The sequence below is a fragment of the Simochromis diagramma genome, unplaced genomic scaffold (assembly GCF_900408965.1).
Source record: "Simochromis diagramma unplaced genomic scaffold, fSimDia1.1 OVJJ01000343.1, whole genome shotgun sequence".
Classification (NCBI taxonomy): domain Eukaryota; kingdom Metazoa; phylum Chordata; class Actinopteri; order Cichliformes; family Cichlidae; genus Simochromis; species Simochromis diagramma.
Genome location: NW_024386831.1, coordinates 397088 through 635916, shown reverse-complemented (window position 1 = coordinate 635916; position 238829 = coordinate 397088). Strand labels below are relative to the sequence as shown.

The window sequence follows — 238829 nt, the reverse complement described above, 5'->3', positions numbered from 1 at the left end:
TAAATACGTCATTTGATGTTTGACATCTGTAAATACTAATTAAGAAGAGAAATGGACCTGTAGCTTTACTTTTTAACACACTTCACATAGTCTGTTGAATTTGTGCTAAAAATGATTCATCATCAGTGATTTAATTGTTGGTTTTAAAGGATATCAGTTTTTTGCAGGTGGTGTTTTCATCACCAACCTGGAAGTCCAGCATATAATCCAGCAAGGATTTTAACGGGCAGGATCAAATTTGGTGTGCTCTCTTTTTTATTCTACCTTCAGTAAAATAAACAAATTCAATAAATTTTACTAAATACAATGTTAAATTATTGTCCATGATGTTATGCAAAATGCCAAACAGACCAGATTGATTTTTTTTTTTTTAAGCAGTCATGATGGTTTTTCACTAAAGGGCCTAAATCAAGACACGGGATCAAGCGAGCAACAGGAACAATCAATGACTTTAACCCAAAACTTACTTCATGATACAAAACGGAAGCAGTTGAACAACCACAAGGAGGTTGAAGAATTAAGAATACAGAGTGACCGAGAAACAATCAGAGAACTGATTGGACGCAGGTAAAACTAATGAAGACGGGGCACACAATCACAAAGAAAGAAAAACACAGGCAAAGAAAAGAGGAAAAAATGCCCAAAGAAAGTCACTACCAAAAAACAGGAAGCAAATTTAAACAGTCTAACTCTGAAGTTAACTTCTCCTCAGATGGTCACAATCCAGGACCTGGGACGTAGTTGCTTTTAATTCTTACTGGAAACAAAACAGCATTTAAACCATGTTGATAACTATCTCCACCATGTAATTCCTTTAACCTGACTGGTTTTCAGGGTTACTTACAGTCTACTTCACTATTTGCGCACGTCAACTATTTTCCCAGTTGCAAACCAGCAACTAGGTTTTCATTCAGTTTCTTTGCTTTCAGAAATCTTCATCTGTTAAATGCACCAAACCCACAACCCATAGAGTCCAACCTTACAGCAAAACTAAACATGTTTATATGAGAAACCAAAGAATGGAGGAGAATATTCTTTAATTCACCTGTTTAAAGTTTGTTAATTAGGGGCACGGCCACTTTGACTGTTTTTTTTATTAATCCTTTTTATTTATTTTATTTTGTAGTATTATTTTCAGCCTGTAATTGTATTCATTTTTCATCAATTTGTCATCCTGTGTTTGTTTTACTTACTGTGCAGTGTTTTTATGTCTTATATGTTTAAATGCTATATAAATAAAATGATTTGAATCGACTGAGCAGTAATCAGCAGGTATCTCTGTCTAATAAAGCCAGCTGGTAAGTTAGCACTCCATTCTCTCATCCAAAATGATCACTTTTAGAAATAAAGAAACAACTTGGTCGAGCCAAAACTTTGTGAATGTGGAGTCCAAGACCGATGGGTAACATCACAGTGGCTATATGTACTTAAAGGTATATATTTTACATAGTTTATGCTTGCAACTCAGTTTTCCAATTATTCGACATCACACAAATGCACAACGACGCAGACAAACAGGAGATACAGACGCAGCATAAAGGGAAAAACACTAAGAACATGAGAATGAAGCAGCCCAAGGACAGTCTACATCTACAGTTGTATTAAACTCAAGGTTTCTGCGTACTTCATCCATAAATTTTCTCTGGGCTTTGTTAAGAACTTTCACCAAGTAAAGAAAATGCTTGTGCAAATGTTCCTGCTTTCAGTCTTCGAAATTATTCTTCTTATGTTTCAGTTTAGATTTCACACTCTGTGTCAGGTTAAAAAAAACTCCTGAGGTTCTTCAGCATAAATATAACATCACAGTTAATGTGGTGTCAAATTAAACCAATTTTCCTTCACACTTGTTTCCTTTGCCTTTAAGTAAGGTGTCTTTAGACTGCTGTGTGATAGCTTCAGTGCATATGCTTCAATAATAAAGGAGCAGCATTTGTTTTGCTTTGAAGCCCTGTCTTTCCTCTGCATACATCACTGTCTGTGTGCCCCTCTGCTAATGAAAAGATAATGGATTATTTTAGTAGTTGCACTTTTACACACAATCCTCCAGCCTTCCTTAGAACAAAAGAAAGAGGGGGGGAAAATCCCATCTGAAAAGTCAGGTGAAAAAGGATACTCCATACAGCAAAACGCATACAGCGCAGTTTCTAAAGTTAGATGGTACACTGGCCAAAATTAACAGTGGCAGGCCGGCCCTGAAGAAACAGGTCTGAGGGGCAACATAAAGCAGGAAAGAGGAGGCGGGAGAAAAGGTGGCACAAGAAAAGGAACATCAGAGAAGAAGAGGGGGCTCTTGCAGAGAAGAAAGCAAAGCCAGTGAGAGGTGTAGAGCAGAAAAGAGATGCCACATGAGGGGCCGGGGGTAGAAGAAAAGATGCAGAAAAGAGAGCGAAGAAATCACTTTTAATCTGACAGTGAATTCAGCTGGGGACTGCTTCGAAGTGGAGCCCACTGATTGCTTTTGCCACTGGAATTCCTTATTCTCTTAGAGAGAGGATGGGAGAAAAATAGCCCCGGGGTAAGGAGCCTCAGCAGAGAGGAGAACAAGAGGTTAGTGAGGCAGAAACGGATGATCAGACAAAGCACACAGCTGGGGAGAAATGGTGTGTTCTGAAGCACACGACTTCACACCATAAACAGGCTCCAGGACACACACATACGCACACATACTGCCTGTTTCATTCACACAAAATTTGCGTTTTACAGTAAAGACTCAGTTTCCCTCTCGTACAAACTTGTTGGACGGGCTGTAAATAATAATGCTCCAAAAGGCAGCGAGCGTAGCATCAAGTATCAATCAACGTTATCGTTTCACCAGCTGTTCATATAAAATTATTAGCCAGTGATGCTTTAAAGTGCACCTGTTGTGCTTTCTGCTGTTCCATTGCAGGATGTTCGCATGAAACCTGCAGTAATCCACGTGAGCCAAAAGCTCAGCTCTTAAATCTCATCTTTTTTAATACTTAGTTTTTTTCTACGTAATATCTCAAACAAATATGTCCCATCCACCTGCTGGTCAAACCTCTTGTTTGTGAGGGGCAGCTAATCAGTAGAAAATTGGTTTAAAGAGGGGGAAACTAAAGCTGTTTGTTTCAGACAGTTGATGAACTGAAGGGCTGCAGCAAGACCCAGAATGAGAGAAATAAGGATTATTTATGACTCTATAAATGAGCAGAAAGTGTTCTTTTATAAGTAGCTTTCTGGGCAGTTAAACTCCCAAACACAATGATTTTTAATAAAAAATAATTTAATTTGATGAAAAGACTGAGGGGGGTTTGGTTGTTGCTGCCAGGTTTGTCAACAAGTTCTTAGAGAAAAGGAGGGACTGAAAGCAAAGAGTTGCTAAACATTATTTTTGTTTGGCTCAGCTGTTCTGAGGGTGGACAACATCTCTTTGCTCTAAGATACAACTGCTTATGAGGTCGAAGGCAATTAGGAATCAGCTGTTGGTCGGTAGTATTCACACCCTGCACCGTGGCCGCTACCAGACAAAACAACTTTCATCACAGGGGCAGAGGGTCAAGTGGATGAAAGACGGATCCCCTCAGTTGACCCACATGGAACAAATGGAACTATAAAGCCTTAAAATAACTTCTCAGAGCTGCAAACATAAAAAGCAGTAAATTACAGGGACTGTATGGGCCAAACAGTCTACAATGCCCTGTAAAGGTTAATGACAAATAAGTTAAATATAATATATCCCTAAAGAAATGAAGAGGAATTGTTTTTAAAGGACTTGACAGTTTTATAAAAGCTTGTCCTTCTCTTTTAGCAACACAACTGTTGAGGCTTGAGGGAACCAGATCAGCCTGTGACTGCATACCTCCATGAAGGCAGAAAATTCCCTCCACTCCATGCATGAATTGAGTTTATGGATCCAGAAGGATATCTGGACCAGGATTACTTTGCAGGGATTTTCCTGCATAAAAAACTCCCACTCGAAAAAAAAAACAGAAAAAACAACACATTAGGCACCCCCAAAAAGGTTTTAGACTCAAAAGAAAATCACCAGGACTGTAATAACTCTGCAACGTAATACACACACACATCAGATACTGTGGATGCCATTTCTTTACATGCAGCTTATCTTTAGGTAATTTTATTATTCATGAATCATTTTACAATTTATACAACTGGTTTTACAAAATTACCTTTAGGTAAAACAGATTCGTTGCTTTAACTATATGTGGCGCAATCCTCCATCAGTGCATCATCACCTGTAGATGCCCATTTAGAACTAGAAAAAAAAACTTTATTTATGGAGGAAGATCAAGATAGTGTGCCATGATTTTTATTATTTGAGATTTGACATAAAATGTCTATTTTTGCCCCTGGGGGGTAAAAAAAAAACAATGGGCCAAACTCAGAATAATGCGGGATTGTTGGATCATCCCCAACTTTGAGCCAAATATCCCAACAACTAGGGACTGACATGAAAACCTTCAGATATTCCTGGATGCTGACCCCCTGATTTTTCCATCAGTGGTTTTAATGTTGTAGCTGATCAGTGTATATAGTGTGTTTCTGGCTTATAAATGTGTTTCTCCATCTGGTTAATTTAATTATCAGGGCAGTGAGATGAACATATGTAATGTTTATAAAAAATAATTTAATAAAATACAATAAAAATAACAGACATGTCACCAAGTGTTACTAAGGTCACTAAACAAACTGCAAAATAATATATCCATCATTTCAAACTCTTTATACTACGATGGCGCTCCTGTAAATAAATCTAAGCCCAAAACTGTCGTAACATGTGTCCACAATGAATCCACAATATATTCCAAACACATCTGAGCCCTTCTGAAGCTGTATCGGAGTGTGTCACATTTTGCTCTTTGACCTCTGAGGCCAGGTCATCATAATAAAGCGATTCATTGGCTTGAGCTGCTGTGCCTTTCTCTGGGGGCTTTGCTCAGTTTCTCATCAAAGGTTTCCTGCTCTGAGCTCTATGCCTACTGAGATCAGAGGGAAATGACCCGAGTCAGGGTTACCTACTGCTCCGACAGAGCTTTGGCCCATCCCGCCGCTGCTGGCCCAAGGGCAGGCGTGCCCTGCTAAACTCTGGAAGTACAAGAATTATGATCAACTGGCAGAGAGCCCAGAGAATGTCTGTGAAGAAGGGCAGCATTGTGGACCTTCCTCCGGGGTTTGAGAGCCCAGAGTCAGTCTTTAACCCAGATCATGACCTCTCCTTAGTTATTCTCTATTAGCAGCCAAACTGGAGGTCAGATGGTCTGAGAACCTCGTCATGAGTAGGCCGTTGAGGAATGCCATAGTTTGATTGAAGTTAGGAGGATTCGTCTGATTAAAGGCTTACGTGAATGAGAGAGCAGGCATGTGTACGACCTTGTGTTAGTTATTGCTCAGAAGCATTTTGATTGCTTCTCTTTTATGTTTTCTATACTTTTCCTCTTCCTGTCATAACCAGCACAAAGAATGCGCCCACTCATCTCCCTCACTCACTGCATCCTTTAAAATGAATGCTGTGTCATTTAGATTACTGGGGCATAATTGTACTTGTCTGCTAAGTTGAAATGAAGCCTTTCCTAATATTCTTGTGTACATTGAAATGATAGATCTGTTATTCTGGCAAAGAGAAATGTACTGGGTAAACACCACAGGGAGAATGGGCAAGTCAGTTCCTACCAACGTTCCTTTGGTTAGGCTAACTTGCATTTTTGTGTAGGCCACACTGACCTAAGCATCTTTCCTTTCTTTTTTCAGAGGAATAAGCATGATTTTAACTGGTTTCAGCAGATGGCATCACATCACTTCAGCCCTGGCTCCTCTCCACTGACTTCCTGTACATAATAGAACTAACTTTAAGATTTAAAGTATGCCTGCGTCTGGCTTCCAAGGTTCATTTCGACTCTGTGTGAGAAATTTTGACCCCATGAGTCAGTTCACTTTAAATCCTTTTTGGGGCTCTTAATGATGGTTCAAAGTCGGGGCTTTATGCAACTTCTTCTCTAATCTTTTAAGGACTTATCTGATTGTCTTGGTTTCCTCGAGCAGCCAGTGGAGGATTTATATTTGAAGACCTTGGCTTTCAAAGGACACTTAAGCTAACTGTTGAATAACACTGGTTCCCAGCACAGTACAGACATGACATGAGTTCCACATGAGGATTTCATCTACCCAAGCCTGTCTAACCAAACAGCATTCGACTATCAGTGAAAACCAGAGATGGGCAGTAACGCGTTACTTGTAATGCGTTACTGTAATCCGATTACTTTTTTCGAGTAACGAGTAAAGTAAGGGATTACTATTGCAAAAACGGTAATTAGATTACTGTTACTTTCCCGTAGGAACGCTGCGTTACTGCGTTACTAAAACCGTGATTTTCTTGCGAGAGTGTCTCATGACAGTGACGTAAACGAGTGCAACGTTGGTGGCAACAGCTGTGTGCAGATCAACAATGGATAATATATCGAGTGCAGGAGCGAGTATGAGCGTGCAGCGTTTAAAGCGTGGAAGTACTGACCTTACTTTGAGTTTGATTCCATAAAAAGTGACAAAAACATTTGCGTCTGCTGATCGCTGCATGGGAAGAAAACTTCTTTTTACAGCGAAAAAAACTCCTTAACTTCCGAGCAAGCACCGAGTGCGCAACGAGGTAATGATTCTTCAACTGACCGCTGCGGCACACCTGCACCAGGGTAAACCTCCGCCTACGCCACTCCTGCTTTACAGGTGAAAATAGAGCCAAAGGACCGCTAGTCTTTGATTTTATTTATTTTTATTTTATGCTGTGTTTTACTTGCATTTATTTGAAAGACTGAATGTAAACACAAAAAAATATTTTATTTTATGTGCTGGAATGTGCAGAAGATAGGTTTAAATGTTAAACAAATTTCTTCCAGTCAGTGAATGTTGCATATAATTAAATTTTTGCTTGATGCATAAAGCTAAAAGATTAAAACTAATAAAACAAGTTTTAAAAAGAGACTTTTCCATTTGATTACATTTTGTATGATGGATTATGCAGAAAAAGTAGAATTGGGCTGAAAGATCTATCGCTTTAATACCTATTCAGGTTATAAATCGTGTTTTTAAAAAGTAACTAAGTAATTAATTACTTTTGAAAATAAGTAATCAGTAAAGTAACGGGATTACTTTTTTGGGCAAATAATCAGTAATTAGTTACTGATTACTTTTTTCAAGTAACTTGACCAACACTGGTGAAAACTACAGTCAGTGCCAGTCCAGTAGGATGCTTTATTCATGGTAGATGTTCCACAGATCTCCTTTAAGTCTGACACCTAATTTTTGCTTGCCATTTTCACCCTCATGATGCAACATGTGCACAAAGTGACATCACAACTGATGGTGCACTCCACTTCTCGTGTACCAATTTTGTAACCTGGCTGGGTGTTACATGTGTTATTATGTTGGCCTTTCAGTCATTGGTCAGCACAGAGGCTCAGAGAGTCTTCAGAGAGAGAGGCTGACTTGACTTTGTAAATTGTGAATTAAAAGATCTACAAAAATAAAGTTTACACAAAATATTCCAAAGGCTGTTTCTCCACCCTGAAACTGAACTCTTAACCCTTTGGAGTTGTAGTTGATGAGTTAGTATTTTCAGATCCCACAACACTGTAATTATGTAGTGGAAATGCCATCTACAAATACAGTCTGAAAGTCTGAGCACAGCTACAGTGGAATGATTGGCCTTCAAAATGAGTTCTCTGCAGTAGAACTTGCCCTTAAAACCTTGCAAATAGATATTTCAACATGTTTGTTTTTCCTTAATCATACAGTCCTGGAAGCACTTAAAAGAGCCGAGCACCGAGATAATCTTCATCCCATCATAAATCAGTGGAGCAAGGAGGAGACTGGTGCCATACGTTATTTTAGAGAAACCAGCCAGCCACGCAAAGCTGTGGGGTCGGGTTTCTTTGAGTTTCACCTAGTGACTTAAGAACAAGGCCTGAGCATCTCACAGATATCATATATTCGTTATTCTGTCCCTTCAGGCAAGGAAGGAGGTCTGCGAACATAAACCTGCTTAGACAAAACACAAATTGTTTCCTTCCATTCAATGCACAATGCCACATAAAGTTAGCTCACACTGCAGGTTTGTGTAGGACAATAAAACCAAGCAGTGCTGTTAGAAGGAAGGAAAAAGTGTTGTGATGTTTTGGGATCTAATTCTTTCATTCACCATCAGCTTCTTGCATCAGTTTAAACCACTTGAATTTGACTGCGCGTCATCCAAAAATACACTGAAAGCTGCTCATCACTGTCCACGTCGAGTGAATTTTGGTTTACTAGGTAACCATCAAAGGTTCCTGCTTATTAAAAATGGACAAGTGTCAAATGCCTCTTCAACTGCAAATTTTAATTAAGCAGATTTACAAAAGGAATTCAGACATTGAGTCATTATCACTGTGCTGATGCAAATTCCCTAAATATCCCACACAGCCAGTATGGCCATCAAGTAGTGAATGAAAAGTGAGTTATGTTTATGTAAAGTCTTTATATTAATTTAAATACAGAAATAGATCAAAGATAATGATAAATGATAAAAACCCAGTATATTATTCCTAACACTGTCACTGGGCCATGTAGCTGATCACTTGGTAATAAAGGAAAATGAATTCTGTGTGAAAATATATTTAAAATATCATCTTCATGTCAGGGTGGTTGATGACACTGTGATAAAGACAGAGGGAAGACAGTACTTTTAGCCATATGGGGTAATCGGGGAAGTGGAGACAGCTGGGTCAAACTGGACACAGGTAGGACAATCAAGACAACAAGACAGGGAAGGATGAAAACTGAACCTAAACAGGAGGCAACAAACTACCAAAATATAATAGGAAGTAATTCAAAGGTTAATTACTACACAGAAACAAACTACACTGTACAAAAGGGCCACTGAGGAAACTCAGGCTCTATAAAGAGTGACTAGGAGTCAAATACATGAACTAAGGGATCAGAATTCTAGTGTATAAATCAAAATCTCAAGTTATGAACAAGAACAATGAAACCAAACAAAATATCTAAAGTTCACCAAAATACAGAACCCAGAGAACACACACTAAACATGATATCAAAGGGCGCAGAGAGGTTAGAGTAACAAACACAAGGAACCACATTTAAATAACACAACAGTGAGCTGATTTCTAAAGTTACAAGAACAACACCTAAAATACTGAAACAATATCAGGTAAACAACAGGAAATCAAAACTTTAACCTAACATTAATCAGAAACTATGAATAAACCAAACTGAAAACACCAAAAAAGAAACAAAAAGACTAGAAACAGACTTGCTAAGCTAATTCTAGCTACATTGTTAGCAAGTTCCATCAAAGTTTCACAAATGCAAATCCCTACTAATTAGTGTTAAATAACCTTGTAACAACACACTTTATTTTTCAGGCAAATCCATCATTAATGATCTAAAAGTAACCAGCTGCACTTCAGTGACTTAAATCAGTAACAGTTGATCCCCGAGACAGCTAGTAGTTCTGAACCTGTTATCCAAAGCAGCACATTCCCAAGTCCTTCCTGTATCCAAATGGAGTTTGGGGTTCTAAAAAACACATCCCATGAAAGGTTTTGTGAACATTTCTGTTGTAACAACCACAGGACTATAAAACAAGCACTGTATGAAGTCTTTTACCCTTTTTTTTAAACTTTAGAAGCCAGCTTCAAGCAAACATTAGAAGTGCTGCAGGTTTCTGGTTTATTTTTTAGCCTGGAGGTTGCCCATTTCTATTCAAATACAAGCAAATGAAGATGAACATCTCTGAAAGTACTGAGAGCAAAAGAAAAGCATGCAGTTGAGTGATAATTCCCAGTGTGTCTGTCACTGAAACTGAACCCTTTGAAGGTCAGCAGAGTTCATGTAAAAGTGACATAAGCAAGTAAACTATTTAATACTTGTTTTAAACAATCTTAAGTAAATAAAATTGTTTCCATAAGTATGCAGCCATAAATTTGTCACATATGTTCTTATTTATAGTTCAGGGCTGACTAAGAATATTTTATGTGGTTTTGTAACAAGGTTTATACACATTTTCTAAAGGTACTTATTACATGTATGTGTGCACAGTTAATAGTAGCAACCTGTGGTATCTTTAACTGAAAAAATAGTCATCTAATAAATCATAAACAAATCAGCATGGGGTTGAATCCTCCAAAAAGATGTATAGAAAAAAATCTTTTCTCTTAGTCTTGTCAAAAAATCCTGAAGAAAAATCCAGGACGGGCTTTTAGTGTAACTCCGGTACTGCACAGAAGGCCTCAATGATATGTCGGCTTTTAGCACTCCAAAGTGTCAAAATGTCCCATTTTAGGTGACAAAGCATTATCACACATCTAATATCCAGCTACATGGGTGGGGGTGACTAAGAGCATCTTTTTGACTCGCAACGGGACACCCCTGCTACACACTTAAATATCCAACACAGCCTCTACAGCTGCACAGCTATTCTGAGCTAAACTTGAGAACAATTCTCAGCAATGTCACGCATTTAATTATTATTCCTTCAATAATGCATAATATCTACATATCCAGTGAATATTACTGAGCGTAAATTGTATATAGCTGCAATGGTGTGTTTAGCTGCAGGAAAATCACAAGTAAAAGATTTATTCCCATATTTTTGCCAGCCAGAAAGATTTTTTTTTTAATTTTCCTGACAAAAAACTTCAGTTCCTAAAAATATTTCTGTTTTTTCTGTTTCTACAAAAACTTTACAGGAGAAGTAAACATGTTAACGGACTTCTATAAATTTTAGTTTTAAACTTTAGCGAATTTTACCTTTCATAACAACTTTACAGTGGTGAAGATTTTTATGACTCACCTGTTTAAAGGTTGCATTATCAGGTTATCATGGTCTTGTTGAATGGCAGATGGATGGTGACACAGTTGGCTGTATGTGGTAGGTATCTGCTAAGTTTCACCTTAGCTAAATAGAGTCCATGAACTGGACCGTTGGACTGTGTCTGTGCTGTTGGAGCCTTTTGGAGCATTTTTAATTCAATTAACTGACCAGTAACGTGACTTCTTTTGCACTTAATTGTACAAACAGGCCAATCCAAGAAGTCTGAGTTTCAGTATTGGTGAGTGAAATTCTAGGATTTTTTTATGGTTGTTATCTGATGCTCCCATACAGTCTATTGATGAAGTCAAGCTAGCTAGCCTTAGTTGATAATCATATTTAGATGATTAGGTTGGATGTTATTTTTAGTGCTAAAAGCCCAACATGGCAGAAGTCAAAACAATATCGAGAGTCCAAAACCAACATGTGACGCATGTTTCAACAAAGTGTCAAAGGAGGGAAGAACTTTTGGTTCTAGCCACATATGAACAGCATTGATTGATGCTCTTAGTCCCTAAAGGGTACAAGAATAAGACAGTGATGCACCCACAGCACACATTGTCATTTGGGAAGTGTAATTTCAGGATCAAATAGAATTATTCTGCATCGTAGGCCAGATGAATGAGATACCTACAGTGGCTAAAAAATTTTATATATTTTTTGTCTTAACAAGAAAGTAAAGCAAATGTTCATAACCATCATAGCAAGTGCACTTTCTTCGATCAGATTAGCCATGTTTACACAACATGCTGTCACTAAGGTATAAAAGCCACAGAGTGATGGTCCTGATGCAGACGTCATTGTGAGCTGGCAGTGGTTCAGGGCCCCTGAGTGTAAAAGCTGCTCCCTGTTCAGAGTGAAAAACCTGCTTTGTACTGAATCAAAAACCCCTGGCTGGTTCTGCTTTTCTCCTCTGGCTGCATATCTCAGTGACAGCGGTTCCAGGAGCCAGACCCTCACCACCAACCCTGAAACCCTCCCTCTCACTTCCCCCTGCTCATTTCTGTCCATTAGCAGTCCAGAGGGGGAGGTTTAGCTGAAAACAAACAACAACAAACAAAAGACCAAAGTGGGGCGAGGAGTGCAGCGGGGGGGTTGCAAAGGGAGAACTTCTGTGTGAAATAATTGCGAGGAACAATTTCAAACAGATGTCTGTTTGGACTTGGCCCTGGGCTCGTGTCCCCGTTAAATATAGTGATTTGATTGGAAAACAAGCAGTATGAGATGGGCTGGTGGCCAGCCGCACCATTCGGGGGCTCTCTAATGACCCCCGGGGGTCGAGGGGTCGTTGGAGTAAAAGCAGATCAGAGAGGATGTGGGGCCAGCAGCCAAGACAGGGCCCATAAATCTAGCCCATTCTCAGAGGAAGCTATCTTTTTTCACTTGGCCATCAGAATTAAAATACAATCACAATCGTCACATTGTGCTGCCTCCAGTGAGCAAAGGTTATAATTCAAAGGCAGCAGACAGAGTTGGGGGGCTGGGATGGGTGGTGGTGGACTTCTGGGAGAAAGGTCAACAGGGTGGTGTATTTTAGGCTGGATGAGAACCGTGGCTCAGGGGGCTGTGGGAAACTTCTTTATCCATATTTTAAAATCTGCGATTACTGACTTTGCTGAAAAAGCATGACATTACTCATAAAAGCAAGTGTGACAGTGCAGCCTGTAGCTCGCTCTTCCAAAGTTCACAAAAATGTTTATTCCAATCCTCTAAATCTGCTTTATGATCTCTGCAGTAAAGTATCGTGAATGGGATGTATTATTGCAGCATTTGTGAGGGACAAAATCTCCGATAGCACATCCGACCTAGAGTTTTTCTTCCGATTTTCAGCCGGCTCAGCTTTTCACAGATGTGCTAATGTTGGGTGGACAGCTGTGCTTTATGGCAGAATGGTGCAAGATGATCGGGATCATTTTCACCCCCGCTGACCGCTGAAGGAACACACGTGCTTTTCAGTTCATCAAAAATGAAAAAAAAAAAATCATCAGGCTGCCAGAGAAAAGAGAGTGAGAGCGAGGGTGAACAGATTTCTTTCTCCTGCAACAAAGGCCTTAGTCAGTCGGGCCTGTGAGCTCAGATTAGTGTTACACAGCTCTAACACGCTCCCTGCAGGAGGAAGTCATTCATCAAAATCACTCTGACACAGGGCAAATATTGTGCAGCGTGCATGTTCGGTTTATATCGTGACTCAGTATTCTTCATGCCTCTTGCTACTTGTTCTAAATTCCTGTGTTTAGTTAAAGATCTTCTTTGTAAAAAAAAAACAAAAACAAAAAAAAAACCTACGCCTAAAGAGTTTGAAACCTTCTAAATGAACTGAAACGTTCGGTTCCTGGGTGAGCAACTAGACTCATGCTGCCACCTTCTGGTGAAAGTTTTCACTGATGGTTTTTCTTTGCAGCAGAATTGAAAAAAAAATCCACAATGACTTTATGTATTTGTACTGACCTCTGTGTATTGTGTTGAAGTGATATCAGCTGAAGGTGAACTAGGACCAGTTGTGTTTGTGTAATACCAATATGGACTACAACATGGTGCAGGAACTAAATCGACACAGCATTATCATTGCAATAACAATGGGCAGCACGGTTGCACGGTGGTTAGCACTATTGCCTCACAGCAAGAAGGTCCTGAGTTCAATTCCACCATCAGGCCAGCGTCTTTCTGCGTGGAGTTTGCATGTTCTCCCTGTCTTTGTGGGGGTTTTCCACGGGTCCTATGGCTTCCTCCCACAGTCCAAAGGTTAATTGGAAACTCTAAATTGCCCATAGGTGTGAGTGCGAATGGTTGTCTGTGTATAGGTGTTAGCCCCACGACAGACAACCTGGCGACCTGTCCAGGGCGTACCCTGCCTCTCGCCCTAAGACAGCTGGGATAGGCAACCCTGAAAAAGGACATCAAGTGGAAGCTGATGGATGGAACATAGGTATGGCTAGAGAGAATTATCAAAGGTTTAAAGAACAGCAGAACAGGTTTGGCAACATTTCAACTCACACGCTCGTAAAACACTGCCTCCAGTGATGATAATTAGTCTTAAAATTTACAGAGGGTAATTGTAAATAGTACCGTTTAAATGTAAATCCTGTGTACATGACCATTTATAATAATGACTTTTTTTAATGAATAAAACATGGTAGTGTATCGTTTTTTGATAGTCATAAGATGAACCTTTTAATGCATTTTATAAATGGTATGATATCACTGGTTGGTGAGGTTGTGTCAGTGTTGCAGGTGCCGCATTGGCTTCGTTTTGCCTTTGACTGTACTGTGATGATATAAGGAAAGTGTTTCACAATTTCACTCATCAAACTCTGCTGCAGGTCTTAGAAATTACTAGTTTTGGATGATACAGGCAATATTTGGATAGTGGATTATGTGTACTAGCAACCATAATATTACAGTGTTATGTAGTATTATGATATTATTATATGAGCGTCTGGCTAAATTAACTTCAAAGTATTTTAAAATGTGTTCTTCGTTGAAAGGACTCACTTTTAGTTCTCTAATTCACATTGTGTGAAGCAGCAGAAACTCCTTTCTCTGGCAGGAGCATCGGGTTTCACTCACATGGCCACTTTGACCTTTTCACCTCCCGTATGCCTAAAGTTTCACTTTGGTATGAATGTCAACGAATTACAGTGACATGACTCATCTAAATGTAACATCTCAGGTTGCCAAGCTACGTCCAAGTGAAGCTGCTAAAAGATTTACAGCATGTGTTCTTCTGACTCTACGTCTATAGATAGCTCACACATCTAACTTGCTCCATAATATGTTAGAGAAAGGCTATACTTATCGCCAGAATGATGACCTTCTGACCCCCAGAAGTGACCTTCTAAAGATTGCTTTCAGCCATGTGGTGCAGGGGTACTTATACTTGGAGATATCGTCTGACTCATGTCAGAAAAACAGAAGAAATCAGGAAGAATAAGCCATCTGTGCATAAAGAAACAGTGGGTACTCTGTCTAAAGTATTAATATAATGCATTGGCGTTATGGTGAAGTTCATTTATAAATTCTACTTGAATTGTATTAAAATTTAAGTTAAAAAAACAAACGATAAAGGTCGAACCACAAACACGTTTACTGGCACGACAGCCTAAATTTTCTTTTTGTTTATGTTTTTGTATATTTAACTAGTTTATATACCTCTAGGGTGCGAGCAGATCGACTGTTCAAATCAGTTTCGAACCTTGCTTAATTTGAGCTTTAACTTTAGCAGTTGCAGAGACACCAAACTATTTTTTCTGTTCAGTTGTATTTTAGTTTTGTGGGGGGTTTTAAGTCCATTTCTGAGCTTATGTTGCAGCTCTGTGCTGAGTGGAGGGACAAACTAACAGTGAGTGGGCGAAGGAGAGGTTTTTTTTTTACTCAAACCTGACACCAAATTCACAGTTTTCACTCAAAAGCCATCAATCACCCATCAGAATATAGAAAAAAATGGTAGCAATTATCCTCTTAAAGCCAGCATTCTCACACTCTTTGCTCTGGAGCCATCCAAGTGACAGGTATCCCACCTAGCTGCTGCATAGGGATCTATTATATTTTCACTGATTGTCCAGTAAAGGCAGGGCAGCCCCCTTTTTTGATATTTTCTTACCATGACCATATTTTTGAAACCATTAACGTGTAAAACAAGTCCTTGGGATTCTTATGGTTCAAAAACCATTTAAAAATTAGTTATGGGCTCAGATTTAGAAACAGTTTATCAAGAGGTGCGCCAGGCCAAATTTAACAGGGATATAGAGTGACAGTGAGTGATGAGAGATGATATCACCGTAGCAACTGACAGCTGATTCAAATGTGGGCAATTATTTTCAGTTCGTGATTTTAATCCTGGAGAACCCATGGGGTCAAATTTGAGCCCATGGTTTCCCTAGTAAACCAATGGGGTTGAATCTGACCCCATGGGTTCTCCAGGGTTAAATCAGTTCACTGGATCATTTGGATTAGCAGATTACATCTCAGGCCTGTTTCTGATTGGTGGATTTAATTTGAACAGGCATCTTATTAGAGTATGGACAATTAATATCAGGATTTTAATTAAATCACCTGCGAGCTCAGACAATTTGATCAACTGGACTTTTTTAAAACCACTTTAATGTCTGTTTTTACTGTCAGCATACAGTATGGAGGGGGAAAGCCACAGAGATTTTCAACTAAAACCCAAAATACCATTATAAAAGCTACAAAATGATTTCCGCTGCAGACACTGTTCAGCTTGTAATTCAGAATTACTTCTCTCTCACACTGTTGGCTTTTCCTAATAAAACAAATGAGTTGCTGCCCCCTGGTGGTACGTTTTAGTTAAATTCTGCAAAAGCTCTACCTCTCTATATTAGTGTACTTAACTACTTATGTAGTTTGTAGACAAACATACACTGAATGTTAGCGTACTAACATTGTACCTATTAATATTAAAATGCCCTTTTAGCAAATTAAACTGTTTTCCATTGCAGGTTAATATCATCCAAAATTGAAGATGCATTAAAGGCCTTCACAGAAGAAATGCAGTGGTGATGTTCACTATCTTGTGTCAGATTTAGAAATGTAATCTCTTATTGATGTGTGTCACATGGTGAGCCATCTGCTGCTTAGCCATGAGTGTGAGAGAGACTAGATGTGTCTCTGGGGGCCATGAACTTATACTCACAAAGCCCAGAAAGTAGCACCCACATTCAGCGAGACTCCATACTTTACCTATCACCCTGACCCACAGGTATAATGATAGGTAACACCATGTGGAGCCTGTGTGTTCACAAGCCTGTGCAGGGCAGGGGGGAAGTAGATGGGAAGATAAAAGAGGGCCTGTTAACCATTCACTTTTTCCCATATTAGCTGCCTGAATATATGTATTTTATTGTTTGCATGATAATAAACTGTAGTTATCTATTTTTGACTAGATATCCTGCATTTTTTTACTTTTCATAAAAAACATTTCTTCCGTTTTTGGTCTGTCATCCAAAAAAAGCATAAAGCATCTCATACTTCAAGCTGTATGAGGAGCAGTCATGGGGTTATATAATGCAAATGCCTCTTAAAGCTTTTGCATATGACCCTTTAAAGTTCATTCTGTTCATCTGGACGTAGCGTTTTCAGTGGGAGAAACGTTTCCCACTGAAGGAACAATGGGCTGGGAGGTCAGTTCCTTAATCTTAATTATGCAAATTCTCATGACCATTGATCAACAGCCACTGATCAAGGCCCATTGTCCCTTCAGTGGGCTGGTTTCAGTCATTATGCAAATGTACTGTTTATAAGAAACTTGCACAGTCACATGGATGAGTGACAAAACGTTTCTCCCACTGAAAACGCTACGTCCAGATGAACAGAATCAACTTTTGGAGATTTACTTACCTGGATGATTGAGCATTCATCAAGATGACCCTTTAATGCAATTCTAAACGGATCAATTCAATTTCATTTCCCCCCTAATTTTGACATAGTTATGCACTTCTTCATTTCTGTAGTCTACATATAACTATTTGAGTGCATGTGCAGTGCATTTTAAAGTAACCCTTACATAGTAATGTTACAGTACATCTTTATTAGGCAGCAACAGTATTACAAAACTCAGTGCTAGATTTTACATGGAAAACAAAAAACAAATCATGTTGTTTTAAACAAAAATGCAAAAGTAATATAAGACAATATGATAAAAGGTCAAGTGTTGGAATTTCAAACTTCAGACAACTTCATATACAACTCAGTTGTATTAATCAAATAATCATGTAAAAAATTAGTCGTGCAAAAGTACACAAAGTACACAATTCATATAAATGTACTATAAAACAGATGTAACTATATTATCAAATTCATTATATATCACTTTTAGTCATATAACCTAAAACGTGTCAACCAGTAACAGTTAAATTTAAATATCACATAACAGTTATTAAAACAGACTTTAACATATGCAGTGACTTGTGAGCTACAGTGTAAATGTTGTTAAGACATTGCTTAAAGGTTTTGCATGACAAATCCCCCCTCTCCTTGCAACAATAATAAAAATGCAAACATCATTTATGTAAAGTACACAGGAAAACATAATCACATATAAGCCAAAGACGACAATTATTCAGATGTCCAGTGCAAACTCTGTCAGATAAAGCTAGCATGTTTCCTGCCATGCATAATCATTTAAATTTTTGTCCAATGTCAAATGCAACAGGTCCTCTCATTGAGAAACCAACGAAGAATGACACTTCCGAACCCTCTGCGTGTCCACTAATCTGGCTTCGATACATTGGGGCAACTGGAAAACCAGTATCTGCTATTATGCAATCACTCTTCACCTTCCCTCTAACCCTATAAAGGAGCTCCTCCACCTTCTTCTCCTTCCATATTTTGCCACTTCCCCACATGGAGGTAAACTGCTGTTGTCCATCCACGATGCACTTTTTGATTTCTCCAATGTGGACCAGTCGTTCATAGCCACGCTTCTTTCCCAGGAGGAAATGTATAACAGGACTTTTGCCATTGTACACTTCCTTCATCTCTGCATGATAAGAGGTTTTCATCTGTGAGATGTACCTTCCAAGATCTTTATGTACTGGACTGTATGGCTCTGGCCATAACAGCAGAACTGCAATGAAGGAGAGCGGCAAACTCTCACTCAATGGGATTTGCCCATGAAAAACTTGGAAGAGAAGGTTTACCATGTCTGCATATGGCTGTAACAGTTGGGATTCCAGTTTAAGACGACTCAACACAACATTGACATAAATAAAGTTGACTTTCTCCTTTGGAGTTGGGTGACGCTTACAAACAAAAAGATACTGTCTGGCAATCTCTTCCATCAATTCTGTTGAGGTGTTGCTTGAGAGATAGCTCAGAATCCCAGAATAGGTGTCAGCTTTTTCCTTTTCCAGGCACTGTCTAATCTGGTGTAGTTTCAACATGGTGTGCAAGTTTTTATTCTTCAAAAGAGATGCAGAATCTGTCTTACAGAAAACCTTTGCATAACGTCTGAAACATCTGAAAAGTTCATTTTGGGACATTTGCTCACGGCTATCTTTCATTCCAAATCTGGAGCCCAGATTTACATAGAAATTGTCAAGGAAGTCAAAGTTCTTCTTCATCCTGTATTTGAGGTTGTAAAGCACATCCTCATACTGTTTCAGAATGAGGTAGTATGGTCTGTTTCTGATGTAACGAGGATCATCACTTTCTACTTTGGAAAGTTTAAGATCTCCAGAGAGAACCTGGCTCATTATGTCATGACGAACACCATCAAAAGAGAAAACAGGGGTCATTGCCAGCACATCAATGGTGAGGACACCGACCTGAATTTCTCCCAGGCAGCCAGAAGTGTTGAAAGTAGCGTTGTCTGTTTTGATTTGTAGTCGTTGGAGTGACTCCTTCTTTGCAAGGTTCTGTGTTTCCTGGAATGCTTCCAATGCTGACTGAGCCAGTTTCAGAAGTGTTTTCAGTTTCTCTGGACTGATGGGTTCTTCCTTGCAGTCTGCAATGGCATTCTTAAACTCATGCTTGATCACTTGTGCTGATGTATCTGCAATATAGGAGTTGTCTTTGTAAAGATCTTTTGCTTTTTGTGCCCAAAATTTTGCCTCTACAAAATCTTTCTTTCTTAGGTAATAGTACCGGGCGAGTAACTGGGAGACAATGGGATCTTTCTCATATCTCTTTGAGGCATTTTTTAACACCATCTCTTCCAGTCCAGGTGTTTCATTTGCAATGTCCTGAATGAGTGGAGAGAACTGTGATTCCTCTAATTCATGATATCGCTTGACCAAAATGTGGTGAACGTCTTGCAGGAGCTTGCTTTTGCCTTGTGTGCTTTCATAAAACTCGTCTGTGTTCAGCAGAAGGTCAGCAATTTCAACTTTTTTCACATTGTGTGTTGCTTTAAGTTCCAACAAACACTGTTTTGCAATTCTTGAGTGGATCATTTTCACAGCTCTGAAGACTACCTTACCCTGAACTGAACAGCTGGTTATAAAAGTAGAAAATTTTCCAAAACCACATTCAACTTTGTTGGATCCACAAAACGGTTTTGGTTGAAGGTCAAGGAATTCCTCACACAGAGAGACTGATAGAGAGGCCCCGCGGCAGTAAACATCCAACAGAACTAAAACTGCAAGAAGCTGGGCATTTTTCTGATTCACATTGAAGCTCTTCAGTGTGTTGCGGACCACACTCTCAATGTATTCTGACTTAAAGTTCTTCTTCATGATCATGAAACCATAGAATGTTTCAGTGTTTTTGTAAGTTTTCTCAATTTCGACTAGTTTTTCCTCAAACTGTTTCTGTTCCCTCTCAGAGAGATTATTTCCAATGAATACAGTATCTGCAGTTTGCCCAGTCGTTTCAGAAGACTCTGATCTCATGCAGTTCAAGACAACCACCTGTGCAGACTTAGACTGAATTTTTTTCTCTTCGCATTCTTTTTCAATGAGCTGCTGCAAGTCAAATACTTTTTCCATATCATCAAAGTCATCTATCATCAGCAAAACAGGGACACTTGGTAACTGCTCCTGATGGTCATACATGAGAAGTTTGGTCACCTGACTGGCTACTTCAGCAAAGTCAGCATTGTTGTTCCTGAGGACAGCACAACGAAATGTGTTCCGGAGAGACCACAATATGTGCATGGCCAAAGTTGTCCCACCACATCCAGGTACATGCATGAGGTTAAACAACACACAGGCTTTTCTCAGAGAGGATAAATCAGGTATGATTGTATCCTTGATGTAGTCAAAGTGGTCTCGTTTGATAAACGGTGTGGATCCGGGCTGCTCCGAGAAATAAAAATTCCACCACGTCACCTTTCCACCCTTGTAGAAGTTCTCCTCTATCACATTTTTTTCCTCATTTCCTCCTTCACATTGGTTCACGCAAAGGACATCTAAGGTACTCAGACTTCGCTCCACTTTCTTCTCAAATAGCACTTTGCTTCCTCCACCACATGGTAGGAAACGACTGGATCTGCGATTCTCTGACCAAAGGCTAAGGATAGTGCCATTGACTTCTGCAAAGCTGAGATCGTGTATGCATCTACCTGAGATGTCGATTCCACATCGAGCCTCAATTAAGTCTCTCCAGGAGTTGAATGCTTTGTCATTGTCACATATGCAAAGGATCTGATCTGTGCCTCTGAGTTCCTGCCAGAATGTACTGAAAGTCTCCACAAGGGGGTCCATCTTCTCACTTACTCTTGACAAAATTAAAAAAATGACGAGGAACCTCTTGTTTGGAAGGACATCTTTGCGACACAAGAAGGAAATCACATCTCTGACGGAGGCTCCCTTATCCATTAACCACTGGTCAATGTCTGAGGGCGACTCATGCTCAATGCCTCCATTGCAGAACACCCAGCTGGTGTTTTGAGTTAATTTCAACTTGTTCGCAATGTCTTCAACTCCTTCTGTGATTTTATATCGTGCCGGTGAATGAACATTTACTGGGCTCTGCTGGTCAAAATATTGCTCTAAGCCCTCTTTAGCTGATTCTGGATCAAAGTCCAACACCGCTGTTGGGTTCAGATCTACAAGAAATTTTAGATAATCTAACTGGCTTGGGTGTGACTTGTTAGTTATTATCACATACTGCTCAACATTTGATTTATCTAAAGACAGCGAGCCACCAGTGATCATGTTACTGAGTCTAGAGCCCTGAGTGCTGTTTTTTATCACACTGAGGTGCTTCTCTTCTGCCTTTTTCCGGAGTTCTAATCGCTGAGCCATACTTTCTAGAAACTGCTCGTACTCTCGCTTGTTTGGTCGCGCAAGAAGATTTGTACTGCTACCACCATCACGGATAAAGAAACATTTTGATGGTTCTGATTCAGTTTCTTTCATTTTGCCTTTTTTCTTGCCTTTTTTTATGGTTTTTGTGTGGTAGCCGTTTTCTTTACAGATCGTAGTCTCTGGAACAACGTCGACTTCTATGACACATTTGTCAGATGATGTCATGTTCTTGTTGAGAACTCCAACAAATCGTGGAGGTTTGATGCATGTCTGAGCAGCTTGTTTATGTTTATATTCAAAATACCCATTAATGGCAGATTTGAGTTCATTTGCAAAAGCCTCTCTGTCCTCAACAACCACTCCCAACACTTGACCATGGGATGAACTCCGGTTTGTCTCCTATTCCAAAATGTATGGTGCCGTTGGTGCGGCTGTTCATGCAGGCAGCTGCAAAGCGAATGACCTCAGATGTGAACTTGTCCATTTTAGTTTCTTCTGTTGTGCTGGTGAAAGCTTTGTACTCATGGCAGGGTTCAATCAAATCTGAGGCACCTGATTCTGTAACATCAAGAATGCTGCTTTCCGTGTATCTGAATGTATCGTGGTATCTACAAAATGGATACGGCTTGCACGGTTTCCCAGGCTGGTTTCTAGAACCTACTGGCTCTTCTTTTTTAAATTTCACAACTTCATCTCTGGCACGAATGAGAAGTTTAGCCGGTCCAAAAGTCACACCAATTTTGGTTAAGTCAGTTGTATCTAAAAGCAGAAGACTTTCACCATTGATGTCTTCATTAAACAATATTTCAGCAACTTTGTCATCCACGCGATCCAATTGGAGAACCCATTGCCTCACTTGATGTTTACTCCAATCTTGTATGTCAGATGACAGATCATCCTCCTGGCACTGAAATATAAAGTCCAGTTAACATTCCTAATTTCTAAATTAATTATTAGACACTTCAATATTTAGTGAATATGTCTAGTATTATGTGGAACAGTTTAAAACATGAACCCTATGTTTTAATTTATAAAAGCTCACTTCTTAATATTTGTTTTATTGAAGCATTTTTCAATTTTTACTTACCTTCATTTCACCTTGATCTGCCATGACAGTACTGCTTCCTCTTTCACAAATATAGATTAGTGATGCTACAAAATAATTTAAATAGAAATATTAGCAATAGAGGAAAAGGAACTGTATTGATTGTAACTCAAATTAAGCAAGTTCAGCCTCACCTTAATTTTTCCTGATCATCAATGATGGCTGGTCAACTTTTCACACATATTGGTAATGCTGCAAAAAAGTAGAAGTATTATAAACACATGGCTGAGGCAGTTTAGGAGTAACAAGGGAGGGATTTAAGAACCAACGAGACTAATTTATTTAGTTTCAGGGGGAATATGTATGACATTGTTAATCTCAATAATCGTTAAGATGTGCTTTGCTATACAGGATTTCAGTATATATACAGTTTTTGGTCTCCTTTCTGTGGTCTCGATAGGTGCCAAGTATTGATTACAGGGTGGGCTGTTTAGCAATTGGTTACCCAGCAACCACACAATTGGAATTCATGTAGTATATGACTTAGCATTGTCTTCATGAAATAAGCAAGAACTTGAAAAAGATGTAATCTGGATGGCAGCATATATTGCTGAAAACCTATAACTTACCATAAGTTGGCACCTGTGAAACTAAAAACTGGAAAAACAGTATAGTGCTAAACAAATATTTTGAATAAAATTTGTATAATTTGACTGTCTTTTGAAAGAACATCCCAGAGAAGGTGAGCGTTTTTAAAGTAAATATGGGGAATTCATCATTCTATGAAACTGGGCAATTATTTCAACAATTTAATAAATGAAAGATTCAGAGACTCTAGAGAGGTTTCTGCACACAGGAGCCAGGACGCAGAGCTTAGATCTTGATAGGGTTCAGGCCTGTACTGCATTAGAAACAGACCTGTGTTGGAGATCACTGCATGACCTTACAAACACTTCTGAAAAGTGTCGGCAGTTAACACAGCTCTTTGTTGCATTCACACATGCAAGGAACAAACACAGAAGCAAGATACAGAAACACTGCTTCCTTCCTTAAAACCAGGAAGCAGCCTGTGGTCTCACCACTTATCCTCAGTTCAGTTCAGTTCTTTTTTTATTTGAAAGAGGATGTTTAGTTACATCGAGACAGCAGCCTCGATAATACGTATAATAATACAGGTCAGCTGTGGTCAAGGCATTTAAATTACTGTAAGCAGGAGAGCTAACACAAATCAAACATCACAGTTCTACAGTCATGAGAGCTCTGAAACAGAAGTAGTGCTCCCACTTCTTTATCCATTACAAGGAAGAGGGGAAAAGTCACAAACTTATCACACCACACATCACGAGGCTCGTTGTTTTGTGCCCTTGTCGTTATTAGCACCTGCAGAGGGAGTTGTCTTCTCCAACTACTGAGGCTGAAATAAGTTAATATAGTTTTAGAAACTTACACTGAACAGTCTATTACAGTGTTAAAACTAAGCATATGCATAAGCCACTTCAACACTTTAAATGAGAATAATAGAAATTTTCTATTACAATTCCAAATGACTCCCCACATTTTTTAATGGTTCTAATCCTCTTCCGTACTTCTGATTCAGAAGCACACCAGTGGTTTCAGTGGTGTGCTCTACAATGCCAGCTAGAGGTTAGAATAAAACCAGGAAGTGGCTTTAGTGTTTAATGTTTTTGTTCAATCCACAAATCCAAAAGACTTAAGGCAACAGAACCAACAGAATCATTCAAAAAACTGGTTAAGGACCCGAGCCGACTGACTTTTTTCTTTTTAAATGTGATACAGTAGGTATTAAGTGGAGACAGGAAGATCTGTAATGTAAGGTAATATAAGTAAGCGAAGTGTCATCTTAGAAAGGCAAACCCTGTAAAGTAAAACGAAGAACCACAAAAAATAACTGGTTGCATCCTTACTACGCATTTACTATTTTTCCATTTATCTTTATAACAATGAAGGCTCAAAACAAATACAAATACTGACCAAAACTCACTCACATTTCATTCAGTCCGCTCTTCAGTCCTCTCGGCTCCGTAGCCAGGTTAATGTAGCAGTTTTGGAGAGCAATAAAACAAAGAGGCTTCTCCTTGTTTGCGGAGGATACAGATGAGAGAAGACTGAGGAAGAAGACTTCAGCTGGGCGGGTCATTCTCAGGAATTGAAACCTAACCAAAACTGTCCGTGTGTTTCGATTATTCTTTCCATAACGATACTTGTTGCGAGATGGGTGACTTCCTCCGTGATTTGTCAGCATTGTATCATGTTCTTTTCGTCGTCTTGATTAATTGTGAAACGATATTGTAAATCCTTTGATCCCGGAAACCCTCCCAAATAAGTCAGTGCGTCAGTCTATGAGGTCCTTGAAATGTTCCACTGGGAGTGGAACAGTGGAAAGATTCAGTTCCAGGGTTGAAAGAGCGCCCTCCTTCTCAACTGAATAGTTAAACTGAATTTTAAAGCACATGTATAATATCTAAGAGCTGAAATTTGTGAAAAATTAAAAACTGAGGGATTAAAAGCATCCTCCTACTGCGCATCACTGCATCAGTTGCAGCTATCTCCGCCGTGCCTCCCAGCAGCGGGTGCCACAGCTGAAAGTGAAGCAACAGCGAGGTACTAAAAGTTGCGGTTCCACTTACGTCCCCTTGAGGCTCCAAAGTCCCCATAGATGCCCACGTTGAGACTTTGGACCTATTTTCTACCGTCATTGCTTTGGAGTAGCGAAACACACCCCACCTATCATTTGCTGGATGTTAAGAGATCTGAATTTAAAAATGACTGTTAAATCGCAGTTTTTTTTTTAACTGGAAGGACTCAATGGTGTATGGCCCTTATTCATATAAAATATATAGTGCTAATGCAACAGCACTTTTCTGTTTATGTTTGACTAACACATGTACATTTGTAGTATAAAATCACCCTGTGTGTTCTCAACAGTGGAAACAAAATCAAAGTATATAACCGAGTAAGTAGAATAACACTTCACGTTTTCTTCAGTTAAAATGATCACAGCTGGGCCAAGTGCAATCACCTGGATCACTGATGACTTTTAAATGACTTCTTATGAGACAATCTACAAAAGAAAGCAATCGGTCCCTTCCATTCAGCCAGTGTTTGCACTGCAAACCATTTCCATAAGAAGGGTTTTTTGTTTGTATCTTTTTGTTTATTAAGCTGCTTAACACCAAACTATGAAGCATTCAAGCATAGCAACATGAATCTGTGTTCCTCCACTTTGATGGAAGGTTGCAAACACAGCTCTCGCCTAAATTATATGAGGACCTAATGGCCTGGAATATTGAACCCAAAAGGACATAATCCATAATCCTGGATGGTCCATCACCCATTGTCAAACAAGGGTGAAGATCTGGTTTACTGTTTTGTGGCCAATTCACATTACTCCTGAATCCAGGGATCAGCAGGGTGCCAGAGCCTTCTCGCCACCACAGCGGAATATATTTTCCTGGTGAACGTCTGCAAGGGAAATGATTATGGTGGGGCAAGTTCACCACATATAGCACTGTGGGGAACCAGTGGTTCAAACATTTCATTAATGAGAAAAAATTGATGTGTATTATTAAGGCCAAAGGCAGTAGGTATAGTATTTCACTAAATGCAAAATGTACAGATTATTTACCACCAACATCAACTGAAATAGCAGGAATTAAAACATGAAAGTTACTCAATAATACAATAACGTCTAGTGACCTCCTATATTGATTAATGTAGGTAAAGAAGGTAATGATAAATACTACAGAGAGCACGGAGGTGAAATGACAGTAAATATTCAGACTGCAGAAGAAACATTAACAGCAGTTGTAGAGCGTACACCATGCTCGAAGAAGAGTTGTTATACGGAAGCAGGAGAATTGCGTATTTGGACAGTTGGAAAAGCACCACTTCATAGAAATGTTGATTTATTGATCAAATGCAGTAGCTTGGAAAACTGTAAGATCCACACTGCACATATTAGAAACAATTTTTCACAGATATAGGTAGGGAAAATCATCTGGACCTTCAAATATCAGGGGCTTAGCGCAAACATGAAGTCTTCTGAATTTCTACTCCATAACAGCACTTTTTCAAAGTTATTTACTATATTTCGTAATTCAATCTAAACACCATTTTCATACTGGGTTCCAGCTGTGGCAGGAAAATATAGCTGTCGTGTTTTGTAGTTGTTGTTTTTTTTTTTTTTATCAGAATGAAAAGAAGAATTTGGCAGTTGAAAAGGGGAAGATATTTACAGGTGTTGGCCTTAATCTCTCATGTATGTAGAAGTAGTAGCAAACTATAAATGCGTTTTAATAGATGTCTGTTATGTGCTTAGTCTAATGAGGGTTGAGTGTCCTGTGTTAATAAAGTGCATAGTAAAAAGACAAAATATACATAAGACATACAAATGCAGCTTGTGCTGTTTTCATGTGCTTAAAATTAAGACCAATTTTATTGCATCTGTATTTTTATATTCTTACACTGTAGAGAAAACCAAGCACAGAAAGACGATCTATTCCTGACAATCTATTCTCTGAAACACCAACCTACCTCAAGACCTACACACAGTGTGCACTCTGCTTTTCTAAAGGTTGAGAAAGACAAGGAGTATCTCTCAATCAGGGAATCGAACCTTGGTCTTGTGCAAAAGAGGCAGGGACACTCAATACTGTAACCGTGGGAAAAAGAGAAAAGTGCTGTAACCATGTTAACCAGGAGACAAAATGAAACACTTTCTCTGTTTCATCTTTTGGATACTTCCAGATTTACATACAAGCTTCTGTGTGTAAAATTTGACTGGGAACACTGCCACATTGTGGCCAGAGGGGGTGTTACATATGTACTGAAAAGAATTACCACTGGTAACTGCAAAAAATGCAGGAAAGGAAAAAATGATCCTCCTCCAGTGAAGTTAAACTTATGTTTACATACTTTTTCAGCATACAGAGACATAGTGAGTCACATCCTTTTAAGGTTGTTTAGCAGGAGTGCTGGCAGTGCAAAACTCACTTTATGGATTTTGGGTCGGGTGTCCAAGGTAAAGGTAAAACAGGTAAAACTTCTAGGTTTAATATGCACTATAGTGCAACAGTCCTGTGAATGTTATGTCATCATCTGAATCAAAATGACCAAAAAGAAAAGTCTGATCAAACACCTTTTTGTTACACGGTGCAGAGCTACATGGAGAAGCAGTTTCCAGATAAGGTAAAATTATTTACAGGTTCTTTATGGTTCAAAGGATTCATGGTCTGTCTGTGGGCTTTATCCCCAAGCTTGAAGTAACTATTAAAAAGAAAACATAATTTATCACCGTATCCAGCAGATCTTGTGGCCACAGTATTAGGTCCACAATTAGTGGAAGAAAACATGTTTTTTAAGGGTATAACTCATAGCAGCTCCTGTATTCACAACTGAGCCTCCAGTTAGCATCAGCTGAGGCAGTTTGTCTATAACTTCTTGTCTGGTGTGGTAGGTGTTCAAGTAAAATTCTACTTTTGGATGGTCAGCAAACTGCACAAGACACGTCCATGCAGGTGGTTGATAACACTGATCATGAATTCTCTCACGCAGGGCAAGTTACTACTGCCAATACTGTTTGAGCAATCCACCAGGAAGACAATGTCTCTGAGCACTATTCGTGGTTGCACTGTGGTTACCTCCAACACCAAGGAAAAGCACAAGAACTCATTAATTGCTTTCTGCAATTATAATCATAAACTCCAAACCACAGAGATGCAGGGCCAAAGTGCCTACAAATGAAACCTTTTAAAAACATCTCTCGCGTCACCAGAACAACCTGGTGTTTAGTGTTCACTTCAACTTCATCATGTTTCTTTTGGTGCGAGAACAGGATTTTAGTGGTTTTCATTAATTTAGAAGCGTCTGAATGAGATGTATTTCCACCCATTTATTCATGCTTTTCTTTATGTACTGCATGAATTAAACATCACTGTGATGTGCAGTTTAAGTTAGGTGTATTGAATCTAAGAGACAAAGAGCAGTACCTGGCATTATGGGGCTAAATAAGACAGAGCATGAAGAATTTTCGGTGGTTTTCCTAAGTAGTAGTCGGAAGTCCTTCGTCATGAACACAATACTGTCTGGAAAAGCAATCTGCTTGAGCTCCTGTTTGTCAGCAGCCTTGGAGCCTGCAGCCTGAATCAACACACCCATTAGCTGTTGCAGATTCTTCCACACTGTCATTGCACATTTCAGCAACAGTACAAGCTGGGGTACTCCCTGCTGAATATGGCTGCCCCTCTCAGGCAGTACAACATATTTTCCTGGACAAAGTTCAGTGCTGCTCCAATGTTGACTATCTGTCGTGGTCTTGATTGGAAATTACCCAAAGCAGAAATGATTGTGTCTCTGTTACCGTGGGTGTTGAGAGCTATCCGGAGTCTCAGGAAAGCACTAAACTGGGTGATACCCACTTAAACTGCAACTGGACTGATTGGCGTGCTTTCCACAAACCTCCTGATCAATTTACAGGCACTGTTGATGGCTGCTGTTTCCATTGCACTATTGAGCAGGAAAATTATGTCTCATTTTTCAATTTCTGCAGCTGAAAGAGTTAAAAAAAAATTATGTCAGTCAAACAATATCTATCAATAGTTATGGCTATCAAAGGTGTCATTCTAATATCAGTACACCAGTTCAGCTTGGTGCTGAACTCCTCTACCAGGTTAAAAAAAAGGCAAAAATGCCACAAAAAATCTTTTAAAAAGGATATTCAAATATCAGATTTATGCAGTATTTTATATTCATATTAAATTATGTGGTAAAGGGTTAGGTATTTTGGATAGAAGAACTTACAGTTACAGCTTCTGATTTTTAGCAATGTGATGCTTTCAGTTATATAGCTCTTAAGATACAATATATATAATAAAAACTACAGCCAAACAAAAACTGGGTCCCAGTTATGGTGTGATGTTTCAAGTGGGCATTAGAGTATGTCCTGTGCGATGACCCCTAGACATATTTTATACAGTACAGTACAGTATAAACATACAGTTTCATATATTCTGATGTGTCTATTTTAAAGCTTTTGCCCAATATTGAGAAGAACTTTTTGAATTCAGGTCCAAAATATAATAACTGCAATAATAAAAATAACCAGTCCAGCAGGTGTAAATAGAGACTAAATATTTTAGACAATAAAAATCCCACTGAGTGCTGATGAAAACTTAACATCTGTAAAATGACTTCTGCCGCTTCTTTAATGAGATTGACTTGACTGAACTTACCTTCCCAAGCACTGAGCTTAGGAAGAAGTCCTGCAAACACGACACCCAGAAGGGTACACAACGGTAACAACTGATGCCTTCTCATCTTCAGAAAAAACTTAAAAGACACCTGTGAAAAAGAAAAAAAAAAAATGTCAACTTTGTTTTCATAGTAAAAGCAGGGTGAAAAGCAGTTATGCAAGATTAGGGGTGTGGCCTCTTTGATTGATAGCTAGCATTTTGCTAGGCTTCACCTCAGCTAACTGGGCTGTTTGTGCTGTTGCTTGTGCTGTTATTTGAGCATTTGTTATGCAGTTATCTGACCAATAATATGTCTGCTTTGCGGCGAATTATACAAGACTGTGCTATTCAAGAAGACTGTGCTACAGTTTTGGTGATTGTATTTTCCAACAGTTAGTTAGTTTGTTAGCTAGAACTAATTGCCAGATATCTATATCCATGCAATTACTAAAAATTTGTTAAGCAGCAGATTCCCCATTTGATCTCATGGAAAAAATGATCTTCCTAGAATACAAAGTTATCTTGTTATATCTCACTGGTAGTGAAATCATGTGTCACAGAGCTTGTGACTTCACTTGTTTGAACAATAATTAGTTTACCTAAGTTTACTTCCAAACATAACTGGTTTTATAGGATGTTTAGGAATGCTACACTAGTTTAACATGTCAGATAAATTACATTTCTAGAATTTTATGCCACACATTAGTTTAGCTCCTATAAGGCAAAACATCACACAGAAGTGGCATTTTTAAGCACACACACATAGGCTACACGCACCGTTCACATGCATCATTGTCCAAGTCACTTTCTTCTCCAGTCACACTGCTATCTGTGATCTTTATGAAGTACAAATCAGAAACTCCTGCTCAAACATACGATTCTCTCACCTTTCATTTGCTTACTGACTTGATGTCAAACCTAAAGTAAAAATCAAATTAATCAAGAAATCAAACTCTTTCTGCGACAACACAAGCAGCAGATATAAAACTTACCCTGTGTCCAAGTAGCTGTTCTCCACTGTATTTGTTTTAGAGATAAAATGACAACAGTGATGTAAAATGAATGAAAAGGTGAACTATTGGTCACCGTTGTCCTGGTAAACTGAAAGGGACAGACACTCCTGCACTGAATCTGTGTTGTTTAGGCCAAGATGGGACATATTTCCAGTTCTGCCTCCTCTCTATTCCTAAAACCATTTTTTAAAGAAAGAGGAAAAAAGGAGGAGACAGAGTGGATAAAAGGGGAAAGAGAAGTAAATGAAAACCAACCTGTTTGCTCTGGATGTGACCAGTGAGGAGGATGATGTCCTAAATTCTTTAAGGAGTAAAGCTTACTCCAAACTTCAGAAATACTTTTTACAGGCTTTTTGATATTCCTTTTATTCACAGCTTTCCACTGTGTGTTCTTTCAATTTTGGGGTTTTCTGTAATTTGCATTATATAATTTTTTTTAAGCTGTAACAATATAATGCAGTTTAAGTATCATCCATTAATCTGCCCATTAATCCAATCTTAGGATAACTGGTGACCTGAAAGACCTTATGTATAAAAAGAAAAAAGCCTCCAGGTGTGGAAACAGGAAAGTAGTACAGCATGACCTGAGGGTGCTAGGACTCCTACAGGAGGAAGCTGGAGCACACACTCGAACGGAACAGCAGGAAAGATGTGTTGAGTTGAATGATGAAGTTATACAGGACAGACAGACAAAGAGCTGAACAATTTCTTCAACTGTTAACATGATAACATGCGAGAATTTCCTGGGGAGGTAGTACGGACGCATGCTAATGGCTAATAGCTCAATGTCTCTGCTGCAGAGTTGTTCTTTCACAGTGATGTGCCCAGGTTTACACCATCTGTCGTTCACAAACACTGCCAGTCCCCCTCATTTCCTCTTTCCTCTCGGAAACTTTTAATGGAGTGAAATCTGGGGAATGGAGTCTAATAGACTCATCATCAAAAGGGTAAAACATAACATTAGAAATTTTGCTGGTTGACTGATACAGCTGTCTCAGGGCCTCCTGGGGACTGTGCAGTTAACCTCATGATAGTGAAACCAAAAGGAGGAATGAAAGAAAAGAAAAGGAAAAATGTTCCGCTCTTTTCCCCTCTGCTCTTCTTCCCTTTTCTAGGAGGCAGTGGGGAGGTAGAGCGTACAGCCCGATCCGGCAGGGAGGTGTGGGAAGCCAGATCGAGCGCCCCCCTTCCGGCTCTCCTCTCTGCTCTCTCCTATCTTGTCCCTTTTATCGTACTTCTCTCTATCACCTTTTCGATCCCTTTGAAGAAGTGAGGCTCCATAAATGTTAAAGAGGTAAGTATTATTTCTCAGTTGCAGTCAATAGATAAAAGAAAAAAAATGTAGAAAACTAAACAGAAGAAAGAAAAGAAATAATAATGTAACATAAATCAGTGACACACTCCAGGGACTGATCAACACTGCTAGGGCCTCTTGGATGAGGGTGTCTAGTGATAATGGTCGAAACACCTGATGAATCCAAGGTCCACTACTGATGATGTGTCCCAAATTTTAATATGATAATCTAGATCAGATCTCTAATTCCTAAACCTAACAAAGGTAAAAATGGCAGATTAGCTTGGGCAAAAGACAGAAAGTTGAGGCACACAAAGATGTGTGCCGCTGGTAAAGTTTCTGGGCTGCCTTTCCTCATAACAGACATCCCTCAAGATTTTCTCCATTTGAAGCAATGCATTATCAGGGATTGTAACATCTAGTCCTTTTACTGAATCAGTGCTCTGGAGTGATCCGGTGGCAACTGCAAAAGGGCAGCTGACAATTAGGGAAAGACCAGATGACAGCCTGGAAAGAATGCTGACAGGAGGGAATAGACCCTAATGGGGCTGGTGTGAGTTAGCACCTCATACCAGCAGGACCCAGCGCTTTTTAGCATACTTGGGTACACCCAATATTGCTAGGGAAATTGTAAAGGAGAAGATACCCCTAGGGTCTGCAAAGCAATGGGGCGGAAGAAGATCCTTTCTGGAGGAATTTAATGTCAACGAACCACGGAACGGTAAATGGTAAATGGTCTGTATTTGTATAGCGCTTTACTTGGTCCCTAAGGACCCCAAAGCGCTTTACACGTTCAGTCATCCACCCATTCACACACACATTCACACACTGGTGATGGCAAGCTACATTGTAGCCACAGCCACCCTGGGGCGCACTGACAGAGGCGAGGATGCCGGACACTGGTGCCACCAGACCCTCTGACCACCACCAGTATGCAACGGGTGAAGTGTCTTGCCCAAGGACGCAACGACCGGTTAAAGCAACCTTCCGATTACAAGACGAACTGCCAACTCTTGAGCCACGATCGGTACCAATGATGAACCAGCATTGCAAGTAATGGACCATCAATGATGGTAGGAAAGAAGCTGCAGAACTGCATTTGTGGCTGGTCAAAACTATCAGCCGACACGGGCCTTAAAATCCACCAAGGCAGGAAGAAGTGCCTCAGCGAGCTGAGAAAGAGGCCTCACATTGACACATACTTTTTAAGAAGTAAGTTAAATCAGTCGATTGAAGCCCAGAGCCAGGAGAATGCCCACAGTCCTCAAGGTATCAGCATCCTGATCAGGGCTCTAGAGTGCGACCAATTTGGTCGGAAAAGCGACCAAATTTTTCCAAAGGTGCGACTAAAAAAAAATCTTTGGTCGCACCAGTGCGACAAACTGTTCGGGTAATAAAAACAAAAAAAATCTCTGCAACTCTCCGTGTGGTCAACAACAGACACACATTATGCCCCTATCGTGGACTAAACCAATCAGAGATAGTCAGGGATGGGACCTCTCTGATTGGCCGTGGTTCAGTTGAAAGTGCAGGTGGAGAGAGGGAGGTGAGTAGCTTGAATAAAGTGATATCGATTCATTAAATCCTGAATTGACTTTTAAATATAACTGTGTTTTGCCAGAAACGCCAGATTCTCAGATTAAAGCTCACAAAACTATTTCAACAATCACCAAACAGCAAATGAGAGCAGGTACACGGATTCCACACAAAGACGTAAATACAGAGCGGATCCGACGCATCAGAATCAGTTTTGTCTTTCCCGGCTTTCTCACCCAACGGCCTGTAGACGGATACGCTGTTGGAGCTCACCGAGCCCACCGTCCATGCTGTGTTTACGTCTTTTTGCGCTAGATTCTGAGCTGCAGGTTTTGTCTCTCTCCAACCAAAATTCACAGAGCCAGCAGCAAAAGAAGCAGCAAACCACGCTTCACATTTGATAAATGTCGTCATGAATTCCCTCTGACTTTTGCTGTTTTGCTTCCACCACGATAAAAATCACACTTCATGCACATCTCTCTCTCTCTCTCTCTCTCTCGCTGTACTTCAAGAACAGTTTCCCGTCTCAAATCTCTGTTTTCTGCATTATTCATTTTCTTATTACCCACCAGTCTACCATTGTTCAAAGCGCTGTCGGCTGCTGTCTTTTTTTTTTTTTCACTTAAATGACCTTGGACAAGAAAGCCCAATTTCTGCTGTTCAATACTGAAGAACAGAGATGGGCAGTAACGCGTTACTTTTCCGTTTGATTACATTTTGTATGATGGATTATGCAGAAAAAGTAGAATTGGGCTGAAAGATCTATCACTTTATCACCTATTCAGGTTGTAAATTGTGTTTTTAAAAAGTAACTAAGTAACTAAGTAATTAATTACTTTTGAAAATAAGTAATCAGTAAAGTAACGGGATTACTTTTTGGGGGAAGTAATCGGTAATTAGTTACTGATGAGGCATGAGCTGGACATTTATGTGCTTTTTTGTGCAGAGGAGTTTTTTTGTTTCCTGTTCTCATGCTGTCCTCCCATAGGAGCCCAGCACCTCTTTTTTTCCTCTTGTACTTTCCCATTGTAGTGTATATTTCAGTGTTTTTTCTGTAACGCTACCGATCTCCGACCTGTATCCCCATGTGATGTCTGTGTTGTGTGTGTAAGGTCGAAGGGGGGGTCCCATTTCACTGCAGGGCAACCTGCACGTGGCGAATAAAGCCTTGATTGATTGATTAATTGATTGATTGATAAGTAAGATAATAAACTTCATACAATGGTAGCATACACAGTATGTGATTATGGATATAAAACTCAGTGCTAGCTTTTACATGGAAAACAAAAAAAACAAATCATGCTGTTTAAACAAAACTGCATAAGTAATATAAGACAAAATGATAAAACGTCAAGTGTCAGAATTTCAAACGCCAGACAGGTTAATATACAGGGTGGGCCATTTATATGGATACACCGTATTAAAATGGGAATGGTTGGTGATATTAAAGTCCTGTTTGTGGCACATTAGTATGTGTGAGGGGGCAAACTCCTCAACATGGGTGGTGACCATGGTGGCCATTTAGAAGTTGGCCATCTTGGATACAACTTTTGTTTTTTTCAATAGGAAGAGGGCCATGTGACACATCAAACTTATTGGTAATGTCACAAGAAAAACAATGGTGTGCTTGGTTTCAACATAAGTTTATTCTTTCATGAGTTAAGTTTCTGACCACTTATAAAATGTGTTCAATGTGCTGCCCATTGTGTTGGATTGTCAATGCAACCCTCTTCTCCCACTCTTCACACACTGATAGCAACACCGCAGGAGAAATGCCATAACTGTGTGTATTTCCTCACAGGCAGCCCTCGGGGGGATGTAAACACACACACACAGATCACATGACTGAATTCCTGAGGTGTCATGTGTCGCTGTGTGCAGGCGGGAGTAGTGGACCCAAAGTGCAGACTCACGGCAGGCAAAAGTGTACTTCAAACTCAGCTTTTATTACTGGATGGCAAAACGTAACAAAAATCCAAATAAACTTACATAAGCAGGCAGACAGAACACACAGCATAAATGAGGGTAGATCGCGACACGGACACAGAGAAACACAGGGCTTAAATACACAGAGGGAGCAATCAGGGAATGGGTAACAGGAGGGAAACACAGCTGGGGCAAATCAGGCCTAACGAGACAAAGGAAGAAAAACCAGACGCATTTACATGAGACACATACTTTCAAAGTAAAACAGGAAACATAACACAGACTGAACTTACAGACACAGACTCACAGGCAGGCACTACAGAGGGAACAGAGACGTGGGACCAGGGCAGACAGACACGGAGATATAGCCGACAGGGGAGACAGCAACTAAGGATTACACAGAGACTGAACCATAAGACAAAACTCTAACAAAGAAACCAAAGACTAGAAATGATAAATAATATAATAAACTCAAAAACCACACCACACGGAAGGCAGTGGCGGCGATGTGGAAACAGTTCAGGGGGCCGACCGTGCGCACGGCAACGGCGGCGACCCAGGCGAAGGTGGTCCGGAGGCCGGCCAAGAAAACAGTTCCGAAAAAGTTCAGGGGGCCGGCCCGGAGGCTGACCGCACAACAGTCCAAATCCGGGCGGTTCAGGCGGCCGGCCCGGAGGCTGACGGCACAACAGTCCAAAGAACAGTCCTGGAGGCCGACCGGGCGGAAGGCAACGGCGGCGACAGGGCAGGTCCGGAGGCTGGCCGTGAGCAGGGCAGTCGCCGCTGTCCAGCCAACGGCCTGGAAGGTGGCCAGACAGGGTGTGGACGTGCAGGCCGGACAGGGCGTGGACGTGGCCTGGAAGGAGGCCGGCGATGTTGAGGCGCAGGATGTGGTCCGGACGGTGGCGTGGCTGCCACGGGACCAGGCGAAGCTGAAGCTGGACCAGGCAAAGCTGAAGCTGGACCAGGCGAAGCTGAAGCTGGACCAGGCGAAGCTGAAGCTGAAGCTGGAGCTGGACCAGGCGAAGCTGAAGCTGGAGCCTGGACCAGGCGAGGATGAAGACTCGGAGGCTGGACCAGATGAGGATCAAGACTCGGACGCTGGATCAGGCGAGGATCAAGACTCAGAGGCTAGACCAGACGAGGAGGGTGGCGCTGCAGGCGACGGCGCTGCAGGTGGTGGCGCTGCAGGTGGTGGCGCTGCAGGCAACAGCGCTGCAGGTGGTGGCGCTGCAGCGGAGGCAGGTTGCTGTTGCTGGACGGGCCCCTCGGACCCTCCAGTGGAGACTCACAGGCAGGCACTACAGAGGGAACAGAGACGTGGGACCAGGGCAGACACAGACACGGAGATATAGCCGACAGGGGAGACAGCAACTAAGGATTACACAGAGACTGAACCATAAGACAAAACTCTAACAAAGAAACCAAAGACTAGAAATGATAAATAATATAATAAACTCAAAAACCACACCACACGGAAGGCAGTGGCGGCGATGTGGAAACAGTTCAGGGGGCCGACCGTGCGCACGGCAACGGCGGTGACGTGGAAACAGTTCAGGGGGCCGACCGTGCGCATGGCAACAACGGCGACCCAGGCGAAGGTGGTCCGGAGGCCGGCCAAGAAAACAGTTCCGAAAAAGTTCAGGGGGCCGGCCCGGAGGCCGACCGGGCGGAAGGCAACGGCGGCGACAGGGCAGGTCCGGAGGCTGGCCGTGAGCAGGGCAGTCGCCGCTGTCCAGCCAACGGCCTGGAAGGTGGCCAGACAGGGTGTGGACGTGCAGGCCGGACAGGGCGTGGACGTGGCCTGGAAGGAGGCCGGCGATGTTGAGGCGCAGGATGTGGTCCAGACGGTGGCGTGGCTGCCACGGGACCAGGCGAAGCTGAAGCTGAAGCTGGACCAGGCGAAGCTGAACCTGGACCAGGCGAAGCTGAAGCTGGACCAGGCGAGGATGAAGACTCGGAGGCTAGACCAGACGAGGAGGGTGGCGCTGCAGGCGACGGCACTGCAGCAGAGGCAGGTTGCTAGATGGGCCCCTCGGGCCCTCCAGCGGAGGCAGGTTGCTGTTGCTGGACGGGCCCCTCGGACTCTCCAGCGGAGGCAGGTTGCTGTTGCTGGACGGGCCCCTCGGACCCTCCAGCGGAGGCAGAAGGCTGGACGGGCCCCTCGGACCCTCCAGCGGAGGCAAACAAAGGCTGGTGCGGTTCTCCAGAACCCCCAGCGGGAACAACAGATGAAGGCCGGACGGGCCCCTCGGACCCTCCAGCAGGACCAGGTTGCAGAACAGATGACTGGGGAGAGGAGTGGCGGTGGCGAGGGCAACGTTTCCTTCTGGAAGAGGGAACCGGTGGAGAAATGGAGACCTCCTCCTCATCCTCCAACCACATATGTCTCACGGATGTCTCACGGATGTGAAACTGCATAGGTCTACTTTAGCCTGTGGCGTTAGTTCGGTTAGCCACGTCTCCGTGAAGATAAACAAACTGCACTCACGGTACAGTCGGTGGTTGTTCAGAGCACACAGTTCATCCATTTTATTCTGTAGCGAGTTCACGTTGCCCATTATCACTGTCGGGATTGATGTCGGTTTGAATCACCTCCGGTGATCCGCTTTCCTCACTCCAGCCTTGCAGCCTCTGTAGCTCCTCTTTATCTCAGCCGGGATGTTGTGTCGCAGGCCGGTCTGTTCCTTTGTTCTTAGTGCCAGCAGCTCCGCTCTCGAATAGATGAAGGAGCTGGTTCCAGAAGTTTTAAAAAGTGCATTATCCATTATCCAGCGCCATCTTACATCGTTTGTAATTGTCTGGACTTCTTTAAGTTGCTTGAAGATGTTTCACCTCTCATCTGAGAAGCTTCTTCAGGTTCTTCAGAACGCTTGTCTTTGCAAGCTCCTTTGACTACGATGAACTGGATGACTGAGAACCTTCATAGGCACAGCGTTCTTGTAAGTTGTCTCAATTTCGACTAGTTTTTCCTCAAACTGTTTCTGTTCCCTCTCAGAGAGATTATTTCCAATGAATACAGTATCTGCAGTTTGCCCAGTCATTTCAGAAGACTCTGATCTCATGCAGTTCAAGACAACCACCTGTGCAGACTTAGACTGAATTTTTTTCTCTTCGCATTCTTTTTCAATGAGCTGCTGCAGGTCACATACCTTTTCCATATTTTCAAAGTCATCTATCATCAGCAAAACAGGGACACGTGGCAGCTGCTCCTGATATTTATACATGAGAAGTTTGGTCACCTGACTGGCTACTTCAGCAAAGTCAGCATTGTTGTTCCTGAGGAGAGCACAACGAAATGTGTTCCGGAGAGACCACAATAGGTACATGGCCAAAGTTGTCCCACCACATCCAGGTACATGCATGAGGTTAAAGAACACACAGGCTTTTCTCAGGGAGCATAAATCAGGCATGATTGTATCCTTGATGTAGTCAAAGTGGTCTCGTTTGATAAACGGTGTGGATCCGGCCTGCTCCGAGAAATAGAAATTCCACCACGTTAACTTTCCACCCTTGTAGAAGTTCTGTTCTATCAGAATTTTTTCCTCACATTGGTTCACACAAAGGACATCTAAGGTACTCAGACTTCGCTCCACTTTCTTCTCAAATAGCACTTTGCTTCCCCCACCACACGGTAGGAAACGACTGGATCTGCGATTCTCTGACCAAAGGCTAAGGATAGTGCCATTGACTTCTGCAAAGCTGAGATCATGTATGCATCTACCTGAGATGTTGATTCCACATCGAGCCTCAATTAAGTCTCTCCAGGAGTTGAATGCTTTGTCATTGTCACATATGCAAAGGATCTGATCTGTGCCTCTGAGTTCCTGCCAGAATGTACTGAAAGTCTCCACAAGGGGGTCCATCTTCTCACTCACTCTTGACAAAATTAAAAAAATGACGAGGAACCTCTTGTTTGGAAGGATACCTTTGCGACACAAGAAGGAAATCACATCTCTGACGGAGGGTCCCTTATCCATTAACCACTGGTCAATTTCTGAGGGCGACTCATGCTCAATGCCTCCATTGCAGAACACCCAGCTGGTGTTTTGAGTTAATTTCAACTTGTTCACAATGTCTTCAACTCCTTCTGTGATTTTATATCGTGCCGGTGAATGAACATTTACTGGGCTCTGCTGGTCAAAATATTGCTCTAATCCCTCTTTAGCTGATTCTGGATCAAAGTCCAACACCGCTGCTGGATTCAGATGTACAAGAAAGTTTAAAGAATCTAACTGGCTTGGGTGTGATTTGTTAGTTATTATCACATACTGCTCAACATTGGATTTATCTAAAGACAGAGAGCCACCAGTGATCATGTGACTGAGTCTAGAGCCCTGAGTGCTGTTTTTTCTCACACTGAGGTTCTTCTCTTCTGCCTTTTTCCGGCGTTGTGATCGCTGAGCCATACTTTCTAGAAACTGCTCGTACTCTCGCTTGTTTGGTTGCGCAAGAAGATCTCTGCTGCTTCCACCATCACGGATAAAGAAACACTTTGATGGTTCTGATTCAGTTTCTTTCATTTTGCCTTTTTTCTTGCCTTTTTTTATGGTGTTTATGTGGTAGCCGTTTTCTTCACAGATCGTAGTCTCTGGAACAACGTCGACTTCTATGACACATTTGTCAGATGATGTCATGTTCTTGTTGAGAACTTCAACAAATCGTGGATGTCTGACGCATGTCTGAGCAGCTTGTTTATGTTTATATTCAAAATACCTATTAATGGCAGATTTTAGTTCATTTGCAAAAGCCTCTCTGTCCTCAACAACCACTCCCAACACTTGACCGTGGGTGAACTCCGGTTTGTCTCCTATTCCAAAATGTATGGTGCCATTGGTGCGGCTGTTCATGCAGGCAGCTGCAAAGCGAATGACCTCAGATGTGAACTTGTTTATTTTAGTTTCTTCTGTTGTCCTGGTGAAAGCTTTGTACTCGTGGCAGGGTTCAATCAAATCTGAGGCACCTGATTCTGTAACATCAAGAATGCTGCTCTCCATATATCTTAATGTATCGTGGTGTTTATCAAATGGATATGGCTTCCACAGTTTTCCAGGCTGGTTTCTAGAGCCTACTGGCTCTTCTTTTTTAAATTTCACAACTTCATCTCTGGCATGAATGAGAAGCTTAGCTGGTCCTAAAGTGACACCAGTTGCAGTCAAGTCTGTTGGATTTAAAAGAAGAAGACTATGCCCATTGATGTCTTGATTAAATAATATTTCAGCAACTTTGTCATCCACACCATCCAACTGGAGAGCCCATTGTCTCACTTGATGTTTGCTCCAATTCTTGATGTCAGGAGACAGATACTCCTCTTGAGTCTAAAATAAAAAGTTTGTTTTCTTAGTTTAAGTCACTACATAAATAAGTGTGCAGTCACTATAAAGTTTAGCTGATTGTATAATCTGATCTTTACTCCAATCTTGTATGTCTGATGAAAGATCATCCTCATGGCAGTGAAATATAAAGTCAAGTTAACATTCCTAATTTCTAAATTAATTGTTACACAGTTCAATATTTACTGAATATATCTAGTGAAAAACATGAACCCTATGTTTTAATTTATAAAAGCTAATTTCTTAACATTTGTTTTATTAAAGTTGGCAGTTTAATGAAAGCATTTTCCAATTTTTACTTACCTTCATTTCACCTTGATCTGCCATGACAGTACTGCTTCCTTTTTCACAAATATAGGTTAGTGATGCTACAAAATAATTTAAAGAGAATAATCAGCAATAGAGGAATGGGGGTCGTGGAACGAGGCGAACAGAGAACCGGTCCAACAGAATGTAAAGGTAAGCAACATCTGTTACATCAAAGTGTACATATTGGACAAAGTCTAAATTATCTGTTCGTTAAGTTAAACGATACTCATGCGAAATGCTTCCAGTGTCTGGGCACTAGAGAAAGAGACTTTTGCTAAGAACTACAGGTTGATGTCTGCTGGCCATGAAGTGTAAAACTCACTGTGACTGTTTAAATTAAAAGGACTTCAAGAGTCCTATATGTTGTCCCACAGGCGAGTGAATTATTTTATGTTGTTTAATAGCAGCTGGGTTGAGAAAAAGAAGCTGGTTAGATTGGCATAGTAGATCTCCGCAGCTGTGTGTGTGTGGAGTAGAATGTGACAGGCACCATGTCACATTCTAGGAGAGGAGGCGGCAATGGGCTGTGAAGGCGAGAGAGGAAGTGGAGATGGGTGGAAGACAGTCACTAAACAAATGGAGAAGTTAGGAGAGGCAATCTGTGTGACTGCATGGGGAAAAGTGCCTAAAACAGAGGGTGAAGAGGTAAAAAGGGGAAGTAAAACAAATGCTGAAAATGTTAAAATTCTGTATCTATATAAGAAGCACACAGCCCCACTCCCCCCCATCATCCTGACTGACACCCCCATCACCTCTGTGGACTCATTCCGCTTCCTGGGTACCACCATCACCCAGGACCTGAAGTGGGAGCCCACCATCACCTCCGTCATCAAGAAAGCCCAGCAGAGGATGTACTTCCTGAGGCAGCTGAAGAAATTCAACCTGCCAACACGGACGATGATGCAGTTCTACACCGCAATCATCGAGTCCATCCTCACCTCCTCCATCACCGTGTGGTACGCTGGAGCCACTATCAGGGACAAACAGAGACTGCAGCGTGTTGTGCGCTCTGCTGAGAAGGTGATTGGCTGCAGACTCCCATCTTTGCAGGACCTGTACACCTCCAGGACATTGCGGCGTGCAGCTCGGATCTCAGCTGACCCTTCTCACCCTGGATACAGTCTGTTTGACCTGCTCCCCTCAGGCAGGAGGCTCCGGTCCATTCGCACCAGAACCTCTCGCCATAAGAACAGTTTCTTCCCCTCTGATGTTGGACACATGAACAATAACCATATGACTATCCCCACCACTAACACATGACCCTACGCTGTGTTCACTGTATCATTCCATGTTTGGCACTGATCACCACCTGCACTCATGTATATATCTTTCAACGTAGCACTCTTAATTCTTACTCTCATGTATATATCTCATGTATATCTCATGCACATATCTTTCCACGTAGCACTTTTAATTCTTATCCCTACTTTTATTTTTTCCATGTCTATTTAAGTGTTATTTATGACACCATGTTTGCACTGAAGCACCGCAGCAATTTCCTAATGTTGTAAACCTGCTCAACATTTGGCAATAAACCCCATTCTGATTCTGATTCTGATTCTGAAATATATTCAGAGCTCTGAAAGATGTCTGAAGGCTCATGTGGTTGTTTTTATCCGTCTGGTCCCCTTCACATTATCTTGCGACCACTATATGCTATAAAATATTTTGAATAAAATTTGTATAATATGACTGTGTTTTAAAAGAAAATCCCTGACAGGCTGAATGTGTCTATAGTAAAAATAGGAAATTCATCATTCTATGAAACAATTTAAAAATGCTGCAGAGCTTAGATGTTGATAGTCTTAAGGCCTGCACTACATTAGAGACAGACCTGATTGGAAATCACTGCATGACCTCACAAACACTTCTGAAAAGTGTTGGCAGGTGATACAGCTCTTTGTTGCATTCACACATGCTACCATACAAGGAACAAACAAAGAAGCAGGATACAGAAACACTGCTTCCTTACTGAAAACTAATCTGTGGTCTTACTACTTATCCTCCGGGCTAAAGAGGATGTCTGATCTCATCAAGACAGCAGCCTCAATAGCTTTTTTTTGTTTTTTATTTTTTTTAAGCCCTTATAGTCCCACACGTGGGAAATTTTGTAGTCCTCTGCATTTAACCCATTCACTCAGTGAAGCAGTGGGCAACTACCAATCCAGTGCCTGGGGAGCAGTGTGAAGTGACGGTACGTTGCTCAAGGATACCTCAGGGTGGCCGCTGAGTGGATTCGAACCCCCAACTTTCGGATCATGGGGTGAACACTCTACCTACTGAGCTATTGCTGTCTTGATTACATTGAGACAGCAGCCTTGATAATACGTTTAATAACACAGGATTATACATTAATATGCATTGTATAGGTAAGTTCTACACGTGAGAAGGCCCCATTGATGCTGAACTCTGTGTACAGGTTTAGGAGCACTGCTGCTGGTGAAGGTAGAGGAAACGGAGGTTCACTGAACTGATCTCAAAATGAGGAGTAATGATGAGTTTTAAAGAAAAGTTTAATTTTCAAGTGCAGCTGGTTTATTGGCAGAAGGCTCTGCTCTTTGGTTCAGGTGCACTACATGGCATTATGTGCATTACATGGTAACATGTTGTAAGTCAGCTGTATGTTGTAGTATGCATTCTTTTTGATTATTTTATTGCAATACAATAATCAATTTTGGAGTCAGATTTGTAACATAATTTAGTATCAGTTAAATAAAAATCTGAATTTATTGCTCTATGCTCAGAGCAATTATTACAACTACAATAACAGTAGTTTTGCTACTAAGCTCAAGTGTTTTTAACATGATCTCGGTTTTCTCTGTATGGAAGAGGATTAGGGCTACTAGAATTTACAAAATTTACAAAAATAAATAAATAAAATCCAAATTAACCCTATATTTTTTTCCCCCAATGGCTCTAACCCTCTTGTACTTTTGAGTAATAAAAGTGATTTCAGTAGTGTCCTCTATGATGACAGCTAGGGTTAGAATAAAAACAGGAAGTTGCATCAGCATTTAATGTCTTTTCCACAAATCCAGAAGACTTAAGGCAACAGAACAGTATATAATTCAATAACTGCCGACCGACTTTTTTTCTTTTTAGATGTGATACAATTGGTATCAGTGGAGACAGGAAGGTATATTATGTCATGTAATGCAGCGGTCCCCAACCTTTTTTGCGCCACGGACCGGTTTATGCCCGACAATATTTTCACGGACCGGCCTTTAAGGTGTCGCGGATAAATACAACAAAATAAAACTAGTACCGGTACCGAAAAAAAGACCCAGGAAAACCGAGTTAACGATAAAAACGATGACAAAATAACGCTGAAAACCGATAAAAACCCTGAAAACCATATATTTCAGACCTGAGCCTCAACTCTCGCGGCCCGGTACCAAACGACTCACGGACCGGTACCGGTCCGAGGCGCGGGGGTTGGGGACCGCTGATGTAATGTAAGTAACCTTAGTGTCAGGACAACAACAAAAACCATAAAGGAGCTGGGACAACTGGTTGCATCCTTACTACGTATTTACAGTTTTTCATTGATTTTTATAACAATAAACGCTCAAAACAAATACTGACGAACACTCACATTTCATCCAGTCCGCTCTTCAGTCCTCTCGGTTTAAAGCTGAGCTCCTCTATCAGTTTAATGTGGCGGTTTTGGAGAGGAGTAAACGAAAGAAGCTCTTGCTGCTTTTTTCTATCAATGACTGCAGAAAAGATGAACCACCTGGCTGCACTTGTTCCGACTGTACAAAAATGAAGCCAAACAAATTTCCCGCCTGTAGGAGTGTCACACTTTTGGAGAGGGATTACGCAGTAGTTACTTGAGCTGACGTGTCAGCGTAACACTGAAAGCCGCAAAAAAGACACCGCCCACTTATAATTTCATTGGTTAAAACAGAGGTTCCCAAAGTGTGGGGCGCGCCCACTAGGGTGAGCGCAGAGCCAATGCAGGGGGGCACGCTATAAATTAAAAGAAAGAAAAAGAAAAAGGAATGCTTGGACACTGCTCGTATAATGGACACGTTTTTGACGGGGCTCCTACACAAACGCAAAGCAGAAGATGAAGCATTGCCAAATGTGTTTCCAAACCAACTTCCTTCCAAGTCAAAGATTAGAAAATATGATGAAGCAAATCAAAGGGGTTATCAAACCCCATGCACACACACATTGTATGTGTGTATGTACATATATATTTACATATCTTATATACAAACAAGTGTATATAAGATTCTGCCTGTATATGGATGTCTTACAATGTTTTTTATCTTATCTATTTGAATTCTTTTTATTTGATTATATTATCCCTCTGTTCAGCACTTTGACAGACACTTGATGTCTTTTAAATGTGCTATATAAATAAAGCTGACTTGACTTGATTTGCTTAAAAATAAGACCAATTGTATTGCATCTGTATTTTTATATTCTTTCACTGTAGAGAAAACCAAGGACAGAAAGACGATCTATTCCTGACAATCTATTCCCTGAAACACTAACCTCCCTGAAGACCTACTCACAGTGTGCACTTTGCTTTTCTAAAAGTTGAAAGACAAGGAGTATCTCTCAATCAGGGAATCGAACCTTGGTCTTGTGCATGAGAGACAGAGACACTCAATACTATAATAGTGGGGGGAAAAGAGAGTGCAGTAAACATGTTAACCACGAGACAAAGTGAAACACTTTCTCTGTTTCATCTTTTGGATACTTCCAGATTTACATACAAGCTTCTGTGTGTGAAATTTGACCAGGAACACTGCCACAATGTGGCCAGAGGGGGTGTTACATATGTACTGAAAAGAATTACCATTGGTAACTGCAAAAATCAGAAGGAAAGTAGGATCTTACCGAGCCCTGCAAGGGACATTGGAGAAAAAAAAATGAAAATGAACTGTTGCGAGATCTCACAAAGTTTTCCAAGATCTCCACCACACACTTTTTCTACTTTCAGTGATTTTATTCTTCTCTTCTTCCCCCAACTGAACTCTTTGGATCAGAGAGTCCACATCTAAGAAGCACAACTTTCCAGACTCCTGGAGTTTGGATCATTGTGCACAGTTGTGTAGCTAACAAGCATGTAGGATATTTAAAAAGTTTCTGTGTGTTTGTGTAAGTCTGCTTTGATATTGTTAGGTGCACCATTTTGAGTTTTTGATCGTTAAAATAACAGCATGACAGCATTTTCATGGAGCAAGGTCATTTTGTCCAGAAGCTTGAACTCAAAATATACAATACTGATGAAATGAATTAAGTTACTTATAGACCTGATTAGATGATGCACAGAGAAGGTGGACATCACAGTGAGGTGGGGTTTAAATTTTATACCTGGATCTTGAGCTGGTCCGCAATTATTACTGTTTATTTTTAAACTCTTCTTTAGTTTTTGTTTTAAATTCGATTTTATTTCCTTTCAGTCTTTTATTAGTTTTGTTACCTTTGTTACAGTGTGGGCATTTGTCAAGATTTAAGACATTTATGTATGACATATGACAGTGCCTTCACATACAAGTTTAACTTTAAGGACCTGTAAGTAAGGCCTGGTGATTTGGTTTTGCTTGTAATCACTGTTGACTCTACTTCCCCCCCCCAGTGCAGGTTTAATATCTTAAAAGCAGCCAAATAATTACTCTCAAACACAGCACAGTTATTCACAGCAAGTCAAAATCGAATCTTTAAAAGGAGCGTGTTCCACTTCACCCAGAAAATACAGAGCCTCAGAGCATCCCAACGCGGCACGACCCAGCAGGAGAACAAAGAGAGCCGAGGCAGCGGGAGATCACACTCTCATTAAAACAGCATCATACAGTTTTGTTTGTTCATCGTTTCATTTTGTCTGCATGATGATGTGTTGTATTTATTTTGCTTTATTATCATCAGAGTCATTCAGTTGCATTTACAGCATTGCATTTGACATATTAAAGAATGATACAGCGCTCGTTAACACTAATTGCAACATGAAGCAAGAATCAGTAACTGAACAAATATGTAAAAAATAACTAGAGAACATTAAAGCTCAAAATCAACAGTAAGCGAAGAGCTGACAAGCATTTTCACTTTAATAGAAATCTTATTAAACATCACATTATTAGTAGTATTAATATTATTATCATTACAGTGTCTAGTAAAACGTATTTACAATCTGTACAACTCCACTGAGGCACGTCCCGGAGATCATTTTAACACAACGTGGTAACCATCAGTGTTTTCATCTGTTAACACACAAAGATTCAGTTAAAGATCATTCAAAATAAAAAAAAACATCCTGATGAAAGCTTGAAGCTTAAAATCAATAAATTGTTTCACAGACTGCTCTTCAAAAGAACTGGTGTGCTCTGTGACTAAATAAAAACAATGCAAAAGCACTGAAAATAAAACAGCTGCAAACGCTGAAACTAAAGAATTTGATTTATTCATTTTGAATTTGATGGCAGCAACTAGAAGCTTTAAGAAGCTGTTTCCCACTAAACTGCTTCATCTGTTCTTTGGAAGTAAGGAAACATGCTTGCTGCAGGAAACCAGCTGCTCAGCGGCCGCAGCGGCCTTTGGTTTCTGGACTTTGTCAGGCCAGTTTAGCGCCTGGACTCTTACTATGAAGCCATGCTGCAGGAATACAGCCACAGCCATGGTTTGGGATCATCTCACTGAAATAAACAAGACTTTCCCAGTAAAACAACATCTAGATGGCAGCAGATGACTCCAAAACATATAGATGCCATCCTGCAGGGATGTTCCTGTTCACTGTGTCTGAAGGCCTGAGCTCCACCAACATTCACTGTTTCAGCTTTTTCCTCGATATTATTTAGCAGATGAAGAAATCCTATGTTTGCGTGTTATATTGAGAAAAGTTCTGTTCATGCTGTTTACTCACAGATTACTGAACTCATTTTCAGCTCTGGGATTACAACTTTAATAATTACAACTTTTCAGCCTTTAGCTGCCCCTGAACCAACTTCTTTTTTTTTCCTCTCCAAAATGATAAACAAAGACACGGAGCAACACAGGCAGCCATCCAGACGAAGTCCTCTAAAGGGAAGGTCTTGTGTATTACACCGTGATTATGCCAAGACTTACACTGCATGAATTCCACAAAACGGTTCAGGGGATAAAGTGGTTTTCAGTCTTGTGTACGGAGATCTTTCCAGCTTCTCTCTGAATCTTTTGATGATGTTATGTAGAGCAAAAAAAATCCCCAAACTGTTGGTAGCATTTCTACACTGTGGAATATTTTTCTTACATTGTTCAATGCAATGCGTTGTTTTTTTGGTTTTTCTTTTTGACCCTGCTCTGATTTATTTAAAATGTTTTTGTTGCATTAAATGTATAGTGACCACTGATTGTTTTGGTTGCGTTCTTCGTTTCAGCGTTTGATTTGCTGCATTTGTTGCAGAATGACATTAATTAAGTGCTTAAACTGTTTGGAAATGAGTGCTTTTCTTTCCCTTTTCCACAGCTTCTTAACGTTCCCTGAAACAGGGCTGTACGGATAAAGGTCAGTTACCTCGTATGGTGCTGATGATGAAACTGGTTTCTTCCCTGAGGTTCTGCACCATCTGAAACAAAGAACACCACACACTTTGGTCTTGAAACAGCTGAAACATGTATAAAGTGCACTTCATGGACTTGGAAGGAATCTGGAGCTCATGGTGGAACTTTTATTGATGATCACTAACGAAAAACTGAGACTTCCTGTTCTGTCTTTCATGGTTTTGGAAGGCAGATATATTTTTATGGGGCTAATAAAAAAAAAAAAATTGTCATTAGACAATAGCATCCTGTTTTAAAACTGGATTAGAGCAAAGCAGGCGCTCTCTCTTCCTCTTCTCAATTATCTTTTACCTGCATCTAATCAAACTCAACTCAAAGATGACTGTGTTAGTGTTAGTAGAAGTTAATAGAAGTTAACTACAGATGGAAGTCAGGAAGCTTCCGATACCTGAACGTTACCCCTTGCCTACAGAATCTACATACTCATTTGCAGATATGCACTCATATTAATCAGTACTGGACAGATACCTCATCTGAGACCAAGATGTGGATCCCGGTGGTTTTCTGTCTGTAGATTTGTGTGATCTGTTGTGGAGTGATGTTGTACAGTGTAGCGATCTTTTCAGACAGGTCCAGCAGTGTCAGCTCTTCCAGGTACAGAGCGTGGTAGACTGCAGAGGCAAGACAGACATAGAATGATCACATCAGGTCAGAAGTGTTACTCTCTGCCAGTTTCTGTGATGATTTCCTGATATTTTAGGATTTTGTCTCTGCCCGGTTTCATCTGCAAACATTTATTTTTGGAGTAGTAGAACAGAATGCATGACTCAATGTTCAAAATAACCCTTTTTTATCTTATACTGAGCCTCGGTGCAGATCCTCAGTTGATGGACTGTCTGAAACAAGCATCTTTAGCTCCTCCTCTGTTCCTTCCTTTTATTTTCTCCTGATTGGCTGTGCCTTACAAACACAATATTTAAGAAAGAGTATGGCACATCCATGTGTATTATTAATTGGACTCAGTCTTTTTCATGAGTTTTATTTTGTTTGTATTTTAAGGACTGACTCTAACATCTGCTTCAGGTCTTCTTCAGGTCCTCTGACTTGTTTGGTCCAGCTGCGGCTGCCATCTGTCTTAGTTTTGAATATTTAATTTAGGGCTTAATAAACCTGCAGTTGTGTTTGGTGTGTAGGAATTGCTTGTTTAAAACCCATTCAGTCACACTACAGACAGAGGACTGAAAAAAAAGGACAAAATATGAGCATTCAGAGCGATTTCTTGTTGCACACGTACTTTCTCCACAGCCTGGTTTGATGGAAGGTTGATTTCTGGCCTGCTGCTGACACACATAGATGGTAAGACGGGGCTGTACACACCTGAAAATGTGAGCAAAAGCTTGAATTGAATGTATTTCAAGGACCTGCAGCACTAAAGCTTAAGACGCAGTCTGCTCAAGAGGCCGATATCATAAATTTACTGTAATGGAGAAACAATGGATCATATCAGTGTCCAAATCCATCTTTGTATATAATGTATGGTTGAGAGAAGAGACTAGACTAGACTTTAGGAAAATCCCAAAGGGCCAGAATTGTGTGGACTTCCATACGACCTGACTTGTGTTAAAAGTCAAAGGAGTCGCCCCCTTCTGGTTATTAGAATGAATGCAGGTTTGAGGAACTTCAGCTGGCCTCACATCCGGAAACAGAAGCCATGCCTATTTTGTATATTCCATGATCCTGTGTCTGTAGATGCACCAACCAGTAAATCATGCAAATGGCTCTGGGTGTGGCTGGGCAGTGTAATTTAATGGCTCACCTTCCCTTCATCGTGTTAAAGAGGCGGATGCCGTCTGCTGGACCACAGATCTGGATCAGATCCTCCCTGGTCATCCTCAGGAGATCAGCACCTGCAACAACAGCAGAAATCTGGTTCTGCTTGCTGCCCTGATCTACAGCAGATCTGATCTGACGCTGCGATAGACGAACACATCGACACTAATCAGTTCTTCCTCAGTTTGTCTTTCCTGCACTGCATGCCTGCGCTTTCTGACAAAAGTTCCAAGACTAAAGTGTGTGGTGTGTTTTTCACACGCGGTACCTGAGAAGCTGGTGAAGAGCCTTGAGAAAGGCGAGAACCTGTGACGGTGCAGCCACTGCTGAGTGTCCTGCGGCGAGGACGACGGCAGAAGGTGCTACATGTCAAAAAGAAGAAGAGCCCTTGAAATGAGTATAGCTGCACAGCATCCACTGTCTCCAAATAATGGCCTAAAAGGAATAAGAGAGCAACATTAACACTTTCACACTGCACCGGTCTCTGTTACTTACATCAGAGCAGCCGGGCATGAACAGCTCCCCCTGCTGGTTTGGAGAACAGTTGCTAGAGAAACGCACACATGAGGAGGAAAGAACACATTGGGGTAATTGGTTGAGTATTTTCTTCTAACTGCCCTGAGACACATCTGTCTGCTCTTTATATGCTGTTAAAAATTCTCTGTTTTGCATCTGCTAATAGCTGCAGAAGTTCGTGCTTGTGAAAGTACTCTCATAGAGGGCAAAGCACAATCACATCAGAGAAACATTTTCAAATTTTCAACCCGTAATTGAAACAAAACACAGTTCCCCTGCAGACCTTGACTGAAAAGATGTGTTTTATGTCGGTGGAAACCACCAAACAAGTATTAAAGTGTGGTGTGAATGCTTACTCACCCCTCTGTGAAAGTGCAGGAGGTTGGTGAGCTGTGGTAAATTGGTGATGGTGTGCTGCTGGTGCTGTGGCTGGTTAGATTTAAGGCATCGGGCCACGGCGAGCACTGCACACAGAGAAGAAGAGAGAAAGAGAAGATGTGCAATGAAGTGGAAAGCTTTTCACAAAGATTAAAGGGTTCAAAATCACATTCAAAGTGCAGCGAGTGATCACAGATGTGTGTAAACCTATGGTCTACATAGTAACAACTTTAGGTAGTTCATCTCCTTTAGCTCACTAGTTTTGTTTCATTCCATTAATGTGAGATTTAGAGGCGGTAGAGGGGGCAGTGCCATTTACCAATATTTCAGTTATTTTAAATGACAGATGTAAAGACTCTACAATAACAGAGAGCTCTAACCTCACATGGCCTCAGCTGAACATCATGCAGACTTTGTACCAGACACGCGCCAGGATAAAGTCTGTTAATGTCTCATCGGGCTGACATTTGTGTCGTAATATACAGCTTCACAGGTTGTCTAGTACAGAGCTCTGAAGAAAACTTTATTCTGAAAAGATCCGGGTAACTTTAATCGACTTTAGCAAACTCCAGAGCTGAAAGACAAAGCTACAGCAAACCTGCAGTTCCTCTAATGTCCACTAGAGGGTCCAGCAGTGAGTCAGTTCCAATGGTCTCCCATATTAAAGGAATTTTAGCCTGACACAAAAACTGTTTTCGTCTCTATAGTTAATTTATCCCCTCATAACATCTGTATATGTTTGTAACAAAATAGGCTTTTAATTTGATATATACTTATAGCTTGTATTATTATGGGCGTGGCCTCTTTGACTGACAGGAGGATGGTGGCTGTAGCTGCTAGCTGTCTGCTAGGCTTCACCGCAGATAGAGGCACTGCTGGAGCCTTTGGAAGCATTTTTAATGCGATTATTTGATCAATAATGTGGCTGCTGTGCGGTTAACTGTACTAACAGACCGTCCAAGAAGTCTGAACTCCTGATTAGGTGAAATTTTAGGATTTTATTTAACCAATTTAGCACTAGTTAGCAAGTATCTATGTCACACTTAGCAAACACTTTTCATTTTCTTTCTATAAAGACTTCCTGTGTTATAAATGGTTTGTAATGGTAAGTATTGCTACAGTGTCATGTGTGATATTTGTAATGAACATGACCAGTACGATGGTTCCTCAGGTTTTCTTTTCCTCCAGGTGAATAACAAACTAGCACTGACAAAGCCTCAGTCACTGACAGCAGCAAAGAAAGAAAACTTTTAAAACAAACAATGCAACAAGCAAAGTGACATATTAACAAACTGTAACGTAATAGTGGTTTACATGGTTTGGTGAGCAAAGAAGCAAAACGAAAAGGAGGGGGGAAATATTCAGATCTGATCAAATTCCAGAAACATCCAAGTAACCCAAGGATTTACAGCTGGGTTCAATAAAGTCAAAGCAGAAGGCAAACAAAGGGTCCTCTCAGGCCTCACCTCTTTCAGCAGGGTAGCGTCATGGGATGGCTGATACTTTTCTCTATCTTGAGGGGTCTTTTTATCAATCTTTTCCCGATCTGTCTTCAGTTTGCGATCAGCTCCTTTAGGCTTAAAAAAAACAGGACGTGTGGTGTAAATCATGAGATTTTAGGATGTTAAAGATCAGAGATGAGCATGAGGTAAGAGTAAATAAAGTATTGTACCTTAAAGACTTTGACCTGGCAGCTGGATGAGTGGACATGCTCGACGTATTCTCCGTGTTCATTGGTGGTGTAAGTGTCCACCTGGATTCGGAAGGGCACCCCTTTCTCCCCGCCGTGCTTCCGGGGGGTGAACTCTGTGCTGATGCAGTTGACCTGAAAGGACAAGAGAATAGAGAAGAGCTGAAAAATAAATTCAGCTAAAGACCACAACCTCCCCCCTCCGAGGAACTGAGACTGGAATTGAATGTGTACCTGGATGAAAACAGAAGCATTCTTCAGGGGATCCCAGAGGAATTCGATGGTGTTGAGGTGCAGAGGGTCTGAACGAGGCTCCAGGATCCCCACTGACAGAGGGATATCTGCAAGTAATGAGCCAGCCACTTATTTTAGCTTTGATTTTAAAGCCCACGTAAAGACATTTGTGTTTTGGTTAACCTGTTAACATCTGAAGCTGAGGAGAGGTTTAATTTTAAAAGTTTAACCTTCTGAAGTCTAAGAACCTAAGATTCAATTCAGTTCATGTAGCGTTTAGTCACAGCAGCAGTCACCTCAAGGTGCTTTTTACCATAAGGTACAGACCGCACAATAATACAGAGAAAATCCCAACAATCATAAGACCCCCTTTGAGAAAGCGCTTGTTGACAGTGGGAAGGGAAAACTCCCTTTTAACAGGAAGAAACCTCCTGGTAGACATCTGCCATGACCTTTTGGGAGACTCGTCAAACGGCTGTTGGTCATTGGTTACTGTTAATGCATTGGTCCAGCACAGCTCCATAATCATTCATACTTAAGTATGACACTACAGTTCACCACACGCCATTAATAATGGCATCACTTCTGCTGCACACTGTTGTACACGACGAAAACCACAGCACTATCTTCATCTTTGGTGTTTAGCATATTTAATTTTGTTGTGAGCAAATATTTGTGAGTTTCCAAAATCACTTCTCTCACTGTACTTGGGTATTCATGCCATTACTGGACTTTCTGTGCAGTCAGACACACAAATAGTGACTTTGACCAAGAACCACCACAAATCTGTGAGTATCAGTGATCCATGAGTATGTTGGTATGGTGAGCTCACCTATGTCCAGGATTCGGTCTCCAGGTCTGTTCCACTTCCATCCCTCCAGCTGCTGGTGCTCCATGTACTGCAGTCGACGGTCATGGAAAACCACGCGCACAATGCTCTGTGAACAAGCAGGATCAGGCTTCAGACAGGAGTACGGCTGTGAGCTGAGCACAGGGCAGCTCGCACCAAGCTAAACAGCAGGAATGTTGGGCAAAGTGCGAAAAGGCTCCCCTGTTTTATTTATACACGCACTGAAACAGGGCGTGGAGGGAGTACTTGCAGCTCCTTTCTTACCAATTCTTAAGCAGTCAGAGTTAAAACTGTTGTCACAAAAGCCCAATGACCTGCTGTCAGTCAGGCTACATGTAATACCTGAGACATGCAGTAATGCTGGTGACTTTCCTTCTATGTGACAGAGCTCCCACAGTCTCTGCAAAACAAGATCCTCTCAGTGGACCGGTTTATGCTTCATCTCTGAGCATCCATCAGGTCAGGTCATCTGGGGCTAGGGTCTGGTTTTGTTTTAGTGACATGCTAAATTGAGTTTCAGAAGCTACAAGATGGTGGCCAAATTTAATTTGGGCATTTCAAACCTCTGAAAATCCACAAAAATGCGATGGACATTAACTAAACTGAAACCCTCGCAACTGAAAGACAATAACCCTGTGTGTTGGTGTTAACACATCAATACGTACGTTCAACTCTATGTACCTTAATCTTAAAGGCATTAGACATTTATAGTTTAATTAACCCTAACCACAACATTTACATGCCAAATGTATGATACAAATTAGTGAAGTCAAGACTGACCTCTTCACTGACCTTTGATAGCATGGATGTGATTTAGTCAACAGGAAAAAAGGAGCAACTTCGCTGCCCTTGAAAATGGTGCATTTGTCTGCAGTCTCATCTTGTTGTAGTGATGTGTAAATGTGCTGCAGCACACAGCTACAACTTTAAATACAAGCAGACAAACCTAAAGCCCCGCGCTCAGTTATAAAGTAGTACTGAGCAATTTCTTTTGTATCAGTCATTGGTGGGTCCACTAACCAGTGACCTCCAGAGTTCGGGGATGGGGGTGTTGCCACTGGTCATTCACCTTTTTCAGAAAATGCATAGAAATGTCTGTCCAAAGCATTATCTCTTTGGGAATATTCTGGATTTAACGCCTTCTGTCATTCAACCCCACTTTTGAAGACTTACTTACAGAACCTTTTTCATCCGAATCCTAAAACCTTATGACATGTGGGAGCTCTGATCTCTTTTCAGTCACCTCACACTGTTGTGTAAAACAGCTTTAGCTACCAGCTAATAGAACCGCATCATGCTTACGCTCATCTGTAAGAAACTGAGCTCGATCAGGTTGGAATTTTAGCAACAGCCACCTTTTAAAATCTGCGTGGACAAGACACAAATCCACAGATGAAATGAGCAGCCTGTAGAGACATGTATCATTGGGCTATTTATGGGGGAGGCTTGTGCATGACTGAGCAGCCGAGCTCAAACAGCTCTGGATGCTCCACGTCATGTGTTTGCACAGACGCCACCTGTCCCATTCCTGCGTCTCTAGGATGCTACGGCGAACATTACGATGTGTCCTGACGACAGAGACGCGTCAAGAGGATGCACTCACACTAAAATGAAGTAACTCTTAGGTGAGTGTGTGACTAACTTCTTCTTAAATGAGGAAGTAGAAACTTTGACTGCCATCTGAAACTTGGAGAACCCGAGAGCTGCTAGTTTTGTTTTGGTTGTTTTTTATTTGTTTTTCACAAGGCCGAGAGATTTTTCTCATTTCAACTTCAGGAAACAACATTTCAGAAAAATTACAAGCACAACGATCATGTGACTTAGATCCAGGTAAAGCAGACAGAAGCAGAAAAGCTTGGTGAGACATACCAAAGAGAGAAAGAGAGTGTGTGTGTGTGTGTGTGTGCTGGAAATGTGAGAGGAAGCTGAGCTGCACGTCTGTAGAGGGCTTATGTGAAGTTTAAAGAGGAGGAGCGGTGAGTTTGGGTGATAGTACCAAGCTCTTCAGGGTCGATACAGCACCCCCAAAGTGGAAGGGAAGGTCAAGGGACCGGCGACGAACCAGGGAAGTGAACAGACGAGAGGAGAAAGAGGGAGAGGTCACATGAAAGACAAATAAAACAGACAAACATACACAATACCTTACACCTACCTTCACATATTTGCTGCTTATATCTGTATACTCCACTAGTTTTCTGTTAAGCATACGGATTTCGTAGGACTGACCTACATTTTAAAACATTAAAAACATCCTGATTAAAAAATTTTAAAAAGGAAATCAATCAATCAGAAAAGAGGCGTAGATATCAAGGCCACACACTGGAAAACGTTTCCGTTTAGTCGTCCTGATCAGACATAATACATTATCACAACAACATGTCAATAACACAGCCAATGAGGGACGCTAAAACTAACTGTCAGTGCTTCTAAAACGAAGCTACAAACCCTGATGGCAATTAACTTTACTAATCAATACATGCCCTCTTTGCATGGCCACAAGCTGCGTGGAACAGCAAGCTCACTTTCATTGTGTTTTTACTGCAAACAAATTACTGTAGAGCAGATAAGCAGGGCAAACTCGTAGAAACACAGAGGAAGATAAAGCACAGATAATAAAAACGTCACTGACAAACACGACAGACGGAAACAATCAGAAGGTTCCAGAAGGCAGAAAACGAAGAAGAGGACGAAGAGGAGGAAGAGGAGGGGAGAGTGTGAAATGCAAAGAGCAAAAGACATGAGTGAGAGAGGGGTTGATGAGTGAGGTTAGATGATCCAAGTCAGACAAATTAACACTCACGTAGAAGCTCATCTTGCACAAATCAATCAATAAATCTGAATACTTGATTCTTTAAATAAATGAATTCTTCAAATATTAAACATGTCAAATCTTAATCATCAATAACAGAGACTGAGTGTGTGAGTGCAACTATGTAAACAGGATGTTCTGAGATCCAGGTCTAAAGACAGAAGCTATGGAAGCTAAAAAAGTCCAAAATTCATTTGCAGTCTACATTACTATGAAAGAAAAAAATGTGACCAATTCCCAGTAACTAATATTTAAATTTAAGAAATATTATCATAAGTTTGTCAAATGAGCCAAACTGGAACCAATCATGTTTGACATGTGAGTCACTGGAAACCTCAATGACCATATTTTGAGAAACCCTCAAAGAGGGAAGTCCAATCCAGAAATAATTAAAGCGTATTACAAACAGAAGAACTAGCAAAGTGAAGATATTTAAACAATTATGACTTTTGGTTTTGCTTCCATAGAACTGGACAAACATCAGAAAACTTCAACCTGATTTCTGTTGCAGAACAAACCTAATTTTTCTCTTAGTGTATTTAAATGAATGGATTGAACTCTGAGCATCTCCCATGCTTCAGCTGGGACTGCGTGTGACAAAATGAGCTTCGGTCTGTACAGTCGTCACGGAGACTAACAGTGTAAGTACCTTGGTTGAGATAAGTGAGCGCTTCCTCCTGCTGCTTCACAGCCGGTGAAGTGGCTGCACACAGAATGTACTGGAACGGGGTTCTTTTGGCACCATTTTCAGCCATGAGCCGAGCTTCTTCGTTCTTTAAGAAAGGCGCCAACGCCTCTCTGGAGGAGATCACGAGGAGATGGCCAGCTGTCACATCTGATCTTCAGTCATTTAAGCCCAAAGGTTTGTTGTCATGCAGCACGGTTCAGGTTAAATACATCATTAAAGAAAGAAAAAGGTGGGCTAAATTGGCTATTTTCTTTTTTTGTCTATGTTTCTTTGTTTAAAACATTAAACTTAAGTACAAGATAAAATAACTTTTAATTTCAGATCTGGTGTCAGTTGATCAGATTTTTAAGTGCATGACTGTGTCGTGTGTTTTTGTTGCTGTACCGTTAGTGTTCCCTTCTGAATTTCTTAAATTGTACACTTTGAAAAACACCACACACATCATGATATCCAAAACTAAAAATCAAACTGAAACTTTTACAAACTGACATGATAAAGTGGAACTAACCTGAAATGTGGATTTTGAGTGCAATTCTTTGAATGAACGAACGCCTGAAATGCATTTTTAAAACTCATTTCATGTCAATAACACATTACTTAAATGTGCTCCTCAATCACTGTGAATCAGCACATTTACCAAAGCCACGCGAGCACCTGTGGAGCTGGTAAATTGCTGCACCTGTGTGTGAAATCCTGACATTTCTGGAGCTTGGCAACATGGCAGTGCTTTACCTAATGTAACTAGCAGAGTGCTGGTGGTAGGACTCAGGCTGGGGATGGCAGAACAGCATATTTTCCAGTGTGGCGGCGTTGTCTTGTATTCCAGGACCACAGAGAAGGCGTGGAGGCAGAGGGCGCGAGCGTTGTGCCTGCTGGCTTCCTCGGATTTCAGCTCAGAGAGGTTTGCAGCCCAGCCTCGCCACACACCCCTTATATGGCTCCAGTGATGTCATCAGGCCTGCTATTAGCATACCTTGGATGACCTTTGAGAGGCGGAGAGCGCCGGCTCACCTCCCACTACCAATGTCCATCTCGGGTGATGCATTAATAGCAGCTTCAGTTGATCAGTTGTTGACACTGCCAACAAAACACTCACTGTGGGTGAGGATGTTTAGAGGGGACTTTCAGGAAACAAACACAGGAAAAGCCCTCAAATGAATGTCAGTAAGCATATTTATCATCTCTGATATTTCTAAAAGCCAACACAGCAGCTTAAATGACAATTAAATGATGATATTTAAATTTGAAAAAGGCACATTAATCTTTATTGCAGGTTTAGTTTCAGCAGGTTGAGTAGAAACCCCTGCAGCTCACCCCTCATAGCTCCTCAAGGGAGTGACAGATTAAGAGCAGGTCATCTCAAAGTCTGCCCGGGTTAATGTTTATCCAGAGCCGCTAAGCACACCTCAGCGCTCGGATGCAGGTCCAACCTGCGAGGGAAACAAAGACGACGCCGTCCGAGCTTTGATCCAATCTCTGAACGTTACACAAGATGAAGTAAGAGGGGGGAATTGTGAAATGTGGAGTGAAAGGCCAGAAAGAGCTGAGATCAGTTCTCGGTCTTTTTATTTCTACAGCAAACAGTTTTTTACATCGCTGCAAACTGATCACACATTGATGTTAACATAAAAAAACTAAACAAAAAACCTTCTGTACAGTTCATCATGGCAGAACTAAATACAATAAGATCAAATAAAATATATAAATACAGGTGTGAATATTACATGAGCGCGTGAAGCCAAAGAAAGACTGCTGAACATGCATAGTGAACAGTCTGTAAGGAACGCCGTCGCGTCTGTTTTAGATCCAGCGACGAGACGACAGATGCGAGAAGATTGGTGGGTTTTCACCAGTTTGCAGGTTTGCTTTTCTGGTAAAAACTCAGCGGATTAAATGAGCGTGCTGAAGGACGATGAGAAAGAAAAAGTTAAATCCGTTTGAGTACCAGCAAATTCACTGTGTTGTTTCTGTACATTCATTTCCTTAAAGAAGCAGAGTTGGACCATTCTCAGCGGATTTCAACAAATCAGGAATCAGCATTATTATTCATTATTCAGAGTATTATAAAGAAAAAACTACAGCAGATCAACTGACCATGAAAACCAAATCAGGTCCAATAATTAAAAGCTGATCAGACTGAGAAACTTCTTCCCAATCAGGGAATCGATGAAGTGCTTCACAGCAGGAATCCACCACTTAAAACTTTACAGCAGAATAAATTAAACACAGAGTGTGTACCTTTTCCGTACGAGCGCCTCCTCAGAGTCGAGTGATCTCATGATGTTAAAAGTGCACTTTAACAGCCGAAGAAGCTCCGGGCTCTCCGCGCAGCACTGAGTTGACGCGTGCCGCAGGTTCATGCAAGCCAAAAAAAATAAAAAGTCTGCTTTTCCGTGAAGCAGCGGTCAGAAAGTGTATGTACAAAACACCTTTGATTTCTTTGTGGTTATTGCAGAAGCTGTGAAAGAGGAAACGAGTAATACTGTATTTGCACGGTCACAAGTCTGAGAGCGACGCGGCCCGCTGGGGACGCTTCTGCGGCAGATTCACATTTTTTTGTTTGTTTGTTTTTCTTTCTTTCTTTTTTTTTTTAAAGAGCCGAGAGTGACGGCGCCGTACATCCCGTTCACTCTCCGCAGTCCACAAATGTAAGGCCTGTTCTCCCCCAACTCCTCATCTGCTGTATTTACAAAGGACTTCCTGTAAGACAGAGTAAGCGCTCAGACACAAATGGAAGCAGGAAGTTAAAAACGACACAAACGTTACGGCTTTTAACAGGCTTAGCTTCCACTCCATGTAGCGACGGTGGTTTGTGTTCTCTGTTAAAAGATCTGCACGAAATGTGACGGATTGTCAGTTCTGTTTAGACATGAGATCTGTTTTGTAATCGTGACAGTTTGGGTTTTAAGCCACTCCTAAAGAGAAACGAGCGCATAAAAAAAAAAAGAAATTACAATCAAATATGAGCCTTGAACTAAAATGCTCACATAGGACTTCCCCTTTTTGTCTTTCTGTCCATATCTAATTTTTTTTCCGCCTTGCAATATTTGGTCTTCATGCCCTTAAAACAGAATTCACTGCACACTTTATGGGCTTGTTGCCATCACTGGGCCAGCCAAATGACATTTCATCCCAAACTGAAGATGATCTGAAACATTTCTTTGATGTGAATATTTTCCACTTATAGAAACAAATCTAAAAGCAGAAGGGATGAAGGAGAAACAGATTGGAGCTGATGTGGAGATGGTGGGACCCACAGGAGGAGGAGAAAGCGCCATATCCTAAATCCAAAAATCCAAATGTGTCCAATCCTTCCCCACCAACTTGAATACCAGGACAGCAGTCCCGTTCAGATATTTCCAGAGCGGAGGCGGATGACACGAAGGAACAAAATGGGTCGAGAGGATGAGCTGCAGAGCCGTGATGAGGAGGGTGATGCTCAGAGACAGAGAAGTCTGATCTGGAGTCTTGGAATGGATGAAACCACCTCCATTAACTGTGAGAGGAGACATCTGAGGAACTGCTGCTATTGCTGTTTGTCGTCTGAGCACGCTTGATGTACAGGTTCAGTAACTTCATCTGCAAAAGGAAAGAATCGAGAAATTACTCTTTATATCAGCACAGGACTGTCTTAAAGAGGAATAAACTTCTTCATGAGTCAGATAGGGCGATAGGAAGCAAAAAGTACACAATATTTGGCTGGTTCCTTTAAAATGATGAGTGCACTCATGACATCTCGTCATGCAATTAAACCGAGCAGAGGTAGAGTGAGGCTGAAACATGAAAAGCACAAACACCTGCACGCTCCAGCAGAAATAAACAAGTTTACAGCCTGCTTCAAGAATGTCTTTATGTAGTTTACCACTTCAAAACAACTCTACAGGTGGTCAATGCAATTATAACTCACTCCATTGTATGGTAGCGAGACTTAAAATTAGGGCCGTGGCCCCCCTGACTGACAGGTGGATAGCGACACAGGTGGCTGGAGCTGCTAGCTGCAGGTAGTTGAAGTCCCTAAACTGGACTGAACTGGCCTGGACTGTTTGTGCTGGTGACCAGCTTCCTGGGGATACCCTTCGGGGAAAAACAAACAAAAACAAAAACAAAAATCCCCCCAAAAGTTATTCTAATGGCTGTCAGTCCACATCTTTACTGATATATGTAGCAATCAGTTAACTATAGAGGGAAATACAAAAATATGCTGTAGTAGGAGAACCACAAACTGTTTCTCAGGAGAATCTCATCACAGGGAAAATTTTCTTTAAACAGGATGAAGAACTCAAAAGTGATCATACACAAAATATTGACACAGGCACTTTTTAAAAATATTCCCTAAAATGTAGCTGCTGATAAGAGGAAGGATTGTTATTAATGATTAACTGCATCCACTCAAAGTGATTTTAGCACTAAGATGATATCTTAGAGTGCAGCTGAAGACTGCAGCGGTGACTCCGTTTAGATAACCAGCTGACCAGGTGGTGGTTAGTAAAGGGGAGAGGTGGAGGTGGGGGGGTTGCAGTCAGGTGAACCTGACCCTCAGACCTTAACCATTACATAACTCAAGGACACTTTAGAAGGGCAAATATGACCCTGTGCTTTATAATTTGAGAGCCAGCTGAGAAATAACAACATGGGAAGATGATAAGGCTCAGCGTCTGTTCAAGTGCTTTCGTTGTGAGGACATGCAAATGGAAAGACTTGCTGGCGACGGTCAGTACCTTGCTTCCCGTAAGCTGTGCCAGGTGGGGTTTGAGCTCCTCACCAATCACAGAGTAGATAGCCACCAGACAGAACACACTGGCCTTGCGAACGCTGCTCTCTGTGTTGTCATAGCCCTGCGGAGAGACCGGGGAGCATCAGGTATCAAAGGCGCGTACACGGACACATACACGCACACACACCCACACGAGGTCAGCAGGAACGTGGGAGGGGTCGCCAAGAGTGCAGAGTACACGCAAACATTTCCAGGGACAAATAAGGCAAATAATTCCCACTGTCCAAATATGAACATTGTCCAAATAAGCCTCTGTGGCACTGACACGGATGTTTCTGCTTTGTCTGTGTTATTCAAGCTGAGTACACCAGCAACACATTTAAAACGAAAAACTCGGTTTATTCAATTTTCTGAAATGTGAGTTTTTATTTCACAGTTTTGGAGATTTGATCAGTTTTCAGCCTGCAAAACAAAAACAAACACATTCCATTCAAATCTGCACTTCTGTTTTGGGCTCAGACCTGCAGGAGTCCGGGGATGATGTCGGGCAGCAGCTGCAGCAGTGATTCCTTGGCGATGCGTTCAATTACTTTGGTTTGCATCTTGATGGCTGCCAGGTTGATGGGGTAGTCGGCCGTCTGCACTATGGGGCACAGCACCTTGATGCACTGCTCCGGGTGAATGGAGCCGGCCAGCGTCGCCGCCGCCTCCTCGGCTGCACGCACAACCTAAAAACATGTTTTTTATTTTGAACAGATTAGGCTGCTAACAATTTTATATCACACATCGTGAATCCAATCAGCTGGTGTGTTATTGAGGCAACAGCAGGATTTCTGTATCACAGGCATGAGACTAAGTCAGACAAAGCCAAAGTCTCTTTTCCCCCCCAAATTCAGACATATTTAATTTCACTGTCCAGTTTAGCATTTTGTGCTCAAGTAGAGAACTTCAATCCCATAAATGTTTCCAACAACCAACAGGAGGGCTCCGTTCTGTCAGTCAGTGTCTCCCTTTTTTTCTTTTGACTTACTTTTCTAGAACAAACAGAGAAACGAGGCAGCTGCTCCTCCACCACTCAACACTTTATCTTCTTGTAAATTTCCACCAGGAGCATGATGGGAAAAACACGTTTACAGGCTGATTTCGATCTGAGAACTTCCCCAGAAAACGTTTACATTTTAAACTTATTCTAATGTATTCTTACTGTTGCACTTTCAGTCCTGATTTTATACTTGAACCTATCATGGCTCTTGCTTTAAACACAATATATCCTCACCTTTATGCCTGTATTTTAGGCTTTTATAAAGCTTTTTTTAAATGACTCGTCTATGATTAAAAACATCTTTTTATGGTCTTCTGGTGTGTGGTAAAGTACAGTGCGGGACTGTACTGAATTTTGCATGTTTCACAGATTTTGTGAAAATTTGTTGGCTGCAAAATGACACACGTTTGGATTAACGCAATTACTGAAAAACTGAATACAGAAAAAGCAAAAAAAAGGGAAAGTTTAAAGATAAAGAATAAAAACCTCTGGGATTTATGAACCCCTTTAAAAAGTACTTTACTTCAGCATACTTTACACTTCTTCAGCAGGATATTATTCATTCATGCTGAAAAACTTTTTTAAAAAAAATTCCTCGTGCTAAATTTCTGTGATCGATATGTTTTTTTTTGGTTATCTGCATGTTTCATCTCAGGTTGGTTGAGTGCATTTTTGTGTATTTTATGTTCAATTTGCTATCAACACGTGATCTGTGTTTACACACACTCTGTACCCCTGCTGCACACCTGACCGACATGAATGGGAAATTTCTCTACAAGTAAACCTGAATAACTGCTGGAGTGAAGGGTCGAAGGTTGGACTTACTGTCTTCACTTTTTTCAGTGCTCATATTGATAACCACTCTGTAAAGTATTAATTATGAGGTTATTGTGAGCTACAAGAGGGATTAGAAATTATTAGAAACCAATAATCATTAATCTCATTGACTGCAGGCTTTTTGTTTATGTATCATGATTGGCATTCGTCTTTCTCACATGTGCTCCTTTGCATATATAAACTAACTTCATGTTTAAGCGAACACGCTACTCAGTCATTAAAGACATGAGAACCGCATCACTTTCAACACGGCACGGCCACATTAACAGATATCGATGACGACTTTATGAAACAAAAATCATGCTCGGTGCCTTTAGCTGAGTGGTGGGAGCTGCGTACCTCCTTGTGAGAGTCTTTGTGCGCTTCCAGTGTCTTCATGATGGTCAGCTCGGCATAGTTTTTAAAGCGGGCAGGCTGATTCCTCAGAATTTCCTTCAGCACTCGCAGAGCCAGAGCTCGAATGGTGTGCTGCAGGAAATGGGAACATAAAGAATATCATCCACACAAAACTACCTTCAGTTTCTTCAGATTACGCTGAATCAAGACAATGAAAACACAAATAAAGGAGACAAAAAAAGGGATTTACATGTACACAAACTATCAGGTTACGTACATCTTTATCACCCAGGGTCTCCAGCAGGAGGAGGAGGATGGTTTTGAAATGTTCGTCCCACACAGCCATGCTGTCTTCCCGTGTGATCTTCAGCAGCTCCACCAGGGCGCCTTTACGCTCCTCTGAGCGCTCGTTGTGATTGGACAGCTCCTTCAAAAGATCGGCCACCAGGTCTGAGTGATCCTGCCCGACTGCTTACCGAGAGGGGACAGGAAGAAAGAGTTAAGAATTGAATTGAACTGCCATGGGCTGATAATCATCCACCAACCTTTTTTTGTTTTTAAAAGACACCTAATTTCTTTTTTTTTTTTTTTTAATCACACATCCAGATTTTGGATCTGCAATTCCTCCTTTGGCGGTTGTTGGACTTTACTAGGGAGGTGTGATGAGGTGCAGGTATTTTTGCACATGTATTTCCCTTTCCAGGGACCACATTTTGGGAGGAGGGTACTTAAACTGAACGTAGAAACTTAATTTGTGCCGGACCATTGCTGCTGAGAGTCAAGATGGACACGTGATTGGTACAGGTGAATTGCGCAAAGCTATGAGCGCGGTGATGCATAAAAACCATCAGTATATTACAGGCAACAAAGAAACTCACAGAAAAGTCACTGAACTAGAGCATAAAAGTCTCTCTAAACGAGTTTCTCCTCCTGTTGCCTACCAAAGACTTTTGGCTTTTGCACTGAGGGAATGTGATAAAACCTTATTTTAAACTTTTTTTAATGAACATTATTTTTTTCATAAAATGGGCAAAACAGACTCTACTTTTCTACTTCCAGAGTGATGCTGCTGTTGTTATGGATCTCTTACATAACATATAGAAATGTCTGTCTTGAAACAGCTAATATGTTTAGTAGTCAGCACTAAATGTAATTCGAGTTTTTCTAAAAGTTTTTTATGTCACGGTCCTGGGTCGGTGACCCAGTGTTTTCTGTTTTGCATTGTTAATCTTTGATTTCTTGATGTCTTTGTTTGTTCCTAGGTTTTGGTTCTGTGCCAGTATTGGGCCTGAGTTTTCCATGTTTCCCTTTTAGTTCAGTGTCTAGTCTGTGTCTTGTGAATTGTCTCTTGTTTCCTGTTTTACTTTGAAGGTTTATGTCTGATGTCAGTGTATTCAGTTTTGCTTCCCATGTCTCGTCTTGTCAATTACTTCCAGCTGTGTTCCCCACCTGTTTGTAATCTCCCTGTGTTCTTCTGTGTGTATTAAGTCGTGTCTACTCGTGTAATAGTTGCTGGACTGTCTGTGAATCTACCGTGTTTCATCTGTGTGTTCTCCCTGCTATCAACCTCCATATGCCTCTGCTGACTCTCCTTCATGTTCGTGTTCATGTTTGCTGTTCAATAGTTTAGTTTGTCTCAGTATAGATTAGTTTTGTTCCGTTTTGCCATTTCCACCTCTGTTCTACAATAAACCACCTTTGCATCTCAGCGAGTGCCTGCACATGGATCCTCGTTTATTTTCTCCTCTTAATTGGCGTCTGTCTTGTGTCAGTGACGTAAAAGACGGATTTAATGCGACATGACCGTTCAAACAGCAGTCGCTTTCTAAAACATCGGATATGTATCGGATTCAGTACCACATACGAAAGTGACCCAGCTCGGATTTGAAAATATCGGATTTGTGCTGTTCACACCGTCATACCATGATCGGATATGGGTCGCATAGGGTCAAAAAAAAAAAAATCGGATTTGATGCACTTTCGCCTGCACTGTGAACGTAGCCTTATTAACATTTACTTTTGTTCTTCCACAGAAGAACAGTCTATTTCTAGCTGAAGTCTTTAGATCAGAACGTTTCTGTTCACTGTTTTCCCGTCACTTATCAGATCTGGTCAGGTTTTTTTTTGCCTTTGGTGGACTGTGCTGGCCATTACTGGAATGAACTGGCTGAATTTCCATTCATAAATCAAATTCACGCGTTGTTAGTAGATCACCCACAGAAAACTTCCGTTCCCGTCAGCAGCCTCATGTTATTCAAAATGTGTGTCCTCGGAGGATGCAGATATCTACAGTTTGAGCAGTTAATATTAAAAATATAAAGGTAACTTTTCCATATGATAGATCTCTACAGTCAAATTAGATGCAGTGAAAACATTAGAAACATTCAAATATTACAGCTGTAAGCAGAACCGCTTGGACTTTGTTAACACAGAGGCGGAGTTAAAAGATGGAGAGACGATGAGGGGAGCTGAGCGAAGAATGCAAACACAGGTGGAGGGTGAGTGGAGTGGAGGTGCAGGGTGGGCATGTTTACCAGGAGCAAAGACCTTGGAGATTGCCATCTTGTTTTCACCGCTTTCCTGACGTCGGCCTGGAGAGGAGGAGGAGGAGGAGGAGGGATGAAGGTGGAGGTGGGTGGGGGAGGGGAGGGGAGAGTGGCAGAGAAAAGGATGTGATGACACCAACAACAACAACAAGTGAAGCACAGAGCGGCTGCGACAGAGGGGCTGGACGCTCACTGGTTTCTTCTGTCTGCTGTAAACACGAACCGGCTGGTTCAGGATGACGTTTGACAACTAACCGAGTGAAATGGAGAAAATTCTGCCATTTGTTGCCTCAACATTGTTGCTCCTTTGTGTTTTCACAACGACATCACGTGCTCACAATGCACGACCTGACGTTTGGCTGAATGACAAGAAAGGCTCACATGCAATATGACAGTAAGAGCTGTTTTTTCTTTATACTCATTCTGTGGATGTCGCTATTTAACTCGTTTCATGTTTTTCTACCACCAGAATAAGCATGAGGCTTATTCAATATAGATTTCAGTTTAAATGTCACACTGCAGACAATGTATAATAATCACAGAATTAAAGTGACAGTTCGCTCCAATATCAAACTGACTTATTGTATAGATGGGGAGTGGGTGACATTATTTTTGCTAAGGTTAAATACGCGAAGGACCACAAACTGAATAATTGAACTGATACATTTCTGGGGAAAAAGTAAAAAGTTAATAATATGAAGACTCTATGAACATTTAAAGCGGTCTACATTTTCCTCTGTAGGTCAGCTCCAGCCTTAAGCTGCTTCTTATTCGTGTTTTGGAACCTGTTTTGCTTGAGGATGTTGAGGGCCGGATTGACTCGGTGTGCAGGGGTGCGGCCCTCGGGCTTTGTTTTGCCCATGTGTGACCTGGAGTGTTTTGGTATGGGTACTCCAGTTTTGGATATATCAGTTGTGGATAAGTCTGCCTTCTCTTCAGTATAAAGAAACTAAATGGTGCTCATCTCATGGAGCTTGGACCACATAAAAAGACTGCCTGAGATGTTTTCTTTGTATCGAACTACATCGCCAACCAGAAGAAAAACGCAGCTGGCTGACATTACTAGATCTTGTCACGATGCCACAAGCAGATACAGTACTGTGCAATAGTCTTCAGTCACCCCTCATTTTTTTAAATGTTGCTTTCAAGCAAGTAATTTTTAAAGTGCTCTTTAGCAACAGTATCCAGGCTTTCTGGAGGTCTTTCTGGAAGTGTTTCTTACTACACTGGCTACTTTTTAACTTTTTCAGTCCAGTCCTTGTACCTGACCATTTTCAGAGGCATGTGGGTTGTTTGTTGAGCCACATAACAAATTCTAACAGCTAATGCACGTGTGACTGGGGTACATAGGTACTTTGCTCAGAGCTGTAAACATAAAAACATAAAATCGGCATAAACTCACAGTCTCTGAACTGTTCCACATCATCGTCGAACACAGCCTCCTTCAGGGCGCTCTTGTCGTACGTGCAAATGGTTTCTCCGTAGCCGTATGGGGCAAATTCTCGAGTCCGCGGCCCAGAGAAGGAGCGCGGCGATGGCGTGTTGAGCAACGAAGTTTTGTTGTCCAAGGCGGTGCGACCGCCTTCCACCACGTCTAAGCCGAGCCGGGCATCAGACCCAGGAGAGGAAGCTACTCCTTCTCTCCCTGCCTGCGAGATGGGAGAGGGATTAGGCAGTGGTATAAAGAAGATCTGGAGCCATTTTAGCTTCAAATAACCATAAAAATATGAAAGCAAACCAAACAATATGCAAAAAATGACACATGCCTCACAAAAAGAAAGAGAGTATCCGAAGACAAATCAGTGCATTACATACACAGTCTGCCTGCAGTGGCTACAGAGGCTGAGTCAGCACTGATTAGTAGATGTGATGTTCTCATATAGTCAATAGACAGAACTTGGCTATCAAGTTATCGAGCATTAGCTGACAACTTAGAGCACCCCCCTCTCATCTAAACATGGTCACAACTGCTCTAAACACCACCCAAAATAGTGGCGACTAAAATGTTTAAAAGGGTTACAGAAACCAGCAGGAGATACTAAAAGCACAGTTGTTTCATGGTCAACATACAACCAGAAAGCCAAACCACTTTTGAGGTCTAAGAACCTAAAAACTGTTTGAAAAATGTCTTGAAAAATGAAAAATGTAATGCAGAAGTCTCTTAAAAAAGGATCAGAATTCATTCTAAGCATTTAATGTCAAATGAAATTCCAGATTTTTCAGAACTGGTTCTGGATATGAAGCTTGTGGCTTACTGCATCATCCCTCTTTGCCTCCCGTCTAATAGGCTCGTTCAGATCCTCTTGGCTCCGGTAGGAGAAGCTCTGGATGGCTTCAGTGACGCCACGCAGCGAGCTGTAGATCTCGTCTGAGTTCATGTTCTCCGTGTCGTACTCCATCATGCTGCCAGACACACAGACATAAAAAGAAACGCATGCATGCACTTTTATATAAAATGTGCAGCAGAAGCAAAATACAGCCACATGAATCTGCAGACATATGCATGCGAAGAAGCTGTGCTCTTGACAGACAAGCAGACTGATTTAGAGCATGAAAGGTCAGGACTGACATAACCCTTAAAAATTATGGATTTTCAAAAGGATGCTTCCACTTTATTAGAAATGATGGTTTAATGCATGAGCAAAACAAAAAAACAAACAAACAAACACTCTCAGATGGTTTGGTGAACTGGGTAAAGAAAAGGATGAGAGTGTGGATTCCTTAGGCCACAATCTCCAACGTGCCCGCCTCATTACCTGGGTGAATACGCTCTGCGCAGGACCCTTATGGTGGGGGCAGCAGAGGTGGAGTGAGGCGTAGGAGGAGGAGGAGGAGGGGCAGGCGGGTGCTTTGATAGTCCGTCGACACCCCAACCCCATAACCGACTGTTGTCACAGCGCGGCCGGGAGGGAAGGACGGACAGACAGGAGTGAGAGAGCAGGGAAAGGTGGATGGAAACCGACAACACGAGGAGAGAGCACGGGACGAGACAAGAGAAGGGAGGAGAGAGAGGAAACAGCAAGTGCGCAGGAAGAGAAAGAGAAAAGACAAAAAGAAACTAGTCTGAGCTTTAAGGTTACGGGAAAGTGTTAATTAAAGAGGAAAGCAGAATCCCGTAAAAAGTGAGCATGTCGAGTTCATCCGTGTAAATAGAACTTTTAACTGATTTTAAGTTTGAGAGTCTCAATGTCAAGGTTGTTTCCTTGTTCACCTCACCGAAAGTCCTGTTCTGACCATAAAGGTGCCAAAAACAAACTTCTCTGTTTTATAGTTAATGGCAGGTAATTTTTTTAAACACAATTCATCCATTTGGATTTTATTAAAGCATAAAGAAAGCACATTTTGTCCCTATTAACATAAAAAGAAACATGTATCAGCTTCCAGGATGGAAAAATCAAGTGCAGTTCCTCTAACATCAACCAGAGGCACCAAAATACAAAATAGCTGTTACCCACCCTGTTTGTTCTGTAGGAGCATTCTGTAGCATTTTAATGCGATTATCTGAGCAATAATACGACTGCTGTGCAGTTAATTGTGCAAACAGACTGTCAAAGAAGACTGAGCTCCAGTTTCAGTGAATACAATTCTAGGACTTTTATTAAATGCTACACAGCAATAATTAATCTGTATCTGTGTGATGCACCCATATGGCCTGTCGTTGCTAGCTAGCATCTTCTTGCCAGGTCTGACTCCTTGACTCCTGACTTCTTCACCATTTCAGATAAATCTCAGATACACAAATGCAAGTGATCAGAACAGGACTTTGAGGAAGCAATCTGATCATGGCAGCTGGGCTGAAAGTGTTGCAACGCTGCCCAAAAGAAATGTTTTTTTGCCCACATTTCAATTCAGTGTGGTTTGTGATATTTATGGGTTAAGCTGGGTAAATTAGTTAATTGTGTGACTGTGATTTTATCTTGAAAGATAACCTTGAAAAAGCATTTTTGTGCTGCTAATGCTCTCCATACAAGGTGCACTGCAGGTTCAGGTGAAGTAACAATAACTTAAATAACTTATCAATGTTTATGGGTTTCTGCTGGCAGATAAAAGGACAATCCAGGCACAGTGTGTGTGAGCTGAATGAGCTGCTCAGCGTGGAAGAATGAAACTGGATTTTAGGTAAGTGGGCTGCATTATGCTGTAAAAACAGCAGATTAATGCAGCAATCACCCTCCTCTGGTTTACTTTTACAACATGATCGTGTATGACAACTTGAAAGGCTCATTTATCAGTCGCTATGCAGCGAAACTTTTAGCAATCAGACAATTGGCAGGAGGAGTTTTGTAAGATTTCTTTTGTCTTTGTAAATAATTGCTTCTTTGTTTTCACATATGTGTGAATGAATTATGGGCTGTAATCTCTAGAACAGCTCACTCAGTCTCGAGCTACTACAGACCCACCTGGCTGCGCGTTACTTTGTCTACAGGTGACACGTGATGACAGCACCAGTATCCCAACAGTTAAAACACAGCCATGCGTCGACACAGTGAGTGTGTTATTAAGGACAGTGTCATCAAAGGCGGCTGCCTACCTTGGAGAGAGTCCTCCATGGGAGCAGTTTGTCGGTGAGGTGAGAGGGCTGGTCCTGCTGGGTGTGTGACGAGCCGGCATTCGGCCAATAGTGTTACTCGGAGAACCCTGAATATCAACGACATGAAATGACATACAACGTAACATCGGAAACAGAAGTCCACCTCAAGTTCAATCAGTTCAACTCATCTTAGAATACCGCAACCTGGGTGACTCTAAAATTTTTCCCCTCAGTGACATAGAAATCTTACTGACCACATTGCTGCTGGTGTTGCTCGTGTTCTTCAGGTGGTTGTGCAGCAGCTTGGTGGCGCCGTCCTGGAAAGTTTTGGGCAGTGCTCCCAGCAGCATGGTGAACTCTGGGGTGTTGAGCTCAAACAAAGCAATCAGCACCACCTGTGCCGCCTGCAGGCAGCGAGCACAACATGTTAGGAAAGAAAGCAGAACTGCAGAGAACCTTCAGATACCTTCAGGCTTTCATGGTTTCAGAAGCACCTCGGCCAGGTAGCTACCTGCTCATTATAATGCACATTAGCAACCTAGTGTCTTTAAATTAGCCATTTTAAAGCTCTCGTTAACACCCTATTCTTCCTGACCATATTCTCCCAATACTGGACTATTAACTGAAGAGTTTTCAATCTGGTTGCTGCTTTTAGACCAAACGTAAGGAAGCAGCTCTACCTGAATTATGATCTTCAGAGGAGGCTATACCTCCACTCTAAATCATGTTTGACTGAATTCTAATTCCTGAGGTTTACTCACAGTTAACTCACATTTACTTTGATAAATATGAATCTACAAAAGATTCCCTACTCTAACCACTGGCTCTTCTTCAACCACGGCTCCCAACTATCGCAGTTAAATGATGCTATTCCAAAGTGAGGAGTCACAGGTCAAAAATGAGGGAATTCTACAGAATTTACAGGAAGCAGGGAAAGGGTTATAAATGCTGAACTGTACCAGGAAGCAAGAAACAGGTGAGTTCCTAACACTGACATTCTCCTACACTTCAGTGCATCTTATTCTAAAAAGCAGTTAATGATACTAAAAAGGTCCAGGTTCAGTTCTTACAGTTCAATTCTCAAGGTTCAGTTCTTATGAGGCCATGAGTAAAGCATATTAAAATCATAATTTATGTACAAGATCTTCTTTATTTATCCAATAAGCAGTAATTATGAGGGTACTGGCCAAAGACTCATTGTTGTACCCTAAAAACTGCAGAACATGCTCGTGTAGAATAAGGCATCACTGAGTGCTTTATGACTAACCCTAGAGCCAATAGGCTAATATGCACACTAACGAGGAACTAGTTAATGCTTAACATGTGTATTCCAATATCAAGCACATACAGTGGACATTATGACTTATCAAGTTAGAATAACAGTAATGTTTTACAATATTTTACAGAATTTGATACACAGGTTGTTGCCAATGCACTTCTGAAACCATGGAAGACATTCTTTCACTTTCTGGCTCCAAGACGGGCTTCTTGGTGCAGTAATGAAGGCTTTAGCCTGTAGAAAAACATTTTTTGAAAGGTGAGAATTCAAAGATGCATTCAGTAGAAAACTAAAGGAAGAAGAATCTTTTCAGGAAAATCAGTGCTGCAACATGCAAGTGAGTAAAGATAAAGGAGAAAGTACTGGTGTGCTGCTGCTGCTGCTGCAGGAGAATAGAAGTTGACGTTTAACAGAACAATGTTTGGTCTATTATTGGGAATAAGTTGTCAAATATGTCATGTTTGATTCTTGTGCAGGTTTCTTGTAAGACGCGATAGAGAAATGACAACCACACACCAGTTTTACTTAGGGATGCACCAATCACAGTTTATATCGGCTATAATTCTGATTTCAATGACCCGATTGCATATTTATGACAAAACGATGATCGATTAAACATCCAACAGGTTGTTTTCAGGAGGAAAAAAACTTGCCTTCCAGTATGTGCACAGCCCAGTTTGATTACTGTAAATATCTCTTTAAAGAATTTTCACACTTTATTTGAGCTTAACCAACATAGGGTCTAAAACATAAAATATAACATCCTGATACATCGGATGATTTTTTGTGTGTTAAGAGTTCAGATGAGCTGATTGATGTATTTGCGGCTCCAAACGCAGCGAAGCTGCCCATCTCTTCTTTACCTTTATAATTTCCATTTATAAACTCACTATAGATTATGCCTAATATTCACCAGGAATAGCATCATACAAAATAAATTACTAGGGATTCTAATTTTATAGAACTACAAAACCCACAGTAAAAATCTTTAAACTGATAAACTGTGAGGACAAAATGTCCGGGGAGACATCTTCTAGTTGCTGATAATTTGTTCATTTAGGATGGGACTACACAAAACTCTAACCCGGGGCAGCAGTGAAGCTATGCCTGCACATTGTGCTTGAAGGTCGGCTAATATAGCATTGAAGGAACCAACTATCCCAACCAGTGTTGTGTGTTTCTTTGCAGTTGTTTAACTTAGTAAAAACACACAAAAAACAAACATTTAAATCACCCTGTTGGCCCTCTCTTCTGTCTTTCACTTTGTTGGGATTAACAGTTCATGAACAGCTTTTATTGCACTTAGTGCAATAAAAGTGATAACAAGGTATCATCAACTCAATTAATGTTATCTTTGCTTTAGCTGCTCTGCTCTGTGTGTGAATATGTACAGTGAAACAGAGAGCACGGGAAGACAGGAGACTAACCTGAGCTTAAATGAGATGTAAGCAAAATAATTACATAATTAACTCAAATGTATTTCTTTGTCGACTGCTAATTTAAGCCTGAATTCTTTAACAGAAATGACTCTTTCAGGGTAATACAGTGTATTAATACTGGTGTGGAAAAACAAAAAGAGGCTGTTGGTTAGGATTGGTTTAGTTTTGATGTCTTAAAAACTGGGTTGCTTTTTAATTTTGCAAAATGAGCAAATGCAAATGAGTTAATTTCTACTTGAGGTCTAACTATTAAGCTGATTCATAAAAAAAGATTTTAGGCAGTTCTCTTGATTTGTGCAATGGCTGAACTAAAAGGATGAGTGATTTATGAGCTTTACTGGGGATATGTAGTGTATCACAGTAGCACAAAGCACTTACAAAGTACTGCTGTCAGACACAAAAATCAGATTTGACCATGTGCTTCACTTTACCATAATTCCTCAAATACTTAGGGCTAGATAGAAAATTAAAATGGTTATTAAATGAGAATTATTTTGTACTTTTACAGCTAAAATTACAACGTAAATCCAGCCGGCCTGTATGACACTTGGGTGATAAAGGGGTGACATCCAGCTCTTGGTGCCACTATTCCCGACACACATATCTAAAATCTTCATGTTAGCATGCAGAAATGCAGGTGGACGGCAGGTTGTTAGGGTGAGTCAAACAGTGTTAGGCACAAACTATTAAAACAAAAAAACGAGCATTCCTATTAATGTTGCACTGCAAAATTAAAATGCATTCAAAACCACAAGCTTTCCTGGAGAACTACGAATGTTAAACAAACGTCTTTCCAGGTTGCACAACAAGCTCAGTTTATTTGGTGAGTGATCACTTTGCCAGGCACACACTGACTTTATTTGTTCAGCAGAACAGCTGGAGTGTAAATGGTGAGTGACAGGATGCCGCAGTTGGCTTTTTTCTTTTTCGCAGGTTTGGTGGCTGGTTAGGTACCGGGCAGGCGGGGCATTGCGTGCTTGTTGTGATGTAATTGGCTGCTGAAGAGGGCTCTACCTGCTTACACCTTTCTTCCTGGTTGCCCTCAGTTGACTGCAGTAAGGCTGCAGTGCTGGACCTGCCTGCTAGCTCCTCGCTCACCCAGTTATGAAGGGTCTGGGGCAACAGTGGCAAGGCAGAAGGGGCATTACAGAATGGCACAGGACCCCAACCATCATCACAGAAGCAATATTTGAGAAGATCTGTGCATGTGGATCAGTGTCCCCTGATAATAGATGCACCTATTGTATTCTTGTTGGTCTATTTACAGCATATCTAAAGATTTGGGCTGGGTGAGGATTTCATTTGGAAGAGCGGCAGTGGAAAAACAAACAGTGAGGAACACAGAGGGAGAACATATGACGCGCATCAGACAAGGGAAAGATAATGGGCCATTGACCCAAGGCCATCCACAGGGAGAGTGCCTATTATCAAAGTTTACAACTGCTGCTGGACAAACACAACAGGCCAAGGAACCCAAATGAAATAAAGGAGCAGAGGAATACAATATAACAGTTCTGTAGTCAGCAATTTTCTGTAAATTCCAACCCCACATTTTTGTTTTTGGACACTTCACAGACAGCTTTACATGATTCAAACACATCCTTCAATACGATCCTTCTGTATTTTATACCGTTTCTTGGTTCAAGCCGTTTTAGGTCCACCGTGCCTCTTTAAAGGTGCTTTCGGTACAATAAATAAATAAATAAAACGTTCTAAAAATATCAATAGAATGTAAAGAAAGTGCAGAGATTAAGTAAGACATCTTTGTATTGTGTTGTAGAGATATCAACTGAAGATGAAATGGGGCCACACTGTACTCTTTGATAATACTAGAAGGAAATAATAACTAGAATACTAAGTGTGAGAGCCTTAGCACATATTTTGGCCTACCTTCCGCACATCTGAACTTTTTGGTTCAGTGGTCCAGGTGATGATGCGAGACACCGCGAGCCGAGTCTCGCTGGAGTTGACAAAGTCTGTGGGATCCATCTGCCGTGCCAGGGACTCGATGTACTTTAAAATGGCCACTTTCACCTGAAGAGACAAGAAACCTTTAGTCTTGCTGAAATTATATCTGCCGACCAAAAATCAACTTTACTTCTACTTTACCTTGAGGTTTGGAGTCTGAGTCTGATCCACAATAAACCTCATCAGAATGTTGAACTGCTGGTCAAATGGGAAGGACTCCCTAACACAGAGAAAGAGAACAGAATTCAATTCTTTCCTTCATGTGGCTTTTAAGCGGGTCTAAGGAAAAGCTGAAATAGGTTTCGAGTTTCATTTTACGTGAAGCGTCCATGTTACTGCAGTAATGTTAGGTCCCAAAACTGGAGACAAGTACAACTCTGTATGAAGTCACACTCACAGCTGTTGAAGGGTTTCTTTTCAAAGGTGCAGATAGAAATACCGCAGCTTTATGACAACTACTGCATCTCAAAGAGTAGCAAGTACCTCCAACAAGCATCTGTGGTATTTTTTTATTTTTTAAGATCATGTAAATCACTCTGTTTCAGTTAGGCCTCAGTCAGTGTCAAAAAAGAAACAGCACACAGCTGCAAAATGTAGATGAAGGTCTGCAGAGCTCAGCGTAGCTCCTGCAGACTACCATCACTGCACCACTCAAGGACCGTTAGCCCAGAATGAGATAAATGGAAATTTTAGTATCACTCTATAGAAGTAGTCCAGGTGACAGGGTGTAATGCTTGTTCTAAATATCAATATATTTGCAAATGATTGGACAGCAGTGTTTATATCAGTATAATTTGATGTTGCCTTTGCTTTAAATTTGCTCTCAAAATTGCGTTGCAGCAACGGGGGTCAAACTGCAAACAATAAATCAAAGTTTTAAATGTCCACATTTATATTAAAGCCACAGCTGCGCATGTAAAACCCAAAAGGTTTGTTCATTTGTGAAAAGAATACGCTAACAGAGAATAAAAGCAAGAACTTTTACCCTGCAAGCACGGCTTGCTCGACTACTTTTTTGTGACTTTTGCATTTCAAGATGTTAACTCGGACCTGAATTGATCCTTTAAAACACCAAAGTAAGTTTTTGTGGAAATAGCCTGGTGGAGAGAGGCTTCACTTCCTGTCTGATGGCAGGTAAAGCAGTGACAATGTTCCATTTGTGTCCACAGCAGCACATGGCTTTAGATTATGTGTGTACTTGGGGGGGTGTGGTCTACTACCACCTGCTGCAGGTAACACACTGACTGTGGATCAGAAATATGAGGAAACAGTTTACCCAGTAAAATAGTTTTCATTTTAAACACAGACTTTCTTCAAAACTGCAGCAGCTTCCGACTGAGAAACTAACGGTCTGTTTTTATGGATCCGTCTATCTCGTTGCTTTTATTGAAAAATAATGATCTGTATATAATGCGATTCCATCTGACTGAATTATATAACATTTGATCCTGCATGCCTACTCCTTATCGACCAGCAATGAAATAGGAAGCAGCCATGACTGGTGTGACTTTCAGACCTTGTGACATCCAGGGCTTTCTGGACTTTGGCCTGGACTGAGCCAAGCAGGTCTGCGCCCATCTTCTTCAGCAGCTGGGTGAGCAGGACAAAGAGCCAGTCCTGCAGGTCCTCCCTGTGTACTGTGACGAAGTCCACGAGAGTTTCAAGGAACATGCTGAAGACCTGCAAATATGCACACAGATCATACATTTAAAATGCAAAACATTTTTTAAGGAGGAAAAAATAATAAACTTGCAGTTTTTTTAAAATCTCATATTTATTTGCAGAATATGAATTCAAAAACAAACTTACTCTCTGTTGTTAAGTCCACAGCAAGGCAGAACATGCAACAAGGGACGCCTCATTAGTACCAAAAAGTCACAGCATACACATGTAATGTACCATGCATTCATATTGATGTCAGTGTTCATCCAAATGGATTGATTTAGTTGGTAAAGTTGTGATTCATTACCTTGCTGTGAGGATCTGCAAACATCCGTGTGAAGATCTCACAAAGTCTCTTCAGCTCCACGCGACTGCAGCCAACCAACAGAACCAGACAACCAATCAGCCATCACCAATCAATCATCAATGACTCAGCTTTAAGCAAAAGGCCAAATATAAAATCCATCAGGTCATTGCCAGCGCATTTGGGGAAAGCAAATGATCATTGTGTACCTGTTTATCCTTGAGTTTAAATGCACCTGTGGTGATCTACCATGTGCTTCCATGGGTTCAGCTAACCACCTGTTTTCAGATTTCCTTACAGTCTATCTCACTCTGGCTAGCAGGTTGTACACAGTTATTGTTCTGGTTCGCCACCAATCGGATGGTTGATTTGTTTAGTAAGGGTTATAGAACAGACAGACATACAGACTGTTCCAACTGAGGAAGAAATTCACCTGTAACTTGAAGAAACGCGCAGGGAAACCACAGATTTTTTTTATGACTCCTTTTTGTTCTGCATGTACCCAAACACATTGGGATTTGCATTACTCAAGATAACCAACAAATCCGAAATCACCTCTAAAAGTGATTTTTGTGCACCTTTGAACCACTCTGAAGAAAGACAATAATAACAATAACTAGTCCCCAAATACTAAAGCACATATTTCTTGCATATGTATTTTTATACCCCACAGACAGCGCGCTCCCACCTCAGTATTCTTTGGCTCTTGAGGAGGTTCTGCAGGCCCAGCAGGCCCTCCTTCCTCTCAGACCAGTTGGAACTGGCACAGTGGTTCAGGACCTCAGCCACATCCTCCGTCTGGCGCAAGTAATGTGGGATTCCTCCATTTCGTGACCCGTACGAGCGCTCCGAGCATGCGCTAGATGCGTCGCTGTTGGCGTCGTCGTCAGAGTACATCCCCGGGGATTCGTACCTCCGTCTCAATGTCTTCCTCTGAGAAGGGAAGACGGACACTGAGGATTTGATACCGAAATACTGACCGGCTATGAGGTAACAATCTTGATAAAAGCTTGCCTGTTGCATCTGGTAGCCATGCGGTTTTCTCAACAGTTTAAGAAAATTAAAAGTCCAAATTTGTACGTAGATGATATGAAATTCTTCTAATACATTTTAAAGCATTTTCTTTCATTCTTCCTATGAAAAGCCAGTCAAGCAGTGCCACAAGTAAGCAAAGGCCTTGCAGTGGGGGACACGTCAAACAGAAGAGCATATTTAATCTTATCTCAAAAAATGAGCAATGTGCCAAAACAATGACGTTCAACACATTTATACCACAAAGACATGTCTCTGCTCTGGTACCACAGATGCTCACATCAGGGATGCGATGGACAAACATTCAAAGTGAAACAAAAAAATAAAGAAAAATAAAGAAATAAGAAGGCTTTGGGGTGGAGGAGCGATTATGATGAGGCAAGCTGCATTACTGTTTTCTTAACTTGGTTAGTGCATGATGGCATGGATACATGGACAGAAATGCAAAATGACCAACTACCTTATTCCTGGAGTCTCCTAAAAGCTGAAATGGTAACAAAAAACCAAGAGGAAAAGAGGAGAAAGGGAACGTTTAAAGGAGGATCAAAGAAAGAGTGCAGTCCATTTTTCTGCGTGCAACACACATGTGACGAGACGTGTTAGAAATATATCTGATCTTAGTAAACGTAAAACTTTTTCATGGAGCTCCGTATTCCTGAAAAAAGGTCAGAATGATTGTTAAGTTTGGTGACATCTACTGTTTTAGCAGTAAAGGAAGTCTTCACAGTGGCCTGAGCATCCATCCTTAACACTTACTAATTAAGATTGCACAAGTGACACGTAAGGCTTAATGGAGTACAAGTACCTGGATAATTATACAGCACCAAATCACAACAAGAGTCGCCTCAATGAGCTTTATATTGTAAGGTAGACCCTACAATAATACATACAGAGAAAAACCTAACAATCATATGACCCCTTATGAGCAAGCACTTTGGCAACAGTGGGAAGAAAAAACTCCCTTTTAACAGGAAGAAACCTCCGGTAGAACCAGGCTCAAGGAAGGACGGCCATTTGCCACGACCGGTTGGGGTGAGAGAAGGGTTTAATTTAATGTTTAACAAAGAACCATCAAAGATTTAATTTAACTTCAAATGTCTGTTGGAGGGGATGTGTGCAAACAGGTGCTTATATGAACATGTGTGCTAACTAACCAATCAACATGCAGCACTACCAGCTACATCAAAAATGGAGTCAATACAATACTGTACTTTTTAAAAACTAAAATACAGCCCTCCTTCCAAATTCACTCTTACTCATTGTGGACCATCTCATGAGAGCCCTCTTGGTAAATACAATTTATAGCCAATTAAATGTTATTTTATTTTATTTATTTAGTGCCAATTCACAACAACAATCATCTCAAGGTGTGTTATACTGTAAGGTAAACCGCGAACAATGTTGGAGAAAACAAAAATCCCCCAAAACAGACAATCTTCTGTAAGCAGCACTTGCTGATGGTGGGGAAGACGAACTCCCTTTTAACAGGAAGAAACCTCTAATACAAACAGGACAAGGGGAGCGGCCATCTGCCTGACTGATTGGGCATAAGGACAAAAGGGGAAAACATAGAGAGACCAGCAGTTTATGCTAGCTAGCTACCCCACAACAGTAGATTTATTTATTTATTCTTTTTTTCATCTGGTAATATTGAGACGACTCCTGCCACTGACTGGTGTTTATGTATGTCAAACCTTCATCCTCGCAGTAAAAAAATTAAACCTTACACGCGGTCAGAGGTTTGATAAGTGCTCACAAAATGGGAATGCTAAAGCAGTAAGAAACAATTTTCCAATCTATCTCTTTGATTGGAAAAAAATTGTGCACTAATTTAAGACTTAATACATGAAAATATGCAGTGTGGATTTGAATAAGGACATGCAACCATTAATGCAGGTAAATGACCAACTGCCCGGACCTCAATTGCTCATTTTAACATTTTATCTTATCAGACAGACTTTAAATCTAATAGTTTCTACATCCATTTTCTAATTCTGGGGAACAATTAATTCTCTAGTTATGTAGGTGACAAGGTCACAAGAATGGGACAGACATAAACACAAGCCAAAAAGATAAGATATCTCATACTTGATGATAAAAGTTTACACAATGTATCTCACACTGATAAACTTTTTAAAAGTGTTGCCAGTAGAGACAAGTCCTTTTGTTTGCTATGCAACATTGTCGTGTTAATTTAATATAAAAATATTTTTTAATGTTAATCACAAATTTTCAATTATGCGTCTTTTCTCTCAAAAACCATCAACTTACCAGAGCATCAGCGACTGCTGCCTCCACCTCTGTGCCAGTGTTTAGGACCCTCATGGCATTAACGGACGCAGAAATTCTCGCTTGATGCACCAAACCGTACCGGTCTGCAAACAGAAACGGGAACAGAGGACAGTAAAGTGAAGGTGAATAAAAGCACAAATGCACACAGTTACTTACCTGCTTCTCTTACTTACTGGTCTCTTCAAGCAAAAAGAAAAATGCTGTGAATTAACAGCTGAAAATATATTTAAGGCTCCGACCACCAAAAGCAAAAAGAAAAGCAACATTTTATAGAAGAAAAACCCAAACAGCAGGTGACCAGGCCCTCGGCCACTAAGCACAGACATGCATCACAGCGGCTGTATACTTATCCCTTGGAAGAAGGATTTAAGAAACCAGCAATTCACCAAATAGGAAAAAACAAACGTGTATGTTAAAAAAACAACAACAACAAAAACCATGGAAAAACGAACAAAAAATATATTTAAAAGAAAGATATTTAATGCCACGAAACAAATTTCACATTAGCACAAAAAAATGTAACTGCAGCTATAAACACACTAGAGGCCACTGAATTAAACAAAAAAATAAATAAATCACAGCTAACCAGAAAAAATATAAGAAAAATAAGGCACCGGGAATGCAAAACGGTGAACACTGTATCAAGAACATAAAATAAAATAAATAAAATAAAATTTTCCCTTTACATGCTTAATTACAAAAGTACTGAATAAAATACTGAGCAGGGAACATAAAACCAACTATAGTCACGTCACTGTACACATCCACAGAAGCATGCTGGCTGGCATGATTTGTGTGTAATATTTTAAAAAATGGGAGGAAACTGAAAGCGGCTTGGCTAGTTGGGGAATCTGATCATGCAGGTCACCTGACTGGCCGTGGGGGTCGGCTGTGGAGAGAGCGCTGGTTGAACGGGAGTGACGTCGGGAGGCTGCGAGGGAAACGAAAGGTGGGCAACATCCGGACCAAAGGGTTAGTGGTACAAACACACAGACAGAAGCCATTTTTACTCTGCTGGGCTGAGCTTCATGCAACACTGGCTTCAGCACCTCCTCCTGGGCTCAATGGGCTCCCAGGCAGTCCTGAAACTGCAGTTCCTCTCAAGTCCACTTGAAGCCAAAAGTGAATTAATTGCTATCATATTAAAATGTCCAACTTTAAAAAAAGAAAAAACAAAACAAAACAATGTTACAATTATTACATGGAGACCAAACCAGTTCTTTGTTTATCTGTAAACATGTTGATTTCTGCTGTAAAGTTGGACATTTTAATGTTGGTGTCTAAGTCTATATGGGAGTCTATGTGGACACGCGCGCTGCTGGAGCCTCTAGTGGACACTAGATGAACTGCTTTTTGTTTGATTGACTGATTTTTCACCCTGAGGCTGCATCTTGGCAGAGCTTAATGGATTGGGAGCAGTGTCAAAAATATTTGGCTAGTAAACAACGCTACTCTTGTTCTTACAATAGTGATTTTGTCCTTTCTGAGTTTAATGTGATAAAAATGTCCAAAATGAACGACACATTTTATTCAGTAATACCTGAAACTAGTGACTGAGACTGAAACTAATCAGGGAAGTGTTTATTTTCTCATAGACAACAATATGCAATCAGACTTGCAGGTTTAAGCCACTCTGGCAACATAATGTTACCCTTTCTAGCCAAACTGAAACATAAATCTGCCTTTTTGCATTATCCAACTATTCTGCATATTATACTTTTAAGTGTTATGATTTGACATAAAACTGAAGAAAACCTGCCTTAGCTCCATTTCTTGCTCTTAACCTGTGCAAACACTGTCATATCGTTCAGATCAGTTCAGCAGAGTAAAAACAGGTCACGTGTACAGGATAACAGGAAGTGTTGCCCGTCATAATAACAAAGAATTTTTAACATTAAACGTCAGTGAAAACATGTAGCCTTTTTCCCAGCACACATTTTGATTTTTCAAAGTAAGAAAAACACTGATGTTTCTAATAATTGAAAAAAATGGAATCAACCGATATTCATTCACTTATTTTTTGTTACCGTGATAAGTCAAAATATTAGCTGTGAAAAGGCACCAAAATGAATAACTGAACTGTGTCTGCTGGCAGAGCAACATTAAAAAAAAAAAATCTTTAACAGAGAACAGAAAAAGATGCTGTTACTCTCACAGTTTAGAGTTTTTGGGTTTGGGTCCAAAGAAATTTAGAGAGATTTTCCTGGCAGAGAATGGTGTGATGACAGTAAGCGGGACCAGTCTGCATACGGTAGAGGCAAAGGCATTTCTCACCATTTAATTGGCAAACATGTCTATGATGTTTGAATAAATCCAAATCCAGTTGACTGGAACTAGTGAGATTGGGTATCAAGTCCATAGAGGCCTCTACATTTGACCACTACCTGATCCACAAAACACTGGACCCCTCCTCCTGCCGGCGGTGGACCCACAGGAGAGCCAATCCATGCATCTCCCTTTGTGTTTATCAAGAAAACACTTTGAATCTGAGGTGAGGATGGTTTGCCCACTTATGCAAGTGTTCAAACATCTCCAGGTCTTTTTCACATGTTAGGGAAGACAGATTGACAGCTGGATTGATGAAACATCTGCGAGGATGTGGATGCTGTGTCCGGCTGTTGTGTTGAAGAGACAGCTGAGCATGAAGGTGAAGCTGGTCAAGCTATGTCCATACCCTAATCTGTGACTGTGAATTAGGGGTAATAACTCAGTGAATAAGATCATGCATACAAGTGTTGAGAATGAGCTTCCTATGGTGGCTGAGCCCTCTGGGCACCATTTTACCACCATCTGGTGAATGCCTCTTTACAACAAACTTGACGTCACGCCTCTTGATTTCTGTAATCCTACGCATTGTGCCACTGCAGCTGGGTTGAAGACACGAGTCTACGAACATGTTGGTGTTCATGACTGTTTTAATGATGTATCACTACAGAAGTTCAGAGATTAAGTTTGAAAAAATGAAGTTTGTGGAAAAAACTCTGATTGTTCAGGAGAATAATGCAGCAGCTACCTGTGCCGTAACAGCAAGGATAAATACATGTGGCTGTGTGGTTACGTCACTGGTTGCGTGCAATGTGACCAATGTAGTGGGTGTACTGGTGGCCTTAAGAATAGGATGACAAGGTCAGTCATTCTGGAGAAGCTCAAAGTAGATCTGCTGCTCCTGGAAAGAAGACCCAGGATGTGCTAGAGAGATATGTCTTTAGTTTGGATTAGGAAAATCTTGCTGTCCTTATCCAGGAAGAACTGGAGGAGGGTCTAGACAACGATTGGTTACTGCTTCTCCGAGAAGTAATTTTTACTACTTTGTTTATGCTTAGATTTCAAAAATTCTGCAGAGAGCCCTTCATCTGCACATGATTTCACTTACAACTATTTCAATTACAGGAATCCCTCTTAAAAAAAGCCCAGCACAGAAACACTGAGGTAAATCTCTTATATAGGAAAACAATCAAATTAAGAAGAGGAAAAACAGAGCAGACACAGTTCATGCACAGAGGAAGGCATGCAGAGATTTCAGATGCTACAGAGAACACAGAGACCAGACAGAAGACTGGAGCAGGAAGCTCGTTTAAGCATCAGGTACATTTTGTTCAGTTGGTAAGCTCACTAGGAGAGAGTCCAGACAGCCGTGAGCTCGGAGATACTCACCCAGAGGAGTGAAGCCCCGAGCGGGGCTGGTGTCACGGCTGCTCTCACGACTGGTGTCGCGACTGCAACCTTGACTCATGCTGGGACGGGGAATGCGGCTCCGGGCTAGCGTGCGGTAGGGGAGAGCAGCAGGAAGAAGAGGTTTACCACACAGGCTGGCTGTTAGGACAACAAGTTAGGTGGGAGTGTCAGTGTGCATCCATAGGAGAAAAGGTGGGAATGAGGCTCGGAGAGAGGAAGACAGAGAGAGAGGAATACTGGAAGCATGAAGCCTCGGATGAGGGTCCTGGAGCATGTAATAGCCAACAATATAAACTGTTTTAAGTGGTTGAACAATAAGTGAGTAACTCTGGTTTTCCATGAAGAGATTACAACAATGTGTATGGTCATTGGAGACAGGAGATTTCTGCGCAGCCCATGTTTATGAGTTTTGGCAGAACAGTGTAAAGGACAGCACAGAAAATCAACTGATTCATAAACCAATCAATAGAGTCAAACTCCTGACCTCTGTCATTGAGCCGGTTAATACAGAGAGACTACGAGAGATTAAGAAAAAAAGCAAATACAGAAGGAAAATGGTGAGAGTAAAGAAAATGACAAACAGCAGTAGGGGTGAGTGAGAGTCAGTCATACAGCACATGGCCAGGAAAGATTAGATCCAAACACGAGCCCAGGCTTCAAACTGTTAACTTGTGAGAAACAGATCAAAACAGCAGGATTTGTAAAGAAGAAAAAATACAAATGAGCAAGTGAAGAAAATAAAGACCTCTTTCCCATCTCAAATCAAATCTACAAACAAACACAAAGAAACACTTGACAAGAAACCAAATTTATCAGAAAAACCAAACAGTTTTTGACTTATAGTCTTTCATCAGGTAACCAGCAACCGATCGAGGGTTGAAGAGCTTCATGAAAAAAAGACCAATAAGAGTTTGGACCTGTAAGTCTGAAAAGTCATGACTGCACCTAGCCCTACAGCAGGGCAGCCAGAGAGGTGTGGTGCACAGGAATTCTTAAGGTACTGGACCATGAAATCAATAAAAATAAAACAGCAAGATCATTAAAGATCATCTTCTTGGGAACGTCCACAATACTAACAGCATCTCTGCAATCTTTAGATTTCTGTTCTGAACACTTGCACTGCTCAGTAAAGAACTGCCGTTTTAAAGTGACCTAAACTTCACAGAGAACATGTTTCTGGTGATGAGCGCTGTGTCTGCGGGTAGGACTGATCAGATTTTAGATTTTTATTCTGGATTTTCATCCACAGTCTCCAGACCAAAAGACAGCAGGTGAAATGTGAGACCAGGAGCATGCTTGCATCCCCAAATATTCTTTGGGTTGAATTTGTCTCCCAAGGTCAGACTGTGAACTTTAACTGTAACGTCTGAGAAGGAATATTCAGAGGAAACCATCGGACCTGGATTAAAAACAGAACTTGTACAGAGTTATCTAACCTCCCCCCAAAAAAAGTGCAGAAGTCCAGAAGTGCACGTGACTGCCAACATAACTGAGAAACAGATTTCTTTGGGTTTGTTTTGTAGTGGTGCTCTCAGTTTTGGTTTCCATCTTTCTTTTACAGAGGAGGTCTTTTGTTAACACCACCAAGTAATCTGCACACAGGCTGCAGCATCTTTTGTAATTTTTCTCTATGTTTAACAAATACAAGTTCAAACCAAACAATTTCAATAAAAAACAAAAAAAAAATTTTTGGCCCTGTTGTGAGATATCGTAGGTCAGAATATACCTGTGAGGAGTGATTATTTAAGGACGGGAATCATATCGCAATTTACTGTATCACTGATTTATGATCTGCGTTCTGACAATAAACTCGCTCATGGAAATGTACAGCACACAAAACAAACAGGACTTAATGTTTTTATCAGAAAGATAGGAAAGTCCAGTTTCAGCTATCTGTACATGTGTTCCTGTGACACATGGTGATCAGCACACCTGAGGGGGTCAATGCCGTGCAGCCAGTCAAAGGAACACTGTGTGACATCTGGGCCAGCTTCTTGTTTTTCTTCTGCACAGTTATGTCATATTAATAGTGACACTAAATAAGCAATTCATTCCCTGCACAATTACAATTCCTATTTATGCATCAAATATCAGAAAACTGCAGAAACAAGTCAGGACTAAAGTGTGTTTAATGGAATAAATACAGACTGCTGCTGGCTTCAGGAGCCATTTCAAAAATCATCACTTGTAAGAATTCAATTAATAAGAATCTTTATATTCAGGGTTTTATAAACAAGCCGCGCATCATTAACACGTTTTTCAGGCATTAGTTCCAGTTTCAACGTGCCTGTGACTGAACATCTACCCTTAAATCTCTCCTTAAGACTTTTTTTAAACATATATTTTTCATATGTTTCTATTTCTCCTCTACCACTTTCTTCCTCACTTATATTTTTTATTTATTTTATTCATACTTACAGGTCATATTATTCTGATTGTTCTATGTTTTGATGGAAGCTTTATGCCTCATTTTAAATAGCAGTTCATCCTTATTGTATCGTTATTACTGATGGTGAGCTCTTTTATTGAATTCTATATAGAACTCTGCCTCGGCATTTTAAAAATGCTAAATAAATGAATAGTATAACAGTAATTAATTATTATTATTTACTGAAACGTGGATTCCCTCAGTTTGCAATGCCTGGTGGAGACGTGCGTCAGTATGTCTCAGTGCACAGACTCCCCGTTGTTTATGTCCACTGTCACTTTTTCATACTGCATTCTCTCTAATGTGTAGATTCTCTTATTTGTTTATTCTACTTTTATCATAACTGGGGTCTAATTTACATTTTTACTGTTATTTATGCAGGTTTGTTAATTTTTGCTGTGCTTTTTATTGCATTGCTATCACATTTGACTTTTAATTGTTCTAAATGCCATCATAATTGATGTTTTATATTCCATATTTTTGTACACTTTTACTGTTTGCCTTAACTAGAAGGCACTTTCTGTGAACTTTTCCTGTTTCTGAAGGTGCTTTAAGTTTAATTCTATGTTATTGTCGTATACAGATAGTAAATGCAGTGAGTGTGCCGCTCCAGAGTCAGGTCCTTACCAAGGCCTAATCGGCTGGGGCTGGTTTCCCGGCTGCAGCCCTGGCTGCGAGGGATCCTGCTGCGCTTGTCTGCCGGAGTGGTGGAGGCTGATGCCGTGGCTCGAGGGATCCGTCCGTAGCTGCTGTGACTGAGTAGCTTACCCGGAGAGCTGGAGCGACTGCCGGCTGTTAGGACAAAAAAATAAAAAATTAAAAAGGACAAACAGGAAAAAAGTGGCTGAGATAGTCCTGTGAGGACACTGCAGCCCATAAATCTGACAGATTATGATGTGTTCTTCTATTTTAGGCACAAACCCATCCCATCTTTAAAGGTGAATCACAGTGACAACACAGAGCTTCAAAGACACGTAAATTACAGTCGTAAACCATCAAGTGACCGAGCTGTGGTAGCCACTAAAACGGCCAAGTGGGACCATCAGATTTTAGACTTTCTTTCTTTGCTTTTATTTTATTTTTGTAATGGATCTGTCTGTCTGTCCCACCCATTCACTGTTTTGTTTGTTACACGACAGGCCATCTAAAACAGGGACGCTAAACTCCACGGTTATGTGGCCCACCAGTTTTACATGGTGGCATCAACATTGAAAATCTGTGGGCCAGACCAGTGAAACTCTCCTCTCTGAGATATCTTAATATATGCTTTTTGTGACATTTTTGTTTGGTGGTGCGATGTGATTTTTCTAATGTAAAATATATGCTGTGGCTCCAAAACGTGGGGAAACACTGCTGTAGACAATGCTTAGTAAATGTGCACAATTACAGAAATATCAGGCTGTTTGTTTGTTACTACCACATGTCTGGTTTTTTTTGTTTTTTAGATGTGAAAGATTTCACAGATTTTCTAGAGAAACACTAAAAATATCTGAAAATGAAAAGCCTAACTATAAAATAATTACCAACAAATTAATGAATTTAAAAAAATTCACACAGCTTTCCTCACAGAAACCATGTAGGAAGGAAACATGTGGCACACAGAAACATGTAACTTTGGTCACTTGAAGGTTAAACAATCAAAAACAAAATTTACAGCTTGGACATGTGGGGTGAAGGAAGGAGGACACTTGTTCAAAGTAAATGGGAACAGACAATGCCTTCCACAGTGGGAAAAATAACCCCAACAAAACCTCACAAAATTACTAATAGCTGGAAAGTGTGAGAAACATGCAGATACTGTAGGGTGACACAACGAGACTACGTGCAAAGCTTTAGAGTGGACTTCATTTATAGAACTGCGTTGAATCACTGCTGTCGTTGGCGATGTCACCGTTTGCATTCGTATTTGAAATGTCATAGTTTGAATAAACTGCAGCAGTTTAATGTCTGCGACATAGAGGAGATGACACAAGTATGGTCGTTTTCTGATCATTCACTGGAGAAAAGTGCATTGTGGGTAATGCTTATTTACCAAAATTTAACAATTTAACCTATCAAATTTACTGTCTTGCAGCTGTTTCTTAGATTTATAATGTATCACTTATTAATGCAATTTGCACTACTCTCTTGCACCAGATGAGTCTTACTTTTACTTTTCTTCAACCAACTTTAATTTAATTGTTGTATATATACCATTTTTGCATTCTCTCTTAAAGTATAAGGCCTTTAACATGCAATTAACTATGTTGTTTATTCATTGTAGACTGTACCATTTTATTCGTTATCTGGCTAATGCTGTAACACAATCATTTTCCTTGTGGGATAAATAAAGTCTCTATCTATCCAACCAACCATCCATCCAGTCGCTAAAATTAAATTGGTGCAGTTTTAGACTATGATGGGCAAAGACGATGGTTGACTGATATTACTGACCAAACAGTGAGGATACAATGAAGATTTAACGCAATGCTATAAGTCAGGTATGAAAGGTGAGGCATCTGTCTTGTGATTGGTTGAAGCTGAGGCCTTACCACTGATGGGATTGGCTGATCTTGATCCTGGGTGATGGAAGCGATAGGCAGGACAGGGTGGAGATCGAGATCAGTCAGAATGAGACAGAAGGGGTTATGTTCATTGATTTGTTCCCAGCATGCACTCTGGGTGGCTGTGGACATGTTAGCTGTGAGCTCACAGATCTAAGCAACGTACAAAGATAACACAACACACACAAAAGCAACAAAGCGTGCATGTATGGAGGCACACATAAACAAAAACACAAGACTGCACAGAAGAAACACATGTCGAGGGGATGTTAAAGCAGCACACAACAATGAACGTTCAGCGCAGGCTTTGCAGCTTTGTAAAGCCGGATGTGCAAAAGCTGGTTAAACAGCTTCATGCTCACATTTCACTCTAACATCGCTATTTAAGCACGTGCATGAGGTGTCTATACATACGCTGGGACTGTGAGACCACTTTGGCCCGACTTCGCCCCCTGCTGTCCACCACTGAAGAAGAGCTGGCTCCGCCAACGCTGCCCGAGCTCTGTCTCCTTGTGCGAACGCGACCTGGATGAAAAGAAAAGGGAGAAAGAGCAAGAGGGGGGGGTAGAAGGTTTAATAGATGGGAGTGACTGACTGCGGTTCAACCCAGCCCTGGACAGAGACGCTGGAGAAGAAGAAGTCTGAGGAAACAGAATGAAGCAGACCTGGATGAGGGGATAGAGCTGCTCTGAAAACATGAAGGGGAAACAGACACACCTGGCTTTGTTAGTGTTCACAAATAGTTCTCAGTGTTTCTTGTGACCCGCCAGACAGGAAAGGCATTCCTGAATCTGTAACTCGTGCTATTCAGAAAAGGACTTTTTAAAGACCATACATTGAGATAATTCCAATGTTTCATTAAAAATTAACTTAAAAAGTAATTTTTTTTAAGGTAAACTCTGTGTTCATATGTAAAGAAGGGAAATAAGAAAGATCTCCAAGTTCCCTCGCCCACCCAATCAGTAGATAGTCATCGTCCATGAGCCTCATTCTGCTGAATGTCTACCTGCTGGCTTAGTGTTGCCCCGTGGTTCTCATAGGAAATCAATGGATTATTGGGTTTATTTCTATAATATTGTAGGGTATCTATGTTGCTTTGATTTTTGCTCTGAAAAAGGGTGTCTTGGGTTTGGAAATGACGTGTTCAGCAGTTTAGTGCATGGCTGCATGTCACTGGAGTGTATTGTGGTGATCGTCAAAGGTTATTTGCTTTGCCTGTTTAGTAATTCCTTGCATTACTTTTCAGTTCTAGAGTTTGGATTCGAAACAATTCTGTGTAATTACAATAAGCTTCCTTCATTCATGGTAAGAAGTGCTGTCACTGTCATCTGTCCATGCAGGCCAACCCAGCTACAAAGCAGCTTTGACAGAGTATGGTAATCAATAACTGATGTTTTAATTTAATGTGCGTGTTGTATTTTCTCAAGTTTCTAGAGTCCATTGAACATGGATTCTCTTCTATGGTTGTTTATGGTCTCAGTCTTTGATTTCAAGTCTTAATGAATCAAACCTGATGTTCATTTTGGAAATTATTGTCCCATTAGAGTCAAAAAGGACCTTAAAGTATGAGATGTTTTAAGGCAGGACTACCTTGTGATTGACATGTTCCTCTTGTCCCAGCATGGAGTGTCTCAGTCAGATCCACCCCTTGACCAAAACACTAAGCTAGGCTCAAGGCTGAAAATCCCTACCTGACATGAAGTCTCGGATTAACTTATGCAAGCAAAGCTAACCACTTCCTTTTTACCCTAACGGACACCACAAGAAATATCTTCAGACTTTTTGACCGAGACTTAAAGATAAACAAACACTGAACATCCTTCAGAGCTGCTCTGTGGCTGAAGAAGATTATATAACTGTAAAGAGTACTCTGATATTTTAAACATGTACACCTTGTTGCATCACATATTCTACACAATAATTAAAATGCATTCCCCACTATGAGTTTAGACAACATCATAAACCTTCATAATTCCAACCAAGAAGAACTGATAAACTGGAGGCAAAAAGGTTACAATCAGTTCGGCTTTAATTATCATAACCTTCTCAGGTCTAAGTCCTCAGCAATGATAAGTAACCCTAACTGCCACCTTTGGATTTTCCCACATGCTCTCTACGGTCTTGGGAATTGGGGACAAAACAAACATTCAAACTTATATGCAACAAAAATTATTTGCATTGCTGAAAGCTAAAAGGGTAACTGAAAATCCATCCTGCAGGGCATTTGTGGAAGAAAAGCTAAAATATCTTTCTATCCTAACTTTTTATCTTCTGCAGATCTCTTTGCTTTTGATACAAATGTATTTCTGCGATAAAGGTTTTCATCCTCTCACCTCTACAGCCCTGTTATAAAGTGCGAGGTGCAATAAAAGTGAAGACAGCTGCAACCGCCCAGTCTGCAGGTTCACTGAACGATTGTACGATAAGTTATGGGCAAAAGCCAACTCAGCAAAAACATCTAAAGTGTGCTCTTATGCAACACGTCAAGAATAGCACCTGAAAACTGGCGACAATGATAACAGGGATTATACAACATGCTAAAAATAAATCCCCATGAGGCGTATAGGAAGTGATTAGACTGTGTGCGTTATCTCTTCATATATTCATCGAGACTTACAGCAGATCATAAAAAACCTCATCTGATCGGCCATTCAAACTCATCTACACTAATGACACCACTCAGGTTTTCTGTGGAAAAGCACAGAGTGGATTGGATTTTTCTGACTGTTCCTTCCTCTCACAGTTTGCATTTCTTGATCCATGGAAGAAGGCTGAGCTTCTTTATTACACAGCTTCAGGCATTGTACTAGATCGCCGCTGGTACAGTGAGCATCAGTGCACGTCCACCTGCGGCTGCAGGCTCAGTAACAGAACTTCACTCGCTCTCCTACCCGCAGAGCGAGGGCTGCAGAGGCTGGCTGCAGCTCTCATTACGTCTCACACTTGGCACGACATTACAGAGCAGCCGTTGTTTACAGCCACGTTTTGGTTTTTATCATTACAGCTCTGACACAATTTAAATGGGTGTAACACTGACTGACTAGCTGAAGCTACTGCCTGTTGATAATGTGTTTCCTTAACTCGAAAACTAGGTCTGCTAGTATTAGAATTAAACTGCAGTTCCCTTTAATGACACCTTTTTAAAAAACTTGCCTGCTTAAACTGTATTAAGGCTTAATGTTTGCATTATTAGGGGTGTGCCTGATTTTTTTAAATGGAAGTGTCTGACTAAAACAAGACATATGAAAATTCTAGGACTTTATCTGGATATTATTGAGCACCAGTTTGTGTCTGTGTTACAGTCTGCAGATGCGTCTTGATAAAGTTACCTGAAAAGTTCAAGCGTGATCAGATGTGTGCCTTGTGTCTTATTCCCATTACTGTGGACGTTTGTCCTTGGTCTGTCTTTCAGTTTACTGCCTGAAGGTTGCTTTTACTTCCCTCCTTTTCCTTCCATCCTTTCATTCGATGTGTTTTTTTCCTGTGATCTATTTTTTGAAGTCATCAGAATCTAAGTTAGTTTTTAGTTTGTGTCTTTTTTCATTAGCGTTAAACAACACGAGGACACTTCAAAGAGACCCCAAACCTATGAGTGGCACTGGAGGTAGCAACACCGTGACAGGAAATCAAACTGTGGACCCATTTAGTGCATGCCACCCTGCAGCGCACCATGAGAACCTTTTCTGTAGAGTATGATACAGTAACAGTGGATTCAACTGCTGTTCGAATTAGTCAGCTGATGGATACATTTGGGTCATTCCATAAAAAAAAAAAAATCAACCACATCAGAAAAGACCTGAAGCCTCAAAATCAACAGATTTTTTTTTTGTACATTAACTTCAGTATATTGAGTGAAGCCTTCATACTATGACTATTTTCTCAGTTACTGACCCTCAAAGTGCATTTTTGATTCCTCATAACTTCACAAATATAAGATTTTCCACATGAGTAAGCTCCAATTTTACTTATGTACTCTGATGGTCTGTAACGCTGAGAATATTCAAAGTATGGAGGTAAAATTTAGCGTGGTGAAGTTATTGTAGAAAAATGTGAGGGAGTCAGGTGGTAGCCGCTGATTGATTTTTCATGCAGTGACCCGTTTGTTAGGGTTACAGTCAGAAGGAGGAAATCCATGCAGACAGTCCATGCAGAGGTCCACAAAACTAGAAAGACTACTTAGAAGGGATAAAGAGAGGAAAAGAGAGCACAGATGAAGAGGAAATGTAAACATTGTCACATCTGACAAAAGAGAAACACTCATACACACAGTTCTTACCATCACTTTTACCAGGAGTGCCATCTATGGGGCATTTAAGAAAGGCGGTGCAGCAAAGAGTGGGAGGAGAGGCACAGAGGAAGTCATTAGTAGCAATTGAAGCAGCAACAGGCATGAGTGGGTGAGCAAGGGGCCTCATCGTAATTAGTTAGGGTCATTATGGAGCCATAGGGACTCATTGGAGGAGAACAAAGCAGGGAGAGAAGTTTGTGCATGGGGAAAAGATTACACAAAATATCTCATCTATTGGGAGAGAGTGGCTTAAACTTCTCGCATTAGCTTAAACAGGCGGCCATCACAGCAGGGGGCCACTCAGCCTCAACCAATCAATTTGTGTAAAGTGTCAGTGGAGGACTTAAACAGTTCCTGTTGACAGAACAGTCTAATGGCAACATCAGCAGTTATTAATATTCCCGGGCAGCTCCATAAAAGCCACTGATTACAGGAGAAATGCTTCAATAGCTCAAGATGACAGGAGACTAATCTGTTTATTTGGGACTTTTGCTAAACTGCGGCTTTAGTAGTTCTTACTCTAACATGGAAGGGGCTCAGTTTGCCCCTCAGCTACTTGAGCTGCTCTTCTAAACATCATGGCGCCCAGGAAATGTGACTAGTGTCATATTCACCCAACGGCGGGTGGAAATTATGGGGTCAGAGGGGTCACCTTCTTCTAGGGAAAACAGTGTTCTCCTCATTTAACCCTTCTAACTGTAAAATAGAGATGAACTGATTGATCACCCTCAGAAAAACCTATAGCCTTGCTGCTCATCTGTCCAGAAATCTAAGTACCGGTCAGGGGAATGGCATTAACTGTACATTAAATTTAAAAATGACTGTCGTTCAGGATTTTTTACAAAATATCTAGTGTTTTTTCAAGGTGTAATTATAGAGTCAGAGTGAGTGATACGAGGCAGATCATTTTTATTAGTACAAGAAATCTATGTTCAAAGACAGAGGCTTCTGAAATGTGGTGAAGCTCTGTAACACATGACAAAAATAATCATATGATGAAACTGAACTCCTGTAATGAAAAACCAGACCTAATTGTAATCAATGCATCTCGATTGTACGATATTGAATAAAATAATGAAAGGCACTGTGTACTGATTATATATAAGACTCCTTCACTCTGCAAACTTAAACGAAGGATCTGCAAGACTTCCTCTGTTTACTCTGTGTTGTTTGTTCACTGGGTGAATCCTATGGTTTGTTACTGGGGAGCTATCTGTCCTCGTGCACGTTTACGGAGAGCGGAATGTTTCATTTTGAGAAATAAGAGTGTGAGCAACTTGTGCTGAATACCAGAAAGTGGTCTTCCTTTTTGGTTTGAGCGGGTTAGAAGGAGGAGAGTGATCAGTTACCTAAAGAGGCGTAGGATCCTGGTGGAAGAGCAGCCGCAGAGCTGAACGGCGAGGAGGAGGGAACAGTGGACAGACGAGACTTGGCGCTGGAGGCGGCGTTTACGTCGATGTCACTGCGGGAGCGTTGGAGGGATCCTGGAGTGGACGGCACCCTGGATCCCACAAGCTTACCTGTGGCAACACAGAGATGTTACTTTATCATGGCTACCTTATGATGCTTTTACATTTTCCAGTTTCAGGATCCATTTTCTACACTCAGATGGAAGCATGGCTGAACTTCGAAAGCACTTAAACTGAGTTTAAAAGCCAGATTCTGACATCTTTGTTGAATTCTTGTACTCCTTTTAAATCCGTTTTAATTCTTGTGCAAAAAGCTCTGTACTAGCTGTTGTAAAACACTCTGCAACCAACTGTGAACTAAATGTTCTTCTTGCTTTCTTTAGGTTTAATTTCCACTCCATGCCAACTGCCAGATTCTGCACGCATATGTTTTTACAGCACTACATGCATGTTGCACCTAAATAACTTTAAGTTTAATTTTGATTTAAGCTGGTTATGTAGTAGAGGAGGACAGAACAGACAGTTACTAATCAGCACAGAAACATCAAAAACCGGACTATAAGTCGACTTTCAAGGCAGAACAATGTAAATGTAATGTTGGTTGGGGTGGGCATCTACAATAAACCCTTCTGCTGAAATACTGCCACCTTGTGGTGACAGTTTTCAACTGTTTATTTTACTGCTGCAACGTGACTTCCACCATAAATTGAGGTGAATTTAACACACTTAACACAGCTCCGTAATTTAGATGTTTTTCTCTCATCTCTCAACTTGTGCAATCTTTCAGTCTGAGGCAATACAAGAGTATTGATCCTCTAACACCCCATCATCTCTCCACCATCAAGCTCCCCGATTTTAAATCTCAGGAGTTCTTGATCAGCTTGGTCCAGGGGAAATGATAACGTGAAGTGACACAGTGCATGCGACTCAAAATGAAAATGTTCAGTGTATGCATCACTACTGAAACCCAAAGATGATCAGTCTCACTGATCTAAACATAAATCTGTTAAGAGCCAGGGTTCATCATAACCAATGCTCCAATGGGCCACGGCCAGTAAACAGGTTGGGCAGGTTGAATGGCCAACTGCTGGCTTGTCTACTTCAGTGGTCTTTTCACCTCAATAATAGAAAGTTTTTTAAGTTATCATTGGCCTGCTTTCATTTTGAAGGAAATCGTTGCTGCAAGACATCATTGTGAGTGCTTTATTTATATTTGTGACTAAAAACAGATGCATTCAGACTGCAGTCAAAGTATTTAATATTCAGCCGCTACAAAAAGGTCGATTTCTGGAGGACCTTCGTCTCTGATGCAGAAATCCTGCTCGCTGGATACACCTCAATCCTCCAATCAGAGTCCTTTTATCAGAGCACCTGATTGATGAGTTTAAAGGTTAAGAGAAGTTTATTTACTGCTGCTTCACCAACCACTCCTTTGTTACCATAGAGAAAGAGAGTAAAGCTGAAGACGTGGATTTCCGCTGCAGAATACTGCTTGTTCACCACTCAAAATATTGAATCAATAAATAATTCCAGCGCTTTAACCTGTGACCTCAGGAATCTGTGCTTTTTGTGAAGCTTTCGATTTGTCTGAAGCCTTTATACAAACTTTATATCCTTTCCACGCTGACGAATCGAATAAAAAGATACTTACTTCTCGTCATGCTCCCTCCAATCACGCTCTTCACAGACAGTGGCCGGCTGGGGGAAGAAAAAAAAGACACTTTTTAGAATTTATGTGTATCACAACCTAAGACTCATGATTTATAAAATTAAAATGCGTGGACTCCACTTTGGCACTATCAAATTCAGGTTCTAGTAAAAGCTTTGACTCATCAGCATCTAAACTGGGATAACCCCAAAGGACAAATGAGTTCAGACTGGAGACCACTGCAGCTGCAGGTCTGATGGGCCGAGCATGAGGTCATTACCCAAGCGCGCTCCACAGGGAGTCTACAAACGGGATTAATGATGGCGATTGATTCACCCACCCGCTGCACATCTGACAGTAATTACCAACATCTTTATCACCATATTCAAAACAGCAGATGCATTAGTGGTTTCATATCAGTCAGTGAAATCCAATATGTGTGCTCAAGCTTTGAGGATGCAGGGACACGAGTGCTTCCAGCAGGAGGAGGAGAGTAGGAGCCAAAGAGCAGCGCGGTTCTTACTTCAGACTCTCCTGCGAAGACGACGAGGACCGGTCTGACTGGGGCAGAGACACGATGCTGTCTGAGCTCTTCAGGTGAGACTGGAGGGCCTTCTGATAGGTGGCCTCCAGCGCCTGGAAAAGATGTTCTGCCTCCCGGCTGTAGTGGCCGTGAAAGCCCCAGTAGCACCTACAGGGTGGAAAAAAAAGAGAAGAGGCAGTGTAGTGAAAAACAAAAAAACAAACTAAACTTTCTCATTGAATTTTAAGACAGGACACTTACTTTCTAGCGATGGATCTGGCTTCAGAGTCGGCATCGTGGATTCCTTTCTTGATGGTCTCAGTGAGAACTGCCACGTGCCTGGGATAGTAAGGAAACATGGCAAGGAGAAACGGTTAAGACAGAAACGAGCTGTACTGATGATGTGGAGCACAAACAGCTCTCAGGGGAGTTCCTCGTTCCTCTCCTCTCTTCTACAGTTTGAATCCTCTGCTGATCCACGGGGAATGTAGCCACCCGTGGGGCTTTTCACCCGCTTTTTAAAGTCCCCGCTGCGGTTGCCATGGTTACATATATGGCAAGCAGGCCCCTTGATGATGATGATGATGATGGCTCGCTCAGGAGTCATCAATTTAACGGGCCTCATCAGCGGCTCAGCGAGCCAGCTCAGCTAACTGCAAATGCTCAACAACCTAAATGTCATCATGAGAGAGTAGAAGAAGAAGCTGCATGCACGTCTGCGCCTCAGCAGAATGCATGCACACACACACACACACACACACTCTTATATAGTATGCTTCCAGGAGGAAACAGCAGACTAGCTCACCTTTCCAGTGTATTGGTGTGCCACTCCTGCAGCATGAGGTCGAGAAACTCGTAACAGCGTCTGGAAAGAAATTAAAGTTTATATGAATACGTCTTTAACCTTTTACACCTTATACTTTTTTACACCTTTGGTCACTGAGATTCGAACCTGTCTGACATTTTTAGTAAATGCACCTATGGTATTTATTTGTAAATTCTACATCACCCCGTTCTCGAGTTAATACATTCACAAACTTAGGTGTCCATGCCACCCACCCGGAGGGGTAACAACAATACCTCGACAGCCCTTTAGGGCTGAGGAGTAAAATGTATAACTGCAAAGTAATTCAGAGTATTTATTCATTCATTATTCATTTCACTGGATTTAAAGTAAACAATAACCTTTCTGTGGCTGAAGCTCCGACTTGAACATGAACTCTCATGCCCTCAAAAATTATCTAAAAAAAACCCAGCGGCATTAATGACTGCATTATGTATATACATTTATATATATATATATATATATATATTTTAATGCCTCTGAAAATAAATTCATTTTAATGACTAAAAGTTAAAAGAAAAGATATATAATGAAATTTTACTATTGACATATTATTATACATTTTAACATTAACAATTTAAGTACTAGCCTACTAGCAAGCAACTCTTTTCTTTTTCTTTTAAAGCACTTCGCCCTCAGACTGCTGGCTTACTTGTGGTTCCTAGAGCATTTAAAAGTAGGATAGGAGGCAGAGCCTTCAGCTTTCAGGCTCCTCTTCAGTGAAACCAGCTCACAGTTTGGATGTGTATATGTGTTTGTATATTTACACACACACACACACACACACACACACACACACACGCGCGCAAAGTGGCTTTTTGATATCTATTTTGTTTTTATCCGATTACTCCCTGTTCTTGAGTTTTTACATTTTCTCTTTTTTTCCTAAATTTTTTCTTTCTTTTTAATCTTGATTTATTTTTCCCTAAATGAAAATCAAGTTTATTGGAAAACAAATAAGAAAACTGAAATTCTTGTCTTTTATTTTTAACTTGCAGCTGGTGTGTTTTATTTTGAAAGGCATTCTTACCGTCTGACTGCGACTGATTTGGAGGTGCAGTTACTGGTGATGATGGGGATGAGCCGTGGGTAATGTGTGTGCTGGGAGAGAAGAAAATGTCAGGAGGGATTATTTCTTCTGACAGCTCTGCGAGGATCAGTTATTTGCATGCAGTAATGCTCTGAGATCACTCACCCTGAGGATGAGACGGATGGCGGCCATCCCGGACGTGGCCATGACTTTGGCACTGTTGGGCACGAGATTCAGCAGGGTTGGCATGACGCTCTCGGCCGCGTGGTCAAACTTGTTACCGAGAATCGATGACAAATGTCTGGCAGAAAGAAAGAAATGGTTACAATGCAAAAAGCTTTCAAAGACAAACTGACAGATTGGCAGAAATACAGAGAAGTGAGTGAGGGATGATGGGAAACGTCTGCTGTGTTGGCATTAAGAGGGATGATAGGATACATGTAGGTCTCATCTATTCATCAGCCTCCTGCTCTTTCAGTGCCTCTCTGCTCTGTTCCACCTCATCAGGGCCGGATTAAACTTGGGATGACGGATGTTTGTAAGTCCAGAGTGATGCTGCAAGACTGGTTTTCATTAGCTTAAGCTTTTCACTGTATAACCTCATCAGTTACGGATCCATGTTAATGTCAGCGCTGCTAATCAAAGCCATTAGAAGCACGTTGATCAATGAGTAAAAACTGAATGACTCTCATTACGGAGCCCTAATCCAGAGAGAAACCCATGAAAATGACATGAAATGCAATCACTTGTGATTTAATGAATCATCCTGACATGTACTCTGCTCATCTGGTCACACCCTGATGACAAAATATTAAGTAAAGATGAACTAAAAGTGAGCCTTTATAGGCAAAGGTTTCAATTAGACACTTAAACCTCTTGTTTTGTCATACTGACAGTTTCACAGCTGAAAAAAAAAAAAAAACTATCTGAAGATTAGACTATGCACTTCACTATCAGGTATACTGACAGGGCAGTCATAAACATAATCAGACCAATTGAGCCCAGCCAGGCAGAGAAATCTAAGCAGTGTCTCATGCAGAAAGATTCTGGTCTTAAGGTTTTTTGTAAAAACCCCTCTGCAAACATTAATAAAAGCTGTCACCACTGAGGCGATCGTGACTCAAGAGTTGGCAGTTCGTCTTGTAATCGGAAGGTTGCCGGTTCGAGCCCCGGCTCGGACAGTCTCGGTCGTTGTGTCCTTGGGCAAGACACTTCACCCGTTGCCTACTGGTGGTCATTACCGGTGGCGCCAGTGTCCGGCAGCCTCGCCTCTGTCAGTGGGCCCCAGGGCAGCTGTGGCTACAATGTAGCTTGCCATCACCAGTGTGTGAATGTGTGTGTGAATGGGTGGGTGACTGAATGTAGTGTAAAGCACTTTGGGGTCCATAGGGACTAAGTAAAGCGCTATACAAATACAGGCCATTTACCATTTATCATTTACCACAAGGTGGCAGCGTTATACCAGAAAGTCAAATCATGTTTACAAACTCAAAGTGTTTTCCAATCGAGGCAAACAGATCAAAACACCAGTTTTACAACAATAAAACAAGACTCGAATAAATACAAAAGCATAAATAACAATAAACACTATAAAAATTAATCAGCATTAATTGTTTATAAAGTTTTTGAAAAACCCTTTCAGATGCTCGTTCAGATGCAGTCGCCAATGCAGATGGAGTCGCATGTTTAACTTGGGAGACGTTTGTGTTGCTGGATGCACTTCCTGACACAACCTTGTTTGTTTGGGCCTGGGGCTGACACTCAGAGCACATATGATTCCTGAAGCTGGGACTGGGTCTCCTCCCACTCTTAAACCAGGGATGTTCACGCATAAAAGCATCGTTAATTACCCTCAGGCTTTCATTTTATTTAACTAATTATTTTATTATTAAAATAAATTAATTGTTACACATTTAGATTATAAAAAGATCATTTAAAAAAATCTGCTATGACAGGAAAACCAATCAACTCAAAGAAGAGAAAGAAAAAAAGCTAATTCAGTTTTTCTGTCATTTACTTAAAGTTCTTTTTCTTGCCATCCAGGGTTTAAGGTCAACTATGTTTAATTTTTTAAGGTACATATTATTAATACTGTTTTTAAAAAGTCTTCAATTAACTACAGCTTTAACAGAATTTGAAGAAACAACAGCTGCAGTGAGTCAACCAGGGAAATAATAAGAAGAATTCAAAAAGGAGGTCTCTGAAAGAAATGGGAAAAGAAAAAGAAAAACAGCAGCTCACTCACTGGTATAATTCTGCTTCCTGGTGGTGAACGTTTCAGAAAACAATTTGCAGGTGACTGATTACAGCAGGTACTTATACCTAATGGCCAGTTGACAATTTACATAGGTGCCAGCTTGCCAAAGGGTCTGACTCAGCCCACTGGATGGGTTTACACAGCATGAAATAAATCTTCATGTGCATATTATAACAACAACAGACTCGATGTATGTGGAAAAACTGAGATGTTGTTGAAATCTCACTTATTTGTCTGAATACATGTCATTTCATCTGTTCATCATCTGTTTTTTTAAATGTTAAATTATTCTATAAAAATGTTCCCAGACATATGTTGATGTTGCAGGTGGTTAAGGGTGTTGCAAGGCTTCTAAAATCTCAGTCAGTAAAGTCTTCTTGTCTTACCCCAGCGTGATGCAGGCCTCTCGGACCACCTGGGAGCGCAGGTCTTTAGCTGACAGCTTGAAGGAAGCCTCGAGAAGTCGAAGCTGCTGAGGGAAACCTTCATAATCAGTGGCCCCCGCCAACATGAGGGAACGGACCTTCTTCAGCTACAGAGGAATGAGAAAAGAGAAAAAAAATGTCATGATCAAATATATATTACCTATCATCTTTATATGTAAGTGTGTGTGTGTTTTAAAGAGGACACATGTGCTTCCAGAATCTCACCGCAACCACTCGGTGCTCCCAGTCATGTTTGTCATCAGACAGCACTTCTCTGATCTTGGTCAGCTGGTCCTCGAGCTCTCTGTTAGAGTAGATCTGTGCACAACGGGACAGGAAGGGAAGCCACAATATTAGCAGGACTTATTTCAATATGGTGCACCAAAGTGACTGACCCCAAATCACCAGACTGTGCAGTTCCTCTAATGTCCACTAGAGGCTCAGGCAGTGAATCAGTCCCCACGTTATTAAAATGTCCAACTTTACAGCAGAAATAAACATGTTTACAGACTGATACAAAGACTGTTTTGGTGCAATGTTTTAATCAAGGCTTAAAGTTTGCATTGTCGGGGGCGTGGCTGTAGCTGCTAACTGCCTGTGAGGCTTTACCTCAGCTAATTGGAGTCCCTGAACTGGAGCTCTGCAAGGTGTTTGTGCTGTTGGAGCCTTTTGGAACATTTTTAAAGCAATAATCTGATTACTCTAGATAACCAGATAACCAATTAGCTAGCATTAGCTGCCTTCCTACCAGGTGTGGTGGTGTGAGATGAAACATCGTGGATTCAATCTGACATGACATCCAGAAATCATGAACGCCTTTAAGTCGTGTCGAAGTAGTTTTAAGGCACTTCATGATTCAGCTGTTCAGGTATTTTCAATAAAGCCAAGAATCCCAACCACATGATGATAGCACAGGTTGCTATCATCATGAGATGGACCAAGTATTTTGGACCATCACACAGGTGTGGACCAATTACCTCTAACACTCTTAAAGCCACACCCTCTGGGAAGGCTAACTACCATCATACTGAGCAAGGTTTCATGTGGAGAATGTGGCCAGCTCACCTGGACCGAGGGCACGTCTTCAAAGGCTTTAATGAAATCCTCTTCATCAACAGCACCAGCAGCAGCTTCTTTACCTTTGAAAAATATACATAAGGCATTTTAAATGGTATTCAACAGCATCTTTTAAACTACGAATTTGACCAAAGAACAGAAGCCTTGGTTCAGTCATTAACAACCTGCTCTCAATGCAAGCGCATCTATGACAAACTAAAAATTGCCGTCAAACAAAGATTTCTTTCTAAAACATAACGAATCGCCAGCCAACAGAGCTCGTCTGCCTGAGGGTAAACTGTTATGACCCAGGGTTAAATTAAAATGTGAATAACTGTTCATTAAATCAGAACAAATAGTGACTTTCAGCAGCAGATTATTTATTCCCAGCACTGAGCTGAGCTTGAACCTCTCCCTCACCCGTGGGCTTTGGCGTGGTGGCTGAGCTGGGTCTTCTGACAGAGCTCACTACAGTCCTCCTGCCACTGGGTGGTGCTTTGGAGGAGGAGGAGGAGGACCGGCCTCCGTCCACAGAGTCCTCATCCTCAAAGTTCTTATCTGCAAAAAAGAAGAAGAAGAAATGAGAAAGGGTGTAGGTGACTTAGGCTTTCGATATAGGCTGGCTGACTGTGAGAATTATTTCCCGTAAGGATCAATAAAGCACCGTTCAGAGGCTGAAATCATTCTCTTAAGTGTTAAACAGCCCTGAGTCATTGCTGCGTTGGATAACCTCTCAGGGGGGAGAGTGCAACACGGGCAATCTGTCAGGTGGTGTATGTATCTGTGCACGCTTTAATCATTCCATCCATCTGACTCTAATCTGGTTTGGCAGCAGTGCATACATGGCCCCCGGCGTCACCTGCCCAACGTGACCACTCACACGAGGGATTAGCCGGTGGTGATATCCGCCAGCTGAGGCACGGAGATAAAGGCGGTGTTTGCAGCCATGATCATGACCGCTGTCTGAGGACATTTAGAGACATTAACTTGCTGTTTAGGAATCAGGTTTGTGCCTTGTCTTTTATCTGTGGAGCCACATATAATAAACTGATACATAAAATAGAAGCTTCATCCGCACAAGCTGCTCCCTGCATGAAAAATCATCATCATGACCAAGAAATACAAAACATGACAGGGACAAAAAGGCAACAGGTTGGCAGACATGAGACGCACAGAGCCAGAGAGAGCAGAGCAATAACAGACAGACAGGAAGCTGTGCAGGGCGAGACGAGCGCGGCGAGGATGAAAATGAGGACAGATAAATGCATCGTTCTTACGAGGGCAGATTTTCTTGCACATCAGCTTCCTCAGCATGTCTCGGCAGCAGCCTCTAACACACACTCTCGCTTTCTTCAGGCATCTCTGTCGAATGGATTGTGTGTGGCTCCGGCACACTCCCAGACAAACCAGCCCTCTCCCTGAGGTGTGTGTGTGTATGTGTGTATGTGTCACAGTAACATCACTGCTGATGCTGTTGGACTAAAGGCTCTAAAAACAGGGAGGGGTCTGAGGTTATGAAGCATTTTGTATTTACTGAGCACAGTTCCTGTACGATGACCACACTGTCGTGTTTAAATGCAGTTTCTCAAAAAGAAGTCAATAATGATGAAGCTTTATCTGCTGCTTATCGAAATGCAGGTCTCGGGGGAATCAGAGATGCTCAGACCTTCTTTATCAAGCCTCGTCCTCCAGCTCGTCTGAAGTGTTCATAAGCCAGCCGATAGACATTTCTTTCCCTGGGAGGTTGGAGGCATCCTGGCCAGTAGCCCAAAGCACCTCGCTTTTTGATGTGGAGGACAAACCCCGCCTGTATGCCCACGTTCTTCACCCTCTCTAAGAGACACTCTCCAGAGGAAGCTCCTTTCTACTGCTTGTATCGGTGATCTCATCCTTTGTCACTGCCCACACCTCGCGGCCATAGGTGAGGGTCAGAATGTAGATCACCAGTAAATCAATAGCCTCTCTGTGGCCCTCTGCTCTCTCTTCACCACAATAGACCAGCACAGCATCCTCATCACTGCAGATCGTCTCTCAATTGCTTACTCGACTCTCAACCCACTCATGATCAAGACCCCTGAGAAACACAGCCTTAGCTCTGTGACTTAGTTCAGCCAATTCTCATCCCAGCCGCTTTATACTTGACTGAAAAAACAAAACAAAAAAACAACACAATGTGAGCTGGAAGTCGAACTGACACGTCACCCAGAACACAGATGATGAACACAACGTCTCAAAGAGCCAAGATGTGATCCTGGGTCCATGGAAGTGTGCACTTTAGAGTAAAATAACCAGTACAATCCACACACGAGGTGCAACCAAAGAAGCTCGGTGGGTGCTGAGAAAAGACGTGCAGATGCTATTCGCTCTCTATTCTCTATCGATCGATCTCTATGTGGCTAAACCTCTCAAACAATGAAAAGCCATTAGCTTACTGTAAACCCTTACTTTGCTGCCAGTAAAAAAAAAAAAAAAAAAAGGACGCACCCCCACGTGCACCTGATATTGGGATTCTCCGTCCCACAAATGCTGCAGGTTGAGTTCCGTTTTGTATTATTAAGGCCCAGAAACACGTGGGGCTGCAGACCCACAGGGCAGATTCAAAGTGTGATGCTGTGGCTCAAAGCTCTGAGCTTTGCAACGACCTACACGTGACAATTATACACTTACTCTGATAACTTATGCCCCACTTGCTCCAAATAACATTAACACACCCAAGAGAGGCCAATACAGCCATATCAGACACAGCATAACATAACGTATTAAATCTGCAGTAAAGTGTCTGCTGTAGACATTCATGAATTTAAACTTTGTGATTAAATTCATTATTTTCTTTCCAAAATGTTGGACACTACAAAGACACCTGTGTACACACCTTTTTAATTTAATATCAAAAGGGTTGTCAGTAAATATGGCCCCATATGGACTTTCTTTCCTTGAGACCATGAGACAAAAGCCCCCTAATCAGTTGCCTGAACCACCCTAGCTGACTCCTTTCATCTGTTTGGATTTATTTTTGTTTCTGGAACAGCTCTTTTAGGTATGATCCTTGCAATCCATCACATCACTGTTAGAAAGTCTGATTAAGTGGCCAAGCTGCTCATCAGCGCATCTATATATTTTTTTCCAGGTTAAAGGAAGTAATCAGTTATCAGACGTCATCCGTAGGCCAGCAAAACCAATAGCCAATCACCTAAACACTCGCCCCCTCGCCTCTTCGTAAAGGCTAACAGCTCGCACACCTAAGCAGAAAGCACAGCACCCGACCACACAGATGAGAGCATTGATCACAGCTGTCAGAGCAGCTGCTGCCAGCAACGCTGACACAACGGCTGGATTGTGTGTGTGATTTATCCAGGGAGCAATTAAAGCGGCATGCAACATGAGATGAGCAGTTCTCTCTCTCTCACACACACACACACACACACACACACGCACACACAGAAGAGTGTGTGTCACAGCCTGAGGCGGGTCATTAGAGCATCTGAAGGTAAATGAGTGGTGACAGCAGCAATCAGCCCACAAGCCTCTGGACATCACCTCCATCTTCCTGTAAAGGTTTCATCACTTGTAACAGGCGGAGGTCGTGAGGGACGTCAGCAGTTTAATGTTTTGGGTTTTTTTGTCTGACTAAAACTGTTTGTTCAGTTTCTCATCGATCTTTACACAACTGTGATAAAACACAAAACTGGTTATAAGTACTCTGGAAATGTATCAAAAGTATCTGCTGTAGCTGTGAAAGTAAAGCAGGTTTAACACCTCTGTGTTTTATCATTACAGCAAAGCAAAGAAGCAACCAAACACGTGAGAAATACATTTCATGAGAAAACAACAACAGTTTATCTGCAGGGGAGAAACAGCAAAAATACTAATCATGTGACTTTAAAAGGGGACCAAGATCTGCATCCATATTACGTTTTTATTTCATCTTAAATTCACTTAAGTATCAGTTAGTTTCCAGCGTGGGTAAGAGAAGAAATGAAAGCAGGGACAGAGAGCAGGTTTGTGTGGGACAGGTCGGGAATTTTAACTCGTTAGTGTTGTTTAACCCCCTCTGAAAATAAAGGTGCAAATCCTGTTGTTTGAGGACTGAGAGGTGTGCTGCCTTTTCTGTCCACTAGGTGTCAGGATACACTGTGGGTGCAGTGCACAGTGGAGCTGTCAGAGCTGGCAACTAGTAATCTGCATGAAGCCCAGATTTATATAACAGTGAGGATCTTTTTATACAAATAGAAGAAAAGCTCAGGGGAACTGGGGGATTAACTGAAAGTTTAGCTTCTCTAAATCGAGGACAGAGGGAGGGCCTCTTGCTATCCCACCAGCTCGCTCGGTTTTCTTCTTCACCTTTTTGTCCCTTGGTACCCCCTAAGGGAGCCCAGAAGAGTCCAACAGGGATCTTCATGAGGCCCAAGGCGGTGTCTCCATCACTCACTGCAGCAGTTTAGCTGGTGTTATATAAGTCAGCTGACTGGTGATCAGTGTTATATCATAATAAAGACTTCCTATGTTTTCCTAAAACAACAGAGGAGGATTTTTTATTTTTTATTTAAAAAAAAAAAAAAAAAATCACCTTCTGCCTGCAAATTATGTGCTGATGAAATCTGGTGTTTACCATCTCCTGAGATTTGCACAGTGTCCCATTTTATTTTAGACCTCATGACTTCTGTTCATACCCGTTTGTTACAGACGGGATTTGATCCGTCAAATTTCGAACAGAAAACTGAGCTTTTTAGAACCACCGAGCAGGAAGGAGCTCACGTCCCTGTGAATTTCTTAGCTGACAACAATCAACATGTGATCAGTTCACCTATAAATCTGTTTGTTCTTGTCTTTGTATGACTGAAAGAAAAGTTATGGAAATATAAAACAAAACCAGATTAAGAATTATAAAAATAAACACGGAATAAATTAATTTGGGGTAAAAATGAACATAAGACAATAATCTAAATAAAAATAATTAGTAAATGAAATTATAATTACAGGGGGAAAAAAAAATCCTAAAACATTTGACCCCCCCTTTTTTAAGGTGAATAAATACTGAAGTAAATTAATACAAATATCAGCATTAAATTAATTGTTTTGGTTCACATTAACAGCTGATTTATTTCTCTTTATTTTTTAAATACTGCCAGCAAAAAAAAACCAACCCCCCCCCCCCCAAAAAAAAACACACTCAAAAAGGCCACTCACATACACTCCTCTTGTGGTGTTCAGTTTTTTTTTTTTGGCGCTATTTAATGAAAATCTGTCATTTTTTATCACTTCCTGTCAGGATGCCAGGATGGTGTGGGCAGTCTGACACAGTGGTCTCATTACTTCAGTGAGCCTGTGGCTACACATGTCTGTCTCTGTTTCAATAAAACTGTTTCCCCTGGTGTCACCCTGCTTTCAGGGTAGACAAAAAGCGCAAAGAGAATTATCGATCACAAGTCCATTGAGCAACGAACACCTACTTTTATAATCCACTGTGGTGCTGAGAAAAAGATCCACCTCACTGTCTGTCCCAGTGTTAAGACTCACTTTGTGCAGTCTTTGTTTCCCTAATAACTGTTTCCTCGGGTTTCTGATTTGCTTTTGATAGCACTTAACTTCATTTTTTGCATTATCACGGATTTTTTTTTTAAATGAGAAAGCAGGATTAAGAAGCTAAATCCATACATTACATACAGACATGTAGCCAAATGAGGAAAGAGAGGCCAACAGAGAGTCAGACTAACAAGAAGCCAGAGCTAGGTGAAGTTGTTCAGGCAGATAAACCAGGTCAGAGCCTGAACCACGTCATTCCAGTAAGTGTGCACCTGTAGGAAGCTGCTCAGCACCTTGGGCTTTGACACATGACACAGGATTGGCTCTCAAACATCTGCACATGGCGGCGACCTCACACAATCAATGAGCAAATACTTAAATGATGACTGGCAGGTAGAATCAGCAGAAACAGAGCAGGTTTCATGACCTGATTCGGCCTACCAGCACTACAGTTTAACGTGCAGAAGCAAATTTGGTCATATGTTTTATGGACACCCATGACCACCGATGGGTACTAGGGCAGGGCAATATGGCCAAAAATATTTATCACGATATATATTTGAAAATTTGTGATAATGATATAACTGACGATATAACTGACGTGAGACAAAATACTTTACAACTCCACAACTTTATTAGTGCAAAAAAACAAAAAAAAACAAAAAAAAAACCCATCAATGTATTTTCACTTAAACAAACAGCTGTTTTTTTATGCAAATTCCTTGCTGCCAGTTTAACCAAAAGGCATTTCCAGTGGAAACTGGCCGACATATCCTGAGCATAACCATGTGTAATATATCTACAAAACTTAAAAAGAGGTTATACACACACAATACGGTAATACTATGTTGAAGAACAGTACGTATCACTTGGCGAGGCTCCTGACTACGGTAGCCGTAATGCTTTGACAATCCATCAAGCGGTGCGGCTTTGTAGCTTATCAAAGTCGTGCTAAAACACTTTTTTACAGATTTTTGAGCGCTGTGTAAGACATAAAAAGTTTGAGGTCAGTAAGCACAACCAGAATTCATACATAAGGCGAACCGGATTATAAGGGGCACTGTCAATTTTTCAGAAAATAAAAGGATTTTAAGAGCGACTTATTTTCCGAAAAACACGGTAATAACGATGGTCCGCTTGCATGCTCTACCAAAAATTGTACTTTGGTGTGTATTTGATGAAAGCCAAACCAGTTCCACACCACTGAAGTTGCACCATTTTTACAAACCAATTCTGGTTCATCCCTTCATTCAACGATCCGCTTTCGCCCTTCTCGTTCTCCGTCGCCGCCATGCTTTTTCTGCCACGTGCGTATGAAAACAAAGGCACTGCGCATGCGCGTTTGACCCATATTCTATCGCGATATTTCATTTTCTTATCATTGCCTAACAGTATACCGGTATTACCGTGAATGGTATGATATGGCCCAGCCCTAATGGGTACCTTTGATGTTTGACTCTGACACTCAGACAGAATTACCAGTTAAATGCACTATTCGCCTGGAATACCAGCTTATCCTGCTGACTTGGTAACCCAAATTTGGACAAGCAGAAGAAAATAGAGGGATGGATATCTATTTTTAAGAGTAACAGAAAAAGAATCACCAAATGAGAGCAAACTGCATCTACAGCTGAATCCTGCAAACAGATTACACTGGATTTTTCTAACAAATACATTCTCTGAGATTAAAATCCTTCTCAGAGGACAGCAATTACTGGCATTGCAAGAAACTCCTTAAAAGGTTTGTTGACTTTATTCCAAAAGCAAGGGTTGAAATGGAAGTTATACTTTGAATTTGCTAATATTGAAGTGCCCCATAGATTTCTATTCAGCATTAATTAACATTCTCTCAGTGTTTCCAGTGACAGTGTTTGCTTGTTACTGTTTGGGATTTGCTTCACATTCAGGTCTGTGCTCCCCCAAATGAGCCTGTTCACAAACTATTTGCACAGATTGTGAGTGCGGCAGATAACCCCGAGTCTGTTTCCCGAGCAGAGGGGCCACTGCTGTACCGGCCTCTTATTGTGCCCATCAAAGACGCTGTTTAAACCCCAGAATCACAGGACCAGAAGGGCTGTCTGCACGATTCACTTGGCAGAGAGCAACAGTAAGACAAAAGCATCATTCAAGAGGTTTATACTCATCTCTTCATTTCTGTGCATCTCCCTTTGTTTTATATAAAGTCCTCCAACAACCCCCCACCCCCTTACACAGTCTCGCTCGCATCAGCTGTGCACTGATGAACAATTATTACAAAATTATTTATTTGTGCGTAATATTAAAATTACACAAGAGGGGTTTAAATACCTCATTCAGCTAAAATAGAAGGCATCTTTCATTCAGATAGTTCTGAGAATAGTTGTCTGGTTCTTTTGGGTCAGCAGTGGTCTAACTATAGCAAACACACTGGTATGTGTGGCTCTTGTTTGATAGCTATCTCTTAACTTTGTGATGAGTTGCTTTGTCATTTTGCTGATATATAATCAGATGTATAATAAATGTAGGCCTTAATCAACAGACGCTGAAACTCTGGTGAAAGTTTACTTACAGAGGAGTTATAAAAGTCTGCACAGTCATTTATAAATGTGTGAACTGACAGTGAATTCCCTCTGGCAGGGGGGGTGCTGAATGATTTTGCAACCGAAAACATTAAAAACAGATGATGTTGACGTCTCTTGTAACATTTAACTGTCCTGCTGTGATCTAGTTTTTGCAAACAGCTGGAAATTTGTACATTTTGCTAATAAACTCAGTTGGCAATGAAGAGTGAACTCATTTGCTCCCAGCTGTCGACATGCAAAATGCATGTTTGAACCTTCTATTTTTATCAGTATGGCCTCTTCGAATCAAAGACATTTAAAGAAAAGGTACTTCTTTGGTGCTTTAAAGCCAAATCCTCCTCCACACAGTAAAGCAGCCAATGGCAGCAAATACACAGCATGCACACACCCACACACACACACATTAATGAGCTTGTTAAGCTCTCTGCAAAGCACCGCTTTCACTGTATGTGTCACGATCAAAGAGCTTCCTTAGAATGAAGCGCTCTCCTTTCTCCTCGTTCACACACTGGAGTTATACTTGAAATCAGGTTTCACAGCTCAGAGAATCATGTCATTTCTCATTTTACAGACAGTCCCTGACATGATGTCACATGAGTGAAGAAACTCTGTGACTCTTACAACCTGAATTAACACGTTTTGTTTATTTTCCAGTTAGGTAATAGATGCTTAAACCGGCTGTCATGATGAGGCTGAGGATGCAGATCTGCTCATCACAGCTGAACACTGAGGGAAACAAAAACCTGCAGAGTCTGCAGGGTTTATGTAACAGCAGCAGAGCACAGGAAGGGGCTTGTGAGAGCTCACACACACACACACACACACACACGCACACACACACACACACACACACACACCAAGTGCACACAAAATGCCTTGGGAATTCAGCCAGTCACAAAAACACTGTGATTGTGTTCAAGAAACTGAGAAGTGAGCAGCTGACATGGCGTCCCACCCACCCACCCACAGCTCTCCTCTGTGGTTATAAATACAGCCTGGATCTGAAGCCTCAGTGTGCGCAGATCTGGAGAAATAATACAAACTTCTAGCTCACATCCGAGATATCCACACAAGCTATCCATCTGAACGATGCGCCACGGTAAACCAGACCTCCAAACAGTTTATACATGATTAGAAATCATCAGAACTCACTGATTTTACGAGTGATTTTAAATAGATTTGGCTTGTTACAAAGATGGAGCTGTATTTATGATACGGGACAATTTAAAGTTTTAAATGCAGCTTTTATTACCAAACTTACAGCTTGTTTTGTGTTGAGAGCAAACACACAGATGCTTGGAGATTTAATATCTGCGCATAAGTGAGCCTTTATGTTTCAGTAGTTCTTTCTCCTCTCTGTAGTTTATAGAAAATAAAACATTTTATATGCATGAAATGTATATCATACATAAGAAAGGAAATGTAAAGAAAATGGAACCAAAACAATAAACAGACTACTCCCGCACACTGTTATGAAAACCTAAATATTAGTCACAGAACCGCTCCTTTTTTTTGCAGCTGGTCTTAAAGTCAACATTTGGCTTGCTAGCATTAATGAAGCTTTGAAACAAACTGCACTGGATTTATTTGGCTAATTTTTGAGGCCCATACGACTCTGCTTCCAGGTAAAATCACCCCTGAGCAGCTCGAGATTACCTTCGCCTCACCCCTGTGGCCGTGTGAAAGCCGAGCACAACAGCAGAAATGAAGCATGAAGCGATCGCAGCAGGTCTGGAACACGACCAGGATCGCCCTCACACCGCCCCACACGATGTCATCTCTCCTGTCAGAGGAGCGCTGACGGTCTGTTTCTGATTTTATGTTGACCTGCAGAATGTTTATTTGGTTCCTGCTTAATCAGAAATTCACCAACATATCACACACGCAACATATTTATAGAAACTAAGCGAGTGGAAAGGACTCTTGTTTATTTCTACATGTGCTGTATCAGTAGTGGAAAATACTGCAGCAAAATAAATCTCTGACTTCATGTTTCCTAAAGCCTGTTTCGCCCACTTCATCAGGTTTCTTGGAGCATCCGCCTATTTAAAAACGCACCACTCCCACTGTGAGGATGACCTGCTTTCTTCATACAATTCAAGTGCTGCAATAACTTTAGTTCCACTTTGGTTCTTAAAAGAGCTGCTGCTGACTGCTGCTCTGCCAGTGACTGAACCGCTGATGTAAAACTGCAAAACAAAATTCATGTCGGGGCTGGCTGCTTTTATAACGAAACGTCAGCAGAAGCAAGATTTTTTGTCCTTGTATACTCCTACCATAAAACCGAAGGTGAGCTTATCAAAAATTATACGCACAAAAATATATAATAGAAGGGATTATGTAACAAATTATCTAAATGATATAGAGAAATGTGTAACCATTTCCAGGATAAGGAAAATCAAATTGTCGCTGGTGGCTTCAGGCACCAGCAGGCATTCTCCAAACAAGAGGCAAAAAATGTGACACTACCATGTGCACTGCATGGAGAAATCACAGTGTGACCGCTGAAAGCTGCTGCAGCTTCGTCACAGCAGTCACACTTATAATTATAACGCCACGCTGCTGCAGAAACAACCGGAGACTCCCTCCTCGATTGCCAGAGCAATCAGAAAAGTACAGAAGTGGCTCAGAGCTCAGTTTGCAGCAGGGAAAAAAAAAAAAGATTACATAAAAAGATAAAAACTCAAACACAGAGCAAAAGAGACGATGAGAATATTTTGGGTGTTTCAAAGCGTGTGGTCTGAGAGCTCCTCGCATTTCCAGTCTTACCTTCTCCAGCTGTCATGGTGCAAAGCTGCTGAGCAGAACAGGAATGCAGATCCACAGCTGATCGCTCCACCGATCGGTCAGCTCTAACCGAAGTCTCTGCCACCTCTCTCTCTGTTTACCTCACAGTACTGCCACAGAAATGGCTGCTTTGTTTTGCTCCCTCCCTCGCTCTTGTCGATTTATCCCTCCACAGTCTCTCACTCTGCTCCCTCCTCCCTTGTCTCCTTCCCTGAAAAAACAGCCTGTCTCTTTCCATCTGTCTGTAGTCAACCATCTAGAGAGTGAGCAATTGTATATTTTTGCACTTTTGAGATATTTTTAATCATAAAATTAGTCATTTTAGCTGATCTGTAACAGATAAATGAAACACTAAAGGGATGGGATACACCAAGAGAGCTGTAAAAACACGATACTTGTGTAACATATAGCACTTTAGTTGCTGAAATAGCTCAGTTTTGTGAGAGGTAAAGCTACGTTTCGTAATTACCCTCTGCAACTATATCTATTACCACCAGGGGGCAGCATTTTACCAGTGGGAGTATTGAGATGTTTTGGGATGTGTGCTGCCCTTAATTTAATTTCTGACATTTCTTTTAAGTCCTACTCCCTATTCCTTCCGAGGCTTTGTCTTTTCCCCCGGATGCCGACCACAACGGTTAAATAAAAGGTGCACTGACTCACTGCTTCCTCTTGTGGTAAAAAGAGATAATACATAGTTGAGCTTTAGCTGACATCCCTCCAACACTACGCATCCTTTAGACATGAATTCAAAGCTGCTTTTTTCAATCTCTTGTCCTTCAGTTAACTTTGGAACAGTTTAAACTTCTGCCCTTTGCAAAAAAGAAAAAAAAACAACAACTGGATTTATTACAGTTTTCCACTTTTATTTCTTTAGGAATATTTTTTCTCTTAGTTCACTTTCATTTTTACTGTATTATTTAATCAGTGTAATTACTTTCAGTTTTAGACTGAATCATAATTACTGTAATGTGAAGGGTTTTCAGGGGGAAGATTTGGGGACAGAGCAGAATAGAATAGAACCAAAATTCAACACAAAGCTTTATGCAGGTTTTTTTTACTCACAGTCATGTAGAAATACCAGACTCAATAATCAGATGCAGCAATGCTTCATCGGGCCAGTTGTGTAAACAAATTTGACCAACCTTACAAAAAAATAAATAAAACTAAAGACATTTACTGTAATTTTTTCTCATTTCAGTTTCATGTGTGCACATCTTAAGTTCAGTGTTCACTCTTAGCTTTTTGCTTAGTTTTGGTACAAAAGCACAAAAAACCTTTGCAGTGCCTGAGTTATTATGAAAGTGAACTACAACTAAAGTCAAAACTTAAAGTTTAATGAAACTGTTAGGTTAATCAAAATAAAATTTAAAACTATACTTTAAAAAAAAAAAAAAACCTGACTTACGAAGACCCCATTTAACGAAAAATTCAAGTTACGAAGGCACTTAACGGCAGTATTTCTGCCCATGTTACGGCAAAATGCCCGTGTAACGAAATCCACTGGCTCTGATTGGCTGAGCCCAGAATGCCCAGAACGCCCACAATGCCTTCCGAATCATGAGACAACCCCCTTGGCTTTCGTACTAGCGCTTCGTTGTTCCACTTGAACGACGTATTGTTGTTGCAGTTAGCAATTAGCCTATAGCCTATCGTTCACTCAAAAGGCGCGATGGGTGCTTCGACTTACAAAAAATTTCGACTTAAGAAAGACCCTCGGGAACTAATTAATTTCGTAAGTCGGGGTTCCACTGTATATTTTTTTTTAAATATATAGATGAAACATCTATACTCTCTCTGTTTGATCACACTACCATCCTCACGCATCCATGTATGTGTTCGTTGAAACTCTAAATGACTTAAATTTAGCCCCTGACAAATGTGCTCATTGCATAATAACATTATATTGTTTGAAAATGCTCAGTTAAACTCAATGAAACATCAAACTTGCGCTTCAAACTACAGTTTAACACAATTACAACTGAAGTCCAAGAAAAAAATGTAAAACGAAATAAAAATAAAAAGGCCTATAATAACTCAGTGCAGTTATTATAACCCATTTCCTCAATGCTTAGAGCTTATTATAGTAACCATTGTCCTTGATGTAAATATGTAAGAAAAACTGTGTATGTTTCTGTTCTGTGTCCTGTGTACTGTTGTATATGTGTCATCTAGCTGCTGTTACAACCAAATTTCCCCTTGTGGGACAATTAAAGGATTATTCTATTCTATTCTATTCTTATTTTGCTGTCACGGCGTTCACTGTCCATCCACATTAACACCAGACATTCCCCTCTCTCTAAGACTGACAGATTTCAATTAAAACAAGTCACAGAGTCAATTTCAGTGGAGCTGTGAAAGAGACGAGTCGAGCCAAGCAGCTGATCGTGATGGATATAAAGGCTCAATATCTAATAAGCGCTGAAATGAGTCATGTGTACATGCTCCTCTCAGTCCTCCAAGTTAACTTTCACACAGCAACATGAACACTGGCTAAAGTGTCCACCTTTATTTATTATTAGGACTCACACTCAGGAGTTGCTTCATATGTCCTACGGAGCTGAACAATATTATTTATCCTCAGTGTCTGAAATTAAAGGAGATTACAAAGAAACTGACTGATGAGAACATTTTTTCTGGACTGGCTATAAGTAAAAAACAAGGATTAACTAAGGGGGGTTCAGGTGGGATTTTTTTCTCCACTTTGATGGATTTTATACAGATCAATTTAAGGAGTCGAATAAACAGAACAAGGAAGATGAAAATATGGTGCAAAAATAACCGATAAAAATAGCAGGAAAGAGATGAAAGAACTTCAGTGCCGACTGAAATGCTGTGTCATCATCTTAAGATTGCGACTGTGACTCAGCAGGCTGGTGAATACAGCTTAAATCTGACAGAAAATCGTGCCTCATCATGATTGATCAGGTCTTACTGAAAGTTAAACTTCACATGACACTCAAAGAAACTCAGAGCGGCAGCTGAGACGGGAGGTGGAGACTGTTTTGAAACACTGATCCCCGTCTCACCGTGTTCTCCTCGGATCAGCTGTTCTTGTTGTAAATGCGGCGTTAGCTGCAATTAGACAGAGTCAGCAGCTCCAAATGCGAAGAATTTCTAACATCCACCCAACTGCAGTTTTATTTTTTTTGTTTCTCTGATATATTAACAGAGTCTGCTAGTCTTTTTTACTTCCACAGAGGGACAGCTGAAATCTCTGACTCTCACCCCAGGCTGTCCATTGGGCCTGAAACCCTCCCCCATCCTCCTCCTTTCTCCACATTCATGTACACATTCAACATGGAGGGTAGACTCAGAAGCTGACACGCCAGAAAAAGAGAGTGATGACACAGGAGAGAAAAATCTGCCACAAGGAAGATGTTGTTTTCAAGCTCTGCTGTCAAATAACTCCTAAATTTCACCCTGCACCATATGACAGACACACCAAGCTGTCCCATCCCCTCGAAACAAAAACGCCTTAAACCACCAGAAAGAGAATTGTTTATGCTCCAGGGCTGCAATTGAGAAACCTTAACCCATGTATTTGTAGCTAAAAATCTCAGACATCCCCTGAACAGATTACAAAGAGGGCAGCTCTAAGGACACACTCACTGAACCATGAGTTCATATGTCCTTGTGAGAAGCAGTCTGATACAAAACGCCCACCAAAAACAACAACTACAAACAACAAATGTATAAACTACAACACAGATGAAGCCTAACACCTCAGAGGAAGTCACAGTCTCTGGTCAAAAAAACAGGAGCAGTAATATTCAGCTAAAACCTCTGCAGCCACCAGGTTCACTGAAACCAGCTCCGCAAGTTTCAGCTGATTTTGCAGCCGACTCAAAAACAAAGGTGCAGGAAATCGGAACCTTTGCAAATTCACTTTCAGGACAACAGGCCCTCAGAGACCGGCTGTTTGGTCAGCCTGACCGACCAAGCGGGAGTCAGCCAGTCAGACAACGGGGAAAAACGACAATCTTTAATAAATGTGTTTGAGACGTCCCACCTGTTGCTTTTTGATAGAAGACACTGAGGTACATATAATTTATCCAGCCTAAAACTACAGAGATGTGATTTGAATTTCCACATCAGCCAGCCTCTAATGTGCTCTGCATACCAGCAGAAAGAAGCCTGAAGCAAAGGGAGGAGCACTCACCTGAACCAGAAGATGAGATCATGTTCCCGGATCTTTGGACTTCATCGAATTTGCTGAAGATTACATTCAAGCTGTAACAGAGGGACAGAGAGAAAGACAAGAATGTGAAGATAATTATGCAGATGGCACATAAAACAAAGCAGATGGGCAGCAGAAAGTAACTAAAGACCTGTTTACTGCACCATCCATCACCTCCGAGGTGAGAAGCCCTCCCTCGGCTTTCTGCTGCAGGGACCAAAATAGACCGAAACCACCACACAGATGACTAACAGGCAACGGGGCCAGAGAGAGAGCGAGCGAGAGGGGTGATGGAGGGGTGCAGAGACATATGGCCCAGTGTGAAGGAGGAACGAAGAGGACACAAAGGGAACAAAGAAGATGCCGCATCTGAATGTTCGCTGGTATCTGATATTAAACGTGAAATCACGTTTTGAGCCCGAGCTACAAAATTCTGGCGCCGTTTCAAAGAGCTTGTTCATGGCTGATTACAAGAGCGATGACCATAAATCCGATTTAGGAAAAAATAAATCATCTGGGGTGTTCAGTCATGAGCCAGAAAGTAACCTCTGCAGTGTGGATTTAGACCAAAAAGTGCACGCACACCAGCTCTACTGCAGTTCAGCTCAACTTTAAATCTGCAGCCAACTTCATAAATAATGAATCATAACAGAATATATATTTTATGTTTAAACAACCATTTATTTTACACTCTGTGCTGATTTCTGATGTTAAATCACAGGTTCACAGGTGCTCCGGTGAGCTGCAGAATCATGTTTTAGGAAGGTATAATCCTTATATATGGTAATTCGATAGCAATTTAAAACAGTGGTAATATAAAGAAAAATCATATAATTTATTTAGCATTAAAAATGGGAAATTCCTGCAGTACATCAGCCAAATCTGTAGAAACTCAATATGTGAAAAAGGCTAAATAAAATTTTATATAATTCTAATTAAAAAGAGACTCTTGAAAGTAGGGTTGCTATAAAATGTTTATTGACTTTTACATTTTACCCACTTGAACCAAACAGCGCGTGAAAATCAAGCTGTGGTTGGAACAGGGAACTAATAAAGGGCTCTCTGTTCATTAACCATCGCTCTACCGTTAATCAATGAAGGCTATCAAAGAGAAAAATTGTTAAACGGCAGCGGCCTGTTCTCTTACCGTGACTGTGGCAGGCCCTTCTTGCTGAGATCCAGCCTCACCCTCTCACCCACATGTCTGTAGATCTCCACCAGGGAGCTCATGGCTCCATCACGGACCTGGTGACCAGCATCACACAACAACATCAGAGAGGAATCAAACAAACAGACGTTTCTATTCAGATGTTCCACAGCAGAGTCACCATGAATAAAATGATGTAGTCAACTCATCAGACAAACCAATGGGGTGAAAAAAATTACAATTGAAAAAAAAAAGTCATACAGACTTTCACCTCCAGATGGCAGCGTTTAATCAGGTACTCTATATGACATCCCTAGTTAACTCACTGCACCACCTGGTGGTACAAGGTGGTGCCGGCTGGCTTAATTTAAACTTCACCTGGTGTCTCTTCAATGTTTTGGTCATAAATTACACAAAATCTTCTAAAAAGAAAAACGAAAAGAAGAGAAATGTCATGGTAGGCTTTACCTGACTAGTGGGGTCCCCCAGGAGGTTACATATATGAGGAACAATTTTATTGAGAGTCAGGCCTTGGGCTCCATATCTGTAAGACAAACAGATCAGAGTAATGAGCAGCGGGACAAAAACGAGGAGACGGGAGGACACAGATTTTTAAAAATGAGGTCACGTGACGGCCCAATCGGCCTGCTCGAGCAGAACGAGCGAAGGAGGGAAACTCACGTGTTCAGCGTGGCGATGAGACAAAGGCACACTCCTTCTCTGGTCCGGTTGTTTTTATGCTTGAAGCCTCCCAGCATTCGGTCCCACACGTACTGCAAAAATACACAACATCATGTACACAATGAAACAGGACTTTTCCAAGCTGAAAATTCTGATAAGAATTAGAGGTTGAGAACACACTTTTGTCCTGCAGTTTCATGAAAGACAGTCGTAGTAGTCACATATTTCTTTTAAAAAAAAGGGGGTATAATCTTAATGGCTTACATTTACTCACATTCTTTAAATTCATGTAAGATTTTACTGTAATATTTGGAGAGTACTTTGAAGAACATCAAAAATCAGCTAATGTGTTTAAACACAAAGCTACACAAGCTACACCTGACCAAACCAGTTTCCAATGAAAGGATTTCTCCTCCCTGGTCTTTATACAAACTCAGAAACATGTTGTTTAATTGTTATTAATCAACTTTTCATCCATTTCATACTAGCTGTATGCCTCATTTCTACTGATCGCACAGCAGTCCAGTCATCACAGTGCCCAGCAAGCGCCTGTTGCACTTTCACAGCAGTGACAGTGTGATGCTTTTTGGTGTTATCTATTAAAAATAAAAAAAGCACAAGCTGCGTCCTGTGAAAAAGCATATTCAGGCAATAAAAAGTGTAAAGGATGAATGTAGTTGTCAGTTAAATCTGATGGTGAAATGCCTTAAACCTGCATTCTTTTGACCACGAAAGGCCAACAGCTGTGGCTGCAAAAAATCATCTGTTTATAGAGGAGTCTACAGGTAGATTGCCCTGACCTCAGTAAACACTTTCCCATTTATGTATATCTTAATTGTGCCTGGTTTAAGTGTTAAAAGGGAGAATTATCAATGTTATGTTCATTGGCTAACGACATGTGATTGATAAGTCGTTAGTCAATGAGTGTGCTGCGTCCTCAGGTTTATAGCTAGCTCTATTGATGCAGTTCACCCAGATGATCAATTTGAAGCTTCAGAGTACGACTTGGACAATCAGTGGTGGATGTCACCATGGTAACTTCTTTCTTTTATGCTGTCTGTGCAGGAGACCCTGGGTGTAACATCTGTCTAACAAAGTCAACCACTGGCATCCTGCCGGCCACCTGCCAGCCCCCAGCTTCCACTGCAGGAAGTCTGCGGGTGCAGACGGGTGTGGCAGCAGACTTTCACACCCAGTGAGACCCCCAAGCTCACCACAGAGTAAACAAGTGATAACTAAAGCCGACATCCATCTGAATTTGAGCTAATGCATGACCACCTGAACTGTCTTAGAAAAAGTGAGCGTGTTACCTGCGGATTGGCGGTTTGTTCCATGATCTTTAGCAGCAACGTTTGGTCTGTTTCTCGCACCTGATCTTTGGAATCTCCCAATCGATCAATAAGGCTGGGCAGAACTGAGTGAGAAAAGAAAATATGAGTTATTTATTGGTACTTAACGATGGTGAAATGGCTCAGTTGTACAGGATGTTTTGTCAAGTTATTCTCATGCAAAGTAAGAGCAGTTGAAGTGATCAACAGCACTCAACAGAAACTTGGTGAGAAGAGGTGAGAACAGTAGTTTGAAACTCTGAAACAAAAGCTTTTGATTTTTCACACATTTAAATTCAGGGGAGGACGCACTGAGGAACTTAGGTCATGTCCACACTAATACGTTTTCGTTTGAAAACGCATCTTTTTCTCTCCGCTTTGGCCTTCTGTCCACACTGAGACGGCGTTTTTGGTCAAGGAAAACGCAGCGTTTTGAAAACGCTCTCCAAAGCAAATACATTTGAAAATGCAGTTTTCGCGTCCCAGTGCGGACAGTGAACCCGGAGCCTTTTCAAAAACGATGACACATTTTTGTCATGTGATGCAGTCATGTGACCAATTAAACTAAGATAGCGGAGGGCATTATACAGCAGTTTTGTTTGCTCTCAATTTTGACAGCCCTATTAAAGATTAATATCAGTCTGTACATGCTCCAGATAGCTTTTCTTCAAATTCTTTAATTCTCACTCGCTTTTGCAACGTTGTACTTTTGTGTTACTCGACATGTTTCAAAGAGCCTGAAAAAAATAAAATACAAAATACAAAAATACAAAATATGTTTTGTTTGATATTTGTCGATGTGTTTAAATGTGGATGACGATTCATCCTGAGGGGACTGGGGCAAATAATGAGAGACACTGAGAGTCAACTTCCCTCAATATCAATCAGTATCCAATATTAACATTAAAATACATAAAAACTAAAAACAAAGTAAACTTAACAATTTTTAATTAGATAATGCAAACTAACTTTAATTTATAAAGATAATGACAGCATTTGAAATAATATAGAGAAAAGCTCTGACTTCACTTCAACTCGATCAGATTACCACTTTAAAAATCCAACATTAAATAAAACATTAAATTCGCATCAAAGATTGAAATTTGAGTCTTACCTGTTCCCACCTGGGCTCTAAATCGCTCCTGTAACCTTGTCACTAAGGCAGATAAGAGGTCCAGGCCGAGCAGCGCCACCTGGTGGAGACAAAATGAAACGCACACATTAAATACAATTTAATGTAAAAAATAAAACAAAAACAAAAATCATCACAGAAATCTTAAACATATACAATTACATGTAAATATTTCTTTTACATTTAATAGAAAAAATGAAATCAGAATGAGGAATTTATCAACAAAGAAACACTCGACACAGGCCTGGGTGTGAAAAGGGGTGGGGTTAAAACAACAAACTGCGTGCACCATGACTCAGGGTACACACTCACAACACTGACCTGTAACACAGGCCCTGCCTCTTGCAACTTTCCTTGTCATGGGGTGAGAGAACTGCTCAATGAACGCTTAGTGAGAGCAGTCCAGCTGACACCGTAACAACAACAACACACACGCATCGCCTGGCGAATGTCCAGGGTTTGGTGCACTTTTTGGAAACCCAATTACTGTGTGCAACAATAATAAAACAACGAGTAAAACAGCAAAGCAACAATGGCTGCTGCAATCTGCTGGGAGGAAAGATCCTACTGGGGAAACTTCAATATTAATCATCTCAGGATGAAGTTTAATCTGTACAGAGAACCTTTTTTTGTCTCAGCATGTCAGTACAGATGAATTATTTTAATGAAACTGCATAAAAAGTGCTGTTTAATTTTATAAATATGAAGAAAAGGCTTGTGATCCACACATTAACCCTGGAGAATTGATTCTGTTCCTCTGGATGTTACTGTTTCACTGGGACAAATGTTTCTTCACTCATCCAGTTTACTTTTACAGTTTCAGCTGACTGCAGGTTTCCTCAACAGTATAAACAGTACATTTGCATAACCAGCACCACTGACTAACAATTAGTTTCTTGATCATTAATATGCAAATTGTAATGAACCTTCATCAGTGGCTATGCGCACCATTTACAGAAAGCTGGGAAATGGCTGCAATCCCGTCACTGTAAGATGGTGAAGTTTATACTCCTCAGTTCCGAGATGGTTTTTCCCTCTTCTACCGGAATGGCCTCTATTAAATTTTTTGTATTTCCTCTATTTTAATTCAAATGTAAGTTACATTTTATAACATAATCCCAACCATGAGTGAGAGGTGTTGCAGAGGGGGCGGGGACCTCCACTAACTGAACAACCTCATTCACCCCCAACTGGACGGCAGATTTCCACACCTCCATGAGCCTGGTTTGACTGCAGGTTTCTTCCTTTATAAAGGGAGTTTCTCCTTGCCATTGTCGTCAAAGCGGTTGCTCATAAGGGGTAATTTGATTGTTGGGGTTTTGTCTGTTTTCTTGTATTATTGCAGGGTCTTTACCTTACATCATAAAGTGCTTAGAGCCAACTGCTGTTGTGATTTTTCTACCAGCAAATTTACTGGGAACATAAGAGAATTTTAACACCTTAATTTAATTGTCTTTAATTTAGGGCTGTTTTAAAGACCTGCAGAAATCCTACCCTTAAAACCACCGAACTACAAAGTGCTCTTCCCTTTATATTTTCCTCAGTGTCTCCAATGGATGCCTCTCCCCTGCTGCAGGCAGAAGTCCTGGTTATCTGCAGCTCTAATCCTCAGATCAGCCCCTTTGTTCTGCAGCTGGAGAGAATGACGGTAATTAGACTGACGACAGGCCCCACATGAAGAGAGAAACCCTGCACAGGAACGCAAAACAGGTTCACTTGAGCTCTTTCTTGGAGTCATAGCTGGAGGTAAAGAGTCTTTTCTGGAAAACTGAATTACACAAGGAACGCCAAAGAAGAACGTGGTCCAGTTCAGGACAGACAGGCTCCGCCTCTTTGCAGACAGATGGCTAACTCTCTTTTTGCTGCCACCCACATCCAGAGCCCCCAACACACACACACACACACACACACACACCTCTATTTCACCCCCACCCTGAAGGCTCTGGACCCAAATCTCTCAGACATCATCCCTTCCAAATTCCCAAATCCTCCAATCCGACATGCTCGGCTCTAGTTTCTTCCCCTCCTCTTATCTGCTGCATTTCAATCCTGACAGTGTTTCAGCAAATGTCCACACTGTAAGAAAAATTCTCATCTGAGTGTCCCTTTGCTAACCTTAAAACACAGTTAAAAGAAACTCTGTCAGGGGTGAAAAATAAGGTCACACAGTGAAAAAACTAGAAACGTAAAGTAACGTAAAGTAATCCGACCCCCTTAAAGCACAAGGCTGGGCCACTTGGTTTACTGTTTTCTAAGAAACCACCAAAGGCAACAGCAGCACAGCTGCATGGGGACAGCATAATTTTTACATGCTGACACTGTAAAATAACCTGGCTGAAACTGGTGCAGGGCATCAGCGTTGCACGTCCCCTCATGTTGAGTTTTAATATGTTTTGAGTTTGTGGATTTAATTTATTTAGTCTGACAGTAAAAGAAAAGAGCTGATTTTTCCTAATTTACAATGTAAAAGCAGCAGTTTTAAAAAATGTGTCCATGCATCAAGGGCACAAAACTGTGGCCTACTTTTCACGCACAGTCCAGGTCACACTATTGCACAGCAGTGCGGGATAACAGGGATTTGCACAGGCTAAACTTTATTAATATCACAAAGAAAGAAACAACCACCTCACTAACAGGTAATAAAAGAAAAAAAAACAACTGAAGACCAGCAGAAAAATTACAATAAGCAACATAAACCATGCGATAAATAACCAATAACTTTCAAACCCTGACCAAAGTAACACTCCACATAACAAAACAGCAACCCTAAACAGAATGATGTCATCACATGCAGTACAAGCTGCAGTTCCTCTAACGTCCACCAGGTGCTCCAGCAGTTCTCATAGACTCCCATGTTAAAATCTACAACTTTACATTACAAATAAACATGCTTACAGCTGGATACAAAAATATGTTTTTTGTCTCTATACCTAACCCTATGTAGCACCAGACTATTTTCCCTTCCTGAGATTGTACCACAGGTTTTTCTTCCTGTAAAAACAATATTTTTCTTTCCCAGAGTCGCCAAGGGTTTGGTCATACCTGGTTGTCAGGTTGTTGGGGTTTTCTCTCTTTTACCTTATAGTATAAAGCACGTTGAAGTGACTGTCGTGAGATTGAATGACAAATGAAGCTGAACTGCACTAAATTGAAATGGAATTGATCTGAAATTCAATAATGTTAAAGGCAACAAGGACTGTGCCATAACCCTTGGTCTGTCATAATAACCATATACATTTTTATGTGATAGGAAAGTGTCATATCGTAATATTGTTACCATAGCAGCGACATCCAGCGACATTCCCTAGTGTGCATAACAACTGCTAGAGGTGGAAACAATAAATGTGTTTTACCACTCGAGACAAAAACGCACAGCTGAGTACAGCCGGGCTACAAAGGAGGACATGATGATGAGCAACCCTCCGCGCGTCGCTGGAGTACTCGCTAGTGACACTCCATATGACAGGAAGAGCAAATGGTGGATGGAAATTACTGATTAGGTCACAGGGAGAAAAAGCAGGACTTTAAACATCTGGTTAAAAAGCTCAATCCAGCATACAAGATCCCAGGTAGAAAATATGTTTCAGCTTTATTCTATGACAATATTGTGCAACCATTGAAAGGATTACAAGGTTCAATTAATTTAGTTATTGTTCAATTAAAGTGTTAATCAGTTATTTTATACTTTTATAATACTGTGTCGCTATAGTGCTGCTGGCACATAGTTTCAGAAGATCATCATCATCTATATCGCCCACCCCTGTAGGCCACTTAAAAAAAACAAACAAAAAAAACAACTGAGTTTCTAAAGATTTTCAGCACAGGCAAAGGTGTCGGAGCAGTAAAGCTACCCAGCTGGAGCTGAATGTCAGCTCAGTTCACACAGCTGCAAGACGAGTGGCTTCTTTCAAATCTGAGCTCACAATGAAGGTTCAGACTTGAAGCATTTGTGGCAGTTAGTGGTCAGACCGTGACGTGCGTTTACCTCAGCTCAAATATGCACCCTGCCGTCACTGAAAGCAGCTTCAGCCTCGCTCGATATTTACTCTGTCAACATGCACGTGTTGGTTTAGCTTTCCATTCACTCAGATGCTGCTTCATGAAGCAAAGACAGCAAATCTCCCAATGCTTACATGATTTCAGGGGCAACCCGTGAGTATGAAGATTTTATTGATCACTAAGGTCTGGATACTCAATCCATGTGCTGTCTGATACATCTGGCGGGCTGGGTGGTTTTGTACATGATAAAAATGCGGAAAAATGATTATAGTAAATAAATCATGTGGAAATGTGGTAAGTAAAGTAAAACAAAACACGGGATGCATATTTAGGTTAGAAAACTAGCGAGGGGCAGCAAACTTCCAGTCAGTCCAGTCAGTTTGTTTCCTGATCATGTAAAAGAAAAAGTTCAGAAAGGACTCTTGGATCAGGCTGTGATCAAACTAACCCACTAGCATCAAGCCTCGTTCAGAGGAACACGAGTGCCTCTTCATCGTCATCCGAGTGGCTGGAAAAACCCGGCAACCCACAACTGGCCACTCTGATGTGGAGAAGCCTTTAAATTAAATCAAGAAATTCTCTCAACTCGCCATCTCATTACCAGTGGAAACACTACACACGGACACACACACAAAAGGAAACATGTTGCCATCTCTGCTGTTACACACACACACACACACACACACACACACACACACACACACACACATGCAGCAACCTGTAAAGACAAGCAAAACTCAGACATCGATCAAACTCCTCAAAAATGAGCCGTGTCCCTCACACATGGAAAGCCAGATCATTTTCCAGCTTTGTAATTATATACAGCATACCTGTCCCTCCCTCCCAGCCTCCTGCTCTGTAATCACCACATTCTCATGTCTCTCACAGTGCCATAAATCAAGAACTTTTGTCTTTACTTGGTCTACCTTTCAGCTTAAACTCTAACTGTAGCTTACAGGTCTGTTTTCTGGATGCAGCTGCAGGTCAGAGATGAGCGCAGCTGACATTTATGGCTTCATTTTGAGTCCTTTTGATAGTTTGTTTATCAAAGCTGTATCTGTGCTGCAGACTGAAGAACAACGACAGACATTGCTTCATGCAAACACAGCGCAGAATGAGAAGTTCTGATTCCCGGCATGCAAATAGCCTCTCTGTTGAGGTTTGCAGGGAACAGGCAAGCTGCACAGGGAAGATGGTGCTCAATTTAAATCAGTCATTATTTAAAGTTTTTCAAAAACAACACCCTGTTTTCTGTATGACAGACAGGACACCTGTCCAGGGTGTACCCCACCTATCATCCTATGGTAGCTGGGATAGGCTCCAGGCACTACATAAGCGGAAGAAAATTGATGGATTGCAAAAAAAACAATACAACCAAAAAAAAAAAAAAGCCCATAAAAATCAAGACATGAGAGTGAAGACTGAATCAACCAGAATTAACTAATTAAATTACATTAACTTTGAACTACTCTGTCTATATTTCTCGTTACAGCTATTGCACAAGTTTACTCCTCTGGCAGATATGCATCTCTTCCAATTCCGTCTGATTTCATAATGATATAATAATATAATCTCTCCAACAGTTTGAAAGGAGATGATTTGATGCTCTGTATGCTGAAATTAATTCAATTGTAAATTGTTATTAAGTGCATTTTAATAAATAGTCTATTTGCTGGTTCAGCTGATCCATTAATAACCGGCTGCCCTCCACAAGGCAGATAATGCATCGAGCTATCAAGGAACAACACAACAAATAAAATTCTGTTTGATTCAAGAGACCTTTATTGTTATGCAGCATTAAAATAGTTTTATTAATACGCATCAATATCAAAGCCTCCATCTGGATGATGAGTTGTTATAAAGGAGGGTATCAGCTACAGAGACCAAACCTGGTTTTTGTATTAAGCTGTAAGCATGTTTATTTCTGCAGTAAAGTTGGGCATTTTAAAATGTCAGTCTGTGGGGACTGACTCACTGCTGGAGCCTCAAGTGGAAATATTGTAATATGAGGAAGTCATATTTAAATGCACAAGTTTACATAAAGTCAAAGAGAATGGAAAAATCCAAGAATGCTGAAATCATGATGAACTGTGGACCCACCAGAAGTGGGTTTAAACATGGCTGTTTCACCTTTTAATGGCTTTCACAGAGTCTCGACTGTTGCCAGTGTGTTTCTTTGAGCGCGCTCAGTTGTTGCTGCTGCTGCTTTTAGTAATTCGCCTGTGGCAAAAGGGACTCATGAGCACCTCAGCCCGCGTCACTGCCTGTCCCGTGGTTACCGTCTGATAGACCTCAGCTCTACCTTTAGGACACTGCAAAATAAACACCAGTCGCACCAAGACCAAAGAAGAAGATTTTGGTTTGTTAGAGTCAGAAAAGAAGAAGAGTCTTTTCTAAAATAAAATGCAGCTTTAATAAAAGCTGCTATTTGACCTCTTCAGAGTTTATAGTTACTAACTGTTTAACAGTGGGTTTAATTAGTAATGACAGTCTGTGATATAAAAGATGGAAGTAGCTAATAGGCTTAAAATAATAATAACAATAATAATAATGTATACTTAGTGAAGCAGTGGGCAGCCACTGGGCGCCCGGGGAGCAGTGTGTAGGGACGGTACCTTGCTCAGGGGTACCTCAGGGTAGCCGTTCAGTGGATTTGAATCCCCGACCCCGGCCACCACTCTACCTACTAAGCTATCCCTGCCCCCAGATTAAGATTAAGCTTTAAACCTGCATTCCTCCTAATGTCCAACAGGGGGCAATTTCTTTGTTGCAAAAGTTTGGAAATTCATTGCTAACATTTCTGATCTTAGGAAACACCTTCCTGACTCAGTCGCTAGTTTCAGGTCTCACTGAATAAAATAGGATATTCTGGAGACTGTTTTCATTGAAGTCATAAAGGACCGTGAACCAGAGGAGAATCACTGGTAATTTGTCATTTTTTTCTACTCTTGGATCTGTATGATGTCACTGGGGAAAAGCCCCACCCACATGAATAATCATTTTGAACTATGCAAAGTTCAAAAATCATGCAAAGCTGCTCTAGAGGACTCCAAGAATAAAAAATATTTAGATGGAAATGAGGACAATAGGTCGCCTGCATATTATTCCACACATGCAGACTGGGAGTGTCCCAGTTCAACCACAGGCTCATACAGGCGGGGCCAGACTCATCTAAACAATTTCCAACATGCACCAGATACAGTAACAGAGTGGGAGTGATTAACTGTGATGCTATGCCACCATTTGGAGTTTGCGGTGATTAGCCAGCAGTGACTCAGCAGCACTCAGCAGAGCTCAGGACTCCGGGCAGGGTGGCAACTGGATGATGGAGCTGTGCAGTAAACTCTTATTACAGCCGAGAGCCAACAGCACTTGTAATACAGAGCACATTTAAAGACGCACAGACACAACGCTCTTTCACGGTTCACTTCCTCCTGAGATGGCGCTTCATACTCGAATTGCTGCAGTGAAAACACTGAAATGGGAGCATCCTCCTCCGGACATACTGCCACTGACACTAATACATGCTTCGCTCAAGTTCAAACATGCTTTATGCTTTACGTGAAAGAGTGGAGCCACTAATTACAGGGAAAAATAACAACAGAAACAGCAGTAATAGTGTTTGGCCTCCAAAGAAGTGTCAGAGCTTTTTGTTACAAATGATCACGTCTGTTTAAATCTCCTTAAATCATGATCAGCAAATTTATGTAATAGACACTGAGAACAGAAATCTGTGTCCTTTATTTCTTTAATGGGGTTATAAGGCCAAAATGCCTGAACCTTATTTAAGTATAATAGCAATCAAATGAAAATTGAAAACAGTTTTATTATTTGTAAATGCTAAAAATCAGCCGCAGACAAAACTCAAGGTTATAGATTAGACACATTAAAGTAAAAATAAAACAGCAACTTCTTTGCAAATAGGAAAAACATTGGTTTGCCAGTGATTGCACTGAATCGTCTTGCATTTGGTGAACAACTGCAAGTAGTTTTAGTGAAAAACTGGTTGTCCAGGGGGTTTGATTGCACATGTTGCTAGGTGGGAGGCAACCTGTCGCCAAACAATTGTTGCTCGATTTGCACTGCAAACCCTCTCTGCTAGATTGGTGAAGCTTTTGCAAATAAGAATCATCTAATTTATTTGCACCAAAGAATGCAACTCACATGCGATGCTGTCTCTTACATTGTGAGATCTGTCTCTGACAGCTGGTTATATCCTGCATAGATTCCTTTATAAAAGCAAGGTTGAGCACCTGTGTCCTTGTTTTTGAAGCCAACATTTCACAGACTGCAAATTCACTGCTAACGTTAGGTTAAATAATTTTGATGGTGTTGTTACAATAAATGTTTACTGAATGCTGCAGCCCCTGAAGGCTCCACAACACTGTTCAATATAACATAATTCCTCCACTAATGACTGCCTCTATTCATCCATACATAGAAAACAGATCTCGAGATTTTAATAACCAACTTTGAAGGAAAAAGGGCAATAAAAACAACATCCAAAATACAGCAGGAAGTAAATTGAAAGAAGGATGGGACTAAACACACACAGATAAGACACATATTTTATCTCTTAGAATTAGAATTTATAAGCTAACCTTAATTAAATAAAATAAAAAAAATAAAATCCTTTAATTTCACTCACTAAAACTGGAGCTTAGCCTTCTTGGACCGTCTGTTAGTGCAAAGTTACTCCATTGCAAGTTTTTCTAGTTTTAAAAAAGTGTTTGGACAAGGCTTTTAAGTCCGAAATTTCACACAATCTACTTGTGCTATACTCTCTTAAACGTGTTTAATACACACGTAGTCAAATACCAAAACAGACGTCAAACACGAGTAGAGACAGAGCGGAGTTTTGCCTAAGCACACCAGACTCCAAAAAAGAAACCCAGTTTGACACACACCTCAGCCAATCACGGCTCTCCGATCGGCTGCATGTGATATCAGGAATAAACAAACAGTGGAGCTGCAGCTCGGTGCTGTTTCTCAGAAGAAAGAGAGGAGCGAGCTGGAGGCCAAACAGAAGAAAACTCATCAGGTGGAAAATGAGCTGATGTCCTGGCACACGCCGTTAGTCAGCATCAAAACGTTTCTAGCTCATTTACTGCGCTAGTTTTAACGACACTTGATGGAAGGCTGTGTGAAAAGGAGCTCAATTTCCTCCTTGAAGGGCTGGAATACGAGCAGACAGACACACTAACTTGGCTGGGTGTGGGCGGAGATATTTTTCCTGCTAACTCCAACTTGTTTAGAGACTAGATCAAATAGCTCATCATTTCGATTCTTGGACTCCACAAGAGTAGCTTTGCATAATTCGCAGTTCACAATAATCCTTTATCTGATACTTGGCCTCGGTCTATCCTATGTAGCAAGTGGGTGGATGAGAGATGACCACAAAAAGGGTGATCCCCTCTCTATGACCCCTATGACATATGAAAGAGTTAGGAAACAGCAGATATATATGACAGAAAATAAAAGAAATGCTTTAATATGAAACTGCTAATTTCACATTTACATAATAGCTGAATAAATCTACAAACTGGATAAATAAGTTTTGGTTGCACTTTGCTTTGTATTCTGGGCCTGAAATGAAATATTTAAACCTGTAACACAAAGTTAGTGTCATCCATAAAATGCTGTGACACCTGCCAGGCAGGACAGAGGAGGACATCACTCTACCAGCAGAGGCAGCGAACTGTCAGGACGAACAAACTCAAAGAGCTGACTCAGTGTGTCGCCGTGAGGCTGCAGGCACACAACAACACGGGGCTGCAGTTTGGACTGATCAAAGTTAAATTACAACCACAAAGGCCCACTGTGGAAACAGAGGGACAACAGGCCAACAGCATCTGCACACATCTGTCTACATTTAATACAATCATCAGATGGAACTACATTAAAGTTTATTAATTGGAGCTCTTGCACTGGAACTGAAAGTTTGGATCTGCACATCCATAAATTAAACACAACATTTTTTTTTTTTTTATCTTCAAAAAGTGTAATTGTTTTCGTTCTCCAGTGTTATGGTGCTTATTCGCAGGCTGCAGTTACTTATTTATAATGATTTTATTTATTTTGTGTGCTCTACTAAAGACATAGATATTAAATATTTTACCTTATGAATCCACTTTATTGTATGTATTTTATTTAGCTTTTTATTTTCTCAGCTCATTTAACGTGTAGTTGTAGTTTTGAATTTTACCTTAATGAGTTACACATTTATTCTACTTTACTGAAGATATTTTCTTAGAAGTTTTGGCTGCTGTAACATAGAAATTTACCAATACTGGTGATAAACACAATCAATACTTATATCTTCAGGTCATTATTCATAGAGTCTTAAAGAACGGTGTTTAGCAACATTATGAACAAGCAGTCTTATTATGGATGGTGAGAGCATTCACCTGAGCACTCATATGAACATCATGGATTCTGTTACATGAATATAAAGAAGATGCACAACAGTGAAATCCAACAGAGCAGATGTGTGTTGTTCATATTAATCATTCAGCACAAGCCAAATCACCTTCACAGCAGTGCAGTACTTTTACATTAATGTAAATGCAGATTATATCCATGGCAGTACTATGACATTGACTTTAACAGGACTGCCAAGCCCCAAATATAGCTCCATGTATTATTGAACCGCATTCAGAGACAAGGAGAGCAGAGAAATGTTACTAATGAATAATTCAGTTAAACTGATTATGTGTATTCCACTTTATTGTTCTCTCGGAGTGCGACATTTCTTCTTCTGGAGCCAAAGCAGCTGATGATGGTGCTGCTTCTCCACGTTAGTCCATCGACAGGTAGATCACTGTGCAGGAAATTTAAGAAAAATAAGAAACAATGTTTGCTGTAAGCGAGTGTATTTGGTACATGCAGGTTTCCAGGTTTACCCGAGGCAACAAATGCTAATCTGAGTTTATTGTTTACCGCTCATAGCAACCGCACACTCGTGATCCACTCACCTGAAGGTGAATTCGACTGCTTCAATCTTCACGTGACCTAGCATGGTATATCTCTACATTTCTGCTGCTCTCTGGACTGAGGCCAGCCGAAGGTAGGTACAAAGAAGGGCACTATAGGTAAAATACCATCAAAAACTTAAAAAAAAAACAAAAAAACAGTGGCTGCATTAAAAATTTTGTTGGAAAAAAATGTTCCCAAAAATTTGAAAAAAAAAAAAAAGTTTTAACTTAGAATTCAGACTACGAGCAAACAACACCTTCAGCGACTAGCTTAACAGTAGCACATAGATGACATCATAAAGCGGGACCAGATCTATACAGACATCTCAAATCCTGCCAGAAGGTGGCGTCTGCCACTGCCTGGGCTGTGTATAACCCCTCAAAATAACCCTCCTCATCCTTTTCCTGATGTCTGACAGCATCGAGCAAGATTATTACAAGCACCCCTATGGTCCACACAGTTAAACACTAGAGAAAGTAGGAAAAGATCCACAGTGAATATGATGACCTACGTTGTTTAATCACTGAGGGAAAAATTTCAGTGACATTAAAAGTCTGTTATTAAGCTGACCTGCTCTGCAATCCTGTAAAATGTGCGCAACGTCATCATAACACAGAAAAACAGGGTGGCAAGCTGACATAACTTGACCATACAATGACTTTATTTAAGATTTGATGCATCACTTCATTAAAAGCATTTCTCTGGCTTTCCTCTCTCTCTCAGCTGTAGAGGTTTTTCTGGGTTTTCTGTCCATATCACAGCATGATGAAGCACATTAGTCTGTGGCTTCCTTCCTAGGCTAGGCTGACTCAGCAGAACAAATGGCCTAACTGATAACCAGATACAGATGTTGGACAGAGTCGAGCAGATCGAAGGAAGCAAACACTGTTAAAACCAGGCCGTTGAAAGCAGCACAGCAGCCGAAACTTTGTATTTACATGTAGCACAAATTACTGCTTTTACATCAATTCAACAAATATCTGGATTCTTTCCAAGTACCACAGATGCTCTCAGTGTTTCAGTACCCCTCTTCACCTTCCCAACATTAACAGTGAGTTACATTAGCGTAGAAGTTAACCTCGAAATTGAGTTAACTAATCAATCAACCTTTGTGGACACAGGCCCTCACCCACGGTTTCGTGGGTTCAGTTAGGAAAAATTGTCAAAAAAAGGAGTTCCGTGATAGAGTTCAGCGTTTTATGACTCTAAATGAGCCTCTGGTGGGGATAAGTTTACACTGAAGCACATTTTATTAGCATATACTAAAGACAATGAGGCAGTGTTCGTTAATTTATTCAGACTTTTTTATGCTGGTTCCAAAAATGTTTCAGTGCATGAAGAACTCAGAAACACCCTCTGAAAATGCTGTTGGGCAATCAGACGCTGCGTTGAGACAACTCAGGACTGTACAGCAGATCTGTGCTGCTCAAGTTTTCTTTAAGGTGATGCTTTGCCTGATGAACTTTCAAACTCACAGATCAAGCTCTGGTATGTTGTTCCACTTCCAAATACTTCATCCCAGTCTAGCAGGTAATACACAGATCAAAGAGCTGACTTTCACCTTACTGAAGGGCGTCTCCTCTGACTGACTGCTGCACTGATCATGATGCAAGTCCTGAAGCAAAGGCTGAGATATTTTCTGCCACGTGCTGCACTGCAACACTAGAGTCACAACGTTACAATGGACAGCAAACTGCAGGCACAACATCACAGTCCACACCCGCTGGCCGCTTTATGAAATAACATGTGAAGGTGGAGCGTGGGAGGAGGCAGCCTTAAGGGCCTGAATGTTGCTACTCAAGCCACAGCTGACCACAGTTCAGGTTCAGAACTGTAGTCAGATAATAAGCCTTTTCCTCTAGTACCTACTTGGCTCAACTTGGTGTTGTTTTTTTTTCCATTTCAATCAAGTACCACTTAGGCACATGGAGTCGTTATAGCAACACAGCCAAACATCCTGTGACAATCATTTGCATGCGACACAAATGTCACAACAAAGGAGGACTTGAGACGATGGTATACCTGCTGCTGTGTATGGCTATTTGTCAGACTCGTGGCCACTGTGCTGTCTTTTGTGTAGCCAGTTTCCCCATTGCTGACTTTCAAAAAATGGCAGGCCCTTTCATGACTCATCGAGTGATGAGTGACACCAGTTGGTGGCTCAGATCACCTCAGATCGTTTGGAACAGCTGCAAAGTAGGTACTAGAAAAAGGTAACTGGTACCTGGTATTACAGCCTAAAGGAAGACCAAAGAAAACGAGTTGAGGCGTGCCGAGCTGACCCGAGTAGGTACTAGTGGAAAAGAGCTGCATTCAGCTGCTACCCGAGTTTGTGTTTAAGGCAGCGGTTCTCAAACTTCTTCTGTTATGTCCCACTTCAGAAACTCTAAAACAGTTCCTACCCCACAATCCAATTAGGGCTGCTGCTATTGATTATTTTAGCAATCAAGAACTAAGATTGATTGATTGATTAATTAATTAATTCTTAGTAAAATGCAAAAAAAGTTCTGACAGCATTATAACTCTAGGACAGGGTAGATTTGGCGCGTTGTTACGTGAATGTGTTTTTGTTGGGAGGAAGACCAAAGAGCTAAACTGGCTTCCACCGAAAATGATTTGAAATCTTCCCATTTGTTTATGAAGCCACATAAACAAATGGGAACATATTTCTTATTCATTTCTTCTTTGAATCTCTGTGAGACATGTTTTTTCTCTCCGGCTTCTACTATAAACCTGCTTCACGTGTACGTTTGAAAATATACAAAGATCATTAAAAACCAGACTGTAAGTCAGACGTATGAAACCAGGTTTATTCCAGTTTTAGGAACATAAAGAATCACTTTGAATATGTCAGTGTTTCAGCTGAAACAAACTGACTTGACGTTCAGCTGATCAGTGCCTGAAGGATAGCTTATGAGGAACAAACATAGAGAAGGCCTCTTTTCTTACAGCTTTAACACACTCCAACTTCCTCCTAGGCAGGAGGACGACGTGGTTAAGGTGGCTGGCTCAGTGAGTGCTTTATCTGCACGGCCTCAGGTGTGACTGCGCACTCAGCGCGGTGCCACCTGATAATTGTTGGAAGACAAAGTAAGATGGCTGCATTACTGCAAGGCTCTCATCAACCTTTAAGTGGTTTACTTCCTCGCTTTATGTAATTTTGCTGAGCCTTCTTTCTCTCAGATGTCACCATCAGATAGGGCTGCACGATTTTGCATAAAATGAGAATCACGATTTTCTGGCTTAGAATTGAGATCACGATTCTCTCACGATTTTCTTTTCCAATATAAATATTTATTGCACTTATTAACTGCACATCAACTTCGTAACAGTTGAGACTGAACATAAAAACAATAAATAAACATAAAAACAACAAATGTCTCACATTTTGTTGTTGCCGCAAAATGTTGTACTGCTTGAAATTCCGTCTCCACCGTTGCTCGACGCTGCGTGTACAGAGCAGGTAGTGCAACAATAGAAAAATAGTTGCGGGACGGCACTGTGTAGCATTTGTCTAGGGTGTTGATCATTTTCCTGAATCCCTCGTTTTGCACAGTGTTGATGGGAGCCATATCTTTGGTCAGGTGATAAGTGATAGCCTCCATAATTTCTTTGTGCCTGCAGAAGTTCGACGTGTATAGGGAAGCGCTGTATAAGGTTCCCGTTATTGATGTTTGGGTGGTTGACCGGGACGGATTTTCTCCTGTCACTTTCTCGTCATCCCTGACGTGTTCTCCGTTGTTTTTTCCCTGCTAATTTTAGCATCACACGGCACAGCTTCTGTATCACGTGGTATAAAGCTCTGCCCTTGTCATTTGTTGAGCAGGAAGAGTGAGCGCTTGTTTTCATGCAGAGTACGTCCCGGATCAAAATGCGGTACAATCATCGTCGTTTTTTTTTTTTTTTTTTTTTTTTTTTTTTTTTTAAATCGTTGTCATTTGGAAATGAGATCGCACATAAGTATGAATCGAGATCGCGATTTTCTAACGATTAATCGTGCAGCCCTACCATCAGACTCTTTGTTGACCTACACTGGTTTGATTAGCCAATGAACAAACTACCCAGCACACATTTAGTTTCATTTTTTAAAGATTATTTTATTGTTCTCTTAACTTTTTTAGCAATACAGTGTGCAAGTTTTTTTAGTCACTGTTTTTTTTTTTTTTTTTTTGGTACTGAGCAGTAATGTCAGTAACTGGGTTTAAACCTCTGGGAGAATAAAGGCTCAACTAGTAGCCATGGTTGATGGCTTTTTTTTTTTTTTTGAGTTGGGTGGTGGAAGAACCGGAGTAATAGTGGGAACAAAAAGAGTCCTGATGTCAGAGAAGTTTAAAATAGTTAAAGAAAGCTGAGAGTGATGGAAATGACCAGCAACCCCCGAGGTCATAAAATGAAGCTGTAGCGCAAAAAGGTGCAGTTCCTCTAATGTCCTCCTGGGGCTCAAGCTTCTGTTGACTCAGTTCCATAGACTTCCATGTTAAAATGTCTGAAAACAGCAAAAGTGAACATGTTTACAGCCTGATATGAAAAACTTTTTGGGTTTCAGCTAATTTTTTCCCCAGCTAAAATTAGTGAGAGCGATGTGTTCTCAGTACTGCAAATACTCGGGTGTGCTTTAGGTGAGGCAGCCGCCTGGATGTCGTTTACATCTAAAGCCACACTGTTTCTTTACTCAGGAGACCGACTGATCTGAATTAATCTGTTGAACAGTGTTTGCTTCTATCAGGTTAGAAAAGCTCAGAAATGCAGAGCGTGTGTGAAAACAGCTTCAGCAAACTTTGGGTCATACAAAGCACCTTTTTAAACTACTCACAGCAATTAGAGCTGCCACGATTAGTCAACTAGTCACAATTACGTCGAGCATCAAAATCGTCGACGATTAGTTTAATAGTCAACGAGTCAGTTGAGGCTTTGTAAGATCCTGAAAGACGCAGGAATAAGTAGTAGGATTTAAGAGTGTAATAACGGAGTGAAACAGAAGATGGCAGCAATGCATCTACAAGGATGCCAGCTGCTATTAAACGCTAAAGAAGAAGAAGCAGTCTCCAGCTGTGTCCAAATTCATGGGCCGCATCCTTCGGAGGCCGCACTTGTAGGCCGATTACGTTACAGCGACGCGGCGAAGGCTGTCCAAATTCGTAGACTGCTCCAAATACGGCCGACAAACATGATCTAGTAGTCACTTAGATAACTTAAAAAATTTCTTGTTTGGCTTTTTTCAGTATTGTATTTGTTCCTGAGTAAATCAGTTTGGCTGAGATTAAGTTATAGTTTTCAACTGGCTGAATAAATGTCAAACAGAAAACTGATTAAACAGAAGTGTGAGATGGTAGAATTTACTCCAATGTCTTGTTGTATTTTAGATAGCAAGGAGCAGACGGCTGAGTTTATTAAACTCCACTGAGACAATCCGCAAATTTCATTAAAAGTTTAATAAACTATCATCTTGTCTTTATTTTTAGTTAGCACATACTTTTCTTCAAGCTGTAAGCTAATGATAGTTATATAAGAGGAGATGCATGCTGGTGCAATAAGCTGTATGTTTTACGTTCAATGGATGCATGATCTGATTAGTCGACTAATCACAAAAATAATGAAATGAAGGACTAGTCGACTATCAAAATAATTGTTTGTGGCAGTCCTAACAGCAATACAACTGAGCAACTTAAACACACTGGCAGGGACGAACTCTGACGGATGAATCCTCAGGCTGCTGTGCTGCTGATAAGACTCTGTGTATGTTATAATGACAAAGGCAAACCAAACCAGGCTGAGCTGACTCAGTAGTCTCTTCTATGTCTATCTGCCAGACCGTCGTGCTCATCAACTGCCAACTAATTGTTTACTGGACAAAATTTCAAATTCAATTTACATCGGGGAGGATTCAGCAAGACAGCAGCAGGGTGAAATCAGACTGTCTTTCACAAACTGGGGGGGTTGAATCACACATGGAAACGTTGGCTTATGTGAGAGAAAAAAGGGGGGAAAAAAATCCTCAAACTGAGGAGATTAAAGAAGAGAGCAGATTACGTCTGGGCTACAGAGGGTTCCCCCCCCCCCCACAGGACAGAGTTTTACTGGCAGAGGGGTGGGAACCAGGAGAAGGGCATTTACAGCTGCTGCTGGGGACGGTACAGTGGTGCACAAAAGGAACGTCTCCAACACTGTGCGATTCGTTTAGATAAGAGGGGAGGCGGGTTTCACAGGGCTAAAAACAGGACTGCAGACATGATAACTAAACTGATGAGTAACGAACACATGAAAAGGATGCTTAAAATTTCCCCACTGTGGGATCAATAAAGTCTTATCTTATCTTAGTGCTTCAGAACATTAGGTCCATCCCTCCATCTACTAGCCTGACACCTGACCCCATTAGAATAAGCCTATTTATTCACAGTAGCTAATCTATTTAACATTTAAGCATCATTAGAAAAATTCATGTCATCCATGACATTACAAAATTACCAAAACTTTTACAGAAAAAAAGCCTCTATAATCTACTAAAGGACAGGAAGGCGGTAATTAAAACCGAGAGAAGTCGTCCGGGATCACTGACTGTTTTTAGGGGCTTATTGAGATTAAATAGAACAAGATACAAAGCATTAAAACATGTTAAAAACACAACAGCCTTATTAAATGCAGAGTACTTTGGGCCCGGAAGCAGGATTCATCACATCATCACTTAAAGACCGGATAGGCTCAGGATGTCGGAGAGGGGTTCAAATGGTGCTCTAAGCACTTGTTGTCATTAACTTTGTTTTGTCCCTTCTGTAGTTTATGGAAAATATCTCATTAAAAAAAAAAAAAAAAAAAAAAAAATCATATGAAGATAAACTCTCTTTACTCAGAATTGTCCAAACAAAAACCTGAAGAGCTTCTAAGCCAAACTCCACACAGTCTGAAGGATTTGGGTTTATTAAGCGGATACCACGCTGGGTTCAGCTTTAATACCGTTGAATGGTAACCTTAATCCTGACGGCATTAATGGTGAATATTCCTGGTTTGGTTTATTAGGGTTCATCAAGGTAAAAGGACAATTATGTGGATTCTGTACATGGATTTATTAGAATAATTTTGTTATTCACAGTTACCCTGCTGATGTTTTTTGAGTTTAAATACCTGATTTCTTACTTTTTCAAACTGCGGTCCCTTTATTTTTATTATTCTTTTTATTAATAAAAGCTGTGTTGTGTTGCCCGTCAGTCTTCTGTTCAGCGTTCCTGAGGACACGGTTTAAGTCTGGGATTAACGACAGAATTAGTCCTTTATGTGATGTTTGCTGCAGTGGTGGTGTGGCTGTAATTGGGTTAAGCCTCAAAATTTAAGACGGGTCAGCGTGACACTGTAACAGTACTTAATGGTCTGTTTACCACAGAGAAACATCAATGAAAATATGAAAAGGCTATTTCAGAAAGCTCTTATAAAGGAACACCTGCCCTTTGCTTTCACACTTAAGAAATGTAGGATATTTTTCTGTGTGCTCGCACTCTTTTCCTTCATTTTTGTCTCTTTTTTGCATTGCAGTTTCCCCCTCTGAGCTCTCTCTGCACACATCTTGACAAACTAAACTGAGATTAACATTTAACGAAGGATCCAAAGTTCTCCGCAGAGCTGAAACCGGTTCAGTCGGAAAGTTTTCCCGGTAAACACACTCAATGATCCTGGTCAGTTTTCCATAAAGAGATTTAGCCACGAATCCAAAAGTGCGTTGGTGTGTGTACATGTGAAAAAGTGAGTGAGTGAACTCTTTGCTGTCATTCAAACAGAAACACAAATAACGATGTCATAGAGATGTGTTATTGATCGAGTAAGTTCATGCACAGGAACGTAAGTGTTCACAGTATTTGGGAGGGATCTGATTTTTGTGCATGCTTTCTCCAAGGAGAAAAAGAACAGCAAAACAAATGCAAAAGAGTATTTGTTTTTAATCCAAATTATCTTGTTTTTTTCTGGAAGCCAAACGCATACCTGAAATTCTAGTTTATTTAATCACCCAGCGCTCTCATAAAGTAATTATTAAAGAACTTTCTTCCTTGAACTTGTTCAAATGTTTCATTTGCCAAGTACTTTGTGACACAAGAAAAAGGTATTTTAAGAGGAACACTTCTTTGATTTAAATCATTTTTGTTCCTCGGAAAACACAAAGCTCCAAGTTTCTGTTTTAAATAACAATTAAATCCTTTCTTCTCACGACGCAGCAAATACAATACACGTCATACATCAAATCATCTTCCCTGTCAGTGCTGCTTTGATCCTACCTCCATTATTCGATCACGAGGAAGTAAAACGCATTTGCTTTGACTCTGTTTAAACAACACAACAACAATAACAACCAAAGAGAAGCGAATGTGTCCTCTTGAAACCACAGATCAGGTTTTCCTGTGATCCTGTGGCTTTTACTCATGATGTCAGCTGAACACAGGCAGTGTCCCGATCACTTAGCAGCTAATGTGGAAACTATTTAGTTAGAGAAAGAGAGAGGGGTAGAAGGGGGAGAGGGTGATGGATTCATTTGCCATAAATGGAGGTTTGGTGGGGATGCCTCTGATACCAGGCAGCTGTTTCAAGAAAGAGCTTTACAGTCTTTTATAGTCGTCTTAACTAAATGTCAGCTTTCACTCACTCGGTGTGCTTTTATTCTGCATTTATCTTTTGTTTAGACAGTAAACATGAGATACGGGTTAGCTGTGAGGTCAAGGTCAGGGGAAAACACTCCGTGTGGAGGGGCAGGATATTAGTCGGGAATATAACAGAGATTTCTAATCAATTCCCAGAATGTGTTGTGGAATTAAACAAGATCCGCTCCCTGATGATACTGAAGCTGATCCACAAAAGCTCATTTAGAATTAAATTGTTATTTCTTGCAAGATTAAAAAGTAGATAAGAATATCTTTTATATGACTTCTGCAGGATTAACTGTCAGGATAAGATGCACGCTGAGGCTGAATCACATGACTCTGCATGTGATACAGCCTGATACAGTCCTTTGAACAGATTTTTACATTAACAACTTATCTCTCAAGTTTTGCAGTTTAGTTATAATTAATCTTAATTTTCAGACCGAATTTTGATCCTGAATTCTTATTATGGCTCATCATTATTTGGAAACACCTTAATTTGAAAAGCAAAAGTATTGAAAGAGACTCTTCAGACAAACAGGTAAATCATCAGAAGACCAAAATGCATTACTGGAAACACAAAGGAAGTGCTGAATTTTCAGTTTGCGTGATCATCAACATTATGATTAAAGGTCTAGCTGGGCCAAAGCTGGTTTTCCCTGGTTTCAAAATGCCTTAATTCCAATATACTTTTTGCACACATTTAGCAATGTGTGCAAAGTAACTTAAGGCTAGGGATCCCCATCGGCTCGATGCATGCTCAGAATCATCAGGCAATCGAATAAATTCTTCTTTAAAAGTTTCCTGTATTTGCACAAAACACAAGATTTTAAACAGCTTTTTTGGTCCTGCAAGTTTCACTTTTTCCATCATCTTTGCTGCAGCTGAATTCTCCCAGAGATTTATAGTTCAGTGTCTCTCTCTGTCTGTGCTAAAGTCACCAACAGCATACAGCACGAGGCGGCTCAACAAATATTCTTAGAGCAAAATTAAACTGTTTCTAAAGCAACTCTGCTCTGTTTTTCAAACCAAACAAAAGACTCGAACAAGTTCACAGACAGAGGACTAGTGTGTGCTCCTTATCCTAATCTCACGGGGGGACTTTCAGCCTGTACAGTATTTATCATATCTTATCTGACAGCCTATCCAGTATATTCTTGTTTCTGGATATAACAGACTGTGATGTGCAGGATGCATGAACATCAGGCTTTTCTGACTCTTTGAGTGACTTTGTGATTCATGCACTTGCAATTTCAAACAAGAACAGTCACGCTGGCAGATGACAGACACCTTCTGAAGAAAATATCCTACTTGTGTGCGTGTGTGTGTCTTTTCTTTGTGTCCGGGTGTGCCAGGTCAACAGGATCCTTCCAGCTGTGGTTTCAGCTGCTGAATCATCTCAACAGAAGCGTGGAGGCAGAGATATGACATCACAAGGAGGCCTGACTGAGGAGATTGTCCTCATGCTCCGGATAGATTTATGCTTAATGTGGTGGCTGTGTCACAGTCACCTGAAGATTCAGACTAATCCTCAGAGTTCCCCTGTGATCAATCAGCACGTCAGTTTATTTCTTTCACATTTACGGTGTGTTTGTTTTCGTTTCCACTGCCTTGTGTGATAAAGGAAGTGCACCTGGCTCTTAAAAAAAACAAAAACAAAGCAAAACAAAACAAAAACAATATCAAAAACAAAAATACAAACAAAAACCATGATTTTTGGAAAACTTCAAGCAGCTATCATGCTTCAAAGATATTTTTTCAGGGGACTGCAATCATTTTTGAATAGAATTCCGATGAAAACCAAATTAGTAAATTATAATTAAAAAAAGAGGCAAATTAATGTCATTTATGAATTCAAGTCCACCTACGGAGCGCCTGTCTAGGTTGTGCATTAGGATGAATTTTCTGCACTTTTACTGTTGATGGATTTTGTGCCACAAGCAGAAACATAAAACTGTGGGGAAAACAAACCATAAATAAGGATGGGATTTACGCTACAGCCTCCACCCACCATCCCTTTTTCACACTTCCTGCTTCAAGGAGACGAGCTGGTGTCCTGTTTGTAACAGTCCATCATGCCTCCGTTCCTCTGCCTCGCTCTCCGTTCTGCCATGCAGAGGTGGGAGTGGGACTGACGCTGACGGCAGTGACGGTTTCTGGGTTGATGAGGCTTGAAGTCATCGCTCCGACAGCCTGGTGTCACCTGTGATGCTGCTCAACCGTGCAGGAGATACTTTTGCAGGATCAGCTCTTGTGCAGCTTTGTCTTACAGGCCGGCAGCGAGGCACCAATGACATTTTTTACGTTTTTCTCATTTTTGCCATTTCTCAAGTTTGTGTAAGTACAAAAAACAAGCAGAAAATTTACTTTGTTCCTTTTCCCCAAAGTAAATTCCCTTGTGGTTTAGATGATCCACAGATACAGCCATTTATGTTGTGTCTGCACCATCACATGGCTCCCCTGCCTCCCCTGCTCTGGGGTTTCAGTCAGCTTAGCTTTAAGTGTTGGTGAAATGTGTCTAAGCTTGTGTTTTGTCAGTCTCTGAGAGCAGGATCTGCCTTTATGTCCTTGTATAGAAGCTCCTATTAGTTCTTCCTCAGCATAAAGCAAACACAGGTGGGTGTTTTGTGGTGAAGATGCTCCAGGCTTTCAGCCTTTAGTTGAAACTAAATCACAGTTTTACAAAGACACAAACAAATGCATAGAAACGAGACTGGACAGAAAAGTCGTCGGCTTTTGTTTGTGTCTGAAGTGAAAACCCACCAGCTGACATCATCAAAGACGGGACAGGCGATTAGCAGAGAGGATGTAGCTGAATGACACTTCACTTTGAAGTTAATATACAGCTTCTATTCCCCTGCAGGGGATATGATGTATCAGCAGTTAACGTGGCTGATTAACACAAGAAAACCATTTCCCTCTGCTAAATGTGAGGCAGCTACCTGAACTGTGTGCAGTTCAATTGGAAGTCAGCAACTAAATGTTATCCATAATACACTTCTCAGGCAAAGTTATGTGCCTCCTGAGGAGTTTCACAGTGTTTACTGCAGAATTAGATTCCGAATGTGGCCACAGCACATCTACTCTATATGCTTTGTGTCAATAAATAACAGAGCTACGCCTCCCTCAAACAGACTCCATCTCCTCCATGTTGCTCTGCAGCTGGTAGTCCTGGTTCTCCACCTGCTGCAGTCTCTGGATAGAGTTATCCTCCAGCTAACAGAGGATTTCCAGAATAGAACTAGCACCACCATCACCAGCTGCAGCCCAACATGGACCAAAAGTCAGTGTGAGACATTCAATCAGGGCTGTGCAATTAACCAGCTTTTAACTTCAGTTATAATTTTGGGTGTCTGTAATTATTAAAACAAGATAATTGAGATAAAAACCATTACTGTGCTGACTTTTGGTTTTGCGAGTCTTATTTTGCCCTTCAGCACATCTTTCAATAAAAGCAACTTGAACCAAGTGCAAATAATAGTAAAATGTTAATGACAAAATGAAAACAAATCACACAACACATGTGCAGCTTGCTCAAGTACAGAGTATGCAATGAGAAACACTGAAATTGGACCCATGACAGGACAAAAAAATGTAGTTTGGCAGCAGCCTCCTCATATTGCCCCTCCATCTGAGCTACAACCAGCGAATTAAACACTCCTAACCCCAAACTGCAAACTCTTTCTCTCAGGCATGCACCAGACATCTCCCAGCACAACCATCGCAGTGCCAGATGTGGTCATTTGAAGCACACAAAAACCACCATCAGGCTCCGCTGGACCAATGAGACTGCAGAAAAAGCAATACAAGTGAAGTCCTTCCCCATCCTCGCAGAGCTGCAGTATGTAGGGCATCGAGGGCAGGCTTGGCTTTGTTCAGGCACATATCTCTGACATTTTCAGGCCTGCAGAGAGCCAAAGCAGCATATCGCAACATGAAACCCGAGCTTTGGTAAACAATGTCTTCTTACAGCCACGGCAGAGAAAAGCAATCAGTGTTTGGGCACGGAATGAGCTGCTGATGGAATCGCTTTTCAGGTCAGATAAAACTGTGCCCTGGATTGAACTCCCAGAATAAAGTCCAATCAATCAGAGAAGAATGCCATCCAACTACAGGGCAAGGGAAACAATAATGCTAGTCTGAGGAACAGTTTGCCTTGCAGCGCTGCAGTGATGAATACTGAAAATTCCTGCTCAAACAAACTACAAAAGCTCATTCTATGAGTTCACAATAACAAGGAAGTGCACCTCCTACACAAAAACGAATAGTTTTGATTTGAATCTGTTATTCATGGAAGGTAAACTGTTATCATTCGGCCCTACATGACTCAGCCTTTTACATAAAACCATAAAGTTGCTTCATCTCAAACATGAGCAGCTTTGATTGTGAGCTATGGCAGACATTTCCTAATAAAAACACCTTGAGCACGCTGTTAAACACAACAGGCTCTAAGAGGAGCGTTTGAGTGGGTGGAAAATGGGCTGTTAATTGTGGGGAAAAAAGCTCTTTTGCAGAGAAACATGAGTGCTGTGATAAACGTCTGTCTGCAGGCACGTTCACAGGTCCTCACACTTTTCACTTTAATCCCACAGACTGCTTATTAAAGAGGGATGTAGCTTCTGCTAAACCAAATCAAATTTTCTCTCTTTCTAATGACCAGCAGGGGGTGAAAATGAAAATAAAATTCTTATTGTATTGAAATATATGAGAAAACTTCTCATCTTCTGCACACCTGATCTCTGAGCTCAGTAAACACTTGGCTGGAGAGATCATGGTCTCTCTTCTTGGTTTCATGACTTACTGAATAAAACATGGAGCTCATTTTTAGAATTTCTGCTCCTATTTAAAGTGAAATAAACAACAAAGATGAGAATGATTTAGAGGAATTAAAAACAAATATATTACCCTATATTCTGGTTGGACTTTTAAGTGTGAAAAGGTCTTGAAACAAAAAACGAATGGGAATTAATTCATTCCATCCATCTATCCACATTCTTCACAGATGTTCCATCTTGGGCTAAAAAAGAAAAAAGGAAGACCTCTTGCACTTATATCCACACCTACAGCCAACTGAGAATCTCCCATTATCTACACATAAGTATCTTCAGACAGAAGCAGGAAACCCAGCAAGAAAATCTACAGACATGCATGAAGAACAAGCAGACAGGCTTCTTGCTAGGGCTGTAACACTAACCACTACTACACCAATAAACCACGCCACCTGTGAGGAATTATAAAGCTACTTGATCCTCTGAGGGGTGTCTGGAAGACACATCAGACACATCCTGAAACATCAGTCTAGTTTACCTTGAAGTTGCTGGAGTTGACCCAGGAGCTGGCGATGCCATCGACCATCTTGTCCAGCGCTGTCTGGTCCTGCTCCAAGTCATGGGACTTTTCCTTGTCCAGAATGTAATCAATGATCTCCTGGCCAACCTGCAGCCTTCGGCCCATGTCCTTCTGCAGGACCAGGGCCAGACAGTTTTCCATGCTAGGCTCCATCATTCTGCTGTCTGGTAAACACGCCCTCTGGCTTCCTCAGTCTGCCCGGCTGTATGATTGACTGATCGCTAGCAATCCTCCACTGCTCAGAGCAGCGGGAGTGACAGCTGGACAAAAGGAGTTCCACTTGGTGGGTATGACCTGAAAAGTGAGGACAAAAGGAGGAGGCCACAGTACAGTCTGTTTGTGTTTGGTCCCTCAGGACAGGCCGCCTTTCTGTGCCAAGTGCTAGCCTGCTAGCAAGCTAATGGCTGTGCCCCCGGGATAGATGGAGTAGGGCTTGGGGAATGGCAGCAATGCAGCATGTGTGTGTCTGCACAGCAGCTGGGGGAAGTTTACTCCTCCCTCTTCTTCTCTTAGAGGAGTCGGAGCCAAACCACAGCAGCAGGCTGGAAGAGGCGCTTCTGGCAGCAGATGGAGATGGATGGAGAGTGCTAGCTTAGAGCTCCATGACCTGTCCCCAAAACTGAACGGGGCTGCCCTGCAAGAGCAAGGAAACACAGAACGAAGGAAGGTTATTTCAGGCCATTATTGATCACATATTTATTTACATATTTGTCTAACAACAAAAAAAGAAACACATCTCCCACTGCAAAAAAACAAAACACTGTAAGCACACAATGTTTAGCTTTTCCAAAATATGACCAGATTATTAAGATAATGACCTTCCCCTTGTAGCTTGCTGCCTCTAACAGCCAGTGGATGGATTCCCACGTGAAGGATCATATCTTGGGGCTTAGCTGGTTTCAAAGTAACAGTTCCGGCTTCATGCAGCCAGCAGTATTTCTCTGCCATGAATATACTCCTAACTTGGCTTTACAGGGACATTTATTTTGTCGTCACCCTCCATTTTATGCTATGCCTCAAGAGCCGGGTGGTAACAACCAAATACTTCCCAGTGAATGCCAAACAGTATTTTTACTTCAAATGCCCATCCTCTGTAGTGTTTTTAATCCTCCGTACACGCGTGGAGGTAAAAAAATAAAGCAATAATGTTTTTAACATATTTATGAATAAATTGAGATATATATATATATATATATATATATATATATATATATATATATATATATATATATGTATGTGTGTTATTTTGAATCAGTCACCTGCGTGTACCCTACACTAATCTGCTCTCAACCACACATCTGCCCCCATCATTACAACACAAACACAGGAGCTACACTCCCAATCGGCTCTATCACACCACTCCTCCTCTTTATAAAACTTGAAGGAATTCCTGCATAGCCTCTATCAGGTGAAAATTTAACCTGCATGTCCTCAAGAATAGAGATACGAGCCAGACTCGCTGGACTATGACCGTCACGGTGCCGTAAATATGTTGAGTACTTTCTGTTTATTGGACCAGCGGTAAACAGTGTGAGGACACAGAGCAGGTTATCTGCCTGTTTCACAGCTTTTAAAGTGAAGATAAAATAGCTAAAACAAACGACAGGATGAGACAATCAGGCTGTGTGTAAGCATATGTATGTGTGCGTGCAGCTCAGCACTACCAGCTAAAATTGGCCTGTCAGTTTGAGTCCATGGTCTGTTTTTTCCACAAAGCATGGATTAAAAAAAGATACTGGAACGCCATCATTTCCAAACTCTCACCTCTGCCTGTGTGCTGCAGGCAGTTTCAGATGATCACTTGACCCGAGGGTCATCCTGACCTGCTGTGAGCACTCAATTTGACCACACTGGGAAGTGATAAGCTGACACAAAAGCCCTTCTTTTCCTGCAGGTTAGCGACCTCACTGCCAGCGAAGGACACCGTTACTCATCGCTCTGGTCACATGGCTATATGACATTTGACCCTGCTGATTTACAACCAGTTTTCCTTCCTGCATTCGAGTACTGAAACGTGTAGGTTAGCATGGCTGTCATCGGCTCACTTTCACCCTTGTCTATTTACAACGTTATGTCACACACACACACACACACACACACACACACACACACACACACACACAGGTGAGCTGCAGATTTTGACAGGTGGCACTGTAACATCTCAGAGCCAAATAATGAAAGTGCGCTGTGGTATTAAAACGTAAATAATGTGTTAAATCAATTTGCCAACTACTGCAGCAGACTAGTTTTAAGAAGCAGACAGCAGTGTGATGAGCGTGCCTCAAGCACAAGTATAAATGAGGAGCTGCATTGGCATCACAGTTCAGCTGAGCGATGACCAACACGTTAGCCATAACCGAGGCCTGAGAGACAAAGGCAGCTGCAGACAGTCACTCTACAGGTTCACCTAAAGAAAGTGGCTCTCAGCTTCATCTTAGCTCAAGCAGAACTAAACAGCAAGTGAGTTTGAGCTTTCAGGGAAGGGCCGAAATGCACCGCTGTAAAAGAAAAAGGTAAGCTTGAGTTACAACACAAGAAAAAACAAGAGCCTCAGAGTGAAAATGAAAGCAAAAGAATATTTTTCCTTATTATTTGTTTTTATAAGTGAGATTAAAATCTAACTCATCAAGTTTTTAAATTAGAACATATCTAGTGCTGCTCAAAACAATGGGCAGTGAGAAGAAAACACCTAGTTTTACTTGGTGATTGTAAGACCCCCAGCTCACACTTTTTGGGGGAATTTCCTCCACTGAACTATCAGTAAACAGATCAAACATCCAGGTTACCAATGTTCGTTACTGTTCCTGGATATCACAGAGATCCCGCTGAAGGAATCAGAAAGAATCATACTGATGAAAAAATTTGATTTTGACACTTGAAGGAGGTACAAATGTTTATTCTGAGCATCTCCTGTACCTATGAAATTATGGGGGCTCAGAAATGCTGGAAAAATAATTAAAAGCCTTTTAATTTGGATAGATTTGTCACAGTATTAAGGTAGAATTATACAAATACACCAAAGTTATTTTTTATAAAAACTGCTGACAGTGAGGGGGTCAGGTGGGGGCTGTTATTAATAATCCATCCATTCAATAGAACAAGCTCATTCGTCTGTCTTCGCACCTGTTTACTGTTTCAATGCTAACATGACTATTTTCACCACTTTTAACAGGCCACTCATTTCACACACACACACACACACACACACACACACACACCGCTTTGCTTTTGTGCAAACGTTAGCTGAGCCCCTGCTAGCCTTGCAGCCCTGACAGCTCCCAGCCAAAGCCCGCTCCCCCGCCCCTTCCCCGAGCCCGTGTTCCTCCGCCCCAGCTGACCGTGAACCTCTTTTTCCTTCTTTCCCCCCATAAAACAGCAGGCCGGCCTCGGTCTGAGAGCCAGACAGGGGTGTGTATAGGAATAAAAGCTGCAGCTAGCCCTCCTAGCAACCTTTCAATGAAACGTCAGTCCACAGCCGGGGCGGCACAAAGAAGAGAAAACCTGAGCAGGAGCCGAAACGGAGCAGCTTCATCACCCTTTCTTCTACTCACCATAACCTCCGCAGCTCGTCCTCACAGCCAGCCCGTGTCTCCCCGGGTAAATATCCTCACTTCGGCCTTAAATCTCTCCTGTGTCCGCCTCTCTTTCTCTCACTCTCTCCACCCGGAATGCTGCCTGCAGGACAAGAATGGGATCGTCGTGCGCAGGCGCAGTAGATGCAGGGATGATGTTGGCACTTGGAAGTCTGTCGCATGGCAATGCTGAAAAAAACAAAAATCCCCGACGGTGTGCAACACATAACCCGACCTCTGGCGACATCTGGTGGACACACGGTGGCTTCACAAACGCGCATGTGTGTTTGTTTGTTTATTTGTGTAGATTTTCATACTTCAGGATTTTATGTTTATGTTTAATTCCTTTAACTCCAATTTCCACTCAAACAAAACTTTTGGTTCTGTAAGAATTGTCTCCTGTAAGAGTAATAAAAACATCTCTTTACCTCTGCAGCAATTATCATGATTAATAATATTATTCAGTTCTCTAAAATATACAAATCTTCAATGAAAAGAAAATATCTACATGTTGATTCTCTTAAACTTCTTTTAGATTTCTCAGGGTTGTGGGAGGGTTGTATTTGGAGCCTATCCCAGGTAACATAGGGCGAGAGGTGGGGTACACCCTGGACAGGTCACCAGACTGTCACAGAGATAGCACATAGAGACAGTCACTTTTAATAATTTCTATTATCAATCTCAAATGCTTTGTGATATTATTAATAATTAGACGTATGGGAGTGGACAGTAAGGATGGGATCTTGCTTCTGCTGGGAAGACATGTCTGTTGCCACTGCAATAGAGGGTGGGTAAATAAAGCTAAGAAATTGTTGATAAGACATTGGAAACTGCTTGTACAGCATTCAGAGACTTGTGAAACCATGTTTTAAGGTGTGAGTGTCTAATAGTAGTCTTGGTAAACTTGTAGTACTCCCAGTTAAAACTTCCCATAGGAGCAGTGACAGTCGGCGCTGCTGTTGTTGTGAGAGGGAAAAGGGGAGCAGCCTCCACTGAGGATGGCATAAAGTTAAACTGAAGGTCGCAGAACATCCTCTGAACTGTTATTTTTTACTAAAAACGAATTTTCCTGACCCTCCAGGGCTGCAGATTGTCACCTCAAGTGGTACATTGAATGTTTGGGGAAAATTTCCTTGTTTGCTGGGATACAACCTGGCACAATGATCTACTTTTGCCTATTTTGAGAAATGGTGTTTGTGATTGATTAGTTATGCCTGTAGAGGTCTTTAGGGGGAGCTCTTGCCACCATACTGAAGATGTTGAAAGGAAAGCTATCCCACCATTTTTACTCATTTATCCTCTTTTCAGGTATGAAGAAAGAATTTGTACAGTTGTACTATGAACTATTATGTGGGGAACTGTGTTGCTTGTATTTTCTAAACATGCTAACTGAAGTTTGGAAATCTTTTTAAGCTTTCTTTCAGTTTTTAGTGCTAACTGGTGCACCGTACAGTTAGCTAAGCTAAACACTGGCTTGGTGGCTGGCACAGAAATGCATGTCCCCAGAATATATACCACACATACGGGATATACTTTAATCATGATTAGTTCAATAGGAAACACATACAGTGTATGTGTGAGATTAACCTTTGCTATATTTCTGTGTCAAACTATCCACTGATATGCTTGTGTTTGTTTTATAACAAGGATTGGTATTAAAAAAGGGACAAATGACTGTAGATGTGTTTTATAAATGTTTATTTCCAGAACATTTGAGGTTCATAATCTATGTTTATGTTTATTGATTTGTTTGTTTAATTTGTTGTCAAGTGTCTTTCAGCAAATCAAAGTTCACAGTGATGGATGTTGGACTGATACGAAGCAGATGCTCACAGTTGGTTTCAAAGGTTTCAGTCGTCAGTTTAAAGGTAAGCTAATGTATTCGATATTACTGTTATTCTGTATTTCTTTACTGGTGTCATGCAGGCTGGGGGTTGGAAAGCGGCCCCAATAGCCCTCGTAACATCTTCTTAGCTAAATGTAGCTAGAGCACAGTTCTCAGCCTGTCCAGAAAGACAACTGTAATTCACAGTACACATAATTTTTTGACTAAATGTTGAATGAGTCATTTCCCACCTGGCAATCCCACTTTAACACTGTCTGGAACTTCTTCTGAGTTTTAAAACAAACTTTCTGGAAAGCACTTTCCTGATTTTACTAGAAATATAATTTCCTTTTAACTGTCTTTCAATAGACTAAAAGAATAAATAATAAGACTAAAGTATAAAAAAAGATTGTTGGCTATAGTTAGGCTATATAGGCTATAGATAGTAGAAGTGTCTCCATGGCACGAAGTATTTTCAGCATGAGGTAAAATCACTCCTCTGGAGTAGTCCATTACCAAAACCAGACCCTGGTACCAACAGCAGAACATGGATGGGTGGATCAGTCTATGTCAGGTGGCTGAAACAGACAGATTAATGTAGCTGTAAGTCTTGTATGAAAATTGGAAAAGCAATAAAGCACAGTAGTTGTTTCCTTTAGGCTGTTACATATGCAAAGATGTGGGAATGTCCTTCATCTATGTTTCTGTATCGAAAATGCTGTAAATAGCCTAAAACATCACCTGTTTAACATGATGGATCCTAAAGAGAAAAAACCTTTGCTGTGAATCACAGCCAGTGTAGAGCTGTTAGAAGAAACACAGCAGCAGATATCAGACATTCAGGGGAGCTCGTCACTCCAGCACCTGCAGACAGAGACACACCAACATGTAAGCTATTCTGCACTGCTGTAAAAATTAGGAACACTTTGAAAACACACATTCTTTACTGATGTGACTGGGTACCTACAGAGGGCTGAATTTGAGAACACCACAAAAACCAGCGTGAAAACAAAATTATACGAGAGGCTTGATTGGGGTGGCTGTAGCTCAGGCGGTAGAGCAGGTCATCTACAGATCGGCAGGTTGGTGGTTCGATTCCTGGCTAGTCTGCATGCCAAATATTGGGCAAGATACTAACCCCAAATTGCTCTCCGATGCATCCATTGGAATATGAATGTTAGGCAGAAAGCACTTAAAAAGTGTGCATGGGTGAATGCACAAGTTGTATAAAGTGCTTTGAGTGCTCAGAAGAGTAGAAAAGTGCTATATTTACATTTTCCTTCAATTTAATTACAGCAACTCAAAATGGCAATTAGTAGCTTGTGTGGGCGTGGCTAACGTGCTTGCTTGACAACATCAGGGCATGCTCATAACTGGATGATGGTTTATATCCTGGGGGATTGCTTCCCAGATTTGGACCAGGGTATCACTGAGCTCCTGGTCAGTCTGAGGGGCAACCTGGCAGCGTTGAATGGACAAAAAAAAAGTTCAAATATTTTTCTATTGGTTTTAAGTCACGTGGGAGTGGGAGCCTAATATAAGATAAAACCTTGCAATTTCAACAGCACATCTCAGTCTTTCTACATGATAAATGTGTAAATTACAGAGAAAATTCTGATAGTTCACCTCCTATACTTTCCTGTATTTATAAAACATGGAATTTTTATTAACTTAACTGAAATTTCTACAGAAGACAATGAAAAACAGGAACCTTTCTGTCATATAACTACTTGTTAAGTACTTGAATGGCTGTGAGGGGGTCTTTATCTGCAGGGAAAACTGTAAAACCTATAAAACTACAGTTAAATTTTTTTCCCTTCCTTCACATTTTCCAAAGCCATTCTGCAGGACAGTTTTGGAACCTTTGCCAGGCCAATTCATGCCTGGGGACTAGATCTTTTGACACCTGTGCCTTAGACTGATTCTTATCGCTGCACATACCTCTATACTGGTTTTAAAATGTTCGTGACCTGAGTCAGAACAGAAATAGCCACATCAGCTTTAAAAGCCTCTTTTTCCAGGAATAAACTACAGGAGGTAAAACTGTCACATGAGAGTTTAAGTCACTATTACAGGACTGAGTAAATGAGTCTCAGTCGGTGGGACTGCTCGTAAATTGAAGATGAAATCTGTCTCAAACTGAATGTGACTTTCTGCTTCAAGCTCTGAGCTGTGGGGAGGGCGTTTGACACGTAATTTGACATTTCCTCTGCACGAGAACAGATCATTGTTGTTCTACTTCAGTGTGAGACCGGAGATGAAGTGAACAGATACAAAAAGAATACAAAATAAATATGACAAAAAGCAACACTGATAATGCAAAACTGCAGAAAATGGTTGATATCCTGAATTTGTGAGTGAATATTGGAGGACCCTTTTGTGGTTTCCAAATTTTAATAATTTAATAATTCAAACTTGTTAAAAATGCGCTTTAGATGCTTTGATTTGCGCTAGTAATTTTTCTGGACTGATTCATACCAGCGTTGTTTTGATTATGAGTTATAATTTTGGGCAAACAGCAACTACAAATGCATGTATTTTATCATGATAAGTATTCTCGCCATGACAGCTACATAGTAGAGCTCAGAAACTTTAAAGGTTACTCAGTGTTTTGAGGTCCTACTGTTTCACATCCTGATGACAGAGACGTTGAAATAACTGCTGTTTTTGTTCTTATTTGTGGCTAACAGCTTTCTGCATATGAGCTCACCATGTCTAGTTTGCAAAAACAAAAGTGGTGATTATGAAACCGCTCAGCTTCATAACAGCTGCAAACTCCCTCCTCTCTTAATAGTTTGTTTGTAATTTGTTTTCAGCACCAAATAGATTAAAATGGGCGTTACACAGGGTGTAACATCAAGGGGACAGGTTTTCTGTGTCTGTGAAGGGGGACACATTTATACGTTTGGGATGCAAAAAATATAGCCTTTTGAATTAAAATTATTCTTTTTGATACACCTCAAATACTTTTAAATGAACAGTCATTGTCATGCAAGTTGAAAGATGGCCAAGCTTTAACACTGGAAGAGAATAATGAGCTACAATAAGTGGACTCATAGTTCTGGCTTCAAAGCACCTCCGCTACTTGCACTGGAAGAAAAGTGTTTTGACATTGATGTGATAATTATTCATTCTTTCATTCATCAAATTTTTTTTGCAGTTAATTATTAAACACAGAAAAAGTGATCAGAGTTGGAAAATACAAAATATCTGACCGCTAAAAAAATAGATATATGGTTTTTACTGTCCATTTTTATTAAATTCTATAAAATAAAAACCACTACCACAAATATTATGTTGTGTAACCTCGAGTGACTGTACTGGCATGTAGGTTACATGTGAAATTAGTGAGATCCCCTCTATCTCCAGTTTAACTTTTCTCAGTCCACTGGATGGCGCCAAACATACCTTTGCTGAAAGTGTCGGTGGCCCTCATTGTCGTGTTCAAAGTCGGGTTGTGGATGAGACAGCTCACGGCCTCGTGAGGACCTGCAGGGATTAGTAGGGTGCTGCGGGAGCTGTAAAGGCGGTCGTGATAATTCTGCATCGTTGTAGTTTGGATGTTCCTCGACTCTACTGATTGATGAGAGCTGGTATAGAGGAGGACCCATTGTATCTCAGGGGCAGGAAATCCTCCTTGGGTAGTGCACACTGCAGTCATTGTTTTCATATTAACATCTAGCCTGGGATTCTGATAAGGAACTGAGGAGAGAAGGGGACAGAAGACCATTTCCATCTTTCTAAAATTTTTTGAGTAAAGAAAGTGAATATTACTCTAACAGGAGTAGCGATTCTTCATGCCAGATTCTTCAGAATGGCATAACCTCATCAGTCCTTCGGCTGGATGAGGTGAATATGTATAATTCCTGAATAGCTTGTGCACTTCAAGCACATCTTGACTGTTTGATTTAAAACCCACTGTGGTTGTGCACAGAGCAAAAATACACAAACTGTGTCTTTGTCCAAAATGATTTGAACCTAGCTGTCACTTGATTACCGATAAATAATCATTACAATCACTAAATGCAAATATTAGCATTGTCACTGTTGGCAGTGCCTGAAAGGAGGAAACTACACATTCTACATTAACCACAATAGCATAAAATCAATGTAATCTCCACTGACTGTAGGTGCTTATTTATATGACAATATAACTTCTCTTTCTTATTTTTGTGAAAGAGACTGAAAACCTTTCTTACCACCGATCTGTAAAGTTACTTGGCAGATCTGTGTGTGTTCCAGGTGGTATTTCTTCATCACGCTGCCGTCCAAGACTGCCGCAAAAGCCCAGAAAGTCCTTTCGTTATCTTCAAGAGTCAGGTTTTTGATTATGATGCTGATATTTCCTCTAATTATGTCCTGGGGGAAGGCTGTGACTCTGTGTTTATAGTAGTCATTTACATGCTCAGCCATCTTTCTTCCTTCATTATAGGAATACAACACAAAATCCCTGTTATCTTGCCAATAAAAACGAACATTACTCCAGTCCGTGATATTTTTATTTTGTATACTACATTCGAGGACTGCTGAGTCGGTGATAGTGGTGTTAACATACACCAGTGTTGCATTACCAACTGAAAATGGAAAAAAAAAATAAAATGGACAACTGTTAATGATTGCTACTTCCTCAAATCCTGTGACAGTCTAATACCAAGTACTCTTATCTTTAAAACGAATTTCTTCTCAGATAAGCCAAACGGTACAGTTCCATCATGTACACAAACACGCACACAGCTTTGAATGAAAATGGTCTTATAAAAAGGTGATAGCTTACCGATCGTGAGACTGAAAAAAAGTACAAATAGGATCAACATTTTTGTGAGCCTTTTGTCAAAGAGCAGCGAGTAAAACACGTGTTAGTGAGCACGAACACTAAAAATGAGGTCATGTGCAATGGAGACTAACAAGATGCCTTCTTTTGACTCGACAGTCTTCATCGGGCCTTTCCCCCCAGAATGACTAGTAATAAAGTCTTCATAATACCGAAGTAAAGCTCTGCTGCGGAGAGCAGCTAATATCTGCATTATCAGTGCCCTGTGACTACATAAAGCCTACGTGCTTTGGTTGCCATTGAAGAGGAAGTGAGAGTTGGGTAACATGTCAGAGTATTAAAGCAGAATATTAAACTAAGTGTACTCTAAGGAGACTCAATAATCTGAGCCTTTCCGACATCGAGAGATAGAAAATAAAACAGAAGAGTGAGCTGATATTCTCTGTTCACCTCTGCACGACAAGCTTCCACTCTCTGTCAGACAAAGACGTTCAGATGACTTCCTTAATATTGAGAACCACCTGCCATTAGATGCAGATATGAAATCAGTTTAATATGATAGAAAAGGAAGAACATGACTCACGTATGTTTACAGATCCAACGAGGATACCTGACAGTTTTTCCATTGCCCGCCTAACATAGAAACAGTGTGTGTGAAAACCAACAGGGGCCGAAAGGTAAGATTCTCAAATGGATATCTCATGGTTAGACAAAGTAGAAAAACTGTTGCATCAAAAAAAATCACACAACTTCCTGTTGCTCTATTTGCTCTTTTTTTCTTCATTGATTTTGAAGTTGTTTTGTCTCTCTTACGTTTAGCTCCTTTGATCTTCACTTTGATCATTTTTTGCCTTCTTCTCAGTCTGTTCGCTTGCTCTGTGTTCAGTAATCTTCTTGTTGATCTGATACAGGCAGTTTAATTTACACTGCTTTCTGTGGTAGTATCTTTGGTTTCCATTGTTTTTGTATCTTCAATCACTGTATACACACTGCCCACTTTATTAGGTACACCTTGCTAGGTCCGGTGTGAACCTCATTTTTCATTAAGAACTTAATTCTTCATTAAACAAAATACTGGAAATATTCGTCAAAGATTTCAGTTCATATGATATTATACATGATAGCATCACACAATTGCACCAAATGTGTGCACTGCATCCATGATGTGAATCTTTTGTTCGTTAACTCGCGGTGTTATCTTGTTTGGGGCAGCCATGGAAAGGGATGGACATGATCAGCAACAATACTCAGGGTAGGCGGAGTGTTTAAAGCTCATTTGGTGCTAATGGGCTGAAGGTGTGCCAAGAAAATATTCCCCACCCCATTACTTGGCCACCACTAGCAGGAACCGCTGATAAAGGCAGAATGGGTCCGCGTTTTTATGTTGTCTACATCAAAGTCTGACTTGACCATCTGAATGTTGCAGCATTCAGATGGTCATTCTAATGCTCAGTTTGAACATCAGCAGGTTGTTTTGATCATGTCTATATGACGAAATGGATTTAGCTGCTGGCACTTTATTGGCTTACAAGCATGCCTCAGTGTGAGCTTCACGGGATGTTTTTGGTTTGCTGTTTGTGTTTCAGTCAGATATGAACATCTTCATCCTGCACCATCATCATAACTAATCATGATAAAAAATCAAAGTGAAATAGGATATTACTGTTATGGAAATAATAAACTACTAATATTAATATATAGTATGTTATATAATACTCTATTTTAGGTCATATTAGGGCCTTGGAAGCACATCATGGACAGGTTAGGAATCGTGGCAAGATCCTTGTGTTAAATTGATTGTTTCTGAGCAGCCATCAGAGTATTTAGGGGGATAGGAGCCTTTATATTTTACCCACAATGCACTTGTACTTCAGTTGTCTTTATTGTGCAGCCAGAAACCATGGCAGCAAAGCAAAGAAAGTCAGCAGTGTTGCTTAATGATGATGCCAAAATGTATACTTTATTTCTCAAGCCTGTATTACAAGAACGAATCACCGTCAGCACATATATTCTCCTTTTTGCAACTGTCTGCTGGCTGCAGTTGTTAGTTACCAGAAATATTGGTGAAGCATAGTAGGTTTGTGGTCCATGGATCCTTTTTTGTTTTCGTTTTCTGCCACAGATGTATTCTTGCTGACTTTCTGTCTGCAGATTTGCCTCGCAGAGACAAAGGGACATAAAGCAGACTCAGTTTGTTGAAGTGAAAGCAGTTCAATTTTTTCCTCTTTGTTTCTTCAGGCATCGTCATAAAAAAGGAAAACTTTGTAACTGATTATAAAATGGCAATGATATCTCAGAAGTAATTAAGAACCAGTCAGACAGCTTGATTTAAGCAGTTTTCTAATGTAAGCATAATGCAGCTAATTTCAGAATTTACTAAGCAGCTGTTTTTGTCCTGCTAAGGCTTTACACACCAAAAGCGTTTCGTAAAAACGAAATTCCGAATTTTACGGATCCAAACATGCTGTGTAACCTAAATACACACTGAACGTGTTTGCAGAAAATTCATCCTCAAATAATACACTGTGAAAAAAAAGGAGTTGACATCAAGCAACGATGAGCTAGTCCTGATTTTACTAAACCAAAAAAGGAACAAACAGAAATTCTTTGTTCCTCTCATTCTCAAGAGAAAGGAGCAGCATGCAGAACTTCATGTTGGGATCCAGGAGCTGAAGCTTTATCGCGATTGCTTTTGCACATATTTCTGGATGTCAGTGGGGCCAGTTGAACTCTTGTTAGCAGAGATGAGACACTTTGACTGCGTCACCACCAGACAATGATGTGATTGGTTAGATGTGTTCATATGCAACCGAAACACTGGAAAAATTTAGCTTAACCTCAAAAAATTAACTTTGCAAATTCCTCCTATACGTATGTTTGGTGTGAAGGGCTGCATCAAGAATAGGTGAGTCAGAAAATATTTTTTGTGGACGATATATTTGCACAGATTTTATGTTTCTTGTGTGTAGAGGCTTTTACTCAGAAAAACCACCAAACTCTTTTTAAAAAGTATAAAAATTAAAAAAAATTTGAGGAACTGAATAAAAGTTTTGATTGCTGTCCCCCTGATGTGACCCACTGGTTATGTTTTACTTTGAATTGAAGAAGTATTACACAGTTTAGAGAACAGAGAAACACAAACAATGTCACAACACAACAGTCTATCCAAATGCAGAGCAGTGGGTCTGTTAAATGAAGCATTCTTGTAAAGCTTTTTGTTTTTAATCATTTATGAGCTTCCTTTTCAATTCATGAATGAGCATATAGAGCCACAGCTCCACCTTTGATAGACTGGGTGCTAGGCTAGGTTTTTGTACTTTTCCAGCCCTGGACTACATGATATCTGCCACTGCAAGCTACAGTAAGTAGGTCCTGATTTGTTTGCTATTGAGGGACCAAGTTGCACCACATAGTAATGTTTAATGTGAGCCAAATTTCAGTCTTCACGGGACAGGCTTCAGTGAGGGGCGATATTACAAAGAACAAGGCTCCCCTAATTCTTTGTCAGACAATTTAGGCTTTGAAGATAATGAGGCAAAAGGTAGCAGTGGGTACAAAAGCGATGTAACATAACTCAAAAGGAAGTGAAGCTAAATAACAAGCAGAAGACACAAGACTAACGTTTTGTATTCTGTAATGTAGACCTAAATGCTGCAGAGTATTAATGCACTTTGGATTGGGTCCAGATTTACATCACGAAGCTGCAGACGCCCCTCTTGCGCAGTCTGCGGCTCTGCCTTTCAGACAACGAGGGCTGCGGTTGTTTACGCAGTGTGGGTCTGATTCTTTCTTACAGAAAGAAACATATTCACACATATTCAGAAGTCTGCACAGGAGCCATCTATTCTCTTGTCAGGGTCTTCAAGGAATATTTCATCTAATTTTTTCGACTTCAAACTCCAATCATCAGGTAGGGGGGGGGGGGGGGGGGGGTCATTCTGGTCCTGGTTATCCTTTAAAAATATTTTTATTGCATTTATGTTGGTCATTTGAACCACATAGTTTCTTTTTTTTTCTCCATAAGAAGTGAGCTTGATTCTCTTCCTAAAACCTTAATTTTTTTCTATCTATAAACCATATATAAAAAATATATAATATTCTAATTGGGATACTTTTGTTCTTTATACTGTGTTAATCATAAGAGCATTTATTTATTTAGTTATTAATTCAGGTATTTATTGTCTGCTTTTCAGGCTACTGTCAGTGAAACAAAAAAGTCAAAATAAGACATGAGCCCAGAACTGAAGCATGTTTTGATTTATCTGCTTTAATATTTTATTTTGAGTGACCTGTGGAGCAGTATGGAGAAAATCATCTACATTATTAACACATACAGGTATCATTTACAGTATCCTTCAGTCATAACGAGAATGAGAGCCAAAAAATAAAATTAATTAATAAAAGAAAATGTTTTTCTGTTTTTTAATGTTTTTTCCCTTATGTAGTTGAAACTACATTTGCACATGCTCAAACGCTTCCTTCCTGTTTCGTCATTCTCTACATATCATCCTGCTGCTGACAAAAGGACGTTCCTTTTACTATAAATGGAAATGAGTTGTTTCTCCACGTTGTTTGGTATGTCTGAAAATTTGTTATATGCCTTCAAGACACTGCAAAAATGTATGTGAAGCAAAGTGTGCATACAGTGGGGCAAAAAAGTATTTAGTCAGCCACCGATTGTGCAAGTTCCCCCACTTAAAATGATGACAGAGGTCAGTAATTTGCACCAGAGGTACACTTCAACTGTGAGAGACAGAATGTGAAAAAAAAATCCATGAATTCACATGGTAGGATTTGTAAAGAATTTATACGTAAATTAGGGTGGAAAATAAGTATTTGGTCACCTCAAACAAGGAAAATCTCTGGCTCTCACAGACCTGTAACGTCTTCTGTAAGAAGCTTTTCTGTCCCCCACTCGTTACCTGTATGAATGGCACCTGTTTGAACTCATCATCTGTATAAAAGACACCTGTCCACAGCCTCAAACAGTCAGACTCCAAACTCCGCCATGGCCAAGACCAAAGAGCTTTCGAAGGACACCAGGAAAAGTATTGTAGACCTGCACCAGACTGGGAAGAGTGAATCTACAATAGGCAAGCAGCTTGGTGTGAAAAAATCAACTGTGGGAGCAATCATCAGAAAATGGAAGACATACAAAACCACTGATAATCTCCCTCGATCTGGGGCTCCACGCAAGATCTCATCCCGTGGGGTCAAAATGATCATGAGAACGGTGAGCAAAGATCCCAGAACCACACGGGGGGACCTGGTGAATGACCTGCAGAGAGCTGGGACCAAAGTAACAAAGGTCACCATCAGTAACACACTACAACGGCAGGGAATCAAATCCCGCAGTGCCAGACGTGTTCCGCTGCTGAAGCCAGTGCATGTCCAGGCCCGTCTGAAGTTTGCCAGAGAGCACATGGATGATACAGCAGAGGATTGGGAGAATGTCATGTGGTCAGATGAAACCAAAGTAGAACTTTTTGGTATAAACTCAACTCGTCGTGTTTGGAGGGAGAAGAATACTGAGTTGCATCCCAAGAACACCATACCTACTGTGAAGCATGGGGGTGGAAACATCATGCTATGGGGCTGTTTTTCTGCCAAGGGGACAGGACGACTGATCCGTGTTAAGGACAGAATGAATGGGGCCATGTATCGTGAGATTTTGAGCCAAAACCTCCTTCCATCAGTGAGAACTTTGAAGATGAAACGAGGCTGGGTCTTCCAACATGACAATGATCCAAAACACACCGCCCGGGCAACAAAGGAGTGGCTCCGTAAGAAGCATTTGAAAGTCCTGGAGTGGCCTAGCCAGTCTCCAGACCTCAACCCCATAGAAAATCTGTGGCGGGAGTTGAAAGTCTGTGTTGCTCGGCGACAGCCCCAAAACATCACTGCTCTCGAGAAGATCTGCATGGAGGAATGGGCCAAAATACCAGCTACTGTGTGTGCAAACCTGGTAAAGACCTATAGTAAACGTTTGACCTCTGTTATTGCCAACAAAGGTTATGTTACAAAGTATTGGGTTGTATTTTTGTTATTGACCAAATACTTATTTTCCACCCTGATTTACGAATAAATTCTTTACAAATCCTACCATGTGGATTCATGGATTTTTTTTTCACATTCTGTCTCTCACAGTTGAAGTGTACCTCTGGTGCAAATTACTGACCTCTGTCATCATTTTAGGTGGGGGAACTTGCACAATCGGTGGCTGACTAAATACTTTTTTGCCCCACTGTATATGTACTTCTTTTAGCATGGTGACCTTTGTGCTTATGAAATCTGCTCTTTCTATTAATCCAGTTTATAATATCATTATTTACTAATCTCATCAGCTGTCTTGTTAGTTGTTACATTCAGCGATAAAAATGTTGCGTGAGACGTGAAAGTAGTTCGAGTGTCGTGGGAGAACTCTTTTTGTCTGATGACCACGTAAGCCAACAAAATAGTGGCTGTCATTTGTCAGCCTAAAAGTTGAAGTGTTGCCTTGGAAGTGAGATCCTGAACCTGAAGGTTGCTCTATGCATCTAACTGTGTGTGTATGTGGAGGGTTAAAAAAACAAAAGGTGACGTGGTCTAGTAGTTAGCTCCATTGTGTGAAGTCTAAGGTATTGTGCAGTTTAGCTCACTGGAGCTGTTTTCCTACTGAGGAAAAGAATAATCTGGTTGAATTAAAGCTTAAAATAAACTGGCTGAAGGGCAGAGCAGGGGAGCTGGAAAACTGCAGAGTTGGCAGCTGCGTAGGGTGAGGCTCGGCTGCTCAACCACATCGTGCTCAAACCGTTCATAGAGTGGGTCTATAAGTAGGCCCACTCCGCTACCAGCTGGTTAACCAGCCTGTGATTGCAAAAGCTTCTTTGTGCCTATTACCATTAATGTAGGTCCCATTTAAAGTCTTTGGTGTTGACCTCATCAGGCCATTTTACCAGAGTCCTCGCAAAGATATCGCTTTGTATTAGTTCTGGTGGATCATGTAATCTGATATCCCAAAGCAGTGAGGCTGCGCAACGTTTCTGCAAAGAGTGTGGCACAAGCACTGTTTCAGGTCATTTCCCATTCTTGATCCTGAAAGATATACTGACTGACCAGGGTACATGGTTCATGTCTTGCACACTAAAGGAGCTGTATGAATTATTGGGCATTAAATCTGTTTGGACCAGTGTCTACCACCCTCAGACTGACGGGTTGGTGGAGTGACTGAACAAGACTTAAAAGCCCATGATTCATAAGTTCATTCACGAGGATAAATGCAATTGGGATCGCCACAAAGTGCTTGTATTATTCCTTTCTTTTAGCTCAAAGTTACTTGCCAATTGGTAAGGTCTCGTTGTGGTCACGTGGTGGCGTTGACTATAACATCATACTGTCAGACAGGGGAGGAGCCACACAAATATATCACCTCAAACTCTTAAAAGCATGAAGAGAGGCTGAAACCGCTTCTCTGGTGAGCCTGGTGACGGTGAGAGATGAGTTGGGGCTGGCGGTGCATAATTCCACGATTCCTGCCTCCCGCCATTGTGGCAACCATCTCACACAGCCCCAGAGAGCAGAGTAGCGGTGTTTTGCAGATTTGTTCTCCACCCTGCTCAGCTATACTAGTCTCATGAACAAATAATGACTCCGATATCTGCGAGTCTAATGATAGTCTTATGAGCACTATTTTGATACACACACAGGCGTGGCCCTATTGGTTACTTGAGCATAAGTGGCAAATTGTTCAGAGGGAATTGGCTGAAATGCTAAAAATGGGAGTAAAGTAACGTGGTGTAGCCCCATAGTTCTTTTTGTGAAGAAAGATGGCTCTATATAGTTTTGTGTTGACTACCCTAAGGTGAATCAAGTTTCACAGTTTGACACTTATTCCATGCCCTGGGTCAACACGCTCCCTGACCAGTTAGGCACTGCTCACTTTTTCTTGATGTTGGATTTGACCAAGGGCTACTGGCAGATTCCCTTGCCCTGCCTGAGTCCAAGAAAAAAACGGCTTTGTGCAGGCTCTCTGTGGGGAACCCTTGCTCTACACGCCGAACTTATCTCCTATTTTGAACTCTTTACACAGGCTCCTGATGTATTTTAAGACTAATTTTAAAATACTTGTACTTACATACCGAGCAGTAAACTGAGCAGCTCCAGTCTACCAGTCCCATTTGGACGTAACTTTTATTGCATTATAACTTGCATTTTTTTTCCCATTTTACCAGCTGATTAGTTAGGCTTAAACAAGTCTTCAGGTTATGACGTCTGAATTGAGTGAATCTAAATGGACTTCTTTTAGTCTCAATTTACTGTATAAAGTACAATAAAGTACTATGTTCCACAGGTCAGAAAGTGGCATTTTACGAGATTCAGAGCTCTACTGTCTGGAATGTTGAATTTTTTTTTAGCTGGATGTTTCTCTGTTTCCCTGCAGGTCTGCTGTTCTGGTTCTTGGTGCCAGTTTCATCAGAAACAAATGGAACCAGAGGGGCACCGCTGGTCCTTCAGTGCCATCACAACCTCAGCGAAAAGTTCATTCCTGAGCAAACCTCCATATACTGGCAAAGTAATTCCATCGTTCTTCATATTTTTTCAAAAGGACAAGAGGAATTTCAACACCAAAGTGAGTCATTTAAAAACAGGACTGCAATTTTCTGCGATCAACTGGCCTCTGGCAACTTCTCCCTTGTCATCAATCCGCTGATGCTGAAAGACGATCAGCTCAGCATCGAAGTTGCTTACATACCAGAAAGCAGGACGCTCTGCCAAACCACTGTTCATGTAGCAGGTATAGTTCACCTTAATTAACATGGATGCAAATATCAGCATTTGTTAAATATGTGAAATGCAAACTGTATGTCCAATGGGATTGAAAAGACGAAACCCTTCAGGCAGTGTTCAGGCACATATCTTAAGGATAATAAAACAGGTGGCTCGTGATGATTATTTTGAGTGCTGCATGTATTTATTCACTGAGTTGAGTGATGATTGAGGGATAAAACTAGTGACTAGTTTATGTTTTTGTTAATTTGTACAACAATGATCTCTGATTTCTTAAAATTTGTATGAAAATTCTAACATTTATACATGTGAAAAATCTCTGACTCATTTCCAGCTCGTTTTGAGATGCCAAATATCGTGGTCAACACCATAGATATGATGGCTATGTGTGCAACAGAGGGGGGCTTTCCTGAACCAGAGCTATCATGGATCTCCGTGGACCACGAGGGACATGAACGTACACTTGAACCACCTGATGTCCAGACCCTTGAGATCTACAAGGAAGATGACGGCACCTACAGAGCTACCAGTACTGCCAACATCAGAGGATCACAGAAAGTTACATGCAGCGTTTACAACCCAACTTCAAAGGAGACATTGAGTGTAATTAAAGACGTAATTACAGGTACTCCAAGGATCATTTTTGCTTTTCAGCCTGAAGTTGACTTTTCAAATGAATTCAGAATCCATATCCATAGGTTTGAAATAGATATGTAAACCACTGTGTTTATTAATCAACCAACAATGACAAAAACATAGAATAACTTGAGGTTCAACTCCTGAGGCAGAACTCTAAGTCTTAAGTCACAGTTCATCTTAAACACAGAGAAAAACATATATATATATATGTAATTTTGCTGTAAATTTAAAAACGCACTGTGAAATTTGAAACTGCCAGAATTACATACATCTCATCCCAGAATAACATCAATTGTAGGTCTGTTTCCCTGTAATTTCATGTCATCGAGCCAAAAGCCTTGACAAGCCTAGAAAATAACGTAATTCTCCATTGCAGACTTAGTAGTAGCAAATCTTTTATAGATACAATTTGAGTGAATGAATTCATAATTATATTAACACTAATCTCTTCAAACCAGAGAAGATCTTAAAGTAACTTTTTGAAAAAAAGTGTGGCCCCCAACAATCCTGATTTGAATTACAGTAGCTTACAACGTTACCATTTTCATGCAAGAGAATTCAAGATGCACATCAATTCCCATCAATTCGTGGAAGCTTTCTGTGTTTCATTCATACAGATTCCCATGAGCAGTTAACCTAAAGTTCAGTTTACAGTGCTGTTTAGATTTAGATGATTTTTGCACTAAGGATTAATTTTGTGTTGAAGTTGTAGGTAAAGTAACACAACTGACTGTTGTAACTGTGTCTTGTTCCTGATTTACAGATGAAGGCTGGAGTCTGCCTTTGGGAGCTGTTCTTGGAGTACCGGTAATACTTGCAGTAATACTCGGAGCAGGAGCCACCATTGGCTGCCGAAAAAGGAAAAGTCTGTAAACTTTTGAATTTTGCTCCTTTTCCTTTGTAATTATTAATTATGTAATTAAATGTTTAAAAATTGGTTACATCAAATACTGTGCGGAGGATCAGTAACAGCAGTACTGAGTAAAATGTATGACTATATACATCATTAGAAAATGACAAAGTGACTCTGACCCCTTAGCAAACTCTGGTTGCTGGGTAAAAATGTGTTATTACTTGATTGGCTGGTGAGTGGTTGCTTGCATTTGCTATGAAAAAGAGAGTGCTACACCATAAGGTTGCTGCACTTGCCTGTAGTTTGCAAGAAAGACGTCCACTTATCTGCAAATACTACCCAAATACTCTTCGAGTTTTAATGAAAGTGTGTAAAGTTTGACACAAACTGGAAACTGACAGTTTCCATTTAAAGTAAAAGAAACACATTTGCAATGCTTGCAGACAAGTTGGTGTTTTTCATGCAATCACAAGGATTTTTTTTTGTGCGGCACCGTATATTTCTTTGCAACCGATTTGACACTAGTGACTGGCAGCAACAACTGGACAACTGAGTACATACTTCTTTTGCTTTTTTCTTCCTTTAATTTGCAACATCTTTGAGAGAATGCACCAGGTTTAAACCGCTGTGGAAAATTAGTATCAATCTCTTATTTTTAGCTCACCTTCTTATGCAGTTACCAATGAAAGCTACAACACAAAGTTTGTGAGAGAGAAACATTTCAGGGTGTAAAATAACCTCAAACTATAACTTCATGACGACCACTTTTCCTCCATTGGAACTCAGAACACGAAATTAAGCACAGGCACAGATGTCTCTGCTCTGTGTCAACCCTTTACGCTGTTGAGATCCATTGGAAAAAGATCCACACATATGCCGTACACAGCTGCTCTGTTGAAAGTTAATACATGAATCATTTTTCTTGCAGGGAGAGACTGTTCAGGACAAAGCCTACAACAACTGAGCGCCAATGAACCTGCACCATTGGAAGACAGCACTCCTGATCCTGCAGCTGTTGTAGTTGATGATGTAGCTAAATAAAGGGAAAACACTAAATAGAAGACATAGCAGGAACTCATGTTTCTGAAATAAAGACCTCATCTATGGAGGACCACAGAGCCACACACACCGAAAAATAGTGTTTTTATTTTAAATTCGATTATTAAATAATAAATAACTTTATTAACGTTTGAATAAGTAAAATAAAATAATAAATAAATGAATCTGTAAATGAATTTACAAATGCATAATTTATTGTACAATTCATTATTTAAGCAAAAAAAGTCTTTACTTGATGCACGTGGCTCTTGTGGTGCTCCATATGTTAGCATGTTACCTTCAACAGGTGGTTATAGGCTGAGTCTACAGGCGCACACTCGGAGGATCAACTCTACATTTCACTGCAGGGCCCCTTCATTTTTCACAATCGGTGTCGGGCAGAATGCAAATACATAGGCTGAAATCTAAATTTTACATTTGATGTTTACATCTAAATTATTTAGCTGTAACAAAACAGGAATAAAATGTAGGACACGGAAACTAAAGTTCAAAATCTGAAGAAATAGATCACACGCAGTTTACTGATGGATCAAGATATTAGTTACCCAGATAGCATCAGACCCCAAGGTGGATCTGCCCTGAATACAGTGTATTAAATAAAAACTGTTTTTGTAGCAGTTTATGAACATTACGTTGTTTTAATGAGTATTTAGTAAAATTTAAATGTCTCAATTAAATGTTACAAACCTTTTTTCTTTAAAGAGAGGGTTTTTGTTATTTCTACCGTTAGTGGATACATATCCTTAGATTTGCTTTAATGTCTCCCAGTTTAATCATTTCTAATATGAGCCAATCCCACTTTTACTCACAGATGATGGATCTCTTACAGCCACAACAGAGACGTTTCAGAGCAATTTCACGTATAACTCAATGAATGCAGGGCAGCTTTCCAAGTCTTTAAAGAATGTAAAGCTTTATCAGTAAAGGCAAATGTCTTGTTTTTTATAGATTTTAAATATTTCAGTATAGTTTTGGGAGGATGTACACAGATGATGATTCAAAATATTGTGACGTTATAAACCGATCTGGGTAGGATGAGCTGGAAAATTAGGAGAGGAAATAAAACATTCAGTTAGTTGAACTGGTTGAAATTCAGTTTCTACTGTTAGAGTATTTCCTGCAAGAAACGTAATAACAAGCGATCAAAGCTGTCATCATGATATCAAGGGCCAGATTAGGCCGAGATGTCAGTGTTACGATGCATTTGCAAAATTGCACCCATGCAAGTGGAAAATTCTTTTGTTGATCTATTAACGGTGCACTGATTTCCATGCAAAGATGCAGTCAGTACATCTTAATGATTACCTGACTTGAGTGGATTAGCGGCTCAGAAATAAGCACACAGTGAGAGACTGTGAGGGAGCGAGTGACAGCTCTGCAACATCACAGATCAATTTTGCGCGGTTTCTTTTTCTTTTTTTCGCAGATCGGTTGTATGCAAGTCTCTTTCAAAGAGGCTGCTATTAGTGGGACTCAGAAAGATCAAGTGCATTAGATTGACAGTCTTACCCCATATACGCAACATTCACCAGAGAGCAGGTGAAGGAGAGAGATGGCATCAAAGTTAAAGAGAGGCGGAAATTACACCTCAAACGTGCACGGCCATGTGTGTGCGTGACGGATGCGCTAATTAAACACATAGCAATACACTTCTGGTTCTGTGCAAGCAGACTCCAATCCAGACACAGTTTATAGTAGAGCCTATGATACCTTTTGGTGGATCAGGTTGTCGGTCAGCCCACTGAGACTGATTTGAGTATGTCAGCAACAATATGTCAGCAATCAGGCTTAATGTGAAGTGTAATCAGATTGCAATCAGAGTACCTGTAGCTGCTTTAAAAACATAATTTAAAAATATATTTAGTTGAGTTTTAAAAGCTTAAAGTCATTTTAGTCTCATCTTCACTCATACTATATATTCACATTAAGAAACAGAAGCAGCATTAAGCCACAGCTGCACAAACCACCCAAAAGAAGAAAAAAACACAGCTTAATGTTAAATAAAAGAGATCAAACATCCAGCTATGAGTGAATAAACACTGATGAGGAGTCCGGTACCACCTGTAGCAAAGCCTCCACCACCATCAGCACTATCAGGTTTAGAGTACACTGCAGACGGGCCTTGATCGATACTGGGATGCTTAGTTTTGGTTTCATTATTCTAAAAATGCAACGCTTTGAATCTTTAGATATCATTAAATTCTGGTACCGGTGTGTGTTTTTCTGTAGTTTTGGGGCCTGATTAGATTATTTTACCATTCTAGTGTTAAACGTTTTTGAATTTTTTCTGCAAGAGTTATTAATTGAGGCAAAAATGGGAGCAAAATCCACAAATTACTGCTTACAGGTGTGGTTAGTTCTGTGGTTGGTTTTCTAAACACAGATGCAGTCAGTTCAATATGACATACTCAGTCTGCCAAAGGCAATGCAATTTAGAGCACTGTCAAAAAATAAGAGATGGTAATTTAAGATAATTTTCTAGCAGGACAAGTGCAGCATTATAATTGTAAACAGAAAATGAAGTAAATTAATATGGAACGTGTACGTTAAATATAGGCCTACAGTGGCAGTCTAGCAGAGAATCGTTATAATGGAGACAAACTTCAGTAACTGACAGAGTCCAATGTAGGACTGTAAGAAGTAACAATTGGACATCATGTTTTGATGATGGGAAATGTGTGATTGAAAAAAAAAGGGTTTTGATTGACTTAATTGTTGTTTTGAATGTGTTGCTGTATGGAATATGCAGTAGGAATGAAAAGGGAGTGGTGAAAATTGTGCCTGGGTTGACTGTGTGTAGATCCATTGGTACTGTCTTTGGTTGGGACTACAGTACACAGGAATGTAGTCATTCATCTCCCCTCACTATTTCCCCTGTTTAAGGTAACTGCCATGCACAAAACTCTACAAACTTTTTTACTCCATCATCATTGTTCATTGTAAGGGAAGAGGTGAATGGTGGACTGTTTCAGCTGTGTAAGCTAGCTTTTAATACTGTCCCACCATGTTGAATGATGTTTTTTCTGCCACTGTCTGCATATTTAAGTTAACTACTGAAAGACATACAGAACTAAAGTATTATTTAATTACTGTGGAAAGGCAGTGTCAGCTAAAATATGTGAGTTAATTAGATGTATTTACCTTATGTCACAGTTCATGTTGTGCACTGCCTGAAGTATTCTCATCAGCTAATGCAGAAAATAACAGTAACTTTGTTTGGAAACTGTGGTTCTGAGACAGAGTTTATCATTGCAGAGAGAATACGGGTTTGGTTGTGTCTTTTGTAACTGACACTCTATACAGAAGTCGAGAGCTGCATGTAAGTATCTTCATTCATCTCCAGTTTGAGGGCACAACATATTCACGCATGCGTATTTGTGATCTATATCTCACACACTGTCAGAGCTGTGAACTCCATTACATGGACTGAGCAATTCCTGCAACTGAAGCCACCGTATGTTGAAGACATTTTGTTGATTCATTTTGAGTTTTGTTGATTTTTAGTAAATACTGACATTACTTTTTTGTGTTTTTTTTGTTTCACAAAGTTTGCAATGTGTTAGTACATCTAGCCCATACTGTCACTTATTCTTGCTCTGATTTAAACCTCTCTCTGAGTGAAGCAGAGGGCTGCAGTGCCTTGTGGTGACTATTGTTGTGATTTGGCAACGAATAAATAAATTGAAATTGAAATCAGCGTTAATGACACACCGCTCTCTCTCTCTCCCTCAGCGGCTGTAGTGCGTTTGTGCAGCTTCCTGTATGAACACTCATGATACAATTGCACAAACTTGCCTGGAAGTTCAGGTGTTTAGTGGTGGTTCTTGGAAAGGGCAAATTCTGCTTCTGTGTTTTTTTTCTTCTTCTAAAAGCTGAGCAGGTAAATCACTTCAGCTTCAACCATCATCTGCACACACAGTGGGCACAGTGTCAGACACTCAGAAAAAAAACCCCTAAATATGTGACTTTAAATTTATATGCTGTCGTGCTTCCTGTGCATTTGAAGAAGCTAAGAGTGCAAACTAAACAAAACCAGTGACACACAAAGACAACTCACACACATTCATACAAGCACTTTATATGTAACATGCACACTCTGATGGACATACTGGAAGCTTTACATATCTCAGCTGGCTTGAGAACATACTGGTGTTCCCCAAGGAGAGGTGGAGGGAGGGGGAGGGCTGGGTGCCTCTGCTTAGACTCGTGCCTCCACCACCCAGATTGAGATAAATGACATTCCATGGATGGACTGATGCACAGCTTTTTTCCTGGTTGTCCAAACTAGGAGCCCCCTTCACAGTCTTTGGTTCACTGGTATGATTTAAAACAGACACTGACTTTGGTGACACCTCGTGGTAGACTAAAACATGTCATACAGCACATGTTCACAACATCCATTCTTTCACTTTCACATTCCACGTGAGATTGTTAATAAAACACCCTTGATTTATGCCTGGTTTGTGGCTGTGGCGGTATTTTGTTTTCCCAGAACTGCATGAACCCAAGGTACTTTGCTGCAGACACATCAAGTGCTGTAAAACATGGTGTGAAACAGACTAAAACTAGTCTTCGTAGAACACATTTCTAATGTTTTAGGTATGCACATGTCTGCTCTGTAATAGGTAATAGAGAAATAATTATGTGACAAAGAGATCCAAGTCCAGTTAGTTTTGCTTAGTCTTTATTTTTGTCTTACCTTTGCTAAATAAAAATGATCTTTTAAACATGTAATACATGTAACAGAATCAAACAGAGGAACAGAATGTTTAAGGGCAACTTTTTAGAACTTCTGTGTTGAAGACTAGTTTCACAGAAGGAAAACTGTTCAGCTTCAAAGGTTTTCACTTTTATTGCGAAGCCACGAATGCAATGACTGTGAACTATGGTGTGATCAGACCCCAGCCTCATGCTCCATTGGCTTAAACATTAAGTAATGAAAGTAAATAAAAAGTTCCTAAAAGTTAGAAATCAAAATTGAAAAGGCGAATAAAGAAAAGTTCAGAAAATGAAAAAGTACAGTATAAAGTTTATTACACAATATCTGCGTGTAATCAGGTGTGTTTATCCAAATGCTTAACATACACATTTCAACTTTTGAATTCCTTTTTAATACAAAGACCATTCAACCAAATTGTTTAATCAGTAAATGAAAAAAGCCCACTTCTCCACTCACTAGTGGCTCATGCAACATTCCTCTATTCTTTCATTTTTTCCTTGATCCAGGGAATGAAGAAATTAATTTTAGTGTAGACATGAGGATATTTTGGATTATTACAATCATCTGCCAAAGTAAAAGCTGTTAAACCTTGAGACATCTTGTTGCAAATAAGTGGTCCTCCAGAATCGCCCTATAAAAAAAAAAAGAGCAGAGAGACTTGATTAAGTCGTCTTTAAAAACATTGCATTTTTCTTGTTATGAATAAAGAACAAAAACTAGTTTTTCTGAATATTAATAATGGTGTACTGGTTGCCTTTAACATTTGATTACCTGGCAAACTCCTCCATCCTTCTTGGTAAACTTGGTGCATATCATTTGATTAGAATTAAAAAATGCTTGCCAAATACTTTTGCACTCATTGCTGAATTGCATCTTCTCTGTGGCTTCCTTTAGAACATTTGAGGTGGGCATATTTTTTCCAGTCCGACCCCAGCCAGCCACATAACATTTAATATTGGCAGGTATTTTCCCATTCTTCTTAGGTAGTCCGGTGGTCTTCACATACTTATTCAGTGTGGCATTCTTTTCTAACTGTGAAAGACATCAACGTGTTATTGAAAGGGGAGTTTCTTCTATATATAAAGGTCAGCAATTAACACACACTCACACTTGCTACCTAGCACAAGTGTGAAATTGCATAACAAAGCTTTAACTGTGAATAGATACACTGCACAAAAATGCTTTAAAATGAAATTTGATGGCCTATTAGCTTTACCTTAAGCAACATGATGTCATAATCGTATTTCCCGTTGAATTTTGGATGACGGTAGTACTTGGCCACTTTGATGCGTTGTTGACTTTTCTCTTTCTTGCTAATGTCATGTGCTCCAAGCACCACTGTGCAAGGACCGCTGTTGTCATATCTGAAAAAAGGTAACATTTTTATGTCCTGAAATCTCATACAGTTACACTGATTATACATAAAAATAAAGGTTTATAAAGTACAGCCATGAAACACTCATAACAGCAAATTTTCTTCAGCCAGGTTACAATATGCTTAAATACTGAACAGGTGACAAATTCAAGGAAAAACCCGAGTTCTTGACTGTTATGCTGTGGTGGATATTTGATCAGTGTAGTTTGCATCCATTTGTCTTACAAAGCTCACGACTCTACAAATTTGGGCTGAGAAATCATCTTTACAGTATTATGAAATAGTTAGACCGACATCTGTGTGTGTGTGGTTTTTATTTTCTGGGGTTAAAATGCCTGTGTCATAGGACACAATGTTTTGCTGAATAGATAGGTGAGTCTGAAAGTGATGTGCCGCTGGATCTTAGTGGAGACCTACAACATGTGTGTTAAACTGTGTTTATAACATAACTCAGTAGTGATATATTTTGAATAAATAAAATCCTTAACTTTTTGGGGGGTAATTGTTACATAAAAACCAATTTTTAGGACTTTTTTTCTTTAGTTCTTGATTTACAAAGAAACCCAAAACAAAAGAAATGTCCCTGCACTCACTTGCAGTGTGCTGCTGTTAGAACAAAGTCCTCCCGGATTAGTATCCCACCACATGAATGTTGGGCTTGATACTGGATTGATGCCATGTAAGGTCTGGAATGCGGTTTTGCCTCCCTGCCACCAACTATACCGCTCTCAGCAGCCCCTCACAAGAGAAAAGAAGGTAAAATCAATACACTGATTATATCAAAATCATGCCCATTTCTTGTTTATGACCTTAAAAAGGAAAAGTGAGATGCTTTAATTATATCTCTTCCAAAAATCTTACCTGTGAGGGAGACTTGTAGAAAGATGAATATGATGCAGCAGATCATGATGGCACTGAAGCAAAAGCTGAAAAGTTTGGCTTTCAAAGCCCCCCTAACCCTTTTTGCTGTCTGCCTTCCAACTGCCACAACGGAAACGCTGTGGGCAGGTGTCAAAAACTTTGTTGCACGGGCAGGAGTTGCTATCACACCCTGCTCACTGCTTTACATGTGAAACGCAACTGTGAAAAAACATATTAAAAAAAGATCGTCTGTAGCCATCTTCTCAAGCAAGATAGCATCGAACGTTGTTAAATTGTCAATGATTTATTGTTTTTCTATACTGTATGTGTGTTTGCACCTTCATGTGGTTTTATGCAATTCAGATTAATTCAATTCAAAATCCTACGTTTTGTGGTTGTCCTCTCTAAAAATCACACACCTCTATGAGAGGATAATTCCAATTTTTGCTCTGATGAAAGTTCCTTTTTTTTCTGTCGATCACATTTATTTTAAAGGAAGATGGTGAAGGTTGGTGGTAAATCGTGAAATGGAAAGCGTGTATTATCGTCATAGTGACCACGGTATGTACAAAGATATTCACACCTCTCGCTATGAACCCTATACACACATTACTTCTTTTTTCTTTCTTCCTTTTTCTTTTGTTTCATCACATGTGCACATACAGTGCACATGTTTTTCTGAACTTATTATTTAATAATAACTTATTATTTAAAGCCCAGTTTGGTGGGTGTCTTTACAGCATTCTCTATAAGGACATGAACTTGTTGACTAAATGCTGTAAATGTAGTTGAACAGTACATTCATTGCCTTACGCAACAAAAGGTTAGAAGTTTACGTTCTCATTTTGCCTTTGAATCTGTGCAGCTGAACAAATTTCGATGTTTGATTTACTCTCTATGTTCTCTCAGATGTGTTCAATCTCTCATCATAATTGAGGGTGTCACTGACAAATTTCACAGAAACATAAATTTAATAATCACAGCAGATGATCCCCTCTGGCAGCCCGTCCTCATTTCATTAACTCGTAAAAGCTTCAAAACACTCTTGCTCTAGTACAAAATACCTATGTTTTATTTTAAATACACGAGTACAAAATGATCTAACAAAGCCAATAACTCACATTTAATTAGACATTATGCCAAATATTACTTGTTGTAACATCAGGGAATTAGTGGGAAGTCTAGCACGGCTCGATCTACACTTGTTTTTTTTACTGCACATGCTGTAAAATACAGAAACTTTGTTCACACTTTCAAGCTGCTTCCTGAAGAACAGGATATAATACTACAGCGGTTAAGGGGTTTTAAACGATCCCAATATACAGAAAGCAGTCAGATGGGCTAACCAACCTAGCAAAAGCCACATGATCGCAGCAAGCAGAGGCTACCACAGAGTGAAATGTGATTATAGTTGCTGTGTGATCACCACAATAACAAAGATGATAGGCAATGAAAACGCTGACACTGATAACATTTCATTCAAACTAATATTTGCAAAGAGTAAGTTGGATAAACCGAAAACTAAGAGCACTACTTAAAACATTAGTTTTATTTTTTAAACTAAATAGCTGTATGTATAAATACAGATTTGTCTGTATGGGTAAAAAGCCATGCACCAGTTAGCCACAAAGGTTTTCCCGAAAAAAACAAAACAAAACAGAAACAGAACTGTTTATCTTTTTAACAGCACATGGTCCTACAAGTGTAAATGTCACTGACTGTAGATCCAGGTTTGCATTTTTAACACATCTTCTGACTCATAATCAAAAGGGCGGCGTTAGAGTGAAACCAGTGGGCACTCTCACCTCATAGTTTAAGGATGAGGTAAGTGTTGATTTGTGAGCAACACTCACTTGTCTAAACAGTGTCTCAGTTTTCTTGAAAACTGAAACAGATCTGATCCTGAGTACAAAACATATCCACAGGAAACCTCTACAATACAGTACAGAGAACAGCAGAGTATTCAGCCAAGCACACAGTGTACTTGTCCACATTGGCCAGAAAAGAGGCCTAACCAACCAGCATAAGAGAGTGTGGTTGGACCATGCAGTGACTGAGAGACAGATGTTGCAGATTTAAAAATATGCTCTTTAACTAGTTTACTACTTTCATTAGACCACCACAAAGTGTAAGGTTTATGTTTCTATAAACTGGTTAATCCACAGTGTTTGGGAGCTCTTTAATCAAATTGATGCTTTCAATTCTAAAATATATTTACTGCAGTTTTTCATTAATTTCCTAATATAACTCAATGAATGTATTGGTAACGAACACCCCAGCAGTAGCTCTTTGCTCCACCAGAGGAGGCCACTCCACAGTTTGTGGCCCATTGGTATACGTTTAAAAATTGGTGACTTTGGCAACATCTAGTGGTAGTATAAACTAAAACATAGTAAAAAACACACATTTGTTAGGATCCTTGTGTTGTTTTCACTTTCGCGTTCCATACATGAAACTGTCAGACCTGATTAAACACCTTTGATTTGTGCCTGAAGTGCTACTCTTTTCCCCAGAACTGCATAAACCCAAATACCCTGCCTGTTCAAATGAATGTGTATCTTCTAGTCTTCTTAGAACACATTTGTTTCGTTCTTGGTATGTACGCGTATCACAGTGTTATAATTATTTTGCTAAATGGAAGTATCTTTTAAATATATGAATTAAGTTGTCTAAGGAATGAGATTAAGGTGATCTTTTTCAGACGTTCTATGCAGATGACTGGTTTCACAGGGGGAAAACTGACCTCAAATGTTTGCATATGATTGAGAAGCCATGAATGCAATGAACAAAGTCCTCTCGGATTAACATCCCACCACACGAATGGTGTTCTTGATACTGGAGTGATGCCATGTAAGGTCTGGAATGGGGCTTTGCTTCTCTGCCACCAATTATACCGCTCTCAGCAGCCCCTTACATAAGAAAAGAATGTAGAATCAATATACTGATTATATCAAAATCATGCCCATTTCTTGCTCATGACCTTATAATTATATAAAGTAAAGGAATATGCTTTATTCACTTGTCTTTCAAAAATGACCTTATCTTACCTGTGAGGGAGACTTGTAGAAAGATGCATGTGATGCAGTAGATCATGATGGCACTGAAGCAAAAGCTGAAAAGTTTGGCTTGCAAAGCCCCTTAACTGTTTTTGCCGTCAGGCTTCCAAGTGCCACAACGGAAACTTTGGTGTCAGGGTGTCAAAAACGCACATGCAGGACCTGATACAACAAAAAGTGCAGCTTACTCAAAATGCAAGATGGGAAAATATAGTTTGTTTTTCTTCCAAATTAACATGAAATAATGCACTGCTTAAAATTACAGCATCATTTGATCATCTGTTTCCTTTCCTGTAAAATACCTGAATTTATGCAATACTTAAAATTAGTCCTTAGGTTATGTAAAAGAAAACCTTATGCTGTGTTTAAAATTAGTTACACACCAGTTGAATTTTGAATATTATTTTAAAACATTTTTTTAAATTTCTAGTATAGTTTCTTTGTTTCCTGTCAAAAAAACTGACTTGTTACAACCTTTATTCTAGTCTACCCACCTTTAAATACATGTAGGTAAATATAATCACATTGAAATTCCAGTTAATTACAGGGGAATTACTAAAATACTAGTTTCACTTACTAAACTACATCGCTCTGTGTTCATTCAGATTTGTCTGTACAAGTAAAGAAATTAAGTCATACACCAATTACACAGGTGGTAAAGCCATACATTTTTTCCAAGATAAACAGAAACTGAATAATTTGACTTGTCAAAAGCACATGTCCCAACAAGCCTGAATGTCCTCATTAATATTGATATTTGTTTCATGATTAGTTTCTAAGGTTTTACATTCTCTTCCTCGTTCACACACCTGAAAACTTCTTGGCAGGACTGCGCTGTAGAGCCAGTGTTGCATTCTTAACACATCTTTTGGCTCCTGAGTTATAATCAAAGAGATGGAGTCAGAGTGAAAACAGCGGGCACTCTCATTATCGTGGTTTAAAGATGAGGTTACTGTCACACTGGTTTGCACCTAACAGTGAGCAACACTCAGCGACCACTTGTGGCCACAGCCTCTTTGGTACATTCTTGAAAACTAAAGTATATGTTTGCCTTTCAAAGGTAAAAACTCCAGGTTTTATGGTTTATTTTTGAAATAATCTTACAAGATGTTGATATAGAGAGTAAAAAAGGCTCTTTCAGTCAGCTGTTCTGTTAAACAAGTGGATAAGTTCAGTTTTTATATGAGTTATTTCTCTGGGAGAGATGCCAGTTAACAAATACGTAGTGTAAATAACACTAGAAATGTTGTCTTGTTAGTTGTTGGGATTCTGCTTACTAACAAGGAACAGAATTTCAGCCATTTAGTGCACTAGTAATCCAATCACTCAACAATCCCGATGAATGACTGATGAAGGGTCCCTCAGTCTTCAAAGTATTGTTCCATGTACAACATTCTCAAATTTTCAGAAATATTACAATTAAATCCACACATAAGTTGTTTAAAAGCATCATTTATTTGCCTAGAATTATGTCATTCATCATTATATTTCACTTCTTAAAGTCAGTAATAACCAGTGTTGGGACTTACGCGTTATTAAGTAATGCGTTACAGTAACTACGTTATTATTGTGGTAACGAGCATGGTAACTAGTTATTATGCCAAAATCAGGAACGCGTTAATCGTTACTGGGATTTAGATAGGCTCGTTATTCGTTACTTCGTGTGGTGGCATCGCGGAGCTTCCACAGATTCAGTAATATTAGCAAGTGGTGGAGGCCAGCAGGTTGGATGAAGGGAAAGGGGAGGCAGGAGGAGGAGAGACCCGAAGCGGCCGCCTGTCCGAGTGTCAGGTGAACTGAACTTCAGGTAAGAAGTTATGACCTGCAGTCTATCTGGGTCAGATATAAACCAAGTTTAGGTGGAGTTTATTTTCGTTGTGCTGACTTTTTACAGTCAGTTACATTAAGCTGCTTGCTAGCTAGCATGACGGAGTTTCTATACAGCTGGGTGGGTGCTATGATGTTACTGATGTTACACTTTATTTTGTTCATAAGGTTAATTATTAGAGTTGCCAACCATCCCGAAAAAAACAGAATTGTTCCGTATTCAGAGATTCCGTATTCTCTCTGAATTCCGTATTCGTAATATTTTCGTTTCGTATTGAGGTGAAAAGGAACACAGTTTGCCCCGTACTTCAGCTAGCATGAAAAACACACAAAGGTGGAGTTATTCTGTCTTTACGCTGCACAGCTGCCTCTTCTTCTCTCATTCTCTCCCCCTCCCTCTCCCGTTTCTACTTCAATCATGAAACTGATCAATGATCAGCTGATCGGCTTTTCTCTCTTGTTTGTTTATCGCCCACTTCCTGCCAGAAAGAGGAAACCAGCGGATGTCGCGCTAAACAACAGCAGCACGTTTAAGCTTGATCAGCTGTTGTTAGAATTTATTTAATATTCATTTCTAGTATCAGCTGATGTTTGCTGGAGCCACAGCTGTAAACCTGCTGGTCATGATATCGGTTTGGATATGTGGTGAGAGGGAAACATGAAGATGAAACCAGGAGATGTCCTTACTGAATCATAAGAGCTGAACAGGTGATGGAGAAACAGGTTTACCTTTTAGGTGACATGAATGAGTTGAAGGGAAGTTATGAACAGTTTCTGAGAGACAAATAACACCAGGATCCTTTTCTAAGTAGCTGACAGTTGGTAACTGTGCAGGGGCGGATCTAGCAAAGTGTTGCCAGGGGTCCAGGTAGGGCATTAACAGGGAAAGGGGGGCACAAAGAAATACTTTTCTTTCTTATTCTCATTTAAAATGTCTCACTTTTAAAAAGTAATTATCTGAATCTTACAACAAACGATTGATAGATCAAAACAGTGTACATCACTGTCACAACAGCGTTTGTTTTCATTCAAAGGCTTTATGATTTTTCCAATAATGGCGGGCCGGTCAGTCAAAACGCCCGGGCCGATTTTTTGTCCCAGTCCAGCCCTGTATGCAGCTCATCTGCAGTCTGGTGTTACCTACATCTTCCTATTCAGAAGGCAGAATTTCCGAGTTCTTAGTACAATCGAAAGCACCACGACTGCAGTTTTCGTGTTGGATGTAAAAAGCGCACATGACGCTGTGACGTAGGCTAGAATCATGGCGGCGGTCAACGACGGTCCAGGCGTGGGATTTCTCTCGTGGAAATATGCACATTATTTTTTCCTTTGGTAGGTGGCACAGTGCACTTGTGGCAAGTAAGCAAACTAGAAGACTGGCACTCTTGCTGGGTATCCAGTTACGGAAGCAACACATTAACAAGAGAATTCTGAGTAAAAGCAAAGTTACTTTCCCTAGTAACTAGTTACTTTGAAAGTAACAAGCAACTTGAAATAACTGAGTTACTTTTGATAGCAGTAACTAGTAATGTAACTAAGTTACTATTTTAAAGTAACATACCCAACACTGGTAATAGCACTTTGGCTGAGATTTCACACATAAAACACTCGTACAATACATCCAGCTGAAAGTTCAGTGCAGTGTTTCAACCATTAGCTTTGTCACTGAATATGTAAAAATTAAAGAATGCAAATGAATATAAACGCTATTCACATTTTCTTTTTGCAGTTCCTTTCCTGCAACACTTGCGGATACAAAATCGGCAGCATTTCACTGTCATCCACACAACTGTTATGAGAATGACGGCGAAAAACGACAGCACATCCAAGCTGTGGTACTGGAACCAGTTCAAATCATGAGCGCCCACTCTGAGATGCGAAGCTCCTTTGTGTCTCATGACAAACTCGGTCCAAAACGCAGCTAGGTCCACAGGCTCAGTGGGACGGTCTAGGTGTATCGCTGAAAGCTCCATCATCTTTGCTTTGTACCTGAGGACAGGTAATATTTTGTTAAAGGTTTAATGTTTTCCAGTTACTGATTCATTCACCAAGCACGTCCACGTAGGTTTAAAGTTATTAACTTGCATTCCTTAACAGGAAAAGTAGTTTTAGTGGTCGAAGGTTATGCTTGATTAATTTCCAGTGTGCCAACTCGATAAAAAATATAAATTTAGTCATTTTTAGTCTTGTTTTTATGATGTGGGTCCAATAAATATGTTAATCACAGTATTTTCAACACCATTTTTTTTGCATTCTTCAGTGCATTTTAATTCAATAACCAGTTTCCTCACCTTTTGTCATAGATAAGTTTCTTTAGCGCACCCAGTAGCTGTTCAGTTGTCACGTCGTATATACTGAGTTTCAAAGCAGCGCCACGGCCCAACAAGCGATTCACGTTGTCTCCCTGGTCTCCAAAAAGTGGAAACATCAACATGGGCACACCATTACAGATACCTTCATAGATACCATGGGAGCCTCCATGAGTGATGAAGACTTTAGCCTTGGCATGGGCTAGGGAGCACAGACACAAACTCGGTTACAGGTCAAATCAACCATGAATCACATGTAGATAATTTCATCTGAGTGTCATATGTTTTTAGCTTGTAAGGTGTGATATTACAGCAGCATAATTTTCTCACTTAACTATGCATACCTAGGAGATCATTTTGAGGTAACCACTTCATAACTCTGACATTCTTGGGTATATCATCAGGTAGTGCACCAGTGTATCTCCACACGACCTGAAACACAAATAAAACCATCTCTGTTCATTGTGCAGAGTACATAAGTAATAAATGGAGGGTTTTGTATGTTCAGAGCAAGGCAAGGCAGAGGACAAAGTCCTGCACTTTAATCTGATTAGACATTTGGCCTCATTGCACAGTGTGAAAATCTCTGGGTATTGTGTAAATGTTTGTGTGGCTCGTGTGGCTGAATCCTGTGTATTAACCAGCTTTATCCTAGACAGAAGTATAAAAAAGTGAATCGATTCCATTGATGTACAGTGAGCTACTCAGGTTATCATTACCCTTTGAGGTATTTTTCGAAAAGCGTCTAAGAAGTGCTTTGCTTTCTCTTCAGGCATGGTGGACACCACTGAACCCATGCTAAACACAATGAAGCCGTCATCTCCTGAGCCATTCACAAAGTCTTCCAAGTCCTGCAGAGAGGGGAGGAAAAAAACAGACAAAAAATCTGTAGGATGTATGAAGATGTTAAAAATCTAAAACAAAGACATTTTTCCAACAGCTTTTATGCATTATTTTAAAATATACTAAAAAGAATTCATTTGATTACCAGTTTGTGTATTGTAGCCTCCTTGTTTGTGTATAAACAAACCGTTTGGTTCTGTACAGCTTTTGATCTCTGTTGACATAACACTGCCTCTCACTTCTCTTCCTAGACTATTCTGGCCACCGTTCGGGAATCTGCATTTATTTTCTAACGTTTCTTTGTTTTCCAGAAGAGCAGAAAAACCAGTTGTGCCTCAGTATCATAACTCATTTCTTGGTAAAACTGTCAAAAATAATTTGCATCTCTATTTTTGAAACTAACAGATCTCTTGTTGTCCCAGAACCCTTTAGCAAGCATTAATGCGAATGATCACTTCACTAAGCAGTTCATGTTAGTTGTTGTTAGAAAAGTTTCTGACCTCCTCTTCCATATAAAACTAATGACTGCTGATTCTCTGCTTTTCAGTAAGCTCTGAGCATATGTGATTTGGCTTGATTACATCCAGACGTGACATGTGCTTGTTTACACTTGCGTTCATATATTCACATACTCACCGCTGGCAGGGGAGCCCTCTTTGCACAGTTGATCCCTCCAATTAACACCATGTTTGGCATGAGAGGTCTGGGCCATTCAAAGGTAAAGTCATATCTGAGAAGCCAGATAGCCCCGTGGCTGACAAGTTCTTGATAAGTTGAAATCTCTCCTATATACCTGCTGACTAGATCATCAAAGTGAGGATAGAGTACTGTGCAAATGTAGGACTGCACACCATACATTACAAAGTTTTTTACTCTCTCTGGGAAAGTCATCGAGTCTCTATTTCCAGAGAAAAACACTGGAACATAGGAAGGAGGAGAAGGACACTTGTTAGCCTTCATATCCAGCTCACATGGAATCCCACGAAGGAAATAAACAGCTGGAATGGAAAACATATGAGCCAGGACAGACCCGCAAGGAAGGAAGGGGTCTGTAAGCACAAGATCAAAACCCTGCTCCCTCAGTCGATTCATCAAAGGCTTATTGTCCAGCAAACTCTCACAACCTTTCACCTGGAGTGAAGTAAAGTTGACCAGTCGCCTCAAATTCACTATCAAATCTTCAAATTCTGCGGGTTTGAGGAAGACTTCATCCTGGAAGATGTTGAAAGATCCATCCAGTTCAGCTTTGGTGTAAGGCACTTTGTAAATCTCTGTCCTGAAGCTCTCTGAGCCTTGGATCAACAGGCTGCTTTCTGGCACCAGCACTACGACTTCATGGCCCCTGCGGATGAGTTCCTTCACCAATATTTTCATGCTGAGCCAGTGGCTTCCATCCACAGGCACAACCAGCACCTTCCCCCCTTGAACCGGCCCCATGCTGAAGCAGCATAGCATGGCCAGCAGCCCCAGAGTAGGAAACCACACCCCGTTGCTCATTGCCTCCTCTCTGTACTGCAAGCTGATTTGGTGTGAGACGTAGTGGAGGCTTTATGTATTTGGGCAAGGGGAGGGGGTGTGTGTGTGCTTAAATTCTGCAGGAAGTTCAGGCTGCATTTGGGCTTGGCCTATTACACAACAGGAAGACAGGCGGAGAAGGGATTCCTATGGGAGGGAAGTGGGGGAAGTCTAGCATGCACAGTTCCATCTCCCGTTAATCATTCTTTTGTGTCCTGTGAAGTCCGCTTACACTCAACACATTTATCATGCTAACCTGTATGGCAGGTGCATTTAACAGCAATTATAATCGTATCCACCGCCAAACTCTAGTAAGATCAGAAAGTACACTGCATGTACTGCCTGCCAGTTTGAGCGGAGTCATCTTTATTTACTTTGGATGTTCCTTCTCCCCTCCCCCTGAAAAAAAACCCCCGGCACATGTGGGCTAAAGGGAGTTCTTTTTTTCTTTCTCCTCCAGACACGCAAACCTTGAGCCATTGTAATGAGACTGATGGCGTGCGAAGCCAAGTGTAATAGGACACCAACACCCTTCTTCTTGGAGGGGGTTGATATTATCAAAGAAACAACATATGTAAGGAATTTTACCTTTGGTTACAACTTGCTTGAGGCTGATTTGAATAACCATAGTGCTAAAGATTTGTTAGAGCGGTAAGATTTATAGAGAACAAGAGTACAATATCTGGAATAAAGTCACAGAAACAAATCCCCATGTCCTGGAATGCGCTGTGGCTCGCTGTGTCTGCAGTTTTCACAAGGAAATTATGAATTGATTCAGGGTTACACACATACTTTTATAACTTTCAGTGCAGTGATTTTGCTATTACATAAAAAAGAAGGGGTTAAAGGGAAAGGGAGGAGGTCTTAGCGGGTTGGAGGGGTTCCCTACTGGCCACATTGTTGACCATCTTTAAATAAATAATTTCTTTAGTAGAAACAAGTTCCAATCCAGAATGTAGGAATTGTTTATTCGATCATAAATGACTGAAAACTGTTTCTGTGTGTTTTTGTTTTCTTGTTTGGGGTTTAAACACAAATTTCCAGTAGGTACATGTGGCTGCACTACGTGACAAAATCATGTATTTGTGTTTGACTGATAAAAATACAAGACTATATGTGGTATTCATTCCATTGCACGCCTTAAATCCAAATCTGTTAAATCCAGTGAAATCCTTGCTCGTGATATAACTGCAGTTCGATTTGCAGCCTTTTTTGTATTGTATCTCATTTTAGTTGTTAGTTACAAGAGGTGCAGGCTCCCATGATTATCCATCTATAATAAGACATCAATCCATGAAGGACAAATAATTGTGGTTGCGTTCTTTGTGGTCCATAAAGCCTGGTTTACTTTATTCCTGAGTGAACAAGAAAAACTGAACAATACTTTGTTCCTGACTGTTTGCATGCACGCGTGTGTCTGTTTGCACGTGTGTTTGTTTGAATAAGTAACAAAAAGGATGTTGTAAAAAAAACTACTTCAGTCTAGCCTCTACGCATTTGTTCAGCTGAGCAAGCGTTTTAGTCACTTTAAATTAATCCATGAAAGTCCACTGTTGAACATTAATGGGTTAAATGTCAAACTCTAGCAGTCAGTAGGAGTTGCAAGTCATGGTGGCAAAGCATATATTGATTATCAATAAGAGCAAAGGTCCTTATTTGCTTTGTGTGCTTTATGTTCTTTAAATAACAGAAAACTATCTACATAATGAGAGTCTGCCCTTTATTCCAGTTTACCTATAACCTACAAGTGAGAGTGGTGGCACGTAAACCCACACATACTAGAACAGTTATGTGGAATTTTACCTTTGTGTAAACATCGCTTTGTCTTAAAAAAATAAATTTCTGTAAGTAACTAACTAATCAGGATTGTAGATTCAGCAAAAACAACAATGGCACCCCATCCATCCATCCATCCATCCATCCATCCATCAACAGTCAAAACACTTTAGACATTTTCTCTGCACAACAGCCAACTTAACAGTGGGAACGTTTGACTTACACTACAGTGAACAAGGCTTATTGTCCTAAAGTCTGAATAATGATGTCATTGACCTTTCACATGAACTGCATTTCAACTCTTTTGCAAAAGGACATGCTGAAACAATTACAAGTTAGCAGCTACTGAAGTGAAGTGTAAAATTACTGTGCAAGAAAAAAAGCAACAAAAAACAAAAAACAACTCTCATCATTGGCAGACAAATCTTCAGTTTTTCATAAAATGACATTTTTGTGGCATTATCTGTTATCTATACTGAAACTTAGACAGCAGGCTTTTCATTCCATAGTCCTCTGTGGCTCTAAAGAAAAAATATGTTTTAGCCTTCAGACATGGTTAGAAGACAAAATGTAGAAACCTGGCAGTTTCAAGATTACTGACACTTGAAGAGCAGATATTTATACTTGTAAAGGACTCTTGAGGTGTGACTACTCTCCTCACCTTCCTTGAACTTGAATGACTATTAATTACCAGCCCTATTGTAACTGGAACTAGAATATTTTTGTAAACTGTTGGGAAGTCTGCCACTGTGGTCTCACATATTTTCTTTTATCCAAAGACTTTTTGTTTTCTGAAAACAGGGTGAGGAATTGTCACCCTGATACAGAACACCGGCCCTTTGACACTGGGAATGGACTGACAGAGACATTTTCACAAAAGAACCAATGTTGGAAAGATTCACTTTCTCACTAGTAGCAAAAAAAAGGGACATTGTCTGTGCCAGATGTATTTTCACTACTGGAAATACTTTTTATGTGAGTATAGAACCTGCATAGAGCATCCAGGATGCAAGACACATGACATCCATTTCCTTGCATGTGTGGATTTACTGAGCAGTAACCTGAGTACTTTTATATAATTGGATATACAATGGCTATACTGAGGAGCCGGCAGGGTAAAGTCTGTTTAATGTGTGAAAGGGTTGTTGTTTTTGAAAATCTAAAAAGGCTAGATGCTATTGCGACAAGAAAGCCTCGGCACGCAACACACTGTCCGTGCTCACAGATAAACAATCATAAAACAATAAACAATTGAGACAGTGTAATAAAACATCATACAAACGGGACTATGTTATAGTTCCTGACCTTGACCACATTATGCCATGTGGCATTTTAGCAAATAAGACACATGCATAACAATCAACAAACAAACAAACTGAAAAAACAAAAAGGCTGTGCTGATATCATGCTGACTGACAAAATTATGAAGTTGATTCTGCTGTTCACCTAGATGGCATGGTGCCAAATCATTGAAACACCCTCCAAGTTGAAGTTTTCTGTTGGTTTGCTGCCTCTTTACCAAAGCACCATCCTCTGATTAGGACAAAGACACGTTGTGGAAGAGAACCAGAGATTAATAATAACTAATGATTAAATGCAGAGTGGTGTACAAACACATAGTGAATGAAACAATGTGAGTGAAGAAGAAACACTCAGCCTAGACCCATTTCAGCATAACTAAGGGAGGATTTAGGGTCACCAGCCCTGACTATAAACTTAAAAAGGAGCGTTTTAAGCCTGGTCTCAAACTTAGAGAGGGAGTCTGTCTCCTGAATCTAAACTGGGAGCAGGTTCCACAGTAGAGGAGCCTGGAAGCTGAAAGCTCTGGAAATGGAAATGTTCATTTAACAGGTGAATGCTACTAATATAAACAGGTGTCTGTTCAAAATGATTCCCTTACTAACCTCAGAATTTATAGTATAAGCTTGCCCTTTCGTGTGTTATCATTTTGTTGATAACTTTTTAACACTGACTCAAACATATTGACCTGCTTTACACCCTTGTTGATTAGACAGTGTGGTTGCAACATTGCCACTGAGTGAAAGACTTAATTAGTTACAAATTCTAATGAGGGAACTTTTAGAAGTTTTAGAGTCCCGATGGCTGAAATCCAGGTATTATGAAAGGTAGCAGGAAAACTGATATGAGTTTAATGTTCAGGAGAGTGACATTTGATCCACCTCATGGCAGTTAAACCTGCACGTGCGCAGCCAGCACACCATTAAAAGTATTTGTGGACATGTGAAGTAAAGATTGAGGGGGCACTGTTTACACTGTTTTCCTGAAAAAGAGAGGATTGCCTGTATTGAAACATTTCTAATCAAATGCTGGTGGCTCTAAAGTGCAAAGTTTGATATAGGAAAAGTATTAAATCAGTGCAGTCACTGTTCTTAATTGTTTTCCTTTGGTTTATCTCTTTCAGTTTCTCCCTTCAATGAGAGCCAGTAAAAGGATGTGTTGTCATATGAAGAGGTCGCTTAACTCTATGATTTAATTATTTGTAATACACCTGACACCGGGTATTCAGTGTACAATTTAGAAGTACATGTTTCATTTTAATGTAAGAATTTTTTTTGACAAAAATCCAGCTCATTTGTACACGGCTAAATAAGATTTAGTCTATAGCACGACTAAAACATAGTGTGAGTGTGTATGCATGCATAAAGTCTGTTTGTGGGATAGGAAAGAAAGTAATATAAGGTGATACAATCACACTGATCTGATACTGCCTTGATGGCTTACTCAGCAACATATTGTGCTGATCTGCTCTTACTGGGTTTCATTCTTTCACCTTCATATTTGGACTTTAACTTCTCAAGCACAAACCTTCTCTTGCCAAAATAATTGTCACGCATTCATGTTTACATAGAAATTTTAATAAATTCAAATATTCGCTAGTTGAAATGAAAAGATACAAACTGATGCTTTTAGTACAAACTAATTTCACCTCTACTCTGCTGCTGCAGCCTTTTCTGTAAAGCGACATTTTTCGCTTTAACCACATGATGGCGCCAAATTCAAAAGAATCGCTACACCAGTACTAGTCACTGTAGAAAATCTGCTTGCACAGCCACGGGGCCCCAGCAGTGAGGAGGACACTCCGCAGCTCTATTTAACAGTTGAAGGATTTTGCTCTGCGGTCTGGTTCCATTTGTGCTTTTACAGAAAATCACTGTTAATCAATACAAAGTTATCATGAGCGATTACCTTTTTATTCTCTGATGAAAGATTTCTACTCTGGTGGGAGTGGTCTCTTCCAGATGAGGGTCAACAAGCGGTTAGATTGATATGAAAATGATCTGCAATGTGTAAGCTGTGGACTTTAAAATCGACCGATCGAAACACACCTAACGCTCCTTTCCACTCCACCGCCATCTTTAAAACATCTTTTAGAAAAAGGTTGTTTCATCCCTCCAGTGGAGTTTTTGGAGATGTGCACATTCAGTGCCAAAAATGTTTTGGCATCATGTGATGGCTCAACGCCTAAGAAACTTTTTGTTGTGTGTTTTCATTTATCACCCCTCTGTACTTGCACAGCGGTTGACCTTTTGTTGCCTGCACTTTGTGGTCAGGATTGCAGCATCAGCTGAGTTTCCAGAAGAATAAGTGTCTCTGGTTGCTGTGCTTTTAGCTGCACGATGCAAACAGGAATGTCCACACATCTTGCGTTTGCAAGATGGGTTTAATACATGCAACGATTTTAAAGGCTTTTCTATACATTCTGCTAAACACGGCTTGCATGCACTCTTATATAACTGGACATGTACGCATTCGAGTCATCACACAAAACTTCCAACGAAAATCACGGCATAACTGTTCTCTGCGATTAAGTATCTAAACGTTAAGGGGTTAAACACGTGCGCGCTATGATGAACAAAACCGGACAACGGTGACATCAAGCTTCTACTTGTCTCTTAGATGGAGAGAGTAAGACTTCTAAGGTACATCTTTAGGTCTGAGTCTCTGAACGGATGCGCGCCGACCTTGGAGTCTCCAGACGCGCAGAAGAGGATTTTGCGCACTGAAATCAAGCAGAGCCTAAAAGCGAAGACAGCGAGCTGACTATTGTCTGTCTGACTGCAGTCCTGGCACTGGGATACGGGCACGCTTGGCTGTGTTTTACTGCGCATACTGACAACTTAAGACCAACATTGCCCCGGATTGAGTAAGGGAAAATATAGTCCACAGTTTATTTCGCTTTGCCTGGATTCTAAACTTAGAGGAGCGTTGTTACAGCTGAACTGCTTAATGTAGGCGCTTCACTACTACAGACGAGCCAAAGAGTCCCAGCTGCTCGGGGGAAAGTACCTCGACATCCTGAGAGACGTTTTGAGAGGATTTTAGGTCTCTTTGCTGAACGTGGACTGAGAGAGGATGATCCCAGCCGCCTTACCGAAATAAGTGAGGTATTGCCTTTACGAAACGGTAAGGAAAAGTTTAGTATATTTCTTGAATAATTCACTGCCCCCATCTTTGATGTCTTTCCAAATTAAAAAGAGACGTTTTAAATGATTTAACGACGTAAATATTTCCACTTTTCTCTCTCTCTCTCTCTCTCTCTCCCCCTCTCTCTTTCTTGCAGGTGATCATAGCGATGTTTCAGTGCCATGAGCGTCTTCACCTCTCCAAATCTTCCAGAGAGGATTTAATCCCCGCTCATCTTGAATAAGTCGACAAGTCGTTGAAGATGAGTCCTCTGCAAACATTCTTGTTGTTTTTCCTCCTGCACCAGGTGAGGAGTGAGATGAGTGAATGAAAAGAGGCTAATTATGCAGAAGCATGTCTCCGACTGAGAAAAAGTAGAGATGAAGCATTTTTATTATGCTGTAGGACTCTTACGAGATAATTATTTCTTCACTCTAGGTAATGGTTTAAACTTCTTTTGCTTATATTTGTTTTGTTGGCCTGTCTTTTATGTGGATCCTTATCACGCAGCTGTGCAAGACTTGTCTATCTCCACATTGTGCCAAACTGAATAATTTCCTGGCATGAAATTTTATTTGGCACAGTCATCAGGAGCAAATTCATTTGCCGAGCAGAACTCCTCATTCAGTCTTACAGGGATAAGCTTAATTGTTTTATGTTATCAGGGCTCGCACACTATTCAGTGAAATACTTTTCATGTGTTTTTTTTTTAAAATCCATAAAATAGTAAATAATTTAATACCCTTAGAAATGGCATCATTTCTTTCTTTTCTGTAGCCACTGAAAAATATGGTAAAAACAAACACAATGAATAACATAATGCAAACAAAATGCATTTAGTAATCCTGGAAAGACTCCAGCTTTGCTTTAATGCGCATCATGTATTCTACAATATGCAGTTAATTACCATAAAAGCATCTGAGTTTATTATTTCTATTTGATATTGTGGCTTTTTGTAAGACCATCAGCTTTCTCAGCTATGGGAATTTTACATTACAAGCAGAGTGTTGCAAAAGGTAATAGGTTAGAATTAACAATTAGGTAATATTCTAAATAGAGACACAGAATTACCGAGGTAAAAAAAAAAAATCCACTGAAGATATTTTATAAAATATGCTATTAATTTTTGTGCTGGTTTGCAAAGTTTAAATATTCTTTTCTTTCAGTGTTTATATTCAGTATTATGTCCTTGGGTGTGTTGCTTCTCTCAATCACAGCTCATCTGAAAATACAACCTGCCTCTTCATCCCTTCAGGTGCACCTTTGGTGATCACTGGAATCATTAGACGTCTGTGTTGAACCCCTAACCTGTTTTAAGTGTCTTTGCTCTCAAATTGTGGCCAGAGTTCTTTTTTTATTATTACTTTTTCCCCTTTCAAGACAACTGAAAACAATAGATGGAAATTGAAAAACCCAGGGATTTTAAAAGCTTGATGATAACGGTGATGTCCCTGTTAATCCAAAGAAAATTATTTAGTATTTACCAGAGAATGATTGTGTTAAGCTTCTAGACGTAATCTTTCTGTAGTCTAGTTCAGGTTTTAATGCAGCAAGCACTCGGAAGAAAGTTCATGAGCTTTTGGGGAGTATAAAGGCCTTTCCTGCCCTTTCCCCACCCCCATCATATCGTGATGTTGTCCCCTATAGATAGTTGAATACAGCGAGGGTATTAGCGTTTTCATCCTTGCTTTATGGATTCTTGCCATGATCAAACTTGCACCGAAAATGCCATGGGATCGAAGAAGTTCTTCACATCTGTGCCATCCTCAAAGAGGACCTCTTTAAAGATAGCCTTCAACTGTGCAGCTGCAGCAGCAAAGTGCTGTCTGCTTTGGCTGCGGTTGTAATCAGCCCTGTGCCTTCTGGGAGCTGTGCCTCCAGAGAGAGACAGACTGCCTCCCTGGAGAGGCTCTCTTTGTATGCCTCAGTGGCTTCCCTCCCAACAGATTCACCAATGTCTGACTGGGGATGTAGTGGCCGTTATCAATATTACCCTACCTTCTTAGGTTAAAAAAAAATCCCAAATATCTGACCCTCAGTAAAGGAATGGAATAAGTGCTGCAATACATCATGAAGTATGAATAAGATTTCTTTTTTGTTAGTGTATGAACCACTGAAAAGATGCACAAGGATAACGCCCATTAGCGCAAGGCCAGAATTTTGAACCCGAGAAGCATTCTGTGATAGAGGATTGCACGCAGGACCTTAAACCCTTGATATGAAATTTTTAAGCTTCTTGTTTTAAGTAAAAATCCAGAGTTTGAAAAAGTGGTCCAAATCCTCAAAGACCCCCAGATAAAATCACACTTTTCTTCCCATCACTCGTCACATGCACATTCAATTAAAAAGCGCTTAGAACATGAATCAAGCGGTGAAAATGTAACCCTGGACCCAGCATCTGTGCCATGCCCCAGGGACAAATAAGAGGGTCAAAGCCATCCTGGGAGAATCCATTCTTCCCCCTGACATCTGCTGCAGTTATCCTCTGTGCAATGACAGCAGAACAATGTAGATGAAGATGAAACATATTTGAGAGCCGTGCTCTCTGCCATCTCAGCCCGTCCTGCCCTACGTCTATACCAGAGACTGCACGCAGGGAAAGTGGGGTTTTCAACTCTGCTTGGGATTAAGTGTTAGGAGACGTTGACAAAGTCTATTACGCCTTTATGTCTTTTTGCCAGGGTGAGAGCTCCTCTGGTAATATTATGTCACAACACAGCATCTATATGGCCCATGCCAAGAGGATCAGTCGCAGCGTTAGATGTATTGCTGCCTTTTCCGTTACCGAAAACACCACCCAGGGTTGAACTGAGCGCGGAAGACAAGAACGTCTTAAAAGATGGGTGTGACGCACTAGCGAGACGAAGCTTAGCTGGTTACTAGTAAGCTGAATGCGTCTTGTACTCCAGATCACGCCAGGCTTGGAGTTCATCCCTGCAACTTTGATGTGCAGTGATTTGAGGGATTACGAGTCATTTCCCAAAGGATTTAGAGTTAATTTTCTACAGTTAATAATTTATTTAAAAACATGTGTTTACTTATTTGGTCAGGCGAATATTTAAAAAAGTCTTTGTTACAAACAATCAGATATTTTAGTCTTTTAGACACAAATATTGCTGTAAAATTCTGCCAGAGGATTTTCCCCCTAGTTGTGTCTCCCCCCCCCTCTCTGCAGTGGTAGAGTGAGACAGTGATGCTCTATTCAAAGGCAGAAAGGGTTCTGGCAAGGACAACAGTTTTATCCCTGTCTTCATAACAAAACACAAATTCTACATAAAATCCATCTCTAAGGGCTCTTTAACCCTTTTCCCCTTCCCCATGCTCAATTAGGTTTGGTTTTATTATTTATTTATTGTATATTTAAAGGCAACTAACACTGGGAAGTGTAATAAAATGTACAGTGGGGGGATTAGGAGCAGCTCTTTAATCTCACGCTTCTGATAATACTGCATGGGCTGATTGATTAGTTTTTCAGGAAGCTTATGTCAGAAAAACCTAATCCGTCTTTGGATTGTGCCAGCCTTGTAAGGTTTTCCGCGCTGCCACTTTATCATGGCGGCGAATTACAGAGCTGCTGGGCTGTGATAAGGTCCTCGTCTCTTTTACAGACCCCACCGCCCAACCCCCTGCACCTCCCTTTCCCTCTGGACAATAAAAAAAAAAAAAAATGTGTTTATATTCTTCACATCCCTGCTCTGCCTGGTCTTCACATCAACCTCTCCCAGGATTTGCCTTGTAAGAAAGGGAGAAAAAAAAGAGTGGAACTTAAGTCTTCAAAACCCCACCAGAGAAATTGGGTGGAGAGAGAAAAAAAATATGAGAGAACACGTCTGGCAGACCAGTAGAAATTTCTGTGGAAGTGATTAAACATTGGATTGACAGAGTGAAGGGGCCTTGTATGCATGCGCTACCTTCCAGGAATCATTTTGGAGCTTACATGGAGCTGATCTGTATCTGTGCTCATATTGGGGTCACAATCTTTCTAGCCAGGAGGCCTGACTAGATAATCCCTCATAAACAATACTGTCCGTGGCATTTTCAGTCCTCAACTTGTATGTTGTCTCAGACCTCTGAAGAAAAGGTTGTCGCTTCTCCGAGTGAAATCCCTCAAATGTAGCTCGCAGCCACTACAGGTTCTTCTGACTGTATTGAGCCCCGCAGCCTGCTCCTTTCCCAATCATCAGTCATAATTGTGTTTGTACTGGCAATAAATCCATGATAAAGGTCTTGAAATGAAGAGAAAGAAGCTCCAAATGATTGATAGCTATGACACAATTGCCCTTTGCTTTGACAATAAGCCTAATCACGCCACGGTATGGCCCATTAAAGACTTTAGTCAAACAATTATAATCGGCACGGCTATTTTCCCGCTAGCTGCTCGTGGGATGTGAACTGTTTAGGATGAAGTGCAGAGCCTCTCTAGTGGTGCAGGAAACATTATGTTTAATATGATGTTGAGTTTCCTGATCTTGGTCCACAGCTATGAATTTTTATGGGCGATGTGCAGCCCGAGGCGGTGTTGGATCTAGAGGCTCTGCTACCTTATAGCATTGTCATTACCTCTCTGCAGTGTCAGAAGCATCCAGCACTCACTGATGCACAGCGCCAGTGTTTTGAAGACTGTTGTCTGTATTGCTTTTTACTGCCGTGCTGCAACAAAACTAAGTGTCGCAATCAGTTTATGGAGAGAAGAAGAAATTTTGCCCGCATCCAGAGAGGGGATGGAGTATGATGCCACGGTGCCACTTTTTCTTTTAATTAGTCAAATATTTACATTAACACTACGTCTACCAGCTACCACACTGCAATCACACAAAATCGTGACTTAACAAGCGATGTTTCTTCTTTAAATATTTTCAAATTTCCTGAAAACTCTGACATAAGAAGTTGTTAATTACCGTCTGTGTGGTTCTTGGAGAAGGCAATCACATTTCATGTCAAAGCTCTGAGAAATGATTGACCTCTTTAATTAAAACTGTATTGCCTTTCTGTTAAAGGAAAAGTGTGACAGCTATAGAATAAGTACAATAAATCTCCCTTCTGATTATTCTCAGTTTTGCATTTCCTCCTCTGCCTCCAAGCTTTGAGCCCCCTTTTCTTTTTCAGCATGTCATTTTCAGCCATAACAAAGCACTGTCAGCTCCCCTCTGTCTTTGTATATTTCTTGTGAAGTACCTGTCTTCACAGCTACTCAGAGGAAAAAGGAAGCAACGTCTTTCCAACTCTTGTTTCTTCTTCAAAGAGCCCTGTTTCTGTGAAATCAGCCACGGCGCAATCTGCTCGGAGAACAGAAACATTTTGCTCTGTCAAATTTAGCGGACGTGCTTTTGAGCAAATCAAGCAAAAACATTTTGGAATAAAACACTCCTATCATTCACGGCGCGGATTTGAAGAGGAGAAAATGTAAAACTGGGGTTGTCGCACGCTCACAGAAAAGGAGCTCAGAGAGAGAAACATTTAGATTACGTCTTCCTGAGATGAAAGCAGAAAAAAACCTAAAAGTAGAACTTTGAAGTATTAATTTAACAACAACACGCCATGCCTCCTTAAGCTGAGCAGTTTTACAAGCACAGCTACCATTGTCGTACGAAGTATAAGGTGTTAAAACCAGTCAAGAGAATGGTAATTACACTGAGTCCAATGTGCTTTGTGGTATTATCCTTCTCAATCCCTATCAGCTATCAGGCATACGGAGGTGCGTGGCAGGTGTCAGGAGCCAGCACAGAAGTTGGCGCTCTGACCATGTAAGGGGATTATGAAACTGATGATGCGTTGAAAGGTAACGTCTGCCTAAAAGTGAAGTGTTCAGGGCTTTGCAGCTGTCATATGTGGCAGGTGGCGAGATAACACTAGTATCCAGATTACCTGGAGGCTCTCGTCCCAGAGCCTCCCGTCACTCTCTCTCTCTTCTCTCTTGGTGGGATCTTTGTTAACACTTTGGAAACACCTGACATCATCGCTGAATCCAAAGTTTCCACACCGAGCCATGCTCACTAACATCCCATTTTCACCCCCGTGTCTCATGCAGTTAATTAACAAACTGTCAGAATGCATTTTAATTGATACTGAGTATTTTATAGCAAGATGATGATGATTTTCATTGTCTTTTGAACTACAGAGTCAAAGTTTATGTGTTATTATTCTGCTAAAGTCACTGCATGTAAACGTCTATTTCATCCTAAACTTATCATGTGGGTTTCCACATTTTTACAGCTGCAAACACCTGTAAAAGGTAATTAAATGTCATATTTTAAGTATTTTAAAGCATTTTTTGCTCAATCCAGTTTTAAGTTAATTTGAACACACACACACATGCACACACACACACACAGGCTCCTCCCAAAAATGTAATTTTTTAAATGAAGAAGTCTTAAAAACAATTTTACCCAAAGAAAACAAATATATTGGATCTGGTAGGAAGTTAAACGAACTCTTACTGAAACTGACTTACACATGAAATACACTTCATAGCAAGATTACCTTCCCCCCCCCCACATGAATGACACGCCCTGCATTATATTGAACAGAAATTTTGTGATTTCTCTTGTCAAATGCATTGACAGATAACAGATAATTCATAGCCTTAAATACGGCTTTACAGTGGCTGCAAGCAAAAGGTCAGACAAGTGAGCAGACATAATGCGTCTCTTGGCATGGCAGGCTCTAACAGGACAGGCTCTGCCTCTCGTCGCAATCAAAGTATAACAGGCCCGAGCTAACGGTGGTGTAATTTCCTGTAATTTGTTCAGTTTAACAGGAGTCGCTGAAGCATGTTTCCACAACGACACGGCGGGAGAAGCAATTGTGTATTATTTGAACTGCCTGGTACATTGTCTCCTGCAGGGCAATAGGTGGCAATAGTAAATGTCCAAAAGAGTTGAGGCGAGGCGACGTTTCGGTCATTGTCATTTCAGATGCAGAGGAAAAAGAGAGGATTGTGTGATCGAGCCAGACAAGAACAACGCTGACACTATTAACATGACTAATGGCTCACATCGTATGATTTATGCTAGCCAAAGGAGGGTTATATTACGTGCTATAATTTATGCTAATCATAGGTTGCAAGCAGCCCCGAGTGACATCATGAGCTGTCAGATAATGTTTTGCCACAACGTGTGCATGCAAACAGGCACAAATAATAAATTTGGGTTCAATATGCTTTAGATGCTATAATAACTCAACAAGGCCAGATTTGTTGCACTGTATTTGTGTGAAAGCAAAATAGGACTTGACTGGAGACAAACTCTACTGCTTTAAATTCGGCATACTTGGATTTTTTTTTGAAGATGAATGTGGGCAGGTGTTGGAGTTGCTCTCTTTTGAGACATATTACCCTTTCTTTTTTTCATCAAAAGAGGTTTAGGGTCAAGGGCAGCTTTAGATCAACAGCATTGCAAGTAGTGGAAATAAGAGTGTCTCTCACTGAGGTGAATGCTCGCTGATGTCGGCTCTAAGACATTAACCCTCATCCTCTGCTGTCTTCATAGATAATTTCTGAAAAATGGCTTCAAGTAGTTAATATTCAGTGATGTAACACACAACAGAAGGTCTAAGCAACAGCTGCAATTCTTCCTAACTTCCTAAAAAAGGTGGGCGGAGGGGCGAGCCTGAAAACTAAGTGTAATACTTTTAATAGATGAAAATATGCATCCAACTTTTGGGAAAAGCAATCAGATATATTATGTTTCTTTCTGCTGCTTTTTGCACACAAAGCTCTCAATTTGTAACAATTTTTCTCTTTTCACATGCCTCTCAAATTTTAGGCTTTAGTTACGCTCCATTAAATATTGCACGGCTAGAAAAGATCCAACCTAAAACTAACAAGGATTTCTATGTGGCTGGGTGCCTGCGTTTGCCTTTTCTCTTTGCTCCAAGCCAACATGGAGAAACGCACCATAACAATCTGCAAAGTCACACACATCGGATTTTTTTCTTGCAATTAAATCAACAAGGTTTCAATACATATTTCATGCGAAGCAAGAAATCCAATATTCATACTTATTATTATCTCTGTGCTCAAGCACCAAAGTTGGATTTTATTTTACTCATAGATATGCCTCTTCGCCCATCCACCGAATATTCTGATAGCGCCAGCGGACTTGTTACATATTATGATAGCGATGCGATGATCCTCTATGTTTCGGGCAAATCTGTCAACAGTAAGAAGGAGAAGCGATGAGTGTGTAGATACAGAGCTAGCGATACAGCTGGGATTATAGAAATGAAAACATCAGCATCACGTCTTTTTGAGCTTGTCTTCCTGCCCTCTCCTCATCGTCAACACTTGTACAGAATGTGTAGACAGCCACAGACTGGCCTTCTGTAAATACACGGCAGTGGTTAAAGGAGTGTCTTTACAGTCAGTATGAAAATCATATACTACACAGAAATGTAACCACTAAAGAAATGCACTGAATTTCTACTCGGCACCAAGTGTACCAATATATTTTCACCACAAATAATGTGAGCTGTGTACGCTGAAGATGAATTAAAATTGAGATCTATAACATCTTTTGCAGGAATGTCATGACACTAGAGGCTGTAGTCTGTCTCATTTTCACAGAGGTCAGGTGGTAATGGCCTAAAGGATTATACTGGGGGGTAGCAGATATGCTACATGCACACTCACTCACTAACTGTAGCCTCCTGTGATTGGTAAGCTGCCCCCGGTGTGTCGATTTGCTGTTACGATCCACCACAGTGCTGAAGCACCTGCCATGTGATTCCCCGGACGGCCTCTGATTAAAAGTGATGGGTTTGGAGCGTGAGGCTGTCCCAGCGATCTGAGCACCAATCTATTCTTCAGCAGAATGTAGACTCTCTCTGTGGGCTGCTTTAGCGCCTCCAGGGCCTCCTCTCATGGAACCGGCTCTGGGTGTAAATCATTACAAATGATATGCCCTGTAACATCAGGAGGAAGATGGCTAAGGAAGGACTTTGCGCAGACGATTGCAGGCTGAGAATAGTTTTAATCTGAAAGATGCTACTTGTCATGTTGAATGTTTGAAAGCAAGAGTCTGCAGTCCATCCAGCTCTGCTACATTTTTTTTTTTTGTCTAATGCTAGCAGCACTGGCTGAGCAGCTCCTAATATGACAGGTGTTTCGTCGCAATAGAGCTGGGTAAGTATTACGAAAGGCAGTGGCGAAGGCGGTGCAATTTTTGTGGGGTGTCCAGATTTTTACTATGTGGAAGCGCATCAAGTTAATGAAGCTTCAGACACAGAAAATTAGCAGAGAAATGAATTTCACCACCAAAGTGAGGTCAATTTGCACAGATAAATCCATGAAGAACAGTCGAGTGCATCATTGGAACTGCTCGGTTTGCACTGATGAGCAGGTTAATTGCCCATTTTGTTTATTGTGAGAAAGATGCCTGAAACCAATTTTCCCCAGACGCATATCTCAGCCTTATGCACTGGGAAAAAAAAAAAATCAGCAATGGAAAACCCAGAAACAGATTAGTTTAGCTTGCCTCTGTATCAACTTCATTTCCTGAGCAAAAATGTGATTTAAAAACCAAAACAGAAACAGAAAAACAGACTTCAGATCATGAGTTGGCCACATTGTCAGTTGTGAAAGGCTGTGAAAGATTTGGTCACCATCAAAGTACAAAAGCTGTAGACCTGCCCGTGGACCAGAACCCATCACAACCAAACACACTGCCACCAGCTTCTCTCTCCAAATGCATTTTAACGGCATCTCTTTAGATGATCCAGAAGCCAGATGTCACTGGTTTCTTAATAACTTTCTAGAGGCTAGTTCTGGTCACTATGGCAATTACCTTTATGTCAAGCCTCTAAAAGATATGTCTACCCACGGGACAAGCAGGCAGCCAGCTCCATAATGCTCGTTACAGATGAATGTCGAGGCTGATTCATCCTGACTCGCTGTGTGGTTCGCTGCTGCTCAAGCTACTGTCAGGATGTAAGTTTCATGAAAAGCTCTTGATTGTAATGATTGCCACAACATTAGATTGAATTGCCTATTTATGCATGGTTCTGTAAGAAAAGGCCCCCGAGGTGTAGAAATGACAGGTGAAAAATAAAAGCCACAGATGTTCATGTCTGTAATAATAACAATGCACTTTTACACACAGTAAAAACAGGTAGTCCTGCATGCAAAGCAGCGTAAAAGCTGGAGGTTCATAGACTATTCACCCAACTCTGACTTAGGCACAAATGTGTATTTTCCACTCTGTCTTCAACAGCTACACTAGGGTGTGTACTTTGAGGATGTGGTTGAAGATTAATTTTTGAAAACCTTTTTTCCGTTCATTTATGCAGGAAATTAATGCGCACATATGAAAAATGTGATCGCCACTTGTCAGCCAATATTAACAGTTTAATGTAAGCCTGTGACAAAAATACGAGTCCTTAAAAGTCGGTTACAAAAAAAATGTTTAGTCAGGATGTGCATTATTTTTCAGTTAAAAATGTATTTTTCTGTATTCTTTGGAGATATTTAAGCATTTTCAAAACAAAATAGAATAAAGTAGATAATACTGATAGATCTCTAAGTAGCTGATTCTTTTTTATGTATAAGAATGCATTACCTAAACAGTCTTTTACCGTTTAAATTTAATTGTGGGTTGTAAACTATATATGGCCCCATAATTTCCTAAAAAAAAGCTGTTTTGAATGCAAACATATACAAGCATAAACATTTTACTCCTGACATTATATATGTATATACATATACATTTTTTACCAGTCCAAATGTGTTTTATTTATTTGAATTTAGAATTCTAGTCACTATAACCTTAAAGATGGAGTGTCTATTAAAAAAGAAGGCTTAGCTCAGCTAATGAGAGTGATTAAGGTGCTCTTTCAGAGAGGAACCGTGTGTTTTATGCATGACATTTGATAGTGAACTGGAAATATCAGCTATTAGCACCTTGTGTGAGACCTTACTGTTTTTGCTCATCTTGGTGGATGTACATTAAAATTACCAGGAAACTGTTTGGTGCATAGGCCTTTATGTTTACTGCTGTATCACTAAACATAGTCCTTTATAGGGCAGATAGAACACTGACTGCTGTGGTGTAAAAGCGCGATATCTGTGCCGGGGTGTCTGAGGTTCACGCATGTCTTTGTGTTTTAGGACATGCAGGAAAAGGAAGAAGCTAAACCACACTAGCAGATATCCGTAATGTTTGCCACGAGTCACTGCGCCTTGTGCTGTTGAAATGAGGTCTGGTGTTTTCAGCTCTATAAGTCTACAGTTATTATCATAATAATGTCTTGTTTCAAGTTGCCCTGAAACGCCTCTAGCACGGCAGCACCGATTAAGAAATCTTAATTAAGCTTTTGTAGATTCTCCTTCATCAGACCTTGCCTTTTTTTCCCCCTTTTTTTTGTACAAAACCTCAGAATCCTTTAGTCGGTTTTAAGAGACATCGCTGCTGCCTAAATGAACAAGGTGTGCTCGAGTGTGTGTTGGTGCTGTGGTTGTGCAGGGAGGCAGCGAGAGAGAAAGAAACCAAAGCCTATGTGTCAGTGCCAGCTTTCAAGTTCCTAGTGCTTCATCTCTCTTGGGGCATTTAAGTATTAGATATCCCTCTGCTGATCCCCTTGTTGTCACAGCAATTTCCCCAGTTGCTCATCATACTTAAACTCCTCTCTCTTTTCCATTATAATCATTCTATACAAAGCACACCTGAGATTTACGCAGAAAGACAATTTGGTTTCACCTCTGAAGCCGCGCAGCATGACACCCAACGTGTTAAAGATATAACAGTTTGAGCTGGCGGGAAGACAAGTGCCATATCTTCCTTGTTCACAGCAGAGGAAAAATGTTCCTATTGAGAGCCTGCAGATTTTATGCTTAGCATCATCTGCTGTTGTGATGTTATAAGAGTCAAATCAAATTAACAGCTGAGCTCACATAAGGTATTACTAAGTGGCTGTATCAGTGGGGAATAACGCCACTGGAATTGGTTGATTAAATGACTTTGGATGTGATGAACTACACATAGGGGCATTATTACAGTGTTGCCTCATTCATCCATGTTTACAGGGAGCAACTGTCTTAATTAAGCATTGTGAGAGGTGATAAATGGGCCGGGCTCACTGTCCGTGGGAGACCCATTGATTTCACATTACATATCCAGATAGGCGAGCCATTACCTTCCGCTTTAGGCATTAAAGTGTTACCGCAGTCTCGGACATAAGCAGCACAGTAAAGCAAAGCTGTAATTATAAGACACAGCAGCACAGCTTAAGGTGAATGTAGCCCTGTTACATTTCAGATGGAAAGGTTTGGGTATATGTGACAAAACAAATTGTGCTAGACAGACCTAGTTTGTTAGCTTTATACACATATGCCTCCGTTCAGCTTACAGCAAAAATATAATTAGTCTGGAAATAGTATGCAGCATCTCTGTGAGAATTCAAGCAGCCGCTGCTCTGTACTTTCAACATCTGCTTCTCTCAGTGATCCCTATAACTGGGCCCGGGGAAAACCCAGCACTACTAATTACTAATAAAACTAGCTAAGCTTATTGCTGTGAATTATTAAAGCTTTATCTGAAGTGGACCAGGAATCGTTCCTAAAGCTAAACGGCTTTGAGGTACAAGGAGGGATCACGGTTCATTGCTGCGTCTGGATTAGCACTTAGCACTATACTTTATATACGTATATACTTTATACGTACGTACTTTATGACACTACCGTGGAAGAGTGTTTATAGGTGGGCGCGAGCTAAAGTTTAGATTCACCTTTCCCTGAAGTCCATGGGAATATCTGTGCACTCTAAATATCAGAATCTGCTTGAGTTCATCAGTGCATCATGTGTTCAGTTTAATACAAACTTCTTGTTTCCTCCCTTCTGTGGTGCCCCTGCTATCTAGCAGTAGTGTATTACATGCTATTTATTTGCATGTGCATGCACTTTTTAATGCTATATTTATATTAATGATTATTTTCTATTTATTTATTTATTTGGTTGTTGTTAAGTGATGCCCAGTGAATGCTATTTAGCTTCTTGCACAGACCTGTAATAATCTTCAGTATCCTATTACTGAGTTTACAATAGTACGAGATGCTGCTGTTGAATTTTCTGTATTTAATCTTTATTTCATTTGTGAATATCTGTTTGTTTCCCTTTTCTTTATTAATGAACCCATAATGAATCATTTCATAAATATCTATAACAAAGGATTTTAGGATATGCTAGAAGATGAATGTGAAAATTGTCCATACTGCCCCTAGAGCAGTAGTTTTAGCTGGCAACCGATTCCAGGAAGAGCCCCAAACCTTTTGGAGGTGTAAAAATCTGCCAAATGAAACATGTGGAGCTACCTTCTGTGGTGACGCCTTGTGAATATTATTTATTTATATTTACTCTATGGGTAAATGTTTTTACCATCTGCTTTATACCAATGGCAATTCTCAAAAACACAGAAACTTCATACATACCAAACCCAAGAACCTATTACTGTTAACTTGTGAGGTGGAAGTTGCTCTTCAGAACTGGCAATCGTGCGTAAGGTTTATCTAACATTAACCATATTAGTTATTCACAGGCTCATGTTGTCTATATGCACGCTATCATTTTAGCTCTCTACAGCTGCAGCTTTGCTGCTTTTCTGTGCTTTTTTCCATTATTTGTGTATGTACCTTTCTCTTTCTCTGCTCTGCTACATGTCAGTGAAACAGACAAATGCAAAGCAGAGTAGCAAAGTATAATGAATGTGAATTCATCTATGTAGAATTACCAAATAGAAAGTTTTTAAAGAACACCCATCAATCCATTTTCTTAAACCCTTAACCAACTAGGGTAGTAGAGGAAGCCTCTTAGCTGACAGTGAGTGACAGGTAGAACACCTTGGACAGGCTATCAGTCCATCACAGGGATAAGACCAAAAGACACACAACCATTCTCAGTCAAATTCCCACCTATGGCCAATTTAGAATTACAAATTAACCTAGCATGCATATCTTTTGGAGGAAACCAGAGCACACAGAAAAAAACCTATGCAAGCACAAGGAGAACAGTCAAATTCCACAAAGAAAGTCCCTGAGCTGAACAGGAAGTTAAAACCCAGAACTTTCTGGCTTTGAGGCTGCCACTTTTAAATGAAAGTCTATAAAAACACTACTGCCATCTGAAAAAGAACATATCAGAAAAACTAAGTACACCCCATGATTCATGAGCATCTTTAGGGACAATAACTTGAAGTAATTGTTTTCTGTGTAACTTTATCAGTCTCTCCCAGCATTGTGGGTCCACTCTTATTTACAGTGTTGCTTCAGTTCATTGAGCTTTGTGAGCATTCATTTATGCAGTTCTCTTAAGAAGTGAACATAAACAGTTGCAGATTGTAGATTTGTTGGCATGCTTGGGATCATTGCGCGACCTAGTTGGGCCAACCTTTAGCTGATGCTGTGGCTGTTTTGATGGCCTTGGGGTGACTTTGGCACTCCTGGGAAGATCGTGGCATTGTGTTATGATACACCTGAATGCTCCAGACCGGCAAACTGCTAAAATGTATTTATAAAGGTGATCACACTTGCTAACGATCAGTTATTATTAGCAGCACTTGGCTGCTATCTACCCTTTTCACATGACTGCACAGAGTTTTGTCAAAACTTTCTTATACACGTCACGTTAACAAGCAATGAATTTGAATGAATGAAATTGCATTTCACAAAGGTTTTCACGTTGGTTAATTGTTTTTTCTATCTATCTCTGTTCTGTTTCCTATCAAGGTCTCGTGCAGGAAAGTGCATGGAGGAGTCACAGAACTCATCGAGTGGAGGGACAGCGATAATGAACAGAAGATATCTCCCACCGGGGCCAGTCCACGGATCCTCAACCCCCTGCGTTTGTTTGCCAGGGGCTCCCCCGAGTTCAAGAGTAACATAAGGGAAATGACATATTTACACAGCATGGAGGACTTTTGGGACTGGTTATCTAACCAGACAGATGTTCAGGGCGCACAGGCCAGAACTAAACGCAGACCCATCGTCAAGACTGGCAAATTCAAAAAGATGTTTGGTTGGGGAGACTTCCACTCCAATATCAAGACTGTCAAACTCAACTTGCTGATCACAGGAAAGATTGTGGACCATGGGAACGGCACCTTTAGCGTTTACTTCCGCCACAACTCCACAGGTCTGGGGAATGTGTCGGTGAGCCTGGTGCCACCTTCCAAGGTGGTGGAGTTTGAGATCGCCCAGCAGTCCACACTGGAGACCAAAGACACCAAATCTTTCAACTGTCGCATTGAATATGAGAAGACGGATCGCAACAAGAAGACTGCCTTGTGCAGCTTTGATCCATCCAAGGTGTGCTATCAGGAGCAGACGCAGAGCCATGTGTCATGGTTATGCTCAAAACCCTTCAAAGTCATATGCATCTATATAGCCTTTTACAGTGTAGACTATAAACTGGTCCAGAAGGTATGCCCTGACTACAACTACCACAGTGACACACCTTACTCCTCAACAGGGTGACCTAGTAGTTGTTAGTCTGCATCAGCCTTTTGTTTTATCTTCAAATAATGTAAATGTCAAGCTCTAAACTCCTTATCCCAAAATACCTAAATACCTGAGACATGTTGCAGGAAGTGCGACTTATGAAGGGACGCACACTGGAGGGATTTGGTGAAACTTTTGTATATACTACACAAATACACAAGTTTAACACTTCAGATAGTTAGGTGTACAGGGACTTGGCTTTAGGGGTTGGCTTGGGATTCAAAAGGTAGTTACCAATCCTGGAAGAATCCACCACATCACAACAGCACATGTTCTCTGTAAACCACGGGTATAATTAGTATGTTGTCCAGATGTTTCCTTCAAGGCTAGACTATAGGCATGGAGCCCTGCTGAGTTGGAAGCGTGTAGCTGGCTTCTGGAAGAGCTGCGCTCCTGCCAACATTTTCAAACAATTTTCGAACCTTGTTTAAATAGTAATGTGACAAAATATGACAGGACTTTAAATAATGTTAACAATTACAATACCTAAACATTAATAAAGCTATTCAACAGGGCATAAAATGAAAAAAAGAAATCCCATTTGGAAGATCACTGCATTAAGAATGATTAGTCAAAATGATCATTGCCTTTGAAGTGGCGCTAACATCCATTTATACCTGTTAACAGAACACAGACAGGACAGTCTCTATTACTTCAAATTATTTTGATCAATGGAATTATTTCATTAAGGAATGAATAATTAATATGGTCTTAAAACTGATCTGTTATCGTTCTTTTGTGGGGACTAAAAGCAAGTGACTTGACTGATTCAAACCAATTCCTAAAGTGCTCATGACAAAATAAGTCCATCCAACTAATCTAATGCATAAGAAACTTGAGCGCATGATCATACATTACTAACAAACTGTATGTAGGCACATATCCTAGCTTAACATGGCTGCAGCCTTGTTTGCGCCTTAAAATGTGTTGGTTTTCTGCTACAATTATCATAAGGCATGTGTATGCTAAACTAGTCTGAGATCCAACATCTGTGTTTGCAGGATGCACTTTGAGGCATCAGCCTGCCTAGTGAGCCCCACAGTGGATTAATGTGTCAGGAGAGGTGGGGAGGGGGAAGCAATAATTGCAGGACAGGTGGATTTAGTGAGTCTGGCAGACAATTATCAGCACTTTGTCATGGTTCTGCCACCAGCCCTGACATTACCTGTCTTTAATAGGCTTTAATTAGCCTGGGAAATTTCATTTACCAAGAGTGGAGAAACAAAAAGGTGGGGGTAAAGGCAAAAGTACAAAATCCATCTGCAATTTTAATGAGAAGAGGGACTAAATTTGAAATATAAGACATTTCCCAATAGTACAGCAGGCTTAAGTTGGCTGACTTTGTGTAAAAGTGGATAACATTCAGTCTTGTAGTACATGGTGTAATGTGTTCGACTCAGAAATCACTCAAATTTTTTTTTAAAGCTTTTGTTAAAAACCATTCGCATTTTAAACGGCATGAGTTTTGTTATCTGGAGATACCCAGGGTTTTTAGGTTAGGGCATGTGCCACTAAAGACAAAGAATACATTTCTGTTAGCGTCATTTTATTGGATGTATCTCACTGTCTTTCCACTTCAGCTGTAAATGATTCCATCACCTTATACATGAGGTGAGGTGTACGATAAGGAACTTAACTCGGAGTTGGTCTATGTTGATGTTTTGGTTCTGCTCCTTTGTGCAAATGCTGTGTGTTAATGTGTAAAACTAAACGTGTTTATTGATTATGGTTTCAAAGTATATGATGTCAGATTATCCTAATTTTTCCAGAGAACTCTATCAAGTATACTGTACCTTATTTTTTGGTGTTTGTTAAGAAATATCATGTAGATAAATGTCATATTTCAGCTGATGGTTAGATTGCTTTGATTTCATTTTTTGTAACTGCAGATTGTACCCAGTTTGATTTCTGCTTGCTCAAAATTGTTTCAATAGTTTCCCTTGTAAAATAGGAGTAAAAGCTCTTCTGTGTATAGTGTAATTACACTTTTCATTTTGGAATATTTGATTTCAGATTTTGTTAAAATGTAACTGTAAAGATCAATTTAGGTTTTTATGGCATTAAACCTTATTTGAACTTGGCTCAAAGCACGCTGTCACACCGAGTCAGGTCTAGTCTGTTGGTGCTCGTAGTTGTCTCGTTTCATTCCTGAAAGGACTTCTCAACAGGATAAACACACAATTTTAAGAGGTACATTTCAGGGTAGCTTTTTAATGGGCAATAAATCTGTGTCCACAGGCGTGGATGATACCAGAGGTACACCTCAGGGAGCACATCCATTTTGCCGTGGCCATCAGGGACAGGGGTCTTTTCATTCGCTTCCATTACTCTTATCTGATCAGGGTGAGGCACCTACTCCTTATAGGCATCAAGTCACACTACGCTTTCCTGCCGCATGCACCCAAATCCCCTGGAAAACTACAAGGAATGTATACATACATTTCACTTCTCAGCATTCAACGCTTATTTCCGACAATCAATATAAGAGAAAAAAAAAAATTCAATTTTGACACTGCAGGCATCTCTCTCTTTCAAGCTTTAAAGTTAGTAGAGGAACGCGAAGGAGGAAGATAAAAGGTTGGAGAGGCGTCCTAAAGCAGAGATGGTATCAGGTCTTTTCCTGGGATCTGTGCTGAGAGGGGCGGATGAGGATCAGCGAGCTGCTGATGAAGACTTCTCTTCCAGCAGAAAAGAGCGGCCTCACATTCACTTTAATTAGGGCTTGTGCCAAGCATTCACACATAAAATAGGGGGGGGGGGGAAAAAAAAAGCACGTCTTTTATGTGCTGAACAAAGGTTCAACATTTAACATGGCACTATGCTAATGCAGTTAAAGCACATTTTCTTTTGATTATCACAGTGGTGTTGTTGTCTAATTATTATTTTTTTTCCAAACGAGAACCCCTCAAAAAGAAAAAAATCACCCCAGCCTGATACCTGCACCCATTAGTACAACCATTAAAAGAAACTGTGTGGATAATAACCATCCTTCCTTAGACTGAAATCTCTTCATATTGAGCTCAACATTCTCCAGTTAAAAACATATTAAAAAAACAAAACAAAACAAAACAAAAAAAACCTAGGCCACTTCAGACTGCTGGAAAATGTTTTAATGGGTTAATGCAGGCATTCTTGCAGACAACAACTTCATCTTTTTGTTTTTTTCTTTTTTTTGCTTCCAACGTTTCAACATCTCAACATGACGCTGAATGATGAGTAATATCATGTAAAAATGATGCTACTCGTAATTTACAAAATCCTCTGAAGTGTCTGTCACGCCACAACATACAAGACGGACCGAATAAAAAATGACAACCCCTCATTCAAACACAGAATAACATTGCCAGTAGAAGTGATGCTCAGCATCCTACAGATATCCAAGCATGTTAGAGGAAGATTTTGCACATACTCAATTAATTTTATTCTGCACAAATATGTCAGATAATTGCAGAAAAAAAAAATGGTTAAAACAAAATTGGTACTTGGACACTTTCTTTTGACAATAACATGACCATGCATTAGTCTCTCCACTTTTAGTTAACCACAATATATTGAGAATATATAATATTTGCATGTTGGCAATACTAAAGAAACAAATTCTCAAAATTGAATCTATAACAGTTCACAGACGTATGATCTGGAAAAAGTCATTCAAATGGGAGACTGAGTAAATATGTCCATATACTTCCAATGTTTTAATATATTAGGGCCAAAGTACAGACACTTTTGTCTTACATGTTTCACAAGGATCGACACTCTGTCTTCATAATGGCAGATCACTATTTCCCCCCACAAATACGCAATAGGACACACTTTCTTGTACATTGGTCTTTTGAAGATGGTTCAACTGTCATTTACATAGAAATGGTGCCATCAATATGGGGCATACACATCTTTTAAAAAGTGTAAAGAACTGACCTTGCACTGAAAGTGTTCATGCTTTTTAATGTCTAGTCACAAAACGGGCTAAACATTACAAATATATAATATTTCCCATTTAGTTAAACCTTTGTTACGTTCCTATAGAACTCCATATCAAAATGACTATTCATGGGAACTAGTGCAACCTGGAGGAGGCCTGGTCTTTGTGACAAGGCAGGCACAGAGTAAAATAGACAAAGTACTCCAGAGCAGCTCCAGAGCAATGGCAGATATATTAAGGCCATTTTGAAAATTACAGGAAAAATAAAACTGTAGCAGAGAGCTTGACTTGCTACCCAGTCTGAACAGAATTCAGTTCGGGCAGCAAAGCAAGCAAGCAACACCGAGTGAACCAATTTTTTTTTCCTCCCCCCAGTCAATTGATGTCAGTCTTCCACGTGCCAGCCTCCCCCACATCCCTGGCCAGAAAGCCCCACTCTTCTTTATTCAAGTGTGTTCAGTTTTGGTGGAAATAAAGAGTGGTATCCTTGCTAGTCCTTTTTTGTAAACCCATGCTTCACACCTCCAGTAAAGTCCTGGGACACAGTCGGGCAGTCAAGACTGTTTTAGGCGCTTCCTGGGAAGACCGAAGGGTGGGCACTGTGCTGAAGCCAGGGCACGAAAGGCTTCGGCTACCAAGTGAGGATGGGACTGGATCATTGACTTCCAGCCTGCAGTCTCCATTATATCTGTAGCATGACTGTAAGCACATGCAAAATGAAGTCAGACACTCAGACATGATAATCTGCACATTAAAAACCAATAAACATAAATGAGATCGTAATGACAAAGCAAATAAGTGGGATTTGATTTGTGAGTTGTATGCTAAACTTGAAAAAGGGCCATTAGTGCTTTCCGCACACATGCATAAACTAAAATTAATAGAGCGGTGGAATGCGTCGCGCTGTGAATACAACAGAGAGAAATAAGCTTAATATTTCAAGGTGTCCTGTAACACTGCACTACATCATCTGGAAGAGAAGTAAGAAAAAAAAAAAAAATCTTCCCACGGCAACCACCTGCATTCTTTTTAAAATTCTACAAATATTCCATTTCCAGGGTTTATCCAGGAATGAGTCTATTAATAACTTGGATACAAAGATATGGAGCTTCAAACTGAAAAGGCAAATAGCACTCTGTCTACCTGGGCTAAAACAATGAATTCTAATGCATCTGGTTGGGGAAAGAGATAAGAGTGTGGTATTAATCTTGTGTCACATATATCAGCTAATTACATACTTGCTATTCCAGTTCTTTCCATCTTTACAGCCCAGCTGTCTCAGGACACTGCACCTATGGCAAGGAGATAAAAAGGTAAGCATTCAGGGCTGGTAAACAGAAATGGCAGCAGGAATTTATCACTGGAGTTTTTTTTTCTTTTTTGCGATACTTGCCTGTTGATAAAATCTATGGCTTGTGCTTTGAGCTGCTCGGCACTGTGCAAGTCAGCCAGGATGAGGGTGTCGGCCACATTCTCCACTGAAAGGCTGTTGCACAAGGCCTCTTCACACATAACCTTTAAGCGCTCAAGAGCATACTGGGGTGGAGGTGATGGAACGAGGGGGGGGGAAAACACAGAGAGCAGCGATTATAGTCTACATGTTAAATAAATGCCGGTGACTTACGGTTTTATCACAGTTAGTGCAAATGCACATTAAGGCTACGGATGCAATCATTTACTGGAATGGATGACTCAGCAATCCTAATAGAAATGGAGAAAAAAATGACGAGGATCCAAAATGCTGAAGCAGAAGGCTCTCTAATAAGCATTTTAAAGAAAACTAAAAGCACTACCTTGCAGTTCTATGCCTCTGTCGACCAGTAGAGTTGCAGTTTACATCCAGTTTAAACTTATGAGTTATGTAAGGGAGAATGAAGAAATTTGTGTTGTGTGTTTACAGTACAAGTGCGCAAAAACTCTTCTTATGTCCTCATACTTGGAGATGCTTTACCATTAGAGATGATTACAATAAAGGAACCATTAAACATGTTGAGAACGGATGTTTCTTAAAAAAAAAAAAATTGTAAACTGTAAAAACCCCCCAAAAAAACCCTCAAATCAAACCAACAACGACAACCAAAAAATAAAAAAAAAAAAAAATATATATGTATATATATATATATATATATATATATATATATATGCATGAATCCTGTATGAGTTTAATATTAGGAGGATGCCTGCTTTGATTGGCAGGTGTGCCGACACATGGAGCCTTAGCTGACTGCTGTCTGTGTGGTGTAACTTTGCCAGTTCCAGCCACCACAGTGGACCTCTCCAGTATGCTTGAGTATTTTAACTGAATTGAATGATCTGAAAAAAATAATCATACAGCTGTTTGTGCGGTAAAGCTGATCTGAAAAGCCTGCGTTTCTGTTTTGTTGAGTGAAATTTTAAGACTTAATTAACCTGCTGATTAGCACTAATTAGCTCATTTGTGCCTTTATGTTGTATCTGTATAGTTTCTGAATGCAAACCAACACAGCAGTGACAAACACGTCGACAACGAAAATTTAAATGTTGTCGACATCAATCTTTTACACACCGTTTATAACAAAATGTTTTGTGAGGTCACAGAGAGCTTTAGGTTTGACAAGTAAGACCTAATAAATGCATCCCTGAGTTAGAATGGTTTGTACAGAATTTGAAGAAATTCCCTTGAAGCGTCCCTGAAGCACCGCGTTTACGGGAATGACAGAAAGCTCACTCAGTACAGTTTTGATTCTTCTAACAGTTTATCCCTTTCCAGCTACACAATAACATCCCTAGACGAAAATATTAGACAAATCAGTCTCAACACAGAAGAGAAACCACATCAGCATATCAGCAACCTTAGTTAAATCAGCCCTTTAAAGTTTGAAGAGCTGCCTACACGTATGTGTTTGGAAGCACACACCGTGGATGAGCACATCCCCCCAATAAATAAATAAATAAATAAATAAATAAATGTAAAAAAATACAGACTACGACGGCTAACAGCTACATAATTACAGAACAGACCACATTAGCCCTTAAGCCTCATTGACTTACATATAGTGTTGCATGTTCCATTCACTGAACAGCTGGAGGCTTCAAACGCTCACAAGGTACACTACTGTCCATGACAATACTGCATACAATTACCATTTCAGCTTTACAGTTTCACTCTTTAAGTTACTAGTGAGTTAGTAACTGAATACAATACAAAGCAAGACCATAAGACTATAAGGTTAATTTTCTACTTTTACAAGAGAAAATGGCAGTAGATGTCTGGTCAAATAAAAGCATAATCTCACTGGGCACTTACTTTATCTGCAGCTGCCAGCAAATTGTCTGCCATTTTCTCCAAATTTGGTGCTTTGCCTGTATAGATGAAGCCCATCATTTCCTTAAAGACATCAGGATCCACATCACTGATGTCAACACGGTTCTGCAAATTTAGACGGCTTTCTTTAGTGCACAGAACCTAGTATGTATATATACACAAAAGCAATAACAGTACTGAAAGGATTTGCTGAGGACGTGACAATTAAAGTTTTACTCCTACCTTTTTACTCTCCTCCATTTCATGTTCAAACATAGCATTAAAAACTGGTGACCTCGCTGCAAAAAAAAAATAAAAAATAAAAAAAAATGCATAAAAATATATATATTAAAAAATATACACTTTTGACATTTACCAATGACTCGTCAACAATATTGAGCACATTAGCAAAGCAAATAAAAATGTCTTAATTCATCCAAGCATATAAGCATCAATGTCACATAAGGAAACAGCACATAAATTACTAAGATCTTAGAAGACAGATGTAAAAAGTCCACAAATATCTATACTATTAAAATAAAATGCTGCAAAATTTATATTGCTGCCACTTTGTTAGCACTTCCTCTTTGAGCACTGAGGCTTCCACCATGTCTAATGAAGATGAACTAGAGAGCAGAGCCAGCCTCTCAATCTCCTGAATCTTACAGTCATCTGGGTCAAGCAGGGCCAAGCAGGGGTAGTGGTGTGGATTAGCACCCACTGCAGAAGTAGGCCGCTACAAATCAAGCCATGAACACAGACTGCTCGTAGCCTTTCGAGGTACTTATAGCTCTCCACAGAAGCTGTTCAGAGGCGGCACAGATGTGTCTGTCTTGGCCCATTTTGAGGGCTTTTCTCTGAGTTGTTACAAACTTAAGTTGTGGAGGCCAGGGAGGTCTTACCTGCAAGGATGGATTTGTGGGCTTTGAACTCCTGCCCTCCCACATAGAGGCTGCAGTCTGTGAAGCGTGAACACTCCCACAGGTTCCCGAGGTCATCAGACAGCTGACACTCTGGTACCTTCAGCATGTTCATGTTAGACTGGCCTGAAATGTTAACAGAATCCTGGACAACACTAACCTGTATAGCAGAGAGAAAAACAAAAAAAACAAACTAAAGCTGTTGTATCAAGTCAAAACATGCTAACAAATCCAGCAGCAAATATGTAGCAAACATTTAGCAGCCAATATGTGTTTGATTTCTTTCTTTTTAGTGTGTATTATCCAGACTAGGGAACCTACAATTAGGATGGCAAAATGCTTGAAAACATACAACCACTTAAATCCAAAATTAATTAACTTTGCTGACATCCCTAATTGATGGGAAGAGACAGTTTGTCTTTAATTTGAATGCAATTTATTTATCAAAGTGGCAATTTCTCTGAAACTGTTTAATCCTTCTGGAAACGCTGGCTGGCAAATTGTAATCCTAGCAATACTAACTCAATTGCACGTACATGAAAATTCACTGCCACCTCACTTAACTTGTCCCTTGAAAGAAGATTTCAGTAGATGTTCATTCTTCTTGACACACCAAATTCAATTATTTCAGAAAACAAGATCCAACACAAATGATGTGTGATGGGGGAAGCATTTCTTTTGCCAACAGTTCAATGTCATTTGAAGCAAATCCTAACAATAAGTTGCACCACAGCATGCACTCAGGTGTAATGTGGTCATGTCAAGAGCTCTAATCCATTAAAAGGTCGCAACATGGGTGTAATTAAGTTCATATAAGAGTGGTCTAATGTTGAAGACTTCATTTAAAATTTAACATAACAAATGAATACTTTATAAAGCCAAATATAACACAACAACTGGTACAAAAAAAAAGAAAAAAAAAAAAAAAAGAAAAAAGACAACCAGGTTCTTTCCACTAGCCAAATGTTAGCGGAAAGAACCCAATATGAATTTAATCGCTTACAATTTTTACAATCGATAGAACTTTTGACTGCAATCGAGTAGAGAAATTGTGGTTCATGTCATTTGTAATGTTGCTAAATATAATGACCAAAAAAGACAAAATGGTAGCACTTTAATTTGAAGAATAAAAGGAAAGATTACCTCACAGAACAGGGTGAGCTTGTCATCTGGTAAAAGTCCATTGGCTTCATCAAGGAGGAAATCTCTCCGTATAAATTTTTTGAAGCCCCAGTCTTTGCCTTGGACAAATCTATATGCTCTTTGGCTTTCTGCAACCAAGAGGAAAAAAAACAAAATTGCAGTCTTGTTATAGCTTTTACAAGTAGGGAATGAAAAGGAACCCAAAAAAACCCACTCAAAATCCTGCACTCACCCATTGCTTTTGTCTCCTCTCGTTTAGCATTCAACAAAGAAAACTTGAACTTTGCTCTGACTTCACTTTTTGGACAGCTAACAAGAAGTAAATACAATGACAAATAATCTTTGCTTTCATCATCAAGTCCCTTTGGATTGACTCGCAGACACCTGCCAAGCGAACAGATAACACTGCACGTCAGTTATCATACAAACTTAAAACAGTACTGCGACGCGCCCTTAGGCGCAATTTTCGTGTTTCTGAGCAGCTGTGTGTAATTATCACCTATGTGCAGAGTTCACATACTGAAAACAAATATACTTTTTATGGACATGCGGGTTTGTTCTAGAAAATTCTAGGAACTCAATCAGGCAAAAAATTTGATATAAATAGTAAAAAGCTAAACCATGTTTACAGTTCCAAAACTCTAAAAGCTATTCAACACATCAGTGATTTTCATGGCCACAGAAACTAAAGGGAAGAAGAAAAAAAAACAACAAACATCTAGCAGCAGTAAAAGGTTTATCTTGAGTACTAACCATTTCATTTTGTCATTAGGGCCAGAAGAGAAAGTTGAGCTCTTCAACACTTCTCCCATTTCCTCTCTGCAAAAACTAAAGTTGTTTATGGTCCACATGTAGGAAAACTTCACAACTTTGACCTTGAACAAGAATAAGACACATAAGGACCCATCAGACCCCTAATGTGAAACTTAACATACTCCCACAGTAAATTCTGATCACTTGGAAAGTGTCACTATAGGGAGAGAGGGGGGAAAAAAAAAAAAAAAAATAAATAAAATAAAATCACAAAAGATGTAAAATTGTAACATTAATGAAGACCAAATTCAATTTAGCTGCTGTTGTATGGTGTAATCTTTTGTATGCTGGATTACTGTTGATATTTAACAGCTGTGCCACCCCCGACCTCAGTAATAATATTCTAAGGAGAATAAAATTTGAGAATAAAAAAAACAAAAAAAACAAAAAAAAAAAAAACAACAACAGGAAAATATGATTTTAAAACTAACATTAAAAAAAAATAAATCTGCATTTAAAGTGGCAACCAAGAAGCTTTCATTTTTCTAATGCCTGTAGGGTCACTGCCTATTTATAATGAGATAACCTGATAATGATTTACTCTGCAATTTGCTTATTAAAGTACCAAAATATTTATATGCATATGTTTATAATATTAGAAATACTGTGCCTCTGACAACATACTTGGGAGTAAAACGCTGTATTAAGTTACCCCAAATGTAAAATAAGCCGTTCTTACTGCTACAGCTTCACACTGTGTGCAAGAGATGAATTGACTTTTATTATCAAATGCAAAAAGTGGGTGTAGCCAGTTAGATGAGGAGCTGCAGGTGTCAGGCTACAGATCAACCTCTCAGCTCTGCTATTCACAGACTCAGCTATGTGCAGCATTTAGGAAGGGGGGGAAAAAAGTCAATATTTTTCTTTATTGCCCCCAGAATTTGGTGACCTGTAGTATATTTACCTTTATTTTTCATTACTACCAGTAATTACATGTGTATAAGATTGCCACTTCAAATACAATTATATAAGAAATAAAAATAGTTCTATCATTGATAGGTGCAGAAAAGAATAAAAAGAGTACCGTTGTGACCATACCTGTGTGTAACACCAGCTCTCTGCCACAGGTCCACTTGACATCTCCCCAGGAGGAGGAGGAGTGGGAACCCGTGACATCGCTGGCTCTGTGGTACCACTCACTTGCGTCCTTAAAGCACTAACATTACAAGAAAACAATAAACAACGAGTATTTCTCGAGAATTAAACAGCATAAAGTTTAGCTTTCATGAATCAGCCTGGAAACACATTTGAAACATGAGTAAACAAAATGAAAATGAAACCATCCTCATGTACAGTTAACTGTATTCTCTGTACTTTTCCTTTATGTAAAAAGTACCATAACTTGACAGCCAGTCGCCAGTCACCCTAAAAGCACATCTCCAAAGTTTGAGTAAAGCTATAGTCAGCGTGATTTATTACAAAAATGATTACAGCAAGAAAAAAAAACAGAAAAGCTTCAATGAAAACAGCCAATATTACATAACTAAATAAATCAAAAGGTTATCTTTCAGCAGTTGTGGCTGGCAAAAAAAAGGGTCAAAACGATGTTGGCTGTTCAGAACAGCAGGAATTGAAGCGGGATTTATAGTTCGTCCGAACTGTATGCCTAATGTTTGGACACCTACAAGACATGCCTCTCCACAAATTTCTGAAAAAAATAAAATAAAATTAAAAAAAAAAAAATCAAGTGCTCCATACTATTTTTATAACAATGGCAAGATACAAATGCCATTTTTATTTCACTTATTCAGTGCATGTTTATGACAGCAATATACCAAAACCTACATATAACTGCTCATATTTATCAGAGCTGGATATCACAGTTTTATTTTTATTTTTCTCCTAACATAAGATCATTTAAGTTCATATTTTCTTGCAGTAAGTTCAAAAGTCTCTAAAGCCCTGTGATCCTTATCACACTTTCTTGGAGTAAATTTCTATTAAAAATGATGAAACTGGTCATGTTTTTAGACAATTGGCAAACGTCCCTAGCATTAATCATCTTTTGTACCTCCCTCCTACCATGTGCTACATAAAAAAATAAAGTAAAATTTCTTTAATTTCCAATATTTAATTTGAGCCCAAAAGTGTTCCAATTCTGAGACAATATCCAGTGTCAAAGGGCAAGCTGATGTCGCCATTTCCATGTTTTATAATACATTATACTAATAATGTAAACTTAATCTTAAATGCATAAATGTTTTACCTAAAAATGTTCTTGTACTCCTCTGTGTGTGTTATGACTTTGCTTAACCATAACACACGATCATACATTATGTAGTTTTATCACCTAAAGAAAACATTTCGTTAAATAAAAACCAGCGGTCAGTGAATTTGCTGTAGACACAGTATGACTGAAACTGTTTTGGATTATTGTAGACTCCGATGAGACTTCTTTCTATGTCTCTATAAAAATATATCGTGATATGATTGCTATATCAATGCTATACATTTACACTCCCTACTCTGTTACTTTGGTACCTAAAAAAGGGAGCTACTTCCACAATTTCCAAATAAGAACAGAACTTTTAAAAATTTCCAAGAAAACTGTTCCTGCTACAGGTGGAAATAGCAAACATATTTTACCTTCTGAGATAAAAAACACACTGCAAGTACAACCAGGCTAAGAAGGACGAGACAGCAGGCGCTGACGATTTCCGACTCAAAAGAAAACAAATGACTCCACCAAGCATCACAGGAAGACTTTCTGCTTGCGCTCCATATGACAGCAAGGGCAAACGGTGGATGGAAATTACTGACGCGCTTACATGGTGGAACCATGTAATAAAGAAATAAATAAAAGCTGGACCCAAGATGCAACATCCTAGGTGGAAGATTTTCTCCTTTATTCTGTACAGTATTGTACAGCTACGAGTTTATGTCACTGTAGTTATTGTTAAAATTTTCAGGAAAAACACTACCGAGCAACTTGTTTGCTTACAGCTAAATCATACTGTCACTACTATTGCACTATAAACGCTGCATTGTTTTAAATTAGGAAGTATGTCATCAGTGACAGTAGCTCACTGGAAAAGCAGAATGGCATATGCTCATCATTTACTTGCACTTATAAATGCTGCTGCCTGCAAGCATCATTTAAACATCTTTCAGTATTTTTTTACCTTCTCTGTAATGTCAGAATTATCGCTATGGCAAATTTCCTAGAAATATTGTGATATAATTTGCAAGCTATAGCGCTCACTCATGCTAATGTGTATGTGCGGTTTCCAGTATAAAGCCTTGTATCAGTGCTTTGAGTAGTCAAACTGAATCTACACAATCAAGTCTGCACACATCTGAGCCTAGTGCCCTAAAGAGCAAGAACCAACTCCTTATAATCACCTCTTGAATGGTTGAAATGTACACAGATGGATGTTTTTAGGTTATCACTGGATCCTTCATGACCTTATCTTGATGTTACATACTAGAAAAAAAAGGAAACAAATATTAGGCCTTGAATATAGAGCTGTTCAACCTATCTAGTAGTAACTGAAGAGCCCCCATGCTACAGAAGCATCTAGAAATGAAGAAAATGCTCATAACAAACCCGTCACATTTATCCCCCCCAAAAAGTCAACAAATTGAACCACAGGAAAGTGATTGCTTAAATAAATAAATAAAAATCAGTCGTGAATGCCACGTTATTAAAAACTGAGTGCAGCACTCACGACAACATACTGGTTATCCGGATGAGTAATTTAGGTTTGTAGTATTTTGCTAAACGTTAACGATAATTTAGGACAATTTATCGCTCGCCACATCCTTTAGGTGGCTGCTCGGCTGATAGGTCAGTGTATTAAACTTAAGATTCACCTGCAACTTTGTTTGGCCAACACATTAGCTGGAGTTGTGCTACCTCGCCTGTAACACAACACAGATGATGCTATGCGGACTAACATTCAACTAGCTGGATTGCATTAGCTAAAAGTTACACCGCAGGAGTTGTATTGAGCCTCACAACTTACATTACCCAATACGGTTTTCCAGATGTAAACAAGTGTGACTAACAGTAAGTTAGTATGAAAAACATTAAAAAATAAATAGCAAATAAAGCAACAGCTCAATGTTAGCTAAAGTATCAATACAAATTTCCAGACCATCATTTACGCCGCTTCACCATATGTCGTCATTTAACAACAAACTTGCTCAAATAAGAACAGTAATAAAAGGGGAAGCATCATATTTTAGATATTTATCGATTTTATGTTCAATACGTATGTAGCTAACCTTTTCATTAGCAAGCTTAACTTCACTTTAGCAGACCGCAAATACGGCGAATAGTCATCAGCTAGCACACAACATGTTAGCAATAAATCTGTTCGCATGTTTCCCAGCACACTTAGATCAGTTGTATTACTTCTCATCTGCGACACAAAATAACTAAAGATACCTCAAGTTGATTCCGTGCCGTGTTGTTTAGACCCCGCATTAGCCGGCGTGAAACAAAAGGGCCTTCGCTGAGACAGGATGCTAACTAACGAAGCGCTTTGGTTCAGCCTGCTGGTGGGAAAACAACATCGGCTAACTAGCGGCTAGCTAGCTAATCTCTACACTGGCTGCTGGCAAAAAAGTTTAAAAAGACGTGGTGACTGCGTACCTCTCAATTTCATACTCCCACATATATCGAATAACGCATAAAGCTTTGTATTACACCTGCTCCTTTCACGGTCCGTCACTTTGAACTCTTTTTCATTCAGTCTCTTTACAAGGTTTCTTTGTCTAATTTATATCTCTGCTAGCTTACATTTGTCTAGCTGGCTGGGGTAGCTTGAATGGCTAGAAAATATAGCTACTGCGCAGGCGCGAAATTTGGATAATGTCCACAGACTGATCATGTCTTCCTCCATCTCAACTATAATAATACTAATAATAATACTACTACTACTGCTAATAATAATAATAATAATAATGTTCCCCTTTCAGCTAAACTCTGATCTTAAAAACTGAAAATAGCAGTGGTTACTCTGGAGACTAGATAGACCTATTGATTAGGCTATTCAGGCAATAGGATTACAAACATACACAAATACACACACATAAGTGTGAATCTTTGCCATTTTGAGACACTGGATAGTATAGTACCTCATCAGTATCCACGTGGACTTATAATACTTATTTTAGATCAAGTAACTTGTAAGTTCCATGTTTGTAATTGGGTTCTTGAGACCTGGATTACAAGTGTGTGTGCCTGTAAAACCCTATTAGCCAGCAAGTGTTGTTTAAATTTTTTTTTTACATATGAATCAATTGACTTGACTTGGTAACTTTGGGAAAGGATTGTGCACTCATATATTTACCTACAGGTTCTCACATCTTTTTAGGGTTATTTCATTTTTGCTGGTGAGAATATACACATTGCCTTACAACAAAATTAAGTACATTGCAGTACAAATAAAAGAGTAATTTAAACTTAAACACCCCCCCCCCCCTCTCTCTCTTTTCCCCTTTAAAAGCACCTCTGTGACTCTGTGTTGGAAAGTTTCTTCTTAGCTGACATTTAACTTGCATTGATAACGCCAGCTCTTAATGAGACTGCTATCACTATTCAATCAGCACTGTAGTGGTCCTTCCCAGGTGGTAATGGTCCTGACCAAGAGCAATACAAGAAGTATGGCCCTGCAAGTAATATGGTTTCTCTTATACCCCCAAGCTACTATTCTAATGACGTGTCAGCTAAAGTTCAGCAGCATAATGCTCAGCCAGCAGTGTTGGGAAGGTTACTTTTAAAATGTATTCCACTACAGATTACAGATTACATGCGCCAAAATGTATTGTTTTGTAACGTATTCCGTTACGTTACTCAATTAAAGTAATGTATTCTGAATACTTTGGATTACTTAATATATTATCATCCTTTTTACAACTACGTAAATGTACTATTGCTGTGTGATTACTGTTACTGAAGGTCTGCGGCTCCGAACCGTAGTAAAGGGACCTCTGGCTAATATGTCCGGTTTGTAGCTGAAAACTAGCTTTACTTTGTTGTCTGGGTCAACTTTGCTAGCAGTTGAAAGGCTGCTCCAACGGAGCTTATTGTTTCAGAGGAAAACACGAACACAGTGTACAGTCGAGTCTTAATAGCTTACTTACAACTGGGCTTGTCAGGCACTCTTTTTGGCTGCAGTGGTTATTATTATATTTACATGCTTCCAGCTCCTGTTTCTGCTGGGTGACAACTCCCTCCTCGCGCAGACGGACACATGGTAAATGGCCTGTATTTATATAGCGCTTTACTAGTCCCTAAGGACCCCAAAGCGCTTGACACATCCAGCCACCCATTCACACACTGGTGATGGCAAGCTACATTGTAGCCACAGCCACCCTGGGGCGCACTGACAGAGGCGAGGCTGCCGGACACTGGCGCCACCGGGCCCTCTGACCTCCACCAGTAGACAACGGGTGAAGTGTCTTGCACACGGACACAACGACCGAGACTGTCCAAGCCAGGGCTCAAACCAGCAACCTTCCGATAACAAGGCAACTCCCAACTCTTGAACCACGATTGACACGTGTAGTCCATTCTCCCTGCAGCACGGACTACACTGACCATGATGCTACATTCTTTAGAGCTATCCCTGTAGCATTCTGCCTAGCTTCATTCAGCTTAGCACAACAACAACAACAACAACAAAAAGGCGCTCTCTCACGCATGAAACACACTATTAAACAGATTTCTGTATAATACTGTACTAACTACCACACTGATGTGGAAGTTTTTATTTCAGCATTTTACTGATTTTACACAGGGATGTATTCAGATTCATGGTATAAGTTAGGTCCATGTGTGTTAGGCTATAACATCACAGGCTGGAGAAAAAACTGGGGGGAAAAACCCATTCAAATAAAGAAATCTAATGTATTTACACTACAGATGAAACTTCCCACTGCGTCTTCTCATTGTTTCTTCTTTCTACTTCTGATGTTGCTCATTTAACAAACACAAAGCAGCTTCTGGTATGCCATTCTCTGAAACAAAACTCTGTTAAGGCTCCCTGCAGGCCCGTGATAACTAATTCCCTTTCAGATGGATGGACACTATTGTACAGAATGAGCAATAAGTGGCCTTCTTGCACTAGTCTCGATTCACAAGTAAATATGTTACAGTTTTTGAATGTTTGCACCATATAATGACAAAAACACCCAAATATCTGAGCCGGTTGGGTTTTAGTCAAATATACTGTAAACACAGCAGTGAAATGTCACATTTTGCAGCCCACATCAAATGCCTTTAATATCACAGCGATGATACACTGACCCATTTTGAAGTGGAAGGGATGGATGATAAGATCACAGCTGAAGAGGCGATGCTTATCGAGCATTTAAATCAGTTTAATTTAAGGGCAGGGAAACAGGCTTTACTGAACGTGACCACAGGCAACATAATCTAACAATTCAAGAATAGGACGGCTCAAGAATAATCATTTCATTGTATTAGTCTGTTAGACTTTTAACAGCCCCGGCTTTTCATTAGTGTGTATGGTGCACAGTACATACACTTGGTGCATTACAATTTTCATTTGCAAGTAAATAAATAAATAAAAGCTTATTTCTTCAGATTGCTTTTCATATTTTCTATGTGTCGCTTAGTAGTTTATGTATGGCATTTGTTGAAACTCACCCAAGGTACTATCCACCTGCTAATGCTAGCTCCAAAGCCGTTGTGCGCTCTGACTCAAAGTTAGAACAGGATGATTTCTATTCTATAGACATTCTGCAAAATATATATCATGTAAATTGTAAATTAGGTTGTTTTCAGTATTTTTGCTTGTTTAAATAAAGAAAATAAGTAATATCGATCATATTCTTGGCTCGTTGAGATGAATCTCTGTTTAATCTCTGTCATATCTGCTGTATTGATCATGTATGAATAGGCCTCTGCAATAATGTACCCTTGAACAATGACTATAGCAGTCCTCTACTGCCAATCTCAAGTACTTTTCTAATTAAAAAAAAAATTCAAGTTATCACTGATATTATTACTGACAAGTATTCAGTGCTTTGAGTGATGGAGACTGATATAGACAGAACTTATGAGCAGGAGAAAAAAGGGCTACAGTGCCAAGATGAGTCCCAGTGACCTTATCAGAACATGGCGGCGAGAGAAAAATTGATTTTGACATTAGTCACATACTTTTTTTCCAGACTGCTTTGGAAATAGTCATAATACTGAACAATGGAGATTGTAGAAAAGCCTGAGGATCCAGCGTTTCTTCTAATTTGATTTTAATCTATGTAATAAAAATTCAAATAATCATTGGATGGAAAGTGAAATCTAGTAGTTGATCAAACAGATCATTAGACCTTGAGAAACTTACTTGTGTAGTAGTTTTCAACTCTTCCACCTTCTGCTAAACAAATATTCTGTGAGGATGTTTTGTATTTTGTTTTATAGTCATTTTACTAAAAAAAAAAAAAGACTACAGAATAATTTATTTATCCCAAGTTAGAAATTACTTACTTTTTCATATGGAAAAAAAAAACTCACTTCACTGACTTTTGAGTTTCTTTGAGACTTCTTTTCCTTTCCTTTTCTCCTCTTGAGCTCAAGTAGCTGGAGTGGCTTGTGTCAGGTAAAAATTAAACAAATATGTGACCTGTAGATCATTTTGCTTACAGGATCAATTCAATTAATTTGGAGATCTTAAATCATCTGCCAGACTTTCAAGTATTCACTACATATTCCTTAAGGGCTTAAGATCTTGGGAGGTTGACACCACCCACTTCTCTAGCATCAACATGACAGAGGTTTAAATACGACAGGTTACACCTGTTGCTCCTGGATAGCTTTGCCCACGGCCACATAACTTGATTAGGTTTTAGTTTCCTTTTTGCTATGTGTATATATATATATATATATATATATATATATATATATATATATATATATATATATTATATAATATATATATATATATATATATATATACACATAGCTAGACAGGTTTCAGAGAACATCATACTTGTACTTACATACCTAAATGCACTTACTTTGTCACATAACTTGAAATATGCTGTCATTAGAGAAATTTATGCTTTTGTCTTGTTGGAAATTGTTTCCATTGTGGTTAATCAATGAATTTTGGCCCAAAATTCTGATATTAGAAAAGCATTTGATGTTGGTGTCTAAGGGACTGATACTTCCAAACTTCTTAATGGTGTTGTAGCGTATATGTAAAATTATTTTTGAGAGGACTAGAATTATTATTAACAACCCAAAAAAGTTCTGAGCTTCAAAACTGTAGGTTGATTAAAGGCTAGATTCAAAAAAAAAAAATTGAACATGGAATGATCATCTAATCCTAGCTCAGTGAAATAATCCAGCAATTCTTTACACTCTCCTTTACTTTGTTTACTGTATAACCTCAAGTCACCTTCTTAAAATAATCTTACTGGCTGACAGAGAACTGATGGATTATTTCATGAAAAATATGTAAGGTGGAAAATTTGTCTTCTCGTACCCCAAGAACATAATTTTTGCCAAAGATGTCCCATATTTAATTTCCAAGTGCATCAAAATTTTATGTAGGTGGGATATCACATCTATTGCCCATATTTACGACACTGAAATGCATGTGGTATATTAATATCTTCCAGCTGTAACATTCTGCATGACAGTTGAAGGAGACAAACTCTGTGATGCTTTTAGCCGCTAAACACTCATTTCTGTATTGTTTGTGTACTACGACTCCATGTAATTAATTATGAATTCCAGTCTGAATTTTTTCTACTGTGGCATTTAATTCCTGCTCAGTCTTATTGTTTGTGGCAAATTAAAAAGAAACTGATGATGTCACAATGACTAATAGAGTCCTGGCATCCACCATAAAAATGTTCTAATCTTTTTTGTAAAATGAATAATAGTAAGGCAGTTGAAGTCCAAGTTGACACTTGTGTCTTGTAGTAGCCTGCAGCAGATTTCATACATGGGCTGCCTGTTTAATCCATGCACACATTTCTTAGTATCTTCATTCATTATAAGCTTGAGCCACTGTAATCCATTTTTTCCCACCAACGGTACACATAGCTCTTTTAATCTCAGTAACACTGCACTGAATGCTCAACGCAATGTCACAAGGATGTCTCCGCAGCATAGACTGTAGATTTTAGTAATCCATCCCTGCAAGCATTAATTTTAAATATATTTCTAATAAATGTAGAACTCGCTCTGTGACTGAAGGTCACCATACATTCAGTTAATATATAACATTCATTAAATCCTGCAGCATGTCGTCTGTCTGTGTGTAAATTTGTAAATTTGACTGAGATCTGAAAAACTGAAACACACAAAACCATTTTACTTTGTGCTCAACTTATCTAACTTGTGCATTTTTGTTGAAGCTGAGCATTAAATTCATCTGCTATACAAAGCCAGGACTTTTAAATTGGTCGCTCATAAAATGGGTATGATCTTCATATAAGTAGCAATCATACACAAACATAGCCTAAGTTAATAACACAGATGCCGCACTTTGATGTCGTTATTGAACACTTGGCTGTGAATTGCAAAAAACTTTATTCTCTAGATTAATTAGCTAACTTCTGTTCATGTGAGCCATTTTGCCTCCTGTGTGCTTTGGGTTTCATGTAAGACACTGCTTCCTTGAAAGCCTTATGTAAATAATCTTGATACAGTTTGACATTATTTGTTCACCCGATGATCACAAGACCTCCAGGGCCAGAGGTAACAAAGCAGCCCTTGCATATGTTGTGCTCTTAATATAACGTTTAAAGGGCAACCACTCGTAGGAAGAAAAGTAACAAACCTTAAATTCCTCAAACTGTAGGACGGGATCTCTATAGTGAAAATTTGACATCCAACATTCTTGAAGATCACACCCGACTAAGTACAGTAACATCCGAAGAATTCATTAGCGCGCAAGTTCGCTTACTATTTCCAGCCTGGAATGCAAATGATTACTGAGTGTGCTCAACAGAAGTATGAAAGTACAAGCATGCTTTGTGTGTGTTAGACTGTATTTGTCTATAACTGTCAACAAGATGAAGACTAGACTACATTTAATAAGTAATTAAAGCAGAATTTCTGGCAAGGGTTCACAGACCTCTGTTGCAGCATTTGATTACTGTAAAAGAATGAAGAATGAACTAATTTGATACTAATAAGTGGTTTATAATAAAACAAGGATTTATGAACATTATCTGCATGGTTATTGTAAGGTTGCATCTGATGTTTTTAATACCTTTAAGTTCAGTAGGCAGGTGGTGATTAAATTCAGATCTGGAGACAGTGATAAGGGTTTCTTTCTTTCTTTCTTTCTTTCTTTCTTTCTTTCTTTCTTTCTTTCTTTTCGTGGCAGGTTTTGGTCAGTTTGTATGAAATTCTGAGACTCCAGCATATTTGACAAACTGGCGGTATATGCCACTCTGGGAATGTAGATAGGATCATTAATCATGAAAAAATAATAGTGTAGATACAATATGAAGTATGCATACAGCATGGTACAGTTCTTATCGGCTGTAAGCTATGAATTGAAATTATACAATACACTTATTATTTTATATTACAGAAACTTGTAACACTGCACCACAAATGATATTATCCACAATGATTAGAAAACGTTACATCTGGCCATCTCAATATTTGTTAGCAATGAAGTAACAGTTAACTAAAGTTTAATTAACTATTTGCAGTTACTTAATTATGATTATTAAAGCATTACTAATAGCTCTGAAAACCTGTTTTTGGTTTTATTAGGTTGGTAACATTTGATACCTGAGTTGTTTAGTTGAGAGATAGTAGGATTTGTTTTTCAGCAAAGAATTATTCATAAAAGAAAATGATTTTTTTTTTTAGTAGATTCAAAACCCCATTTACAAAAATTTTGATGAGCCAAGTATCTGTAGCGTTATAACACTGGAGTCTAACACCAGAGTTGGCAGAAAATTAACTGTGAGGGGAGTGCAAGAGTGTGAGTGTAATGAAACTCCAAACAAGATTAAATTACACTTGTTTCCATTTTCGTTCTTCTTAATTAAGTGCTTTCCATGTTTTCTGTCTCAGTGTTTGAGGCCTTTCAGAATTTTGACAGGGCTGATTATGTTGCATGAAGCAGATGCTTTGTTGCAAAGATGTCCATTGACAATTATTGCTATTCTTCATAGCTCATTTCCCATGGAGCACTGAGAGAAATTGCACACTGGCTCCATGTTATTAATAGCCCCGCTTGATATGGAAATGAGGCACTAATTTAACCAAAATGCATCTTTTTTTATTCTAGTTTGATTATCAAATGAACTAAGACATTCATGAAAAAGTATTACAGTTATTAGATGTGATATTAACACTTTTCAGCCACGTTCTTTCATCTTTACACTTGATTAGGGAGAAAAAAATCTAACGTCCAACTTGACAAGCTGATTTTGTATAGCACTAGTTGAGCGTGTTTGCTTGTTTGTGCATGTGCGCGTGTGCGAGCGCTTCTCAAATAGAGGAACACAATTTCATCTGATTAGCCATTCTTATACAGGGCATGGATGAAGTAGTGCAAATTGAAAGCTTAGTTTTGCCACACTTTAGCTCCAGAAACACTCAAAAGGCGGTAGCTTTGGTAGGAAAGTGGAACGATGGTTAACTAACAGATCTAAATGGTAACATTTGAAAATAAAAACAATAAAAAAGTTCTCAATTAACATTTTAAATCCTTTAGATAACATAATGTAATAAAAAGTAATGTGCAGATAAGGTTTATATTCAATATGTCTTAATATAGCAAGATAAAAACATATGAAGGAGTCCCAGAAATTGATCATGAGAATTGGAACACATTTTGGCAGCGTAGTGTAGTCGTTTTAAATGGAATGACAATAATGTTCAGCCTCAGCCTCAGTTTTACAATATCAGAGGAACACTGTTTGTGGCCTCAAGTTACCCAATTTTAAGTGAGATGAAAAAAAAGGAAGAAAAGAGGAAAGACTAAAAGACTAAAAACAGCAGAATTTCTCCTTAGATAGGCGGAAGCAGGTAATGGATTAGGTCAGCTGAGAGCATTTTATACTTTTCTTCTCCTTCTCTCTCTCTTCTTTGTAAATGTTGCTCCTACCTTGCCTTGGCTGTACAGTCCATAGTATTTTAGGATCATGTAAACGTAAAGGAACCTTTTATTTAAGCATCTCAAGCAATGCAAACTATTTTAATATCCCTGAATGTGGAAAACATCATGTGAAAAAGTTTATTTAGAGTTTAGTATCTATCATTTATTTTCTAACTACTAAGCAACATAAAGGAAAAGGTCATAGGCTTTCATAGGGAAATTTTTCTTTTTTTCCCCTTCAGATTTGGAGCTACAGTAACCGTGACAAAATGAGGCAGTTAAATTTGAGCAGGCACCTCTGTACAGTGAGCATCTCATATTTGTAAACAACACTGCCGTCTGTCATGTCAGAAGTGAAGATGACTGGGTGCGAGAGTCGAGGGGGAAATAAGACATCATGATTTGATGACGAGGCGTCTCATTCCTCAAGCAGGGAGCTGATGATAACCTGTCGCTCTTCTGGTCTGCTACACCTGCACACTAACAGGCTGCTGGAACCGGCTTCTTTCTGACAAGCTCCTGTCTTCTTTGCCCTTTCATCTCTTCGCTCCACAAAAGAGAGTTTAGAAGCCTTTTATCTATGCTTGGGGGTACAGTTCCTTGTCTGCCAAGCAATTAAGCCTGTGGTAGTATGCTTATGAACCATGCATCACAGGAAGGGCTCTAAACGTTTTCAGTATTTCACTCCGCATAATTGGTAAGCCTTATTTGAGTCAATGAAAAATAGTGAAATTCAACACATCCTGTTGTGTTGTTATATGAAAATATAGATCTTGTTTCTCGAGGTTATAGTTTGTATTATCATGTCCAGTATAAGAGCTTATGCACAACTGTCTAGGAGATTATCTTTAATTCTTCTTTGCTTCTGAGCTTTTAATTTTAGTGCAAGGACCTGAATTTTTTTGATCATCTATCATTGTTACTAAAATGCTAGCATCATGGTGGTGCAGCAATCTAGGATGCCTGCAAACCTAATAGTGTACAGTCCACAGGAAACAGCATATCAGGGAAATATGCTGATATGCTTCTCTGATAACAATTAAAAGAAGGCAATTTTTTAAAATCTTGCCTTCCTGTAAAGCTTAAAATACTCCTCTTCAGGCTGGTACTTGAAATGCTACGAACTCCCTCCAACCATCTCCGCCCCACCCCTCCCCCAGCTTTCTCTCACTTGTATTCACTCCTTGTATGTTGCATTTGCAAAGCACATAGCTGTGCTCTGAAGAGATACCCAGCATGGATGCATTACTGAGAGACTGTCGGTGAGCAATTGCTGATCCTGGAGAGTGATAAAGAGAGTCGGGCTGTCTGCAAACTGAAAAAAAAAAAAAAAAACGAGGCTGGAGAGTCATGGAGCATACAGACCAGGAAGGTCACCAGCTGCCAAAGAAGGGCTAGACCAGCTCCAGATTGTCCTCAGCTTTTCCTCTATTTACTGACACTAATGACTTTGGGAAACTGTCATGGAGAAGCGTATCAGAAAAAACCACAAGTACGTTAAGGACAAAGAAAGGTGCAGGCGCACTAAGTAAGCTGCCTGACTTACTTAAAAAACAGAAATCGAGTAAACAAAAGATTGAATCAAAAATCTTGACACAGTGATCTTGGCCTTTACACGAAGCAGCAGATGGGAAGTGGATTGATTAGAAGATATGCAAATGTGAAAATCCGCTGGACATCCTCATTATCACTACCTTTGCATATGGTCATTTTAAGGACGCGCTTATCTCTGGAACCATGCTAATAGATTTATTTCCTTACAACCCTTGACAATCATCTCCCCTGTATTTGCATTTGTTCGGGGATGCTCATCATCTAGAAGTCACATTTAGTGAGCTTGGAGGTTTACATCAAATATTCTACAGGTGTTATTAAACTCTTATAAAGCTTTAAGACTTACTGTCGGAAGCATCCAGCATTCTTCAAAAACCCATTGTTTTCAAACGGGTTATACATTCATTAGTTTTACTCTTCGGTTTTCTCTTTTCTTGGGAATTGACAGACAATTGGACTGAAATTTGGATCTCTTTTCTTGTTCTAGCCACAAGATTTTCAGCAGTGTTTAGTCACTTATTTGTCTGCAGGCTTCCCCAATCACATTTCTAGGCAGGTGCATGGCTGCCCTCCACAAATTACGTCCAGGATAATTTCATATTGATTAATGCAGATGCGTTCCTCTTGGCTCTCATACCCTACCTGCAGTCTATTTGGTATAAATTACTGGAGCCATTTTGCTGCACAAAGCCAGCCCCCTCTAATAAGGTGCTGGCTCATGTGTAGACTGGGGCCCCCAAACTACCCTTCTGCCTGCAGAAACCAGTAAAGCTTTTAATTGCCTTCTGTGCAAATGGTCCTTATGCACTTGACAAAGTATCTGGAAAGTCAGGCACGGACTGGTAGAGGGAGCCTATGCACTTGCAGCATGTGTGAATGAGACAGAAAGTGTGGGTGAAAATAGAGGGGGTGATGCATGTTCACAGATAGTGAGACTTAGCGAGACGGCTGGATGGCGAATCCTATCCATGATAGTACAACCTTTATGAGTATGGTGGTAAAGTTACCCTTTATGAGTCCTGTCACCACTCAGCAAAATACTTGAATAGCCCTTCTTGTGGCCCACAGGATTATTTCCTTCTGTGTACATTCGCTACAGTAGAGTGGCTGATAACCCTGGGTAAAGCGATAAACAATCAAAGCGCGGCTTCAGTGGAAATGATTGCATTCTGTACCCTGCCCCAGAGATGGGGGCCATTATTAACGTGGGTCCTGTCCTGACAATGCTATTTTCTGGAAGGTAATTGCAGATTCAGATCTCTGAGAGGGCCTGACTGAGAGTAAATGCCACCTCTTTAATTATGGTCTCCTCCACGTCTCCTCTATTGAGCTGCGGAGATGTCTATCGCTCCATGGGATCCTGGGGAAAATGACTCTAATGGGAAATGACCAGTGTCTGGGAAGCCGGCTCAGATTAGAAGCGACGTTTCTAATTGATGGCTAAAGAAATCCCTGGCCGGATGACTGGGAAAAGTCACTTTGGAGCACATGTAATTGGAGTGATTGGACTTCTAACAAGAATCAGTGGATTATCTCTCCTGAGTTGATGCTTGCGCTAATGCAGACAATGTGCTTAATGAGAACTTCAAAATGCGAAAAACAACAACAACAAAAACCTCAAAAGTCAGAGGTTGGCACTGTTATGCCATATACAGTATGGAGCTGAGATGATTTCATCTAGATGTCCAAGAGAGGGGTCCAAGTATGTTCACAAAAAGCACTTTTATAGATGTATTACGAACCTAAGACCACGTATCATTAATATGTATTTTCCTCTTCTTGTATTTTTGTATTAAGCGATGTGAGTTTCTTCAGATAAAAAACATGAGGTATGTCAATTGTAAATGGCAAAGACTGTAGCATGCTCCATATATGCCTCTATCTTCAGTATCAATGTCAAACCAACACAAAAGGGAGAACACATTATTATTCAAACAGTTACAATGAATTACAACTGAGTCTGCTCCCCATAAAATCTAACATGTTCTCGGTTCATATACAACATCCTGGCATCTAATATTATGCATCTGTACTGGAGCGTGAAAGTGCAATTTTAACCATGGTTCTCACACTATTCCAGAGTTTAATGGATGTGTATTTGCTTTAATCCTAAAAAGCCCCTTTGAGACAAATATCACTTTACTACATGAGGTCTGTTTTACCAAATGCCTTAGATTGAGGTTAGCATTAAACTAAAAGAACAACAAATGTAGCCACTTTGTATTTTACTCATTTTACTTTTTTTTTTTAGTTTTATCATTATTTATGATAAATTCTTGCACCACTAAAGTTCATATATATATATTTTAAGCCAATAAATAATAGTTTCTTTTAATGCTCTGTGTGAATCACGCACTATAAGAAACATAATTCCTCTTAATAATATTATGAGGACATTTGTCTAATATAACCTACAACAGATAATAATAAGAGAAGCATTATTAATTATGTGATTGGAAACTTTGAAACTGTACAGTATGAGGTCTGCTTAGGAGCAAAAGCTGAAAGCCATGCAGGCATTTGTAAGTAGCCAGGAGACAGATCAAACTGCATCCATTCATTCAGGGAATACAATGTTTGCTGTCTTCGTACTATCTGTGAGTCAACAGGACAAGGACAAAGTTTCACAACATTACAAAATAATAAAAGAGCAACTTTTGCTTTTACCCCTTTAATTGAACCACAATAGACTGAGGAAATATCAGTAAACAGTGCAGTATAATATTTTTATTACGATTAGGTAAAGTTTAACATCATCATTTCATTTCCAGTTTTCTTCTTGCGTTTATATCAGCAGTAATGCTTTGTGCTCACAGTGTCACTACACCTTTAAGACTGTCTGTGGCGAGCTGTGGATGTTCACTCTCAAATCCATCACTGCTTTCTGTCAGTGGTAACAAATTTGCTGCTCTTTTCTGAATGTCTGGTCATTAGTTGACATTGTGGCGCAGGGCAGCGGGATCTCTGACATTCTCCAACTGGTGCAAAAAAGTTGAAATGACAAAATAATAACAACATCTGTCTTGTGTCCAGTGGTATTGACATAACATTACAGGTACCAAATTGTTTGTGTTGTGAAGTGTGTCCCGGAGATACCTCAAGCTTATGACTTTTAAAGCTCCAGACGGTGACAGGGTTTTATAGGAGATGATGGCTGATCGCTGGCTGCCAGACTAATATGTAATGACATAACTGGTTTTGATTGAATTCATTAAATAAGCTGTCCTCAGCAATACTTGTTCTGGTATTTCACTGGTTTGACATAGCCACTGCAATATTGTTATGTAAAAATATTGGAGCGCAGCCTTGAACGTCAGAGCATAATATTTCCCCACTTTTCCAAAGTGGGCCCTTAGAGTTAGAGTGCTGTTAGCAGCTGTGGTGTGCTCTTTGGATTGGATTTAGGGGCAGTTTACACTCCACTAACCCCAGCCAAAACTGTTTTCTGTGACAGCATTACAATTACTGGTTCGTTGTCATCCTAAAATCCCTTTCCTTTGCAGCTTTAAAAGTGGAGCACACTAATCAGCAAAAACCTCTGTTTAACTCTCCCAGTGTATAAGCAGCGACACATGGCTATGTGAGAATACAACAATATATCTAATCATATTTACATATTATTTTTTTCCTATAATAGTAGGACTTAATACTAGAGCCAAATGTTTGTCAGGAATATTTTTATTTTAACAGACAAAACTTACACACATTTAGTTAATAAGCATTCCAACATGTGAAGGGCATAAAAAAAAATCCTGTCTACTGTCCACTGCAGGAGCTATCTGTTTTAAGACTGCCTGCACCTGTGCTTATGTTCCCATCGCAGGAAGCACCCCTGAAGGACTTCTTTCAGGGCTGTTTCCGGGGTGAAAAGAGTACTTACTCCAGATGCTTCTGAGTTGGTTCTGAAAAACTGCTGGCTGACACTCAGTGATTGGTTTAACTTTGAGAAAATAACCACTACAAGGACCATTAAAAAAAGGAAAAAGCTAGCAATAAAGAACACATATTTTGTTAGCATCATCTGTGGTATTACAAGCCAAACTGAAAGATTACTATGTCAACCCAGCTGGCTGGCCTTGGCATACACCATATTGCAAAGCAGAATAACCAGAATAACCAGAAGACTGTCTGAACGGAAGTGTCTGAAGGACCACAGCCACTTAACATAGAAAACAAATGCAAGCCATAGAACAGAAACGCAGGGACTCGTGCCTTCAAAATACAGTAGCAAGGTACGGACCAGAAGATAAATGATACTGTTTAAATTAACCGTCCATGCAATTCATTTTAGAGATGTCCATGGTGAGCCTGTAAACATACAGTGGGCCATACTTAGACACAGCGTTGGTTTAAAATGCATTTAACTGAAAAAGGCCTAATAATTTGGCATTAAATGTGAGCCTCCAGATTGATAAACCCAAGTGTGATGTCACTGATATTTGCACAATTTATAAAATCTGAGGTTGTAATTTCAAAAGTTAAAAAGTCACTCGTGCAAAGTTGCTGAATGTTGCAGCGATCAATGTGGACCCTGCTGCTCAGTGCACAGGGTTAGTTCATTTGCTTTTAAACTGCAGGTGAACTCTCCCTCTCATATATATATATATTGAAATTATTCTCATTTCTACCTGCGCTCAAAGGTCAACATTCACATCTTATTCAATGAGTATTTACTGACCTTGTCACCTACTTTATATTGTGTGTGGACAAATGAATTAAGATTCAAGGGCCTTGGTAATGGAAAAGTGTTTTAATTTCCCCCTGACATTAAGATGTTGTGCCTCATAGGCATTTGGTGGCGCATTACTTGGCGCCTGCTCTCTGGCTCTGCCATTGCCCCCCATGTTCCACTTAAACACTTCAATCACAGCAAAAGATCAAAGGAGCTGTTAAACTAATCAAGTGGAGACACAAGAGATGAAACTCCCCCTGTATTTGGTGTTTTTCCTATTAGCACGCTCCCCGTCTCTCTCTCCCTTTGCTCCCTTTCTATAACCCTATTAACAAACACTGTAAATCTGAGGAGGAGGTTTGCTGGCTCAATTGTCTGCAACACATATAGAGCAAACAATGATCCCAAACAAATGGCTTGTGCATTCTCTATAAGCTGCATTATTGAAAAAAGAGTGCGAATCATCTTGGGAGTGTTGCTGCTCTGCAGTGCTTATAGGGGACATTACCCCATCATCCTCTGCACCAGGCACACGGTACTGTGTAATACCTTTATACACAGAATGTACTTACAGCTATTAGGGGTGACAGCTCTATTAAAGCCAAGTGTATTTATTTCTGCAACAACCAGTATTTCCATCAGATTAAAAGAAGGCAGGTACGTTCCCCTTTGTTATTAAATTCCAATGACACAAATAAAGGCATTGGCAGCGCTGATAAAAACGAAATGAGTGTTTGACAGTAATACATTTTCAGAATTTTGATCTACATCACCTCTCAGCTAGCTTCAGAAGCAGACCAGCGAAATATTTCCTTTTTTTTTTTTTTTTAATAATAAGCACAGAAGACGAGACCTAAGCTGAATTTGAAGCTGTGTGGTTTCATAATAAAACACTTGGAGGTTGAAGGACACTCTATAGCACTCCTTAAGAGTCCATACTCCAGCTTAATAATTCCCCTGTACAGACCCTCCGCCACTTTTCACCAGCTTTTAGAATCCATATTGGATAATAACTTGTTATCGAGCAGCTGAAAAAGAGGTTTGTTTGGGAGAAAAGGTCACGGGGTGATCTTCTGCTTATTTTCTTCCAGAGGAAAACACTCTGGGAGAGCTAACCGTCTAATTTGCTGTTAACTTAAAGAAAAATGTTTAAGAGATGTTTTTAGAAGCAAGGACAGAAAAAACAAGCAATAGAAATAAACTGTGCACCCATCGATACCATTTCTACATGAGTAATATCATTTTTATTCAGGTTCAGTAATTCTCATAAACTCCTGAGTGTTCTGCTACATTTAATAAAGCAGGAGATATGCTTTGAATATATTATTGATGCTGCAGGCCATTGCTCTCATTCACAGGAGCACATGATGACATCTTTAAACATTCGTTTTGAGAGCCTCATCAAGCCCAGACATATCATTTTTTCAACTGTGACCTATATAGTGATATCTTGCGCCAACCTTGTAAGAATTCATTTTGGTTTAATTCAGAAGTGTAATGTACTGGAAAAAAAGGGTTAATTTGACAGGTCTTTGTATTTCAATCACTAATTAACTTGTTTCATTTAGGAGCCTAAATAAAGCAAACAGTCAGTGAATATATGCTATTGCAGAAATAAATATCTGCAGAAGAAATGAAATGAAGCAATTAATGGCAAACAACAGAAACTCATTA

The 238829-nt window shown here is 40.3% G+C and overlaps 9 protein-coding genes and 1 non-coding gene across 41 annotated transcripts; 3 read left to right on the top strand and 7 right to left on the bottom strand.

Annotated features, from left to right (window-relative positions):
* Positions 1-17364: 17364 nt before the first annotated feature.
* Positions 17365-45057, bottom strand: LOC120730849 (sterile alpha motif domain-containing protein 9-like). Its single transcript, XM_040027406.1, is given in 4 exon segments — positions 17365-21933; positions 21935-22453; positions 41247-41311; positions 44848-45057. Coding segments are annotated over 4 exon segments (4551 nt in total). The 5' UTR covers positions 44855-45057; the 3' UTR covers positions 17365-17973.
* Positions 45058-45847: 790 nt separating this feature from the next.
* Positions 45848-59164, bottom strand: tfcp2l1 (transcription factor CP2-like 1). Of its 6 annotated transcripts, XM_040027409.1 has the most exons (16): positions 58471-59164; positions 57700-57890; positions 56394-56467; positions 56238-56243; positions 54224-54329; positions 53392-53498; positions 53140-53292; positions 52934-53044; positions 51450-51553; positions 51069-51120; positions 50842-50935; positions 50560-50650; positions 50038-50120; positions 49272-49414; positions 48757-48808; positions 45849-47467 (listed from the first exon to the last, which is right to left on the bottom strand). In XM_040027409.1, the coding sequence occupies exons 1-16, from the start codon at positions 58527-58529 to the stop codon at positions 47430-47432; spliced, it is 1464 nt and encodes a 487-aa protein (XP_039883343.1). In that variant the 5' UTR covers positions 58530-59164; the 3' UTR covers positions 45849-47429. The 6 variants fall into 6 exon arrangements, 5 of the variants coding, with proteins under 5 accessions (XP_039883341.1, XP_039883343.1, XP_039883342.1 ...); XM_040027407.1 differs by having other exon boundaries at positions 45848-47467; positions 56238-56467; XM_040027408.1 differs by having other exon boundaries at positions 56238-56467; positions 57700-57848.
* Positions 59165-60289: 1125 nt separating this feature from the next.
* clasp1a (cytoplasmic linker associated protein 1a) lies at positions 60290-151809 on the bottom strand. Of its 18 annotated transcripts, none has more exons than XM_040027388.1 (45): positions 151678-151809; positions 148085-148760; positions 123168-123246; positions 122036-122139; positions 120726-120817; positions 120513-120588; positions 120045-120142; positions 118880-118950; positions 104267-104404; positions 103856-103929; positions 103016-103108; positions 102752-102897; positions 100274-100409; positions 100109-100179; positions 99040-99099; positions 98496-98573; positions 98235-98402; positions 97715-97761; positions 96004-96174; positions 94643-94666; positions 90781-90891; positions 90355-90381; positions 88451-88615; positions 85375-85533; positions 82589-82651; positions 81700-81803; positions 79889-79912; positions 79085-79329; positions 78400-78463; positions 78240-78242; positions 77947-78110; positions 76572-76650; positions 76353-76496; positions 75477-75575; positions 71999-72148; positions 71745-71851; positions 69970-70098; positions 69469-69616; positions 68616-68862; positions 67202-67258; positions 64945-65135; positions 64671-64799; positions 62974-63180; positions 62457-62573; positions 60290-61317 (listed from the first exon to the last, which is right to left on the bottom strand). In XM_040027388.1, exons 2-45 carry the CDS (start codon positions 148280-148282, stop codon positions 61231-61233), a joined length of 4944 nt encoding a protein of 1647 aa, XP_039883322.1. In that variant the 5' UTR covers positions 148283-148760; positions 151678-151809; the 3' UTR covers positions 60290-61230. The 18 variants fall into 18 exon arrangements, with proteins under 18 accessions (XP_039883322.1, XP_039883323.1, XP_039883325.1 ...); XM_040027389.1 differs by having other exon boundaries at positions 64945-65138; positions 85375-85479; XM_040027391.1 differs by lacking the exon at positions 75477-75575 and having other exon boundaries at positions 64945-65138.
* On the top strand, positions 123533-123664 carry LOC120731404. Its single transcript, XR_005695343.1, has one exon. It is a non-coding gene; the product is annotated as a U4atac minor spliceosomal RNA (small nuclear RNA).
* A 57-nt stretch (positions 151810-151866) lies between the features above and the next one.
* LOC120730852 (V-set domain-containing T-cell activation inhibitor 1-like) lies at positions 151867-174095 on the top strand. Of its 4 annotated transcripts, XM_040027415.1 has the most exons (7): positions 161687-162204; positions 162580-162630; positions 162740-162869; positions 166714-167067; positions 167395-167685; positions 168463-168564; positions 169481-174094. In XM_040027415.1, exons 3-7 carry the CDS (start codon positions 162839-162841, stop codon positions 169591-169593), a joined length of 891 nt encoding a protein of 296 aa, XP_039883349.1. In that variant the 5' UTR covers positions 161687-162204; positions 162580-162630; positions 162740-162838; the 3' UTR covers positions 169594-174094. The 4 variants fall into 4 exon arrangements, with proteins under 4 accessions (XP_039883348.1, XP_039883347.1, XP_039883350.1 ...); XM_040027414.1 differs by lacking the exons at positions 161687-162204; positions 162580-162630; positions 162740-162869 and adding exons at positions 151867-153006; positions 153469-153566 and having other exon boundaries at positions 168463-168506; positions 169481-174095; XM_040027413.1 differs by lacking the exons at positions 161687-162204; positions 162580-162630; positions 162740-162869 and adding exons at positions 151867-153006; positions 153469-153566 and having other exon boundaries at positions 169481-174095.
* On the bottom strand, positions 153380-159281 carry LOC120730853 (CD276 antigen homolog). 4 transcript variants are annotated; one of them, XM_040027418.1, is made up of 5 exons: positions 158878-159281; positions 157723-158097; positions 156932-157225; positions 154299-154387; positions 153380-154101 (listed from the first exon to the last, which is right to left on the bottom strand). In XM_040027418.1, the coding sequence occupies exons 1-4, from the start codon at positions 158918-158920 to the stop codon at positions 154311-154313; spliced, it is 789 nt and encodes a 262-aa protein (XP_039883352.1). In that variant the 5' UTR covers positions 158921-159281; the 3' UTR covers positions 153380-154101; positions 154299-154310. The 4 variants fall into 4 exon arrangements, with proteins under 4 accessions (XP_039883352.1, XP_039883354.1, XP_039883351.1 ...); XM_040027420.1 differs by having other exon boundaries at positions 154265-154387; positions 157723-157797; positions 158878-159278; XM_040027417.1 differs by having other exon boundaries at positions 154265-154387; positions 158878-159277.
* Positions 174096-174278: 183 nt separating the features above from the next.
* On the bottom strand, positions 174279-179738 carry LOC120730854 (granzyme B-like). Of its 3 annotated transcripts, none has more exons than XM_040027421.1 (6): positions 179615-179738; positions 176568-179476; positions 176300-176444; positions 175548-175695; positions 175103-175363; positions 174279-174962 (listed from the first exon to the last, which is right to left on the bottom strand). In XM_040027421.1, the coding sequence occupies exons 2-6, from the start codon at positions 176611-176613 to the stop codon at positions 174810-174812; spliced, it is 753 nt and encodes a 250-aa protein (XP_039883355.1). In that variant the 5' UTR covers positions 176614-179476; positions 179615-179738; the 3' UTR covers positions 174279-174809. The 3 variants fall into 3 exon arrangements, with proteins under 3 accessions (XP_039883355.1, XP_039883357.1, XP_039883356.1); XM_040027423.1 differs by having other exon boundaries at positions 176300-176448; positions 179615-179737; XM_040027422.1 differs by lacking the exon at positions 176568-179476 and having other exon boundaries at positions 179615-179675.
* Positions 179739-182926: 3188 nt separating this feature from the next.
* LOC120730844 (UDP-glucuronosyltransferase-like) lies at positions 182927-186157 on the bottom strand. Its single transcript, XM_040027387.1, has 5 exons — positions 185239-186157; positions 184479-184610; positions 184104-184191; positions 183742-183961; positions 182927-183439 (listed from the first exon to the last, which is right to left on the bottom strand). Exons 1-5 carry the CDS (start codon positions 186097-186099, stop codon positions 183157-183159), a joined length of 1584 nt encoding a protein of 527 aa, XP_039883321.1. The 5' UTR covers positions 186100-186157; the 3' UTR covers positions 182927-183156.
* A 4880-nt stretch (positions 186158-191037) lies between these two features.
* On the top strand, positions 191038-209898 carry nxph2a (neurexophilin 2a). The gene is made up of 3 exons (XM_040027386.1): positions 191038-192318; positions 192476-192625; positions 207029-209898. The coding sequence occupies exons 2-3, from the start codon at positions 192581-192583 to the stop codon at positions 207773-207775; spliced, it is 792 nt and encodes a 263-aa protein (XP_039883320.1). The 5' UTR covers positions 191038-192318; positions 192476-192580; the 3' UTR covers positions 207776-209898.
* Positions 209899-210891: 993 nt separating this feature from the next.
* Positions 210892-222672, bottom strand: spopla (speckle type BTB/POZ protein like a). 2 transcript variants are annotated; one of them, XM_040027385.1, is made up of 12 exons: positions 222271-222672; positions 221223-221304; positions 218919-219036; positions 217821-217942; positions 217300-217451; positions 217068-217195; positions 215907-216084; positions 215248-215303; positions 215008-215130; positions 213115-213257; positions 212960-213013; positions 210892-212420 (listed from the first exon to the last, which is right to left on the bottom strand). In XM_040027385.1, exons 3-12 carry the CDS (start codon positions 218994-218996, stop codon positions 212276-212278), a joined length of 1179 nt encoding a protein of 392 aa, XP_039883319.1. In that variant the 5' UTR covers positions 218997-219036; positions 221223-221304; positions 222271-222672; the 3' UTR covers positions 210892-212275. The 2 variants fall into 2 exon arrangements, with proteins under 2 accessions (XP_039883319.1, XP_039883318.1); XM_040027384.1 differs by having other exon boundaries at positions 222478-222672.
* Positions 222673-238829: the final 16157 nt, after the last annotated feature.

Bases quoted from the DNA above. Each gene is read 5' to 3' on its own strand.
- tfcp2l1 (XM_040027407.1), bottom strand. From the start codon at position 58,529: ATGCTGTTCTGCCATCCCCAGCCTGAGTCCTACCACCAGCACTCTGCT. The intron at 53,499-54,223 runs GTGAGCTCACCA...CATTACTTGCAG, and splicing joins AGACCGAATCCTGGACATAG to ATATCCCTCTGTCAGTGGGG. The intron at 48,809-49,271 runs GTATCTGTCCAG...TCTTTGTTTCAG, and splicing joins ACATCTTGGTCTCAGATGAG to ATGGTGCAGAACCTCAGGGA.
- clasp1a (XM_040027388.1), bottom strand. From the start codon at position 148,282: ATGATGGAGCCTAGCATGGAAAACTGTCTGGCCCTGGTCCTGCAGAAG. The intron at 99,100-100,108 runs GTAAGAATGCCT...ATTTCTTTCCAG, and splicing joins AAATCAGTCGCAGTCAGACG to ACGCTGTTACGAGTTTCTCG. The intron at 90,382-90,780 runs GTATGTATAGAC...TCCATCACCCAG, and splicing joins AGTGGTCTCACAGTCCCAGC to GATCAAGATCAGCCAATCCC.
- LOC120730852 (XM_040027413.1), top strand. From the start codon at position 152,909: ATGCCTGTAGAGGTCTTTAGGGGGAGCTCTTGCCACCATACTGAAGAT. The intron at 153,007-153,468 runs GTATGAAGAAAG...TTTGTTGTCAAG, and splicing joins CTCATTTATCCTCTTTTCAG to TGTCTTTCAGCAAATCAAAG. The intron at 167,686-168,462 runs GTACTCCAAGGA...CCTGATTTACAG, and splicing joins AATTAAAGACGTAATTACAG to ATGAAGGCTGGAGTCTGCCT.
- LOC120730853 (XM_040027418.1), bottom strand. From the start codon at position 158,920: ATGGAAAAACTGTCAGGTATCCTCGTTGGATCTGTAAACATAC. The intron at 158,098-158,877 runs GTGAGTCATGTT...TTCCATTTTCAG, and splicing joins CGTTGGATCTGTAAACATAC to TTGGTAATGCAACACTGGTG. The intron at 154,388-156,931 runs GTATGTTTGGCG...CTCTGTCTGCAG, and splicing joins CACCGACACTTTCAGCAAAG to GTGCTGGAGTGACGAGCTCC.
- LOC120730854 (XM_040027421.1), bottom strand. From the start codon at position 176,613: ATGATCTGCTGCATCATATTCATCTTTCTACAAGTCTCCCTCACAG. The intron at 176,445-176,567 runs GTAAGATTTTTG...TTCTCTTGTGAG, and splicing joins TCTACAAGTCTCCCTCACAG to GGGCTGCTGAGAGCGGTATA. The intron at 174,963-175,102 runs GTAATCAAATGT...TTTTTTTTATAG, and splicing joins AGGATGGAGGAGTTTGCCAG to GGCGATTCTGGAGGACCACT.
- LOC120730844 (XM_040027387.1), bottom strand. From the start codon at position 186,099: ATGAGCAACGGGGTGTGGTTTCCTACTCTGGGGCTGCTGGCCATGCTA. The intron at 184,192-184,478 runs GTAATGATAACC...TTTGTGTTTCAG, and splicing joins TTCGAAAAATACCTCAAAGG to GTCGTGTGGAGATACACTGG. The intron at 183,440-183,741 runs GTGAGGAAACTG...ACCTGTCCTCAG, and splicing joins AAACTTATCTATGACAAAAG to GTACAAAGCAAAGATGATGG.
- nxph2a (XM_040027386.1), top strand. From the start codon at position 192,581: ATGAGTCCTCTGCAAACATTCTTGTTGTTTTTCCTCCTGCACCAG. The intron at 192,626-207,028 runs GTGAGGAGTGAG...TTTCCTATCAAG, and splicing joins TGTTTTTCCTCCTGCACCAG to GTCTCGTGCAGGAAAGTGCA.
- spopla (XM_040027385.1), bottom strand. From the start codon at position 218,996: ATGTCACGGGTTCCCACTCCTCCTCCTCCTGGGGAGATGTCAAGTGGA. The intron at 216,085-217,067 runs GTAATCTTTCCT...TCTGCTATACAG, and splicing joins AGCTCACCCTGTTCTGTGAG to GTTAGTGTTGTCCAGGATTC. The intron at 215,131-215,247 runs GTAGGAGTAAAA...CTAAATTTGCAG, and splicing joins AAATGGAGGAGAGTAAAAAG to AACCGTGTTGACATCAGTGA.